The 288,358-nt window shown below is 42.1% G+C and overlaps 1 long non-coding RNA gene across 1 annotated transcript; it reads left to right on the top strand.

Moving 5' to 3' along the window:
- The first annotated feature begins 126,331 nt into the window (after positions 1 to 126,331).
- On the top strand, positions 126,332 to 246,742 carry LOC125432511. Its single transcript, XR_007244486.1, has 6 exons — positions 126,332 to 126,740; positions 181,656 to 181,765; positions 231,800 to 231,909; positions 234,982 to 235,004; positions 238,233 to 238,323; positions 246,025 to 246,742. It is a non-coding gene; the product is annotated as an uncharacterized LOC125432511 (long non-coding RNA).
- The last annotated feature ends 41,616 nt before the right edge of the window (positions 246,743 to 288,358 follow it).

The raw sequence follows: 288,358 nt of genomic DNA, 5'->3' as shown, positions 1-288,358 counted from the left end.
AACTTTGCACTTTATTATCTATCCAATAAGGGGAAGATGTGATGATATGCCTTTAAGAGTTTGATAGGTAGAGTTAAAGAGACCTGAGGAAAGCAGTTGAAACTGACACCTGAGAGCGTGAAGACTGAGAGCTCCTGCTAGCTGTTAACTATTTTTAGGTGTAAATAAACTTTTTTTAATCCACTATACTCATCCTGCCATCCTTCCTGACAGTAACAATAGTAAAATGAAATAAGTTGTTGCAGCTCAGTCTTATCCCAGTTCTATTTTTAAAAATTTATGTATATATTAATTTCCTCTTCAATAATGTCATATTAGTATTTCTAAGTCATGTCTAGTTTTGAAAAATTAGAATTCATGTATCGTCTAATGACTTTAAATGAATATGCCACAAACATGCAACAATTTTTGTACTTTGATGCTTCTGCTCAAATGATGATAGATCTTAAGCAGAACCACACTAAAGAACAATGGCCAAAATATTTAATATTAAATATATTCCCCTTATCCTTTAAAATAGGCAGCCAGTGTATATATACACATTTTGCAGTCTTTATCATCTTCAGGTTATTTGTTATTTTTAAAATGTCAGTAAAGGTGTGTGCTTTCTTTTCATCATTCTCAGTCAGTCAACCTCAAGTAATGGACAAAAATCAAATGCTTATTGTACCTCTACTACCAGACTCACAAGGGGAGATCCTATTGGAAAATGGAACATTATTAAATCTGCCTATCAACTCAGGTAATGGCAAAACATTCAATTGGGCCATCATATGGAACAGTGATGGTGAACCCTTTCAAGACCGATTGCCCAAATTGCAACGCAAAACCCACTTATTTATCGCAAAGTGCCAACACAGCAATTTAACCAGAATACTGAGGTTTTAGTTTAGAAAAAACTCAGAGGTGCGTGTTACTCAGGAGTAAGCTTGGTGAAGCAACCATGCAATGCTTCGAATGGGTGAATCACGACCCTAGGAGGGTTACCTCAGAAGCAAACCCCATTGCCAGCAACCGAGCTTACTCCCAGGTAAAGGATCGTGCCCAGGCTAGCCTAGATGTGTGTTTGGGGGGTGATATTTCACCCCCCTCCACATGATGAGCTCTGGGCTTGCGTGCCCACAGAGAGGGCTCTGAGTGCCACCTCTGGCACCCGTGTTATAGGTTCGCCACCACTGATATAGAATCCCCGATACTTGGGAAAGGTTAGCAGGTTTAAATACTCCAGCATACTTTGTGTGAAAATACCTCAAAAGAAGATGGAGCAAACTCTCCATGCTCTATTGTGCACACTATTATGATTTTTTAAATCTGAGTCACTGTCCTCCTTTCCCCAAATTGTTTATAGTTTCCACAGAGAACACTGGCTGATTAGCCCTTTTTTCTACCATTTGTTTCCACAATGACTTATAATTATTATTTCCAAGGTACTCCACATAGAATTTGGGCTTGTATTTAGTACCAACCTTACCTGCCACTTAAAAATAGACAACCAGGTTCTCATTTTGAGAGAATTCATTGCTAGTTCAGCTTGTTTCGCTATGTTGGCAACACATTTGGGTAAACCTATGACCCATCTGAAGAACTTATTTAGAGAAGTTATTCCATTAATCCAAACTGAGACCACAAATATTCTTAGATGATGGTATGAACTGCCCTCCTTGTCCAAAATAAAACTTTACAATTGCATTAATTACTCCATCCATTTCACTTTTACTATTTTTACACGATATTCCCAGTCCTACCCAGCATTAAACAAAATGCTCAAATAGCCAAAACTGTCCAGTTATTCAATCTGTTGTCCCTTCACTTTTCAAGACAACTTCTGGTACCTTTTCTTCTGACTAAACACTATGATCTTGGTCTTCCAGATATTTATGATCAAATGCTCATTTTTGCAATATTCTGCAAAGTTACAGATTAAAATTGTACAACCCACTTGCTGTCCACAACAAAAGTACCATATTATCTGCAAACAACAGAACTGAGATCTTATTACTGGCCGATAAGGGATGATGTTGAAAATTAATTGTTTACAATCAAGCTGGTAAAACCCAACCAGCTCTAGGCCCAATGTCATGTTCTATAATCAAATCTAATAGCTTCTCATGTTAAGTATAGCACATATAGTTTTGCCACAATTGAGATCAGCCTAACTGGACAGTATGAGGAGGGACAGGTAACAAATTAAACATTAGTATCAATTCACAGTTTAGATTCTTCCTCAGACAGAGAATATTCCTATAATGTACAATTCAGACATTATGACTCCTGCAACATCGTCCCTTGTTACATTGGCCCTGTGGAAAAGCCTTTGGCAGTGGAAGGAAATTCTTGGGACTCGTGAATTTTATAGTCTTGATGTAAACGAGGAAAGCATTGTTTAAGAAAGGATGGTTATGCAACATTCAGGAAATAGGAACACATGGTTTTTCCAAGTACAGTTAAATGCACCACCGATTGTAAAGCAGATTCTTCAACACTTCTGTTCCATACTTTTAGATTTTACACAAGTCGTTACAGTGGGATAGAAACAGAAATAAAAAAGCAACCATCTAAAACCAAATTCCCTAGTCTCATATATTAGCTACAGTTTACAGTCCTTATTCACAACCATACATGCTTTCCACAGATATTCACTAGTTAGTCTGAAAGGCAAAACCTCCAGTTGTTAGCGTTACTGCAACCATGATAGATTGATTTCCATTATAGCTATAGCTGCCTGTCTGTCTGCCTGTCCTACACTCTAGAAGACAGCCTAGTCAAGTCTCCTCTGTAGCAGTGTTCTCAGGTCTAGATAGCAATACTTGGGAGCATCGATAGGCACTGACAGCCAAAAGAACAAAACTGGCAATGAGCAGCATGAACTGGAGACAAGGAATTGGAACTTGCACAGAGATTTACACCTCCTGGACTAATCAGCAAAGTATCTTTCCCAAGCTGCTGGCTAAATAGGCTGGCAGGTAATCAGGCTCAGCTGCCCTGCTGGTAGGTATTGAGCTCCTAGTTGTACTGTGCTTGAATATGAGCTATGCTCTAAAAATGGTCTACGATGGATTCCCAGGTAGATCTCCCATTTCATGATCCTATGTTCACTTTGTCAGCATGCATACACATACTTGCCAAATATAGGTACATGATATTCACAAAGCTCTCATATAAAAATACAAGAAGTTGTTCATAATATTTACAATTTGTTCTTAATAAAACCTTAAAACCTTCTTTAAAATGTCAGCTTTGACCACTGGAGTGTATCTCTCAAGCATCCGGCACGCAGACCCAAACCCATCACAGTTTTTTGGCTTCCCCTGCTCAAACCTCTGGGCTATATAGGCACTGGTAACCTTTTTTCTCTGCCAGTACAGGTTTGTTGGGCCACCCAGTAGAAGTCTTCTAAGCAGACTTTTTTTTTGGGGGGGGGGGGCATAACGTTTAGTGGCCATCTTTATAATTCTCAGACTTTTCATCTGGCCTACACTAATTTAAATGTGCCACTGTTTACAGTCCCACTGATCTCAGTAAGATATGAATGCTTACTGTTTGGTAGCTTTTTATATTCATTTATATAATTAATTCTCTGCTCTTTTTCCCTCATTGGATTTTCTCAGTTCATCTGTATTGTCTATGCATGCTGAATGGTTTTCATAGACAATCGACATGTATATGCGCAATGTGCAGAAATGCACATATTTCCCAGGGGGAAAGATTTCATGTGGGGATTAGCAAATAACTGTGGCTTCAACTTACACAGGATAGATACATTTTCAATTTGAAAAGACAAGGATGGGAAATTCAAAGACATTCTGAATTTTTATAGTTCTTAAATGGTATTTTAAAACATTCATACATCATCTTGAATGCTACTAAGGCTTTTTTAAAATAAAGAAATACTCATCCTGCTTTTCTACACAACATAGATGAGACATAGATCAGGGTCAAGATACAATCCACCTTTTCCAGAAACAGACTCCCCCCCTATCAGTTTTCACTTTTACATAAACAAAAAATGTATATAAATGCAAAAAAGGTGAAAAGTTAGAAAAGGAAGATTGTGAAATCTACATATACAATTCATTTCAGTATGTTGCATACACGTGGAGTACTTTTCTTGTCAACAAACTCCTGTGTCATCTAACACACTTTTGTGATCCTGCCTGTCTGGTGTTTGGCAGATTACAAAGAATCATGTTTCACGCTCCTGAGTGTGGAATGGGAAACAACAATTATGTGTTACACAATATACAGGGTGGTCCAAATGTCACGCATCATAAGATAAATTTAAATGTTTGAACTGTAGCAAAATCCCCAGAGCACATGATGTGTGGACCACCCTGCACTTGCTACCTTCCAAAGGGATAATAATCCCACACATGCATGTTGTATTTGATATCTTAGCCTACATTCTGCTGGTCACATGAGCATGGCTGTAAGTGATAAACTACTTCTCGAGAAGCCATTTGCAATGAATGTAAAGTAAAAAGGTCACAGGATTGCATTTCAATTTTGTTATTTCTTAGTGTTAGGATTTTTTAGATTATTTCTTATCCAGACTCTTGAAATAGTGAACAATAAAATATACAAAAAAACAATACATACAATTTGATTAAAAACAGCAGAATTGCAAAACCTAAATATGCATAATTAAAACCACACGTTAAGGGCTATAAACACTTCAAGAGAACAAGAAGTCTACATTCAACAGAAATCACTACTAACATCTTGGTAAAATCTAAGTCAGGCTAATCTCCAAAAGGATGTCAAACAGAGCAGTGCTAACCAACCTGCCAAAATAAAAGGTGGACTCCAAAGGCCAGAAATTCTATAACTGGGCACCACCACCATCACCACCAGTAAGGTCCTAATTCTTAACATTGCCCACCATATTTCAGACACAATAAATACAGTCAGTAGGGATTACTTAGATCCCAACATGGAGGAGGCATTTATGCAGGAAATCAGAACGCAGACTTTTAATGAAGGGTATAATATGTTCTCTCCAGACAGGTTCAGTCAGAAATTCAGTACTTCCCAGATGAAAAGGTTCCTGCATTTTCAAGTTTCCAAGTTTCTGAACAGCTTTCAAAGGTAGCCCTTGTAGTGATTGGGAGGTTACGCAAGGTATGCATCATAGAAACCAGGTCTCTGTAGCTAAGATGACCTAGGAAGGCACACCAACAGAGCTGAAATATAGATCTCTTGGAGACAACTGAGACTGAACTACTAAAATTGGATCTGTTGCTCTGAGGACCATTATGTCCCATCCCCCACAACAAAAACTAATATAGGCTCTGACTCGGATGGTCCAGGCTAAGATTCATCAGATCTCAGAAGCTAAGCAGGGTTGGCCCAAATTAATACTTGGATGGGAGGCGACCACAGAATACAAGGGTCATGACACAAAGGCATGCAATGGCAAACCACAGTCTCTTGCCTTGAAAACCCTACTGGATTGCCATAGGTTGGCTGTGACTTGATTGCACTTTACACACATAGAGACATCTAGTATAGGGCATTTACTTCTGGGCACCCCACTCCCTCCACAGGGTAAATATCAGTGTTATTTCAACAGATCTTTAACAAACAGGACAGGATTTGCAACCAACTACCTTCTCTCATTTTTTGTAGCCTTGAAAAGATATCTGCAGATCATAAAGGCCTTAGGAATGGTTTCTCAGAAGAACAGTTTAGTACCCCACGAAGAATTTACAAATTCTGAATCTGACTGCTGTTGTTGCCCTGTAAAGGAAAGAACTAATGACCTATTCTTTGGCAAAGATTGGAGCATATCCCAAGGGTTTCTAATTTTGCTCAAGTAATTCCATAATAAACAGTAAGAGTGTCTTTTATCTGTGTGTTTTGTGTGCACTGAAGTCACATCAAAGGACACAGCAGCTTATTTTCATCCACTTGGAAGAAGCTTTGTATACTTTTTGGCAATAGAGCCTGCTAGGTTGGTAAAAAAAATGTCATTAAGCTGTAAACATCCATACATAAAACAAAAAAGAACCTTAGGAAGCTCAAGAGTTGAGGACTGACAGATTTTTATCCCTTGTCTTCCCTGCTTAACGGCTCTACATCTACATAGTCCCTGACATCCTTTTATGCAGCATATTATACAAATAAAAAAATGTACAAAACTATTGAGAAAAATCTTGCTTTACTGAAGCATGATTAGGTGCAATCCTACTCTTTATCTAAAGAGGGAAGGGTGCAGGGACCCTAGATTTTGTCATACATAAGCTGCTGCTGTCCTATTGCACTACCCATTGGGCAATTAGCCAAAAGATGGAGGAGAGAGAAGTTCTACAAACAGCATGAGCTGTTTGCTGGTTTAAGAAGAGGCCAGGAGAAGGGTATGGGTTAGGCCAGGGGTCTGCAACCTGCGGCTCTGGAGCCGCATGCGGCTCTTTAGTCCTTGCACTGTGGCTCCATGTGGCTTGGGTCCTCTCAGCCTCCTTCAGAGAGTCTCCCTAAGGGTTAACGGGAAAGAGTCCCTGTTCCTAGAGAGGAACAGCCCACTACAGCTATCCCAAGCCACTTCTGGTTTCCCTGTCCCAACTGCCTGGTTGGCTGATGCCATTGATGATGGTGTGGGGTGGGGGCAGAGCACCACTGGTGGATCCTCTTGAGCAGGTGAGCAGCAAAGGGCAGGAAACAAGAGGGAGTTGCAGGAGTGCAGATTTTCAGCGCAATCCTAACCTCAGTCTGCCCCCCTTGAATGGGGGGTCAGGGGTCGACCCTGCTTTGGATGGCCTCATTTCCCCCTCCCCAGCAGCGCCACCTTGGGTTGCAGACCACCCAGTAGCCCCACTGAGTTCCAGGGGCTTCCCTGACGGATGGCAGCCTGAGAAATAGGTGAGAAATACGATGTCAGGTTTTAAAGGAGTTATTACCTCATCGGGGTTGTTTGATGGGGAGGCGGGGGTGGGTGGGAATGGTTTGCTTCTGCATTGCCAAGGAGAGCAGGAGCGCATGGGGAAAGCCTTGTACATGGATCTTGGAAGGTTTACTTCAGAGTAAGCCAGTGGAGGTTAAGCTTGTAGATCGTGGAAGAGAGGAAGGCCGGGATCATCCTCAGCCATGGTTGTCACGAATTGCCAACTCCCAGCGGGCAAATCCCAGGACATTTGGGGGTAGATTCTCAGAAGCTGTGGCTTTTGGGAGCAGGGCGGGGGCCATGCTCAGTGAGGAATATGGCTGTCGAGTCCATCCTCCATGGCAGACGTTTTCGGGGGGGGGAGAAGTTCAGCCCCCCGGAAGTTGACAACCCCATTAAAGCCACAAATTTTGATCCACCATCCAAGTGGAATTTGAGGGGGTTCTTTGGGGGGGGGCATAATCAGTGTCTTTCAACACAAGAAAAGAGAAATGTGTGAAATGGGGGTTCTATTGCTGGTCATTAGAATCATGTACAAAACAACCCATTTTTGCTTTGATGGGTAAAAATGGGCCCCAAAGAAGGGAACTTCTCCCTGCATGAGAATGTATACAGTGTTATCTTCATTTTAGATGTAAAAAAGTATTTGTGGCTCCAAGTGTTTTCTTTTCCATAGAAAACGAGTCCAAATGGCTCTTTGGGTGTTAAAGGTTTACCAAGTTATATTACAGCAAAGAACTGAAACTGAAGTAGTGAAAATCAATATGATTAAATGGGCTGAAAATGCAGGTACAATAATCTCATTGGAACAATGGACAGATTATTGGAAAAATATTTATAAATATTCCCCAAATATCAATATTAACCTAAAAATGTTTCATAGAACACATTTAACACCAGTGTTATTATCTAAGATACAAAAAGGATACTTACCTTACTGTTGGAAATGCAGACGGGATAAAGGTACTTTCTTTCATATGTGGTGGTCCTGCAAGGTAGTAAAGAACTATTTGAAGGTAATTCATGAACAGACAGAATTAATATTAAAGTTGAGATTTAAGAAATCAGTACTAATTTACCTACTGGGCCCTTTGTTGGAAAGGCAAAAAGGTCTAGAAAAGTATTCACATTTATTCTTACATTTGATTACAGCCGCTGGAGTTATTCTCGCAAAACACTGGAAATTTGATCAACTACCAGTATTAGAAGAATGGCAGTTGAAATTGCATTTTGCATTTTCTACATTTTGCATAGTCTGCTATGGACAGACTATCACACCAAATGAAACTTTTGTTATGTAGAAAATGGCACCCTTGGTTTAATTACATGTCTAAAATAAATGGCACTAACATACAACCAGTAGATAATTACAAATTTAATCTCTATCAGGTTAATTTACTTAAGGAGCTGTGTTTAGTTTAACACTTGGGAAAAAGTTTAGGTAAAATTATGTTTTAAATTGAAATAAAGTATTATTTTTTATATATAGTACATATATAAGGAGAATTTCATTTCTAAGTTGTTGTTTTTTCAATCCCCAAGGGTTAAAATTAGATAAAGGATTGGTCCAATGCCTTAAAAAAATTTTTTTTCTATTTCTCTTCGATGTTTTTATTATTTTATCCAATAAAAGTAATTAAAGCAATATAAGGGTTAGGGGATATTAGTAGGGGAAGTCTGGGGGAAAGGGTATGGGTAGGGAAGGGGAGTGGATGGGTGGGTGGGAAATGAAAGTATTTAAAATGTGTCTCTATTTAACGTTTGTGTTAAGGCAAGGTCAGCAGGTCAGCATTGCCTTAGTGTTACGTAAAGTTCTAGGGCGCACTCCAAGAATAGGGCTATGGTGAGTTTCACGTTTCGGGGTTTTGTTACAATTTGGGGAACAATTTATATCTGAATAAATTAAATAAAAATAATAAATTAGGGTTAGGGTTAAGGTAAAGACAGGGGCTCAAAATTGCCTTAGTGTTATGTTGAGTTCTAGGGCACAGTCCGAGAATAGGGCTGTGGTCAGTTTTACGTTTCGGGTTTTTGTTACAATTTTGGGAACAATTTATATCTGAATAAATTAAATAAAAATAATAAGTTAGGGTTGGGGTTAAGGCAAGGACAGGGGTTCAGGATTGCCTTAGTGTTACGTTGAGTTCTAGGGCGCAGTCCGAGAATAGGGCTATGGTCAGTTTCACAGTTCAGGATTTTCTTACAATTTGGGGAACAATTTATGACTGAATAAATTAAATAAAAATAATAAGTTAGGGTTAGGGTTAAGGCAAGGGCAGCAGCTCTGGCTTGCCTTAGTGTTATGTTGAGTTCTAGGGCGCAGTCCAAGAATTGGGCTATGGTCAGTTTCACGTTTCGGGTTTTTGTTACAATTTTGGGAACAATCCAGCTGGGTGACCTTGGGCTAGTCACAGTTCTTTGAAGCTCTCTCAGCCCCACTCACCTCACAGGGTGTTTTTTGTGTGTGGTTGGGGGGGGGAACGAAAAGGAGATTGTAAGCCCCTTTGAGTCTCCTTACAGGAGAGAAGGGGGATATAAATCCAAACTCCTACTCCTACTCCTACTCCTCCTCTTCAATTCAACTCCTGCTCTACCATCATGCCTGCCCAAAAGTATAGTTGGGGCAGCATTTTCAGAGGGTCCCTATTACCTGAAAGCTCACCTTTCCCCTTACCCAATTTCTTGATGAGTCAGGCTATAAGTCTACTGCGTGGTTGAACAAAAGGAAGGAGAAAAGTCCTTTAAAAGGCTAAAGAGCAGGAATATATTGTGCCATGAAGAGAAACACATCTTACCATGACATGCCTCTGAAGATAGCAGTCATAGATGTGGGTGAAATGTTAGGAGCAAAAACTACCAGACCACAACCACACAGTCTGGGTAACCCACAATACCCAGTTGATTCTGGTCGTGAAAGCCTTTGACAATACATACAGGGATATATTTATTTGTTAACTTCATGCTCTTTGAGACTCAAGGTGGATTACCAAATACTTTAAAAAATTTATTCAGCCAGATAAGATGACCAATAAATGATGCCATAGGACTAGGAGTGTGTGTGTGTGTGTGTGTGTGTGTGTGTGTGTGTGTGTGTGTGTGTGTGTGTGTGTGTGTGTGTAAAGTGCTGTCAAGCAGAAGCTGATTTATGACAACCTCTTATTGGATACTAGAGGCAAAGAGAGAGATCCAGCAGAATTGGTGCACCATTGCCTACTCTACATAGCAAATCTGGACTTCTTTGGTGGTGGCACATCCCAAGTATTAATAGGGGCTGACCCTGCATAGCTTCTACAGAGATTTGATGTAATTAGCAGGCTACTCTGGGACCAAACATAATAAAATTTAACTAGGATAACACAACTGGAAAACAATGTTTAAAACCCCGTCTAGGGTACGATATACTACTACTTTGGTAGAACACAATGATGCACGAAAACAAGAGCTCCGCAAGAACCTCTTAAAACTATAGGAATGAGCATTAGAAGCCAATAAATATGATTCAATACAAACTAGTGCAAAGTGGTACACACTGGGGCAAATAATCCCAGCTTCACATATATACTGATGGGATCTGAGCTGGCAGTAATAGACAAATACAGGGACCTTGGGGTGATGGTGGATAGCTCAACGAAAATGTTGATCCATTGTGCAGCTGCTCTGAAAAAGGCATATTCCATGCCGGGCAAGGCGGGAGATGTAGAGTATGAACATTCATTTATTCATTCATTCATATAAACATGTATGCACTTTTGTTGATCTTACACATTTATATGGGGGCACACTCAGAAGGCTTTGTTCAGATGAATGAAACTCACATGGCAGAATCTAGCGTGATAGGCAGTCATGTTTTACTGAGGGTCCAAAGCCGTTAAGACTTTTGTGAGTGACAATCACTACCTTGAATTGAATACACTATACAGTGAAATTCCTGAAGAATGAGTGTGATATGCATGCTCTGTGTCAGGTTGGTGGTTCTGACACGCTGCTTAGTTCCTGATACCAACAGAACTGCAATATTCTGTATCAACTGGAGGTTCTGAATAGACTATCAGGTTAGACATATGTAGGGTGCATTCAGTAGTCTAGCCTTGAGGTGGCAGTGGCATGGGTCCACATGATCAGATTTGGCACGTCAAGGTAGGGAGCCATCTTCTAGGCTGAATAGGTGGATAATAAAATGGGATGCAGAAGTGATCAACCCTGCACCACTTTGACAGCAAAACTCATCTCCACCCTCTCCCTGTAATGGCTAAGATGATCTGCCAGAAGCTACTCCATAACTTCCCCTTTGAGCCAGAAAATATTGGGGAGGAGGGGAACCAATGTCATATCCAGATCCACCACAGCATCACGTATGGGCTCCCAGCTTCCTAGAGGTGTATCTAGAAAAAATGTAGCCTGGTGCAAAATCTGATCCAACCCCCCCCCCCCCGTATGGGTGGCTGCCCTCCCCCCTCAAGACCAAACAACTCTTTTTTGCACCAGGTCAACTCAACCGGTGGGAAGGAGGCAGTATGTGTGAGGTGATTTTCCCCCACATGACTAAATGGCCACAGCCCAGGGACATTTGGCCCCATATGTCTTCTGGGTGGTATGCCCCTGCAGCATCCCACTATCCATGCTGGGAAAAAATCCTCGTGTGAATGCATCACATGGTGTCTTGTTTTATTTGGTCCCCCCCCCCTCCTTTTCCTCCTCAGGGAATGGATTTTATTTATTCTATTAAACACTTTGTTGATGTAACAGCCAAAAGAACCCATTAGATAAACAGAAATCAGGAGAGGGTGTCTTTTACATATGAAGGCTATTATGTTTTTCTGGACTGCTGTTAATATAGAATGACACCTCCCATGTTCCTGATAATGACAACATAACTGTGAAGAGACTGGAATTCATAAATGTAACATCAATTACAAAAGTTAAATAGTCTTGATCATTTCTGTCTGGAGAAACATTTTGCTCCATTCTTCCTACATTGGCTTCTAACTACTAGGATTAATTCAGTCAATTTACTCTCATACAGCAACATCGCTGAAAATGATGTGAAAAGGGTGTAGATAACTTCCATAACTGGGCATTGCATTGCATCATGGCAGAGCACATTTAAATGCCTCCTGTGTCAGAAAGGGGACTTCTTACCATCCCCATTAAGTAGAATTGATAGAGGATCTAAGGGGGATCTTGTCCTTCATATTATCTAGTGCAGGGGTAGGGAACCTGCGGCTCTCCAGATGTTCAGGAACTACAATTCCCGTCAGCCCCTGTCAGCATGGCCAATTGGCCATGCTGGCAGGGGCTGATGGGAATTGTAGTTTCTGAACATCTGGAGAGCCGCAGGTTCCCTAACCCTGACAGCTTCCAAAAGTTCTGTGTCTAATTGCCAAACAACCACATGTGGAGACAGAATCTTGTAGGCTATGTCTTCTCCTAATTGTTATGGTAAACCTCATAGAGACAAGGAGGGGCTGGCTTCGGCGTCATCTGGAAGTGACATCACAGCATCCACAAATGCTGTTCTCCCCGCTCCAGTCTGCTACCATTTGCCAAAACAGTGTTGGGACCTTCAGGCTATTCCTTAAATCTGCTTGTTCTAAAAGGTTCAGTTGCTTGGGGGTGGGGGGAAAGGTACTGAGTAACAAGACAGCCCATTGAGAGGCATCGTCTGTTAACTTTAATAGAAGAAAATATTTGAAAGAACAGTAGAGTGTGTTAGCTGTTTTGAGAAATCAATATCCAAAGTTAATATAATCTAGCAAACTTGGGGAAAAGCCAGTCCAAATAGCCATATAAGATTTGTGTGTGTGTGTGTGTGTGTGTGTGTGTTTGTCTCTCTCTGTGTGTGGTGTGTCAGGAGACAAAAATGGCTGATCTCCAGGAAGTGTTGCCTCTTGCCTCTAGTCAAGCAAGTATTTTATAAGGCCCCCTCCCCCATGTCTTAAACCTAACCTGAACTTATTTTTCTCTAATTTATTCAGTCATAAATTGATCCCAAAATTGTAACAAACCCCTGAAACGTGAAACTGACCTTAGCCCTATTCTCGGACTGCGCCGTAGAACTCCACGTAACACTAAGGCAAGCCTGACATGCTATCCTTGCCTTAACCCTAACCCTAACTAATTTTTTTAATTTAATTTTTTTGTTACAATTTTGGGAACAATTTATGACTGAATCAATTAAATAAAAATAATAAGTTAGGGTTAAGGCAAGAGCAGCGGCTCAGGCTTGCCTTAGTGTTACATTGAGTTCTAGGGCAGAGTCCAATATTAGCGCGATGGTCAGTTTTAGGTTTAGGGTTCTTTCCTTTTTGGGAACAATTATTGACTGAATACATTAAATATAAATAATAAACTAGGATTAGGGTTTAGGCAAGGGCAGGGGCTCAGGCTTGCCTTGCTGTTACATTGAGTTCAAGGGCGCAGTCCGAGAATAGGGCTATGGTCAGTTTCAAATTTCAGGGTTTTGTTATAATTTTGGGAACAATTTTTGACTGAACGAATTAATTAAAAGTAATAAGTTAGGGTTGGGCTTCAAGCAAGGGCAAGGGTTACGGCAAAACTCTGAAACCTGAAACTGACCATAACCCTATTCTCGGAGTGCGCCCTAGAACTCAATATAACACTAAAGCAAGCCAGAGCCCCTGACCTTGTCTTAAACCTAACCTGAACTTATAATTTTTATTTAATTTATTCAGTCATAAATTGATCCCAAAATTGGGTGCTGTGTGGTTTCCGGGCTGTATGGCCGTGTTCTAGCAGCATTCTCTCCTGACGTTTCGCCTGCATCTGTGGCTGGCATCTTCAGAGGAATTCCTCTGAAGATGCCAGCCACAGATGCAGGCGAAACGTCAGGAGAGAATGCTGCTAGAACACGGCCATACAGCCCGGAAACCACACAGCACCCAAGTGATTCCGGCTGTGAAAGCCTTTGATAATACATTGATCCCAAAATTGTAACAAAAAATAAATTAAATTAAAAAATTGGTTAGGGTTAGGGTTAAGGCAAGGGCAGGGGCTCAGCCTTGCCTTTGTGTTACGTGGAGTTCTAGGGCGCAGTCTGAGAATAGGGCTATGGTCAGTTTCACGTTTCGGGGTTTTGTTACAATTTTGGGAACAATTTATGACTGAATAAATTAAATAAAAATAATAAGTTAGGGTTAGGGTTAAGGCAAGGGCAGCGGTTTCAGGATTGCCTTAGTGTTACGTTGATTTCTAGGGCACAGTCCGAGAATAGGGCTATGGTCAATTTTATGTTTCGGGTTTTTGTAATGCCGTTGTAACATCGTTGTAACGCTGTTACAACGCCGTTACAACGCCATTACAATGCTGTTAGGATTAAGACAAGGGGAGTGGCTCTGGCTTGCCTTTGTGTTTCGTTGAGTTCTAGGGCGGAGTCCGAGAATAGGGCTATGGTCAGTTTTATGTTTCGGGTTCTTTCCTTGTTTTGGGAGCAATTTTTGACTGAATAAATTAAATAAAAATAATAAGTTAGGGTTAGAGTTAAAGCAAGGGCAGGGGTTACAACGGCATAACAACAGCGTTACAGTGGCGTTGCAATGGTGTTGTAACAGTGTTGTAACGGCATTTAAATGGTATTACAATGGCGTTAAAAAAACCTGAAACATAAAACTGACAATAGTCCTATTCTCGGACTGCAGCCTGATCCCCTGCCCTTGCTTTAACTCTAACCCTAACTTATTATTTTTATTTAATTACAACGCCGTTACAATGCTGTTGCAACACCGTTACAATGCCGTTGTAATGCCGTTGCAACGCCGTTGTAAGGGTTAGGGTTAAGGCAAGGGCAGTGGGTCAGCATTGCCTTAGTGTTACGTAGAGTTCTAGGGCACAGTCCTAGAATTGGGCTATGGTCAGTTTTAGGTTTCAGGTTTTTGTTACAATTTTTGGAACAATTTATGACTGAATAAATTAAATAAAAATAATAGGTTAGGGTTAAGGCAAGGGCAGCGGTTCAGGATTGCCTGAACGTAAGTTGAGTTCTAGGGCGCAGTCCGAGAATAGGGCTGTGGTCAGTTTTAGGTTTTGGGTTTTTGTAACGCCGTTGTAATGCTGTTATAAGGGTTAGGGTTAAGGCAAGGGGAGTGGCTCAGGCTTGCCTTAGTGTTACGTTGAGTTCTAGGGCGGAGTTAAATATTAGCGCGATGGTCAGTTTTAGGTTTCAGGTTCTTTCCTTTTTGGGGAGCAATTTTTGACTGAACAATTAAATAAAAATAATAAATTAGGGTTAGGGTTAGGGTTAAGACAAGGGCAGGGGCTCAGGCTTGCCTTACTGTTACGTTGAGTTCAAGGGTGCAGTCCGAGAATAGGACTATGGTCAGTTTCACATTTTGAGGTTTTGTTACAATTTTGGGAACAATTCGTGACTGAATAAATTAAATAAAAAGTAATAAGTTAGGGTTGGGCTTCAAGCAAGTGCAAGGGTTACGGCAAAACCCTGAAACCTGAAACTGACCATAACCCTATTCTCGGAGTGCGCCCTAGAACTCAATATAACACTAAAGCAAGCCGGAGCCCCTGCACTTGTCGTAAACCTAACCTGAATTCATTATTTTTATTTAATTTATTCAGTCATAAATTGTTCCTAAAATTGTAACAGAAAATAAATTAAATAAAATCCACAAGCACATGGACAATTTCAATAGAAAGGAAGAGACTATGAAAATGAACAGAATTTGGCTGCCAGTTTTGAAAAACACTAGAATCAAGACAGTGACTAATCAGCTCCACACAGATACAGGATGACTATAGACAATCAAAGGGAACAAAGGCCAGACTACTTCTATTCAGATGCCTCACCTATTGACCTTGCTATCTCCATTGTTACTCACACGCTACACTTCATTGTTACTCAGTTGCCAGGCCACTCCTATTCAGATGCCCTCACCTTTTGACCTTCACTCACAGGTATATATACTCCACCTTTCCTTTCCAACTATCAGATCCTCTGAAGATGTCAGCCACAGATGCAGGCGAAACATCAGGACAGAATGCTGCTATTTCCTGGCTATACAGCCCGGAAACCACACAGCACCCCAAAGGGAGAGATGCCTGAAGGCCCATTGGATGCAATGGAACCCAGGAATGCCAGTAGACTTACATGGGCTTCATTGAAGGCATTACAGCACACAAAAGAAAATGCAGAACAAATTTGGAGAAGCCTGTTTTTTGCCTGGCATGACAGCCCCCAGTGTGGAATGGTGGCCTCTGGGGCCAGTCAGCTCAACTGCTGGGGGTCTGCAATGCCAAAGGGAAACAAGAGACTGTGGCGTTAGTATCAGTGTTCTGGGAATGGAATGGCTTGTGCTTTTAAAGTAAGACCCTGCAAATCAGAATGGCTTTGCCTAGGGCAGGGGATCCCCAAAAATACCATAATACTCATGATACCTTTTCTGGGACCCCCCCCCCCCCAATGTATTTAGAGAGTAAGCAGGACTGGAGGGGGGATTGTATACTATATTTACTGAGAATTCATAAAATTCATTTTTAAAGAAATAATCTTATTCACAGGAAAGGTTGTAGTGTTTGTTGATGGAAAGTTGTTTGGCAGGGATCCCTTACCTGAGGCAGCTCAGGGATCTTGCCACTATTATGTGATCCTATGCATGATCACTTAGAAAAGAATACAGCCTGATCCTATGCAAAAACATGCATAGAAACATTTGTACTTGTTCTTTATTTTAAATATTGTATTTGTTCCCATTTTGTTTTTTTTACTTCAAAATAAGATATTTGCAGTGTGCATAGGAATTTGTCCATAGTTTTTTTTAAAACTATAGTCCGGCCCTCCAACGGTCTGAGGGGCAGTGAATTGGCCCCCTGGTTAAAAAGTTTGAGGACCCCTGGCCTAGCAGGTCAGTAAGATTTTAAAATGTATGTTTTTTTGTCTTTAAAAATGTCAAAAGCTGAAACAATTATTTATTATTATAGACATTTATTTATTTATTTATTTTTTGAGCTTATATACCGCCCCATCCCCGAGGGGCTCTGGGCGGTGTACAACATAGAAGAAGGCAATATAAGCAATTAAAACATTTAAAAGCAGCGAGAACTGTAAAAATTTCCAGTAATATAATAAGTTACAATAAAAATAAGAGTAGATGGCATTCAGCAGTCTGCTATTATAATTCCATCCCTTCCCTAAAGGGGAGAAGTTCAGCATCCCACGTTCTGATCTTAAAAAAATTCCCACCCCTTCCGGGCAAAAGGGAGGAGTGGCGAGAGTCCTAAGACATGACAGCTGACCCCGGTATCAGGGCGGGGAAGGGGGCACCATCAACGGCTGGTCCCTCCAAAGGCCCGGGCGGAACAAAGCTCCGTCTTTACAGGCCCTGCCGAGGAACTCACCAAGGTCCCGCCAGGGTCTCGGACAGCTGGAGGAAGAGCAGATTCCACCAGGCGGGGCCAGAGCTGTAAAGGCTCTGGCCCGATGTGGAAGGCCAGCCAGTATCGCCCGAGGGCCAGCGGTAACCACCAGTAGATTGGCCTCCCACTCGACTGCGGGAGAGGCCGTGCAGGGACGCCATATGGGTGATGCGGTCCCGGCGATAAGATCACAGCGGTCCCAGGCAGCTGTAAGGCCTTTAAAGGCTAGTCAATACCAGCACCTTTGAAGGTGTGATCCGAATTCCACGGGGAGCCAGTGCAGCTGGCTAGCAATATTGGCTGGATGTGTGCCCAGGGTGGCGCTGCCTGTCAGCAGGCGCTGCCAAGCGCATGCTGGACCAGTTTTAATCTTCCGATCAAACGCCAGGGAAGGCCAGCGTAGAAGCTGAGTTACAATAGTCTAATCTGAGGTGACCGTTGCATGGACCACAGTGGCTAAGTCCCGGCTTGGGAGAGGAAGAGGCGTCAGCCGTCCGGAGCCTGACGCATAGGTGGAAAAGCAGCCGGGTTGTATGGGCCACCTGGGTCTCCATTGATAGAGACAAATCCAGGTGAGCCCCCCCAGGCGTGCGAAGCGGAGGGGTCGGGCGCCTAAAATGACCCCTCCCCACACCGGGCGGCTGGAAAGACCCTCCCCCCCCCCTTCACGCGGCCAAGCCAGAGGATCTCCGTCTTCGATGGATTCAGTTTTAACCTGCTCTGTCAAGCGAACCAACCAGCTTAACCGCCTCAAACAGTGCTGTAGAGCCACAGGAAGAGCGGTTGCTCCCCTCCCATCAACAGAACGAGCCTGTGTGTCATCTGCATTACTGATGTGACAAATCAGTCCGAAACTCCGGTACTCCAGCTGAGCAAGAGGTCGCGATATAGATATTGTTAAAGCCGCAGCGGGGATAAAATTTGCCCCCTGGGTACAGTACACCGCATTGAAGCTGGAACTTCCGGGAGGCTTGATCCTCGCGACCTCGAACTTGCTGACTCCGGCCCCGGAGACAGAACAATCCATTGAAGGACAGAACCTCGCGACTCCAGAGGCAGCCAGGCGGTGGGTCAAAAGGTGCGTGGTCGCGACCACATCAAACGCTTCGCGATGGTGAGATCTAACAACAGCAGCAGCCCGATCCAGCCTGGTCGAAGCTGAATCACGGAGTGTATCTGGTGACAGCTGGCGCAGAACAGTCTCCGGTCTCCATGCCCAGCCACGGAAGCCGGACTGGGAAGGGTCAAAAGCCGATCACGTCATCCAGAAAGCCTTGAAGGCTGCTCCAACACCCATTCTCTCAATTACCTTCCCCAGAAACGAAAGGTCGGAGGCAGGCGGTGGTGAATTGCCAGATCCCCTCGGATCTAATCGATGGTCTTTTAAGAGTGGAAGCGGACCACTGCCTCCCTTCAGCCCATCATCCGGGAAGACTCCTTGCTCAAGGGGGCCATTGATTATACTCAGCAGATGGGGTCGTAGCTCCGCTTCGGCAGGTTTTCTGAAGCCTTGGGGCGGGCCGCGGATCCAGAGGGACAGGTAGTAGGTCTAACAGCAGCTAAGGTTCTGGTCGACAGCAGCTTCCAGAGAGCGGGGAAAGCTGGGCCAAACAAGGGCTTGAAGGCGGCAAGGGAGTCTCCAGTTCTACCAATTGTAGCCAAGCGTGGATGGAAGGTCATGGCCGGGCGACGCGATTTTATCAGCGAAAAGCTCATAAATGCCTCTTCACAGCTAATGCTCAATTGAGAATTTACAGATCTCTCTCCGATAAGGAGGCTTCAATGACCGAATTATCTGAAACAATTGTGCTGGTGAGGAGCTAGCGGATCACAAGGGAGGAGAAGAAGAGCCCTCTTCACTTCAGCCCATTAAGCCACCATCATAGAGCTTTCATAAAAGCCGTCCTATAAGATGTTCACAAGCGCAGCAGCTTCGTGCTGAAGTTTTCCTCCACACTTTCGCTCTAGGCGATCTAAGTTCCCGCTTCATCTGAGCGCAACTCCTCGGTATACCAATGGGTAGCGCCCGTGGCCCGAAGAGCGTGAAGACGCCGGGGAGCAACAGCATCGATGGCATCGGAGAGCCGGGAGTTCCAGTCCTCCACCTGCTCATCGAGCGTGCCGGCGGGTTCAGGGTCCCGCAGAGCATTCAGGAAACCAAGTGGATCCATAAGTCTCCGCGGGCGAGTAAAGTTTATTCAGATGTTTATTTTCTGATCTCCTAGACTAAAATGTAATGAGACTTGTGATTTATGGTATTTTCTTTCTTATATATATGAAATTAATAAAAATATTTTTAAAAGAAAAAAGAAAAGTGAAACAATTTAGCTTAATCTGATTTATGTTGACCTTTAAAAGTCTCGATTGACACCTTGAGATGTTTAACAGTCTTTTTAAAATACACAGTTTTTGGTTGTTACCATGTTTTACAAATTATTTTTAAGTCCACAAAGGCATAAGTTCTTTAGCTTTCTGTACATCAGAGTGGAGCTTAACATTTGCATGTAGCCCTGCTGAAATGTCATTGTGGTTTTCTCAGAATAATACTGCACAAGGAAAAATTAAAAGAGCAGTAAAGTGAGAAAATGTAGCAAATGAAAACCCCAACCGACCCACCCCCAAATGAGATAGTTTTAACCCAGTTTTCTACTACAGCACGTGTGAAGCACAGATCCCAGGGTTACACCCGCATCAGCCATGGAGTTTTACAATTTTGAAATGCTCTCATCAGCCCAGCTGAAAAACCACGTCAAGCTCAGCCTGCACACCAACAGTGACTTTATTGCGCTCTGAATGTATTAACAATGGACTCATTATTTGTGGTGCTGAAAACAGTGGCTGCTTCAGAAAAACAAATCACGACTATTCAAAATTGTCAGAACAAGCATTTTTTTTAAAAAAAACAGAAACAGAATTCAAGCAATTCTGTACATACAGACAATAGAATTGGAAGTGATGTTATGTACAGAAGTGAAACACTGGATGGTACAGCAGTGCTTACATTAAAGAAAGAAGAGTTCTATTCGTACAGCAGGCCTGGGAATTTTATAGCTTGCTTGTTTTGCAATATGCAGCTAAGACAGTGATTGCTTTGCTTTGAAGAACTGAGCGCAAAGGGAAATCATCCTCAGAATAATAGGTACATGGTAGTAAGAACCTTGCACTGTGATTTAATTTATACTTACCTGTTCTAATCAGTGATTTTAAAATTACGTATGTGGTTAAATAGGATAGAAAAATTATTGCTGACTGCACTGTAACCTAAAGCAGGAAAACAGGACACTGTATGATATTTACACATCAACTGAGAACACAGACCAACAGTTAGTTGTGTCTAGTAGAAACTGACAGTTAATCTCAATTGTTTTTAGAGGTTGGCTCTAAACTGGGGCACAGATAAGGCGCCAAAGCGTAAGGCACTAATCCTGCAGTGTGCATAAAACTGGGTTTCCCGAATCCAGACACAGGGTAACAGGCTCCCATGAAAGACCTATAATGTTGTTGCCAGGGCCATCGCTCACAATATTTTTTATCTTTAAGGTTTCTGACTTCCTCTCACCCAAATCATTATGGGGTTAAAAAACCTAGGCTGACAAGGAAGTATATACTTAATACTGCCCATTACAGTTCCATAACAAATATGTCTTTATGATATCGGTGTTAGTAAATGTGTATTTGTCCCTTTAATATTTCATCATTTTAGGACTTAAACACCCTACGTTTACATAAGAGATGTAATGTGTGGAGTGATCAGTAATGTGTGGAGTTTTCAGTTTTGCATCCAGCCACAGCCAACTTTCACAGTCAGTTTCCAGAGGGTTCACTTTATACAATCATTTGATATATAGTACTTATTTGATAAAGTCACTGTTGGCTTCCTACAGGCTTTATCATAGTGTACTGGACCATTTCTAATGTTTTTCTAGATTTTTGACTGGCAATTTTTAACAGGAACAATAATTCGGAATTGAGCAAGGGAACAATATTAACTCATTTACAAACAGAGGTTCTGCTCTTCAACCTGAATGTTCCAGAGTGAACAGCAAGAAAGAATCCATTAATTTTTATCCTCGTTATGAATTCTGTTTTATCAATCTAAGCTAGCCTGGGTGTTGGCTTGCTAGAAGCATTTATTTATTTATTTATTTATTTATTTATTTACTTACTTACTTACTTACTTATACCCCCACCCTTTTCCAGCAGGCTTAGGATGGATAACAATAACACAATTATACAGAGTAAGCAATATAAATAAGAATATAAAGCATAAAAACATATACAAATCACTACCATTAGCATCTTAAAACAGTGGTGGCAAACCTTTGGCTCTCCAGATGTTATGGACTACAATTCCCATCAGCCCCTGCCAGCATGGCCAATTGGCCATGCTGGAAGGGGCTGATGGAAATTGTAGTCCATAACATCTGGAGTGCCAAAGGTTCGCCACCACGGTCTTAAAACTTAACCTGACTAAATGTCGGTGCCCTGCCCATAATTCCCTTTCACATTCAGTTTAAAATCAATACTAAAGAGTGGGAATCACCATTAATATGCAGTCATGTTTGCCCTAGGGAGTAATGTGGGGAAAGTCCCCCAAAAAAGAACAGAAGGGAAATAAGGAAGCAAAAACAGGGGGGCAGCTGATGTACACACACTTGTAGGTCTGGTGGAACATCTCTAGTGGATTCCACACAGCATACTTATAACGAGTTGCAATCATTATAAATGAATTCATTTCCCCTTTTTATAAATGGAAAATGTTATTCATTTATAACAATTGCAACTTGTTTTAAATCTGCTGTGCGGAATCCACCTCTGTCTTACAGGCTCTTCAGAATTGAGTCAAGTTCTTCAGAGCATGGGTTTCACTAGACAGAGAGCTCCACCAGGTCGGGATCAGGGCTGAAAAAGCCCTAGATCTGGTAAAGGATATTTGGATGATTTTGGGACAAGGGACCCCCAAAAGATTGTTTCAAGGGAGGGGAGTGAGTGAGGGGTGGCATGGAGGGGAGGGGAGGGAGGGGACTTTGAGGGGCCTATGACTTTCACATCTCCCTCCCAGTATCAGAGACCTTGGAGCATGCAAGGTGGGGCGAGTCTTGGCTACGCTCTTTGGGAACAGCTCCAGGCCCCGAGAGACTCCATCTTCAAACTCAGTAACTTCAGGTGAGAAAGACATCAGTGAAACACCATTACCACCCTTTGTGGGATGGATTCTACATACCTCTCTGGGATGCACTAGGATGCTGCCTTATATTCTCAGAAGCAGGAAGGAGTTGGTGAAGACTCCCCAATGAAAACTTTTTCCAGAACCTTAGCATATGCAGATGAATATTCTTGCAAGTGCCAGAAACACTCTTAGGGAGCATGGCCATTCATTTCCCAAGGCATTTAATGCATAAAGAAGGTTAGAGTCAAGGTATTTTGCCAGTACAAGCAACACACACTTATTGCCTCCTCATGTGCCACTGATGGACATGAGTAAGCCTGCAGGGTTTCAGTGCTCTCCACACTGTGGTGCCTAAGGAATTGCTTGAAAGAGGTGTTGTTTTTTTACTCCTTTCTATGGTGTAAAGTATAAATCAAGCAGACATGGCCAGGCCAGTATAATCCCTTTCTTCACATGCCTTTTGATACCAAGCCTTCACTGAGTAGGAAGCCTCATTGCACTTTCCTGAAGGTATTTGTAGAAGCTAGAACTCTAGTTTCTGCAATCTACTCTATAGTTTAGTGGAACAAAACAGTTTAATTCCACTCTTTGAAAAAACTTTTCATCATACCAGCTGCTTAACATGTATATAGCAGATTTGGTTCTCTCTCTGACTTCCATTTGCAGAAGCTGCAGTTGGCAAAGTTCATTTTGCCCACGTTCCAGCAGTTGAACTGACTGTCAATTAACATGAACAAATACTTGCATATTCTCCTTGTAAATTTCCAGAAACACCTTGCTGACTTCCCAGAATGACCCGCCAAGGTAATTCTGAGTTTTCGTCTTGATAACTTGAGTGTCAATCAAGAGGTCTTTTGGATGATTGTTCCATAATTATCCGCTTAACTGAGAACTGTTACGTAAAATTGCTAAAATACTTTTTAAAAGAGGCATTAGTGCTTTTATCTGGGCTGTTTTGGGATAAGGCAAGATTGCAGCTCATTTTTAGGACAGGTCTTGTTAAATGATGTTGGAAATCTGATCTAGTTCTCAGCTGCAGTTCAGTTTGAAACTATCACTTTGACATGAAAGAAAAGGTGAGAAGAACCCCTGCTTCTAGAGAGAGGAAAATCCCGAATATAAACATCAGTTGTTTGATTCCACCCAAAAGAGCCAAGATTCAAATGCAATGTATCAATAAAGTGTCATTTTTTAAAAGAAATTGACAAAGTTGATGTTCAGGGATTTTCAAATTCAAATGTAGATTTCCCAGCCTCTTTGTAATATTACACCAGTGATGCTATCAAACATTTGCTGTTTTAAATGGCAAATGCTTATTTTGTTGAAGTTTCCCCTTGTGAATACTTCTTTTTGCATTATTATTTTCTTTCTTTGACCAATTTTTTCCATTAAAAGGATGCAATTTTTAAAGTTACTTTCCCATAATTCTTTGGTAAGTGGCATATAATAAATAAAAGTCATGTTAAAATGGGAGCAGCACAACAAAAATGGGCCCCCGAATGCTCACAATAATCACATATCAAAAGGACATATTTATACATTCCTATATCACAGCAAGACCCAAAACCAGCTGCTTGCTATGCCCTGCAATGACATAATGGATCAACCAATGGCATTAAGGTGGGAAAGACAAGTGGAAGAGGTCTTAGAGGATATTGGGGACTGCAGAATCACTGGGAGAAATTCACACAACTCAGTTTCACCTGTATTAGTAACCATGTAGCACGAGGAACATACATATAGCATACACTGTATTTTCTTGTGTAAACAAAGATAGACAGATGCAAGAGGGAAAGGCTTTATATTCACTGCATTTCTATCAGAGTACCTTTGTGTTTGATTATGGAACTTCAAAAAGGAAGGACTTATGGGTCAGGGTCCCCACCAAGAATATTCTTCAGAGTAAGGCTTCCTATACTCAATTCAACCTTGGCCAGCAGTGTAGAATGCACCAGTTGTTTAACAGAATCTGAGTCTGGTGTGGATATTGTAAATGGTAAAAGAATTAAAATCCCTACCACCTTAATACTACACCCCTCCTCAAAAAAAGCCTTTTTCGCTGAAACATCCAGAAATTTTGGGATCCTCTCTTGCTTTGTAGCTCTGATTTTTTTATTCCAAGGCCAATTTGCTTTTGTATGTCTAACTAGCTATTATGGTGGGGACTCAGCAACAGACAGTTAATTCATGAACTAGAGCCTGAATACAGTTTGTGACAGCTGTACACTTGAATCATTGCCTGTGTGAGCAAAAGGCAAATTTCCCAGACATGCATCAAACTCAGTTCAGTCTACATGTAAGTCTGAGGTGAATGTTAAAATGGGCACTTCAACGACAGACAGAAAAAAAACTTAATATTTAGGACACTAACAGTGCAGTCCTGCAGTGGCAGGGGCAAAACAGCTGAGGAAAAAGTGTGACCTCAGCACTAGCCTAAATGCCTCTTACACCAGCATAATGGGCATTTGTGCTAGTACAGGGACACTTACACTAGTGTTGGGGAGTCATTCAGCAGTACAACACCCAGGCACCAGTGCAGCCTTGACAGCAGTGCTTCTCCAATATAGGAGCTGGTACCAGTACGAAAGGGAATGTTCCCAGGGGTGGGTTTTATCAGCTTTCTGAGCCCTCTCAGTCTGGAAACACAACCCATTGAGCATAGGTGCAACTATTCCCCCACCATGATCACAGTGTAAGTCCACTGTGGCTCCTAAAAACATCAGCAGCCAACCAGAACAGACTGACTGCCCTCCAATATAATTTCACAAGCAGATTGCTATTTTATGTATGTTAGGGACCAAGAATAAAAGGAGCCTCTTTTGTGCCTCCCCCCAAAAACTAACACTGTTACTGTCATTCCAGTGACCCCAATTGCTCCTGAAGCTCCCATTTGTCAGATAAAACATTGTTTCCTCCAGAAAGGGAATATGAACAAGAGAAAAGAGAATGGACACTGTCCCAGTTTATATAAGAACCAAGTCCAGACAAAGCAACAGACAACAGAGGCCTGATTTAGTTCACAACAAACACAACCAAAATGACCCGGGGATCTGTCTAATAATCAGACATGTGCACCTCTCAAGAACAAGATGACACATTAACACACATACCACACACACAGAGGATGTTTCTGGGTCAGTAAGCAAACATAAGACATTGGGTTGGCTTTGCTCTAAAAGTTTGCTCTGAAATATCTACTTGAAATGTTATTACAATATCATATGAAAACCTGTCTTGGCATTTATTTTTGAAGTGGAGAATGGGTTGTTTTTGAATCAAATTGTTCTCATCCTGCATATTTAATTGTTTAGTATACCATCTCAGCAAAGGAAAAAACCCATAATTTTTTATTGTGTGCAATCTGTTAACTAGAATTAAATATGGGAAAAGACAAATTATTTCTCCTCTGCTTGAGAAACTGCATCTTTTTAACACAACATACATATTTTACTTTTGTGGGCTCTTTTAAGCATCTAACCTGTGAAGGTTTTATGGGTTTATATATTTATATGCCATCTTTCATAATCCCATTTACTTAAAATTTATGCTCCACCTCTCCTTTGTGGCTGAGGGTAACTTACCATTTTAAGATTAAAAACATACAAAATAATATCAAAACACAATAACCTTCTACTCAGTGGCGGGATTCAGCAGGTTCGCACCACTTCGGCGGAACTGGTTGTTAAAATGGTGCTTGTGAACAATGTTGTTAAAATTATTTGAATTTCATCTCCGGAACCAGTTGTTAAATTATTTGAATTTCACCACTGCTCCTACTCCAACAGAATGCTTGAAGCTTAAACCACCTTAAATGCCCTTCTGATTAAATGGTAGTAAATCACCATCTAAAAATGTCTGATGGCAAACCTTCACCTCCTCAAGGTACCAATTCCACATGGTGGGAGAGACTCTACCCACAACAAGGGGAATTACAAAATGGAAAACAGAAGACTCCACAGTCAATACACTTATGGACAGAGATGTTCCTTCAGCTGAGTGTCTGAGGCTGTAAAGGGCTTTAAATGATAAGAGCCAGCACCTTTAATTTAACAGAGGTCGATTCCTCACAGCACAATAATAACAGGTTACATCCGTTATTTTTGAATCTGGGTCTACTTTATTCCATTTTTGTCCTTTGCATGAGTGCCTGTTTTCCATGAAGGCATTTCAGTGCCAGTTTTCTTTCTGCCCCTTTGTACGAACCTGCTATTTTTTTTATAATGCAAACATGCAGGCATGAACATCCAATTTTTCCTGGGTTCTGATTGGCTGTTCCCATCACCACAGTCCACCTTCCGCCCACTCCCACTCTCTGCTAAGGGAACACTTCCAATTGGTGGAGAATCTAAAGCAACTCTGGGAATCCAAGCAGGACCTTCCCTTCCAATTTCTTCAGTGTGGAAAAAAAGTGTTGAGCTTTGAAACATGACACATGTAAACATGAAGCATGCAACCCCCCTCCCTTAATATTGTGATATACAAAATAATAAAATAATAAAATCTGTCCAAAAAGGGAACAAAGTAATATGTCCCATAAAGCGTGGGTCTGCCTAGTTGTGTGCTGTGAGCACCCAAAAAAGAAAAAGTAAAGGGAACAGGGCCATTGCTTGCTACAGCCCCATTTATGGTGAATCCATTGCTGCACACATTTGGGTGAAATGGTGCGCACAGTCACTGCCAAGCAGAGAAAACATGCTTGGGGGACATTTCTGAAATGGTGGGCTATCACACCAGTCAGCAGCTCAGCAGAAATGAAACTGACATGATGTAAGGCAGGAGAACAGGTGGTAGAGCGGGAAAAATAAAGCAGTTCGGTGCCCAAGCTGTTTCCATGGAAGTGGGTTCAACCTGAAATTTTTGGCTTTTTTTGAAAAACCCAGGGTTTAGGGAAATATCGTGGATCAATTCTTCTTTGGACCCATGCAAAGTTCTTACCCAAACCAGGATATTTCCTGTTGTATTTGTACTGTGCGGAATCAACCTCAGAAACAAACAGGCAGCCAAAGTAGTTAATTTTTTAAAAAATAGGCAAAATGAGTTCCTATCAGCTAGCCCTAACAAATGTCATGTTGCAGTATTCTGGACTGTCTTCAAGGGCAACCCAATGCAGAGCGTGTAATGGTTGTCCAGCCAAAAAATTACAAAAACATGTAGCTGTTAAATAATATTGGAGAGAGGCTTGCCCTTAGATGAACCAAGTTAAGGTCAATTTAAAATTTCAGTGCAGCACTACAGGTTGTAATATGTGCCCTGAACATACAACACTTCTGTATGGCCATCCAATGGGCAAAAAGGAAGAACAGGCATGAGTATTATGCCCCTGCCCCTTCCTCTGAGCAATCTGTGGCTCATCAGCACAGTGACAATGCACATAGGAAGTGTCTGCATATATGCTCCTTCCTCATTATTGGAAACTGATTTCCAAATGTTCCTGATCACAGGAAGATAGTAGACACAGGACATTTAACCCCACATGTTAACAATACACTGATGACTCAATGATTGCAGTGAGGCAGGAAGCATGGAAATTCCATTCATGCTAAATTTCTAGGGTTACCAGCCATCTGCAACAAGCCACAGGAGTTTTGTGAGACAGGGCATAGTAACAACATGACGCAGGATGCCACAATGTCATTCCAGCTTATTATAATTAATGATGTTGCAGCATTCCTCTAGAAATTTCCCAAATTTTCTATGGTAAAAACCATTTTACCATAGTAAAAATGGTATTTTCTATGGTAAAAATACCTCCCCTTCCTTGCATGCCACCCCTCCCTCCCCCTCCCCTCCCTCCGCTAGGGTGGGTGGGCCATGTTCAGATGCCAGGTCCCCTCCCCTTCCCTCCCCTCTTTTGCATGCCACCCCTCACTCACTCCCCTCTCTTGCATGCCACTCCTCCCTCCGCTCCCCCTCCCTGCACAGAATATTACCAAGGACAGGTTGCCAGGGAGGCAAAGAAGGGAAAGTTGAAGACAGAGAGACAGATAAAGGTAGAGATTTGGAAAATTCCTACAACATCGCAACAACACATTGACATCACTTTGGGGTACACGACTACAAGTGACGCTGTAGTGTTTCTGCTTTTCCTTTTATTTTTGTTCCTAAGGCTCCACAAAGCAACAGTGGGATCCTGAAGTTCATGGATAGGATGTCTCCCATCACAGCAGGAGACCTTGCATGTGTACCCTCTCTGCCTGCTGACCAACTGTGCACATGGGTCAGATGTTCTGGGCTAATGTCAAAACTTTGTCACTCCATACTGTATTCTTATGCACTGTCACAATGAGACAAGGATGACACTATCAAGCATTTCCTAAGGTTTAATTTTTTCAACTAACAAAAAACAAAAGTTTTTCTTTCACTTTCATCAAATTATATTTCAATTGCATTTATTAATGTACCCTGTCAAAAATTATGAAGGGGACCAGATTAGAAAGTATCCTCACAGTGTGATGTACATTTCAGACCTAATAGAAAATTTGAAGTAAATGGAATGAAAAGTGTTAGGTTTTAAAAAGCTGCCAGCATACCTTGTTAATTCTCCTTGGGTGCAGTTATTAAAAATGAGGCAATAATTCTGTCTCTTGTTAATGTTCTTCCTCACAAAGAAATTAAAAAAAAGAATCAGATTTAAACCAGGTATGGGATATATTCTGTAGAGCAGTTTCTTAATGAAGAGAGCTTAGCTCAGCTTGGAGCTCCTGCCTTTGAGAGACTAATTCATTGCTCAGTTGTAATGGAAGCCGAGAGTATCAGATCAACCAACTTTATCAGATAAGTGCTTTGTCAAAAATCTATATTTCAGGCAAACACTACTTAGTAATTTTGGTAAGTGATCATACTGCGCAGACACAATTACAGTGTACATTTTAAAGACCTGTTGAAAAGGAAGGCTGTATGTTCAACTGATGATACTTGTTTTATAAGATGGTTAGCTTTTACAAATAAAGAAAAATTCCCATTATAATTAATAAGTAAACAAGTCGATACAGAGTCCTGTAGTAATTGTTTAAAAATAAATCTGCTAATTTTGAGATTAAAAAGTAGAATATTGGCAGCCAGGAAAGTTGATGTATGTAAGACATCTTCAGGGGCTGGTCAAGATGTGGGCCATCTAACAGCAACCCCTACAAACACACCCCAGTTCATTAAGATCCACTGTAGAGAGGATAGGAAGAAGAGAGTATATGGAAGACAGGTAGAACTTCGGGTGAGACTAACAGGAAACCTCTGGTGTCTGAGGAGTTAGGGAAAGGCTGATTCTGCACAGCACAAAACATTTTCAGGATGGAAAAAAACCATTTTGGGATTGAATTCCCCAGAGTTTTCCCTCCAAAACAGTTTGAAAACCCTTTCTTCCAGCCTCAAAACATTTTATTTGAAAATGCTAAACTAGAAATCCTTTTTCTCAAAATGTTTTTAAAACATTTTCTGCTTGCGATGCGGAGATCAAGAAATCATTTATTTCTCCCACCCAATTTTGAGGGTCTCACTTTCGTTTCTGTTGTGCCTACCATTTTCTGCCATGGCAGTGATTCTCTGTGCTGTCCCCCATTAGCTGAAGAGTCCTAGAAATGTTTCTTCATCTGGCATCATCTCTAGCTACTATTTCCATCATTGCTGTGTGTGAAAACATTCAGTTTTGCCTGCCAATTCCACAAACATGCCATTTTCTTTTTTGTTTTGTTTTGAGGAAGGTGTCTTCAAAGCTACGACGACACAATGCATATTTCAAGTCCTTGTAGTTTTGAGGACACCTCTCACAAAACGCACACTCAAAAAGGAAAAACAGCATGTTCCCAGAACCAGCAGGCAAAACTGAATGTTTTCATGCACAACAATGATGGAAACAGTGGCCAGAGACAATGCCAAATGAGGACTCTTCAGCTAATTGCAAACAGCATGGAGAATCACTGCAGTCGTGGCAAATGGTGGGCCCGAGCTTCAAAATTGGGCAGCAGAACTGATGGGCGTATTATATTTTTTTTAAGAACCGTTTTCTGCCGAAACACTTTATTTTTCTGCGTTATGTGACAAGAAAAGATAAGAAAACAGTTAAAAAAAAACATTTTCCAAACATTTTAAATGTATTGTGCGGAATGGGCAGAAGTCAACCTTTCTCCCCACATGCTTTCCCTGCCCCTTCAAATGAAGCCCTGTAGAGGAGCCCCGTATTATTTAACTTCACATTCAGCTTTGTTCCAGTTTAGCATTAACAAACTACATCTTTGAGATAATTATGACTATAGTAGTCCTATCAGTTATGAGGACAGAATTTCTTGCACCAGTTTTTGTAGGATCTTCTGGTAAGACTGAATTTATTCTTTCTATGACATACTTTCGACTTCAGTCTGCCTGTTCCCCAGTAGTAGATCCTTCCTAACATACAATTTACTGGTGTTCAGGAATACCATGTTTTACAAGCTCTAACTCAAATCCAAATGGGGTTGCAATATTCAAATTTAGATTTCTGCTTAGTCTAATCAATTAAAATATAGCCTGATGTTTTCTGATCACACACAGAGAATTTCGTATCATTTTTTTCTCTAGCCCTCATTTCAGAAAAACAGTGGGAATCAAAGATGGAAGATATCTGGTGAGTAATTTAATGTCATCAAGTGACAGACTTAAAGATGGAAACTAGCTGTTAAGTTTAATTTAATGAACCCCACTGACAATGCCACTTTCTACAGGGTTCGTTTTAAATTGTTTTGCTTATTACTAAGTGGTAGAGCCTCCAACATTTTTTTTCTAGTGAAGACTGTTAATACTGGGAACAATATGCAATCCTTTTCAGAATTACGGGGTTTTTTCATATCGAATCATATTTGAAATTTTATATATGGGGGACAGTTTCCATACAATTCTGACTGCTGGAGATCTTGAAAAATGGGCATGGAACCTCATCTTCACTGCAAATGAGCTAAAACCGTGTGCTAAAACTCACTTAACAGCTCCCTGTATAAGGTTAAACGTGAACCAGAAAGCTATGTTTCAAAATATGTTGCTGATTTTATCAATGAGGAAACCTAGATGAACATCAGAAAGAAAAAAACCCAGGGATACCTCAAACCACTACTAAAATGTACTGGTTTAGCCGACAGGTTGATTTATATAACTGTGGAGTCCAGTTTTGAAAGAGTTTGTTTGTTTGTTTGTTTGTTTGTTTATGGGATTTTTATACCGCCCAACCCCCGAAGGGCTCTGGGCGGTGCACAACACAGATTCTACATACAATATATACAAACAAAAACCCCATTAGATTAAAATTTAAGAATTTAAGAATTTAAAACACAGCGGTAAAATTCAGTAAAAATGGCGTCAGCAATAACCCCGATTAAACCCTCCCAAGAAGGGGGAAGCAGAACAAAAAGTGGGTCCCCTAGATGACAGGGGGACTCCAAAACCGGAGGAATAGGATAGAAGGGGCACCTCGATCAGCGGCTGGGCACTCCAAAAGCCCGCTGGAACAAATTAGTCTTACAGGCCCTGCGGAATTCACCAAGATCCCGCAGGGCCCGGACAGCTGGAGGAAGAGTGTTCCACCAGGCAGGGGCCAAGACTGAAAAAGCCCTGGCCCGAGTGGAGGCCAGCCCTATCATTGAGGGGCCAGGAACCACCAGTAAATTGGCCTCTGTTGAACGCAGAGGCCGAGTGGGGACATATGGGGTAATGCGGTCCCGAAGATACGAGAGTTCAATACAATACTGACTACTTGGCCACCATACTTTTGAGAGGCCCAAACCATTCTAGTTTGCTTAAAGATTCTACTATGCATTTTAGCTCCTGAGTCGACATAGTTCCATTAGATTCCAATCTAGGCAGAAGCCACGGTGCATACAATAGGGGAGCAAGAATGTTACTGCTTTCCCCTACCAGAATACAGGTATGGCACCTATGTGCGTATGAACTGTGCACAGGTAGGCTCTATCCCCAGAACAGGGAATGCTGCTTTTTCAAATGTTCCAAAACATGGCACCATATTACATCGCAGCAACTGCACAAGGCGGACAAGGGAAAGTACCAATATATTTGTTCACAAGCAGGAATTGTTTCAACTCCCCTTCTTTGTGCCTTCTATCTACGTTTTGCCTTCTATCTACGTTTTGCCTAGGATGTTTCACCACAAATGTCATTTGGAAATAGGAAAATCATTTAAATCCCAACCCCATGCTTGCTAAAATCCATTCATGTGAAATGCCGTTCATCAAAATCAAATAACAATACATTATGGGGAACAATTCAACTTGGCATAGTAGTTTCCATGCAAGCAGGGAAAAGGCAAGTGCAAAGAATTCAACACAAAAAATATGACATTTATTTGAGCTTTCATAGGTTCAGAATGTCTGAAATCACTCTCAGGGACAATTCATTATTAAAAGAAGTACAGTAAAATAGATTGCAAATGTATACAGATGATTTGCTCATCAGATGGGAATTACAAGATCCAGAATTATGAGATCCCTTTCTCAAACTACAAGATGATTGTCCCTTTCCCTCCACAAATCCATGAAGATATCAAAATGTTAAAGAGATCACAGGCAGCATCCCACATGATGGTGGCTCATAAGCAGGGGCGTACTGGCCACGGGGATGGGGGGGATAAATGTCCCCAGACACAATGGTAGGGAGAGGCGCAAAATTTTCCCCACCCCTCCTCCTCTGCGCCGACCCAGCTGGGAAGAGCCGTCACCCACTTGGCTCCCTCACTGGGCTCTCCTCCTTCCTGGCCGGGGCTGAGCCTGCTGCCGTCATGGGAGGGCCAGCCATTGCACGCTCAGCTCCCTGGCCTCTCCTCCTTCCTGGCTGGGCAATGGACGGCCCTCCCATGGCAGCAGCACAGCCCTGGCATGCTGCAGGAGAGGACCAAGCCAGGATGGAGGAGAACCCAGTGAGACCAGGGAGTGGCGCTGCCTGCTCAGCTCCCTGGCCTCGCTGGGCTCTACTCCTTCCCAGCCAGATCCTCTCCTGCATCACAGGGTCGTGCTTGCTGAAGAGCCGAGATGAAGCAGGGGGGCTGCCCGGCTGAGCAGGCATGCCCCGCACTCAGCCCCAGCCCACACCAGCATCACAGGGAGGCTGCCCACTGCTGAGCTGCAGTAAGTGGGGCATGGGGTGGGGGTGGGGGGGCCGGGGGCGGGAAGTGGGGGTGCTGGTCGTGCCCCAGGCACCATTTTGGGCTGATACGCCCCTGCTCATAAGACACAAGTTTGGAGGGTTGTGAGTGGGCAATGCCACATTTTCCGTACATCGCCTAGTAAGTCTGGAATTCCTAACAGTGGGTCCCAGGGCAGCCTCAGAGCTAATGGGAAAGGAAGCTGTCATTATCTAGTTCTTTCCCCTCCTCTATAGCCTGGAGGAGGCCCTTCCTTACTGACGGGCTCTATTAAGGACTCTCTGGCAGGCCATACATATCCCACAGTCGCTGCCAGCCTATTGTAAGGGGTACTCTGCTTCCTAATGCTTGAAGCTGTGCCAAAATTGGCCAAAACTGTGGAAGACCTGTACACTTCTTGCTTGCCACAGCTAGGTGTCAAGTAAGTAGATAGTATGGGCTAAACCTGAGCTGTACAAGTGCAACCAAGAATCCTGTACCACCTGTTCATAGCACAAACAATGGTTCCACTGGCCAACAACAGAATACCCACATTATTTACTTATACAAAATTTATATCCTGTATATCAAGCCCTCCACAAGGCCTACTAAAGATGCTAACAATTTAAAACATACATGGTAAAACCATATTTTAAAAATATTAAAATCATCCTCTAACACACACAATTAAAATTTTTAAAATAGAGCTAAAATACAGCGAGACATAAAAATGTCAATTAAAACACTGATTAGGAAGGTTACTGAGAGAATGTCAAACAAAGCAAAAAAGATCTTCCTCCAGCAGAAGATTGCAATACAGGGAAACAGACGACTGTCCTTGGAAAGCGAGTTGCAGAGTTTGGTACCATGACTGAGAAGGCCCTCTCCACAATCTCAGAAGGCATGAGCACCAGACACAGAACCTCTGAAGGTGACTGTAATAGTCAGAATAGGCTCATTAGGAAGTAGGCAGTCCTACTCCTTACCAACCACCTTGTGGTGACCAACAAAAATGCTACTCGGATTACGTATTGGAGGTGTGGCAGCATGCAACATTACAGTAGACACTTTTTGTTATGCCCCAAAGTCGTGATTCTCTAAAGAACAACCATAGTACTTCTGGATAAGATGGATAAGAGAAGGAAATGAGAGCAATGTGGTGTTGTGGTTAAGGTGTCAGACTAGGACCTGAGAAACCCAGGTTCAGATTTCCACTAGTGCAGGGGTAGGGAACCTGCGGCTCTCCAGATGTTCAGGAACTACAATTCCCATCAGCCCCTACCAGCATGGCCAATTGGCCATGCTGACAGAGGCTGATGGGAATTGTAGTTCCTGAACATCTGGAGAGCCGCAGGTTCCCTACCCCTGCACTAGTGCCATGAAAACTTGCTGGATGACCATTCATTTATTTGTTTGTTTTTTCTAGACTGCCCTTCCCCTTTGGGTTCAGGGCAACTTCAAACATAGGAATAAAACAATAGAATTAAAATATGTCAATACAGTTTAAAACTCCCTAATTTAGACTTCCATATGGCGCAGATTATGGTATTAAAAATCTAATAAATTCCCTGGCTTACATGCAAACAGAAAACAGTCACACACTTTCAGCCTTGAACCTGGTTAGTATATGGGGAGACTTCTAAGGAATACCAGTGTCGAGACATGGAAGCAGGCAATGACAAACCACTTATAAAGGTCTCTTGCCTTGAAAATTTTATGAGGTCGATATAAGTCATCTGTGACTTAATGGCAGAGAGAGAGAGAGAGAGAGAGAAGCAAAGAAGGAGGGATGTCTCTTCTCAGAAGATGTTGAGTATCCCTTAATTTGTAAGTATTTACTTTTAAAATACTTTTTAAAATATCTGCTGCTTGATTAGTCAAGAACACCTTTGAACCAACTCTTCTATTAAGTCCACTTTGAACCCCTCCCCAGCTGTACATCAGTTTGGCGGTTCTTCTGGAAAGTACCAACAGCCAGTCCTCTTGTACTATTCCTCTGATCATGGATAAACTTTCAGACATTTCCATTTAATTGTTAAGCAGCCAGACGATTGTCTTGATCTAAAATTCTGGCCCTGTAATTCTAACAGCACCCATGAAGCCATATCCCTCACATTAGTCATCCTTGGTATTTAAATATGGGTATTTCTGTCTGAAATAGACAATTTACTTAAATAAAATTCAACTTTCCGCTGTCTAATAAAATGACAGCACCATTCACCAAGCAATGGAGCAGCCAGATGAATTCAATTTGCAGAGCACCATTACAAAAGATTAAAGTCACAACTTTGTTCCTGAGCTGTGAAACTTCGTGGATTGGGGGGGGGGCATCTTGAAAGAAACTGCTGCAAGGTTTGACAGCTTGTTCAGCACAGCATACACACATTGTGAAGAATGGCAGGCATGAAAAGCACTGTCATTCAGTTTTATTTGGGGGGAAAAATGTTCCTTAAAAATAGTCCGAGCCAAATAATCTCTCCATTCCAAATAATCTCCAGATAATCTCTCTATTCGCATCATTCATACAAGTGGCTGGATCTTTCCTCTCCCACACATGCATGGGTTTGACAGGGCCTTATCACAGGGTTTGATAAAGCCTTTTCATTTCCATTCTAAACATGGATTTGGGCAGTGATTCCTAAACTTTTTCGGGCAGCCATCCCCTTGGCTTCTAGGACACATCCCTAGTGCTTTCCCACCCCCACCCCCCACCCCTACATACACACATATGAGCTGTCTACTGCAAATTCAAAATAACAGCAAGGAGAGCGATGCTACTTTTCCTTTTTTAAAAAATCTTTGCCTTGCAAAGCAACCAATACAGGACTGTTTGCCTTGTTTCCCCTGCCCGCCACCCCAGGCTACACAATGAGGAGAGTGCCACTGTTTTTCCTTTTTAAAACATCCTCCCTTGCAAAGTAGTGGCACTGGCAACAGAACTGTTTGCCTTGGTTCCCCGCCCTGGGGCTATACAGGCAGGAAAGTGCTGCTGCTTTTCCTTTAAAACTCACCAGTCACCACATGGCAAGGATGGAAGAATAACCTTTCTCCCATCAGCTGGCCCAGGAATTCCTGTTCCCTACTGCTCCCAAATTCCCTGCTGCCCCCCTACTGCCACAAAATTTCTTACCACCCCCTTTGATGTTTTCACCACCCCCAGGGAGGCAGCATTGCCCACTTTGGGTATCCCTAGATTAGGGGAGCGGAGTGGCAAGTGCACGGACAAGTGTTTTCACCTTTCACTATTTGCTCACTGAATAATTCTCATGAAATGCAAAGAGCAACAGATCCTCAGATGTTGACAACGGACAAAAGTCACACGTTAAGGTACGTCAAACACCGTCATGAGAATCTTTTCTCACTTCCCATTTGATTTGTGGCTTCTGCAGACACAGTGAAAGGACACTGTAGCGTTCATCAAATTCTATTTTGGTTTAAATGACAACACAGGGTGCCTCCACTGTCTTTTCTAGAAAGGGAATATCCTCCACTTCATTTCATCCCTGTCCCTGTTTGACATTTTGCTGTATCTATTTTGCAAGGACCTACAACTGCAACTATATGAAATACTCAGTTTTACCAAGGGGGAGGCTACCTGATAAACACACACCTAATTTCCCATGGGGAATTAGTTTTCTAAACCATTAAGATAGCTGTGGAACAAAAGGAGACCCCAGCAAATGCCTTCCAGAGACTTCGCTGTGATCAAATGGACACACTTTGCCAGAAAAGACAGTTCCATCACTGGAGTTTGGGCTTTTTTGGCAAGGAAGAAAATTTTATTGGACAAACAGCTCTAGCAGAATTGTGTATCTTATATTGTTTTGACAGAGACTTTTTAATTTATTTTGTTAAACTTACGAGTTCTCTTTCCCCCTTTCTTGCTCACCCCACCCCCCAGCATTATAAACGACACCTACTTGGGGGCATACCAAGAAAATGGAATCCATACATGAAAGCCTTCTCAAACTGAATCTATCAAATCTATATCTTCATCTACATATGATTTCACTTTTATTTGGAATAGGGAAAACAAGCTTTTCATCTGTAGTCTGAAAATGATGACTTTAAATGAAATCCAGACAAACTGGAAGCTAGACAACCCTTTATTCTTTTGATTCCGCAGCAAAACAGTTTTTTTTAAAGTTAAAGGTTGTTCACTGGTTCAGCATATGATTCCTCCACCACTATGCTGTGTTTCATTGTTTTGCTAAATCTCTCCTTGGCCTGCTGTCTATGGAAGATGGGTAGGAGACACAACCTACAGCCCTGGTTTGGTTTTTTTGAGACAGCACAAGGACTTTCACATCCTCCCCCTCCCCCAGTAAGATGCTTTTCTCTTATTGGTCCAAGACTTTCTGCCTGGCCTGCCCCTTCTTTGGGACCAGAGCAGCCCAAGGTCCTTTTACCTACTCATCCTCTTTCTTAAAGACAGATACCTCAGCCCAGCGGTGGCGAACCTATGGCACGGGTGCCAGAGGTGGCACTCAGAGCCCTTTCTGTGGGCACACGTGCACAGAGTTCATCATGGGGGTGGGGTGGAAAATCACCCCCCCACACACACCCACAAACACACATCTAGGCTAGCCTGGGAGTAAGCTCGGTGGCTGGCAATGGGGCTTGCTTCTGAGTAAACCCTTCTAGGGTCGTGATTCACCCATTCGAAGCGTCACACAGTTGCTTCACCAAGCTTACTCCCGAGTAACATGCGCTTCGGAGCCAACCGTTTTTTCTAAACTAAAACCTCAGTATTCAGGTTAAATTGCCGTGTTGGCACTTTGTGATAAATAAGTGGGTTTTGGGTTGCAGTTTGGGCACTCGGTCTCGAAAAGGTTCGCCATCAGTGCCTTAGCCAATCTCTTTTAGAGACTTCTCCATCATCAGATTAGGGCTGGAACAGAAGTCCTGCTCCCCACATGGCAGGCTTGGTGGTAGAGCTCCATTCACACAGCACCCCAACAGAAGTCTGAGCATAGGGCAGGTAGCAGCAGAGGTAAGCAGCTGGCTAGCGGGCACAGCAGTGGTAGTAACTTATGGAAGAAGAGAAGAAGAAGAATTTGGATTTATATCCCCCCTTTCTCTCCTGTAGGAGACTCAAAGGGGCTTACAATCTCCTTGCCCTTCCCCCCTCACAACAAACACCCTGTGAGGTAAGTGGGACTGAGAGCGCTCCGAAAAGCTGTGACTAGCCCAAGGTCACCCAGCTGGCGTGTGTGGGAGTGTACAGGCTAATCTGAATTCTTCAAATAAGCCTCCACAGCTCAGGCAGCAGAGCTGGGAATCAAACCCGGTTCCTCCAGATTAGATACATGAGCTCTTAACCTCCTACACCACTGCTGCTAAGGAGACAAGCAGAGAAAGCTGGTGGTGGCAGGGTACAGGACAACATAGCAAGTACTGTGGAGGGGGTGAAGAAGAAGGGCAGCCAAATGTGTCCCCATGAGATTTCCTCGAGTTGTGCCTGGGGCTTGAACCCTCACCCCCCCTCCTCATGACACCTATGTATGTTTAGGCATCTGGCCAAGACCACCCTCTTTATCGGGCATACAGGTGATCCCTTCTGGATGGTGTCTTCTCCCTTCTTCATCACCTTCCACTCCCTTTTATTTGGTGCCTGCTCTTGCTTGTACCAGCTCTCTATTGGTTCAGCTGCAGCCCATGTTCTGAAATGTATCGGGAAGGGGGGGGCATTCTGGGGAATGGATGATCATGTATTTTAGGAGGTGGGGCTTAGGGGGAATGGGGATAGTTTTTAAAGGGATGTTTTTAAAGAAGATTTTATGTACGTTTTATTATTGTTTTTAAGGTGTTATGATTGTTCCTGCCCAGGAACTTTGGTAATGGGTGGGGAATAAGTACACAGGAAAACAAATAAATAAAGTACAAATTACATATTTTGTATTGAGGGAATGTTACAGCAAGGTACTCCTATAGGATTTACTACAAGAATCAAGCAGTTCATAGCAGAAAGAACAGATTTTAAGGTTGTCATCCTATGAATAAATCACTTGGAAAATCTATGTGATATGTTGAACTATGACTTGTAAAGACATGGGTTCAAATGCCGACTTAGCTATAGTGCTCACTGAGTGCCCTTAGATCCATCACCCTCTTTCAGCCTACCCTACCTTATAGGGCTTATGTGAGAATCAAATGACCTGAACTCCTGGAAGGGAGGGTGGCATAAAATGTAATAGATGAAGGTTCATTAAACTCTGGGTAAACATGAACAGAACAGATTGCAGAAGCCAGATGCTAAAAAATATCTCTGTTTCTTGTGATACGATTCAAACATGAGAGTTACCCTTTTATACACTACACTAGAGTAACTGTCATCCCTACTTCATTTACACAAAAACCCCACATCACTATAGTCTGCATTAAACCAAGAATAAATATCAGTGCCTGCTTGTGCATGCAACATTGTCCAACAACAACACCCATACATCTCCCCTGCTTTCACAGGGTTATCAGATGGGGCCGGGGGAGCAGTTAACTCAGAGTACATATTCTCAGATCCTTCAAAGAAAGGTGTGATTAAACAAAAACAGATTCTATTTCTGAAACTTTTTCACTTGATGAACTCCAGAAGGTACAGTTCTGGGGGTAACTGCTCTTCTTGTGTAGGTACTTTGTCTAAATCCAGATATGTGAGGGAAAGGTGTACTGCAACTTTTCATCAGATATGTTCAGGGAGATTTTCTTTTTACATATAACCAGGTATCCCAAAACATGTTGAGCCTGTAGGCATTTTGGAATTCTGAGAACAGGCAATGGTTACCACACCTGCTACTGTGGATGGGAGGGTGGGACCATTCCCAAAATATTGGAAGATGCAGCGAAATGTTCAGAGGTTCCTTGCCAAGTACACTCTGACGTGGAACAGGCATCTTCTGAAATTATTTCAGGTATTACCTGAATACTCACATGTGATGATTCTGGCCTCTTCTGAAGCACATCCTATGACAGCGGAATGAAAGACAGCCAGGACTCGCTCTTTGCTTTGGGAAAGAAGCAAAAGGGTACAGGAAATATATTGGCAGGAATTATGTTGGAGATGACGTTATGATAAAAGTCCAGACTTGTGCTCCACATGGTTAGATATACAAGGTCCACTATATTCATTGCAAGAGCCAACAATATTTGCATAACCATTTCCGTGTTTGCCTGTGAGCAAGGTAGGAATTTTCTTCCACAATAACTATTATAAATATAAAACTGGAAACATTTCATATCGTGAAGTGGGTTCCCATGGCTCTTCTTTTAATTTTCCTTCTAACTATGGCATCTTGATATGTTCTATGAAGCAGGAATGACGAATCCCAGAGAATGCTGGGGCACATCCAGTTTCATGTCTTAAAATAAATTCTGTAAGTTGTAATAATTTTCTTATTGGGATTCAAAGCCCTAGACACATGCAGCCACACTTACCCAGGCATAGGCCTGTCTTTCTTCAATTCAGAGTGTCTACAAAACAAGGAAACTTGAAACCTTACCTGAAATCCCAATGCAGTGATATGGGGCATACTGATTGATAAAACTGACTGTTATATTTCTTTATAAAGTATCAACTTTCAACTCATCTCTGCCTCCTGGAACTTTTCCCAGGTTCTTGGTGTCTGAACCCTGCACATACTATTCATCAATTAGAAACAGCTGGTATGTGGTGGGACTATGTATCAGCCTATCTACGAATTGTATTGTTTTCCAAACTACTTCTTACCAACATTACTTTAGAGATTCATGATTCATTGGAACTAGCCTTTTCCAAGCATAGAAATCTTTGGTGTAAGCAAACTTTAATGAGTCTAAACAAATTCAGCAGTTTCTGTGGGTGCCCTCCCAGAAGGCAGTAGGGTCTTGAGCCAACAACACTGGCTTGAAGATTCAGGCAACTCCCGAGGCAGTCTACTTGGGCCTGATCAAGGCTGGATTTGAATACAGAGAGTCGTGGTTGAATTTAGGGTCAGTTCTGGTGGTGACTTGGGGATGTGGACTTGAGGAGGGTCATGGAACCCAAGATAGGTCTGACATAGGCAATATTAAAATTTTGAACCAATAGAGAGGATTGTAGAAGAGGTTCCCCTCACCTGGGCAATCATTTGGTCTAGGGCCAGCTCTGTAGATGGTGAGAAAGCACGACTAATACCTGACCAGAGATCAGGTCAAATCACACTCCTCAAGGAAGGTCAGCAAGCTGGTGGGCCAGCCAAATATCAGTGCCACAGATTCTATGCAATGCTACCAATTGTTGACCAAAATAAAATAGCACTCCAAGCTGTTCACTTTTATATAGGATGGACCCATATATAGCCCAATTTGCAGATGCCATCATTACTTTTGAAAGCTTGGGATTCAATGCATTTGCAACATAAAGTAGATATTTTTGTGGAGCTATCTTCAAGAGGTTCAAAATGCAATGACAAGGCTGCTGGCAGATGGTAACTATAAAAACAGTATTAGGACAAGACTTACTAGAAAAGACAATAACGTTAGGATAAATTGAAGGCAGTAGGAAAAGAGGAAGACCCCTCCCGAGATAGATCGACTCAATAAAGTAAGTCTCGGCCTTCAGCCAGCAAGACCTTAGCAAGGCATTTTGGAGGCCAATAAGTCATAAAACAGAAGCAATCTGATGGCACATGACACATACAAGTGATATCTACACTGGTTGCCAGTTTGCTCCCTGGTACAATTCAAGTTGCTGGCCATTACCCATAAATCCATACAAAGTCTATGATCACAGTAGTACCTTCTCATCTATCGACTAGTTTACAGTTCATCAGCCATCTGAAACTGATGGGTCAATTCTAATGTGAACATTTATTATTCAAAGGGACAAGAATTTTAATATATGACACTTGGGAAACACAAATGTATTTCCAATCCAAACTGGCTGTAGATACTTCTTCTGCCAAATATTTTTCTGGACGGAAGATTTATTCTAGAATACCTCCTCTTTTTTTCTCTTTGCTCCACATTATCCATTTATCATCAGACAGTAGGGGCTAGTAATCTGGCTTGGCACAGCCATGCTGTTTCAGCACTTAAGCCGCTAGTGGCCTGTTCAAATTTTCTCAGCATATTCACTAGGTTTTCCATTACTGTCTCCCCCTAATATAAGAACCATCCATCAATTTCATTTTCTTTTAATGACATAGGATGCAATGGCTGCCTTTGCTCAATCAGGTTCACTAATATTGAGAGAATATAGAACTACATCTGGTAAGTGCGTTTTGAACAAAGTTTGGCTAGACTAAATGTTATTGTTGGAAGAATTTCAGAAGAATCCTTGCTTTTCAAATCCTGGGAACTCACAGAGAGATCCGCCTTCACATTCAATCATTACACATCCTTACATTGTTGTCTTATTCACATTAGCCATATTTAAAACAAAAGCTATGTTAAGCTTAAATAAACCATAAAATGGGTGATGGCATACTTTACATAGTAGGAAGGAACCTTTTTTTTTCAGACTTTGGGTAAGTGGAGAGATCAGACCAAAGCACGCAAGCTCAGGAAAGTGATGTTTTCTAGGTATATGTCCTGTATGTCTGACCCATGAGAAGGATTTTTCCATGGGTTCATCCTACACTAATGTACTATACAGCAGTCCATAGGTGATCATGCATGGATCTTTCCCACAGAACTGGCTAGCTTAGCATGAGCATGTGAATGCCACAAATGCCACTTGAATTGGCCCTACTTGCATAGACGCAGGGATACTTATATAATTCATATGTAACAGTTTAAGACCCAAACTAGATGATATGTGTAACATGACTCGGGTTGGGGGATCCCCTTGCATAAAGACTCATGTAAGACCAGGGAACTAGTGCCCCCAGGTGCTCTGGGTACAGATTCAGCTCGGGAGCCAGAACAGCTGCAGGGGAAGAGGTTGACCTTTCAGAGTTAACCTTACTTTTCCAAAAACCATGTGTACCAATGTCACTGCAGAAAGAGCAACTCCAATTGCGCAGCTTTAGAACCAAAATCAAGCAGTCATGCTTCTCAGAGATGCTGTAAGTGTGAACACAAAGACAGACAAGAGTTTGCAACTCCACAATCTTGAACAGGGAGGGAGTTCCACTGAACTCAGCAGGACTTGATTAAACATGATCAGGTTCTGTAGCACAAGAGTTATAAAGTACTATTTAATGGAATTTCCTTTCTTTTTGCTTACATAATGGTCCCCTTGGTTTTAAGACATTATATTCACAATGACACTAATGTGAATATTTGCTTTCTGAAAGCTGTAATTCAATTATTATACTTTATCTGGAAGGATACCCTCTATTCAGATCAATGCAAAGGACCTGTGGTTCTCAGACTCTGTTATGCAAATTGCTCTTCCGCCACAGCTGGAGAACAGGCTTTCAAGAATGTTGATTCTTCCTGTGTGGTGATGCAGCTTTACCCCAACGACTCTTTCTCATCAATGCCCACAGAGACCTACCTTCCTAACCACCAATTTAACGGTTATGACCGCTTCCACCTGACTTAACAATGCTTGATTTGGAAGAAGGTTTACACATATTTAGTTGCTAGGCTGTTGAGTCTGTAGATAACATCTCAAGAGGTTTACAATTCAAGATGTACAAAACAGATCTTGAACACATGCAGGTAGGAAGATGTGACTAACAAGGCTTTCAACAGAAGAAACATAACATTCCCATGCAACCAAGCTGACTATTTTCCCCCAAACAACAGCCTACCCCTTCTTTTTGAGAAAAGGGTAACATCTAAGTCTTTCAGTAGAATCCAACCAAAGATAAGGTATTATAATTTCATCACAGCAATAGAAGGAAGCTGAACATGTACTTTACTCTTCCAATGAAATCAAAGGGATTTAAACACTTAGGTGTGTTGCATCATATCCAAGACACTGCTAGTATCCAGGGATATAATATAAAACATTAAAATCAATGAGTTGAATCTCCTGGTGTGTTTTTGCTGGAGAGAGGATTTCTATCAGCAGAGTGCATCTTTCTCATCTCCTACTATACCCATAATGGTTCCTGAAATGCTCTTCCTGATGGAGGTCTCTATTCCCAGGGCAGCAGAGTAGACAGTTTGGGCTGCAGTGGAAAAGATAGGTGAGAAAGTTGTGCTCTCCACCAGTGAATGTACTCCATGGTTTCCAAGCCTGAATAACTATAGGAAAACTGGACAATAAATGTTTTTAAATCCAACTGTTCTTTCAAAATATGTGTCAGTTCTATATTGGAAATCTGACCAGTTAACTTGGGAAGAAAATATAAAATATGTAGAGAAGCATGGGTGAGGGGAATTTCAAAACCATCCCTATGTGTCATACCCTGGCCTGAAATGAAGAGGTTGTGAGGAATTACAACCAATTTTCTAAAACATTATCCATTGGACTGGGGGAAGAACCATTATAAACATAAGTTTCTATTCTTCCATGGAAAATCTAATCTGGATCCAACTCAAGACTTTGTAATTTTTATTTGGTCATGGGTCACTGTCTCAAAAGTGGTTAACAGACTGACTAGTAATTTTTTTAATGTGGGCTTTTCAGTATGGCTGCATTACATACTGGTTACCTTTCTCTGCAATAAAAAAAGTGATTTTGGCAATCAAATGCTTCAAGATTCTATGCTCACATGGACTTCTCGCCTTTGAGGGGGAAAATCACATTTTGCTAACTAGAGACGGTTAAGGTCAATGAAAAGTTTCGTCTTAATCAGTGCAGATAAATTATTTTTATATTTAAGCTCTAGGAGGATTCGATATTCACTCACACAAATACATATAAACAAAAGCCTAAACAGGAACTTTGTGGTCTTCCACCCATAATGGTGAATCATTCATGGCTGCAAAATAAAATGGGGAAATGAAACTGAATGGAGCTCCACCCTCAGACAGCCTCCCTATCTTAGTGTAGACACTTCTAGGTCTACTCGGGGGCAACTATCTTCTCTTGGCTATGCTGTTTCCCAGCCTGCCCTTTTCTTCCCTGCACAGCATCCCACTCCTTCAGACTAATATCTCTGTTATGACCCTCAGACATTGCCTTGGATCTGGAGGTTTCCAGTGGTGTTGAACCTGACAGGATGCAATATTAAAGCAATGAAGATAGCTGCCAAAATGAATGAATGACACACTCAGTAAGTTGCACTGTGCATAGTTTTAAACCTAACAGAAAAAGGAAACCATGGACTGGGAATAGACACAGGAAGGGCATGTCAGGCACCATTCTGCAGAAGGCATGATCATAATTTGCACAGCCAACGCGCATGAAAGGAACACACGTTCTTCTCCTCCCTCTGTGGGTGTCTTCTGTTTATCAGCCTTAAAAATATGCCCAAACAGTGGGAATGCCTGCAATCTGCTGCATGCCTCATACTGTCCGAACCTGCAAATAAGAGACAGGATTAGTCTGCTGCTTTCTCAATGGTCATTGCCTCTGACAGAGTTTTCCTCCTTCTATTGCTGTAAAGAGGCAGCAGTGCAGTTCTCTCTCAAAGGCCACCTATTCCACAAGTCATTTAGAAGGAGAAAGGAGATGGGCAGACATGGCTGGACTTGTCCGCAAGGACTGAGAAGCATCTATCTTGTCCTTCAGCTCACCGGAGGCCGTCAAAATGTCTTCAGCATTGGATTGTCAATTGTGTTTGGGCCCAAAGTCTATTTGATCTATTATTAATGCATACATTTCTCTCTCTAACCCTCCCCCCACATACCTTATTTCAGACTGGTTTGGCCATTGAGTCAGCTCCAAAGTTCCTCCCTCCCCCCCCTTCTTTTTTTTTTGTCCAATTGGATATGAAGCACCAGATTTTCCTAGGGGCACATTTTCTTCATCCTACAAATTCCAGATGGAAATAATGACACTAAATCACCACAGCCGAATTGTCACTCAGCATTGCTGGTGATAACACCAGCTCAAATGTTTTGGATTACTGTGTTGATGTTTGAGTGCATGCAAGGTATGTGCTTATCATAAATCTATGTCCATTTATATTTCTGCGCTATTGGGTTATTTTGTCTAACTGTCCAGGTTCTTGTAATAATATACCAGTGGCACCTGAGACTCTTGGAACAGTTTTGAGAGTAAAAAACAAATCTAACTGTCAAGTTTTTATTGATTTATTTAGACATTTCCATCAACGCTGACTGCTCATGCACATTTTGCTTTCTGGTTCTTTATTCTTACCAGTGAGTACTATATGAAGCAAGAGGATCAATAAGCTGCTCTAAAAGTAAACAACAGGTAACAACAAAACACAGAATTAGGAAAGAATTTTAAGTCATTCACTCAGACATTGCCAAGTAAATCATTTAAAAAGCCAGTCAATTCCTGGTTTTATAGTCTAGCGACACATGAAATAGTGTATCACCATCTAATTAAACTAGCACAGAATTAACCATCATTTTTACTCCAATTGTTGTTGTGCTTAGCAATTAAGAACTGCAGGTTCTGCTGCTCATACAGATTATTAAGACGTTAAGAACTGCCAGGTCAGTATCTTCAGGTCTTCCATTACATTAAAAATTATTCTGGAGTTCAGTTGGATTTATCAAAACTGTGACACTTTTACAAAACACAGAACTCATTTTTCAGTTTACAGTTGACTCCAAATTTAAACACACTTTCAGATCTCCATTTTGGCTTGGCTTGTCAACTTTTCTACTGGCAGGAGTCTTTTTTTAAAAGCAGCAGTGTAGGCAGAAATTCCACACCTTAGGCTTGACAATACTACTTATAACTTGAAAGTGTGGCAAGCCAGAGATACTTTTGAAACCAGACTCCACTCAAGAGGCTTGGAGATGAGCACCACCTGTTGCTTTTACATTAGAATTCTCTGTTTGCAGATCCTCATCAGGGTGGGGGGGAGGTGGGGGGGATGTGCGGGGGATCCATCCAGAGTTTTCATTGTGTTCCATAGAAAGCCTGGATTTTTACAGCTGGTTCTCCGCTGGTAAATTAATTTTTTTCAATTAACTGTAATAGGCAACGATCATCAGGTTGATGAATACAGCTGACAAAAAGGAGTGGAAGACTGTTCTAGAAAGAGGGCTGAGAAAAAAGGAAACAACAACAAAGAAGAATCCCTTTCATCTCAAAGTGGTCTCTTCTCTCCACACTCTGGAGCAATGGACATTCCATCTTTTTTCATGTCTCCTTTAAAAACTCACTTCAGCATTAACTGTCTGTGAACTGGCTTGCTGCCAACCAGCTGCAGAGAACCCACCCTCTTATATTGACATTGGAGGGTGCCTTGATCATGCCCAATAAAGACTCTTTGATGTTATCACTCATGACTGATATCCTATTACAAGGAGCAGGAGGAAGCAAACCAAGTAACAAACAGGATTTATAGCAAAATCAGGACATCAATGGGAAGGATAAAGTAATAAGTCATCCTATGAATTTGAAACAGACCAGTAATTTCCAAACCATGCGCTATCAAAGAACAACTAGTAGCCACCCACAAAGAAAGCATCCTGCTGCATCCCTGCATGATTTAGTTCCACCAGATGGAGATATAGAAGGAACGGAGATCATTGAAGTGCACAATAATGGAGACTCCAGATCCAGTGCTACAAATAACTGTTGCGTTTTTTTAGATGCCAACAAATCCCTGGAGAAACTTATAGAACTGGACTGACGCCAGCCCCTCGATGCCAATTTCCCTTCCCAAATTCGTTTAGTATCCTGGAACATTGCGGGTTGGAACAACAAAGTTGCAGACCACAGAGTTTAGAAATGTTAGCGGGCTGCTTGATGTTATCTTGCTTGCGGGAACTTTGGTCTGCATCTCAGATCTTTCTCCGGGTTTTATCATATTGGTAATCCCAGCCTTTAAAGCAAATTTAAAGGGAAGGGCCAAGCAGGTTTATCGTACCTAATTAGCTCTAACTTTGATGTCCATGTGAAGGTTCTTTACAGCAGCTTCCAGAATTTGCACAATCTGATCTGTTAACTAATGATCATTTGAAGACAAGTTTAACAACTGTATATTTAACTCTACTTACTGATAGACTAGAGTTATCAACCAATGGCATGATTTTTTGAGAAGCTATTTTGAAGTTACTGAGTGAAAATTCCCCTCAGCTGACTTCATGGCTGGCTGGAGTTTTTAATGCCAGACTGGGGAAAATGAACAGGCCTATATGATGCTGTTGGGGTTGACCCAGAGTTCTTACCCAGAGGGCTGCTGTCTATCCTAGAATATCAAGGAACAAGACAATTAATGTAGCTGGAGTTTATTTGTTTAAATTTTGTATCAGTTTTAATCTGACTATTTTAAATGAAAGCTTGACCAATTTTAACGGATCAAGTGAATTTACATATCTCAAAAAAGAGGTTGCGTGCTCTGAAGCAAAGGTCTAGTATCCTCTAAGATCAGGAGAAACATGTTAAAGAATTTCAGATTGAGGTTTAATCATATGAGAGGCGATCATCTACCGCTAACTATCGCCATATCAATATAAACCCTCCTTTTCTAGAGAGGCTAAAGCCAGCTAGCCCGTTACAAATTGTTAGAATGAGTTGGCTAAAAATAATACTAAGGAAGTCCAGCACCATACTCCCTATTCCATAAGCTCATGGCCTAAAGATCCTCCTCTTACAAACTATTAATCCTCAGTATTATTTGTGTTTCACGCTTTGCATTTGAAGAAACTAACGCCAGAATTATTGCCACTACTACGACCGCACAGTCAGCGTAAAGGAAAGAACCAAATCAAAATTAGAGCATGACTAGTACTAAATGATGGAATACTATCGCTGGGGACTCTTCACGGAGACATATGCAATCTTTAGAGATACCTCCTGTAAGTAGTAACACCCTTGGAACATGCTTCTCCCTAAAGAACCAACTTCACTTAGTATTCTCAAAAGGCGTAAATTGATACTACTAAATGATCACTGGAAACAACGCAGGCAATAAAATAGCGACTCAAAGGAAGTTTTGGTCCATATCAATGACTCCGGGTTTCGCCAGTTTCCGCGCAGCTTTATGCGGTCATATCTGGCAGAAATGCTTCCTTGATGTTTTTTTTAATGAGACCCTTCATTTTCCTAATTTGCATCGAACTTCTGCCTACGCCAGCGACAGTCCGAGTGGCTATCTGTGCAGAAAAGTCAAGTAGAAATTTATTCAACTGAAGTGGAGACCACAACGAAAATCCAGGATTACGTGAAGGTTCCCCAAGGTATTTAAGAGCTTTGTTGACTGGTGGTCCCGGTACTTTGGCAAATCTTTACATCGGGTAATCAAAGAGCAGCTCTTGTACCATCAGATTGGATATGCGATTATAATTTCCACCATCTTCAAAAGAGATTTTCCTTCGATTTACCGTCGATTGATTTATTGTCGCATCACTTTGGCGGAGTATGTACAAAATATTTGCGCAATAAACTCTCGCTAATGGATTACGAAAACGAAATGTTATTTAGAACGATAGAGTTTCAACGTAAGAATCTGGAATCCATTGAACAGTCATGCGGACTCTAAGTCACCAAAAGATATGGCGGAAGCAAATCATCACCAGTACGCCGCGGACTTAAAGGGGCATTTGGGCTCTGTCTCCCGAGATCGTACCGGAAGCATTTAATCTGGGAATTGACAGAGGCTACTTTAGTAGCCGGCCCACATCGACCTCACCTGTCAAAGTCCGATGCTCATCCTGATGGTATATGAAAGTTAACTTATACCAATTAACAGGGGTGTCAAACAGAAATTGTGTTTTGAAGCTAAATACAATCTTTTTTTTAAAAAGTGATCTGAAGCACCTTTTTTGATGGAAGTTCCTGCTTTTCTTATTTTTTTGAATCATATATTAACCACGCTTTACACTTTTATGCTGGCTATATTTACTCTCATTTTCAAAGCTGGCAGCGAAGCGCTTACTGTACGCTAATGATGAATATTTGTAGTCATAATAGCGCAGCAAACTGGTACGTCAAAAATAATAGTTTTTTCTTACATTCTTGGAGACCCCATTTAGTTGTATTAAATAATGAACCAGCAGAACAAGGTCAAACATTTTAAATACCGCAGATTACTCCATTTTTAATTTATAACTCTCGCCGGGTTTACTGAAATTGGCCATTCAGATCGAAGCGAAAAGCTTAGTTTGCAAGGCCGTATAGCCATTCAGCACCAAAGTCGCGAATTTTGTACCTACGGCCCATTAAAGGCATTTATCTTCCAAAATCACCATACCAGAATTACTATGCGGGAGATCCACTGGCGGATACGTAGACGCTGCGATAACTGAAAGGAGTTCAGTCATGCTTTCTCTATGGTATATTTCGACCTCCTCCGATCCATATGCTGCGGTCTGTTTGGGTAGACTAAACATCATACAAGGACATGGCGGTGCGCGGAAGCCATTTTAGTTTACCGAATTACGTTTATTGCTTTGGCACAACTGTCACGAAAGCTTTACCGCTACCAGGCTCTTTCTTTCTGTAAACCAGGTGGTAGAGTCCATTTTGTTGAAGGCGAAATCCATGAGAGCCAGATTAATGTGGATAGAGCTGAAGGTTTTATTGGAGTACCAATGAGGCTGAAGCTGACTATCAAAAAGAGATTTGTACATGATCTCAGTATGATCACTGATGCAACGGAAGCTATTAAGCGCTGCTTTCTCGCGCCGGGTAGCGCAGCAAAGGCCTAACCGCTGGCCCGAAATATTTCCGGTACAGTGTACAAATTCCGAAATTCGCGAGCCCTGACCAGCGCCAGATTACTTACGTATTACTCCATCCAGCTACGCTCAGGGGCAGAATACAGAAAGTGCCTTTAATAAAGATTTTGTCCTGCAGTTCGGCTGCAGAAGAATCAAAATCCACCGTGATATTACACTGCCGTTACACAGTTTAGCCAGGGAATAAATAAATAATAAACCGGTGGTTAAAACCCCCCCATTGATAATATTCATCCTATCAATTGTGGTAGCGTGTTGGTTGTTCTGCAAGAATGTATTAGGCGGCTGGCTAGCTTTTGTGCTCATCATCAGCAAACGGTTATAACTGTACTGGAGATTGTATCATTACACTGAGGTCGCCATTTTTCTGGTATATTGCTGCTGTTTTAATTATGCCATTAAAGGTTTATATATATATATATGATTTAGTTCTCCAGCTTTCCAGCCAGTCTCTACTAGCAGAGAGGAACTCTGCTATATCTTTGGGCTGGATAGGACTGCATATTTATTTTATTCCTTTATTAAAAATATGTGTATCCCATGTTTTCTTTCTCTACTACATTGACTGTTCAAAACATTTTCAGTGAAAACCAAAAATAAAGTGGCAGACCCCAAATCTCATCCTCTTCCCACCCCTTAAACAATGCCAGCCACTCAGATCCCTCAAAAATCATGGCAAACAGGTAAACATTTCCAGTTAGGGAGCCCCATCACTTCATCATGGAGCACGTTCCATAAAGCCAGAGTCACAATGGAAAGGCCTGGGCTCTGGTCAATGTCAGATGGGCCACCCAAAGTTGTGAAATATCAAACACATGTGATTAACACAGCTGGGACATAGGGACATATCGCAGTGGTGGGATTCAGCAGGTTCACACCACTTCCGCAGAACCAGTTGTTAAAAGGGTGCTTGTAAGCAATCAGTTGTTAAATTATTTGAATTCCCATCACTGGAACCGGTTGTTAAATTATTTCAGTTCCACCAATGGGAAGAAGACCATCCTTCAAACATGTTGGTCCCAGCTCATGAAGAGCTCTAAATACGGAAATAAAGTTTGCCTGCTGTTACATAAGAGCAGAACTGGATATTACATTTGTCATATGTTCTTCATGAAGACTGGCAGTCATATGCTTTTGTGGTCAGGACTGTGGCATGGAGGGAGAAGGGGTTCCTGCTTCCCCCCTGCACCATTTTCCTGGCCTGAAATGATGTTGGGGGACATTATTTCTCCCATCATTCCAGTGTATATGCAAACCATGGCTTTATAACAATGTGTATTAACATCAGTCATGTTATACTCTTTACAGGTATATCAGTGAAAGACTATCAGTCATCTTCCACACATCCTTGCTCCATCTCCCCCCCCCCCAAAAAAAAAGAGAGAAAAGAACTGTTTGGGAGCTTGGGAGACTCTCAATAACAGGATAGTATGAAGCACAGGGTGTGTTCAGAGGAAAATTCACACAAATCACAGACACCCACCTTTGTACAAGTACAAGTGCCTTCCATTCATCCAGTATACCACATTTAAAAGGTTAATCTCATATCTAGGAGTCAGACATTTGACAATCAGAAATCAAGTGACGTGAATGCATGACATGTCACTAGCTTTGGCTTTGAACAGTCAGATAGAAGGAGACGCTAAGGGATGGATAGTTTTATGACACAAAAGCAAAAGACACAGCATTCGTGCCAGCTAACCATTCATCCTAGATGTTCTTCCAGTTTGTCACTAAAAGCCTAAGTGGGTTCAAGGGCACATTTAATGATAAGTTCTCTTCAGTTCAAGCATCATTAATGTTGAACGGATTTAACTGCTGTTAGATGTAACTGCAAGACGGAAAGAGGTAGGCAGGATCTGTGCCCCCAGCAGAAATCTACTCAAAGCTGTTGGTTCTGACCCAAAGCAAAATGGTACAGAAATTTTGCTTGTGATATATCATTGGTGATTCACAGCGACCAAATGATGACCTTCAATGCACTATGTACTTCAGCTTTTACACTCCTTATAGTAGATAGTCTTGCTTGTATTTCTCTCAAGCACCTTTTACATGGATTGGGCTATAATAATAATTTAAACTGTACAAGTTTCAAGCAAAGCCTGTTATACAAACAACCAAGGAAACTAAATCATAGTGCATGTACCAATGTTGGCACTCAATGCCATCAATCTACCAGGTTGCATATGCAACAAATCACATTAGCAAGAGTAGCAGTGTAGCGATGGAATGCTGTCTCATTTCTTAATTTTTCATGCAGATACCGCTAACCTTCTCAGTTTTGTAGTCAACTCTGTTTAGCATTACATCTCACTCTATTATCCTTGCTTGCCATCAGATTTGTACAGATGTCACTTTGAAGAATGGTATGATCACACTCTCCCCACTCCTAATTATTTGGAAGACCATCTACATTGAGTCAGTTTACTTATACTTGTATGCCTATGGGAATATTGACATGACCACATAGAATACAGGAGCATGCTGCACGTACATAAAATACATGGATGGCACATGCATTTCCAACCCCCCTCCATGCACTCAAGGGATTTTAGGCACCATCTACACATGACAAAGTCCTTGTACACAATGACTTCATTATCATACATGCAATGGGAGTTTGTTGTCTTTCTGTTTGCAACAACAACATGCTGAAAGAAGCAGCGAGGCATCCCAGTCCAAGGGGAGGCGGTGGCAATAGAGTAGCGGTTGGGGACTGCACTGTGCCATCACCTACAAAGTAGCAATTGCTGATGTGGGCACAAGAAGAGTAGGATAAGATTCTCTCCCAGGGTAGCCCATCACTGGGAATGACTGACAGCACAAGTTTGGTCGCATACATCTGAACTGAAAAAGGGGATATTCCCACCCTTGGGGAACCTCCCCCCTCCCCAGAATATCCCTCTCCATGCTGGTTCAGGACACAAAGGTGCAGAAGCGCCGGTGTGGAGGGCAAACCTCTGGATTCAGGTGCTGTGGTAAGTACCTCTATGCCACCATCTATGTCACTTTGTGCAGCACTGGTAGCAATGGAACTGGGGCAAGGGTCATGCTGCTTCAGCGGTTTCATACACACATACACCTCTTTTGATTGCACAGTTAGCCTTTCTCCACCATGTTGTTTTTACATCCACAAACAGCCACCTGGGCCTGCTTATTTCCTCCACTGTAAAAATCACATTCTAACAGGTATATTTCAGTTTTGCTATGAAGCAACAGCAATTCCAGAGGGTGGTTTGAGGACACAAAAACAGCTGTGGGGAAAGGCTACAGACACTTCTGTCTGTGTGCAATGGCTGCAAACAGAAAAGAGCCAATGTGCATTTGGGAGGAACAACATTGCCATTGCTTGTGTGTTGCAAAGTCCTTGTCTTGTTCCCCAACACACACAAGATCTATGTAATGTCCAGATGGGGTCTTATATACAAAGCTGTAATTAGTTCTGAAACTGAACGGGACAGTGGACGCTTGCAGAAGAGAAAATGAGTCATTCAAGCCTACATTGTGTTTTGGATCTTCTGACCAGGAGTTAAGAGACAAGACAGTATTATGCATCTACCAAGTGACTAAGTCAACAGTGGAAATGCATATTGCTATCGGTTAAAGATCTGCCAATAATTCAGTTCATGAAACAGAGTAATCAACTCAAATGCTGCAATGGAAAAAGTTCAAATAATATATGGTTGCAGTGAACTATTGATTTGACATGTAAGCCAGCTGTCTCTAAAAGGGGTCCTGCATGCATGTGCTTTATCACAGCCTGGGTTGAAAGGATTATCATACTATATTAAGGGAAAGCTTTCTTGTCATTGTAGCCTGGTGCAGAAAAGAGAAGTGAGAGCGCACAGAGAACAAAAGACTCTGCACAGCTTCTTCTGCCTGCCGGCCAGCAAAGGCAATGAGGAAAGGATAGAAACCCACAAGGGCTTTACATTTTTTTAATAACCCTTGTCACCTATGGGATTTATGTATTAAATGTGAAGATGTATGCAACAACAGAGGAAACAAGGTAATCCCCTTTTCTAAATAAGTCACGTAGGGTAAATGCAGTTTTGTAAAACTCAGCTTCCAAAGGAAATTTTTTAAAGATCAACAGCAACATATGCATATGTGAGTCTAAACATTCAATTTTGTACCAAGAGAGCCAAAATTACAACATTATCTCAAATATCCCACTCCAAACTGGAGTTTCTTTGGCAAAGGTGATGTTTATTGTCATTCTTTCAGAAATCTGAAGAAAGAATGAAGTCTGATCGAAGGCCAGATTAGACAACACAGAGATCTGTGATTATATCCCCCCCCCCTGCCCTTAATCTCCTTTAACAGCATTGTGTCTGTGGGTGTGTGTTTTCAGAGTGGAACTGGATTGAAACTATTGTGCTGAAGGAGGTAAGGGAGGCTTTTCATGATGTAAATCAACCCCTCCCAACTTAGTTTCCTCAGACTTGCTTGAATTAAAAGAGGTTTAAAGAGAGGGGGGAAATCCAGTCACAGAAGCCCACCATCCTGGGTTGGCCCATCCCATTATGGTGAATGCATGGTTTAATTTCAGAAAGAGAAATGACTTCTGCTGCAGTGTAGTGATGGATGGTGTTGGGTATGCTAGAGTACAGCTTTGCCTGTCAAGAAAGTGGTACTGTTTTCTTTACAGAGAGGACAATTCTGAGACTGTGAAGAATTGCAGGGAGGGGGTGAAATGATTAAGGAATTCCTTTCCTATCACAAGCTGAATTAGGAGGCTAGACGAGAGGCTTCCTGCTCACCTAGGCCTGAACTCTCCAACTGAGCATTGAAGTGCAATGACTCTGGTGGCTGAAGTGGAGGTGGGGACGAGTCAGCAGGAAGTCACTCAAACAGCTCTGAAGTTGAACAGTGCAAGGCACAGCTCGTTCATAAGGGACACAGAGAGGTGATGCATGCTGATTTCTGCACAGAAGCCATTTCTGTATGGTCAAAATATCCTGGGGTGAGTGAGAAAAATATCTCAGTTCAGCTGTGAATTCCGCACAGCTCCTGGTGCAAACGTGGGTCTGCTCCGGCACTGCCCTGCAATATTTCCCTTACCCTGGGATATATTAAAATTGCCAGTTTGGTGGTTCTTTTAAAAATGTTCAGGGTGACCCCACTGCTGTGCAAACACCATGGGAACATACCCAGTATTTTTTCCCTGCCTTGCCACTTTCCCGCTGGGGGGGGGGAGAGCTGTTCCCTCTGTTTTTAGTGCTGGTGAGGCATGGATCGGTTAGGAAGGGGAAAACTGGGGGCAGGGGGAGAGCCGTTCCCTCTGTATTTAGAGCTGGCAAGGCATGGATCACATAGGGAGGAGAAAGCTAGGACGGGGGAGAGCCGTTCCCTCTGTCTTTTGTCAATGGGGTAAATACAAAAGACCCAGGATGCGCAGAACAAACTGGAGTATTACCTCCCGGTCCTACCTCGGCTCCTGGAAAGAAGGAGGGAGCCATGTGGAGGCAGAAACTGGGTTAAAATAGCCCCGGTATGTACGATCCTGGGTCTACCCCAGTGTAATCATGCCATGTAGAAATGGCCAGAGACACCCACTTTAAGACATTATTGACTCACAAGGACTCCACCCACTTTTCAGGTTAGAGAATAGGGGGCAGTTATGATCAGCTGTGTTGCATTATTTGGTATGGGCTGGTAGAATTTCCCACATTGTTTTTCACCCCCATGATTCCTCCTGAGCCCCCAGCCTCTTCCCTCTAATAGGCACTGGGTCATTAACTTTGCATCCAGCAAGGCAGTAAAATAGGGCTACTCACAGACAAAAGAAGGTTACTGACCTCTGGGACTTTCTTCTGTGTACCTCCACCTGCCTGTGCATCGTGGGGTCTGGGGTGCTGGTTTGGGATCATCTCATCCAAAAGATTCCACCCCCCCAAAGAACTTTTGTTTTAGTCATCCTAATAAAATGGTTGTCTAAAAATAAATACAGCTGGATCCAACTCGTGTTTCTACTGGCAAAAAAGAGAAAGATGTACGTAAAATTCTGCAGGCAAAGGGAGATTGGGGAAGGGTATGCATTATGATCTACTTACTGAATTTGTATCTCAGCCATTGACCTGACCATTTAGAGCTGCATGCTAAATTTGTGCCAGTGTATATAACATGCCAACAGCATAACACAGGAAACAAAAGAATCAATGACAGTAATGAAAAGGCAACAATTTAAACCAACAGTGAGGACAATATATGAAACAAACAGCTGTATCACCTCCTCCCTAGAGTGTAGAACTCTCACCCTTTCTTTCTGCTTGAGTTACTCATTTGAGTAAACCAGAAAAGCAGTGACACTTACAGAGCTGCAGTAGGCACCCTCAGAAGGTGGGTTATTCTGTTGCAACTCTGCAACTGGAATGACTGAATCAATCACAGCAGCAGAATAACTTTAGCAAAACATAAGACACAACAAGACACAACACGGACGAACATTTTGGACGCTCAAGGATGTTTGACCTTTTTCACACTGCACACTAATGGGGATGAAAGAATTTTGCCCATGTTTGCTACTGTGAATGTTCCCAATAACTTTATTTCCTTTATGCAACTTTCACACAGTGGATAAATGCACTCAGCTTTGGGTTACTTCACACTGTTGAAAGTCTGAGGGCCACAAAACACCTACATTCTTTAAAGAAGTTTCTCTGTCAGTAAAAGGACCCTGAAAACAGGACAGGTGTTAATTGCTCTCCAGCACTCCCATCACAATATAACCAATTCTTAAGGAGGATTATGTAGGTGCTTCTAGGTAACAAAGAGCAATCTCAGACCATCTCAGACCCTGCAGGAATGAAAAACCTTGGAAGGGCAGAGCCTTGGAGATGCCAGATAGCATGTCTTCCTGGGGAAAACAAGGAGAGAAAGAATGACTTTCAGGGGGTGGGCACTGAGAGGTAATGCATTCCCTTGTTACAAGGGGAACAGGGTCCTTTTTGTGACATCCATTTTGACTGATGTCATCTGGAGAAAGGAGCTCTCTTATTGAGTTTGATCTTGATAGCCACCATCACCATGTTCTGCTAAAAAGCCCAGACACAGACTCCGAAGTAATGAAGAGCTTTTAGAATGTTGAAATAGTTAAAAATCCTGTTTCCAAGACACACAAAATTAATGAAGAGACAATATTTTACATGGGAAAAGTAACACTGAACTAGAAACCATAGGGTTGCAAAATTAAGAAGTATCCCTGTACATACACACAATCCATTGTCTGACATTTGTCATGCCCAAGCAGACATGCGTTGAATTAAAGAGAAATGTTAAGCACGTCTGCTGAGTAGTAAGTCCCATGTTGTTCAATGGGGCTTAGCCTAGGAAAGTGTCCTGAGGATTGCACTGTTAGTAACTTTATACCTCTGCAGTTTGTACTGTTGAGTGTGCATTTTCCTAGATGCATGACAGGCAAAAGATACATGTCAAGATAACCTACTGCTTCCAATAATTGGATGTTTTGTTTAAAAAACAAACACATATGTCTAAAATCATCCATGCATTTCAGCCAATAAGAAAAAAATTAAGACAGAACTGAAACCTAAGCACAATGCTTACTATCACTGTTACTCTGCAAGAAGTAACTGGTTTTTGCAAAACATTTGCTAAGTAGCATTGTTGCTTGTGATTTTTTTATGAGGTGTCAAACACATGTTTGGCTAAAACCACTACTTCAAAAAGCAGAGGTCTGAGCTTCATGAATGAAAGGACGCCCCTTCATCTCACATAATAAAAAGTAACGGCCAAATTAGTGTGGGTTTTCTTTTCCAACCTACTGTATATTTTTCTCAAACCTTTAGAGGCGTGTACAGCACAAAGAAATCAGTCAACTGATGGTTTGTCTTTCTGCTTATAGACACATCACTCTATATTTTGACTGAACAAGGCTGCACCAGCTATTTTTAAACTCTTAATGTAACCCCTCCTTCCAAATCCTCAGACTGTCTGGGGGCTTGTCTAAACTTGACATTTTTACCATGTAAGTATCTCTGTCCTTAAGTCAGAATCTCAACAATGAGCCAATGCTGCCACATACAAATGTCTTCTGCTATAGCCACTGGTCCATTCATCATTATTAAATTTTTGTAAACCTATCCCTTGTTATTTTGCACCCCTCAGTATTAATCAGGAAGACATAGAAATAAACCATGTTCATAAAGTTCAAAGTTTACTCACTGAAGAATTTTGAGTGTCAATGGGCATTTGTTCCACCTAATTTTTTTAAAAGCTTCTTCCCCCTCCCCCTCCCCAACCTGTGAATCCTTAAAACTATCTAACTGCAATACTTTCACTTTTGCTTATCCCTTTTGAACAAGGACATATAGCCAACTACCTTTTCTGGCTTACCAATCCAAGGCACAGAAGAGCAATAACCTTGGCCCGCTTCAATTTAATGCCCTCTATGCTCCTTAAAGGCAGATACCAACGCATAGATAAACAAAAGAGGCTATGCCCATGCAATTCAGGCCAAGTAGAGACACTGAAGCACACTCTGTTGCATTGTGCAAGATTTGCCAAGATCAGAATGACCCAACCCATCATTGCTTCACTCCTATACAATAATTTAACTGATGCTCTTAGGATTCCTTTAATATTAGATAATCTTGATCCTTACTTTTGTGAAAGCGTAGCAAAATATCTTTTAAAGATTATAGACGCAACGCTAGATGGACATTAAGCATTAGATTGCTATCATCATAACAATAACAATGTTGCTCACATTGACTATTTGCTGCTGTTATACAGTGCCTGCCTCTGCCAGCAACCTTTGGGTTCACCGTCACCCAAAGTCAAATAACCTGTGGGTGATTCATTGAGAGATGCCGTAGTTTTGTTATTGATTGCCAGATGGAGTGACAACTGAAGGCTGTGGCAACCTATGGGAGTCAAATCAATTGTTTGCCCATTTCCTTGCCCCCTATCCCTTGTTCTGTGTTGGGTGCCACTCTAGCAAACTCTGTGTTTTGTGGTGGAGTGTTGATGCTGTATGCTGTTGTGATGCCTGGGCTCTGTTGGTGGGTTTTCAGTCTGGTCTGTGGAGAGGTGCATAGGAATGGCACTTTCGATGAGTCCAATTGGACTGGACTGTTGATGGGACTCTGGGTGGCTGCTGTATCTATCTGTTTTTTATGGGCAATTGTTTTATTGTTTTATTGTATTTTTGAATGCCAATAAAGGCTTGTCTAGTCTAAAAAAAAATACTTTCACTTCAAAGAACTGGGATGTTCATTGCCCGTCTGGATTTCAATGCCATCAACACTAACATGTGGATTATACCATTTACTTAGGCCCCTTCCGCATAAACCATTTGTTACTTAGGCCCCTTCTGCACATGCAGAATAATGCACTTTCAATCCATTTCCACAATTGTTTGCAAGTAGATTTTGCTATTCTGCACAGTAAAATCCAGTTGCACATTGCACTGAAGTGGTTTGAAAGTGCATTGCTGCAGATGGTGAGACTTTACTTCGCTCAATAATCACACAACAACGACAGGCTGGAAAGGAATGGGCCGCAGCCCCGTTTATTAATATTCAATAACATAATCAACATGAACTATGTACAAAAGAGCTGGGCGGCAAACAGGTCACACATCAGATCCCAATCTCCATTGAGAACTGACGGGAAGGGAAGCCCCAGTGATAACACTCCGGCTTCACCCTTCCCGCCCCTGCTGAGGAGACGGGCACCGGCTAAGCCCATGGCCGCCTATCGGCCCGCCCTCCTCTCCTTGCTTGCTGGGGTGTCGGGCACCGGCTAAGCCCTCGGCCGCCTATCGGCCCGACCCAACCCCACTCCCTGGGGTGTCGGGCAGCGGCCCGGCCTGCCCGCCTGCCCGCCCCACCCCCCGGCCCTTCCACAGGGCACAAGCCTGGGAGACCCAGCCGGAAGGCTCGTTTTCTCCCCAGATGTGCGACACCCGTTGCAAACCCGCCACGAGCTGCCCCCCTTGCAGCTCCCCACCCAAGCTCCTCAAGCCTGAGCCTGTCTTGACAGGACCCAGCGGAGGAGGGTGTACCGGGCCGATTGCAGCCACAAGTCCATGCCCCAGCGGGACAGGCGGACGCCATCCGGCTCAAAAAATTCTTTGTTGTCCCGGGTGATCTCAGCATGGTCTACCACCGCTCCCCTGAGGGAGAGCACCACCTTGGCGGCCGCCTTGTTGACTTTTCTGCAAGCCCTGTCCACGGCAGTGGGGTCCACAGCTCCCCTCCAGTGGACCCGCTGCAGCAGCTCGGACCAGACCAAGGTCATGCCGGGCCGATGCCTGGCGAGGCTCCGCAGCATGGTGGCCACCACCCAACGGAGTTCCAGACCCGACCTGGCCGGGAGATCCTCCTCCCCCAGATGGATAACTAGGAGATCCGGTGTGGCCAACTGGAAAATGTACTCGATGAGCTTGGGCTCAAGTTCATGCCAAAGCATGTGCCCTTGCCCCAGCCAGGTAATCCTTATGTGAGCCCAGAGTCCGAGATGCTGGCCCCAGTCGGATGAGCAGGCGTAGTCCCCGGCTCTGTTGACAAGGCTGTGCCCCATGACCCACACCTGTCGAAAAACAGTCTGCGGCGTCCCTGGAGGCACTGTGAAGAGAATCAACAAGTCAGATGGGGGCGAATGTAAGCCCGAAAGGCCCCCGACCGCCACCTCCCCAAGGTGCGGATGTCCTCCTGGGCCCTGCCCTCCTGTGCCGTGGTTGTGGCGGCCCCTATTCGGAAGGAGTGCAAGCCGAATTCGGCGGCTGGCAGCCCGGCCCGGGCCAAGCATGCCCGAAACACCGCCAGCATCTGGAACCTGGTGAGGGGGGAACCGTCCTCGTGTACCAGGAGAATGCCGCCCATCCGAGGCCTGTGCCGAAGCCAAGAGATGAGGGAGGCGAGGGGGCAGGTGACGTCGCCCGGCAGGACCGGCATGGTGACCCAGGCACCGCGACCTTCCTGGTCGTTTTTAGAATGGGCAAGCCACGCATAGACCATGTCCCCTGACAGGACAAGGTGCTCCCGTTGCAGCACGGTGCTGGACGGCCGGTCCCTAGTGGGGGCAACTAGTTCCCCGGGCCTAAAAGCGCCATGATGCGCCAGGTGAAAGGTGGCTGCGAAAAGTAAACGCTCATAGCGTGAAGCGCACACCTGCCGCAGCTTCCCGGTGACCGCCCTTAACACCTCCCTGGTGACTGGGCGCCGGAGGTCCCTCAGTCTGGGGCCCACCCACCGCCAGCCCGCCACCAGCCGGCGAACTACAAACACCTTGGTCACATCTGGGAAGCCCGAAACCCTGCAGTAAAAGGCGATGCCCGCCAGTTGCACCCCCATGGAGCGTGGGTGCATCCCCCGCCCATGGAGTTGTACCAAATACTCCAGTAGGAGGCCTGTGTCCACCCCGCCACAGACGGGGCGCCCCTTGGACGCTGCGTAGCTCGAAGTCGCGCGCGGCTCTGTCGTACTGCCTGCGCGTGGCCGGTGCCAACGAGTTCAAAACACCTGTGATGACGGTTCGCTGCCAAGGTTCCACAGGGACGCCGGCACTGTCGCCGGGAACAGCTCCGCCCCGGGGGCCAGGCGCCGGAATCAATCCACCTGCTGGCGAGATAAAGCATCAGCAATCTCATTTTGCAAACCTGGAACGAAAGCAGCTTTAAAAGAAATGTTATAGGTGAGGCAGGTGAGAACAAGATTGCGAACCAAACGCATGACCCGTGCAGATTTGCTCGACTGCCTGTTCACCACACGCACCACCGCCTGGTTATCGCACCAGAAAAGCACCCTTTTATTGAGCCAGAGATCGCGCTGCCAAGTATGTGCACCGCCACCAAGATGGGGAACAGTTCTAGAAAAGTGGGAGTCCCTGGTGATGCCCTGTGTGTGGCCAAGCTGGAGGCCAGAGGCTCCTGCATGCCCACTGACCCCAGGAAATACAACACCAAAACCGTGAGCCCTGGAGGCATCCAGAGTGCACCTGCAACTCCAGGCCAGGCTCCAGAGGTAAGTCTGCCACAAGGAGATGCCGTTGAAGCCCTCGGATGAAAGGACAGCCAGACCTGCAGATGTCGTCTTTTTAGGCCCCGGGAGACCCTGATGTGGGTGGTGGTCAGGGGACTTTGCAGCCAGACAGCGACCTCGCCAGCCGGGAGGCAGAAAGCCCTGCCTGGCTCACACACCACCCCTGCAGGCGAAATTGAGGTAGGTGGCTCCAGTAAAAGGGACTGCACCAAGCGCACCTTGGCATTTGCTTGGGGGGAGGGAAGCGGACGGCTGGGAAAAGCTTAGGTTGGTTAAGGCCAGGAGTTTGTCACGAGGGAGTGATGACGTGCCTAGGACCCGTGATCCAGGTGGATGCCCGAGGTAGCTGAGGGGCCCGGGAGTGGGGCCCTCCCGTCTTGTTGGGGGCCAGGGGACCCCCCAGTTCAGCAGCCATTGTCTGGAAAGCCTGCAGGGGCTGACCCTGCAAGCACTCCCCTGGTGCCCTGCTTGCCAATGAACAGGAAATCATCTAGGTAATGGATCACACCAGCCTGGAGGGGCACCCTCTGCCCTGAAGGCCTGCATTGAGGAAGGTGCCTACTGCAAAGCCTCGTGCCGGGCACAGGCAAAGGGAGCAGCTCCATGGGCATGGCCTTGTCCAACGTACCTCACTATGCCCTGGAAGTGGATGCCCAGAAGCTTCGAAATCCAGAAAGCGGGGGAAATGGGCAGGAGCCGGAAGGCCTTTAACTGGATGTCAGCATTTTGCCAAGGAGGCACCTGTGCCGGCCTGCCTGATGAGACTGGCGCACTTTCTGCGGTCCAGGGTAGGCGTACCAGACTGCGCGCTAAAAGCTCAGAGGTCGATGTAATGCGTTTACTGAGTCAGCCCCGGGGGTAGAGAGAGGTGCTGAATTAAGCAACGAAACTCCCCCGGGAGCCTTCTTGGGCACCTACGCCCGATGGGGGAGACCCGGAGGGTTGTGGGAGAGAGCAGGTAGCTGTAGGGGGCCTTGAGCGATGCGACTTTCAGCCCTGATTTCTTTATAAAAGCTTATGCGGCCGCCAGGCCAGGGGTGATCAGCGAACAGATTTTAAGTTGGTTACGCCTGGTATTGCAAAGGCCTTCCCTGAGGCCGCGATAGGGAATCCCCTGGAAGAGCCTGTCGAAAAAAGCATCACCCAGCATGCGCGCCCAGCTGGCTGTCGGGATAATATAGCAGCCAGTCCAGCAGCACCCCCCCCCACCCGGTTGGTGTTAGTAGAGACCAAAGACTACAGCTGGGCGAGGAGTTCAGGCTTCTGGGCGGTAGCGCTGCCCTGGCACACCGGCTTCTTTTGGGAAGACGCGGCCAGGGGACCCGGGCTTGCGAAAGGGAGTAGGCCGGCTGGCTTAGGGCAGGCCACCCTGCTGTGATTTCCAGAAAAGTTGGAGCAAACGTGCTCATACCTGCACTTGGGCCGCTGGCAAGCGCCTCTATTGAATTCCCAACAGAGCCCCTTGGCCCCCGCCCGCCCTGGGTAAGCCCTGGTGGACTTGTCCGGAAAGGAGTGTTCCGCGGCCCCTTGCGTATCGCCTCGTCGTAGGCTATGGCTGCAGGTTTGCCGGCCAGTGCCCGGGCCCGCAACACATGGGCAATGTGGGCTGCCAAGTGCCAAGCCCGCAGGGGGTAGGCGACCCCAATGAGGGCTAGGTATTCGGTGAAACCCTGCAGCCAGTTGTTGAAATTCCGCTCGGCCGCCACTGGGTCCCTCCGTTTTTTGTCAGCCTTCCCGCCAGACAAGCCATGTCCCCCCTCCCGCTGAGGAAACCTGAAAATATCCACGTAATACCCGTCGAGCGCCCGCTCCCGGAGCTTCCTGGGGAGATGGGACCCGGGAGGGTTGCCGCTGTCGTCAGGGGCTGGGCCAGGAGATGGCGCCTCCACCCCCCCAAGCGTCTCCGCTTTGCGAGCCAAGGGGGGGCCCGAGGCCTGCTTCCCCCCTGGAACCAAAACTCCCTGCTAGCCTGCAAGTCGCCGTCCTCCAGTAGACTCACCCGGCGGATGAAGAGCTGGGGGAACCCGTCTGGAGGAGCGGGAGCGCCCTGCGGCGAGCCGCTTCTTCCTCTGGCCCTCTGCGCTTTCGGAGGGACCGGCGGGCCAGCGTCCACCCGATGTAGGGCGCGCTGACCCGGTAAGGGGAGAGCTGGAGGTCCTCAGCCGGTATTCCGCCTGCGGTGGTGTCCGCCCCGCTGCCTTGACGCCGAAAGCCGGCGCCTGCGGCGAGGGCTCCGGATTCCCCTGCGCCGCCAGGGGTTCCAAATTCCCGGCCACTCCGCCTCGCGAGGGAGCCTGGGAAGGTGCAGCAGCGTGTCCGCCCAGGTTCCAGACCAGGGTGGAATCGGGGCCCGGCTTGCGCTGGCAGGCCGGGCCGGGGGACCCGATCCGGCGCCGCCGGAGAGTCGCAGGGAGAGCCTCCCCAGCGGGGAGGACTGCTCCCCAGTCCCACCCGGCCTGCCCCTTCCCGGCTCGCGGCGGTGGCATGTAACCCAGCGCGCCCGCTCCATCACGACCCACCCGCGGGGCCCTCGTCCGAAGTCCCTGGGCCGGTCTGAGCCCGGACCCTGTTGAGGAGGGCTCGGGCTCTGCCCGAAGGTGCGGGCCCCCCCCCGCGGGGAGCTCCTTGCTCGTGGCCCGCTTTGGTCCCATTCCAAACTGCGAGACCGGCCAACGACCAGAGGAAAGCAAAGAGAATGGAGAGGAAATGAAGGAAGGTGAGTAGAAATGGAAGCAAGAGAGAAGGAGAGTGAGAAAAGGCTGCAACCAGTCTCCTTCCGGGCCTTACACGAGACACCAACCAGCACTACCACGCCTTGCTGGGTCTCGCCGCCGGGAAGGGCGCAGACCAGGAGAGGCGTCCTTATATATCCCGGTTCCTCCCGCCTTTACGGCTGGGAGCCAATCATTGCACCCGGTTCTGCAGCGTAATGCGGCTTCAAACCGTAAATACCCTTATTTTGCACCTCGTTGCTCACCCCGGCAGCAATGGCTGCCCCCGGTTATTCGGGTGCATCTAATTTATTCTGCATGTGCAGAAGGAGCCTAAAAGCAGTCACACCCTACCCTATCCACACCGTGTTTTCATAATTGTCCTGTTTGACTACTAAAACTATTGGGGAATGTGCTCTGTACATAAAAGGTCCCAGATTCAGCCTCTGGCACCTCCTGTTAAAATGATCAGGTAATAAGTAGAGGTGGAGATTTGGACCCTCCGAATCTGTGGTTTGGACCGAACCGCGTTGATTTGGAGGGGTTCGGATGAGCACCGTCCAAACCCGGGCAGTCCGAATCTCACCCGATCCGAATCGGTGGGATTCGAATCGGATGCCTCTGCCGAGTCTCCAAAGGAATGAATGCAGCAGCAGCACAAGGCTGGGCTGCTGTATGCTGCTACTGCTGAAAAACTGCTGCAAAAATCTTTGGAAAAATTCTGGGGGTGCCTGAAGGGGGCACATTTTAGGACGTATCGGCACCAAAATTTCAGGAAATCATCAGGAGACTGTCCTGATGATACCCCCCAAGTTTGGTGCAGTTTGGCTCGGGGGGGCAAGTTATGGACCCATCACCTTAGCTCCTATTGGAAACAATGGGGGATGGTGCCACTCCTTTGACGGTGCATAACTTGCCTCCCCGAACCAAACTGCACCAAACTTGGGGGTATCATCAGGATAGTCTCCTGAAATTTTGGTGCCGATACATCCTAACATGCGCCCCCTGCAGGCCAAAACAGGGAAAACCACCTAAAAATTAAAAAAAATCCGAAATTCTCAAATGTTCCCACAGATTTGGTGTGGTCCGAATCTGCCAGGTTCGGGATTGGGCCAATCTGAGCCCAATGACACAAATCTGGCCCGAATCCAAATTGGGACTGAATCTGGCTGGTATCTACCAACTCTAGTAATAAGTAACATGAAAAATCTCTGCCTGAGAGAGAGGAAACGATAAGCGTTCTGACTCAGTATATACAACTTTATGCAATCACCTCCTCTGCCTTCCATTGTACACCTTTGCCCCTTCATTTCCCCCCTGCATGTCAAAGCCATTAATCTGTATTTGGGCATAGAATGCCCTTCCTTAAAGCCTTATACAAGCTTCCTCTCTACTCCCAAAAGGAGGGCGCAGAATGAATCACATTGGGAAAAAGTTTGCAAATGGAAACTTATCTGGCTTCAGTGCTGAGACACAATGGGGTCGGGGGACTACACTAGGAATATCCATAATGGTTTCCCCATCACTCCTAATTTCAAGCTAACAGTGGACAAGAAACAGCTAAAATGGATATGAGTTGTTCTCATGCAAATCAACCCAAGTCAATAACTACAATCAACACACCCAAAATAGACAGGTTCTAGCTATGAGGACATGGCTAGCACACTTATTATGCTGTCCTATGGAAAATTACTCCAGTTTTAGTTCATTGATTTCAGCAGGTATAGGCCAGAGTAACTGTGTTGTTAGCTTTAATGTATGGAAGTCATTTGTTTTGATTTGGATCCAGTGGCTAACTACCATGTGTTTTTCACATGGAACAGGGCTACCTGCCTTCCCTTTTCAGTGGCCCCTGGAAAAATTGCTTATAAGAGTCTGAGGATCTTTATAATAATATAGCATAGAGGCGCCCCCCCCCCCCCCCATAAATCAGAGGCTGTCCCTTGGCACAAATGGAAGTGCCTTCTGTTCTCACAACTGTATCTCTGAATCTAGGCTTCAATTTCTACTGCTAAGATCAAAGCAGTGACTGATTAGTCACAAAGCACTATAAGCTTCCTCTGAAAAATCTGGAAGTGGTAAGAAATAGTCCTCTAAAATTAATTTTAAGAAATCAGAGTGAAATATAACCAGTCAATACAGTTCAGCTCCTTATAATTAAAAGAACAGCACAATAAAAATCATGGCCATTTTTGCTAATGTACTTGCTGATGATTTACAAGCAAGAGCAGTAGAAATGGAATCATTTAAGGTGTCAGAGTGGTATTATACAAATGAATATACTCCAACAATCTCTGTTCACCAGGGGTGGTACTTATTTTCTTGTATATGGCCCTGGGAAAACTGATTTGCCAATTTTTGCTTTGGGAATGGTATATGGAACTCTCTTAAAAACTTTGTTTGTATGTATATACAAACCCTGGAATTGTCCTTCTCACCTCTTGAACACAGTTTCCATATGTTAAACCCCTGGAAGGGTTGAAAAAAAATCTACCTTGTACATTCCTCCTATCCATCCAAGGCACACATAATTCTCCATTCCGCATTTTACCCTCATTGCAATTCTGTTCACTGCTCCTCTCTAACCAATGGTTATCAAGCTAATAATTAATACGTCTGAGAGTAAACATTTTCCCCACCTTGTCATTCATTCAAAATGAACAATATCAATGTTGCTTTAGCATGTATTTGGAGGCAATACTATGTTCAGTTAATGGGTTTAAACACCATCCCTTTTTCTTATCTCTTATGTTTTAATCAAATGCAATGAAATTTTCAGGGAGTTTCTGCTTCCCACCTGCACCATTTTCCTGATCTGAAATGATGTTGGGGGACATTATTTGCCCCATCATTCTACTGTACATGCAAACTGACTGAATTGTCTCTCACCTTAGGGACCCTCACACCCCATTTTTGGACATCTCACAAAAAGGTCAATTAAAATTCTCACTTGGATCTGGCTGGGAGGAAAAGCTTCAAAACAGCAAAGCATTCAGCCACTGGCATATCTATAGAAAATGAAGCCCGAGGCAAGAATTGATTTTGCCCTCCACCCCCAGCCAGGAAAACGATTGTGAAGTAGACAATCAATGCTATTCAACCAGTGACATAGCGCCAATGGGCCAGGGGGGCGGCGATGCCCTGAGCGGCACCGCAGGGGCATTTCAGGGCATTCTGGGGGCATTCCGAGGCGGGGCAGGGTGTGCCATGGCAGGAGTGTGGGGCGCATGTGTGACCCAGGTGCAGTTCCCCCTTGCTCCACCCCTGTATTCAGCCATAAAGATTGGTAGCCTTAAATACCAAGTGGTAGGGTTTTTAAAGAGCACAGTGCTCACGACTGATATATGTTATTTGAAACTGATTTAACTGCCTGGTTAAACAATTGCCTGTTGAATGGACCAATAGTGCAGAAAGACTCGGGTCAGCTGGGGAGCAGAACTACACTGGGCTGTGTGGAAAGTGTATGCATAAAGGCCAATTGTGCTGCCCTGGGCCGTTAGGAAGAGATTGTTGATCATCATCTTCTCAACAACTTGCATGCAGAACAACTACTAACGCAGAGAGGCATATCTAACTGTAAGCCAGCTTCCCCTAAAACCAGTCTGGGTGAGTGGCTGGCAACTTTCAGTGCGGAAATGGTATGGAAGGAAAGAGTTAAAAGGCCATTTTCCGCTGTGCCATTCCCCTTTTGGGAACTGCAGCCCTCACGAAAGCACTCAGTCAAAAAGGAACTCATGTTGATCAAACGTATGATGGACTTTTACATAATATGTCAAAAGCTCTGTGCATGTCAGATAGAAGGCAGCATTCAAAAATCTGATCACCCCTTTAGAAAGTACTTGTGATTTCTCTAGTGCAGCTTAGCTGATGTCTACTTTGTGGAACCTGAATATTAAATGAAAGCAGGGTTTCTCTAATGAAAGTTCAAGGCGAAGGATCCTTGATGAGAGATTTAGTTGTGATATTTTCAGCACCTAAAGGTCTGCCAGCCTACAAGCTTGCTGCTTAGCCAAAATTGGAGGTGGGGAGAAGAAACTTACTCAAGACTCACTAGATGAGTCTTACCTGCCTTTCTTGCTTGCTCACTTTCCACAGCTGCTTGGGTAGCCTGTGCACTCACTGGCCTCGACTTCCTCTTCATGACTTGTGCAATAGGGGAGGAAGGGAGAAAGGAACCTGTGGGCTATGGCTGTCACTCCACTTGCCCACCTTTTTGCTCACCTACTGCTACTGGCCTGCCTGCATACTTACCATTTTCTCTTCCTGGCCTGCTGGGGGGGAGGAGAGAGAAAGGGAGGAGGGAGAAGCCTATGAGGCAGGGTTGAGCCAGGGCTCCAGGGTGGACTGCGCTCCTGGTCTTACCAGGGAGGTGGGGAGGCGAAAGGGTGGCTCTGCAGGCAGGTAGCACTGGGAGGGAGCCAGCGGGGGGGCGGGGGGAGAGGAGGCAGGTGACCAAAAGGTGCCCTTATGTAACCCAGGCAAAGGGCACTTGGGTCAAATGTCCCCCATGCCACCCCCCAAGATATGACAGTTTGTTTAGCAAAGTAAATAAGGCAGTCCAGAATGGAAACAAAAGCTTCATACACATGCATATACCATGCCTTATCTTTGCTTCCATGCTTTCATCATGTTTCTTTCAGTCCTGTGCAGATAACTGGAAATCAGCTTGGCTGGGAAACACATACTGAAATCACCAGAGTACAGCAAGAAATCAGAAATGGTTTAGCCCTTCTAGCCCAAGAGCCATTTTTGTTAAAAACAGACCCAACACCCAGGGTTTCTATACACATGAATGGGGTTGGTCTGGCTTCTTTCCCAACCAGGGCTAATAGCAGCTGTGAAGGGGAGGGTTTAATGTGGGAAACCATCTCCTTCTCATCAGAAATAATATGCTGGCCCACTTGAATCACAATTTGCAATCAAGAGAATGGGTCTCTTGAAGAGGACACTGAGGGGGTTCAGAATATACGTAATCAGAAGTACAACAATCCTCACAATATATTTGAGGAAACTGAATTCACTCTATGGTTACCACCAGCCTGAGTTAAGAACCCCATATAGTTGTCTACAATTGCAGCACTCAAAGTGCATCTACATAGTTGGCACCATGACATAGATGGCCAACCATAAGCTGCTGCAGGAACACGCTCAAAATTTTATTTATTTATTTATTTATTTATTTATTTATTTATTTATTTATTTATTTATTTGAGTATTCATTCATTCATTCATTCATTCATTCATTCAATTTATATCCTGCCCTATCCCTGCAGGGCTCAAGGCGGGTCACAACACTAAAATATACAATCAATAAAACCATTAAAATAGCAGTACAAATATTAAAAACAGTAAAAATTCAACACCTTATAAATAACAGCAGATGGTTACAGATAATACAAATCCCTGTCACTATTCCCCTTCCCCCCTTCTCCCCCAGAAGCCGCAAGGCTAGATGGAAAAGCCTGGTGGAACAGCCTGGCCTTGCAAACCCTGTGGAATTGTGCTAGCTCCCACAGGGCCCTGACCTCACCTGGTAGCTTGTTCCACCAGGCTGGATGGAATCTAGCCGGATGTCTCTCAGGCTGGGGGTCATCAAAAGATTCCCCTCTGACTAATGGAGAGGCTTTTGAGGGCAATATGAAGAGATGTGGCCTTGAAGATATGTAGGTCCAACACTGCTCATGGCCTTAAAGGTCAATACCAGTACGTTGAAAATGATCTGGAACTTGACTGGCAGCCAGTGCAGTTCTTTAAGGACTGGTGTAATATGGTCCCAACTGGCTGCCCCAGTAAGAAGCCTAGTGGCTGCATTCCAGATCAAAGACAAAGGTAGGCCAGCATAGAGCGAGTTACAGTAGTCTATTCTCAAAGTGACCGTTGCATGGATTACAGTGGCAAGGTTGAGTTTAGACAGATATGGAGCCAGCTGCTGTGCCTGCCACAGATGGAAGAACATGGTCTGGGCCGTGCTGGTGACCTGGTCTTCCAGCAATAAGTTTTCTGGGCCTTCTGATCAATCTGGGGGCTCTTGTAATCTACATTTCCCTAGCAGGAAATCATGCTGGGAAAGTTATTTATTTACTTCATTTGCTGCACCTCTGGGTCCCATTGACCCTGAGGTCTGACGTGTCCTTCCTCCATTCTCAGACAGGCCTTAACTGATTTTGCTACTCAGAAGAGCTCTTCACCACAGCTGGCAGACCCTGTGTCAGGCCCCGCTATATCTTTTTCAACATAACAGATTTGAGAATTCATCAGCCATCTCCTGGACTGACTTTGTTCTAGAATGCTCTCTTTGGGTCCTGGTGCCTACCTAGTTCTGTCCCCAAGGCACTGTGACCCAAATAGAGCATTCTAGAACAAAGATGGTCCAAGAAATGGCGGACAAATTCTCAAATCTCCAGTCCTCTTTACATTAAACTAGGTATAGCTGGGATACTCTTCCTCAGCCATCCAGTCCATTGCCCCTTTTTATCTCTCTACCACCCCCTCAGATTTGACCCTGTTCTAAACTGTTTGCCTGGCTCTTCCCTGGCTCTTCCCTTAAGTACCCCCTTCCATTCTGGCCACACCTCTTTCTTGGTGGCAACAGGGCAGGACTCGCTCTTAGTCGACATCCCTCGTTTGGCCAGCCAAGGCCTATCCAGGACTCCTGGGGCCACTCTGGGGTGTTCCCTCACTGGCAAGCTTGGCTGTCTGGTGGTGGGAGGCTGCAAGCTTTGGCCCAGCCCACTCCTTGAGGATACCTGCAGCCTGCAGGTCAGAGAGACATCTGTTCAGGTCTTAGGTGCCTTTCTTCTCGGTGCTCTGAGGGTACTGCTGGTCTCTCTCCTTCCCCCAATGCTGGCCTGGAGCTGACATCATTTGTCACAGGCTGGCCATGCCTACCTCTGCCCTTAAAGCTGCATTCTCAGCCATTGCTGTGAATGATGCTGCACAGTTGCCCTAGCCCTCTGGGACCTGGGCCAACTTAGGTAGATTTTCCTTCTTAGTAGGTTTGGTCACGCCACTGCCAGTGAACAGAAGTCTGGAGGCACTGTCATTTATTCTCCACTTTTTTTCCCAATGGGGACCCAAAGCAGCTTACATTGCTTTCAATAACCTTTTCAGATAGGCCAGGATGAGAGTGTGTGACTGGACCAAGATCACCGAGCATGTTTTCATGGCAGAATGGGCCACGGCTTCCATTTTTTAGTCAATCCATCTCTGCTGGATTTACCTCTTTTCCTACTTTCTTCAACATTTCTTAGCATCATTGTCTTTTCCACTGAGTCTTTTCCAGTGACTAAAGTACAGTAGCTTCAGTTTAGTGATTTTAGCTTTAGCAGCATAATTACCAGATAAAGCTTTTCTTAGGCTGTGCTTTATCAGAAGGAGTGTGAGGTGTTTCCCATGTCAAAATTATTTGTGCTGTATTTTTAAAAGGCTAGGCTGAAAACCTTTCCCCTGGGGTTTTCATGTGCACAGAGGGGTTGAGAGAATGTTCAAATATTATAGATAAAATAATGTAAAAGTGTAAATATTCATTAACATTTCACAGAGGTCAGCATTCTATCATTTAAAAGATCTGTTGATTATATACGTTGATTGTATGTATGTATATGAAGAATATATATATATACAAATGATGTCCCCATATATATATGGGAGCATCATTTGTATTTTTGCTTCCTGAGACAGACCCCCACACCTCCTCAACTTCTTCAGGCAGGGAAACTACACACTGGCCTGTCCTGTCAGATTTTCCCCACCTTTTTGCCTTCAGGGACTGAGGCGCTTCAGAAATGGTAGTGCGAGGTAAAATAGAAGCGTTTTCCCTCAGCCCTGTAATTATCCTAGAAAGTGAAGGATGCCCGTTGACTTAAACCTTCCTAGACAAATGCCTTTATAAGGCTGTTTAGGTCCCTATTGGGAAGATAAGTGAGGTATACATATATAAATAAATAACTGGACTGTGAAACCCTCTGCTATTGGTTGCAGTGATGGTCACTACAGGAGAGGGCCCGAAAAGGATATTAGACATATTAACGTAGGATAGGTTCATCAATGGCTACTACCTAAGATGAATAATGCTATATCCCAAGGAAGTAAACCTCTGAACACCAGTACAAGCAAGCAACATAAAGTTTTTTTTCCCAGGGGAATTAGTTGTACACTGTGTAAAACAAGATGCTCAACTAGATGGAACAATGATCCAAAGAAGTAGGCACCCTGATATTCTTTTATGTCTCAGAGTGGCCTAACTTGAGTGGCTTTGACCATCCATCCATGCTTCTGGAGGGCACAGAAAGTACAGATTTGAACTTCTTGTTTTTTGTGCTGAAATAAAAAAAATGAGCATTCAGGTATCCTATGTACAGGAAGATGAGGCACTGGCATCCTACAGGCCCTATGCCAAAAGAAGACCACCCAAAAGTACCATTTCAAAACGCACTTTGATCTATGGAAGGAAGGGAAGGCAAGAAAGTCACACTGTACAGGCAGAAATCCTTTCACTCATGGAAACACTGCACTGGATCCAAGCAAGAAAGAGCATCTTTATTTCTTTGGCACTTGCCCAAAAGTGGCTCTAAGGAAAATGATGTTTCATCCACAGAATGATGGATGTGGCTCTAAGGAAGTGGCTCTAAGGAAAATGATGTTTCATCCACAGATACGGTATGTGAACTAGAGGCCCCTGGGCCGTCTTTGGGTCCTTTCTTGGACCACTTCAGCTTACTTGACCCAACGAATGTTGACAGGATCCTGGATGCTGTACGATCTACCACTTGTCCTTTTGACCCGTGCCCTTCCTGGTTGGTGAAAGCCGGCAGGGAGGAGCTTCGGAGCCACCTGTTGGATATAGTCAACTGCTCCCTTGAGCAAGGAGTTTTCCCGAGTCGGCTTAACCCAGAGGCAGTGGTCCGCCCATGGCCCTAAAAAAAGACTCGCGCTTAAGATCCTGGAGATCCGGCCAATTACCGCCCAGTTTCTAATTTGCCATTCTTGGGCAAGGTAATTGAGCGAGCGGTGGCGGCTCAGCTCCGGCGATTCCTGGATGACACAAACGTGTTGGATCCCTTCCAGTCTGGCTTCAGCGCTGATCGGCATGCAGGACCGAGACGGTGCTGGTCACTGTTGTGGACGACCTCCGACTACACTTCTGGACAGAAGGCGGTTCGGCCAGCTGTTGGTGTTGTTAGATCTCACCAGCAGCGTTCGATATGGTAGACCCACTTCACCTTTTGGTCCACCGCCACCAGCTGGTGCTCGGGGTTCGAGATTCAGCCTTTAAATTGGCTGGATCTCGTTCCTCCGGTGATCGAGGGACAGCAGGTGGCATCGGGGTGAGATCTCCAAGCGTCGCCTCCATTATGTGTGGGGAATTGCCACAAGGAGTTTATACTCTCCCCGATGCTTTTAATATCTACATGCATGCACCCTGGCGAAGTCTAGTTCGGAGTTTTGGGCTGCGGTGTCACCAATAATGCTGATGACACCCAGCTCTTGTTCACAATGGAGGGCAGCCCGACCTCGGCCCCTGATGCTCTCCAGCGTTGTCTTGATGCTGTGGCTGGTTGGTTGGAGTGCAAGTCGGGCTGAAGTTGAATCCCACTCAAAGACGGAGGTCCTGTGGCTGGAGTCGGGAGTGTCCGGTGGCCTTTGGCCTGCCTTTGACCCTTCTTGGCTAAACGTTAAAATTAACTTCATCCGGCCAAGAGCCTGGGGGTGACTCTGGATCCATCTCTATCATTGGTGGCCCAGGTCACCCAGACAGCCCAGGCAGCTTTTTTTACCATCTGCGGTATAAGTAACGGCAACTGGCCCCGTAACTCTCCTGTTCTGATCTGGCCACTGTGATCCATGCCACGGTCACCTCTAGATTAGACTTCTACTGTAACTCTCGCTCTACTGGCGGGCTTACGCTTTGGCCATGATCCGGAAACTGAAACTTCGTACAGAATGCTGGCAGCCAGACTCCTTTCCGGAGACAACAGCAAAGGGACCGGATTACTCCGGGTCCTATACCAACTGCACTGGCTGCCGATCAGTACCGGGTCATGTTTAAAGTTTTGGTTTTGGACCTTTAAAGCCATTCGCGGCCTTGGCCTCTGCATATCTAAGGGACCGTCTCTCCCTATATCGCTTCTTCTAGGCCCCTCCTGTTCATCGAGGAGGCAGACCTGCTGGTGATCCCTGGCCCCAACAGGCGATCCGGCTGGCCTCTACAAAGGGCCAGGGCTTTTACTTGCTCTGGCCTCCTACCTGGTGGAACAGGCTTCCAGGTGAGACTCAGGGCCCTGCGGGATTTACAAAGTTTCCGCAGGGCCTGTAAAATGGACCTGTTCCGCCAGGCATTTGGCCAGCCGGGATGATATCAACCGCAATAATAAGTAAACATCTGGCCTCCCGTGGGTTCATAAAAGGGGGAATAGAATAGAATAGTTGAAGCCATCTCTAGTTTAATATTTTATGTATTTTAATTAACTTATATTTATGATGTTTTAAATTTTATGTTGTTGGAAACCGCCCTGAGCCTTCGGGGAGGGCGGTATACAAATATAATAAATAAATAAATAAATAATAAAGAAGATACAAAGGTCTAGTTGGCCATTTTATCATAGGCATCCTTCTAATCTCTAACCTTACCCTTTTACAAACTTTGTCTACCAAAAAGTAGCTTTGCTTCCAGTCAAAGTTATTTGAAGTTATTCTTCTGCTGCAATATAGTTAGAATAAAGAAAAGCAAGCCTGAATGGGCTGTATTGGAATTCTAGAAGATGACATCTGACTAACTGCATTATCTGCATATGAGAATGCATCTCATATTACAAATGTTCATTGTGTGAATCCAACCATTCCAATATTGAAAAACTTCCTAAAGTTTTCGATTCAAAAAGAAATTTAACAATAAATAAACTTTAAATAATTAAAAGTTTCGTATTCTGGTTAAGAGTATACCTTGACTAAATGGTAGAATTAATACAACAACTCTGTTATCTTAACATTTCAAAAGCCCAAACATAATTATTGTTCCCAAGAACCAAGGTCTGAAAGAAAGAACATATTAGCAAGCCCCTTTGATGTTTTCGAACAGTAACGTTTAAAGTTATAATTATCTCTTTTTAAAATGGAAAAGCTTTTCAAGTCTCAGAAAGCAAAACTCTGCAGATTATACTGACTTCTCAATGTTTGGACATTTGTCTGTGGACTTAAACCCTAGGTCATTCCCAGCTTCTCTCCCATTTTAGTCATCTGTAATTTGCTTCTTCTTCTTCTTTTTTGCTTCATGCATAGATTTTTTGGCTGTCAGACTTTATTTCTTTATCTGCATGTCATTCTTTGGACTACCTGATCATCTTCTCCCAGAAACCTGTACTTTCTCAGCAACCTTTTTAACAACCCTCAATATCACTTATTTGCAAGCTCTTTTGCATCAGCTACACCTACTACCAGTCAACTTTCCAGACATTCCAAATGACAGAAATGATTGTCCATTACATTGTTTCCTCTTGGCCCATCTGCTAAAATCAATTTGCTGGCTCAGGATTTAAACAAATGGTTACTCAAATTCTTCCTTTATACTTGAAAATAAGGAAAGTCCAGTAGGACTGGAGTCACTAAACACGGCAGCTGCTGAACTCAGACCACTTACTTCTATCAGAAGGTATACATTATATGAACAACTTCACCCATCTCTTAATTATACACAATTAAGGTGATGATGAGTGTTTCTGTAAAACTTCTCTGGAACTATTTGAAAGCCTTAAACATTCAGGATCAAATAAAGGCTTAGTGGTAGAGGCTGGATGAATTCTAGTAACAACCATACTACTTTTGCTATATATGTGGTAAAAATTGTCCTCATCATTTGGCAGGATGATATATTTAAGAAAAAAATACTCCAATAGTGGGTTTTCATTCTTAAGTATTCTAGATCATTTCCCCTCCAACCATGTTACCCACCCACCTGGGATAATTTTTATATTTTCTAAATAACAGATTATTTGGGTGTGTGTGTGTGTGTGTGTGTGTGTGTGTGTGTGTGTGTGAGAGAGAGAGAGAGAGAGAGAGAGAGAGAGAAGAGAGAGAGAGAGAGAATGCAGGCCTGCAAAAAGCCACCATAGTTTCCCCACTATTCCTTATATTCTCCCTCACAATACCCACATCCAACCCAAACACTGCATAAGATGCTGCTTGCTGTTAGCATTAACAGGCTAATAACTGGGCTGTCAACATGTACCATGCATTTTTTTAAAATCCCATTTACATTCCACTCTTCCACCAAGGAGTTTAAGGCAGGGTATCTGGTGAAAGTTAGGTTGATAGTGAATAGAATAGACCAAAGTTACACTTACACATTTCTTTCCCTTGGTAAAGAGGCTGCCAAATTTACAGCCATACACCATCCTCATGGTGTCTCTGGCCCCTTGAATGTCATCCCTCTAGTCCTCCTCTTGTGGACATGAGACAGATCCCTTTTCATTTGGTGCTCAAGCTACTCACAAAAGAATATCCTTCTACTTGTGATCTGCTGCCTCATGTTCATTGTGGCCATTTTGTGTCAATAGGGTCACATGCATTTTCCCACTTTAGTTCACAAGACTGTAAACTCAGTTTTTTGATAGTATAGCTGCACACATACCAAAGCTGGAAAAATTGTGTGTTGCCCTGTTCACACAAAATGGTGACCATGAGCATTAGGAAGATCACAAGTAGAACAAATTTTTTTATGTGCAGTTTGGATGCCAAAGCTATAATGACTGAAAGGACTAGACAGAGAGAGAGAGAAAGAGAGAAATAGCCCAACAAATCCTACTGTATATTTAAGAAAATCACCCTAAAGCTCAATTAGCAGTTAGGCAGGGAAATTAGATATTTTTTTCAAACATTCTCATAATACACTAGTAATTTTTATAATACCCCCCACAAAAGTCACTCTAATTTGGTGGGGGGGGGGGGAGAGGTGAGAATTGAGAAAAACAAAATTTGCCTAAGGCCACCAAGCGTTTTTGTAGCTAAGGTGAGGTATTCAACCACACAGCCAGGAAAGGTCAGGGAGGTGCTGGTAGAGAATAGGTCAAACCTAGGTCGACTCTGCCAATGGGGAATCGTCCTCAGATTAGTATGCAGAAAGTTCCGGGTTCAATCTCTGGCATCTCCAGTTTAAAGCATCTGGCTGTAGGTGATGGGAAAGACATCTGCCCTAAGACCTTGGAGAACCATTACCAGTCTCAGTAAAAAAAAATCTTGACTGATCAATGGTTTGATTCTGTATAAGGCATCTTCATATGTTCACACTAATTTGTATACAATGGAGTCATCAAGCAAGGAATGTACCTTGAGTGTTACGTTTCAATATGCAATTATTTTTATATTCATCAATGCAATGGTTTCTTGGATGTTTTAAACAGAGTTTTTAATATCATCATTTGTAAGCCGCTTTGAGCTCTGAGGCACAAATGATGACCTAGAAAAATTCAAAAATATCAGATGTGATTTCCTTTGAGGTTTGCATGCACCACATTCTACTTGATACACAGACACTCTGCATACCATCTGCTGATGTTTATTTTCTCCCCCCAGTCTGTAAAAAGCCTTTGTTTAAGGCAAAATTTAAGTGACAGAATCAGAACAAAAGGAAAAAGGGCAGCAGAAGCCACATCTGAATAAATTCCAAATATGACTTCTAAAGGCAGACAATATAAAAGCTATAATCTTAGTTTAACCCCCATACTCCTTAAATACTGTAATTACTTGACATCTGCTGCTAACTTCGCTTTGCTATTGGATAACCTTAATTACCCTGTAATATTTCCTGACACTCCCCAAAATATGCCCCACAGATAATAATTCATTCACACTTCGGCCCCGTTATTAGTTACTAATTCAAACAACGGAGACAAAGACAATGAACAGATGACCTTGAGCGATTACCCACTTGGTAAATGGGATTTATTCTGTGCCTTTCTAAAGGCACTACTGTTTTTCCCTGGCTGCACAAAGGACACTCTGACATTAGTTAACAAGGAAGACAGGCCAAAGAGATATCTGACAATTGCAGAAGGATTGTTCTCCTGGTAACACTCATCTTGCATTACACTATTAAATATGTCTTTCAATTTTTCTCTGTTTCTATGGTTACTAAAGCAAACAAACAGAGTTTACCCACCACCACCATTAATTGGAGGAGGGGGGAATACACAAAGGTGAAGAGTCTAATGCTCAGTAATTTATCCTTAGCTATAGCGAAGTTGTGTGAGTTGGATTCCATGGAAACCTGATTCAGGCCCTGACTATTCTGGAGCACTGATGCTTCTTCATGAACTTTAAAAAGGGCGGAGCTCTAAGCCATAAGCTTTCTCTGCTCTCTAATGCTCTGAAGTTGATGTACAAATGGTTGGAGAACAATGCAGATTTTCTTGTGGAAGGAAGAGAATATTGAGGAGAAGGAACATGGCTGGCTCCAAAAACATTACCAGGGCCAAACAATCTTCCAAAATATATAAAGGAGGAAAGTAGGAGGCCTTTCTTAGGTTGCCATGGAATTACTTCTGCCAGTTTATACCTTCCAAATCACTTCTTTCTAGAAAACCCCAAGCTACATTTTACCTGGGGCAATTTGGCATACAAGAGAGACGGTTGTATAACATGATTTTGTTAGATCTCAAAGGTCGATTCCCCACTTGCAGAATTGTCCTAGGATCAACCTAGGTTTAACCTAGGAACTCCCCACATCTGCTGAGTTCAACCCAGGTCTGTTCCAGCTCTGCCCCTTCTTACCGTTAAATTTCTGACTCCACCAGGAAGGTACAGTTTTTTCTGCCAACTAGGTCGAACTCAGGTCGAAGCTGGTAAAGTGGGAAATCTTCCTCGCCGTGATTCTCCTGTTCAGCCAATCACAAATAAGCGTTTTGGACATGTGCAGGAGACTCATGGCGGGGAAAAGCGTGCCTTTAAAAAAATTCATTCTTGTATACGAAGCGATGGCCATTCATATAAACGGTGCACATTTACACACTGCTGATGGCAATGAAATTGCAACATTTTTCCTGCCTAGAGACGTAACAGCCAATTAATTAGGCTCCCTCCCTCCTTTCTGGTGGCATGTTAAAAACGTTTGTCATTCTGAGCGATAGATGCCATTTTGATCTGATAGCTGAGTAGAGCAGACAACAGCCAATCGGGAACGAAGAGAAGAAGAGGTGCCAAGGTGATCCTGCTCTCTGAGCATGGCTACAGCACAACAACCTTGGCTGCTGTGGGGAGTGACTGTGGAATTGACCTAGGTCAGTACTTTCATGGACCAGGTCAAACCTAGGTTGATTCTGCAAGTGGGGAATTGACCAAAAGCTAAGTAGGGACACCATAAGGAAGGGAGACCATAAGAAAGATTGAAGAGGAAAGCAATGGCAAACCAGTTCTGCTTCTCACTTGCTGTGAAAGCCCTTTGCTGGGGTCACCATAAGGCAATTGCAAGCTGATAGCATTCGTATTTGGAATACATTGAGGAAATAAGAGTTTCTACCTGGTACAATATTAATAAAGTATTTTGTAAAATCAACAGTATATGATACTTTTAAAGAGTCAACTAAAATATAAAATAATCAGAAGGCTTCAAAGTTGCCCAGAACTTTGTATCAGGCTGGATGATCAGGAAAGCAGAGAGAGAGATAACAGAGAATGAAGATAAAATTAATTTCAGAAAATAGTGCAAATGTTTAAAATGGAACACAGGATGTCTTGCCAACTTGATGGACTGGTGATACCAGATGCACAAAAAATTCAGTATGCACCACTGCAATTGTTAGCTACGGCAGCAAACAACTTCAGTTGAAAACTAACAGCATTGCTGTTTGGAGGATAGCATTCACAATGTAATGTCAATGACTTTAGGCTGCCATTACTTAATCCTATATGCCCATGTGGATAAATAGATCCAGTAAATTGGGCCAGGTTCAGAGGGGTGGGGGCAGGTTGTTTGCAGAAAAATTTGAACAAAGTAATCAATCCAAGATCACTCAGTGAGCATCATGGCTAAGTAGGGATATGAACCTGAGTCTTTCCCCTAGCTTGATATTCTCACAACTGCACCATGTTCTTACATTTTACATTTAGAAATGCAAAAAGAAAGTGTGAAAATTAATATAATGCAACACCTGGGCTTCTCAATACTATGGATTGCTAATAAGAGTTCATAATTACTTTCAGATTCAGATGTCAAATGGTTCTCACAGCTTCCACTAGAAAGGAAAATTCTCAGATACACAACAGCCTATCATCCAGAAAGAGCTGAACAGAAAGGTTTAGGTTTGCTCACACTCCCAATTTACTCTCTGGCTCTTTTATGTGGGACAGACTTGATGCTAGCAAGAAAGGGCTCCTTTGGCAGCCAGTCAGTAGTGCTCAACTGTCTCACAAATGGATTGGATCTGACCCCTGTCTAAGCCATTTGAGTCTGGACTGTGTGATGTGGCTTGTCAGATCAAACTAGGTTAGCATTTGAGGAAGCGTATACAGAGGGGGAAACAGGAGGTTAATCTAGCAGGAAGCATGGAAGGAAACAGCAACTGAAGAAGACTCTATCTTCTCCTAAGAAATAGTGATAGAAGGAGAAACAGCATGTCCATGGGGGGATTTCCCCCTTTCTGTGGACTAGCTTAAACAGAGACAAGAAATGAAGCTGCAGGGCTTGCTAGAGAGTCCAGGGCTTGCTAGAGAAACATAGCCTGGCACTGACAAACATAATGTCTCATGCAAGGAAATATTACTTCATGTATTACATAAATAGTACTCAAAATAGCATTCAAAATCTAGCATAATTCACCCTCATCTCTCATTTTGTCTAAGCAATATATTTGGGAAGATCCGTCACATTTCAATTTTTCCCAAATCTAACCAATTTCTGATTCTAACCAAAATCAGAACGTGTGAAGTAATTCCTTGGCCAAGGTCATGCACAGCACCATGTTAAGCAGAGTTACACCCTTCTAAAACCACTGAAATCAATGGGTTTAGAAGGGTTCAGTTCTGCTCAGGATAGCACAACCCTTTGTGCTGTGACTGAAATTCCCAAATTTTGTAAATATGCTACACAAGAGTTCTGTGCTAGCATGTAGTGAAAAATAAAACCAAAAACTTAAAGGACCCACCCATTTCGATATAATTTAGTGCCCTCGTTTTCTCTTCTTCCAGTCAGTCAGCATGGGAGTAGATAATTCTCCTATTTCTATACTCCAGGTGTGCTTTGGCAGTTCAATTGGTCACTCCAACTGCAGAAAAATAGCCCTCGCTGTTTCCACCTGAGTTAGAAGGCACGCCAACAACCAAGGTGCCAAAGCTCATTCTGAAACATAGTGGCTGCATTAACAAATCATGGTAAGTTGTGATCAGGCGCAAACACAAGTTATTACTCTATGAATTTCCCTTCCATCTCCTAACCCCTGGCTCTTCCAATATGCAAAACTTGACACAAATCATCCTGGCCTGAACAATCTCTCATTCACCATAATATCAAAGTTCAGGCCTCTTGGCAGTGGTGGGATTCAAATAAATTAACAACTGGTTGTTTACAAGCACTATTTTAACAACCAGTTCTACCGAAGTGGTGCGAACCTGCTGAATCCCATCACTGCCTCTTGGTGAACTGAACTTTGTGTGCACACACAAACTGGGAATCCCAGCTTGTGTGGTACAACAAACTGCAATTCACCACAAGGCCTGCAGTCTCCATTTTGCTTTGTCTCTATTTCCACCCTCAGTTTTGATGCTGAGACCAGCTCCATACTGCATGTCTCATTAGGCCAAAAACTGGTTTTCAGCCCATTTCCATAACAAGACACAAACGCTTTAGCCAATCATGCTAATTGGAGTTGAATGGGGCTGTCTCAAGGAGAATTTTTCCTTGCCCAGGCTCTGGCCATTAGATCATGAATAAGCCATCTCAGTGATTAATCAGCAGCCTTCAGCCACGAAAGCAGCCTGCTTCATTCATCTCTGTTCCTCGCAACACCGTTGTGTGTTTCTGGGAGCTTCTTGCTTTGATCTCATTTGGACTATTTGGAATGGTTCACTAGAGCAACAAGGCCACAAATCAGCCCAAGACTGTTAAACATGCACCACTCTCTGTCTGGTTATGTCATCTCCTTATCAATTTTTTTCATAAGACCCCTTCTTCCCCTCTGTGTAGTCACATTGCTAATTGGAAGTCCCATCTTGCTACCCTCCCCACTTGTCAAGCTTACAGTGTACCACAAAACTGGAGTCACAATCTGATTCAAAGTGTGCACATTTTGGCTCGTTTCACGTTGTTTGTGAGGCACCCATCCAGGGCACCCCTCACATGTCCTTGTTCTCTTCCTTTGATTTACTTTTGGGCTATCAACTGCCTAGCCACCATTTCTCACCACTACCTATGATGATAACATATTACTGCTAGCTTTATCCTTTTTACCTCTTGCCTGTCCCATTTTGTGCAGTTCACCCAGCACATTGTAGGCTGATTCTCTGACTTCCAACTATTTTACAAAGTCCCCCAAGCACGTTTTCTACCTGTGTAAGTGATTCTGTCCACCATTTCACCATAGATGTACAGTAAAATGTTCATTATTGCCTGGCCATTGCATTAAAGTCCCTTTTTCTCCCTTTTTTATTTTGTGTGTTTGAAATGAGAAGGTATGCAGATCACTCCATTATAACCTAGACTGAGTGTTTGTTAGGTAGATGTGCCAGATTCTTGGATTCATTATCAACCCATTTTATTAATGACTAAATCATTAACTTGGAGAAGGCTAGGCAGTGAGGAATTGTTTCTGTTTTGTAATAGTGATTTATAGGGTTGGTCAATACTAAAAAAATTCGGTAAAATTCGGATTTGGGTATTTTGGGGCATAAAATGATTTGTATGCCCGAATCCGAATCATAGCCAATTCGGATATGCCCGAAAATTCGGGTAAATCCGAAAAATTCGGGTCCGTTTTATTATTTTTTTGAATTTTAAAGTGTTTTTACACGTTTTGGCTCAGTAGGGACGCAATTTGTAGCATATACCAAATTTCAGGATTATCTGAGATCGTCCTGATGATTCTCCTGTTTATGCAGTTTGGCCCAGCAAAGTTATTGACACTCAAAAGGGTGCCCCATCCCCCATTGTTTCCAATGAAGCTAACAGAGATGGGGGGCTACACTTTGAAGGTCCATAACGTTGGACCCCTGAACTTCACCAAACTTTGGGGAGTATCATAGGACAGTACATTTATGATACCCCCAAATTTTGGTGACAGTAGCTCTAAAACTGCAATTCCTCATTAGTCACCTGTGCCAGGAAATTTCCCAGATTCTGTGCTCTGTAGTGGCTGGTTGGTTCCATTAGGTTTCAATAGGAATTTTCTGTGGGAGGGATAGGAGTGCACATTTCTCATGGTAAACCCACAACTTTTAGGTGTTCAGGAGAAGTCTTTCATGACACCATCCAGGTTTGCGGACCGCTGCTCAAGGTTCAATGTTATGGGTAGGGTCCATCTCCCACCGCCCCTTGTCAAGCAAAGTTCTCAAACCTGATGGTGTCATTCAGAGACTCTCCTGAAGATACCCCTGAACATTTTGTGACTGTACCTTGATAAATGTGCACCACTACAGCCCTCCACCAGAAATTCCTATTGACAGCAATGCAGAAGTCACTGCAGAAAAAAGAACCTTTGGGCAAATTTTGGGGTATTTCCGCAGGGGCACATTTTTAGACATATCAGCACTAAAATATCAGGGTATCATCAGGAGGCTGTCCTTGATGACACCCCCCACGCTGGTGCAGTTTGGCTTTAGGGGCCAAAGTTATGGACCCTCAAAATGGTAGCCACCATCTCCTTAGCTGTCATTGGAAACAATGGGGATAGAGGCCCCTTTGAGGGGTCCATAACTTGGCCCCTGAACCAAACTGCACCAAACTTGGGGCGTCATCAGGACAAACTCTGATACCCTGCGAAATTGCCACTAGCTTTTAAAATTCGCTCTTCATGTTTCACCGCCTCCTGCACATGAAGCCTGCTGGAGTGAGTGAGCGTGAAACACGCAAACCAGCATTTTAAAGCTAGTGACACTAAACTTTAGGGTAATCAGGAGACTGTCCTGATGATACCAGTTTGCGGCAGCTTGGTTCAGGGAGCGTTATGGACTCTCAAAGGTGTAGCCCCCATCCCTATCAGCCCCCATTGGAAACAATGGGGATAGTTGCACCCCTTTGAGAGGGTCCATACCGGAACCAAACTGCACCAAACTTGTGGGCAACATCAGGACAGTCACCTGATGATACTCTGATATTTGCGCCGATATATCTCAGGCCGTGTTCGTAGGTATCTCAGAATTTGTCGCCTTAGCCTACAGTGACTGAGCTTCGTATTGCTGTCAATGGGGAATTTCTGCAGGGCCGTGAGGCACATTTCTGAGCAGGTCAGGGAACTCGAAGGAGAGCCCGATGACATTCATCCAGGTTTGGGGAATTTTGCTCAGGGGTTTAATCTCATGGGACCCAAAAAGGGTAGGGCCCATCTCCCACTTCCACCTGAAGTAAGTTCCCAAACCTGATGGTGTCATCCAGAGACTCTCCTGAAGATACCCTGAAAGTTTTGTGGGTTTACTATGAAAATGTGCACTCCACAGCCCTCAGAAATTCCTCTCTATTGACAGCAATGGAGCTAAGCCACTGCAGAACAAAGAATCTTGTGCAAATTTCTGGGGTGCCTGCAGGGGTGCATTTGTAGATGTATCGGTCATTAGTAGACATTAGAGACTGTCCTGCGATACCCAAGTTTGGTGCAACGGTTCAGGGGGGCCAAAGTTAAGTGGACCCCAGTGCAGCCCCTCATCTCCTTAGTTCCCATTGGAAAGAATGGGGGATAGGGACACCACTTTTGGGGGTCCATAACTTTGGCCCCCCTAAACCAAAATGCACCAAACTTGGAGGGTATCATCAGGACAGTCTCCTGATGATACCCTGAAAATTTGGTGCTGATATGTTTAAAAATGTCTCCCCTGCAGGCCGAAATGTGAAAAAAACACCAAAAAATAAAAACGCAATTCGGCTGGTAATCCGAATCCCATGGATTCGGATCTGTTAGGATTCGGACAGCTCAGATTCGGCTCCTGCTCGTCCGAATCCGTCCGAATCCGTGCAGATTCGGTAAAAATTCGGATTTGGACTGTCCGAATCTCCAACCCTAGTGATTTACTACACTGGAGAAATAGAAGGAGAGGACTTTGAAACATATGATTCAACCTTGATGTGATGACCAGTGAAAGCAAAGGAGACAGGGAACACCAGAAATGTCCAATCAAACTGCGGCGAAAAGAAACAGCCAACCAGAATGTGGGGAAATTGGTATGGCTGCAAGGATTCATTTCAATATATATATAGAAATTAAAATACTTCGGGTTGTTGGATATATATATTGAGCAAAGGAGCCAGAACAACCCGAAGTATTTTAATGAACTCAAATCACCTCTTGAATGGGTAAAAGCACACATGCAAACAGAAAAGGGGGGAAATGAGCTCATTTATGACAATTGCAACTTCTTATAACTGTGCTGTGCGGAATCCCTGAAGAGGAAAAAAAATAAAATTCAGAGATGGAGGATAAGGGGGAGAAGAAAATGGCTGTAGGGGAGGTTGGGCAACTACACGGGATCATGGATTAAGGCCTGGTGTCTGGTGGGTGGCAAAATAAAGACTGTTTCAACATGATTGCATGCTCAGGGGAGCTGGCTTGGAAACAGACAGGGAAAAATTGTGGTAAAAGTGCTTGGGAAAACAACTAAAAATGAATGGAAAAAGGTTCCAGAACCAAGAATGAGCCCTCGTTAATCTTAACAGAAGGGGCAGATAAAACAACGTTGTTGTCTCATAACAGTAGGTGGTCGGGGGGGTAGAAAGTGGGAGGTCAGAGATGGAAACTATTGTTGTGTCAACTGTATGCTTACTGTGGAACTGAATTAAATCCTTCAGGGCTCTGGTCTCATTAGAGAAGAGCATTCCACTAGCCTGGGCCCAGGATTGAAAAGGCTCTGGCCCTGATTGAGGTCAGCTGGACTTCCTTTGGGCCATGAACAAGTTTTCACTAGATGACCAGTGTGACAGTCAAAGGACATAAAGAGGAAAGTAACATGTGCAGAAAAGGGCTACGTGTATCCATGGTATCCAAGAGTGGGACAGTTTGCGCTGTAGCAAAATCTGTGAAGCCAAAAAATCTTATCAGCAGAGTACTGGTGTGTAGGGGGTGTGTGTGTTTGTTTTTTTGGCAACTAGACCACTGCTTTGCATTCTAAAATCTCAAGCGGGCTTCTTTATACAATATACAATACAAGGGCATCCAAGGGCAGAAAGCCTTATTAATGCCACACATTCATTTCATAATTTTTCTCAAACAACTGGTACTTATTCAGTTAATTCTAAAAGCTAAATAAGTAAAAGTTGCCATTAAATAGGGATGTCCTACTATTAGTTCAAAAAGAGAGACTTCTGGCAGAAATGGATTTTTCAACCCCCATCGTCCCAGTACTATTTCCAGGGTTACCCACTGAAACTCTATCATGTCCAGCATCTAGGCCCAGGGGCGAATGGTCTGTTAATTTAGCTCTGAATCTGGCCCCTTGCCATTCCAACAGATGGGTGCAAAGAGGAAGTAGCCAAAACATCATATATGTGCATTAAGTGTGAAAATTTAGGGCACAGTTCCCAGCTTGTACTGCCATATGGCTTTATACCTTCAATTGCTATATCCTGCGATTACAGGAGCTGTACAAACTGATGTATTTTGGAACACACATATAGTGAATTTGGAACTATATAGCACATATTTGGAACACATATAGTAGATATATATGAAATTTAATTCTACAAAGAGAAAACTAGTAATAAGGCAAGTAGTGGTAAAAACCAACTTAACTAGACATGAATAGAAAGAGAAAGTCATTTTTAATCACTTCGCAGTTCTCTCCTCAGTCTCCACTGGAATTACTTGTTATTTAACCATTTTATGGGTCCAAGGCCAGGGGAAGGCTGGAGAGCAACTGGGACTGGTGAGTGGCTGGATGTGAGACCTCCAAGGAAGCCCACCTTCAGATTTATGACAGAAGAAAGGTGTGGTCTGGTTTGGACATCTGTGCAACAAAGTGTAGTGGTGGACTTAAACAAAACAAATGTTGTATGACAATTGAATACAGCCACTGTATGCACCAGCATTGCAGAGTAAGGAAAACAGCAAAGGAAATGTAAGCCTCGAAAAGGATATAGGATAGTGAAATACAACAATGGTCTACAGATAGCCAAACTGGTACGTTCAACTGTCTTTGGACAATAGAATAACTCAAATGTAAGTAGAAAGCCTACAGAAAGTTACACAATTAAGGAGCAAACAATAAAAATGGAGCAGCAAACAATAAATATGTACAATACACTTTGCTCTCCCCCAGGGAAGTTATGCCCTAATGCTATACAATAAATCCAGGAAAAGACTCACCAAAACTAGTGGGTTATCATCACTCACTTCTCCCACTGATTGCAATAGGCGTTAAGCTTGCTTCACTGTCATTCTATTGTGGGCCAACAGTTACAATGTGCTCTAAAGATACAGAGCACAACGGTCAATTCCCCACTCACAATTAGATGCGTGCTCGTCACTCCAAATATTGAGGTTTCCAGCAGAACTCCCCACTGCAGCAGCGCCGAAAATGCTTTCATCCCGTTTCTGGCGCTCCCCCCCAGTACATGTTTTTTCAGAACCTGGAAGAAAGTGTACCTTTTAAAAAAACATGTGGTCAATCTGGAGCAGTGGGGAAGTTGGAGGGGTGAATCCAGATTCGAACTACCCACCCTTGCGAGTGACGTGGAGCCTTCCATCCAATCAAGACGCAGTGGGCTGTGTGTGATGCACGTGCAGCCCTTATTTTAAATTTCACGGAGCAGAGATCCACGTGAATACAAAGCTACATAGGGCCGGTTTTGACTGATTGACTGAATAGAAGACAATACAAAGCAGTGCTACACGTCGTATCCATGAGGATCCGAGTACATGGAGGTGTGCGGAAACAGGACTTTGCTTTAATCACCCATTTCTTTGTCTCTGCGTAGAGTCGTTCTGCTTATGCTCACGCAGACGTGGATCCGCCAGTTTGAAAATAAAAAATTCCCACCCCAGCACAACGCAGCAGCCAATCAGGATGGCCCCTGAGCGGATTGTGCATTTGATCCATTGACAGTGGGGACTCCTGCGTGGCTGCGGCGTTTCTGGGAAGTAGGGGGCAGAAGCTGCAGTGGGGACCATAAAAACCGTGATCAAAAGGTCCCGAATCTAACCGAACCGGTTTGAATCTACTTTCATTTTTGAAGTGGGGAATCGACCAATGTTGTCTGCCAAAGCCATGCAAAATGGACTTCCATACCCCATCTTGTGAACCTGGGATCTGCAGTTTTATGAAGTGAGCTAGGGATCTCCAACATATTCAGTGAGTAGACACCACATTAGGGTATCTGCTGCAGTGTTGCCCAACCTCTGGCATTCTCTCCCCACAGAGATTTACCTGGCACCAAACTTACAATTTTTAAGGGGCTGGGCAAAGCCATCTTTTATTTTCTAATTTTTTTAAGAATCTGTCTTGCTGTTTTAGATGACATGTTTTTATGCTACATGTTATTAAAAAATCAGTAGGTTTTAAAAATTAAATTTTGTACATTTAGGATGCATGAAGATGCCTTTAATCTTATGTTTTAGTTACTGATATCTTTGATCCTGTGTTTGCTTCTGTTTTTATACTTTTTAATTTTTTTAGTGCATGTGTTATTTATTTTTTGGGGGGGTGGACAGTGCCATCAAGTCACAGCTGACTTATGTCGACCTTGTAGGGTTTTAAAAGCAAGAGACAAATGACTGACTGCATAGCACCAGAGCTTCTTTGGTGGTCTTCTATCCAAATACTAACAAGGGCTACCTCTGATTAGCTTCCAAGATATGATGAGACTGGCCTGGCCTGGGCAATCAAGTTCAGGACATTTCTTTTTTAAAAAAATATTAATTCAATACAATGAAAATAAATATATAATAAAAATATACACGATAGGTACAAGATCTATCTATCTTAATCATAAAAGGCATACATTTCGTATTTGTTGTTTAACATGCAAGCCATCTCATAGATGGAGAGATTCCTTAAAATATTTTTTAAAAATTTTCAGTGCCCTTTCCAAATTATAATTCCCAGGATCCTTGGATAAAAGTCACAGTAATTAATTAATAAATAATTAATAAACCTTTAATGGCATATACATATAAATTATACAATGGAAATTAAAATTGGCTGGTAAAAAAGTTAAAAAAAGCAAGCACCATGAGAGCTGAAATATTAAGCCACTGAATTGGGATTGAGTCTGCTAAGCATTTGGGAACGTTCAGTGATGACAGCACACAAGAATCTAGCAGTTTGTTCGATGGTAACAGTTGAGTTGCTGTCTAACAAGAACAAAGTTTTGACAGCATCTGCAGTGTTGCCTAGAGCAGCTAAGAGAGGATTAAGTAGTCTTTCCCGCTCTACAGCATATAGAGGGCAATATAATAGAACATGATGGACGGTTTCTTCAAGATCAGGATTGCAGGTGCAAGATCTATCAGAGGATGGAAGATGGTGCTCTCTGTTGTATCGTCTGGTAGAAGGAAGAACATTGCATCTGGCTAAGGTGACAAGCTGCGTCTCAGAGTGGGCTCATGTAGAAGATGTAGATAGTTAGCAGGAGTGGGAAAACGAGGCAAAATATGCAGATGGATTGGAGAGCAGGTTTTATTTGCTTGTGCCATCAGTTTCTGGTAGTCCTGCTCAAAGAGTCTTTGCTTTATGAGATGGTATATCTCATTAGCAGTCATAAGAAGAAGATCATCAAGGGACACTGCTAGGTCTTGCAACTTATTGGTTATATGAATCCACCACTCCGTCGAGACCAAATAAGAGAGCGCGTTTGAGGTAAAGCTGAGCTGGCCGTCGTGAAAACAGATGCGTAGACAGAACCTAGAAGTGCGGCACCAGGCTATGGTTTCCAACAGATGTTGGCCAGCTTCCAAACACAAGGCTGCATAGGGTACGGAACGAGGGGTTCCAAAGATCTTATACAGGAACCTAGATTAAAGTCACAGTAGATAACCATTTCAACTTGGCAGGTCAACCTAATATTTAGATTTGCAACATCCTTGCAGTTTGGCTTTTCTAGACATTTGTGAGGAAAAGATTCTACATACATGGCTGTAATGTGTTGGTAATCTCTCTGGTAAGATACCTTTGAATTATAAGCAGAGTGCACGGAGGCTAAGCACAGCAGATCATCCCCAAGCGTGTGCGTGTGCGTAGGCACAAGAAAAGTCTGAGTCATTTTATAGTTTCCAACCAATAAGAGGAGTCTTTATTAGTGAACTCCATTGTAGATAGAAAAGTGGAGAGAGAGGTTCTCTATTCTAATCTATCTGGCTAGATGCTGATGAATGCAGTCCGCATCCTTCTGCACACATGGTGCAAGATGGAGAGTGAGTGTAAGAGGAATGATGAGCAGAGGAGAAGCAGCAGGAAGGAATAAAGTCCCTGAGAGTAGCAATCTACACATCAAAGGGATGTCAGTATGATAGAGAAAAAGTGTCAGTGTCTCGACCCTCTCTAGCCATCTGACTTACTGGTAAGACCCCCTCTGTCTCTGAGGCAGGAAACAGCATACAGTCCATCACTTCCAACAGTAATAATCTAAATATGCTTACAAAACTGATTCAAAACAAACTACACATTCCTAAAAAGGGGGGAGAGACAAGAGACAGAGAAATTGGGTGAAGAGGAATCAAGATATTTTTTGCCTAACAAATCTTGTGCTTGCCCTTTAAATCCACTTTCCTACTCCTTTGCCCTCAATGTCCTTGCTCTCAGTAGCCTACACTGCTGTTCAGCCCTTCTGGCTGCAACAATAACACAGTTTTGTCAATGACACTGCAACACTGCCAATGCAATGCTAAGAAGAATTACAGTCTTTTAAACCCATTGACTTAATGGATTTAGAAGGATGTAACTTTTCTCAGTGTTGCATGGTGTGTCTGATGGGATGACATCATAGCTACTTATGAACAAAATCACGTGGCTTGCCACAGCCAATGGGATTCACTTTTGAGAAAGTGATGCTATGGAGAGTAATGGGGGAAAATGACACTGAGGGAAAATAGTTGCCAGGAGATTAAGCAGGTGACAAAAGAACTCCAGCATGAAGAGTGTTCAGCGAGGTGAATATTATTTTCTGAAAATTTGTTTGGCTGTGTCAACTCTATTGATTTTCAAGAAAACCTAAATACTGAGTAGTAGTCAAGTAAGTTCTAACACTGGAATACTTGGGAAGCCAGAGGGTTCTATGATATACAGTGGAGACTTTATGCATTGTGCTTTCAGTTTCTTTAGAGAAGTTGTTGATGCTGTTTATTTGGTAAGGTCATCAAAACCAGAGTTACATCCCTGGGTATATGCAAAATGCTGGATTACAGTTCTAGCAATCAGCACACAACTGTTAGCGAATGGTTTGCAGCCAACCATGTTGCAAAGGCACTCAAGATCAGGTCAATGTAAACTTCAAATACCTTCTCACTGATGATAATATTTTAACTGATTCTCTCTGCCCCATCGTTTGTTTTTTTCTTCCATCTAAGACATGGAAGTTTTGTTGCTGTTGTTGTGTTAGTATTGTGAAAGCTTGTTTTGAAAAGGTGAGACACCTCTTGTCTTTGAACATCATGTACTGAAAGAGAGTTTTGATTTCTGTCTGCAAACTCTCGTATGGAAAATATTGGTTTTTTTTAAAAAAAGAAACAGCTATATTTTAATTTAATTCTAGCTGTTAGTCTATATTTGCAACTTTGTCCCTTCATCTCTCTTGTGCTCAAAGATGAAGGAAAATATAATAGGTTCTTTCTTCAGGAGAGAGATACAATCTTCAAATGTTCCCTTTTAAAGATGGATTAATGAATGGATACTTGTTTTAATTCCTCTTACATTTCATTGAACTAGGCTTCACTGTTAAACAATAATTTTTAAAACCCCTACAGTAAAACAAGTAAGCCAGAAATGGGGTTCATGGCTGTCTGTATTAATTACAATTAAATTAGCCATTAATGTAGCAAAGGTCGATTGCATTTTTTGTAACATCAATGTTTTTATAGTGATCAATTTTCAAAGAGATGTAACATATGACTCTCCAACCTGAAATAAACTGTAGGTTATGGAGATTAAGAGACAAGCCAGTGGCAGAGCTTTCTGTTTCAGCTTATTTATCTTATCTAATTCAAAATATTTTTGAGAGCCAGCATGGCGTAGTGGTTAAGGTGTTAGGAAACTCAGGTTCAGATCCCCACTCCCACACAAGGGAATCTTGCTGGGTAATCTTGGCCAGTCACACAGTCTCTGCCTTGACCTGGCTAGTATTTATATTTATTATATTTATAGACCACCCTTCCCCTTCTGGTCTCAGGGTGGCTTCAAAAATATGTTAATATAATATTAATATAAATACAATAAAACAAGTGTTGAAATCCATATCAATATAAATAGAGTATCTTAAAACCTGATGGCGGCTGGCACTCAGCATTTAAAATTCCTTTTCTCAAAACTGCAAAATAGGAAGGGGAAGGACGGAAAGAAAGAGGAGGGGGAGGTCATCTGATGGTACACCATTGCTGCCACAAGCCTGGTGGAACTGCTCCATCTTACAAGCCCTGCAGAACTGCAACAGGTCCTGAAGGGCCTGGGTCTAATCTGATATAGTGTTTCACCAGGCTGAGGCCACAGACAAAAATGCCCTGGCCCTGGTCAAGGTCAACCAAATCTATTTTGGGCCAGGGACCACCAGCAAGTTATTTGCCAATTGCATCACTCTTTGGGGAACATAATGGGAGAGGCAATCTTGCAGGTATGATGGCCCCAGACAATTTAGGGCTTTGAAGGTGAGAACCAAAACGTTGAACCTGATTTGGTATTCCACCTGGGGCTAATGCAGCTTTGGATAGGAGCCCTCCAAGGAATACCAGGGTCATGATGCGGGGGCAGGCAATGGCAAACCACCTCTAAGGCCCCTTCTGCACATGCAGAATAATGCACTTTCAATCCAGTTTCAATGCACTTTGCCGCTGGATTTTACTGTGCAGAATGGCAGAATCAACTTACAAACAATTCTGAAAGTGGATTGAAAGTGCATTATTCTACAAGTGCAGAAGGGGGTCTAAATGTCTCTTGAAAACCCTACCGGGTCACCACAAGTCAGCTGTGATTTGATGGCAAAAAAATCAAAATATTTTTATTTTGTACTCTTAGTAAGAGTTTCTAAGATGGCTTGAGAAAAAGTAATTTAAAAAAGAAAAAAACCCCAAAGAAATAAAAAGCCTGCAAAATAACTAATGCATGCCACACTATAAAACAATTGCTACATTTGGGACCAAAGCAGTAAATAATCTAGCAAAAACAAAAAAATATAGACTATGCACAGCAAATCAGAATCAAATAAACAAACCGAAACTACTATAAACAAACTACAAATGTCCAGAAAAAGAAATAGTTTTAACTGGCACCTAAAACTTAACTAATCTGGCCACAGGAAAAACATTCCATAGGCAAAGAGTTTTGCTTCTAGTACCCACCCAACTCATTCTTGAAGGTAGAAGCTATTTAAGAACCACCTTTCACACTGAGAATTTACCTAAGATGGCACTGAGTCTGAGTGCCATCTTAGATCAACCCAGAAAAAAATTGCTTGGTGTGCCCTTTCCTAGCCAAGTGTATTGGCTGCAAAATCTTTTTCAGAACTAATTTGTCAATAGAAAAAAAATCACACCAAATTGCAGGGGAAACTGTCCCATGTGGACAGTCAAAGCAACAGAGGGATTTCCCAGTACTTACTCTCTTCCTTCTCCTTCTAGCTCATTTGCTCCCTTAATTTCTTTAGGGATTATTCATAAATTAATTGCAGATTATCAGCTCTTGTTCCCTTCTATGCGTGGCAAGGGACTTAGGTAGTTTTGCACTTTTTAGTCAGTAAAAGACACTTACCATTTAAAAAAAATTATCATCATTTTATGCCAACCCCAACCCTTAAAAAATTAGGATACATTATTTTGCCTCACCAAAAAATAATAGTTAAGCCCCTCCTGACAGAACAAAAGCCAATTGACAGACATTTATTCATGAGTACCCTGAGAGAACCAGTCAGCCAAGAAAAAAAAGGATGTAATTAATTAGACAGAAAACACAGGAATAAAAGAGAAAAATACAGGGAATAAGACCTTTGCAGAAGGGAAGTCACTTCCGAGTAGACACATAGTAAAATCTTGCCTGTGGATATGGACTTTTATGGGATATAGACTACTATATTAAATGGAATGCATGAAACTGCTTGCAGTTGAAATGAAAAAAGAGTCTTTTACCAGCAAAATAAGTTTATCATGTGGAACCACCCAGGGCATTAGAGAGAAAATGGACAGGGACAGATTTTTGAAACCAGTGATAATGTTTGCAAATTAAGACCAGGGAAATACAAGTCCAAATCTCCTTTCAACCAGGAAGCGAAGTGGAGGCATGGCTACAGAAGACACGTGACATGAGTTGTACAGAGGATCCCCTGCCCTGAATTATAGTCACACATATGATCCATTACACAGTGTGACACAGGAGCAATATGACAGGGCAGGAGGGGCTTCTGCTTTTCCCTCATGGCTGTTTTCACTAAAGTAAATGGCCACAGAGACCTCTACTATAAGGCTCCACATGTCCTTAAGCACATGATTCCAAGAAACTTGGACTCCAAGAAAGATGTAAACAAGACCACCAAGTAATCATTTCCCCAGCACCTTTTCAGCCCCAAAAGTACATAATTGTATTCAGCTGGTCCTGCTGATGCCGAAAATATATGGTTTCCCCATTTTTTATTTTATTTTCAAGCAATTATTTTCGTAGCTATGCAAACACATGACAGAATCTTAGCCATTTGGAAGATAGATCTACCACCCATTGAAAAGCATTGGGTAGACCTGCCCTCTGTGGTCCAACTTCTCAGGGTGGTGTTTCAATGGACAGCTGACCTGTCTTCTGAGCAGCTAAGATTCTTGTATTCGTGTCTGTGTAGCTATGAAGGTAGCACCTTGAAACTATCTACTGCCAGAATCCAAAAACCAGCTGAATATAACTATGTACTTTTCAGGCTGAAAAAGGCACTCTGGATCAGAGCCTACAGGGCAAACATCCTGTGGCAACTTTAGCAAATGGCAGCAGGTACAAGCTGAGGGTGAAACTGACCAGAGAATAAAAAGGTCAGGTGGGAAACAGCCTCTTTCTCCCTCCAATGTCTTTGCTTTCCGGAAAGCATCCAGAAGCTGCCTCTCTTTAAGATGTCCCCGGATGTCTTATGTTGGGTGTGTGGAGTGAAAAGGGGCTCGTTCCACAGATGTCTTTTTTTGTGCTGTGCAGACTGGACCAAGAAATCAGTCAGATCTTCCCCTATAGAGGCCTCTAAGTCTAGCCCCCACTCACCCTCCCCTTTAGACTCTGTGGTAAGTCTGAGAGAGAGAGGCAGAGGAAATATGAACAAGAAAAGGTATCCAAAGGGGAGAAAGTGTAAAACCAGTGTGTAGCTTTCTACATGAATTGTACAAACCATGATGCAAACACATGCCATCACAAAACTGATAACCACATGCAGGTTTTACCTTCCTTTTGCATTCAAAATTGCTTTCTGTTTTGATATGAACCTAAGTGACTTGATTCTTCTGCATACGTTACTTAGGAAGGCAAAAAGTTTATAATTTTAAAAATGTGACATCCAAGTTCCGTTGGAAATTACAAGGATCTATTTCAAACACAACCTCTGATGGCTGTCATTTTTAATTAAACGAATCTCCAAAAGATTCTTAAAAGAGAACCTTAGAAGCTTAAGTGCAGACTTGGCAACACACGCACATAGATCCTGTGATTAATTATATGGTATGTGTGGATGGTATCTGAAGCGGCACTGCAGAGATGAGACCCTAAGCCACAGCTTACAATAGGAAGTGTGTGATCTTAACCTTTTAAGTCTTGATTAAAGGGGAAAATTAATTGCATAAATTGCATGTTTTTCAGCTTGCTTTTGTTATACCAAGCCTTGCAAAATTCTTTGTGCAGCTGAGATTTACGATTAAGAGGTCCTCTATGTACTTTGATGAACAGGAGTAACATAGCCTGCCAAGTTTGACTGCAATGGCTAGAGAGAAGTTTCCCTGTGGTACCTTTACAGTCACCAACCAAATGCATGCTAAGCAAAAATGAGTTAAAATAAATCCTTCTGTCTAAAAATAAACCTAAAAATAAAACAGTATCTAAATGCAAGTATAAATGTTTAACTTTATTCTTTAAAAAAATCATACTGCTATGTCAAGAAGAACACAACAAGCAGGATCTGATTACTTGGAACAGGCAAGAGATCCACAGGCAGATGAAAGTTTTCCACAACTGATTGGGTGACAAATATTACTCGTGGTGCCCATCTAGGCCTCCACTGAATAGGCTAGGTGTATATTTTAATGCACAACCACCCACATGGCCATTAATGGGTCAAACTAGGTGTGATGGCATGCCTGGGTCTAACCTTAGGATGCCACAACAGTTTTAAAGCCAACACTGCCCATTTTTATGGGACCCACTGGGATTCTCAATGCACTGCAGGCCCAATCAAGACTGGGAACTCACACCGTTTTTAAATTGCATGGGGATGTGTGGAGACTCGTTCCATCAAAGACACTGACACATACTTGTTGGAAAAGAAATCGGCCGCAGCCCAAATTTATTAACATATAATAAAACTTTGAAGCTGGGCGAGCATAACAGAGCACATCCTGGCCCCCAGGCAGCAAACTGCTGACCTGGTTATAGGGCAGCCCAAGCTGACCCCTTAGGCCCTTCGGACAGAACCCCTGTCCGGCACATCCCCCGAGGGAACCGGAACAGGAAGTTACTAGATGCCACATGGACGCAAACCCAATTTGTGACACCCCTCCCTGCCCGGGGCAGTGTAAGGCTCTTGGCTTGCGGCCCCAAGGCTTGTCTTCCAAGAGCTCTATCGCCACCACCGACCCTCATATGGGAGGCCCCATGGGAGGAGTCCCGGCATGCAAGCTACTGCCTTCCCAAAATAGGATGTGCTCTTATGCCCAAACCGCCCAGTGAACTGCGACAATATACAACACAATAAAGAACCCCAATAATCCTTCAAATTGGGAGTGGAGGGAGGGCCTTTGAAAGCAGCCGGCCTCGAAGAGGCCGGTCCCCCGCCGACGCAGCCCTTTATAGGCTGCACCCGGCCACATGACAGCCTCAGTCGGCCGGCGGGGAAGGAGGCTTCCACTCGTTCCTCCCCCCTTGCAATGGCGCCTCCAGGCTGAAGCCTGGGGCGCGATTTACCCTTGTTAGGCTTTAAAATGGTGGTGCAGTCCCTTCTTTATACCCAAGGATGCTGTCACATTTAGTGTTGCACACTAATGAGAGTGGCATAGATCCAGTCATCCTCCAAGGAGCCTTTTCCAGACTAAGGAGAATTCCTTCAACTGATGGTCTGAAGTGGACAGAGCTGGACTGGGGCCAATGTCCATTTTACTAAATTTTCCACAAGGATCAGCACTGTTCTGATAAATTTTCCAGTTCTTCCCTTGCATAATTTAACAACATTCCCTGCGTAAATCATGGTCATCACATATTGAGTACCTTCCAACAACATACTCCAGTCCTGTACACAAGATATGTAAGGAATGTATAAAAAGTGATACAAGACCGCACATATAGAGTTTGCATGCACAAACAACATTAAGCCAATATTTGGTCAAACATAGAAAGGTGAGAAGCTTGGTAAACTTGTTTGGTCTCAACCCAGGGGTAGGGCAAGCATGGTTGTTCCAACTCCCCTCTACATATGCTGACCCTACCACAACTATGTCATGGTTGCAGGGTTGCTGAGTATTTTGCAGCAAATCTATCATTTTGGTCAGTTGTAAACATTTCTGAGCCAAGTTTCAGCTCTCCTTGCATCACAGCCAACTCAATCAACATTCTGAACAACTTTTCAGGTGCATAATATTTTGGTGGTAGGGTTTCATTCCTTCTACCCATGTAGAATATACAGTGGAACCTTGGTTTTCATTGGTAATCCGTCCGAAAAGAATCAATGAAAACCAAAACCGATGAAAACTGAACTTTTCCATAGGAATCAATTTAAATTCAATTAATCCATTCTAGGCACTCCAAAAAACATACCAAAAACACATTTTTGGTGAATAAACATAGTGTTTAATGCTGAAAACAGTAACAAACAATAACACTAGGACCAGCTTCAGAGCCAGTGGACCAATGTCACACCAGAAAGCTGTCCAAAGAAGTCTGTTTCTGACGCCTCTTTAAGATTTGTCTGAAATGGGGCAAGACATTGTAATTAAACAACTTGCAGACATGGCCTGCAACAGCTTTGTCCGGGTGATTTTTCTCCACAAACCCCTGCACCTTACTGCAAATCGATGAAAACTGAGGCAAATCAATGAAAACCGAGACAAATTTTTCACTGAAAAAAATCGATGAAAACGGAAACCGATGTTAAATGATACTATGGAAGAAAGGTACAACTCCATAAAGCTGTGTGAAAAATAAAATCAATAGTATGGATTTAGACAAATATCTATGATGAAAAACCCCCAGTATTTATAAATAAATAACTAGTTTGTACATTCTTTATTTAAAAATCAGCTGTGGAGCAATGCATAGCAATCATAACTCTGGTGGGGGAATGTCAACTCCCATCAGACTATATAACAACATGTATGCATAAAATGCTGTTGATTGCACTGTACTGTTCATGGAAAGTAACCCATTGACTAGGTTCGAGCTGCTTATAAACAGCTGAGCTATTCAACAGCAGCAACAACAAAAATCAGTTCCTTGCTTGTGAACCGCTCAAGAGCCCAAGTGGCAGCTGTTCTGAGCATCCCTATTTCTGGCGGTTGTGAGTTATCCAGGCTGTGTGGCCATGGCCTCGTAGTTTGTACTCCTAAAATTTCACCAGCGTGTATGGCTGGGATCATCAGAGGTATGGGATCATCAGAGGCAAGTTGCGTCAGAGAGAAACACATCTCGCCATGCGTACTTCTAGAGATGTAAGCCATAGATGCAGGCAAAATGTTAGGAGCAAAAACTACCAGACAGCCTGGAAAAGCCACACCAGGTCATTCCAGCCATGAAGACTTCTATGGTACATCCCTATTGACATGTTATTGGCCATCACTGATGGGGAAAGATACCGGTAGTAATGGTTCTTCAGGATAACAGTCCTCATGGTAAGTGTAATGTGCAGTCAAGCCAGCAGGGCATCTTGTAAAACAATTTTCCTGATATGAGGTTTATTTCAAAGGGATATGCCTATAACTTTTGTCAGCTATATTGTGATGTTCAGAAATTTTTGTTAAAAAAAACTGTTTTAGAAGCTGTAATAGATTGTAACACCCACAAAATAGTCACTTACTCAATTACTAATTGACAGAAACTAGTAATCGAAACTAGATATTAGGAAAAGGCAGAAAAATATACTGTTCCATTGTAGTAAGTAAAAATAAATTCATCTACATCAGTTAGGCCATGAAAAATGAAATTTGTTTTCTAAAAACTGATGACCTAAATGGTAAACTTTGACAGCAGCCAAGAAAACAACATAACAAGAAAAAGCTTTGCAGAATATTGATTTAATGCATCGCTTAAGCAACAGAATATCTCAGACTAGCATTATACATGCTCTATTTCCTTGTAACTTGGGCAGTTTATCCATTCACTTCTCTCAAAGGAACACACACACATTTCTACATGAATTGCTTCTATTTGGAGTATAATTCTTTTTCACCACAGATCCAAAATGAAGTTTCTGCACAACTCATCCTTTGGAAGACACATGCAAATCCAAAAATTCTAGATCAGAATTCTATGTTTAATCATTACTAACATTAAAATTTGGACTATTATACAGCTAGACTGAACATTACCATGAACAGCATTTTGCAATATGAAATACTGTTTGAAAATTGCAAATTTACATACAGTCCCATCCAAAGGGTAGGGGGAATGAATCCAGATGTGGAGGAAGTGTGGGCCTACGCTAGCAGATTTGCTCTCCCTGAGGCACTTGCCCTGGCAGAGGGGTGGATCCATCGGCGAGCGACCACTGCAGGCTGCCAAAATAGCTGGACACGATGGTGTGTGCCATGCTGGTGGTCCTGTACCCTGCTGCCTATGCTGGCAACTCAGGGACATGGCCAGGACGAAGCTGCTGTGAGCTTCTACCCCCATTTCACTGCTGGAAATGCCAGCACTTGGCGGCTGGATTTACCCTTTTTTCAGTGATGTAAGTTCATGGGAGCCCTATGAAGAGCTTTCTGGCAGGGTAGAGGTTGCCTTTTGGCTTCCCACATTGCCAGAAAGCCCTCCTGAGAATGGAGGCTGTGCATCCATTTAGATGGGGCTGCCCATTGTAGAAGCTGGTATAAAATGTTAATCACAAACAGAATTGTCCTATAACCCAACACCACCAAAAATACAACACTTTTCATCCTAGTGAACTCACTGATTTTCTATGGCCCCTTCCACACAGCAAATGTATAACAGGTTGCAGTCAGGATAAAGGAACCCATTTTCCTGTTTTCACATTCACATGCATCCGTGCAGGCAGTCCGGGTTGCTGTCCCACCTTTGCATGGAGATGCATCTATTTTTTTTATTACTTCACACACATGTGTAGCTTTACAGGCATACACAAATGAACCCCTGTAGTCATGCCAATGTCCCATGATATGACAGTCTGCACCAGCATAACTACGTAGCTATGCAGATGTAAGCCGCAACATTTTTAAAAGGAAAATGGAGGTGAATGAAGTGCCCCCAGCCCAGCCGTTCACTTGTGAGCGGCTGCAACCTGGGATTTTTGAAAAAAAAACTTGCTTATTTAGCAATTTTCAAAAAACCTGGTTTGGGAGAAATAACATGGGGTAGACTCATTTAGGGGGTATGATCTATGAAAAGTCCCCCCCAAAACAGTTTTTTAATGTCCTGTTTATTGGCCCATGTGGAAGGGGCCTATACTCAGGCCTCCTCAATTCTCAAGGGCTATTCCCTGTAACTCTCCAAGATCATTTTCAATCAAGCTGGCATAAGGCTGTCCTATGTTCTCTTCAAAAAATGGACCTCTTCCCCAAGTCCTTTTAGACCTGGGTCTTGAAGAGGCGAGAGCATTAGTCAAGCAGCATATGTCCAATGCAGAGACATAATCGAACTTGATGGTCTCTTCTGGTTCTTTATAACTGGACAATACAATATATATGGTTGTTCCAGGATCCTATTTATATTCTTTGGAAGCTAGTAATGTAAGAAGAGTGTTTATGCTGACCAGAAGCAATTCCTTGCCTTCCATCGTTCTGGAGCAACAATTTAAGAAAATCCTCCACAAAGGTTATGTGCTTGCCCATTATACAAAATTGATTCAACAGAGCATATTTTTAATTTTATGATAAGATGAGCAAAAGAAACCATAGGCCCTTTGGTGGCTGGATTGCCTGGAAGAGATAATAATTTTAAACCTGGTTTTCTTTTATTGGGCAGGGACCACCAAATAGCATTGGTTGGTTCTGTACATTTTTATGTAAATATGGAACAAGATAGGATGTTACTGGACAGTATGGTGCAGAGATTTTAACCAAAGCAATTTGCCAAATTTTATAGCATATTTTGAAGAAATATTTGATAAACTGAATAGATGTGATATAAGTTCAGTTAATATTGTATGGTTTTAGTGTCATACTAGGTTTAGGTTTGTATGGTTGATTAGTTTTAATATATTGGCTAAGTATTTATATATTGACATGGCGATTTTGAATTTGTTTTGTTTTTTGTTCTGGTCATGGACTGTGTGTGTGGGTGTGGGTGGGTGGGTGTGGGTATGGGTGGTGTTCTTGGAACCCTCCTGAAGGACCAAATGAAATGATAGAATGCAGACTTTTCAGGCATAATGCTTATGGATTGCTAGGTGTGCCTTCTTTCAATTATATCTAATTGGCCTTTTATTTAGGCTCCACTGACCTAGCTATGCTGCTCCATGCAACCGTAATCTCTAGATTAGACTACTGAAACATGCTCAATGCCTGGCTCTCTTGGAAGGTATCTCATATGCTTCAATTGATATTAAATCCCACAAATAGGCTCCTGCCTCTTCAAACACTCAACTCCAGTGCTACATCAACTATACCAGTTACTTATTTGCTTCCTAATCCAATTCAGTGCTGGTTATTACCTTTAAAACCCTACTATCTATCAAACCACATTTCCCAGTGTACATGGCCAAGCTAGTTACATTTTTTAGATGACATTTTCCTTATGATGCCCATTCTCTGTATACTAAATCCTAGGCCATAGATTTTTTCTGTGGTGGGTCCAGTCCTTGCGAATGGTCTACAAGAGTGAATATACTCTCCCACTATGGTATGCAGTGGAATAAGATATTGAAGAGTATATGAACAAATTGACTCTGGAGTACTGTCTGGTTCCTTCAGGTTTTATTCCAGCTCTACAGTGTTATGCTCCTGTAACGTATCAAGGACAGTCACTTAAGGCAGAAATGGATCTACTGTCTTATAAAATGAAGTATATTTTACAAGCAATTCTAAAAGCTTCTGAATTTCAAGATGCATTCACTAGACAGCTTTCTTAAATTATTAAACCTGGTGAATTTACATTTTTATAAGCTTTCAAAAGAATGCATTTATGTGGCTATGTATTGGGCTTGGTTTCTCACAATGGAAACAAATGATGTGGGCTGAAATATATTAAGGTATTAATATCCCCCCTCCCACTCATTTCAAGCATAAAATAATTTCTCTGTAAACTAAGCACCGGGGTGTTTAAGAAATGTGCAAGGCAGATGGGATTCAGATGGAAGTTTTAATGAACACCCTCTTGATTTGAGACCACCCAAAAAGTGGAACAAGAGCTGAAGGGGGCCAACTACCTAAACTTATTAGCAAAACTAAGTTTTGAGAGACTAAAACTTGCAACTCTGAACATGAGAAGGTCTAAAATACAGTGACATCAATTATGCTACACTGAAATATGATATTACGAAGAAAAGAAGGCTGATCTACAGCACTGTGAAGTTCAAACTAGCCTTTTAAAATAAGCAACGTCTGGCAATGCTGAAATGTCAAACAGAAACTGTAAAAACTTCAATTATCAAAGTAATTTGCAGTGATTTCCTTTGCTGCTCCCCACCAGGGATAAAGGGAGTCAGACAGCTTCTACTCTTGAAAGTCTGAGACTGGGCATCTAGCTAATAATTAGGAATGCATGTACCACCCTTCCAATTCAAGTTCACTGAGATTAAATACATTCTTTTAGCTGTCTATGAGGTTTTTACAGGCTAGGGCTATATGTTGACCTCAAAGGATTATAGATGCTTCCCTTTATGACTATGCCAACTTATTTAGAAAACAAAGATGGCATACGGATAAGGCAGGATCATTCTCTTGTAGGTAGGCTGATAGGGAGTAAATTCTGTAAAACAACAACAACAGTAATACTACTACTAATAAAGTTCAATTGAAGAATCTTTCAGGAAGTCTGTTGGCTCCATCAGCCAGGTCCAGTCTCACTACTAAGGATTTGGAGGGAAAACATCAACTCATTGTGAAGGGTTCACAGAGCAAAGTTGACTACTTTCTGGTATTCCAGTAGCCAACCTCAAAGACCCTTTCCCCCTCCATAGCCTTGGATGTTTCTCTTTCACAGCTGAGTGGGTTGTGGGGGCACACCCCTTCTAGCCATTGGCTGCACCATGTCACTTTCTGCCTGTGCTTCCATTTGGTCAGTCTCATCACATCAGGCTGTGGAGCCAATGGCTGGTCCTGTTAGAAGAAGTCCCTTACTTTGTCCTTGAAAACTTGATTGAATATGGAGGTATCCTTCAAGCACCATGGCTAGTAGACACTGATACATACCTTCCATGAATATGTCTGCTCTTCTTTGCAGAGCGAGCAACAGTATATTTTCTAAGCTAGGTGCTCCCATATATCCCTCATTATTTACTTCTCTATTACATGCAGTAACTGTAAATAGAATGAAACAATACAATTGGCTTTTTGAAAAGTAAATATATTACAGATGATTTTTATGACAAGATACGTGTGAAAGATACTTTAAAAGATCCCTATATGTTCATCTCAAGAACAAACTTATGAAAAACACAGATTCCTCTCTTCTGATTAAATCCTAGCCTATTGAAAAATAAACCTCATTATATTTGTAAATAAATATAAGCCTTGGTGAATCCCTGTTGCTTTGGGGAGGTAAAAATTCTGTTAGTTGGCATAGTAACTCACACCACATTGCTATCTTCAAATTCACAATAGCAAATGTGTCCTATTATGTAATATTGCTGCGTTCTGAAGGTCAGGGAAGAGGCAATTTGGGTTGTGATGGCTTGGACCCTGGAAGAGCCAGTGTTTTTATAATCTTCAAATGGGAAAAAATTCAGGATTCCTCACTTACACATAAACAGAGATATGGTTCTCACTGGATCGCTGAGGGCTCTAAGGCACCTGCTTAGAATTAAGAAGACTTGAGTTGAAACCATTTTCCAATCATATTTGAAGGAACACTGAGAATGCAGAAGATGATATTATGACTTGGGAAATAGTCTGCAGAAAAACCAGAGAGAGACAGAGAGAGACAGACAGACATAATGTGGCCAAGCTGAACTACAAAGAATTAAAGTGTCTTTGAAACCAGGACTGTTTCAGAAATTGATGCCAAGCTGAAATGGAAGATTTCACTTTTCTTGTCTGTAGTTTTATTTTTTACTCAACCTTCTGGGATTTTTGTAGGCTAGAGAGACAGTCGACAACTCTATTTCTGCTGCTCTTTTAAAAACAGTAATAAGCATAACTTAAAAGTCTGTTACAGGGTTGCTCTGTGGCATTGCTGATGACTAACTGGGGCTGAAATAGGATATGAGCAGAGCAGGAAAGCTTTAAAATAGCCAGTCCCAAGTATTATTTCCTATGACTGAACTTCCTCTTTGCAGGCTGCCACACTAACAGATTTTGCTTGGAAAAATGGCTTTAGCAGGTAATTTCCCATTTCCTACCCTCATCTTATTTGTACAAAAAATGTTAACTCTTCCTGACTGTGTAAAGTAGGAGCAGCCAAAGTTCCTAATCCATGCACCAAACTCTTCCTATGCACAAGGGGCCTTTTCCCCATCATGACATTTTTTCGTAATGCAAGATTTCAAAAAGCTTGCTGCAAATGTTGAGTTTTACGAACCTAAACAACCATATTTTGCAAGAATGACCAGGACAGTGGAAGTTCTGTATGATATCAGTTCTTTCTGTATGATATCAGTTTTTCTGTATGATATCAGTTCTTACAAGAGAGATAGATTAAGAGTATAATACTAAAATACCCAAAAGGAAAAAAAATGATATATAGAATCATCTGGACTGAGTATGTAAAAAAAAAAGGTACTTGGCATGCAAAGCAGAAGGTCTGCCATGGATTTCCAATTCCTCTGATTAGAACATATATCCTGTAACCATCTCCCAGTGATGCTTCACTAGGTTCTGTGGACCCCAGAATTTTATATTCCTTTCCTCTGTGGTCCTGACCAGATATCAAACTTCCAGGGACAAAACCCAAAAAGAATCATTTATCAGAATGGAACACGGAACCTGAAATACTAACCAAGCCAACATTTGGCCTCAAAATCATTTTTGGCTCGGACTGATGACGCAGCTGTGGAGTTCTAAAAGTCCCGAGCCAACAAATGTATGAAACAAGTCAATTGAGAAAGCAGATGTAACTATCTCGGATACAGACTCAGAAAGAGAAAATGGTCAGACAGCTCAGAAGATTTTTGATACAGATGCCTACGATGGGCATCAAAATGCGGGGGATCAAATGAGCTATGGGAGTGGCACTGGCATGCACCGATGCATTTGCCCTCTCTGCCAGCATAAGGGATACCCCTGCTGGGCGAGAAGGTAAAGATGCCAGCATCCAGGTGCCCCACAGCTCCCGTGGGCACTGCTATGGAGCAATGCTTACATCCAAGTGGATGCCTGCGCGGCCGGGGGGTGGGGGGTTCCGGACATTTCCAGGGGTGGAACCGACTGTACTCAGCTTCCCCAGCATTCTAGCCAGGGAATGCAGCTGTCAGAGCCCACAGACTCACAATGTATGTCTGTGCAACGTAAACCTGTTTGGGCTGTGGGGCAATTAGGGTGGCAGGAGGGTTTTCGAATTACCTTCCTTTCCACGTCATCTTAAGCCCCTGTGAAGAAAGTGTGGCACTGCCTTCACCATGCTATCTCCAGCTGTCTCTGCATCCCCCCCCCAAAAAAATCTAGATTGCACTGTAAAACTAATAGGAAAATTGATAAAAGTACTTTAAAAACACAGAATAATATTATTTTAAAAGTTGGAATATGTAATAATAGCAGAAACCAAAGTATACTGTGAACAGGTAGTCATACGTAGACATCACTGTTTGCCTTTGGTTTTCTGTGGCTAGCTAGTTGCAGTCAGATCATCCAATCAGTTCTTACAAGGACCTCAGAAAAGACACTGCTAACTGTGTTGGTGCAAAAAGCAGGCAACGTGTCCACTGTTTGTCGTTTATAAGATGTATCCATCTACAAAGAGCATGCAATGTGAAAGCTACTTGACAAGAGGGTCACTTCAATCACTCAGCCATCATTCCAGGAAGAGATGCATTCCTTTTCTCCAGTAACACAGAAGATTAAGTCAAGTCTGTCACTTGTTACTTATGACCAAAGCATTTCCTGGCATGGTGCTCAAGGTGAATTTGAGCACAGACCATCAAGGTGATCTAATCAGGAACACACCTTGTGTGTGAAGTGGGAAGGTAAATCATTGCAAGTGCACCTGGTGGCCATGTTTTTGATCAAACTTCTCAGCAAGTTTTTAACCTAGTATGGTAAATCATATACAAATTATGATTGTTTGGGTCCTGAGATTCTTGGGAGAAAGGGAGATTCCAAAAGTGCTTTTCCCACTCAAAGACATAGGTAAAATGTAAACATAAAAATGACTGAAGCTCATTCAGACAGACAGTTCTTCCTACACAAGTACATGGTCAACGTTTATTCATTATTTTATTGTTAATAAACTAAGCTCCCCAACTAGGAAGACTATATAAAATTCTGATGAGGTGGCAGCCTTAATTAATCTTTCATGTTTCCCCTCCTGAGTCTGACCACTTTGACCTGAATCATAGGGGCTGCTTTAATTATTACATCCATACAGGGATCACCACCACCACCACCCCATGTTTCCATGTGGCAGCAATCCATACAGGGTATATAATATTTGAAATCTACTTAGCACATGAAAGGTCCATGTGGCATCAAGAAACTTCACATCATGGCATATAACTTCACATCATGGCATATATTCCTGGAGGCCAGGAGCCACAGACATGGAAAACACGGGGGTAGGAAGAACCCTCCAGAAAAACTCTAAGGGTGCATATGGTAAGCAGATTTAAAACGTTACCATTCCTCTTTTGAAGTGCAGCCACGTAGAAAAAAAATGTTCAACAGCCTCCTCATAGGGATTGGTGATCAGCCCGTAGAACACATGGCCTGAAATTTTCCTAGTTTATAAATTTAAATGAATTTGGCTTAGGGACCATGTAGCAGAAGCGAATATGTAAATTGTTTAATAGTAGAAAAATATAAATTGCATGGCAAGGAGTGAAAAAGTTTTCAAAAATCCACATGGAAAAATTACACTAGCAAGGGGCAGATGCTGGGTTCCTTCACAGTAACATGTGGTTTCATTCCATGCATCAGTCAAAACATCACATTTTCATGCAAGTGTTCCATAGAATGTCATGATTAGTGTGATTTGTTTATGTAGTCTGTGCATTGAGAACACTGAGAAAAGCTCTGCTGGATCAGACGAGTTGTCTATGTAGTCCAGCATCTTGTTGCCTGCAGCGATCGACTAGGAGCCAACATAAGGCCTACAAGCAGAAGACAGATTCAAAGCCTCCTGTGTGGTTGCCCTGGCAGCAGGTTGTATTCAGAGGTATGTGACTTCTGAACAAGGGATTTCCATGAGTGAAAGACCATCCAGTAAAGGAGTGTGTTTGGGTCAAAATACTGCTCTGCTCACAGTTTATAAAAATAACAGACCTTCCAAAGGGAACATAAAGGAATATATTTAACCATTTTAAAAGGCGGTTTCAGTACGCCATAGCACTTAAGCCGCAGCTCTTTTCCCCATTCAGTTCCAAGTGCTAGGAGAAACTGATCCTACAATTTCAAGCATGTATTTGCCATTAGGTGTATACACATATGACCACACACAAACATCCATCCTGCAGCTATACTGGTGAAAGATGGGTCACAGCTATTCAATGGATCCTCTAAGGCCAACAGATTTGGAGAGATTAAGACCATGATCTGGATCCAATACAGATATTTGCCCTGTTCTCTTCCTTCCAGTAGCCCCTTCCAGCCCCAGTGCTACTGCAAAGAGGACCAGGAAAAGTGTTAAAGGATGCCTCTTTCTTTGTATATTTCTAGCAGGAGTTGGGGCAGTTCTACCTCTGACCTACTTCTCAGTGCAGCCCCTTATCCCATAAGGCAGTTAATCCACATGGATCCCACAGCACCAGGAACTCAGTTTCCCACCTTTGGAAGGGGCTGCTGGAGGGAGAAAGAGAACAGGGCAAACATACAGGCTATTTCCATTGACAACTTCACTGGATCTACCCCCATATATTCCACTACGTTTTAATGCCAATTATAGACTCAACATCAAGATTCTAGCATCCAGAAGGTCTTAAAATCATAGCATTATGAAACTTCAGGACAAAATTGCCCCAGTGAGAAACCACTGTTGGCTAGATGAAAAAAAATGTGGTTTCTGTTGATTTTTGCCCTGAACTACTTCTACTTTTTTTTCTACATTTTTTTTATGCCCTACAGAAGTAGCTTCATTTTTTCCTCAATTTTTCTCTGGCTTTTTTTATGAGCGCAAGGTGTTTTCTCAAGTCAATTCTGAATCAACCGCACTCAATTTTCAGAAATGTTTCATTCAGGTTTTTTTCTCACCACCATTCATTGACAATCACTTATGCCCATCTCCAACTTCCCCAACTGATTCCAACTCTTAGTCGCACCTTCCCCTCCACTCTACCTTTGTTGCTTTTTTAAAAAAAAATTAAATGTTCAAGATGCTAATAGTGATTGAACACTGAGGAATCTTTTCATTTCATTTCATATTTAATGTATATCCCACCCTCCCCTGAATCTGCCTGCATGCAGCAAGGCTCTTCTGGTTAACCTAGCTACAATGAAAATTACCAGAAAGCCATGGGATCATGAAACTGACCAGAAGTAGATGGCATCAGAAATAAACTGACCAGAAGTCGATTGGACTGGTTTAAAGTCACTTTTTTAAAAACATGGCAATAACATTTCTAGATAGTTGGAGTGTTGAAGCAATAGTCTCAGCAGGTTCTCTAAATTCCCAGCATTCATTTTTTAAAAAAGTAAGTATCTAGGTTCTCCCTCACAGAGATATAAGGAAAAAAGCATATTTCCACAAGGGAAGGGCGAGAGACTTTTAAACATGAAAATCGAGAATTCAGAGAATCTACTATTCCTTCAATGTTCAGTGATTTAGCAATAAAATACGGCTTTTTTAAAAAAAGGAAAATAAATTACTCATTTTCAGGGTTGGTGGGGCGGAGGGCGGGGGAGGTGCCAATCCTTCACAAGTTAATGCCAGTTCAGGAGCCATTTTCTTGGGCATTCTCTTACTCAATTCTTCTACACATGCAGTTGTTTCCCCCATCAATCTATCACTGAACTTGACCTATAAACATCGTGTTGGAGGGAGTCATATGTGCTGGCCACTCTGTAGAGAAACTGCATCTGTTAGTTGCTACTACGTGTTGAAAGAGTTTTGCTTCTCATATTACTTAAAATGTCTTCAGTTAATGCAGGGTCAGGAGCTGTTTTGTTTATTTTTTTCTCCCTGCCCTTCCCACATGTACACTGATTGTCCAATCAGTAAACAGAGAATCACCAGTGGCAACAGTTTTGGGTGGAGGAGGAATTGACTCTAGTATCTAGATTCCATGAGTAAAAAAGTAAAAAGTGGTGGTACTCCAATCTAAATCCATTAAGTGCATGCTCTTGGGCTGGACTATCTCCACGCAAGATTGCACTGCTAATCAAGTAAGCAAGCAAGCTAAAGAAACAAAGGCTCATACTCCACCTCTTCCTATGCCTTAGGTGGCTTATAACCATCATAATTAAGAAGAGCTCAGCAAAGAAGACTATCAGAAGCCACAATGAGAATTCAAATTCATCCCAAAACAGGATGCTGTGGGTTTTCCAGGTTGTATGGCCGTGTTCCAGTAGTATTTTCTCCTGATGTTTTGCCTGCATCTGTGGGATGGCGATACAACTCAGAAAACCCGCAACATACTAGTGATTTCGGCCGTGAAAGCCTTCGACAATACATCCAAAAACAGTTCTTCTCAGCTGACTTGTGATTTCTGAAAGAGTCAAACCTTATTGCCTTTCTTAGGCATTGGAGAGGTACTCCGGCAGGCCTGGGAGATACTCCACAGTTCTGAGATTCCACCCCCAATCAGAAAAGTCCTGCTTCTCAGAGTTCTTCCCTTCCTATGAGCAACATTTGCTCATAAAACTCTAGAATTTGATATTGCTCTATACCCCCAAGACACACAGATGGACCGATCGCGTTCTTTGTCATGTGACAATGAAATGTAATGGTTTGAATACAGTTAGTTCAAGGGATGAAAACAGCAAAAAAGGATACTCATAAACATACAACACTTGTAAAATAATACAATCCAAATTATTTTCCAGCCTCCACAATGCTGAAATATTGGAGATGCAGAATGAGTTCACACTTTTGGAGGGAAAAAAAAGAATTGACTGCTCTCTGGAGTGAAGTTTCTTTTATTACTACTTCTTTCCACTTTAATTGAACGAAAGAGAAACCAAAAGAAATATGAAGACCACCAGCAAAGACCAAAAGGGGGGAGGAAAGCACTTTGAGCGTATAACTCTGCTACCTGAGTGCTCTGGAGCCCAGATGTGCAAGACCCATTAGAATAGGATATGCCAACAGGGAGGAGAGAAAATGTTTTCTTGCTACTGACCCTGCTTTACTCCATATCATGATGCTATGGGAAGTTGTCCAAGCTAACAGAAACACAGCAGATCTGACAGTTTTGGAACAAACTGTAGGACAGTTTTGTGTTTAAGGATTTTAAGGTGCTTACATTAATGTTTCTGCAGTTCTCTCATCAGCATTACTAGGGGTACACGTTGCAGCAGATCTGCCCCTAAGCCACATGGCTCTTAGTCTGCGTACCTCAGCACCTGACAAATTTAAGTACTATCTCAAAGCTCCATCTAAGGTCAATCATCCATTTACATCTGTTAGAAGTAACAACATTTCTTGGGATTTATACATATTTCTAAATTGACCAGTATTTAACTTAGAATAGCTCTTGAGGCAAACTTGAAGCTTCTTCTCAGGTAGTAATTTAAAAGAATTTCAATAAGATCAACAACGTCTCTTAGGGGTGTGTAAGAGAGGAAATCCATGCACCTCTCTTATTTAGCTACCATCTTTCATATTAGTATGGAACATCATACATTTTAAATTTCAATTAGGCAAGTGTTAAGTGCCTTGTGAAATTATTAAGTCCAAGCTTGGGGATGAAGTTGCTGCAACTATCTTATCAGATATTCAGTGCAAGCTATTCAGTGCAAGCTATACAGAAGCCTCACTGAGCACCAGAGGGCTTACTCCAAAGTAAGCTTTCAGCCTAAATGCGCAAAAAGAGCTCAAGCCTCACTGTGTTTCAAAATGGAGAATAAGACAGAAAATCTTCAGCTGCTTCCCTTTAATGAATTGACTGAAAAGTGTTGACTCCACTTTTCTACCCTTGATCTTCACAGATGCGGAAAGTATTGCAACCATTAGGAGCTGGTGAGATTTTCTTTTTTAAGGCAGTAAATACTAGAAGAAAGCCTGTATAGTGTAGTGGTGTGAGCAGTGGAACTCTAATCAGGAGAACAGGATTTGTTTCCCTACTCCTCCACATGAAGCCTGCTAGGTGGCCTTAGGCCAGGCACAGTTCCCTCAGAACTCTCTTAGCCCACGCTGAAGCAAGCAATGGCAAACCACCTCTGAATGTCTCTTGCCTTGAAAACCCTAAGGGGACACCATAAGTCAGCTGTGACTTGACAGCACACACACGCGCAGCAGGAAAAACCTGCTTCCTGACCTAGTCGGCATGTTTTTAAAGAAACCATAGCAACCGGCCATCTGGATTTTTTCACCTTTGTGATCCTATGCAGCCCCCCAACCAATTTATACCAGGCACACTTCAGCAGCTCTTCCTTCCTCCCTACCTTTCACTAAAACAAGCACCAACTGCAGTCTAGGTCTAGCCATCCTTCTTGCCATTGCAATCTTTTTAATTGGGTAACATCAAAATGATTCATTCATTCCCCAAAATGTTCATCTTATCAAAATTATGAACAGGAGCAGTTTCCTTCCTTTTCTCTAACTACATTTTTAATCAAATTGCAAGCGAGAAGTGTCTCTCTCTCTCTCTTTTTTTTAACGATGCAGTTCACAGGCCCATCTTTCAAGCTTCTCCTTCCCCACCCACACCAATGGTTCAGGGAGACATATGGCGAGTTGATAGGGCTGCTCTAAGCTGTTTTTTCCTGGCAAACCGAGGAAAAACAGTGGGAAGCCCAGCTTCATCTTCCATATGGAACTGTGAGCGTGTCACTGAAGTTACATGTAACACAAGCACCACAAATAGCGCACAGGGGAGAAGGAGCTCTCCACAGGAACTGGGGAAGGAGATGCAAGTTTAAGGTTGGACGCTTGATCTTCTGTCTGCAAATGGAGAGATACACACCAAGCAGCTTAAATTAAACACCATCTTAACACTGATAGATAATTCCTAGTGATTTTATAGAATTGTATTATTACTCAGTATGAAGTACAAAATTCTCCTGTTTATAACGCTCAACAGAATTATGCATTGAATGCCTGTGGGCCATTTTCTGGTCCTTCACTGGACCAATTCAGTCATCTCTCCCAGGTCAAAGTGGACATACTCCTGTGTGCTGCCAGACCCACTACTTGCCTCCTAGATCCGTGCCCTTCCTGGCTAGTGAAAGCTGGCAGGGAGGAAGGGCAGATCCCTCTGGAGAAAACTGTTAATCATTCCCTCAGCACCAGGAGTTTCCCTAGTAGTTTAAATGCTGCTCTTTAAAAAGATATCATTAGATCCTGGTGACCTAGAATTGTACCTTGTATAAATTGGTTGGGGGGGCTGCATAGGATCACAAAGGTTAAAAAATCTACCGTTTCTTGATAAGGTAATTGAGAAAGCAGTTGCTGAGCAGCTCCAGGCTTATCTGGAGGAACATTGATCCTGAATCCATTCCAGTCTGGTTTTTGCACTGGCCACAAAGAGAAAATGGCTTTGACAGCCCTCACGGATGACCTTTGGAGACACCTGGATGGAGGTGGGTCAATGCTGCTATTGCTACTTGATGTTATGGCAGTTGGGCTAACGTAACATCTTGACGAATCACCTCATCAGTGTTGGGATATCTGGGTCAGCCTTGCAAGATTAAGGCCCGCTTTCCTCGCATGGCAAAGGAAACTGGCTGGGTCGGGTGCTTCTTGCGCCCGACCGAAGATTTCGCTGGGACGATCGTCCGCCACGGACGGTCCCGGAAGAGGCGGAGCAGCCGCGCCGCGGATGTCGCCGGCTGCCCGATGTTTACCAGACTTGTCCCTGGGCCTCCGGCGCTGTCAAGCGGAGAGGCCTGGGGGGACACTTCCCCCCTGGCCGCAGCGCCTGCTCGAAGCGTAAGCGCAGGGCAGGGGGGCATGTCCCCAGTGGCTCGGGCGACGCGCCGGAGGCCCAAAGGCGGACAAGGTGAGTGCCGAGGTGGGGAGTTTGCGAAGTGAAAGCCGCTGGCCGCTCGCTCGGGTGCAGCGGTGCTTCACTGGGCGGCATTTCCCCAAAAAGATCGCTAGGAAGCACTCTGGGGAAACGCCGGCTCCAGGCCGGGCGGGTGGCGCGAGGGCGGCGCGGCTGCGCTGCAGCTGCGCCCCTCGTGCGAATGGCGGCCTGGAGACGGTGTTTTTACCGTCTCCAGGCCGTCATTTTCTGCCCGTGCGGAAACGGCCTAAGCTTATTCATGGAAGACAAAGGACAGAGGGTTGCAATTGGTGAGAGAACTTCCACATGTCATCACTTAGCTTATGGTGTCCTGCAAAAGGCAGATCTTTCACCGAAACTGTTTATCATCTATATGTGCCCTCATGCTGGGTTGATTTGAAGGTTTGGACTTGGATGTTATCAATGTGTGGATGAATCCCAGTTATACCTGATGATGGATGGTCATCAAGATGCCGCCGCCAGTGTTTTGGCCAGTTGTTTGGGAGCTGTGATGGAATGGATGAAAGAGAGTCAGCTAAAATTAAATCCAGCAAAGATGTAGGTCCTGTGTTTGAGTTGGAAAAGGAGGGCAGATGTGTGCCAGCTGCCAGCTCCTGACAGAGTACAGCTGGTGGCTGCTTGATCTGTTAGGAGCCTTGGCATGGTCCTTGATGCCTCCTTGTCAATGGAGGCACAAGTGAATCACACCATCTGCTTGGCATTTTACCACCTATGTCAAGTGAAACAGCCCCCTACATATCCTGGGCTGACTTAGCCACAGTGATGAATTCCATGGTCACCTCTAGACTAGATTACTGTAACTCGCTTTATGCAGGGCTTCCTTTGTGCCTGCTCTGGAAACTGCAGCTGGTCCAGAATGCAGCAGCCAGAGTCCTTATAAGATCCTCATGTTGAGAGCACATTACCCCTGTGCTCTGCCAGCTGCACTGGCTCCAGGTGGAGTACTGGATCAAGTTCAAGTTTGGTACTAATATACAAAGCCCCAAACTGTCTGGGGCCAGTGTACTTGCTGGGCCATCTCTCTACTATATCCCCCAACAAACTTTGCATTCAGTGAATGAGAACTTTCTCATGGTGCTTGTCCAAAGGAGATCTGGCTCGCCTCAACCTGGACCAGGGCTTTTTCAGCGTTGGCCCTGACCTGGTGGAACGCTCTGTTGAACCTATCACAATTTCACAGGACCTGTAAGACAGAGTTGTTCCAATGGACCTATGGATGAGATAGTAGCAATGTTGTTACCATTTTGGGCCTCCTCTTCCCTGTGCTCCACCTTATAATAATTTAAACTTTGCTGTTGGTGGAGCTGTTGAGGTAGATGGATTGAATCCTACCTGTACCAAACACATCGGGGGGGGGGGATTTTTATTGCCACTTGATTGCATTGCCACTTGATTTTTGTTGGTTTTAAACTGCAGGATTGAACTGTTTTAGTGATGTTATTAGTTCTATGTTATGTGATTATTATGGTGTTTTGCTCCAAGTTGAAACGAGGGGGGGGCAGTAGAATTTTAATAAATTATAATAAAAATAAAGCATACATAGTCATCAAAGATCCCTGGAAAATGTAATTTTCAGAATACACTCATATATCTACTACATGTCCCAGGATTACTGCTATGTTGCCCTTATAGCCTTTGAGGTAATAAAGGAATGGAGGCCTCCTGATTGACAATTCTGGGCAAGGGCTCAGCTCAGAGTGGAATTCAGGGCTCCCACAGATATCGCTGGAAGTACAACAAAATTTAACAAGGGGCTTGGTAAAAAATATTGTTCTGTATTCCTTTTTTAAAATAGTACCCATTCCAAATCATGGTGAGAACAATTTGCCATTACCAATAATTTCTTCTTTCCTCTTCCAGAATTACCAGTTTTAGTTATGTCTCTGGATTCTATGCTCAGTGAAGTATTCTGTATTGGATTCTATACTCAGTGATTCTCAACACGTTGTCATGTAAGAACTGCGACCTGATCAGTAGTTTCCTGGGTTTGTTTCAAAACTTGGCAATGCATAGCGGGAAAGGGGACACCCATACTGGTGATGATCAGATTCCAGTGCCTTCTTTCCAAACACATACATGTGTGATGTTAATGTTACAGCTGGAGACACAATTCATCTGAGTCTGCTCCTTCAGGGACAAATCACACAAATATTGGCTTCTGTATGAAATGCCCACATTAGGGCCCCTTCCACACATGCAGAATAATGCACTTTCAATCCACTTTCACAATTGTTTGCAAGTGGATTTTGCTATTCTGCACAGTAAAATCCAACTGCAAAGTGCATTGAAAGTGGATTGAAAGTGCATTATTCTGCATGTGTGGAAGGCGCCTAGATTAGGTAAAGGATAGAAGAGTATGTCTGCCAGCTCATCCATCACTGAAACTGTACCAGGTATGTATATGAAATCAGATCCTAGAACCAATAATTTTTGAAATGGTGATATGTAGTGATGGGATTCAGCAGGTTCTCACCACTTCGGCAGAACCGGTTGTTAAAATTGTGCTTGTAAAAAAAACAGTTGTTAAATTATTTGAATCCCACCACAGGGATATGTAAAAACACATGGTCACTCCAGAGATCAACACAACAGCCCACCCATTGTATCTTCACTTCAGTGTCAAGTTCAGGCAAGAGATAAGTTCTGGGAATGCAAGGAAAAGAAGGAGTGTTGTGTTTTTTGTGTTCAAGGTAGAAGTGCTAGGCAAGAGACTGAGAAATGACAATGGAGGATGAGACCAGAGCAGAACAGGGCAGGAAGCAGGGCTGGGTAAGCAACCACGGAGATTCATTCTGTTATTAAAGGATGAGTTCTCCTCCCTCTTCCTCCAATATTACATTGTTTCACATTAAACGCAACACTCTGAAAATATTTTAAATAAATGAAAACTACATTCACCTTCCAATGAACAACTAGGTCAGCAAACATTATGACACTGGCTTGGATACACCAGACATTTCTTCTAACGGGCAGAGATTTCCATCAGCAAAGAATGACCTACTCTCCTCTCTCCTCATGCAGCAGCCCAGAATGATTATGAAAATGATGACCCTGAAGGTTGGGAGCCCCAAGAAACAGCATTAGGGAGGACTCAGACCTTTTCAGCAGCAGTGGGGAATCAGTGACTCCCCACTTCTTCCCATGAAAATACATTGCTGGATCTCATTCATGGGCTTAGGCTCATTCCGCACATGCAGAATAATGCACTTTCAAACTGCTTTCAGTGCTCTTTGAAGCTGTGCGGAATAGCAAAATCCACTTGCAAACAGTTGTGAAAGTGGTTTGAAAACGCATTATTTTGCATGTGCGGAAGGGGCCTTAGATTAACCACTGGAGGAGCATTCTGTAAAGGTGGGAGGTTTCTGCCTAAAGGAAGTGGTTGTTGTGAGTTACCCGGGCTGTGTGGCTGTGGTCTGGTAGATCTTGTTCCTAACATTTCGCCTGCATCTGTGGCTGGCATCTTCAGAGGTGTATCACAGACAGAAGTTACACACTGTGTCCAGTGAGAAGGGAATGTTTAGTGGGGTGTATTGTCCATGTCCCAGGATGGGGAACCAATCAGTAAGTGTTTGGATGGAACTTGCTATGCAAAGGTGTGGTTGACTGCATTGTAATGTAGGTGGGGGTTTTCAGTCCAGGATGTGATTCACATTTGCATGTGAAATTTTCCTGGACTGAAAAACCCCACCCACATTACAATGCAGTTAACCACACCTTTGCATAGCAAGTTCCATCCAAACATATCCTGGGACATGGACAATATATACCCCACTAAACATTCCCTTCTCACTGGGCACAGTGTGTAACAGACTTCTGTCTGTGATACATCTCTGAAGATGCCAGCCACAGATGCAGGCGAAACATTAGGAACAAGATCTACCAGACCACGGCCACACAGCCCGAAAAACCTACAACAACCCAAAAACCCTTCGAGAATGCCTAAAGGAAGATCTGCACCCTTGATGATTTCAGGCTACTGGCATCACCTTTTGTTAAGTTTAGAGCATGCCATTTTTTGGTTCTAAGGTGGGGCACAGCTTAATGTTACAGAACACAGTGGATGATGCTGTGGAGCTAGAATCAGCTATAGGTGCCCAGAATTCTGCTTGTTTGTAAAAAATATACTGAAAAATACAAGCAACGACCAAACTGCACTGTGAAGGCTCAGCTATGTACTAAATCAAGTAGAAAGCATTATGGAGGTGACAAGTCATAGTTCTGCCAAAGACTATAGGTGCAGCAATTCAGAATACTATTACTGAATATGAGGAACCTTTTGGTCAGGTACTGCACAGCTAAAATGAGAGATCCTGAAGAAAGCCAAAAGAAATAAGACATGAACAAATGCTGCCTTGTGCCCAAGCCTATGATATCTGTCCAATATTATTTTAACCAACACATAACACCTACCTGGGCGTCATATGCAAGCTGGCAACTGCTGGTAATCAATCAGAAATCACATTACACATCCACTATTAACTGAGGCGTACTTCCAACAAACTCCTTGACACAAACAGACATTCTAACAGGGGAAATGGATGAAAAAAATCATATGAAATACAGGAACTGTTGAATCTGACCTATGCTTGATTGCCCGAAGCTTTCAAGTGTGTCAGATGTCCATGGGAAATAGGCTTGTATGAGGCTGATGGTTACTACCTCCGAACCTGCATATAGGCACACTGAGTTAAGCAATTAGGTGCAGAGTCATCAGGTCACAGGCTAAGAATATAACAGCCCCACTACATGACTCTTGTGCAATTACACCTGGAAAACTACATTCTCCTGAAGCACTGACAAGAGTGGAGATGGTAAAGTCTATGAATAGTTGAAGAGGTAAACATCAAGGAGTGAGGAATTGCTCCAGCAACTACAACCAGTCTCAACTGATAGAGGAAATCAGAAAACAAAATGCTCAGAATTAATTTCACCTTAAGTAATAGTAAGAAATCAAGTGATAATGAGCTTGATTCCTCAGGCAGGTAACAAAAATCTCCTTGCTTGGGGTCTGGTTTCACAGTGCCTCGCTAACATATATGAATTCTCATCAGGAGGGACTTCTCAATCCAATAATTACTTTCCACATTATCACTGCCAGTCCATTGTGGTTGGGGTCACTGGCATGGGCAACTCACATTCCCTATGCTTTGAACTGGGTTTAAACCTCATAGTATCTCATATCTGAATACTGACTTTGCAATTCTGAATACGTCTTCATTTTAGAGTGAAGCCTGAAAGTCTGGTGTGGCATAGTTTAACTGACTCCTATCATTCTAATTGGGATTCTAAAATACTTAACCAAGTTAAGACCCTAGGTTTCTCTGTGGACTTTTTAACAAATCTAAGTGAGGCTCAAATCTTCCAAATAATAAAACAAAGAATATTGGATACTGAAAAACAAATTTTGTCATCTCACACTAGTAGACCAGTGGCTCACTACTGATCTATGGGATTCCACGGTCACCCCATTGATCTTTACCAGACTATTTTTCCAACCTCACTCCCCAGTTTTAGTGCAGGCCCATTTCAACATTCTCCTTACAGGCAACAGGCAACTCGAGAAAGATATCTCCGCATTCCTTTGCATGAAAGGTTCTGCTCCTGCTCCTCGATTTTGATTGAAATGATGGAACACGTTCTACTGCACTGTGCCTGCCATACTGATTTACGCAAACTATTCATTGAGCTGCACATCAATTTAAACCCTACTTTCCCCAATAGGGGCAGGGACGTAAGTAAGGAGGGGTTCACGGGTTCAACCCCCCATTACATGTCCGGCGGCCACGCCATCCACTGGAGGCTGAATTAGACCCCTCCCCCCGGATCACAGTCAGTGGACCACAGGCCGGGGCCCCTCCCCCCCACATGAGGGGATCGCAGCTGACACCCCTGCATGCCCCTGACATGGCCCCCAGCCTCCCACCTCTGCCAAGGAACGCGGCCACCAGCCCGCAGGCTGGAGACCCGCAGCCTGCCGAGTGCCCCTGTTGCCGATCGAGGCAGGTGAGCCCCTCCCACGGGGTGAGGAATCCCCAAGTGGGGGTGTGAGGGGAGGTGGCCCGGCCCTCCAGCACTTCCAGAATGGCTGTCTGGCAACCACTCCAGCGGCCCAGGGGAGGCGGTCCGGCCCTCTGTGCCGGTGGGGGAAAGCCATCCCCCAGCAAGCATGCCGCTGGCTGCAACTCTCCCCCTGCCCCAGTGCCGGGGCCGGGGGAAAAGGCGGAGGGAAGGGCAAAAGGGACTGCCGGCCAGGAGCCCAGCTGGTGGGGGTGGGTGGGAGAATGTGGGACGAAGCTCCAGGGGGTGGGGCAGAGCTCAGAAAGGTGTGGCCATGCCCCAGGAGCAGGTGGGGGCATGGTCCCACCCCCTGACCCCCGCCCCTGACCCCACCCCATAAAAATGTATACCTTCGTCACTGGATAGGGGCAAGATCCAGATACTTTTAAACGATCGCTGGTCCAAATGGACGGAAGAATTAGCAAAGTTCCTAGTTGTGGCTTTGTTAAAACACTAGAATAGAATAGAATAGAATAGAATAGAATAGAATAGAATAGAATAGAATAGAATAGCTGTAGGCATGGCTGTAAGTTGGGGGTGTGCAGATTGCAGCCCCCCCAATGCCTAGTGCGGATTGCAGAGATGTTCATCGGGGGATGTTTTGTATTGTTGTATTTTTGCTGTTTTGTATTTTCGTTGTGTGGACACAAGGCACAATGTGTGCGCACAATGACATTAAAGTTATTCTATTCTATTCTATTATGTCTTCACCAACGTTTCCCATTCATAAACCTTTCACCTGTAACCAACAATTTTCAATTTAGCAATTTCAGCAATTTTCAAGTTAGCCATTCCTTATGGCACTATACAAAGAGGTTAAAGGTTTTTAAATTTCTCAATAACAGCAACTCAGCATGAAACTATATGTCAACCCAACACAAGGCTTGTTCCAAAAAGAGAAAAAAGGAAGAAGAGAAGAGAATATTCCTGGTACTGATAGTCACTGACGGAGACAGGGCAATCTACATATATGATGTTATCACATATTGCATTGCTCTACCCTGACCAGTGACAGCTAATGATAACAGAGGAAGAAACAGGCCAAGAGCCCCCTGACTCTTGTCCTTTGGCTCATGATCAGGCTTTAATTAATTGCAACAGGAAAAGGGACAAACAGCCTATATCTTACAAGCTCATTACATATTACAGCTAACAGATGAACATTTGACACAGTAATAGCATTTTTGAAGGAGAGGTCATAGCTCAGTAGTAGATCTTCTGCTTTTCATGTAAAAGGTCCTGGGTTCAGACCACAGCAACTCCAGTTGAATAGTTACCGGTAGTTAAAGGTAAGATGAAAGACACTCCTTCTGAAACTCCTATGATCAGTTGCCAGTCTTGATTCAGCAATACTGACCTTGACTTGGTATAAGACACTTTCCTGTGCTGATAGTAGGTCCACAATTAGCAATTCTACTATTAGTTCATAAGTCAGAACGTTCCAGAAAAATAAGGGATAGAACTATAGATCCAATGCTTCTGACACAGATCTCCTCAGCAGGTTACACAGCTTCTGAGATATCCCACAACACATCCACATTACAATACTCTCACTCTAAATACTTAAGTGTCTGTTCTGGTGTACATGATGCATGTATGTGGAGACAGCCAAAGATTCCAGTCATTCATGGACAGGCAGTGCATCAGTACAGTGCACATTCCTGAAGAATTTATCCATGGTAGATTTCTTAACAAAGATACATAGCATTATGTAGTGGCTTGAAAGAGTTCATGTTGCTTGAGCTCAGTTATCTTGAGCTCCATATTCCAACAACCTTGCAAAGTTGGTCGGTGTTACTGCTTAGGCTGAACAAAACAGCTGCTTTCTTGAGGTCACCTAATGAATCCGTAGGTAAATTTGAACCAGGGACTTCCCTGTTCTTACTAACATTGTCTGTCCTTCTGGATCAATCTTGAAGTCAGGGTACATTTTTGTTTTGGGATGAATGATCAGACCTTTTCTTTTGCAAAGATCTGGGGAAACTTCAGTCCATGTACTTAAGTCACAACAAAAGGATGTTGAAGTAGATGTGCTTATATGTCTTCATTTTGAAGAAAGCCAGTGTGGTGTAGTGGCTATGAGGGGTGGACCCAATTCTGGAGAACTGGGTTTGACTCCCCACTCCTCCACATGAGTGGCAAACTCTAATCTGGTGAACCAGGTTTGTTTCCCCACTCCTGTACATGAAGCCTGCTGGGTGACCTTGGACTAGTCACTGTTCTCTCAGAACTCTCTCAGTCCCACCTACCTCACAAGGGCTGATTCCGCACGGGCCAAAAACAGCAGTGTGAAAACGGTGTGAAAACAGTATAAACCCTTTTACACTGTTTTAAACCCTTTTACACCATTTTCACATCGTTTTCACACTGCTGTTTTTGGCCCATGCGGAATCAGCCTAGGTGTATAAAAACTCTTCCTCTACCATTTTCCAATGTAGCGTCAAGTCTCATTTATATGACAGAAAGATCTTCATAGCCAGCCTGCCTGCCCGCCTGCCTGCCTGTCTCTCTCTTTCTCTCTCCCAGCCTAAATGTGACACTGGTTTTTTTTTTTAAAGTAAAGGTTAATCTGAAGGGCTCATACCTGCACATGCTCCCTTTTGAACTACCACTGATACCTGCATAAGCGCGTTGAACCAGAATTGAATACCCTTCTTTGCTCTCATTAATCTTCTTCATAAATACTTCATAATGGCAATCAACCCATTTTAATGTTTTACACAATGTTTGCTCTTCATTAAGGATAACACTATTGTCAAGAGAGTCCCTTGTGGATTTAACTGGCATTTACTCAACCATAGGCTTTCGAGTTCGACAGAGCAAGAAGGAAGTTGAACTGGATATAGTCCATTTTACATGCATTGTCAGTCTATATTTAACCTAACATTGTTCCCCTTGTGACTCCATGAAAGGGATGGTGTCTAGCTAGATGATACAAAATCATCAGGAATGCTGTGGCTCTTCTGAAAATCATGCAAGACAAGGCTGTTTCGCCTACGTTAACAGAATTGTGATAATAAAGAGGGGCCAAGCCCTTTCTTTACATAGGAAAACTACAGAAAGGTGGCCATACATAAATAAGAAAAAAAAACCAGATTCCAAGTTACTGTCCCAAAAAGCATGTATAACCCCAACAATTTCAACAACATTAACAAAAACTACCATTCAGCATATTAGAAACATCAAATACAGGTCAGAAACAGTATCATTATGCTGGGTTTGCCCAAGTGCAAAAAAATATTGGGGGAAAGTCTATATTTGTTTTATCGCTTTCTATTAATCCATGTACCAATTTGGGCTGGAGTTCTAATAGTTGAAACAGCCGAAATGCCAGCGTTTGGTATACAAAATACACTTAAAGCAAAGCCAAATTCTATGTTATGAAGATGTTACAATAATGTTCGAAGATCACAAATAAGATAAAATCAAATTATTTCTTTAGTAAAAAAAACAAATAGGTTTGTCGAAAGCTTACATTTGTATATGAAGCGGCTGAGAAATGTTTCCCATTTATTTGGAACTGAATCATAATTTTGTGACAAACAAAACACAGTTATTTAAAAGATATTTGACAAGCAATTTATGCAACTGTATTCCTTTTGAACAACAGGCTATCAAACATACAAAAGATGTTCCCAGAGAAAAAGGTTGGATCCCAAAGACAAAATCCTCTGCCTGCAATATGGTGTTGATCAAAAACCCCAAATCCTTAAGTGAACCCTGAACAGAAGCCTAGAATCTGTCTCTCTCCTTTATTTCCAAAGTCAATTGGAAACATTCCCTAAATACAGGGTGGAAAGCACACAAAGAGTGTAATTATGTTTGTGTACATATACAGTGCGGGGAAGGGAAATCTGTATCTGTAGATATCTATATCTGCGTTTGTGTACATATACAGTGCTGGAAAGGGAAATCTATATCTGTAGATCTCTATATCTGTATGTTTGTGTACATATACAGTGTAGGGAAGGAAAATCTATATCTGTAGATATAGATTTCCCACCCTTGCACTGTATATGTACACAAACATACACACACTATATCTATCTACATATAAATACATGTATGTATGTGTGTGCTGGGGGGGGGGAGCAGCTCAGCTTTCAATCTCCACCCACCCATGGCAGTCAAAGAATGACTTCATGCTCAGAGCCTCTGGCTCTACTAATCCAGCCACTGTAAAATCCTACAGTCATTCTTCCACACAGGGTCTCACTAGGAGGAAGCAGACTCTCTCCCTCCGCTTCAACTCTTATCTCATGATGAAAAAAAGCAAGGATGCCCAAGTTATGCTTTCCCAGCCAATGGAGAAGCATCCTGAGCCTCACATGACTGTGTTTCCCCCTGTCTTTCACATGGGCAGTATTTTAGTTCTTCAATTCAGAACTGCAAGCGAGAAACAGCCCGCAACTGGGGATGATGCCTGCGCGCCAGTGACTGACTTCCGAGTGACTTTGCGAAGACTTTGCCGTCGTTTCTCCCGGCATCCGAAATTGAAATAAAATTAAATTGAAAAAAAAAACACAAACCCTCTGGAATTCTTCTTTGGTATTCTCACGCCAGACGCGCAGCTGGAGAGGAGGACGGAGTGACTTGCTCAGAAACGGCAGCAGGAAACGAGTGAGTACTTTTGCTTTATTATGAACCGGTGGGAGAAAGGCAGTTTTGCCTTCTCCATGTGTCAAAATGTTTCCAGCCCCCCCTGTCTCCCGCTGCTGCCCCTTCCCATTCCTTCTGGGCAGGTTGCACATTCTTTCGGACGCCGCTCATGCCTTGCCGGAATATTTCCTGTGCATTTCAATAAAACACCCAACTAAAAAAACCCAGAGTGATCCCTTGGGGCGATGTCTGCAAAGCCACGCTGGCTGCTTTTTATCATAGGCAGGGTCCTGCTTTGTTCATAAAGAAAAATGGAGGGGGGGGGGAGACTCTCGGCATGCGTGTCATTTGTTTTTTATTGGTATTCTGTGTCTAACCAGGTCTGGTCTGTAGCCTGCAAGGGGTGGGGGAGGCACAAAGACAAACTTTGCCAACTCAGCTGGTAAGGACATGCCACACTTTACAGACATCTGACAGTTATTATAATTAGCTGTAGGGGGGGGGGGGCGCAGGAAAGACACTTTGGGGTAAACACCCCCTATCCCCACAACAATGTGCTGAAGCAGGATCTCTTTTTCCTTTAGTATTCTTGTGGAGAATTAAATATACTTGTACGTAAAATACATTTCTTGGGTATTGTTGAATAAGTGCTTGAATAATTCAGTCTGGGGAAAGAGGGTGTTTTCTGCATCTTGGAACCCTTGCCTTTGATTTCGAATTTGCTCAGATTCCCCACGCCTTAAAGGAAAGGGGTGTGAAACTCTTCGTAGCATATGATCAGAAGGAGAGAAGGGCAGGAATAAGAAGACATTCAATAAGGAGCCTTACAGACGCTTTCCATACCCGATCAGGAGAGATCTAAGTTGCTTTGCTGCGTAAGATTTATGAGTTCCCCGGCAGAAGCAACAGACAAAGCCCAGGGTGGGTCCCCCCCCCCTTCACCCCTTCTTGCTAGAAAAGCAAATGAATTCAAGAGTCTCGAAACGCAGTAACACACTTTGATTTACAGCTTATGCTCTCATAAAGAATCCTCGCCAGGCATCTGAGTTGAAAAATGCAATCCTTTATGAGAAAGTTGCATTCTGAAACTCGCTTGGGGGGGGGGTAGTGGGGGGAGGAGGCGGGAGGGAGGGAGGGTGAGGACAATAGAAACCTGATTCAGGCTCAGCTAAGGCAGGGTCTGCAAGAAAGTGCAAGCCGAAGAACTGTTGCGAGCTTGTCCCTTTTTTGAAAAAAAGAAAAGAAACTTGCACAAATATGGATTTCCATAAAAGAAAATGCAGAAGAGACTCCCAGACGGTCCTAATTACAGCTTGAAATAAATCTTTGTGAGCAGAGCTTTGCTTGCTGTGGTTGTTGGGAACTGAAGCCGAGGAATGCATTTTTTCAATAGGAGGGTTTGACATAAATTATCTCATAATCTTTCTTTAAAAAGCAATAGTCTACTTCTCCTCTTCTTTGTCTGCCGCTCTGTTATCTACACCTCCCCCAACCACCGCCCACTGTGAGTTGAGACACCTGAAGGCCAGACATAATGATCAACAGAGCGCTTACTCCAGCCTGTCTGGAATCCAGCCAGGTTCCCCCCCTGCCTCCCCTCTTCTCCAATCAAGGAGCCTGCACGCAAGGCACAGCAAGCTGATTCTCCAACTGCATGCAGATGAAGGGTGGAAGCCTTCACCATACTGTAGCAAGGCCCGGCCAAACAATATCCCCTTTCTCTAGCTGGGCTGCGACCTGTTTTAGCACGTGCATTTCTCCCAGATCTGTGAGCAAGGAGTTCTGCTGCACACATCTGCCATCTGCGTGCATGCGCTGCTTCATCCTCAGAACATATTTCTTAGCTAATAACTTTTAAGATTTCATCTGCCACTGCCTTTCCACACAGCGTGTCAGGTTGGTGACAATGTCCACAGAGAACATGCACCACACAGAAAGGCAGTATGCATGTCCAAGTTTGCACACAGGCATGTACTGTTGTGCAGAGTAGAACTTATTTTTCAGTACAGAGGTGTTGGTGCACAGTTTGGGGCAAACACTCCTTGGTGATACATCGGCATTTTTGTAAAGTTGGACTTCTGGGCAAAATGTTTCTTGCTTCTACCCAATGAGTTGCACATTATTTTGATGTTGGTAGGCTCAAGGCAGACTAGTAAAGACATAGAGTCTTTTGAACAACATCTTACTGAAACCAAAATTCCAAGCAAATTTGGGAGGGGTCTTCCAAGGTGAGCTATCTATAGAAGTGTTTTGCAACTCCTGGTCCGAACCCAAAAGTGAGTCACAAGGTCTGTGAAAGTAGGTTGCAGGCTTACTGATTTGTGAATGTTCTTTTTTAAAAAGTGGGTCACCATACCAAGTACATTTAGACTTGTGGGTCACCATACCAAAAAAGGCTAGGAACTAACAATCTGGAAGTATTTCTAGGGAACTTAACAAACTTTTGGTAAAGCCAGCAAAATTTCAGGAGGGTTTGCATGTGCCAAACCTGTCAAATTTTCTGGGAAGTTAAAAAAGAATTTTTATGCAATTAGTATAACTTCTCATGGATAATTTGTAACTTCCTTGCTCAAACCCAGTTTCATATCCTACACATCTACCAGAGCACAGCAGCTAGTAGAGTTGTACAAAAATGTGTTTACAACAGTTATAGAAAGAAAAACCATTGCTATGAAGAAGGGCAGAAAATCATCCCAACATTTTATAAATGCAGAATGGTTATAATTATGCTTGGTATTTTAAGTTGATGTTGCAAATTATGTCGCGTTCCCATTTAATGTTTCACAATGGTGGTTCAAACACCGTGCTTAAAATTCATTGTCTTAAGGCACTTAAAATGGAGTAAAAGTGAAATAACCTTCTCCCAAAAATGTTTTGGAAACCATGTCTCCACATATATGGCAAAGGGCCACCTACTGGCATGTTTTCCAATATGGTGTGTGATCTCTTTGACTGGCGTTAGAATGTTGTCCATCGGTATTGCAATGTACAATGGCGCACAGGTCTGAAAATGCTCACTGTGCCAATAGAAAAGAAACTCTTCACTCCCCCATGATATTAAATTTTCATTGACGCTAGTAGTGTTAGCGCAAGTGATCGGTTTGCAAGTTTACATGGCTGTTCTAAAGTGTGCACACACGTTCCAGGAGCCCCCGCTGTTTTCATAATCACTGTCATTGGTCCAGCATAATTACTTCTTAACCTGCTTTAATTGCTTTTATTCAAGCAAATAGGGAATTGCTAGCAGTCACAGAACTATTTTTCCCTTACAATTAGCAAGTGGACGCATGGTTTCTCACAGATATTAATATGCATCTTTGAAACTGAATGACTTCACAATCACACATGACTTAAACTTCTGTCTTTAAAGGATGTTTGTTGAAGTATAAATTGCCTACCAGCAATCTACCAGACATTCATCACCATGCATGTATAAACAAAAATGGTAACTGACGTGATTCAATGCAAGTCTTTCAAAACATGTTCCCGTGGAAGATTCCCATAAGACAAAATAACAGTGTCGCTTAAGCAGTCCTGAAAATATGCCATCCATGAAGGACACCAAAATACAAAACTGAAAGTCTCTAATCACTAGATAGCAAGGAAGCCATGCATTCTTTTCTAGGAATAGTCCTGCTGTGTTTTCTTCCAGATAAACAGGAACTACAATTCCCATCAGCCTCTGTCAGCATGGCCAATTGGCCATGCTGGTAGGGGCTGGTGGGAATTGTAGTTCCTGAACATCTGGAGAGCCGCAGGTTCCCTACCCCTGCTCTAGAACATATATCATCTAGCAAGGAGACTGGCATGTAAAAGCTGACCTGCACATGTGCAGTGCAACCAGTATGATCATCCGTTCACATCTGGCTGCCCATTTACAGTTGCACCACAGCGTCTATCCAAGCCCTATGGAATTAGCCGGATGCTGCTTTTGATGCAGATGAGGATAAGCATCCTTAACTAAAGTTAGCAGTGGATGCATGTAACTAGTTGAATATAGTCAGAACATATAATATACAGACCTAGGACTCTCTTTCACTAAGGGCTCGGAAGGAGCAAAGTTCCTTCCACAACAAGCCTTAGCAGAAATGAACTCGAGGATCCAACTCAATGGCGTTATTTTGAATAAAGTTATTCTGATGTTTGCAATCCTAAGCACACTAACTTGGACAAAAGTGCTGCTTCTTACTAAACTGGCACAAATGTGGACTTTTAATTCAGGAATACAAAAATGCTAAGAATGTTTAAGGGCATATGAAATATAGACCTATTATTTTATAAATAACTTTTAAGACGTGCTTCCGTTACCTGCAAAAGGATTCAGAGTTCAGTATATAATTTTTGTACTGTGCTGTGTACCTGTGTGCACACAGTTTTCCCCAACCACATTTCCCATAGAGACTTCTACTATCTTTTACTGTCCTTCCTTCAGACCAAGCAAACTCATCTGCTGTTCAAGCATGGGTTCCCATGCAGCAGCTAGCATAAAAGCAGATATGAGCCTCTTGAAAGCCACTTCCAAAGAACGGCAATGCAGCTGCATGTATCTCCCTTCTATATGCCTCTGCCATGTTTATTGAACACACAGTTCTTCTTTATACATTAAAATGTTGGCTGCTGCACACACCCATGTGTGCGGGGGAAACAGAAAGTCTGAATCCACTCTTATGGTCCAATCCAGGGGGTGGTACAAATCCTCTTGATGGGGTGACACAGGGCTGCACTGATGGCTTTGCCCCCTCCGCCAGAGCAAGTGGCACCTGCACTGGCAGAAGGGGCAAAGGTGCTGGCAACCAAACATGGAGCTGCACTGACATCCTGACTGGATGCCAGCTTAAGGGGGCAGGGAGGGGCAGTTTCCACCCCGGGTTTGTCACTAGTTGCACCATGGCCCAGGTGGTATGTAGTCCATTAAACCCTACAGAAGGCTTTCCTGTGGTGGGGGGGGGGCGGTTGGGCTTTTTCTGCCTCTCTGCTCCATCAGAAAACCCTCTAGAGGTGGCAGGATGGTGTTGCAGCATCACCAGCCACAGCCGCCGGGGGCTCTGGATATCATACACCCATCATATTTCTCCTTCTCCAATTATTCTCAGTGGACATTGGGGGGGGGCACATTAGCAAGTCACTGCTGATAGTCCACTTCTATTATCACAACTCCTTCCTCTATACCCCCGCCCCAAGAAATGTATTCATCACAGTACACCATCCAAGTCTATGCTTGAAGGAGAACCCCTCTCAAAAACAAAATACATAAGACTGGCACCATCTTGATTGCTCCCAAGATCTTACAAATGGGTCAAGATGCACTATGTAGGAAGCCACGCATTTCTGATACCCCCCTGATGCAACCATTTCTTACTTCCAGCACTGCCACCGCTGTCAGCGATCTGAAACCATACATTCATTCACCCCCTCCTTCCCCTTAGTCCAGGATTTCAAGAGAGTCAGTAAGAATTGATTGGAACAGCCAACTCTAAAGAAATTTGGTATTAATACCATCTTGGGGACACTTATGTTTTGCATCTAGCTGGAAGAAAAATAATAGGAAATATACGAAAGCATTAGATATGTTTAAAGATACTGGGGACAGCAGCTACAAAACAGGAAGTGCAAAATCATTAGAGCAGGAATCCTTAAATATCCACAGCTTATTGCAAGGCTTTGGTACTGCAGTGGCTGTCTGAGTGTGTTTGCAGCTGAATCACCCATGGTGAGCTTGTATCTCTGCCTCTTGCCTAGTGGAAGTCAGAATGGAGATCGCTTCTTTCCTTCTTGCAAACATGGGGTTCCTCGCTGATTGATGACAGATCTGTTGGCGTGGTAGAGCAGTGGTATCTGGTGGGGCTTGATTTGACCAGATATTTGATTATGTACTTAGTTCTTTTTTTATGTTCAGAATTCTCAGACTCTGAACTACAGTATTGTTTCCTATACCTAACATTGGTGGGAAGATGACTACAAGAATGTGTGAGCCCAAAAGTTAGTGCCCAAGCACATGTGATATTCAGCTGCATACGATGCCCTTGCAACACTGCTTTTCCTTAAAAAAATTAACCAGGGAGGTTGCTGTCGAAAACAGAAGACTGGTACAAGAGGTAGGGGAATGGAAGGAGGGGTTTTAACCAATTTCCTGTCCAGCAGTTTTGTTTCAAAAAATTGCCTCCAGAGTTGCTTCCCTATTGTCACAGAGGAAAGGACGTGGGTTATTCTTTTTTATATATGTGGGACAAAACAAAACAGGGGAATTAATGGAAAAATGGCCAGAGGGGAAAGGATAAAGAAACCCTTCTTCTCCACTGGTGCTTCTATTGCTGAATGAATACATGAAATGAAATGAAATTTTTATTTGTACCCTACCCTCTTCCAGCACATTGGGCTCAGGTGGCTTACATCAATGCCAATATACAGCAACAAATAGCGTACATATAAAAAGAATTAAAATTAAAACTATAAATATTTCAATAAAAACATTAGACTTCCTAACCATGGTGCCCAAATTAACTTCCATCAGGGGGATGGAATCAAACTGGCAAGTACAAAACTGAGTTGTATAAAAGATAAGAAGGGGGCTCGCGATGATAAAAAAGGATAAACAATATTGTCATAAATGAGTAAATTATTTTAAAATGTCAAGACCAAACTATGCAACAGAGATAGATTCACAAAGTGAAAGTACACTTGGACTAATATCACTGTTTAATTTTAGTTCAGTTTTGTTATCCTTCATATATTTCCTGTACATCTGCACTTCCTTCTCCTAAAACCCCATAAATAACTGCTGGATTTGTGCAGTTGCAGCCATGTACCATCACCAGTGCCAGCCAAGAAAGCCAGCAGAAACAAAGAGACATGCAGCAGTGTAAAGTACGGCCATGAAGTATCCCGAGGTTTTCCTTCTTCTCAAAACCATTAACAAACAGGCACAGGCAAAAAGGGAACAAATTTACTTCCAGTGTTTGGTGAAGTTCCAGTAACTCAGAAGGAGAAGGAGAACAAATGGTGGGAAAAGATACAGATCGATCAGAACAAATACCTCCCTTTTGATACCAGATTTCCCTTGACAAAATTGAAAGTGGTATGGATTGGGGTGCGGATGTCCAGCTTCCTGGGAGTACCTATGTAGGGTAAATTGTGCCCATGATACAATCACCCAGCTTCCAGGCTGTTTTGCACACAGACATCTTTGCCATGGGAAATATGCTTAAGACACCCTTAGTGGGTGTGAGCAGAAATATCTCAGAGCCATTTTTAGATTGTTAAAAAGGACTGCTTGTGTTCCCACTGCCTTCAGCAAGCCTGTGTTTGACTCCTCCAAAAGAACAAAATCACACACAGTAAGCAACGTGGGGAAAAGAACTCGTGCATACACAGATAGGAAAAGAGTTGCAAGCTGCATTTTTCCAGATTAAACATACAAAATGTTCAGGGGAACCCGACTGTAAACATATTCTCTTTGATTCTTTGGCAAACTGTAAAAAAAAATCACGACGATGTCTGAGATTCAATGACTTTCTGTACGGTAGAACAGAACCAGATGGCCACGTGCTCTTTTCTTATTTAGATGAGAGTTTTCCTTTCAATAACATCTTTCTTCCTGACCTGCTTAAAAATTCCAGTGAATGAAATCAGCACAGGATTTTCAATTCTAATTGACCATGTGCAGAGGAAAGGCCAGTGGAGAAATCAGTAGAGGCATTGTGAGACTCACTACATCAATCTCGCCTTTGTCTTACACCCTTGCTAGCCAGAGATGAAATAATTGGGAATATTTGATTTATATGAGTTGGAATGGAATTGCTATGCTAACTGTTTTTAAGAGTGGGAGTGGGGGGGGGGGAGAAGATGTAGTAGGAGTCCTCCTCCTTTGAGCAACTTCAAAAGAGGTTGTGTCATCCCTCGCACAGGAAAAAAAGTTCTTATTGCCTGGTTGCTCTAGCAAGGAAGAGAATAACTTATAACATGCTTGATTACTTGCCACGGCTAACTGAAGGGCGAGTGTGCTGGCAGGGAAGTGTCTGAGATAGGTCATTTATAACTGTATGAGGATAGCAGTGTGCCGAGGTAACACATCTAGCACTTTCTAGCTGTACCTTGCAATAACCTACAGACACATTCTAGGCACGACTAATATCTACAGTGCAGCAGTTATTTTGAAAGAGTTGCTGAGCAAAGACTGTCATCAAAAAATGGACTTAAAGATGAGTTATTAAAACGTCAGTATTTGATAAGTACCTGGTATTAAAACCATGAGCACATTCCAGCCAAATTTAAATATATTTAAATCCCACTGATTTCAACAGTCAAGATTTAAATATGTGCTTAATGTTCCCACTGAAGCTCAACAGAACTTAATTTTGGGCTGACTTGTACCCCCAAACAATATATCCTCCACCTCTTTAATTTAGAAGCAAACTGTTTTGACAGGATATTTGCTTCAGGATAAATTGCAAGAATTCTAAAACAGCTTAAAATGGATGTGCACACAGTACTTCTTAAAAGGAAAATAAGACGTTCATGCATGTTCTGATCACCAGGTACAAAGTTTAGTATTCATATCGCACAGTAGTATTGTGCACATTAAACAAGCTCAGAAGTATCTGTATCAGAACATTCCCTTCACTGCCTCTACTCAGGCATTCATAAATGGCAATCAAAGTGCATGTGCACAAATTTCATGGCAAGTACCTGTGTCAGGAAGCCACAATTAGCGATGGGTTCCTAGCACATTGACAAACAGTAAAGGAGGAGGATCTAACCATCATGTCTCAGTGTTTTCAGGCCATGTACCTCATAAGCTTATTGGGGATTGCTCAGTGAGAAAGAAGATCAGTCATGGTGGGTGGTTCTCTGAAAAAGTCAGTGGGCCCACCACTATTAATCTGCACTACACAACTGCCTTGGATGTATCTGAGGCTGTGCATGCTGTAGGTGTGAAGTCTAACAGATTTGGACAATCACTACATAAATCCAGTATGTACTGTAAAAAAATGGTGCAGATCAGCTGTGCATGGGTTCCTCAATAGATGAATCAATATGGAAAGCGTCTTATTTCTGAAAAAATACTGACCTACTCCAATGTCTCCTATAATAAGGTTTCCCTGAGATGCAATAGGTTCTTGGTGGTTTCTTGTGACCAATAAAATTCATATCTTCAATGAATTAATTCATGTTTTATGTCAGGGGTCCCCAAACTACGGCCCGGGGGCCAAATGTGGCCCCCTGAAGGCATTTATCCGGCCCGCCAGGCATGGCAGCGATGGCTCCATTCATGTGCAGTGGGGGCTCGAGGGAGAGGAGGAACTGGCCCCAACAGCCGTTGATTGAAGTTACATGGTTGCACCCCCAAATCTCCATGCATTTTCTGACCCAGAGTTGGAAACCTTACATGTGGCAACGCCTGCTCCGCCCTTCCCTCTCGGCTACTCCATGTGTTGCTCTCAGGCTTTCTGTTCCGCCTCACTCCCATTGGCATCAGCCAGGCTGGAGAATCGCTCGCTGGCTGCTAGGGAGGAAAGAACCCAGGAAGATACCTGATCCTGGGTTAGATGGAATGCCTCATTGGGAAAGTTCTGCTTTTTTTTAACAGCGGAAGGTATTCCACAGCCTCCCCAACAATATTTGGAGCCCACCCTGTACTTGACGTACTTTGGTCACTGTTCTAAAAATAGACCATGACAGAAAGGCTGAAAGGTGAAATCAAACATTCTACAATCATTTGTGCATAGGAATTTGTTCATAGTTTTTTTTAGTCCGGCCCTCCAACAGTCTGAGGGACAGTGAACTGGCCCCCTGTTTAAAAAGTTTGGGGACCCCTGTTTTATGTGAACCTGTCTATCATTTGGAGAACCTAGCTCATCGGTAATACCATACCTGGTGGCAAGGAGTCATAAAGGATGTTGTTGAGCTCTGAATTTTTTTAATGACCATGTTTACTTTAGAATTGCTACCTGAATTTCATTATTATTTCAGCTGCATCCAGTAACCATTTAATTCACTGTCTCACCTCTCATTGAAGCCTCCTGAATCTTTACCATTTCAGGCCTTCTATTAGAAAAACATGCACAATGGCTGATTCATTTTTTCAGGGATGACCTAAGCTATTCTATTGTTGTAAGTGGTTGCCCTAAACAATCTGAAAGACATGCTCTGGAATGCTCTGTGTCACTGAAAGGAGTCATGTAGTGCATCCCTTGGATTATACAGTGCTTCACTTGCACCCTTTAAACACATTATGGTTTCAAGTGGCCACTTGGGTGGCATATGACCTTGACAGTTTTCTGCATTTTGTAGTTGTGCATACTGCATGAAAAATGCATTACTTCTGCACAAGCGGAATTGCAATTGTTGTGTACTTCTTGCATACTTGAAGGTTTGATAGAGAAATGTGAGCAGAGCAAGAAGGCTGGCTATGTCTTTAATTGCTACAAATATGCCATTAGGAAAAAAAATCAGCAGAGGCATAAAAAGAATTAATACATAGCATGAAAGCTGTAATCAGTTTGACAGTTTTAGAAGCCATAATCTAATCTTGCACGTTAGAATGAATGGGCCAATTCACACTTTTTAACCCCAGTACAAGGCTTGGATGCGGAACAGCGATGCCCTAGGATTTGGAGAGGCATTTCAGGATATTGGAGAGAGGGATCGTGCTCTGTGAGAAGAAATCCTGTCATCTGCAGAAACACCATTCTGGATAAAAGGCCACTGGTTCTAGGTGAAGTTGGGTACATCATCTTCACCAAATGTCAAGAAGGCATATCTTTCCAATGTCGTGTATGATTCAGGGACCATAGTAATGAATTTTGGAGATGTAATCATTTGGCCTAACACACCCATATTGTACAAGTTGGTGTGAAAAGGACCACAGTTTGCAAAGAGTTGTGGTTTGTCTCAGTTTTGATTTCTTTTCTTAGACTTTTCGTTCATCTGTAAACAGAGGTGAGGTATGTCATGTTTTTTTTTCCAAGTTTCAGCTCTGGCCATGGTAAAGGAGAGCATGTGATACCAATTAAACCAGAGCAGAAGTTGTAGATGGGGTGCACGTGCCACACTTCCGAGAGACACTTCAGACCATATTTGTCAACGAAAGTGCAGCAGAATTAACCCTTGTAAACAAAGAGGGAGAACGGAAGCCTTGGAAATGCAGCTGGCATTGATTCATAGCAAATAGTGAAGTGAGAATGTGAGTGAGTGTGCCCCTCTCCCAGCCTTGGGCTTACCAGGCAGGCCCACAAAGCTACAAGATTTTGAAATAAACCGGCACAAGGTCTGCTACACAGTTCATTCTTCACTGCATAATTGCATTTCTGCCTAATGAACAGCATGGTAAAACTTATACTTACCAGAAAATGACGCTGGTTCTGTAACAGATATCATTTTTTAAATCTGACTTTTAATTTATTTGGGTATTGTTCTAAGTTAATTAAAACTGAATTTTAATAAGTTAGTCTGCTTTTTTCTGCTGGCCTAAATCTGAATAAAATACTACTTAGTTCAGCTATATCTTAAAGCACTCGGTGATTACCAAGCATTCCTCACTGACTCTGGTTACTGATTATGGGAAACTATTTCACTCTCGTCATTTTTGCTTTCCTTCGCTTCTCTATAATACCTGCATCAGAAAAGCAGCATTCCAGGGTAAACCTTCCTTTAAACTTCTCATATGATAAACCATATTGGCTCCCACAACACCAACGCCTTCATTTAGAAGTTCGGCACAATTGCCCTATTCAGAGTTTCTGCCTCGCCCAAAGGAACCCTAGAAATGCTTGTTGATACAGAACCTCATTTGTTTATAATTATGATTAACTCAAAAATTGTCCACTGTCCAGAGCTGAAATTCAGGGCAGATTCACTTCTGGCAATGAAGCATACCCATTGGAGCAACAGCCGTTTGGCACAGATGGGGGAAAGAAACCTATGGCCCCTTCTGCACAGCAAATGTATGACGGGTTGCAGTCATGATAAAGGAATCCGTTTTCCTATTTCCCTGTTCACATGTCCTGTGCAGACATTGATTCAAGGCCACAGCAACAATCTGGGCTGCTGTTGCGCCTTCACACGGAGACGCTTCTCTTTTTTTAAATTGTCCTGGAACATAGGCATAGCTACACCGGCAGACTGAAATGAACCCCTACAGCCATACTGATGTTCCACAAAATGACTGGCTGCACCTGCATAACTATGCAGCTGCAAGCCACGAAATTGGTTTTTTTTAAAAAGGAAAAGGGGCCTATCTGCAATGGTTGGGCAGTGGTGGGCGGCTTCTCCCTCACCTTGGAGGATGGGGTGGAAGGGAGGGAAATAAAGCGCCTCCTGCCTGGCCGTTCGCTTGGGAGTGGCGCCAACTCGGGATTTTTCAATAGGATCACCTGTTTAGTGATTTTCAAAAAACTGGGGTGGGGGAAATAAAACTGGACAGACTTGTTTGGGGGGGCAGTTCAAAGTCTCCCCCTCAAAAAACGGGTTATATAGTGTCCTATACCCATGTTTCTCGGCCTGTGCAGAATGGACCTATTTATGTTACACTTTATGTCATTAAATAGTTAAGTGTGTCCCTATTATAAAAATATGATGTACAGCAATTTTCAGCAGGCAAGAGAAATGGGCAGGTAAGTTTAAACTGACTGAGGGGTAACTTGCAAAAGGAGATGGGGTCACCATTCCTAACAGTCGTTACAAAAGCTACTGCTCCATATTCTAGCACACTCCATGGCCAAAGAGAACTTCACAGTACGTGCACAATGTTCCCAGCCTGCAGGCACAATGCAACCGCCAGTCAAGGGCAACGACTCATCAGTCTTGCCATTTCCCCAGCAGGTGTGTCAGCCCAGATCAGCACTGGCAGGGAGGTGGCTTCAGCTGGCAAGCCCACAGCGGGCTCGCCAGCCCAGACTGGGGCCAGGGGGAGGTGCCTGTCTGGACTGGCGAACCTGCAGATCAAGGGGGGGGGGGAGTGGGGAAGTTGTGCCTGCCAGGACTGATGACCCCACAGTGCCCTTGCCTGCCCAGAGCAGCACTGGGAGCATGGCTACTTTGGCTAGTGGGAGTTGCCGGGACTGGCATGTTTGACGTCCCTGCTCTAGAAGGTATAATGGGCCTGGGACCACAGAATGTTTAGAGGTGCACTGCACTCTCCAAGATCCCTTAAAGATATAGGCCCTCTACATAAACATGTGCTTACCATTGACTGTAACTGAGGGAAGTCTGCCATTTGAAATTCAGGCACACATGTAACTCTTTTGCATCCTTTTAAGTTACCTTGGAAAATAATGACTACACTAAGTCGAGCTGAGAAACCAACTCGTTCTTTCCTCCAAAAAATTTTTTTTTGCTCTGGATAAGTAAAAGAAACATCTAGATTCTCAACAGACATTTAGTGGCTGCACAGAGTCTGAAGTCTAAATAACACTTGTGTGTCAGCCTGCCATTTTGTGGTGACAGAAAATTGCTTTCTGACTCACATACGTGGGACTGAAGCGGGGGGAGGGGGCTTTTTCCATTTCTGTTCTAACACAATGGTGCCCTGCACAAGACAAGAAAAGCTTTATTCTGTCCACTGAGCAGTTTTTGTTAACCACTGCTTGCACATTGCTTAGGACCTCTTTGTTGGCTTTTGGGTTATATAAAAATGCCTTGAGAAAATAGTACAGTAGCCATTTCCCCTTTGTTCCTCTTTACATGCTGGTATGTTTGGGGTGGGACAAACACAGCTGCAGTGGTGTGCTTTGTGGAACATCAGCTGCCAGCAATCCACAAAAAGACAGAGTTGCTGACACAGTTGTGATGTGGCTCAGTTTCCCATTCTAAATTGAGCAACAAGGCATCAGACTGCTTTAGCACTGGAACTGGTCCCTCAGCTGTACAAAAGTGATGATAAGAAGACATGAAGGTATTTGGCCACAGTCTAGCAAGGTGGCCTACAGGGTACAAATGAAACTGTCAGCAGAGTCAGGGGAAGTATCCCCACACCTTGCAGAAGTCTACCTGCTCTAGCCATTGGGCTCTGATTGCAACTATAGTGCCTAATCTGAAGAAACTGCTTAGTAAAGACAGACTGCAGATTTTTTTTGTTTTTTTGTTTTGCTTTTCCCCTTCAAATTTTATTGAATATTAATAATATATTATTATAATTTGGATAATATTATATTACATATTGTTATATTTAACATATTATGATACTTTGGAAAAATGCTACTTATTGTAGGTTGGGCTGCTGGGTGGGGGTGGGGCAGGGGAAGGTCTGATCGCCGAGTGGCAAGTTTAGATGATGGCAATTTTGGTGATTTGTTTTCATGTTCTGGTTGGGTCTGGGTTGTATACAGGGTTGGGCTTTCTTTCTTTCTTTCTTTCTTTCTTTCTTTCTTTCTTTCTTTCTTTCTTTCTTTCTTTCTTTCTTTCTTTCTTTCTTTCTTTCTTTCTTTCTTTCTTTCTTTCTTTCATTGTTTATTTATTTATTTTCTGAGGCCTGTAATGGTTATTGGCAGTGCAGGTACACTTGCCATCCAGGTATTTAAGACAGGGGAGTCTTTCCAAGGGAAAAAGGTTAGGAACTGCCCCACCTCCCCAAATATTTTCTCATTTTGTTAAATAATGTGTCCGAATAAGTAGAAAGTGGAGACTACACACTGGTTTTTAAATAGACACATTGGCTTTTGAATAAAACTGTTAATTGTGATTCTTTTGCAGTGGATTTCTCTCCTCCCCAAAATGTAACGTCTGAGCTAAAATTTAGTTCAGATATGGGGGTGGGGAGAATGTACAGATTGACAATAACTGTAGAAAGATAAAGCAATTCCTAAAACTTTATTCTGATTGATTGATTTGTTTTACCTGGCTAAATATTCTGATCCTTATGAAGAGAGAGGTAGGGAACTATTTTTGAAGGAGAGTTAAAGTACTGTTGGTGACTTGAGTTGTGTTTATGGATTACTATGTTGTGAAAAGAAAAGACCCTCAGAGCTGTAAGTTGACACGGCAGGGGATGTCTGGACTTTTCACTGAATGCAGTCTGTGTAGGCAAAGCCTTCATGCCAAACACTGACCTTTCCCCTCTTCACTCTTTCCTACACCAGGTGCAAAATCCCTCCCACCCCAAGCATACATGCACCACTTCTGCTAATTGGTTTGTGCAAGTTTTATACACTGTCTGCAAAGCACATGGTTTTAAAAACAACACAGACTCTGCCTCACAAACACGGTCTCAAAGTATACCTTCTGGTGAATAACCAAATTTGCTTGCTTAATAATTCCATTCATGTTTTTCATGCCCATCATGCTGTTAAATCAGCTTGGCATCAGATATTCTTCGTTCTATAATTCAGTTGCCCTTGGGTTGTGTCACACCCAACGTAGTGTTTACTCATTCTGTTCCAGGCTAAACTAGAAATCTGTTGAAAATCAGGGTAAATCTTTTCTCATGCTGGACCTCGTCTGCCTACAGGTGAAGCAGTGGTGGTTACATGTTTGAATGTGCCCTTAAGTCACACCCTCCCAATTTCAGCAAAACCTTCTCCACAAAACGCCTTCCACGGGTACGGAACAGCTTGTGGGGGGAACATGCAAACACAGAGCCTCGTTCCAGCATCCTGCATTGCAACGCTTAAGAAAAATTACAGGTGCACAATTCAGAGAATTGTGAACACTGACTTTGAGCAACGTCTAGTTCATACACTATGGATGACATACAGCCAGAAACGTGGGCTCGTTCCACACATGCAGAATAATGCACTTTCAAACTGCTTTCAGTGCTCTTTGAAGCTGTGCGGAATAGCAAAATCCACTTGCAAACAGTTGTGAAAGTGGTTTGAAAACGCATTATTTTGCCTGTGCGGAAGGGTCCATCGTGTTTGTAATCAAATTCTAGCCTCTTCGCATCGTCACTTATAAACGACAGTCTTGTTAGAACAGAAGGATAATCTCTGTTTTTGTAAGAAAGCAAGCTTCTAGTCCTCTTGAGTGGAAAAAAACCCGGCCAAGTTGGAGCTCTTGTTTCTCTAGGCTTGTGTAAATACCCAGTCCTTTGCTGATGACACCCTTGCATCAGAGTTCCTGTACTTAAAAACATTCCTTTTCCCCAGTTGTGGTGGATGAAAATTTAGTCTGCAGGCTGCTCAGACTAGGCAATCAGACTTAACTAGTGATGTTACCCAGGACAAAAGAGCATAAAGACTGAGAAGGGAAGAAAAACCTTTCTTTCTGGTGTCACCTTGGATCTTGAAATGCCCTGCTTTATTTAAAAAAAATTAAACTTTGGAAATGGATGTTCATCCTAATGTATATCCATAATGCAAACAGAAGGCTAGTTTACAAACATGCATATATGTTTTTGCTAGATTAAGGCATGTTTTTAGATGAAGCTCATGAATAGCCAGTGTCCATTTAGGGAAATTCTTGTACTTTTAGAAGGAAATTATTGCTTGGACATTCACTGTCTTCTTGGTGGCTGCTGATTTCAGGAGGACTGTTATTTCCACTATAGGGTCTGGTTAATGGCTATGCATCTATTGTCAACTTAAGTGGCAAGCATTCCCCTAAGAGTAGTTTTTATTTGGTTACAATGGCCTTCAATCTGTCTGAATTTTTTTAAAATGTTTATTCTGCTGCTGTTAAATGGATGCAGCATTTCACTGATGTCTTCAATATTATTTGGATTTGTTTTGATGAAATATGTGACTCTTACAATAATTACACTGCATACTGGGAGAGCAAGACTTGCATATTTTGGTTCTACTCATATGGTGCAGAAAGCTGATGCTGTCTGTTCAAGCCCTGCTGTTGGACCTTCAGAGGAACTGTGTGGCCACTGTGTGTGACAGCATGCTGGACTAGATGGACTAGCGTCCAGATCCAGCAGAGCTCTTCTTATGATCATCTTGGTTATCTCCTCTATTTTCACAACTGTCCAGTGAAAAAAGTACGCAGCTTGGGTCTGGGGTCTCTAGTCTACATTGGGTATAACACAATCACACATGGGATGCTATTTCTTCTCGAGCTTCTCCTACATGTGGTTCCCTATTAGGATCAGGAGCATAGGGTATATAGGAACGTCTTCAACCTTCTTTCCTGTGCCATTTCCCCAAAGTGAAACAGTTACAAAGAGCAATATTTGGGAAACTCACTTGTTCCCTTGAGAAACCCACAAGTCCAATAACACTCCCCCCCCCCCCAATATTGTTTCAGGGTAGGAAAAAGGTGCAGGGGTAAGGCTGGAGCTCCTTTTCCAGGGGCACCATGGTCCTGATTCTAACTGGGCATCACATAGACAAGAACTGAGCAGAACCTACAACTCACATGTGACTGTGTGGGGATCCATTTAATAATGTGGGAGAAATAATGTGTCGTACAACAGTAACAACTTAATCTGAATGAAAATTCAGATCCAGAGCAACCTGGTTTCACACAGTGACTTAGAACAGAGTTCCTCTGAATGTCTAAGCTATTGCCTAAGTGGAAAGGTAGGGACAGAGACCATCACAAATGTGATCAATATCAGTAGCATTCGGATAATCCACAGAAGTTATTTGCATGGTCAAAATTGGTCCAACACTGGAATAAATACTAGTTTCATGCAGGTTGATGTCTATGCTAGTTACAGTGCAATCTGGGGAGGAGGAGGGACAAAAGGGCTCAGGATGTGGTGTGACTCCTGCATGAGCTTAAATGACACCTCAGACAGTGTAAATGGCATCCATGCCAGTGTTGGGGCACTTATGCCAATGCTGGCAGTCACGGGAGTGCGTGATGCCCAGGCACCAACGCTTCTATGGTGACAGCACTCCTTTGGCCCAGCAGTTCCTAAGGGTGGAGCCACTTTCATTCAGCTTCCTGTAGCCTTTCATCCTGGGAATGCCACCTTTTGCTGGTGTGGACTTATGTCAGCAAAAAGGGTGGGGCAGTCCATTGGGCTACACAAGGACCTTTAAGTGTGGTCAGTGATTTTTCTCTCTTTTTTGGCATGCCACATCTCTGCAAACCCCTTTGGAGATGGCAGGGCTTTGGCATGAGCTGCTTGTCTTCATGGAGGAAGGCCTTCAACTTTCTTTTCTGAACCATTTCCCCAAACTGAAACAGTTTCAGGGAGCAGTATTTGGAACAGGCTGCTTGTCTTCATACCAGTGATACTAGGAAAGTCCCATTGTTGATTCACCTCAGTGATCCTGCTAAGAAGATATTGTTCAGTACTGATGATCATTCAACATCAAAATTGGAAATCACAGCAGAAAACACGTCCAGATGATTATCTGCTTATTAGTAACTCTGTTGAACCAACTAAAATCTTAAATACTTTTAGTCATTATGGCCGTTTCCGCACAATTATACCGGGTTACAACTGGTATCATACAAACCGGGTCTATTTTATCCCGGTTTCTCCCTCCACACGGTTGCCCATTTCTTTCCAAAAGGCAAGTTAGGACTGGGAGGTAATATTCCAGTTTGTTCCGCACGAGCCCAGGTCTTTTGTATTTACACCACAAGTACAATGCCTCTTGGCAAGGCAGAAAAAATAACTTGTTTCTACTCCCATGGTATTTGCATGGCAGCGAGGTCACCCCAGGATATTTGAAAAGAATCACTAATTTGGCAATTTTTGAAAATCCCGCGATAAGGGAAATATTGCAGAGCAACACCAGGGCAGGCCCACTTTAGCACCGGAAATCGTGCGGAAAACTTGCACAAACTGGGATATTTCACTTGCCCATCCTGGGATATTTGGACCATGCAGAAATGGCCTATGAGGTCAGTTCTCTGCAGAGGTTTCACTTATGATCTTCTTCCCTTAAACACTATCACTTTAATTCTCAAACTATATGTTTACATACATCAATGTGCCATGAGAAAATAAGTGCTCCCTAACAGAAGGGTGATGGTTGCAACTCTGCAACAATTCACTGCTGGAGCCTTAACTCCTAATCAACATCTAAAAAGGGGTAGCAGTTCTACCCCATCTCTGCACTGTATGTGACTGGATTGCTGAATCATATATATTTGAGATATACACAGGACGCTGCTTGCTGTATCTCTGCAAGAGTTGCTATCCAGAGTTTATATCCTTCCAGTCAGGTGACATTCCCTAACTCAGATAAAACAAGTTTTCATGGCACATTAAATACTAACAAAAAAATCACACCTGGTTTTGCATATAAAAAGGATTAAAATGGTGTCAAACTAAAGAAATGAGTAAACTAGTAAAGACAATAGACAGGATGAAAACACTCAGAAGGAATGTGTATAAAACTAAAACAAACAAAAAGGACATGTTCATACACCTCTTTGTACTTCCCAGTTTAATAAAGGGGGGGGGGTGTATGCTTTTGCTGAGAAAATTTGGGAAATAATGGGTCAAGCCCACAATGTCTTCAGCTTACAAATGCTTTCATATCATCTTTTTGAAATCCAGTAGTATTTTCTGTGCCAAGCTCAGCTTAGCAATGGCTTTTTTTCCAAGACTATAAGTTTCTTCAAAGCAGAGAGGTATTTGTAATACACAGTCAGTTGTGATCCTGCTTCAGTCATCAAACATTTAGGAAACTGACCAAGAAAGTCCCATACAAACCCCTCTAATAACCTTGTCAAGGAAGAACAAATATTAGTCTTGGAATAGTAGAACTTAATGGTGGCTTCAAATCGCTCTCCTCTCATTTCTCTAAGCAGACTATCTTTATACGACTGAATGAAATGCCTAAATAGTACCATCTCCTATCAGTCCCACAACAGACAACTGACATAGGTTACTCTAGGTCAGTGGTGGAGAACCTATGGCACTCCAGATATTCATGAACTACAATTCCCATCAGTCCCTGCCAGCAGGGGCTGATGGGAGTTGTAGTCCATGAACATCTGGAGTGCCATAGGTTCGCCACCACTGCTCTAGGTGTAGGGTTGCCAACCTCCTGGAGGCTAGGAGATATCTTAGTATTACAACTAATCTCCAGACAACCAAGAACAGTCCTCAGGGAAAAAGTAGCTGTTTTGGAGTTTAAGGACAGGGGAGGGATCATAGCAGAATATAACAGTGTAGTGTTATATCCTGCTATGATCCCTCCCCTGTCCTTAAACTCCACCATCCCCAGGTTTCACCCCCATTTCTTAAACTAGAGTTGGCAGTCCTACTCTAGGTAAGATCTGAAGATATTAAGTTAATTTGTGAGACACAGAGTCCTGTCTAACAGTGAGTTCAAGTTAAATAGTGTAGAACTTCTACTGACATTAATTTGATTCCTGGGCCTAAACATTACCACCTGCTGGCAAAGGTGAGAAGTACAGAAAGACAGAAAAAAAATGGAACAACTAACATACAGTCTAGATTAATGGAAACAAACATTTATTTAATTCGTATGTGCCATGCTGCCATGTATGCCAAGGGGAACAGAAAACAGAATGTAGCTCTCCTGTATTTCATTCTCATAACAATCTTGTGTGGTAATTTAGGCTGAGAGTCTGTGACTGGCCCAAGGTTACTCAGCAAGCTTCTGTGGCAAAGTGGGATTCAGATCTGAGCTTTCCAGATCCTAGACCAGTGATGGCAAACCTTTTCGAGACCGAGTGCCCAAATTGCAACCCAAAACCCACTTATTTATCGCAAAGTGCCAACGCGGCAATTTAACCTGAATAACCCCCTCGAGCAAGATCCAGCCTGCTGTAGCCTCCAGCAAGTCCTACATGTGCCGCTCTGGGCCTCTCTAGCATCTCTGCTGCCTGCCCCCCACCCCCGGGCAGCAGCCACCTAGAGCACAGGCACCAGGCCCGCCAGCTGAGTCCTCCCTGCTCGTTGAGGTGCACGCACATCAAGTCCAGCGGCCCAGGCCAACCTAGATGGGGGGGGCAATTCCCCTCCCCCCACATGATGAACTCTGTGCACGCGTGCCCACAGAGAGGGCTCTGAGTGCCACCTCTGGCACCCGTGCCATAGGTTCGCCATCACTGTCCTAGACTGACACTCTAACCACTATACCACACTAGCTCTCGAGGAGCCAGTGATTCTCACAAGTGATTCTAAGTAAAAAATTCCCTGTGAATAATTCAGCCTTTGTTCTACTTCAGAACCCAATTACAGTAGATAAAGTTGAGCCTGGTCATCTCACTTTAGAATGTAAGCACCAAGAACCATGCATCATGTCTGAATTTTGGAAGGCATGTGCAAAAGCTCTATGAGATCATCAATTATATGGAAACTTTTTGGTCTTCCTTCATAAATACCTCTGATGTCTTGAATGAGGAGAAATTCTCCAGCTCAGCTCAAAATTTCACTTTAGGTAAAATCCAGCAACTTTAGGTAAAATCCAGCAACAACTTAGACTATTTAGTGGAGAATCTGTATCATGACTACGTTCCTGTAACTGTTCACCCATGTATGGAAGCGTTAGGGCTAAAAATAGCAGTGGTCTAAATTGAAGCGTCATATGCAACACGTACCTAGTAAGTAGAATTTGGGGGGAAAAAGATTCTAAAAGAAGAGTTAAGCCACTTACACATTCACTGGAGCCCAGAAACCATGGAAACTGCATGTCTGGCCACAAGCTTAAAAAACCTGTGCCACGTAAGCAGTAAACACATTGTCTGGTTTCATAAATTACGTTTGCTTACAAAATTAGGATCCATATTTTACCATCATTTTTCAGTTTGATGTAGGACCAAGGAAATGTGCCCAGACAGAAGGTCTACAGGTACAGTTCCTCAAGGGCATTTTCTCTAAAAACTAGGAAGGAAGGAAGGAAGGGGACGGGACGGGACGGGACGGGACGGGACGGGACGGGACATACGGACAGATACAACCAAGAGATTAGACAATGTGCACTTAGCCACAGGAGCTACCTGTGCTGGGGATCTGAGGGGTTGAAAGGGTTTTTTGTTTTGTTTTGTTCATCTGTCAGTATCATAATACAACATGGCTGTGGAGAACTATTCTCAACATAACTGCCTGCCTGCCTGCCTACCCAATCCCCCTTCACAAGGAGCTCAGACTGAGAATAAACCAGCAATTTCTATTTGGGACTGACCTTGTAGGTAAAAGGTAGGATTTACTAAGAATGGGTTGTTACATAAGTCAGAAATACTTCAAAATGAAATCAAAATGAGATGTTTTTAAAGCTTACTGCCTTTATTGATACAAATATTTATGAATTCCACTACAGAATAATCCCCTGAATATCCCTGAACTTTAAACTGGGGGGGTGTGTGCTAAAATTATGTTTTCCACTTTGTACCTCAGTGATTGTCTAATTTCTGTAACTCAGCATTTTAAATCTGATTCTTCTGATATTGGGCCAGGTTACACCCATGTCTAGATAGATTATGTTCATGCAGAACAGAATTTTCAGATATTATTAATAGATATGATGCTATTTTTTACCAACACATTTTATACTTTAGAGCTTTTCCTGTGGCTCCATAGTTCCTTTCCTCATAGATCTTTTACTCAAAATTCACTAGGAATCATTTAAATTGCACTCAGTATGGGCCATGATGCTTTCAGGATACAGACAAACTGAAGAGAACAATTGAAAGGGCGTCTGGAATGAATGCTATCAAAAAAGGAATCAATATGACCTAGGCAAATTTAATTCAGAAAATATGACCAACAGCATAGGGAAAATCATGGCAACTGTTAGAAGGATGACTTAAGCTCAGGGTGCAATTAAATTATGGTCCTACCTTTTAACCCTATCTTTTACAGACATGGGGATCAGAAAACGACTTTAAAAACAAAATTATGGGAAAGCTTAGATTTATAGGTTGCAGGATTATGTACTTGATAACAAATCCTGAAAATGGTGATTCTCAGAATGCCCACAGAGCGGGGCAAATAAGGCAGCTAGCAATGGTGGCGAGGGAAGGGGAAGAGGAGAGTATGGGAGCAACCCTTAGCAGCCGACTGACAGGTAAGTCGCATGTTATTTATTTCTGGGAAAGTGTCCTTAAGATGGCAGTCTAGCCTGCAACTCTAAACTGCATGAAAACCAGGATTTAACAATATTGCATAAGGGCAGATATTGCATAAGGGCATATACCTATTTGGCATAAAATATCTCCCGAGACCTCAAAATTTAAAGAGAAATAAAAGCTAGCCTATTCCATAAGAAAATTCATACTTTATTTCATGCAGTGTACTTCATGGAGAATGTTATTCCACATTATAAAGACAATGATTCTCCCGTCCCAACCTTCCCCATTACTCCTTCATTTTTTAATGAAGACTTTCTCAACTAAATTATGTTTCTTTGAGAAAGCCTCTGACTGTACCAGCTGTCCAAACATCGTTTTCAATCATTCTGTACTCAGACTAAAAGCTGCTGAATTGCAGACTCAACTTTTAGGTCAAAAGTCAGCCTAACTGCAGGATCTACTCAATATTAAAGGGACACGGTTTTGCACTCTTTTAGAAGACATTAAGTGCCTCTTCTACCACTAAATTTATTTCAATTCTGACCTAGGATCTGTCCATACCCATTAGCCTTTTATATTTCAAAACAGTAACCCTTCTCTTATTACGATCACTAAATATTACATAACATATATAGGTACAGAGAGAAAAAGGGGTAGGGCACTATGAAACAACTATGGAATAGCGCTTTTATTTGTGTCTGTGAGGCTGTGGAAATATATGCGAGTTTTTCCCCCAGTCCAAGAAGCCCAAAATAAGAACACGCTGTTCTCGGAAAAATCACAGATTTAGAATACCATGCAAAACCTGTGGTAGGCTTTACATCAGATGGTTTTGCAATCCACAATCCAATGGGATGTGGATCTATCACCATCAAGACAAATATTTTGATGATGAAATGCAAGTAATATGAACAATTAAATCACCTTTATAGACCCCCATCGTACAGGCAGCAGCTTCTGCTATGTCATATTCTCCTTTCAGCCCAGCCTGTGATGTTTCCGCTAAAGTAAATCCTACAGAAATCAGTAGGAGAGCAAAGCAAGCACAGGGCTGCAGCAATCCTACATACTAAGTGCTGTGCAACATCCTGGGACATCTTGTGCTCAGGGTACTTGCAAAGAGGTTGCTCCCAAGTAAATCCCACTGGATCCAATAGGGTTACGTTAGCATCAATATTTATAGGGTTGTGCTGAGTATCACATCTTTTCTCTTTTGCAAATAACTTTTTAATGTAAAAATTTCTGGTACTGTCTCGATTTTTGTGCTGGCCTAACTATAATTAGTCATTCATTCATTCTCCCTGTCTAAGGAGCTCAGGGTACTGTACAAAGTTTTGCTGTTCTCCATTTCACTCTCACTACAACCCTGTGAGCAGGTTAGGCTAACAGACTGTGATTGATCCAAAGACCCCCTGTGAGCTCCATGGCTCACAATGGGTATCTCCATCATTAGTCCAACACACTGTCCATTATGCCACACAACCTCTCATTACACTGCAACTCTGGTGTTTTCTTTTTTACATTGCTAGGCACTACAAACATTCTTATTTACTCTTTAAATGAACAGCACAACTGGCTACCATTTCTCATAGAAGCACACTTTTTGCTAAACATAAAATGCAATCGTACACAAGGACTAAATCTGGCACTAGATCTTTCCAATAATATTCCCTTTGCTTATTGTGTTGGAGTGCACAGGCTAATCTGAATTCCCCAAATAAGCCTCCACAGCTCAAGCAGCAGAGCGGGGAGTCAAACCCGGTTCCTCCAGATTAGAATGCACCTGCTCTTAACCACTACGCCACTGCTACTCCTTCGAACACTACAGTTCTTACCTCAAGTTCCACCGGGCTTTTGGGGAGGCCGGCCGCTGATCGCCCCCACCCCCTCTTTATAACATCGGTGAACTCTGTCACCCCTCTCTCAGGGGGGTTTAGCTGTGAGACGCCATCTGTTGTTTTTTGTAACTTAGAACGCTGTATCTTAATGGGGTTTCGTATTTTAATATGTATAGAGCCTATATTTATGTATGTATGTATGTGTGTATGTATGTATGTATTTATTTATTTATATATTTATATATTTATGGTTAATCGATTAGGCTATTTTGTGCTCTACTTGTATTCGTGTTGTTCACCGCCTTGAGCTCTCCAAGGGAGGGCCGTATACAAGATTGATTGATTGATTGATTGATTTAATAATAACAACAACAATAATAATAATGACTGTTTGATTCGCAAATGATTTTACCTTCAGTATTTAAATGGGATTCTCCTGCTGTGAAGAGTCCCCAACCCACCATTTTGCCCGCCCTCCTTCCTAGTTCTATTGATGCAACCTCCAGCTGGGGAGATTGCCTGCCACCTTTTTTGTGGGTGGGGGGAGTTGCTGTTTTTGATCTAGCATTAATTCGCTAGACCATGTAAGGTTGAAGTGAATTTCAAAGGTCTCTTGCTCAAGTAATAGACCCTCACTGTGATTTTTTTAAAAAAAACACACAAATCAGCTCTTTCGATCCCTCTAAAGTGGTGCCCAAAAGAGTGTGAGGTACTGCTGCTGTGTGGGCAGGGAAAGCTAGAAGGAGTGAGAAAATGCCAAGAAAGTGAAACACTTGTTGATTCCCTTCGCTCTCCCTGGTAAGGGAGAGGAAAAGTTGCGCTTTTAGAGATTTCAGAAAATGCTGAGGCACAGCGAGTTCAGAATGGCAGGAAAATGTGTGCATATCCAAGAATCCAGTCCGTAGGGAATGAATGCTCAGTGCAAGGCAGACCACAAGTGCGTGAATGGTCACTGTTGTAAACCTGAAACCAACCCACTTCCTCAGACCTGCAATACTATTTCTTTTTCCACTGGCAGTGCAACGCATACTCAGCTCCTCATCAGTAATTCAGCCATCTCCCACAGTTAAGAGAGCTGAGGGCAGTGACATCTTTAATAATTCCACCAAAGATTCCACCTAATCTCACAACAGGCTGTTGTGTTGATTTTCCCCCCATTTGGCTATCAGCCACAAGCATATCCACAGTGTTTCCTTTGTTTCTGTCTTCTCAAAGCCAGCCTGGTATAACAATCACTTATCCTCTAGTTTGATTTATGTTTTATGTGCCCATGCAATTAGATCATAATGACCAGAGAGGGACAGTGAACTCTGAAGGATGCACTTATTGCAATTTTGGATGATGTGCTTATGATTTATGTTCACGTTGGAATGAGGGGCTGCAATTATATTGGGATAAACCAAATGAAGATAAGTGACAGTGGAATATATTACACACAAATTCATAACTCAAATTGGATAGCAAGGAGATGTTTCCACCATTCTTTAGAAGTAAGTAAGACAATGAAAGCCAATTTTCCTGCCCCCTCATTTCTCTAAGCAGAACATCTGGATAAGACTGAATGAAATGCCTGAATAGCACATCTGTTTACAGGAATATTAATATAAAATGTAGAGGGAGAAGTAGATACTGTAGAGTCATGATAATATCATTCAATCTTCACCATTAAGAAGCAAAATTATAGGTATCTCAATGTGCATTATACAGCAGGATTTTATGCCCTGAAATCTACTCAAATGCAAAAGAAGATCTGAACTTCTATTAAACACACACATAAACACACACACATTTCAGTCTAATCATACCAGCACAGTATATTTATGAATGTGTTGACTGTCTCCAGAATACTGAATGCTGCATTTCCAAACTTTGATGCTAAAAAACACTCATAAATAGAGCTAGTAAAAAAATCGTCACTCTATAAAACTCAAAGATGGCTAAAATATAGTAGTCTTTCTTCATGGCAAGCATTAAGATTGTGCATCTGTTGTTTCTTCCAACAGATTGCATAAATGGTTTTGTTTTAGGTGTGGAGTGGAGTGGAGGTTTGGTTGATCATCAGCTGATTCTGTAAGCTGACTTGGGCTCCCATTTAGAAAATGAAAATGTTTCAGTGAATATAAATAAAAAACTAATACCTCAGACATAAGCATGTCCTTGTGTAGTTACAAAAACTCTTAAATAACCTTTGCATTGAATTAAATTAAATGTTTCTTCCACCCCCTTCTTATCCTACTAATGCAGTAATGTAGATGTATCATAGAATTATTCAAAATGTTGATATTACAGATAAGCAGCTCAAATAATTCCATATAGCATTTAACATTATCACATATTTACAGCATAATAATAGTGGGATGTTGTGTGGTTTCCGGGCTGTATGGCCGTGTTCTAGCAGCACTTTCTCCTGACGTTTTTGCCTGCATCTGTGGCTGGCATCTTCAGAGGATCCTAGAATGCTACTAGAACACAGCCATATAACCTGGAAATCACACAACATCCCAGTGATTCTGGCTGTGAAAGCCTTCAACAATACAGCAAAAAATGTTTTATTAAACGGACTTCTTAAAAAATTTTCCCACTTCCCCAGGAACATTTTAAAAATTGCCAGCTGAAGAGTTTAAATGGAGACATTAACTGCTTAATTTGGAATTATTTATTTAAATTTTTTCTATGCAGCCTCTCCAAGTAATCTACACAGGTTGTTAATTAAAATCCAGCATTAAAACCCAGAGCCATAAATCACTGAACAGGTTACACTGAATTCCCATTCTTCTTTCATCCTTTTTACAGATAATCCTGATGATATGATGGTCAACTCATTCCACTATTTTCTATGAATTTCAAACCTGGTTTGCCATGATTTTTTATAGACAATTACAGCACCTGATTGCCCAAAAGTGCTACTGAATCTGCCTTGAATCTGAAGAGGTAAAGGCAGACATATTTAAAATAAATAGATGAAGCAAGTTATTTGTGAGCGTTCTTAGAGAACAGGTCTATTGGGAGCAAATGAGAATAATTAATTTAAATCAAATAATCGGAGATGCTGTAGTTAGAATGCAGTCAAATACTAACATGCCTTCTTGCATGCTCGTGTTGCTTCTCTGACTTCCCTCATGCTCCCAGCATCAGATTGGTTTATCAAAGATTATGGTACATTGCTATGAAATATATTACATGGGTGCTCAAGAAGAAATTACTATGCAAAAAAAGTTTGTCCAGAAATGGGCTACCTCTGTAATGTTTATAAATAAGTGTAAAGATAGCATTTGATCGGACATACTTTTTTAAAAAAATCCTAATTTGATTGGCATATTTTTGACCAAATGTTCTTCTGATACTTGCTCTTTCTGTTTTGGCAATTATTTGTTTATTTTTACAAAAAGTCTTTAATTCATTACAATCGTAACCTGGATCATCCAGGTTAGCTTGATCTTTTCAATCTCAAAACCTAAGCAGGGTCCTGGTTAATATTTTGATGGGACACCACCAAGGACGTTAAGGATTGCTACTCAGAGTCAGGAGATGGCAAACTGCTTCTGAAAGTTGCTTGCCTAGAAAACCCTATGGGGAGTCCCAAAAATTGGCTGTGAGTTGATGGCACTTTCTACCATCACAAACTAAAATTACTGCCCTGATCTAGATAGCCCATGCAGTACTCTGTTTCTCATAAAGATGTTAACAGACTGTGTATTCCTCCACAAAGCAAAGCATGCTACACCTTCTTTGTTGTAGAATGCTCTGTCTGGGTTCTACTGCCTACCTAGCCCTGCTCCGCCCATCCATTTGAAGTTTGAAAGTAAAAATAAATTTGGCATAAATGCTCACGGTACCATGTTCTGTAATGCACAAAATGATGGTTTTGACAAAAGCAGCGAGTAAAAATGAATAATTCTCACATTCATGACTATATTCTAATGCAGAAGGATACAGTTTTCTCAATTGTTGGACCTCAGCTGACTGAACTAACATCTTTATGTGGAACACAGTATAGCATGATCTCATCAGATCTCAGAATCCTGGTCAGCTCTGGTTAGTATTTGGAGGGGAAACCACCAAGGCTCACTATGCAATGGCAAACCATCTCTGAATCTTTCTTGCCTTAAAAATCCTATGATGGCAAAAAAAGAGAGAACAAAATCATTCCAAGCAGCAGGGAGAAACAGTATCCTGTGATTTCCTAGCATCAAAGCTTTGCTGAGGAGCGGCAGCATCACAAGTCATTTCATATAACATTATTTGACTGCACAGTTTATGAAAGCTTAAATGCCTTTGTGCTCGCTGTACTGGACAACTGTGCAAGACAGTCAGTTTATGAAAGGCTCCTTTCAGAGTAGTAAAAACACATCTAAGAACTCTATTAACAATAAAGGTCATTTTAAAGAATTCCTTTATTGCAATGTAAATCTGATTATCCATTAAGCCAGTTTAATACAATTGAACTTACCTTGATTACAGAATGTTTGCAAAAATAACTGACATTTTATGGAGTTAAACAGCATACAATTTCTCTTTACTATATGTTCTCTCTCACATACATATACACATTACAGACACACATTATTTTACACTGCAAAATAAATTATCAGAGATGAAACTCATAGCTGAGGAGAGCCTGAAGCTCTTTAGACAAGACTTTAAAGCTGCTAGGATTCAGCATGACTTTTCAAAGTCATTTTTAGTTGTGTTATCCTGGCCAATTTTTTTAAAAAAATAATTTTATAAACAGACTAACCATGCTCAAGCAAATTACGTATTTAAATATAATCAGTACCCTATCCAAATTTCAATTCTAGTCTTAGTTTTAGCAAAATGACATTCAGGAGGTAGTTACTACAGCTGAATAAAACCCCTTTTCACTTGAAGCTGCCAGGTCATTGTTCTATCAAGCTTAATATTTTCAAATCTGACTGGCAGTGGCTCCTCAAGGGATCAGGTAGAAAAGTATTTCATGTTATCCATACATCATTGTTCAACTGAAGATGCCAGGGATTTAACTTGGGATCATCTTAATGGAAATCAAGTACTTTCAGCTATGATAGCAAGAGATATAAACAACTTCCATTTCCTAATTTCTTCCATCTCTAGCCCTCAGAATGACAAGTTCCCAGCAGATTGTACCTCACAGACTGAATCTCTCTCGCTTCATTCAGAAATCATGATAAACTGTGGTTTGATCAAACTTTATTTGTTTATTGACACCTCACTGGGATTTCAGACTAACATTTGCCGGTGATTCATTAATAGTTTACCATGACGTCTAAATTAACAGACTATAATTTGTTGAACAATGTCGCCCCTCAACTGCCTGGACATAGCAGTATACTAAGGAAGTCCTCCCCGCTGGGAGAAGAGAGAGAGGCAAGAAGCAGAAAAACTGGCATTTATTCTAGGCACGCTAAAAACGTCAACAAGATCGCCGGATGAACTCACCTTCCTTGAACTCCCTCAATTACATGTTAGGCAAGCTACTGATCAAATCAGCTTGACATCTCTGAAGTTTGTCTCACTGAAGCTAAACAGTTTACTTCTGCTCAGCAGACTCTCACGCTACAAGGTTATTTTAATGGAGGTAAATGATTTGTTTGGCTTTTTTTAGGTATTGTATTTTTATGAAACAGATTTTAATCTTTAATCATGTAAGCTATTTTTAGTCCCACTTGTTGGGTGAAAAGCAGAATATAAGTACTTCAATTAAATAATTAAAAGACAGGCAAATGCAGCTCTCAGCTTCCAAGGACTAAAAGAAATTTCATTTACTGAAGCAGAAGTAGTATCTAGCATATTTTTTTATAGAAGAAGCAGGTTATGGTTGGTTTGTCAAATTAATTGACTTGATTGCAAGGCAAAGAGTTGCTTGCAATGTGCCTTTTCTCTGCATCTGTGTCTACAGATTGTTGTGTACCCCTTCCACCCCACATCTTAAAACACACATCCAAGCCGGGATATTTATGGATAGAATGTATATGTGAGACATATTTCTGATATATTAATGCTAACAAATATATATGGTGTGGCGCAGGATAAAATGGGCTAAGCAAGCCTAAGAAATAGCAAACAGTCAGTAGAAAATAAATCTACTCATTTGCTCCTTGATGTCCACACCTAAGCCAGAGCCACAGTCAGTAGAGTTGTAAGTGTGAACTATCCCTTGAATTGGGATGCTGCGAACTCCCTTCCCTTCAGCTGTTCCTAAAACTTCCTAAGTGCTCCCATCCCTGATTTAATCTTGCTGCCTCAGTTAAATTACAATAGCCAGAGACTCACTCTGCCAACCTCCTATTCAAGGTGTTGCTAATGTAATCAAGAGAACAATTGGCTACCAATCCCCTGGGTTAGGACAATAGATAGAGCTGCTAATTAGCTCAGCCCTGCAACCCAGTACAGCTGCAAGAAACAAAACCTAATGCAAAGGGTCTCTTTTCCCACCAAACTAGTGATCTACCCTATAAAAGTCCTGCTCACCTTAAGCTCATGGCTCATTTCTAACCTGAACCTCCCTTGGTCAAGTTGGTGTGAGACACGATATCATCCTTCTACAGGATTTTTGTGCTGCCATAGAGTCCCTGCCTTCTACTTTGTCTGCTGCATTGGAACCATTAGGTAACATATCACCCTGCTGCCTCCCAATTCCCTTTCTATCATCCAAACCTATTTTTCTCACCTTTTTATATCTCTAGGAACTTGTGTGTATGTGCCTCCATATCTTCCTGTATGTGTGCTTGAAACCAAATTTATATAAACATTCTAAACTTGATTTGGATTCCTTGCGTTACTATGCGGAACGCTCCTTGCCATATTTCCCCGTATACATAGTCTCAAAGATTCCAGCCAAAGATTCCCCAAAAAGCTCTGCCAAGCTAAATGAGTTGTTTTCCCCAAAAGCACTGCCAAGCTGAGTTGCTCTCCCCAAAGCTCTGCCAAGCTAAGTTGCTCTCCCCAAAGCTATGCCAAGCTAAGCTCTTTCCCCAACATATTTGCAAAACCGAGCTATTTCTTCCGCATTGCTAACCCCAAAAGAAATCCTACCCCCTGTTAAGCTAGTTAACAATATGTACCATTTAAATAAACAAAACCAGATAGCCTGAATTGCCAGTTTTTTTGTATTTCTATTGACCAGTTAGCAGCTTCTATCAAGAATAGGATTCCAAGAGTTAATTGCACGGGCAGACTCAAAAGACACAAACAAACACATATATAACACATCCCAATATAAAAATATGACTTTTTTTTCTACCATGTGTCTTTTAAAAACTGGTTCCATTCAAAAGTTCTCGTTCTATGATTCCTCCACACTTGGGATGAAAGCACAACTGTCCTTTTCCAACGCATATTAGCAAAAATTGCACAAAAACTCTCAGTAAGTTGATACATTTCTTGCAATGCCTTTCTAAAGTGCAGGTAAGACATGGTGGACTTTCTTCTATTCACCCTCTACTAAAACATGTTATCCAGCAAAAGGTACATGTGCTTGGTGGTTCCTTTCTGTTCTCTTTCCATTTCTGATAATGGAGGAAGAAGAGATGCACTGGACGATTCCAGCAACCCACCCTCATATGAGGTGATCATGAAGAAAAATTAGACACAAGTCAGTGTTCAGAAAGAAAATTCACCTGAATCTGGCTTTCATTTGTATCTGAGCAGCTATTTAAACCTTGGGCAACTAATACAGAACAACTGCAGTACATGTAGTTGTTTTGGCCATTGGCCACAAAAAGAAAGGTGTGAAAGTATGAGTTCTTGATATTTCTTAAAGCAAAAGCAAAACACTTATACAATGCAAAACAAGGTACAAGTATACACTTCAATTTCAAAATCAGAAATTAAACAGCTGTAACAGGTGACCTTGGGCTATTCACAGTTCTCTCAGAATTCTATCAGCCCCACTTGCCTCACAAGATGTCTGTTGTGAGGAAAGGAAGGGAAGGAGTTTTTAAGTTGCTTTGAGATTCCTTATGGTTGAGAAAAGTAGGTTATAAATCCAAACTCTTCCCATTATTATTTTTATTTAGTCATTTGGCTTCAATAAGTGAAAAGTAAGAGTACATTGTTTTGCCACCCCAAAAGAGTACATGTACTCTTAGAAAAGTACAGTTGGTAACTAGTTGGAGACACTGAAGTTCTGACTGCAGCCACTAGGGGCGGAGAAAAGAAAGAGCACAGTAAAAAGCACTCAGAGTCAGCAAGGCCTTTTAGCAAAGTTTACTAGGAGGCTGAAGGAAACTCTTTGCTGGTCAGATCCTGGTAAACTCATCAGCCAAGTCAGCATTGAAGCAAGGCAAGATCAACCGGGACAAGTTACAGTCCTTGCCAGGATGCAAGGTCATTATTTCTACCAGTCTGTTGTTTGCTTTTTCTTTAAGTTCAACCCATCTCCATCTCCATCCAGATGTTAAAAAGAGGCACCCCAGTTAGTGTGTGATAGAGAAATAAAAAAATCTTTCATAATCCTTTCTTACATTTCTCTAACTCTTCCCCATACTTCTCTTCTATTTTGTTGTCTTCCTTTCCTGACCTGCCATTTGTTTATCCCCACATATGTTTTTCTTCCCACAAAAGCAGTTTACATTGTTCTCCAATCCTCCATTTTATCCTCACAATAACCATGTAGGATAGGTTAGGTGGGGAATGAGTGACAGGCCGAAAGTCACCCAGCAAGCTTCCATGGCAGATTGGGGATTCAAACCTAAGTTTCTCAGATTCTAGTTTGATACTAACCACTACACAAGTTTTGCTTCCATTACAAATAGCATTGGGGGGGGGGGGCAGGGAAGGGCATGGTCCACAGATAACCTGGGCCAAGATATTCCAGTTTCTTTCATTTTTGGCTCTTGAACTCTCCTGATCACCTTGAGGTTGGTGCCAGTTTTGACATTCCCGATGAGTTATGCCTGCCACAAATGGACAGTTGGACATGCTAATCCTTTCATTATCATAGATGTGTATCTGTTTATTATTATACATGTGCAGTAATAGCAAGGCAAGTGGTTTGTTTTGATATGATATTTAGTTTGGATCAGGATCAATGGGGGGGGGCGCAGACGGAATCTTTGGCCGTTTCCGCACGGAGGCGGAAACGGCTAGGTCGGCGCATTGTGCGCCGACCCGACGACGCTGGGACCGTCCGCACGGACGGTCCTGGAAACAGCCAGGCAGCCGGCGCCACGGAGCGCCGGTGCCCGGCCAACCTGGCATGTCCCCGGGCCTCCGGCGCGTCGCCGAGGCCTGGGGACACGCCCCCCTGGCCCTGCGTGCCTGCTCCAGCAGCGCAGGGCAGGGGGGCGTGTCCCCAGGCCTCGGCGACGTGCCGGAGGCCCAGGGACAAGGTAAGTGCCGGGTGGGGGAGGCGTCGTGAAGCTGCTGCCATTCGCTCGGCAGCGGCTTCACGGCGGCGTTTCCCCAACAAGAGCGCTTCCAAGCGCTCTCAGGAAACGCCGGCTTCGCGGCGGCCGGGCAGCGCAAGGCAGCGCAGCTGCGATGCAGCTGCGCCCCCTGTGCAAATGGCGGCCTGAAGACAGCATTTTTGCCGTCTCCAGCCCTCCATTAATTGCCCGTGCGAAAACGGCCTTTGTCTTAGGTCCATGAGGACTCTTGGCAGTTCTGCCCACAGACAGTAGTAGACTAAGAAAGGCTTAATTCTGCTTTGGATTGCACTGTTAGAATTATACGTGTTACACAGTTAACCAAAGTGAAGAAAAACCCTTTACAATGAACTGTTTCCCAGAAATGGCTAGGTAGCTGATGGCTTTAAAATAAAACCCCATTACCTTCATGTATTTTATTTGCTATTTCTTAAATTAGATTATTCAGATCTTTTTAAAGAGTGAGGAATCACTGTATGCAAAGCTATTCTTCAAATCATTGAAGACACCTTACAAAAAATGAGCTTGTTATTTAGCATTCAGAGCCACATGTGTGTACATCACAGCTGTTAATCTCACTTGCACAAAAGAGTTCAGGGGAAAAGGAGTGTAGGTTTATTTTTACCTGTCTCATCAAAGTTGACTCTGTCTGCCTCTTCCTCAGGATATATGTTGTGGGGGGGAAAGACATAATTCAGCTCTAGTCATTAACTATGTATTAACTGGCAACCAACCTTACAAAGATGTAGGAATTTACAGGGCTTGTATACTTAAGAATCATCAAAAACATCTTCCCTTCCCCACTGTCCTGTTCTCAAGGTCACTGCCAACACAACATAAAGTGTGTAGTATACAGTATCATTTGTGCGTAAGACATGGTACAAGATGGAGCTATAACTCATTAAAGCCAAGCCTTACGTTCCTGACTAATCTTAAAGAGTGTTTTCAGTGACCTGCCTTTGTGCACTTGCTTCCAATTTCCATAAATGTCTGCTTTTCAGAAACCTGGGTACATGAGGGAGGGAAATAACTTGACCCTGGACCTAATCTTAGTTATTCCAGTGGAAAGCCAGGGCAATTCTATTGGAATTATTACAACAAAAAACCCTGAAATGTTGTTCAACTCCCCCCACCCCCTTGCAGTGGGAGCACAGTAATTTCTGAACAGGCAATAACTTATGAAACTTTGGGAAAGAAATAGCCAGCTCACTGCTTACAATCAGTTTACACAAGCAGCAAATCACATGATAAATCTGGATTGCACAATTTCCAATAAGGCAGGGGGAATCACGCTTTTAAATTCTCCAATTAATTAAAAAAGAGGCTTCCTGTGGAGAAAACTACTACGACTGAGACAAGTCTCCTATCTAGTATAAAGATTTTTAAAGTGCTACTTCCTCCCCACGCACACACTCCCCTGGAGCTTGAAGAGCTCCATGAACCATGAACTGTCCATGAACAGTTTTACCATGTTTTACCTAGTCCATGAACAGTTTTACCATGTTGTTTGCTGGTTTTTGAGACATTGGTGCTAACAGGGCTCGCCAGTTCACGAAAGCTGACAGAAAATGTCCTTCAGTGCATCACTGAATGACCAGCAAATTAACTTCCTCAGAGGAAATAAAAGATTGTGATTTTAAAAAGGCACAGCTATTTGGAGAACTCAGTTATCCTACCACCACCGGTTCATAGACACACATAAAATATACTTTGATTTTGTTGACCATATTCATCTGGGGGTAGGGTAGCAATTCCATGTCAACCTATTTAAAAGGGAGTATAGGAGGAGAAAACCGTTTACCTTTGATTTGTTCCTTATCGTCCAACATATGCATTTTCATTGCAGGAAATGTCTGAAATGTGTCCTGGTTGCTTTCATATGAACATAAAAGTCTGCCTTGCAAATCCACAGCATTTCACATAATTGCAAAGAGGTGTGTATGGTCGAACTGTAACAACTAGGAGCTTTAAAAAAGTCTAGAAGGTCTCAAGCTGCAAATAAAATACATTATCATTAGCTCTAGAAGAGCAATCTTAAACAGAATCAGGCTCCTCCAAATCCATTGAAGCCGGTGGACTTAGAAGGGTGTAACTGTGCACAAGATAGCTGCAAATCTTCCGCTGTTGTGTACATGAGTTAGGTTTGGGGCAGGCTTTTAATATTTCTGCAAAATAATCTGTTCCCGCATAACGCCAGCAGACCTAAACTACATTGTTCAACCAGGATCTAGCCTTCCTCAGAGCACATTACTTTTGGTATTTCATTTGTCTGTAAAACCTTGTTTACTTGCTTCCTGTTATTAATTATGGGAAATAGGATCCTTTCAGACTAGAAAAAAGGCTCTTTTAACTCCTGTCTAGACTTTTGAAGAAAGTATTGATGAGCTCTTTCATGTCAAAGCAGAGACTGAGATAACAGGGTTTTTTTACACAAACAATGTAAAGACTTGTTACCAAATAATACCAAATGCAACTCCTTACTCCCTCATAATAGCCGTTGAAGTAATCATTCTTACCTAGTCAGACACAGTCTTCATTTGGCAGACTATTTAATTAATAGCTCAGAGCATGAGAGCAGATCTCAACAGTCTACAGAAACTGTAAAAGATCTATAACACTGGCTCATAAAATATCAGAAAAGAGGTGGGTAGGAAAGAATTCCTATGCCAAACCAAATGTTTGATTTTCTTTTTAGGTTTATTAAATGTTTTTATTGCTCATTTTTCTGTAGATAAATGGACAGGCTAAAAAAAAACACCCCTGCAATATGTGGCTCAAAAGCAGGGATATCTTTGTTGAAAAGATAGGAAGGCAAGAATCCAGCCAATACCAGGAAAATGTATTTTTTCCAACAATTTTTTTGAAGGACTTAAAGCATTTGTTACAAAAAAGGGTAGTGAGGAAAAAAGTGAGTACAAGAATTACTCATCAAAATCGGTGTAAGGATTTGTTTAAAGTCTTACTCTGTAAGTTTCAGTTCAGGGACAGTATAATCCTACCACACCCTTCTAAGGTCATTGAAGTTTCAGAAGGATGCAACTCTCCTTAGAATTGCACTGCAAGGGGATATTTGTCTCAGACCAAGCCCTATTCCCTCTCTCCTTGAACTGTTACTGTCTAGCAGTTGTTTTAGGAGCTTTTGATTCTCACCAGCTATAAGAGCTCCCCTTTTCTAAGCCCCTCGAATAGTGCTCAGTGGACAAAAAAGTACAGATGCTGGTGGGGGGGGGGAGAGTGAGAGAGAGAAGCTGACAAATGACTATGCAGTCCCTCCCTCTCCTTGCCTTCCCAGTGCCTCGACAGTCAAAGCTCCTGCCAAAACATGCTTGAAAGCTACCGAAGGAGACAAAGACACAAAGATTCCCATTTGCTTGAGGAAGATAGACTTCATGTGTAAAACACCAGCGAGAAGAATAGAAGCTGGCAAGACATACGTAGCTTCAGAAGCAAAATGAAGGAGAGAATATTCTTAGGAAGATGGGAACTGTATATGCCAAGTTCAACTAAACAGCTGCTAAGAGACAGTTTAGTGGCACTAGAGCATATACAAAAGATGTCTGAATGGAAAGTCTTGTGTTCTGTCGAAAACAAGCTAATCCTCTGCTCCAAGCTATAACTGCCCCCCCCCCCCCCCCCCCCATCAAGTACTGTATGTAGCAAGGAAACTGAAAATGTGTTCTGGCAACTTAATTAGCATACATTTACTGAGTGAAAATAATTTATTCTCCAAACAATATTTTCTTAGGACTGGGAATGTTTTCCACCGGTCAGAAGTATATGGGACAGAAATGGGTAGAACACTGAAATGAGGCAAAAGGAGGAAAGGAGATTAAGCTGTTAGCACCGTAAATCACAATTAATCAGATATCTCAAAGCTCTCATAATTGAGAATCAGATGGTTTGAGCATTCCTAGCAAGATAATACAAAACCTAAGACATATAGGGGATTGCCTCCTCTCGTTTGTACATTCCCTACAATGCCCAATACCCCAGATTAGCCCTCAGATGAGAAGGGCACAGAATCCGGGCTTGCCAAGAACTCAGTAGGTCTTATTTTGTCCACAATATTTCCTTGCAAGAGGCAAAAGATGCACGGTACAAACCAGGACTCGCAGCAGGTAAACAACCTGCTTCCATTGCCAGTAAAGTAAGAGAGTGGGCAGAGACTCATCTACATCTGTCTTCTGAAATTAGGGTACTAGAAAAAGGCCATTTACTGGAGAGGTGCACCAACTGTGGAACTCCTTCCTCATTCAGATTTTCCTGTGCCGACATCTTTTACCTGGGACTTTCCTATCTTTTAGTTGTCAGGTGAGTTTTTTCCTAAGAATTTTGGTGGTGAACTTATCTTCTTGAACCCCATTGATTATACATGGCAACCTTCTCACTTGACCATTTTGATGCTGTTTTGTGACATCTGGTTTGGGCACACTGTCATGATGAGCAACTTTGTGACTGCACAGTAGCTGCTTGTTCTACAAGGTCAGGTCATGGTAGCATGCAACTGTTTTTGCCCAATCCAAGAACTAAATAATATTTTACCACAAGAATCAGTATTCCCCAGAGTCCTGTTTGGGTAATGACCTAACTGGACAACATGGACTAAATCACAGCAGCACATGGAAGTTTTCTCTTTTAAAGGACTGAAATTGGATAGATTTTGTCCTGGCATCTAACCAAGAAGCAATTGAAATATTATCTACATTCATGAGCAGACACTGAAGACATTCAGAGACATATAAATAGTAAGTTATAACTCAAATATCTAAAATGGATTTTAAATCTCTTTTTATTTGGTGTGATTTAAAAATAGAAGGCAGCAGGCCATGGATGATAGCTATGTGTTGATGTGTCACAAAATCCATTCAATCATGTGATAAAGCAGTATAACTGAGTAAATCGGATACAATTTGCCCCACAGTCAGCTCCTTGCTAACTGGCAAACAGGACACAGAATAGTACAGCATGTTTAGTGCTGTTCACCCATTCTCCAAAATGTAATAATTTGGCTGGTTTTGTAACTTGTTTGTATTATTATTTATTGTTTAAAGATTTTGATGATTAGCTGCACTGACTGGTTTAAATAGAAAACAGGGACAGAATTCTCTTAAATAAGCAAAGAAACGATAGCCATTTCCCAAGGAGTAGTTTACCATAACGTTCATGAAATCATATGAATTACTGGTCATGTGTATCATCCTGCCAAGTGATAAGGAAAATTAGAATACACATTGACTCCCAGCTGGCAATCCAAAGTAGATGTGGAATAATAAAATGCTTCTCACTCCAAGGCAGAATAATCTGTATGAACTTGTACCAGCCAGTCATCCATGTTCTCACAGTAAAGTCAAAGTGCTTGTGTAGCCATCTAGACCATGATCCATTAAAGAGCCACAAAAGCTGTGGCAGGGGGGCAGCTCTTGGGCTCACTACTGTTTAAGATGTGAGTTAGGAGACAGTGCCACTGATGCCTGAGCCTTATTTTTGAAAGTATAAACCAAATAAAGCTCAAACTTGACAAGTTTGTACAGCTGGTCGACAAGTAAGAATATAGCCGCAAACCTAAGTTCTACCAGACCAGGGGTCTGCAACCTGCGGCTCTCCAGATGTTCATGGACTACAAATCCCATCAGCCCCTGCCAGCATGGCCAGTTGGCCATGGTGGCAGGGGCTGATGGGAAATGTATTCCATGAACATCTGGAGAGCTGCAGGTTGCAGACCCCTGTACCAGACTCTCACCACATAATCAACCTCTCAGTCCATGTAGGCCGGACAGTAAAATGAGTAGTTTGCAGAACCACCAAACTGATAAGAGCCCATGGCACCGTCTGAAGCTATGGTTATGTAAAGTTTGTTTAACTGTTTGTAAATACAAAGGTCAGACTATCTACTGGAAACAAAACATCAAGTTTCATCACAAAACATTCATCATTTAAGAGCTCTGTTCGGCAAATTTACAACTGCAATAGATTTATTTATTTATTATTTATTTATTTATTGTATTTGTATACCGCCCTCCCCGAAGGCTCAATATTTAATATTGGTAGAACCTCTTAATGACTCAAAACAAGCACAAAGAATCATGCTCACATTTGCCTCTTCTAGAATACCTTTTAGAATATTATGACAGAAAGCTTTCTTGAGCACAGAAACCTTTCTTGACAGAATTTTTTTTTTTGAGAGCCAGTGTGGTGGTGTAGCGGTTAAGAGCAGGTGGATTCTAATCTGGGGAACCGGGTTTGATTCCCCACTCCTCCACATGAGTGATGGAGGCTTAGCTGATGAACCAGATGTGTTTCCACACTCCTACATTTCTGCTGGGTGACCTTGGGCTAGTCACAGTTCTTTGGAACTCTCTCAGCCCCACCTACCTCACAAGGTGTCTCTGTTGTGGGGAGAAGAAGAGAAAGGAGTTTGTAAGTCACCTTGAGTCTCCTTACATGAGAGAAAGGTGGGGTATAAATTCAAACTCTCTTCCTCTTCTTCTTCAAAAGAATTTTTTTCCATGAGAGTTTTTGACAACACAACTCTAACTCCTCCATTGCCAGAATTCAATGCTCCTAAATCCCCACCGGATGAGGTCTGCCCTTTAGAATGTGAACAGAGAGATGATTTTTAACAAGATTTAGTAAGTTGGTCTGATCTACCAGATTATCCTTTACAGAACCTGGAGGTTTTCTGTCCCACTAACTCAATTGAAGATGATCTCATCAACTCCTTTTCGGATCTTCCTCTTACAGAACAAACTCAGATCACTGATAGGTTAGGACTTTTAAGACTCAAGCTGTTAACCACCAACAATGATGTGTCATGTGCTGGAGTAATATCTACCTGTACAACCTACTTAACCCCTCTACTACCCTCCATGTTACCTTCAGAAAATATCCAAGAAAAGGGCTTTCATACATTTTAACAGACTGAGCCAGAGATGACCAAATCTTGTAATTTGACAGAGGCAGTAATAGGAGACTAAAGTTCTTCTGTTAACGCGATACCTCCCAAAAATGGGTATGTTTTTCTGGACCCTGAAGGCAATCCTGATAGGATCTCGGGAGTGGATTGACAACTAAAGATCTTATCGGGGAACACGGGGTGTGTGTGTGTGTGTGTGTGTGTGTGTGTGTGTGTGTGTGTGTGTGTGTGTGTGTGTGTGTGTGTGTGTAAGAATAAGTTGTATGATTCAAACTTTTTGACCTTCTTACAGTGACACAATATTATTTGCCGCCAGCAAACCTGGATGAAAGACTTTGATTCTCCAAAACTGCAGAGTTACCTGGCCTTTTTAGTCCCAGCAACTAAGATTCAAAGAAAAGGGGGAGACAGTGGAGGCTTGGTGATGTTTGTAAATGTTGATTTGAAAACTGAGGTACTAGTTTTAGAAAAAAAATTGTTTTAATCAATTTGAGATCATATTATTCAAGGGTTTCCATTTTGGTAACCTAGTGTGCACAAACTTATACATACCACCCAAAAGATTTAAAACACAGGAAAAGGCAAATATCTAGAACAGGGGTAGGGAACCTGCGGCTCTCCAGATGTTCAGGAACTACAATTCCCATAAGCCCCTACCAGCATGGCCAACAGGCCATGCTGACAGAGGCTGATGGGAATTGTAGTTCCTGAACATCTGGAGAGCTGCAGGTTCCCTACCCCTGATCTAGAATCTCTCAGCATACACTATGCCAGTGGTGGCGAACCTTTGGCACTCCAGATGTTATGGACTACAATTCCCATCAGCCCCTGCCCGCAATTGGCCATGCTGGCAATTGGCCATGCTGGCAGGGGCTGATGGGAATTGTAGTCCATAACATCTGGAGTGCCAAAGGTTCGCCACCACGGCACTATGCAACCTCAGTTTATATTATGTGGTGATTTCAATGCCCAAATTTGGGTGGGGGTTATAGGTGCAGGAGTAAGTATAAAAGCCAAGATTGCAGAACATGCCACTTTTTTAGAGGACATAGTTAACAAATATGGTATGAGATTGCTTGAATTGCTCTCAAAGGCAAATATATATGTCTTATATGGTATCCAGTTTGATCTAACAAATGGTTCTTTTACTTATCTTTCAACCGGCTGTGCAAGCACAATTGACTATATTACGATATCAGCAGCATTATTGAATTCAGTGCATAACTTTGAGGTCAGTAATTGCCCTTGGAGTGACCATTGTCCATTGAGACTATTGATCGATGCTAAGGATAATATTTCAGTGAAACCTGTTCTTGACCTTGAAGAAGACAATGAGCTGAGATTTAGATGACTGAAATGGTTTGAACAACATAGTAACAAACTACTACAAGTTTTTATGTCTCTTAAGTTGAAGTCTCACTGCTCAGCTTTACGATAACCCAGTTACGATCCTATTAAACATTATGAAGCTATAACCAGGCACCTTAAACCTATGCTTTCCAACAACAGAACAATGAGAGCAACTCCATTTAAAAGAAATAGTTGGTATGACTCCGTGTACAAAACAATGGGGGGAAAAATTAACTTCTTACATGAGACAGGTGAGATTAGCAATGATAGGGCCTTAATGCCTCAGCTTTTGCATTAACAATCACAATATAAAAGTCTCCTAAGACAAAAGAAAATTAATCATGCAAAAAGTCTATGGAATGAACTGGAAACAGCAGCCTCTACAAAGAATGAATCCCACTTCTGGGAACTCGTTTCTAGTAGACCATGTAGATCAAGTAGCTCTCATTATCAATTGGAAGCTCAAATTTCAGGGAAAGTATGGTTTGACCATTTCAATAAGGTTTTTCATTTCTCTTCATTTCCGTTGGCCCCAGCCCAAACACAAGAAGCTTTTGTAACATTTTAGATTTCTCGCTTTGGCCTCCAGTATCAGAGAGTGAGATTGGAGAACTAATAAAGGCTTTCACCACAGGGAAAACTCCCAGAGAAGACTTGATTATTTAAACCTTTTCTAAAATGGTGGACCTTGTGTTAGCAAGGCTTTTTTTCTCAAATAAATTATTTGGGTTAGGTTCCCTATGGAGTGAAACTGAGTTTCGTTGTCCCCATTTAGTCGTCATCGTAGTAGTAGTAGAAGGAGGAGCAGGAGGAGTTTGGATTTATATCCCCCCTTTCTCTCCTGTAGGAGACTTAAATGGGCTTACAACCTCCTTGCCCTTCCCCCCCTCACAACGAACACCCTGTGAGGTGGGTGGGGCAGAGAGAGCTCCAAAAAGCTGTGACTGGCCCAATGTCACCCAGCTGGCATATGTGGGAGTGCACAGGCTAATCTGAATTCCCCAGATAAGCCTCCACAGCTCAAGCGGCAGAGCAGGGAATCAAACCCGGTTCCTCCAGATTAGAATGTACCTGCTCTTAACCACTACACCACTGCTGCATGGACACCCACAATTATGAATTAATACAGCAAGTATTTACTGCACAAGCTAGTAGACTGGGTGAATGAGAACCAGGTCATACATCCCCAACAGACTGGATTTAGAAAAGGGCAAAATACAGCAGATCATTGTCTAACTCTCCACCAATTGGCCCATTCAGGTATAAATGGTCCCACATAAGCACTTTATGTAGCATTTGTAGATTTGGTCACAGCATTTGACTCCATAGAGAAGGACCACATAGCTGGAACAAACATTGATAAGAGACTACTATTCTTATTACAGGAGCTGCACGCAGAAACTTATGTTCAGATTATGGTAAGTACATCAGGGTCCTTAACCAACAAAATCACTATGAATAAGGGAGTAAAACAGAGATGTGTATGCCCCCCCGCACCCATTCTTTAATTTGTACATTAACAATATTATAGAAAGGCTTTCTGGTCAGCAATTTTTTTCGCGTTCTCTTGGCCAACAAAAATGTCCATTATTATATGCGGATGATATGGCCATAATTTCCCTTACCAAAACATGATTAAGAAGGATGCTGCAACCCCTAGGAACATACTGTAAAGAGGAGGCTCTTAATATTACCTATGAGAAAACAAAAGTGTTTCTCTTTGGGAAAAGACCAAAAAAATTCACCTGGAAGATTCATGGAAATCCAATTGAGCACTGTAGTTCCTTCAAGTACCTGGGGGGTCATGTTTAGCAAGACCCTAAATTGGAAGCTGCAACTAGCTACCGTTAAGGCCTCTGCATAGAGGATAGTGGGGACTATACTTAAGATTTTTTTTACTCCAAGCGTGGCCACGTCATTGACACAGCCTTGAAACTGTATAAAAGCAAGGATGTTCCCCAACTTTTGTACACTCCTGGAGTGTGGGGCTGGAATGATTGTATTGCATTGTGCATTTAATGTTTATACTGACTTCCCCCAAAAGGCACAGGACGGTGCACAACAAGAGTAACAATAACAGTAATCATAACAGAAACATCAGTTAGTCAATCAACAACATCTATAAGCATAACATTATGAATACAGCCCTGGCCCCTACTTGGTGGAACAGGCTCCCGGGTGAGATCAGGGCCCTGCATGACTTACAGAGTTTCCGCAGGGCCTGCAAAACGGACCTATTCCGCCAGGCTTTTGGCCAGCTGGGGTAACATCGACTTTTCGCCATATAAAAAACATCTGGCCTCCTGTGGGTACAAGTAAGAGGGAGGGGTGGGAGTTGGAGCCGCATGTAAGTTATATAGTTCTTATTATTTAGATATTGATTGTGTTACTGATTTTAATTGTTTTTATTGCTAATGTTGGACACCGCCCTGTGCCCTTCAGGGGAGGGTGGTATATAAAACTGATAAAATAAATAAAAATAACAAATAGCAAGACATCAAAAAACAAAGAATATAATCAACACTAACAATAATCATAACATTACACATTATAAAAGTATCATAAGCATACTATCACAAAATAGAAAAATATCACTAAACATCACATTAGCATATGGTGTAACAATGTAAACAAGGTAATAATTTTAACAATTCACATAGCAAAAAATATCAATAAACAACACATACGAACATAATACCATCGTCATCATAATGCCAGTCTAACCAAATTAGAAAACATACAAAATGTCTTTTTGAGATTCATCTTAGCCCTTCCTAAGGGGATCTCTGTGGCATTAATGAGAGTGGAAACTATATGTGGAATCCAGGGCCATATTTCTTGACAGATTACTGAGAGGTTTAAACTGGCAATCTGACCTTGAAAAGATTATATTTTTACTATCGGACACTGATTCTTATGTTACTTATAGAATGTCTTTGCTTGCTTGTGCAGCAAAAACAGTAAGTCCCATGAGATCTCAAAGACAGCAAGTTTATAGAATTTATTAGTGTGGTTGTTTTAATTGATTTTTAATTTGTCTCTTTTTAACATTTTGTGAAATGCTCATTTTATTGTTTTAATTTTAATGTTTTATTGTTCCTACTGCACTTATTTTGGGTATACATAAGTAACATTTGACTTGACACTGCCACCAATGCCATAAGTCTGCTTTGGGTTGCTTTTCTCAGTTTCCCACCAGCTGAAAGCTCTTGACTGACTTACCTCAGCGTTGATCTTTCTTGGACCAGCTATAATTTGGTTCCCATCTACTTCAGTCATAACCTTTCCATGCTGGCAATCAACTCTTATAAGTCTGTTTCAGTTGGCTCAAACCTTGAATCCTTTCTGTGTGTCTGTCGTCACCAATTCCATGGGAAAATAGGTGATGGAGAACAAATCATCCAAACTGTTAAACTTTAACCTCCTTTTTTAATGGAAGCCCACATCCCACCCTTCCCCAAGCATTTCTCTGTCTTACAGTTAAGATTCAGAATGCTAGATTTAGGACTCTAGATTTGCAGAATGAAATTTCAAATTTAGATTGCATTTGTCACAGGGGGTGTCATTGCCCCAAAGAATTTCCCCAACTCATAAACTTAACTCCTTGCCATTACATAGGGCAGTGATTGTCAGATTTCTTGAAAAAGCAGCACACAGGAATCTCAAATCTGGTAACACTGAAGATATATTATTTTTTCAGGTTTAAAAATATAGCAGCATTAAACCAGGGATTACATTTCATGGCCATTTCGAGAGCTAAGACTCCCTTTTGGGTTCTGACCCACAACTGACCAACACATGCTTAATTTTTCACAAACAGCTAATGAGGTTGCATACCTACATTTGAATTCTAACATAAAAATAAAAATAAATAGAACTATAAGGTGCATGCAGGTACAAGAAACCAAAAGTTATGTGTAATTTGACAGGATATATTAAGCCTTTGAGAATTTAATATTCAGGATTTTTTTTTTTCAAAGAGTGCCCTTACAAGAACTGTAGCAAACTTTGAAATTCCTGGCACATCAGCCTTTGAAACATGGCATAGTACACTTTCTGCTGTTTGTCTTATTAAGCTTCCTTTGGCTGCTATTCAATATTAAGCCAAGCCTAGTCTGCCTGTGAGCCAAAGAAAAAACACACAACCACTCTGTGGTTACAAATGCATGGGTGAAAGATAATGAGAGGAAATCATGAGATCCCTCTAGAGCAAATCAATTTGTAGAGCAAGAAAGCTGGGATGGAGAGGTATATGCCAAGATGACGTGACAGTATCTATTTAAAACACAAGGCAAGATAGTACTTTTTCATCTTCTTGTAATTGATATCAACCATGGTTTTGTGAATGATATCAACCACAGTCTAATGTAGGGTGATGACCCATCTTTAGAACGTATATCATCACAAACCCTTCTGAGCAAATGTTGGGCCCTCAACTCTGGGCTCAAAGAAGACTGGATTATAGTTTTATGATCGTACAAGCTGGAAGACAGATCAATCACATGCTACCTTTTTATCAGAGAAGAAGAATATGATACTTCATTTTATTCAGATATCCCCTGAAGAATGCAACTTCAGTTTTCAGGATGCTTTAATAACTGCGCAGAAACAGCAGCACACATTTGCCGATACTGAAGCTGAGAAATATGCACATTGCTTAATTAACAGAAAATGGTGCCTTATTCACAGAAAATGGTGATCATGCACATTGAACATGGGCTGCCACTTCAAGCACTCGGTGTGTCAAAACTGAACATCTGAAAAAGGCTTATATGCTTGCAGAATAAATTACTATGCATAAAAATGGTATTCCCCAGAATGTCACTTTCATTTGTTCTCAGCAATTTTCAATCGATTCTTGATCGAAGATCTGCTCTCCTCTCAACCGCATTGGTCTTGAGTTTGTCATTATATTTTGCTCTAACTGATGGGACAGATATCTATCGATGCAGCTTGATCTGTGGAAAACTTTGGAAAGAATTCCAAAGGATAAAATCCACTATACTATATTCAGAAGGATATGGAAATATATATAAGTTCAAAAACTGATTCAGATTGTTCTATTCCCATGGCTACTGGTGTCCACCTTTCAGATTGTTTTCCCTCAGCTCCTGTAGCTCCACAAAACTTAAGATTCATTTTATGTTAGTTTTTACACTGATGTTTTTCTCATGTGCATGCTGGAACAAAAAGACAACATGTGCAAGTCTGCAAATATACAAAGGCCCGTTAAGAATGGAACTCTTCACTGCACAGTGGGCTTATAGTGGGGTCTCCTAGCAATTCTCTGTTTACAAGTGACAAGGCACACACTCCTGGGCACACAATTTTCGGTTGAAAACTCTGTCAGACCTGCTTTTCCTGGTTTTCTTAACTCTGCCCATCAACTCAACCTTAAAAGCACAGATCTCATCACATCTGGTAGTCTCAAGTTTGCTGGCTTTGTAATTATTTGTAATTATTGTTATATCAATACTGCTGTTATTGCAGTTACATCGATACTGTAGTCCTTTCCAAAACGAAAACTCCCCAAATGAAACAGGCAAAGCAATTCCCTGGACCACACACTGCTGAAGAAGGGGATTATGTCCTAGAGCTCGTATTGTCTCCCCCTCCCCTCCACACACATACTTCCTGTTGCTGCTGGTGCTGCAGGAGGAGAGAGAGGTTTTTGATTTCAGAGCACTCTGTTATTATATCAAAACTTTGATATATTGATATGGAAATTTAGAGGTCCAAATTTAGAGGTGTGGGGTGTGAGATCAAGTGTCCTTATCACTGCGGAGGTTATAGACATTTATTCAGGCTGAAACAATGAGCCTGGGTGCTTGAGCTTTTCTCTGAAGGGTAAAGCTAGATAGGCTGGCTGTGGGCAGATTGATGATGTCCAGGGCCAAGCTGTGCTCACTAGCATATCTGCCCCACTCTGGCAGTGAGACAAATTAAAGTCGTGCTAGAAGTGGCATCACTTGCCATGGAGAGAATGGAAAGTAAAAAGTGGGGCTCAAGAAAATTCATCCGTACAAGAAATCTTGCTGTGACTGACATTCACCCCCACTGCACAGCAAACATCTTGTGCATAATCAGCCATATTCTTACACTTGTGCATACTTGCAGGAAAATTATCTTTGTGATTCTTGTATGTCATTTATGTCCAATCCCAGAGTTTAGTTTGTCAAGTCTCAGTTTGTTTCAAGATTTTTTTCCTTTACCCACCTGTGTTAGAAAGTACTGAGAACCAGGGCCTACACTATCAATTGGTTGATGGCTTGATGGCTGCTGCTGGCTGAGGCAACATTACAGGAAAGAAAACTATCCATTTTTTATTATTATATTTTTACCACTATGAAAGGAGAACCAATTATATTTCTTCTCTCAGGTAGCAAAATGTCCTGGGCTATCTCTACCAAGTGAAGATGAAATAAACACAGAAGTCACACATCCTTTAATAACTCTCAATAGCCACATCGCCTATGGTAGCTTCTGAATTCTGATGGAAGTGAAAGTTTCAGTGAGGTTAATATATCTGCAAACAAATGTATTTATATGCTTGTATTCATATGCTCTCTGCTGTGCTGCATAGAATATTTAGTAAAAACAAGGCTCTATGCATGGAAATGCCTATCCAAATTGGTACTGTAGTAATAATCAGTAATAATCTACATCTTTGGCAGAAGATGTATCCCATGGTCTATTGAAACAAGAATAGAGGAAGATGATAGAAGACCCACAAACTCATTCTTACACTCCATGGCATGTATATGCTGCATATTGAGGTTATATGTGAAGTGGGACTTATATAAAATATTTTCTGCTGGATCAGAAAATAAAAGGGATTTCACATGTAAAGTGGTATATTGGTTATCTAGGAAATCCCATTTAAAGAAAAGGGGACATTACTACCCACCTCAACAAAAGATCCTCCAACCAGCTTTTGCATAGTCTCTTTTATCATGATGCCAACTTTATTTGGTTCCTAAGCAACAGCCCTTTAGTTCAAATGCACTCAAATGTTCCCTTTTGGGAGTTAAGCAAAACTGCCAAAACAGCAACACGGTTGATCTGCATGGTGTCTCTGGAAACTTTACATTTTTTTTAAAAAAAATGTGGTTGTACTGAGTTTAACCCTGTCTCTAATGAACCAAACTACACAACATAACTCATTTGCACAAAGAATCCACAGGAATGGCGACAGTTAACTGTTCTTCCCCATGCTATGGCCCCAGTCAGAAATGTCCCCCTTGGATTGCTTTAAATCCCAGAGCGGCAGATGACAGATATACATTTGTCCCATTTTCTCTTAAATCAAGGGAACTCCATGGCATAAAATTTGCCCTGCATGTGGAAGCTCCAGGATTCAACCCTAGAATCTCCAGATAAAAAGGATCAGCAGCAGATGATTTGAAAGACCTCAACCTGAGACCCTGGATAACCACATCGAGTCAGAGAATACAAAACTGATTTCAACATACCGTTCCCAAATCTCCATGAATTCCCCTGAGAGTTGCCAACCTGATACACTGTAAATAAATTTATAGTACAATTCTAAGAAGAATTACACCTTCTAAGATGATTAACTTCAGCAGACTTAGAAAAGTTAGATTGGTTTAAGATTACACTTTTAATTAATCTCACTGAACATTCTTTTGCATTGCTTTGACATTCTTTCAGACATTTTGAACGAATAGACTTTTGCATCTATTTAGTGGCAACATCTAGATGTGCAGCCCCCCTCTCCTAAAATGTTGCCAGCCTTAGCAGATTGCAGGGTGGAAGCAGATGGCGCAGGAATGTATTGTTTCTACCAAAACCAACAGCCTCTTGGCATATCTTCCTCTCTCCCCTCGCAATATAAAGTACACAGTTTGTGAGGAAAACTCACAGCATTGCGTCACTTTTTTGTATTAATGGGCATTATCAGAGGTGAGAGAAGGAACTGGGTTTTTCTTCTTCTACCAACCATTAACCTCCTATAATATCCAGTTTCATTGCAGCTTCCTTTGAAAGGGGGGGGCACTTAAAGCAGGGCTTTGGCTGATGATTATAGTGGTTGGGAAGGTACATACCGGTAAGGGAGCAGACAGTTCTTCAGTTATGCTGATCACAAGTCGTGATGGGCTTTAAAGGTTAACATCAGTACAATGAGTTCTCTCCAGAAACAAACTGAGACTCAGTCTACATGGCCAAGGGTGGAGAGATATGTTCCCCTGCAACTCATCTAGTCAAGGGAGCTGCTTCAGCACTTTGCACAAATGGAAGTTTTCTAGCACTTCTCATGGGTAGCCTCACGTGGAACACATTGCAATAATGTCATCTAGATATAACCAAGGCAAGCACCACAATGGCCACATCTTTTCTGCCCAGGAAAGGTTGCCACTGGTTAACCAGTTGAAGCTGTAAAAAGGTGTTCAGGGCCACAGCTGTTACATCCAGCCATAACTCTAGGTCCAAGCCCCCCCCCCCAGCCCCCTTTACTTCCTTGAAACAAAGGAAGCACGATTTTCCATCCACATTTTGGAACATTTGTCTTTTTTTATTTCCCTTAGCATCTTCACAAATTGTTCGAGCAAAAAAAAACAAAAACAAGGAGCTATACTGGGTAGGTACGAGATGCATTAGTGTAACTAGAAACCTATATGTGAGAGCATGCATCATACAGATAAAATGTGACAAGTTAGGCAAAGCTTTCATCAGAATTTCAAAGGAAGCCGAGATGAAACTAGATGTTACAGGAGATGAATGGCTGGTGGAAAACATCTATTTCTTCTCTCACCTCCAGAAATATCCATTAATACAGAAGATGTAATGCAGCCACCGCAGTGAGAATTTTCCTCTTCCTAGCAAAGAGGGGGACATTTGAGCAGCTTGCTGCAATGTGGCATCCTGTCACAAACTCTGGGGTTTTTCCCGCAGTTGTTTTGTGTCAGAGTTCCAAATGGATCTGCTTCAAGCCAGAGTTTTCTGTTCTGAAGACAGTAAACGTGACAGTCAGAAAACTGACCTTAATACCTTTAAATTGGGATTTTGTCAGAGGTCACATGATTTATAACCCTGCTTGAAAAGCTAGTAGCAGATGGGACTTTAGCGCAAAGTCATAAGCCAACTTCTGAAAGGTGACACTTTTGATGTAATTTCAAGCAGCTAAAAATTAGTCTGATCAATGGAATATTCTTAACCTTATAGAGGATCGTGCCACTTATCAGCTACTAATATTTAGCTATTACTATTCGAACGTCAAGTATCCAAAGAATTCTGAAAAGGATGAGACTTATCAAGAAAACTCATACCATTTTATCTATTTCAGTTAAGGCTGTGAACTGCTCCGATTCAACTTTAGCCATGCCTAGCAGAAACTAAATTTGAGAAATTTACCAAGCCCTGGGAGGGTTTCAGTTTGTGGACTTGCCTTCGGTTTGATTTTAGGTCGCTTCAACTGACAAATAATTGAACAGAATTCCCACAATGCATGTGAAAAATAGGATCTAATCCTAACTGTTCATGCTCGTGTAACTGCTTGCCTAGCATCCTTGTACTGCTGCTACTATCTGGTTATGGATAAGGGCACCGAGCATCTCACAGCAGTACAATACTGAATAGCTGTGAATTCAGCAAATTCTGGGGCTGAGGTGCGAACATCATAGGAGTATGAATGCTCGTCTTTGATGGCGGGCCCACAGTGACCGATGAAATTACATGTATTGCAAGGAACAACTGAATTTCCAATTACTTGAATTGTTTATGCAACTCTTTCTGTCATAGCCTCAAAGTGGTTTCCAGATATAGATAATTCCATAAACATTAAAACCAGCAACAACAATATATTCAAATAGCACAAGAGCATGTCAAATAATTCAGCCATAAACATCTCCAAAAAGTTAGCTGGAGATTACACCTCCTACATGTTTGTGGGCAGCTTATTCCAAGGAAGTGGGCCTGCAGCTGGAAAAGCTCAAGTACCAGCTGAAACCATTCTAACATCCTTCGACACTGAGACTGGAAACAGCCGTGGTTATGACAAGTATAGGCCTCTTGAGGGTTCCTACCAGGAGAGTTGCAGATATACAGGTTTCAGGTTAAGTGCTTTGATGCTTAAAATCAGCACTTGGAGTACATGGGCACTTTAGTACACACCCAAGTAGCTGTATTACCCAAGTAGTTGTATGATTTACTCTACCATGGTCCTAGTTAATACAGTCACAAAACTAAGAGCAGGCAAATGGTGATAGTGTTATCAGTCTACTGAGGTGGAAGGTGAAACAACATTAACACCCCCTGCTGCACAAATAGTCAACCCAATTTCTCAACACAGCATTCTAAGAGATGCAGATTGATTCTGCGAATGGTACACGTCTGAGGCCACCAACCCATCTTCAAAACAACATTTGTGTCATTCAATCTGGATTTATCACGTAAATTCACTGGATTATTAAAATACTGCCAGCAATCACAGCCAGGTCACTATCAAATTTGAATATGTGCATCAACTCTTCTGACAATGAAACTGTCATATCCAGAAACTGAATATGTTCCTGAATTTAGAAAGAAAACCCCTGGAATGAAAGAATATTGCCATACCATTTTAAAATTAAATCCCAACATGTTTAATCTAATGACCCAGAATAGTTTTCTAGTTAATAGCATTTGATTTCAATGAGTTACTTCCAAGCGTGTATGTTTCAGATTGCAGGATGAGATGATGAACTGTCTGGTTTTTTTGCCTGCACAGATTTCTAAAAACCTTTAATTATTTAGAGCAAGTTGTCCCTCCTACATTTCAAAATATGCTTCATTCCCCAAACAATACTTAAAATCAAAATATCATGTTGGGCAGAGGATTTTAGTTTTCAAGAAGATTTTTAAAACACTGGGACCTACTTCTGAATCATCCTCTTTAATTCAAAACATTTCCATTGTTTTATTAGAAAGCAACTGAAACATATATCGTAGGGTTTATGTTAATTCTAGCAGACATTTCCCTGAATAGCCATGCAAAATAACTCTCCTCAATCCAAAAACAACTATTGTGATAAAGAAAACCTGAATGTCATATTGGAACTTACATCAACCCATAGTGACAATGGAAGAAAAGCAGTACCCAAATGCAACCACTGTCTTTTATATTTGCAAATACTGGGATTTTTCAAAATAACCATTCACATTGCTGCACTCAAAAGGCAGGGCTCTCAGAGTCTATCACACCCTCTCCCTCCCTCTCAGGGACTTTCCATAACACTAAACCAGGGGTGTACTGCCCATGGGGACATGGGGTAACCCATGTCCCCTGGTGCATGCCGTTGCATCATGTGGGGGGGGGGGCGCCGGGCACTGGCCAGTTCCCTGTGCCCAGCCTCTCACACAATACAGCCATCTGACCAGTGCCCGGCAGCTCCCCCTGTGCCGGGACGCCGCTCACCAGCTAAGCTGTTTGCTGTGGCCACAGGCCAGCTCTTCCCCCAGCCCTGGGGAAGGCAGGAGCCAGTTTGCAGGGAGATGGGGGGCAGGGCTCGGGGCAGGCCATCTCAGAAGCAGGCCTGCTGCTGCGATACCGGTCCAAACCGTGCCCCCCTCCAGCCCCCCTGCTGGTGCCCATATTTGGGTGGAGATCTGGGCAAGGGGGGAGCTGGGGGGGTGCAGGAAGCCAATCATGCCCCCAGACGCCGTTTAGGCCTGGTACTCCACTGCAGCAGGCTAGTGGCTTTTATTTCAGTTTCATAAGCAGTGTCTGTCACATAACTAAACTAATGGGGAGGTAAGCTTTGAAATGTCAGCAGTCATCTACCAAACACTTCAAATTAAGAAAATGCGATTTCAGAACATACAAAATTATGGAACTGTTATACTCTTTTTTATCCTTGGAACACCAAGTTTCATTTAGAAGAACTTTAAAGAAATCCCTTGCTTGTAGTCAGATTGTGTACATTGCATAAGAAAGACACAGACTGATACAGATTCTTTCTACTATTTTATTAATCAGTGTGAGCTGGTCTTTTTAGCATGGTATTGGGGTTATTGTTTTTGCTAGTAAAATGTCCATCATTGTGAGTGGAGAGGCCTTGCATCATAAGGATCCCCACTGGGAAGTACAGCACATCTCATCATGGGAGATCCTCAAGGGCCAGGATCCATAGTGATATAATTAGAGGACAATTTCTGTTTCTACCACAGTGATGTTCCTAAGTGCTTTTATTTTTTCCATTAAATAAGAATAGCACTCTTTTACAAAGGAGAAAGTGAAAGGATGCCTTTGGAAATCCTATAGTATATCATTTATCCAGAGTAATCCTTGCTTTCGAGAATCAGTCCTGTGCATATTTGCGTAGCTCCAGCCTGGGTTCTGTCAGTCTGGATGTGATGGAATGTTGGGATAGTGAGGTGCAGAATTTGCTATCTGCAACTGTTGGAAGCTACAGGGGGAGACTGTAAAAAGCGGGGGAGGGGGAGAGACTGTGTTCTCTCTCATGGTCCTCACAGCTACATATTTATGTAGTTCTACAGTGCTACTTCCTCCACACTGCTTCTGTTTTCATCTAGCAATTTAAACATACAATTTATATTAAGTCTCCTTTCCTTTTTTCATATTTTCCAGGTGAATTGGACAAAATAGATCTCCAGGAAAGTGAGCTCAAGGCACCTGGGTCTGGCATCTTCTGCATCAGCTCAAGAGGAGCACATGAGGAAGGTTATCCAGTCTCCAAGGTACAGTGCAGAGATTAGTCTGTTCCGCTGTAATGCTAGTAAATCATTGAAATAAATCATTCCTGTAAACCGTATCAAAATGCCAAAGAGATGGAGAAAAAATGCATAGTTCTCTTCCTTCAGCTCCCTAAAGGTTTGTTGTTTTACACACAAAGCTAGGACTAGTCGACATTCAAGCCTTTATACCTATTTATGCTGAATGTTTATATTTAGCACAATAGCAGGATTTCTAATATTTGATTTCAAGATTTGTTTTCAAATTTCTAGTCCTCACAATAGTGAAGACCCAATGCTTTCATCTTGGGGGTAGGAAAAACTGCTATGACTTACAGCACAGCATCTCTCCTGTTGTCTTGATTTATGTTCCTACTAAATAACAAATAACTAGTGTTATCCCCCATCATGACTTCTGACAGGCACTAGAGGGGCTGCATGTTTGAGGAAAATTTTATTTTTTATCTGAGAAGGAAACCAAAATCAGTTCCTAGCAGACAGTCCAGGAATGGAAAGGAAAGCAGATAGTGTGACTGGCAGAGTCAGAGATGCCTGCTAGGAACAAAAATTGATGCCTGTGTGCTGCACATGAAAGTGACTTGCTGCACAGAGAAAGCCTGCTGTCAGGAAGGAGAACTTGTATACAGACAGGAAAGGGCCAGGACCAATCACAATGGGGAGGGATGGAATAAGGTAGCAATCTGAGCCCCAGAGGGCTTTTGCTTTCCATAGATTGGCTGAACGATAAGGCTTCCAATTCAGCTCACAGAAGATTTGCAGCTAGAAATCAATCTGTGACTAATGAACATAACAGATCTTGGCCCCAACATTTGACACTTTTTAAGGGACATTAGATTGCAGGATTCACATTGACCAAGACGTACAAAAGAAGTAAGCATGCACAGATTTGGAATCTGAAAGATTGATTAAGACTTTATGAACATCTGCAACGTTCTGCAGTGCCTACATATGTGTGTGTGTGTGTGTGCATGCGTGCGTGCGTATAAGATTGAGCTGTGCGCATCTCAGTTCAGCAGCTGCCTTCCACCACTACCCCTGACTCTAATTTAGAAGCCACAATATGGACCCCTCCTCAGAACCCTTAAGAAAGGGACTGGGCTAGGATGCAGCAGCTGCAGGCTCTCCAGTGATGGGGAATATACTTTTCCATTTATGTAATACTTGCCTAATGCAAATGCTCAGAATCTCATTAAAATTAGCAATGTGGGTTTTTTAAAAAAAATCAAAACAATAATTAACAACATTGCCTCTACAATATAGCTGAACAAAACAGCAAGATAACTGTTAATCCAGCGAACCACAACCCTCCTGCAAAAAGAAGGCCTTTCCTAGCAAAATTTGGTCTGATATACTTCACTAGGAAGGAGATTCCAAGGGGAGAATGTATTGAGTTGTGTAAGAACAACACAAACATGTGTTTCTGTTAGGTATGCCAGCTTCCAGGTAGGACCTGGGGACGCCCCAGAATTCCACTTTGCTGGTTGAAAATAAGTTTGCCTGTTTCTGAAAGTTCATGATTCAGATATGTTGTAGAATGGCCGTAACACATACTACTGGAAAATTGAAGCAAGACACAAATATCTTCATTTGGACCTTTGTTGATGCCTTGAGAGAATAGATGCTTTGGGGAAAGATATTCCCTCAGATATCCCGGATCCGGGCTATTTAGTGCTTTAAAGGTCAAAGACAGCTTTTTCAATTAGGCCCAAAGCAACCATATAGCCAGTGGCAGCCATCTAAAATGGAAAGAAAATGATTACAAGGCCAGCAATTATCAAAACCCTTGCTATCGCAAACTAGACCAGCTATCAGCTACTATACTCAGAATACTTTCCTTAGAAAGTTCCTAAGGAACACTTTCCTTAGAGTAAGCTCGTCTGAATTAAAAACAGACTTACATTCATGTACACCCCGTCAAAATAGCTTCTGTAGTTTCTGAACATGTTCCAAAGGAAGACTCAAATAGAACACGTTATAGTAATACATCCTGCAAATTACACTAGCATGTGTGTCAGTGACAGACCAGAATATATCACCAGTGAGTATGTTGCAATCTGGCCAGTAGCAGACCCTGAAAGGAACTTATAATAAAAATAATGAAAAACAAAAATAAACATCACAATTTAAAACAACAGAAATATCAAACAAATAAAACAAACAGCTCAATTGCGTAACAAGCAATTCATCAAACCCCTCTTTAGCTTTGTGAAAGCTACAAAGCCTGATAATAGAGATTTTAAAAGTAACAGCCACAAACAACAAAATCAACAAACATGTTTGTTGATAACTCAGCAAAGAGTGTTCTTACAATGTTTGTTTTGTGCCACTTTGTACAACTGGAAGGATGTTTTTTGTGTGCTCAAGAATTGTCAATGTTAATGCTGCTACTGGTTTCTGTACACACAACGTATATTTTAGATATTTAAGAGACACTTCTTTTCTGTCCCTATCCTTTTCAAAGCGGGTGGGGTGGGAGGGCAGGGGGTGAAGAGCCACTAATTTTTTTTTAAAAAAAACAGTGAGTGGTCAGACAGACAGAGACTGGAACTTGAGAATTATAGGTGAAAGCAACAAAATGAAGGTTTGAAAGCTATAATTTCTTTTTTTGTGGTAGAATCAGAAGCAGCTGTTAGAGGCAGGCAAATTAAAGATTTAGGCTTCTTGAAACACCCTGCTAGGAACAGAAAACTACCAAGAAAAACAGATAATTTGTTCCCATTTTTAAGAACTTCTGAACATGAGTCCCCACCATTTTCTCATTTCAGCTATCTCTGCAGCTACTCTTTGTCTTATGTATGCCCACAGGCCGAAACTATTTTTCTTTGGGATTTCTGACAAGTGAGAAGTAGAAGACTTTGTATGAGCATTTCCCGTCTTGACAGCTTGCTTGAACTATTTTTGAATGGTAAAAGCCAAATATTTGCAACAACCATATAGTCATGCATGAAGCGAATAAAATGCTTAGGATATTACTAAGATCTGACATCTATGTTTGAATGCTTCAGATATTCAAAGAGCTTGACATATGTCAAGGCAACAGACATCAGGCGAGAGGTTATCCTTTGTGGCCTGTTGCTTTGTAGAGCTTACCATGCAGGTCAGGATCATGTTGTTACAAGCTTTCGCATCACTGGTGGACACCAGCAAAGGCAGAGAAGTTGAGCAGGTGATGAGCAAGATTCATATCATCAATTAAAACTGGGCTGATAGGTATAAGCAGTGCTGGATTTACCTGTAGGCTTGGCAGGATGAAGCCTAGGGCCTCAAAATCGAGGGGGGGCCCAAGTCAAGGTGTATAATATTTTTGACACAGCCATAGGCCTTTCTTACACATGCTGTCATAATGTGCTGTAATCTCTAAACAACCCTTCAGTAATTTTCTTTGCACTCCATCTCAGAATAATCCTATCTTTTGTTTAAAGCACTCTTCCATCTTCCTCTAATCATGAGGTATTGGGAGGGGCCTCACAAGTGCAATAGCCCAGGGCGTCTCTTCATCTAAATCCAGCTCTGGGTATGAGTTTGAAAAAAAAAACCCTAAGGATGCTGATTCCTATAACATTCATGCCAGCTCTTAGGAAATGTCAGAACAAGTTGATATTGGTATCCTGAATTCCATAAGTCAAGGACATCACCTAAAACTAGGGGGGGGGGTGTATTTCTTCAGACTTCTTAATGAGCTTATTTAGCTTATTTACACCCTCACTATTCTACCCAGAGGAGACCCAATGGCTTATATAATTCTCCTGTCCGCCATTTAACCTAAGAACAACTCTTTAAGGCTGAGAATGTGCGGCTGGCCCAAGGATGCCCAGCAAGCTTCCATGGCAGCATAGTGGCTAAACTCTGAGTCTTCCGGATCCTAGTCTGACATTCTAGCTGCTACACCATGCTAGCTGAGGTGAAGATAATCTGAGAATTACCATTGAAAGATACACTAGTCTCTGCAGCAGCTTCTTCAAAAGAAGTGGTATTCAGTCTGCCCATGATGTATCTGAAATCACTCTAACCATGATCGGTTAACAAGTTATGAGGAAAATGAAAGGAAGAGAAAAACATACATGGCCTGGAAGCAGGGAAAGTTGGTCGTTTGTTTGCCTCACTTCTGAATGATGACTGTTTCAACCCTGATGGATAAATACCAGCTTTTATTATGAACACTGCTTGTCTCATTTGCTGACAAGCAATTCCTTTCTCTCTGTTTAGTCAAGCAGGCTTCCAGATAAAAGACGTATGAAAATAAGGGGAAGAGGCGTCTTTCCTCTGTAGTGAAGAGAAGTAAACTGTCACTGCATTTTTTGCATCCAAGAGTGACTTTGTTTCAAGAGTGACTGAGCCAAATGTCCTTAGTACATTGTTATGCTGTTAACACTCTTATTTTTTTGGTCATCTCGGAGGGGAAAAGAGCTAATGTTAGCTCTCTTTCATTGCCCAGAGATATTATTCAGGGATGAATTCATTAAAGATGGTATGTCCCATCTTTACTAAAAAGAACCACTTAAAAAGTTGACATTTTTGCTTGGACCCCCTCAGCACAGTATCCTCTATGAATTCCTTAGAACTAAAAAGAGAGGGTGTCTCCCCTCGTGATTAGGTTAGCTTTAAACCTTCCCACTGCTGCAAGATAGACAGATAGACAGACAGACTGACTGACTATGGACTAAACTCTGATACAAGGGCATGCATCATGAATGCGCATCATACCATCTGTCTGTTCCATTTGTCTGTATGGTTCTGCAGTCAAAACAAATCCGTCATCCCAGATTTGCTGGTGATGGGTTGCCTAGGAGCCAGGATTACAGCATGGCTCTTGAATTAAAAAAAAAAGGGTAGTGCTGTCTTTCATGATAACTGCTTGCCTCTTCAATTATGTTTTTATCCAAGAATCTCACAAGTTTTCTGAAAACTTTTCATGCAACATGCCCAGTTCCTTTAAGGAGCAGGGGGGGGGAGCAGGGGAGGGGTTGCCAGTATTATCGACATTTATAGAACTGAAGAATAGTGATTTATGTGATTCCGTCTGTGTAGTGAACAAAAATGCCAAAGCAAAACCAGACAGTTATTTTGAGTGGACCTGGGAAAAATTGTTTCCAGTATAACCTGGCAACTTCATATGGCACAGGCTCTGCCTCAGAAAGACTTTAAAAATTACAGTAAAATTTGATTTGGAAAAGAACCTACTTCTGTACACTTCGCACACAAGACAGATTATAAGGGGTTTTCTGCTCATAACTGAAAGTAGTAGCATCATTGTCTATGGTGTGAACACTTCTCCCTCATTCACCTCTGTTTACAGGTTTCACAAGGCTTTATTTACTTCAAAAACTTCTTGAATCTTTTTAGCCACAGATGACAGTACAATAAACAAAATTACTGTGTGTATCATAAGAAATTACACTTTTATTATACTACCTTTAACTCTCCAAAATACCTGGGCTGCTTCCTGGAATACACATGCATTTGCTTTTTCAAATTTTATTGATTCTCCTTTCCTCTCAACTAGCAAATACTTAACAGTATCATTTAGTACCCTTTTTTTAAAAAAATCAGATTATACAGTACTCAGGGAGACAAGCTGACCACAAGTAAGAAAAGGTAAGGCAGAAAAGGTCTGTCTCATGGACTGTTAGTCCCTATGCATGTGTACCATATACTACTACTTAATGTAATTATCATCTATATATCTAAAAGTGACATTTGAACCCCATCATTTGCAAATACCTAAATCCCTGGATCGAGACCACACCAATGCTAAAGAGATTCTTCTGCAAAATTTGGGTACTTCCCAAATAAAAAAATAAACAGGGATTTAAATTCCCTCATTTTAAAAAAAGCATTGCACAGACAACACACTTACTTTTGGAATGGGTGCAAGTCGCTGCCAGGATCCACTGTGGGCCCAGCTGGGGTAGCAGCAGGCACCTGGAGCAGCTCTGAGCCTAGCTGTGGTGGCAAAGGAAGCTGAGTTGAACTCAAAGTGGGTACCTTTGCCAGACTTAAGATAGGTGGTGAGGAGATGCAATGGGAGATGTAATTCCTCCCTACAGGACTTGAAGGCCTTCCTCTTGTGTATATACTAGCAAAGTCAACTAAATCTGAGAACACTTAAATCCGATGACTGGAGCTGTGAGTGGGCAAGAGAGGTTTCAACAAACCTGAAAGGAGCCCCAGGTTTGCAGAAAAATGTGAAATCCAAAAAAAAAAAAATATGGGGGGGGGGGTTACGAATCCCAAAAATGGTAAAAGGAGCAATTGCGGCTTTAAGTAATGAATCCCCTCAGTGGCCACTGCTAGGCAGCAACAGCATTCTAGGCTTGGTTCTGATGATGAAAGGCAATTGAAGGAAGTAGGGTGCTTTCTCGGGCTGTTTTGGACTTTGAAAAAAGACTCATTGTGGCCAGGCCTAAGGTTGGCATTTCCAGATTGGCAAGTTCCTGGAGATTTTGAGGTAGAGTCTGGGAGGGCAGGTTTGGGGAAGGGAAAGCTCTCAGTTGGATATAATGTCATAAAGACCACCCTCCAAAGCAGTCATTTTCTCCAAGAGGACAAATCTCTGGAGTTCAGTTACATTTCTGGGAGATCTCCCGGTCCCACATGGAGGCTGGCAACACTAGGCCTGGCAGCAACCTCAGCATGGGAGGAGCTAAAGACAGAGGGGCAGGATGTAGGACAGCTTTTGGGCGGGAAGGAGAGAAAGCAAAGGGGAGAGGCTATGAAGGCTTTCATATGAGGGAAAGAGGAAATACTGGGGGGGGGGAGGAAAGAGATGCCTTCTGCAAGTTCTCGTGGGTTCCTTCTTGTACTATCGTATTTGACAAAAACATTTTAAAAGGTTAAATTTTCATTAAATTTCCCAATGCTAAATTTGATTCCAAAACTCAATTAAGACATAACATAAATGCAAAATCATGGCTTAATTAATCATGGTTAGCATGATAATCATGGTTAACATGATTATCTAAATGTGTGCTACTCCATGAACTATACCTAGTTAAGAGCCATCAAATGAGGTTCTGGAAGAACCTTGATTTGAAGTCAATTAAGTATGGTTATTCTTAACGACTGTTTGGAATGGCAAATGACCACCCAACTTAATCCTTCCAAAGTTCCCTAGCTACAGACCAAAGGCAGTGAAAGAACCATTTGTCAAGGCAACCTTTGATTTGCATTAATCTACTGCATATTGGTTTCATTAACTAACAACAGTTAAAATTAAACCATCATTTTGCATTACTCCATGCCCAAACCCTGACAGCTTAAAACTGTAACATATGCCTTCATCCATCTGAACATTGCTGTTAGGATAAAAACAGCCATATTTTGGAATTGGGGATTTGGGCTGTCTATGTAACCATTATCTTTAGGAACAACATCATAAATTATGGGAATGAAATCCCTGGTTCTTCCAGTGGAACTTAGTCCTTGCCATATGCATGTCTGTGAAAATGAAGAAGCAGTAACACAACACTGCATATCTAATGGATTTACTAGTTGCTCCATAATACCCACTTCAGAGCACAAGGAACAATGATTTCAGTTTCATGATACCTGAAAATCTTACATATGATGCTGAACCAAGCAATTCCGTAGATGTGATTCTTTCCCCCATATCATATTTTCAACTGTGATATTTTGTTTTTTATGACATTTTCAATAAATGACTTCAGCTTTTTAAGTTATATAAAATGTAGGAAGATTATTCTTTTTCAGTAAAAAGAAATATGGAAGACATGGAAACTTGCAGGAAGAGGGAACTGCGGGGAGATTGTATTTTGATGGAAGATGTGAAGAGATTTAAAGAAGGATATTTAAGCCACTAGCCTTCTTGAAAAAGCAGGAAGAATGATACTCAGCCTTCACCATTTCTATGCCGTATCTCTTATATAAAAAGCTGCATGCTGGTTGTATAGCTTTTCTACAACCAAACTCACAGGATTAGTGGTTGAGGAGGCAAAATAAAGGCAGATGGAGCTTTCAAAACGGTTTATTTAAAGGTGTTCACAAAACAAAGTGAGAAAAACATAGCTTAACTCAGCTTCTGTTAACAACATAGAACTCTATTAAATGGATATATTTTTTTAAAAGAAAAAAGATTTTAGCCCTTGGGTATTCCAAAAGTCTCTGGGGATATAGCCAGAATTTATATAAAGCAAAAGCAGTTCAAATGTGAACACATGAATCAAACCAACAGCACACCAAGATCAGTTCTGTCTTCTCAGACTGGCAGAAGCTCTCCAGAGCCTCAGGCAGAGGTCTTTCACATCATGCTCTACCTAAGCCTTTGAACTGGAGATACCGGAGAATGAACCTGGGACCTTCTGCATGCCAAACAGAAACTGGGCCATGGCCCCTCCTATATCAGATAATTAATTACCAAAACAAAACGGAACCTTGTAAATTTACTGTGGGGGTACATTCTGTTCTGAGATGAGGTAGGCATCCTGAAAACTTGGGTGTTTCCCACTGGCTGCTCAAGGAGGCAGCACTAAACTTTCAATTGCATATCTTCAAGGTGGGAACTCAGTTCAAATTCTTTCCAAGCTTACAGTAGGATGGGAAGAATAAAACAAAGAACATAGAACAGACATAAAAAAACAATAATCATAAGAACTGGTGTTGAGGGAGGAGATGAGAAAGCTCTTTCCTTAACTATTTTGAAACTATTGTTGTTTATGAAGCTAGTCGAATCTTGTTACTTTCACAGTTTCCTATTCATTTTCTGGGCGGAAAAAGATGCCCTCCTTATCTCAGGGCAAAAGAAACTCTCATGGTAAGTTTCCAAGGCTTCATTCTCACTCTGAGGAGGAGGCCATCTTGAAAACTTGGGACTTCCAATAGGAGAGTTCCTCTGTCTTTGGGTGGAAATTATGAGTCATTCACCACTTGCTGCAGAATTCGGTGTCCAAAGTGTGCATTAGCTGAAGAAAAGGAATTTAATTTGTATTAATCTGAGAAAGGTTGATATGGATAACCACATGTCTGCTTTGCAGATCTCTGACTGAGGCCTGATGACTGAATGTGGCATTGGGGCCATGTCTTACTGAGTGAGTTGTGATGGCTGCAGAAACTGGAATGTTGCTGGATTTATATACCTGAAAAATGTTACTGCCGTATGTTGAAACCTATGGCTGATCTAGACATTCTCTTTCCCTTGCTTGTAGCAGTCAAGGAAATGAATAGAAAGTCATTTTTTCTGATGGACTCTGTATATTGGAAATATATGCTAAGAGCCTTTCTCAAATGTAGTGTATGCCAAGCTTTTTTTTTCATGCTGTGGTTGTGGACAAACGGGTGGTAGGTGGATCTCCTGCCATCTATCAAACAAGGAATTAGCCTTGGGATTAGGTAGGATTGGGACGAAGTGCCACCTTGTCTTTCCAGAAGATGCAAAGACCTTTCGTCGCTGAGAGGGCTTCCAACTCTGACTGGCTGAAGTTACTACTGTTATCACCAAAGTTTTCAGGCAAAGCCACTTAAAGAAGACCTCTCAATGGTTCAAAGGGATCCTTAGTGATAACTGATAATACCACATGTAGCCTCCATGTAGGAAACTGATGGACAGTTGGGGGGATAGTTTGTGCTATCCCTTTTAGAAAGGATATGTTTACTCAAGGAAGCCCCCTCTACCTGAGAAAGGATGGCCCAGGACATTTTCTTCCTTTGTCCAGATGCCCTGGGCTGGTTGATTCTGTAGGGACGCTCCCCATCTGATCAGATTGGCATCTGTGAAGATCTGAATCATATCCTTCTGAAAAAAGGATTGTCCCTGGGGTTGGGCTTGGTACACCAGATCATGCTTTGTCTGAGGTCGATTCCCCACTGGCAGGTTTGACCTAGGTTCAACCTAGGTTTGACTCAGGTATTCCTCACAGCTGCTGAGTTCGACACGGTTCCATCCCAGCTTCACCCCCTCAAACTGTCAAATTCTGACTCCATCAGGGAGGTACAACTTTTTCAGCAAACCTAGGTCAAACTCAGGTCGAAGCTGGTAAAGTGAGGAATAATTGAGGAACTGTTCCCTCCGGTCAGCCAATCACAGTTCAGTGTTTTGGGCATGCTCAGAACGAAAAACTCGCTGCGGGGAAAAGCGCACCCTTTTTTAAAAAATCCTTCTTGTATATGAAGCGATGGCCATAGATATAAACAGCACATGTTTACACGCTGCTTTTAGTTACATAGAGCACTGATTTGTGGCTATGTTGCTGTTATGTAAAAAAAACGGATGCACGTTCACGTTCCCATGATAACACGACAGCCAATCGGGAACAAAGAGCAGCAGAGGTGCTGAGGTGATCCCGCCCTCTGAGCTCAGCTCTGGTGGGATGAACTCGGCTGCTGTGGGGAGTAACAATGGAGTCAACCTAGGTCAGTTCCTTTTCAGGGAACCAGGTCGAATCTAGTCAACTCTGCAGTGGGGAATCAACCTGTAACTGTTAGAGTCAACTGGATGATTCTTTTCTGTGTGATTGCTGCCTGGTGTGGTTGCACGGACCAGTGAAGAGGTCTGGAATGCAGATGACCCCATGGAACTGATGGTATGAAATCATACCACTGTGTTTATTTTAATGGTTTTTAATTATTGTAACATTATGTTGTTCACCGCCCAGAGCCCTTCGGGGGTAGGGCGGTATACAGAACTTAGAAATAAATAAATAAAATAAATAATACCCTGCAACTGGAGCAAAGACATTTGGTTTTCCAATATGGCCCAGTAGATGTTCTTAGCCAAGCTAAGAACTTTTCCTCTTGATTACTTTTCCTTGATACCTTGATAACTTTTCCTTGATAACTTTTTCCTCTGCAAGAAATAATGTATTCGTTTGGTGTCTAGGTTGACCCCAAGATGTTGTGGCCTCTGTGATGAAATAAGATGATGTTTGCCTTTGTTCTATAGCTAACGGTGTTTCTCCAAAATCTGTTTGACCAAGTTTGTGTCTTTGAAGGGTTTCTCCTTTCTTGGAGAACAGACCAAGATATCTCCCAGATATGGATAGATCTGGAATCCTTGCCTTCGGGCAAGGGTGACTAGTGTCACCAGAACTAAAGGCCATTTCCGCATGGCCAGCTGAGCAGGAGTGCATTGGCATAGTTCATGCCAATGCACCCCCGGGGGCTGTTTGCATGAGTGGCTCCGCTGGCTCCGCAGTTGGCGGCACAGCCTTCGCACAGGCTGCGCCGCTCCCGAATGCCTCCTACCTCCTGCTGCCTTCCGTCACTCTGTGGAGGCCAGGGGATATGCCCCCATGGCCAGAGCGATGCCTCTGGGGTTGGAGGCCAGGAGGCATGTCCCCTGGCCTCCACAGAGTGACAGAAGGCAGCAGGGGGTAGGAGGCGTCTGAGGGCGGTATGCCGGCTTCCACACAGTGCTGTTCGCTCAGCACCAGATGGAAGCTGGCATTTTCCAAAAATCTCACTTGGGGAGAGAGGTTTAAAAACACCGTTTTGGCGAGGGAAGAGTGATGCTGCATTGATTTGGCAGCGGTGCCTGTGCAAAGGCTCCTCCCCCCCCCCAAACAGTGTTTTACTGGGCCAAAATTGGTGATTTCGGCCTGTGCAGAAACAGCCTTAGAGAACACTCAAGGAGCTGAGACTAATCTGAAGGGAAGGTCCCAGAATTAGAAATGTTGGCCTTGATAGAAGAATGTGAGAAACCTGCAATGGCCTGTAAAATTAGGGATGTGCAAGTAAGCCATGAGATCTATGCAAGTCATGAATAAATCCTGGATTGAGAGCTTTGGTGACTGAATGCAGGGTCTCCATGCAGAAGTTTTTTGAGTCACAAACCTGTTGTCATATTTTAGATCTAGTATGGCTTGCCAGTCCCCCTTCTTGGGGACAATGAAGAATATGGAGTAGACCCCTAATAGTCTCTCACAAAGAAGAACTCTTTCTGTGTGGTAGGAATGAAAGGAGATTTGGTATAAATGTCTTCTACTGTTTTTTATTTCTTGGCATTTCTTGGTTTTTCTATCTCTACTAGGATTTAGTCAAGTATGTCCACAAACAGTCTGCCAGCTTGGAAGGGACAGGCCTTCACTAAAGCCTTGGAACAGACATCCACTTGCCATGTGCAAAAACATAGGGTGCACCTTGTGGTATCAGCTGCAGTGATAGATCATGCTGCTAAGGTCGTGGTGTCTAGGAATGTGTCTGCCAGAGGGAAAAAATGATTTGAGGATACTATTTACACCTTCTGTGCCCTTTTATTATCACTGGGAATGAACTTGCTCAGCTTACAAGCCCAGACAATGAAAGCCTTGGAAATGAGAGCTGACATGGCCGCTGCCCTTATGGTTAGGGCCAATGATTCATGAGCTTTCCTGGATGCAAAATTGTTGAAGCAACGGTTACCCTTTTCTCTCTGGCAAATCCTTAATGAATCCCATGCCATCTTCTCAGAGAAGGTATGTGGACTGCAAGGCTGCAAAAGGGAATCCACCAAAAGGACCTTTAGGATTTCCATAGGGATGCTAGGGATAGAGCTTTTTGGTGACATTATGGAACTGTCTGTTGGTTGTCCCCATTCAATCTTAACCAGCGTTTTAAAATACTCATGAAATGGAACAGATTTGTCTGAGGCAGGTAACAAAAAAAAATGCTTAGCTCCTTTTAGCCTGGATTTGCCTCCTTTGGATTCATCGCCCAGATCAGGATCCTCAGAGAGGTCCAATGCCATGATGATCTTAGCAAAGAAAGACTGATAATTATCTTCATTAAACAGTTGGGCTGCTGTTCTGCTAGAGCTGGCTCCTTCTCAGAGAAGAATTCACCTTCTTTCTCACCATTTGGGATGGACCATGGTGTCACATTCCCTGGGTAATGGCAGAAGTAGGCAGCTGGGCAGGAGACCTTTCTGGCTACCTTAGTGGGCCACTGTCTGGTATTTTTTCCCAGTGAATGATCTGACTCTTCTAGATATGGATGGGATACCTTGATGAAGAGTGATGAAATCCTCTGTATGACGCACAAAATAAGCAGAGGAAAAAAGGGGCAGGGGAAAATGGAAGGAGAGGAAAGGGAAAAAATAACTGCTCCAGAGGACTATCTATGCCAGGGGTCAGCAACCTTTACCACCCAAAGAGCCATTTGGACCTGTGCTCCATGGCCCCAAAGTTCTACCGAGCCGGAGAGCCATCTCCGGTTCAGCCCCCCTTCACCTTACCTTCCAGCGCTGATCTGGAGGGCTGGAGGGAAACGCCCACGCTATCCTCCGACCTCCAGGCCACGCAGAGCTGCAGTATAAGGCTGAAAGAGCCGTATGCGGTTTCTGAGCTGCGGGTTGCAGACTCCTGATCTACGCTGATCTCCCTATGCGAGGCAGGAACAAAATGGATCCTAGGGTTCCTGCCTGGATGACAGGCAGTGGCAAGTTTAGTCCTGCCTCCCGGAACAGCCATTTGGAACCACCCAAGTTTTCAAGATGCCCTACTCCTCATAGCGAGAACATACAGATATTTTCAAAACCTCTATCTATACTGAAACGAACAAAATCATTCAAGGTTCCCGCAAAATTGAAACCCACAGATATGAATTAATCTGTCAAAAAAAATACACAACCAAAACTTATCAAAAACTACTGCCACAATAATTAAAGAAGCAACATCAGCCCCTTTTGAAAATCCTAGTAATGGAATCATCATCACAAGTGAAATACTTAGACAACATACTGACTGAGGTGGTAAGTTTTTGCTGAATTAATATGTTCAGTCTGCATTATGATTGCTGTTTGAAATGCAGCTGAACAAGAACAAACTCACATGGTAAGCACATTAGACGGTCATCCTTCTATGTAGATTATGGCAGTTTCAAACCGATCATTTTTCCCCCTTCTTGTATGACTGAAAGCATCACAAGCATGTAGGGAGTCACTTCATACAGCTACCCATTTTACAACATTGCAAGAGACAACTTTGCTCCAGATCGAATACATCAATTTGACCCAATTGTCAAAGCTAAAAGATGTCTGTCTCTTTTATTCTCTACAGAATATACAAGTGCATTAAAACATTGCAGTCATTTACATGGTAGGGTTTAATATCATAAGCATGGACTGATGAGACCGGTCAGGTTCTCAAAAACACTTTTAGCAGTATTTCCACTACTGTTTTAAAATATTGAATTTTTTGAAAAATATACTGTGCATTTCCTGTCATGATCACTGGGAGGATTCAGATGCATTAGGCATTTAGGAAGAAATCCTTGTTAAATAGTGGAGATATGTATGTGAGGAATTTGAGCAGGAGTTAATCAAATCATTCAACCGTGACCTATTTCTCTACTAAAATAATACAAAGTCTGACAACAGAAAGGACGTCCAGCACTAGGCCTGCCATTACAATCTCCATTCACTCTGTTGAGTTTCAGCGTTGCTGAAATCTCTGCCCGTTGCATAAGATTTCCTATATGCTCCAGTACTCTGCAGCAATTAAATAAGGCTCAGAAAGGCAGTTTTTGACCTCATTTTGTTGGTTTTCATCAACTTAAAAAGTTTGACCTTAAAGCATTTTCTCGGGGTTGGGGGCTGGAAGGATCTATCTGAGCAACATGCCATACGCCACCGCTTATGGAAACAGCTGCAGTGTGACAGATTAACTGCACATATTTTAAAATATACAACAGTGACTAAAAACACACACATACACCTCAACACAAGTGGGGGGAAGTTGATTCTGAAACATGAAACAAGAAGAAATTTTCACTGATTGAAGGCATTTTGTTGTTGTTTATTTTGCATTTAAGACAGTTGAGACACCCTCAGTTCATCCCGTGAGAATGTAACAGAAGCAATCAGGTTGGACTGAAAACTTGGGAAGTGGCACTTGATGCTATGGTCAGTGATATGGTCAGAAAACACTAAATCAGGGTTCCCCACCTTTTTGAGCAACTACAAAAAAAGGTTTCTGCAGGAAGAAGAGCACAAACAGTGAGAGAGACAGAAAGATCAGATCCCAGAGAAAAGAGAAGTAATTTTAAAAATACCCTGGGAGAAAGGAACGAGAGAGAGAAAAACCAGCACTGTGTTGGCAAGTATCATCAAAGCAACATTATTTTAATCAGATTCCAATGACCAATAATAAGCCCTGCTGATCAACAGCCACAGTTGGCCTCACCCACTTTCTAAAATCACTTGGTGGGCACCCGGAAAGATATTGACTCATTGAGGACCCCTGCAGTAGATGGACCACTGGACCAATCCAGCATGGCTACTATTGTGGTCTTGAATTCTTAATGCACAGCATAGGCTGCTGACAATAAAAGCTATTTTTCTCTCCATAATTTTTGATGCTGACCTACTCACATGGCGATAGCATCACCTCAGGCATTTCTTCCTGCACCTTCACCATACCACTGGATGCCGCTAGTCAGGACAAAGAGACAACATCAGTAAAGCTGCCGAAAAATTAGTGGAAAAACTCAACACAGGCGGTCTTTTTGGTAGCAGCTCAGTGATAAAGCCAGTTTCACCCTTACACACAGTGAGACTCCAATGCGTAATGATGTCATTCCTTCTATATTATTTTTCACCATTGGGCTGAGTAGAGAAGGTGCATCAAGGCAATCTTTGACTTAGTATGTGAGGACATAGACATAGTCTACTTCCACTTCAGTACAGTGAAATGTTGCGTGTTTGACAACAGCCTCTGATAGCATAATTGTATCCCTTCCTTCCTGAAATTACACCACTATTCCACATAACAGACAAACATCTGGAAAACCTACAGTGTAAGTAGCAGCTGTGGTTCCTGTGCTAAATCAGGATGTCAACTGGGTTTTCCTTGGGTTTTTGTTAAAAAACAGTTGTGTAACTTTAGAGGCATATGAACTGGCTATTCCGATCTATGAAAAAAAATATTCAGAGAAAGTCACAAGCTGATGTTTCCCTGAACTTCAGCAGGTTTTGTGATACTTCCTTTAAAAAAAATGTTGCATCCCAAACACAACATTCTTTTACCCGAGTTGTATACATAGTGTCGCCATTCAAATCTAAGAAATCTTTTCTTAAGAGATTCTCTGTTCAGGCAGTTGAAATACTATACAGCATGGGGACATGATGGAATTATTTTCATATGTTGCATGCTTTTTTGCATCATTGAAGACATAGTATTTAAATATGCAGGAGTGAAAATCCACTCCATTTTGCAAGAAACAATGGGCCAGGGGCCTGAAAGTACAATTTAGTACCCTTGCTGATAGTCAGCTGGTCTAGATCTGCTAATGCCTTGATGAATGACTGTGTGGGAATCCGATATGGTATCACAAGGGTTCCCATGTGGGCACCAACAAGTCTAGTGTTTTTAGGAAATAGGAGGGGCCAGGTAGTGCTTCTGTCAGGCAAGACTTTTGATTGGCTGTGCAGATTTTTTAAAATGTTCCTTTGGCAGCAGCACAATAATCTTCACTTTGTTACTGAAGTGTAGCTATGGAAATAATTCTGTGGCTGGCTCTGCCTCCTGTGGCAGCTATTTTGTGGTATCCATTTCATTTCTGCGTCAAATTCCAGATTCATCTGCAAACTCAAAAAAGCCTGGGGATCCCTGTGCTATCATATCATGAAGATATGTGTGCTTGTGTGCATTATGTATAGTTCAGATTTACTAACTGCTCCTTGTAGCAGTTTTTTTTGGTAACTAATTGTGGCGCCAATTCAGGAGAATTTCTGTCCATGCCATTTAAATCTTCTTAAAGAAATTTAAATCATTTTTTATGCGGTGGCAGTGTTCCAGGCACCAACCTTCAGCTGTTTCAGACACAGAGTTCACATAGCTGTGATCTGACAGTCAGTTGGCAATTGGTTAGACTGTTAGATTGGACCGGAGAGACCTGGGTCCACACCTTCACACTGCTATAAAGCTCATTAGGTAACCTCATACCAGTCACTATCTCGTCACAAGATTGTTGTGAGGTGATGAGAGGGCATGTACGCATCCCAAGTCTTCACATAGAGGGCAAGGGAAAAAATAAATCATTATTGCATAACTCCACGCAATACAGCAGCACATATGAGCAAATACTGATGGATGATAGTGGGTCCATCATATAAGCAGTATGATGTCAGAAGAGATTTCAACAGCTAATGTCACAGAAAAGAGTATTCAGCACACATAACATTCACAGAAATAATCACTGCAGTTTTACAGGTCTCCTCTGACGTTACACTGCAACTTCTAAAGAAAAATTGCAACCAAAAGCAGGATGCAGGAAGTATTTCATACAATATAGAAGTGGCTTAGAATGACTAGTACTTTACATATCAAGAGAAGATTCAATTATCTTCTGTTAGATGTGGTTACATAACAGCACAGATGATGTATTATTAGTTGTCAACCAATTAAAACTGCTTAATCATCCACATATAACTATTAGATTAAATTTGAATAAATCTGCATGCCGTCAAAACCTCAATATTCGTTTCTTTGGAAGATACTGAGATGAGTGAGAGGTAATTAGTATGTACTATACATAAGTCAACATTCATTATTAAAAGGAAAGGTCATGTTTAACATGGTTTCATCTCCAATAACAGCACCATACCAGAATGAAAATATCATCAGAAATTAAAACTGTGCCACAAAAATATTTCCACTAGCTAAAACTGACCCACATGGATTAATACACAGCTTTATTTGATTATTCATCTGATTAAAGGTTGCAGCCTAATATGTGAGACCCAAACAAGTCAAATTAACTGTGACTATATATCATTGACATCGTGGGGTCATATTTTAGTCATCAGGCCTACTTTTTCCATTGTTTCAGTGGGACAGGATCAGAAAAGTTATTCATGATCTAAAGTCACCATATTTGCTTTTTCTTTTATAGGCATCCTTTCTTTTGAGGGAGGAGGCACTTAGTACAGGAAGATTTAAATAAAAAGCAACGTAAACTATAAAAAATATGCACACGCAGCCAAGGGTAAGGGGGAAGTAGTAGCAGCAGCAAGAAATTATCTGGCATGGCAGTGACTTGTTCTGTACAATGAGCTTGTGTACAATGCATGAGAAATAACCCTTTCACAATGGCCTCATTTTTTGTTTGGATATACAGAGTACAAAGAAATAATGTCTCCATTATAATAATCTCCCAGACATGTTGGAACTCATTAGTGCACTTAACAAGCACGATATTTCTTTTTCCTGGATAGAAAAAAAATATACACTTTTTTTTTTCAAAATGCACATTGAACTATACGATATGACAGCTGAGTGGTCTTTCGGTAGACAAGGTTGCTTTTGGAGGAGGTAGATCTAAATGCTCAGACATCTGCAAGCATGAATTTTTGTTTTGCATTCAGTTGGAAAAGTCTGATCTAAAGCAAAGTTTAACAGCACAGAAACCTAAGACCATTGTAAAAAAGGATAACAAGTAAGCATGTCAGGGGTTTTCTGTCCAACAGCATTATGATGGGGTGCTGTGTGGTTTCCGGGCTGTATGGCCATGTTCTAGCAGCATTCTCTCCTGACGTTTCGCCTGCATCTGTGGCTGGCATCTTCAGAGGATCTGATAGCATTATGATGCTTTCCCTGGCCAGCCCTGAAGCCTGTCCTTCAGCCATCATGTGAGCACCGGTTCCCAAGTTTGCCTCAAAATGGGGAGCGGATGGGGTTCCAATGCCTGGTTCCTCCCTCTCTCTCTTTACAAGCCTGGAGCAGGATCCATCCCCCCCCCCCGTTCTCTCCCTGATAGGTCCCTCTTGGACTATCTGTCAGCCCCTGATTGCCTGAACCAGGAGGTCTGCCAGAGAGAAAATTCCTGCCATTTGACTGGCTGGCTTCTTGCGAGCCTGCCCAAGACACTGCTTGTTCTCCATGCTCTCCACTGGCCAGCTTTTTCTTTTGGTTAGTCTCTTTCCCTTTGGATGTGGCTCCTGAGGCTACAGGAGAGCCAGAAGTGCGTCTATGGATGGGCCCATCCCCAGACAACCATTCTATAATTGTTTATGTAAGTAGGTCCCACTTGTTCAGTATATCTACCCCAGCCTTCAGTATTTCTCCCATTCACTTTTAATCTTAATTTGTGTCTCCATGACTCATCCGTAACTTCACTGTCCACTTTGTGCATTGAGTTGTCTTTCAAATGCCAGAAAACCCTTGATTATCTTTATACTATGCTCCAATAAGCCATAACAAATGCGGGTAGTTGAGCAACATCCGCTAAGATTCTTCTCAGCTGAATAATTGAAAAGAAGGCACAATGTCTTGTCACTGGAGGCCACTCAACTACATTTTGTCTTCCCCCTTTGCCTGACAAGAAGGTTAACGTTGTTACCCCTTCAAGGAATAATGCCAATCCAAGCAGGGAACTACAAGCTGGACTAGAGGCTTAATAGAAGATTTGATTGTGTCAGATTTGATTCAAATAAGTTAGCAGCACTTGTTCATTGGAATTATGTGCTTTAAAGCATCACCATAATCGATTTGAAAAATGTATGTATCTGTGCCAAGATTAATAATACCCCCCCCACACACACACACACTCACACACACCCAAACACAAAACTCACACAATTGGGCACACAACTGCAAGAAGAGAGGTTATGGGCTTGCATCTCATAAGCAGTCTCTTTTGCTACTTTGCTAATTTTTGAAAGGAGCTGGCATGAGGTTCTTCCATTCAAGGCAAAAGTGCATTATTCTGCATGTGCGGAATGAGCCTCAGATCCTTGGTGATGGAAAAAGCGATCAAGTCATGGCCAAGGAAAGAGATGAACAGGGTGGTTTGCCATTGCCTGCCTCTGTGAAGTGACCCTGGACTTCCTTGATGGTTTCTCATCCAAAAATTAACAAGAGCTGATTCTGCTTAGCTTCCAGGATTTGCAGAATTGGGTTTGCGTGGACCATCCAGGTCAAGGCAAATAACACAAAAGTGTTTTGCAAATCCATGATGCAGTACTCTGTATAAGGCAGATTGTCCCATCACAAAAAGAATGTAGTTGAGTGAGATGTGGTAATAAACAAAATAATCAAAAGAGAGTGGAGGGTTTTTCCATAAGAAAAGCTGATGAATTTGTATATTTTTAGTTAGGAAAAAAGATGACTGACACTGCAATCGTATGCAAGTTTGTTTAGCAGTAAGTTTCACAGTATTCAGGACTGCATTTAAAAGTAGGAACAGTGTGATTGGGAGAAAACCTTCACCCTCTGTCATAATAACTACAGATCTTGGGCCGTTTCCACACAGCCACAGTGGGGGTTGGGTCTGCGTACATGACGCCAACACCCCCCCCCCGGAACCGCTCGCACGAATGGTCCCAGTAACAAAAGGGAAGACAGCGCCGCAGAGCACTGTCGTTCGATGACTCATTACCTTTTTTGCGACTGAAACCAAGGCGACATTAAGCCGAGTTGCCAGGGGACCATTTCGCCCCCCTGCCCCAGCGCATACCGCTCCGGAGTCGCGAGGGCAGGGGGGCGTGTTCCCAGGCCTCGGCGACACGCCGGACAGTCACAGAGAAGGTAGGTCGATCGGGCAAAGGGGGGGAGGGATGGCGCCTTCCAGCCGCTAAGTCGTGGCGAACGGCCTGGAAGTCGCCATCTTTTCCTTAAAAACCTCGCCCTTCGAGGGAGCTAAGGGTGTAGGAAAATGGTGTGCTTCACCTTGCGGCACTGGGGAGGAGTGAGGGCTAAAGGTTCGGCTACAAGCAGCTGCTTCATGCCCCATGCGAACAGCTCCTGGGGACGGCGTTTTTGCCATCCCCAGGGCGCTGTATTTGGCCCGTGCGGAAAGAGCCATGGAGTCACCCAATGGAGGCACCAGCAGCGGCTAAAAAAAGACATTATTTCTTTGCACAATGCCTACTTAATTTACAAAAATTCACTACTTTTTTTTTTTAAATAGTTTTTATTGAGTTTTAAAACAGTTTACATTGTGGATTCAGTCACTTCAATACATGAGTATCCGACATTGTCCATTTTTATCTATAATATCTCACTTTTAACCTTCTCTATTGGTCTTATCTTGACCAATATATTTATCAAACATTATAACCAATAAACAATTAACCGAAATATTTCCCCTTCTTCAGGGTTCGTTTATACCATCATTGACGTTTCTTTTATCAATTCAAAGCTATACCCTTCCTCCCCCTGAATTGACTCCGTCTGGAATCATTAACGTTCCAGGTCAAGTTTAGTGGGAGATTATCCTCAGCTGCATTAATACTCTTTTTTCTTTCCTATTATTTGTTTTATTTTTTTCCCATCTTTCTCTCCTGTATACTCCCTTGCTCCTGGATCTCTTTCGCATAGCTTTCTCTTGGGAGAATTGTGCAGGCTCCTCTCTCTCTCTCATTATTAATTTCTCCTGCTTTTCCTATTCTCAATTCTATATCTTAAATCTAATATATCTTTAACTATATACATAATAACATCTTATCACTAAACATCATCTACATCTTTAGCACTAATCTCAGTTTACTTCTTATCTCTTGTTATGCTTTATCTCCTTTCATAATTCTTGGTTTTACTCTTATTCGCGTTGTTCTTGACCTTGAACTCTATAAACAATATATATATAACGCAGTCTTCTCTTATTTATTCTGTTTGTTTGTTGTTGTCTGTCTTCGTCGTTTTCTTTGTTTTCCTTTAAACATAAAAGAGTCAAATTTATCAGATGAGATCATTCAGGTCTCTATGAATAAGTCTCTAAGTTGTTTTTCCACTTTCATTTTAACTTCTTCTCTAAATAATCAACATATAATTTCCATGTTTTCTTAAATTTTTCTAAATTGTCTTTTAACATACAAGTTAATTTATCAGCCTCCATTACTTGATAAAGTCTTCTGCTCCAGTCTTCCACATTGGGGGGCCGTGGTTCTTTCCAGTACTTTGCAATTTCCATTCTTGCCGTGGTGGTTAGGTACATAAACAGGTTGTTATTTCGCTCTATTATTTTATTGTTATTGAATAGACCCAGGAGAAAAATTTCTGCTTTTTTTTGTAATTTAGTTTTCAAAATTTCTTCAATGTGATTATCTCTTCCCAATATTTCTTTATTATTTCGCATTCCCACCACATATGTAAAAACGTTCCCGTTTTCTTTTTACATCTCCAACATTTATCATTATTCATGCTTTTCATTTTATGTAATTATGCAAAGGGGGGGAGGGATGGCGCCTTCCAGCCGCTGCCGTGCGAACGGCTGGAAGCCGCCATTTTCCTAAAACCTCGCTCGGGGAGCAAGGTGGGAAAATGGTGTCTTCGCGCCGCTGGGGAGGAGTGAGGGCGGTGCGGCTGCGAAGCAGCTGCGCCCCCCATGCGAACAGCTCCCTGGGGACGGCGTTTTTGCCATCCCCAGGGCGCTGTATTTGGCCCGTGCGGAAAGAGCCATGGAGTCACCCAATGGAGGCACCAGCAGCGGCTAAAAAAAGACATTATTTCTTTGCACAATGCCTACTTAATTTACAAAAATTCACTACTGAACGTGATGATGGAGGGCAACTATTTTATTTTTTAATTAAAAATCTATTAGACAAATTAATGGAAGGTAAGTCTACCATGTTCAAGAGTCATTAGCAGTTTTAGACAAAAGAAATTACAGTGTAATGAGACAGTACAGTTCTGTGGACCAGATGCTAAAGAGTATCCAGAGACTTCTTTCCAGCTGCTGTTAGAATCAGATTTCTGGAAATAGGATGGATCTTTGATTTGGTCCAAGCAGGCTTCTTTTTTTTTACATATTTATGAGGATTCCTCAAGGGACAAAGACTTCAGCAGCAGCTCTTGAGGAACATATTGCCCATGACCAAAGTGAATTCCCACAACTCATTTCACATCTGCATAACAAGTTCGAGATGCCACAGATATGTGGGTCAGATTACAGTTGCCTTTGGGCTTTCCTAATACATGTCTGGCAACAGAGCCACCACCATGGGCTGCATCAATAACTGAGAAGTAAACTTAATTTCTCCTTAAACAAATCCATTCCACCTCATCTTCTTGATGAGCATTTTCCTCAAAGCCCTTTCTTTTTTATTTGAATGGGTAATTAGAGGTCCTTTGTGCTCATCCTCCACTCATTTAGAACATGTGGAGAGTCCCATCAAAGTAAAAAAAAAAGGCTATCGGTGCATGCTTTCAGAACCATGGCTTTTGTGGGAGATTGCTTGATCCCATTATTGAAAATCAAGAGCAGAATGTTCATGGAGACCCATGTCAAAAGCATGAGTGATGGCAAGCATTTGATTTATATACAATTTCAACCCCACAAACTGTATGTGTAACCTCTTTTATTTATATACACTGCTTTGCTATTAAAGCAACCAGCTATTATTTCCATATGCCCTTGAAGAGACATTTTACAAATGAAAATAATCTGAGCATGGTTCAGCTGTTTTTCCATGACTAACCATGATGATGCTACAGAAGATGGTTTTAAATGCCTTCTTTGTTCTGTTCCCCACCCCACTCCCAATCCCCTTACAGTTTTTAAATTTTTACATTTCTGTGTGGACCTGACTTGAAAACTAATCTTCAGAGTCTCATGCAGGCCAGAATTTTCCTTTGGTTTTTTAATGGGTCTAATGGGATTAAATCTGAGTATCCCTTAGCTACCATGAAAAAGCTCAACCTATATTTTACTAAAATCCTGACATTTGTTTTAAAATGAGTCATTAAAAAAAGATTACATCAAATGTAACACTACTCAAGCTTCCTCCTCCCCAATAAAGAATCTGGGCACTGCAATAAACATGTTTCTGTCATGTCTGAATATATTACAGTTCTGCAGGACTAACTGTAGAAACAGGGTTCCTCAAAAAATCTTTAATATTTTAAAAGCAAGTTTCTAGACCTTTAATGTTAAAAGTTGCAATAATATCCAGAAGAGCTGGGTATCACCATAATTACAGATGGCTAAGTTTTATTTGCTCTTCATAGATCCCACAATATTTACTTAATTCTCAACATATATAGCAATGACTTCAACTTCTGTTGTGGTAGAATAGTGGCCAACTTGGAGTAGAATTTTAAGTGAGTAAAACATGTGGTGTCCTACAATCCAACAGAAAAATGATGGTTCCTATAATATGTAGAGAAATATGTGTCACTGACAACAAGCCCCACTGAACTCAGAATATCTTTCTTGATGATTGTGCCAGAGGACTATCTATTATTACATTTTTATGCCACCCTTCATTTTGAATGGTTAGGGAGGTATATATCGTTCTCTATTCCTCCATTTTATCCTCACAGCAACACTATGGGACAGGCTGGACTACGAGGCAGTGAATGGCGCAAGGTTGATTCAGCACAGCAAATGTATAACAAACTGCACTCATTATACAGGAACCTGTTTTCCTTTTTCCCGTTCACATGTGTGCCGTGCAGGCAGCGATTGGAGCCCACGGAAATAATCCACATTCTGGTCACACCTTCGCACGGAGACACTTCTCTCTTTTTTGAACTTCCTGCAACACATACATAGTTGTGCAGGCATACAAAAATGAACCCCTGCAGCCATGCTGATCATCCCACAATACGATTAGCTGTACCTGCGTAGCTGCACATGTGCACCATGGAAAAAGGGAAAAGAAAAAGGGACCTCCTTGAAACAGCAGGGCAATAATTCACATATTGCTATGGCGGGCGGATTCTCCCTGATTGTGGACAGTGTGGTGGATGGAAGGGAAATAAAGTGCCTCCTACCCAGCTATTTGCATGAGAGCGGCTCCAACCTGGGATTTGGCGATTTTCAAAAATCCCAGGTTGAAGGAAATAAAATGGAGCAGAGTCGTTTTGGGGACATAGCCTGTGTGAAGTCCCCCCCCCCAAAAAAAACGATTTGCATCACATCCTACACCCATTATATTTGCACTGTGCGGAATCTACCAAGGTCACCCACCAAGCTTCATGGCTTAGCAGGATTTTGAACCTAGTTCTCCTGAGTCTTTACGTGACACTAGAACCGCTGCATCACATTAGCTGTCAAGGAACACAAATTGGGTTTATGTTCACCACCATTCTAAGGGTGGTATTACATACCGAGTGTACTTCCATGATTTTTTAAATCTACTGATGGGCCTGTAGTTTGAAGGTGGAGTCCGGGTTGGGGGAGTATTTAACAGTTTCCTTTACCCAGTTTTCCATTGGGGAGAACCTCCAAGCTGTTTTGGAAGTATATAAATAGTGTAATTTTCTGCAGCCATTGCAGCTGCAGTCTGTAAAAAGAAAGTGTCTGTGAATACGATCACAGAAAGTGTCAGTGAATAGGATCGCAGAACTGTACATAATGTGCCATTCTGCCCTGAGTTGCAAGCAAGGAACCAAAATCAAAAAAGCCAGAGCAATGGATAATGCAGTGGAGTTGGACCAAGATGATGAAGGCTTACGTTCCGCTTCAGTCCGGAACATCACTTGGCAACCTTGAACCAGTCATTATCGCTGAGTCTAACCTACCTCCCACAATTGTTATGATGAGAAAACTGGGGGGCGGGGGGGGACCATGTATGGTGCTCTGATCTTGGAAAAGGTATAAGCATCATACATACTTCCGTCAGGACTGAAAAAGATAACTTCAGGGCCACTATGATGATTAGTGACAGTGAATACTGCTCCTTCCCTCTAAAAAATGACCTCATAAATCTTATAATGGCATGTGTGTGTGAGTATCTGTCTATCTAATTAATATGTTTTTGCAATCTAATCAATTGCCAGACTTTTGTTAAAAAAAAGGGGGGGGGGCAATTATCTGCCCCAAAGGAGCTTACAGTACAGAACTGAATGTGACCCTGTTCACAATCCTGAAAGTTCAAATATTTATCATAGTAATTGTGGAAATTTGTATTCTACAGATCTTACACAGACGTCATCAGTGTTTATGGAGACCTGTGAGAAGTTTAAAAAAATATTTAGGGTGCCTCACACATGCAGTGTAATAACTGGTACTAGCTAGAGTTTTGTAGAATAGGGCCCCAAAGAAAACAGATGAATTACCCCAGAGAGTGCAGTTAAAGTTCTAAAGATACACGATCTCAAAATGCTATTTTCATTACAATATTTATGCTGGAAAGTGCAACTAATGGGACCAATATGCTTGGGATTAAGCATTTTATGCAGCAGAGGACAGAGGATTTCAGTACCCGTGAGAATCTGTTGGAAGATTTATGAATACCACTGCTAGAAAAACTGTAGGATATTTGATAACATTTTGGCTTTTGGAAAGGCTACTTTAGGTGTGTCTTTCATGTGTGACACAGGATTAATACACTCACCGTTTATCAAGCAGTAATTTATTACAATGTATAGAAAACTACCTGGTATCATTCCAGTCTTTGCCTATTTCCTACTCATGGTATCCTATAGTCCTGCTTCCCCAGACATCTCATCTGACAGAAAACTGGGCCAAATTTGCCTCTCCATTTTGGCAAGACATTACAGAAAACTAGATTGCTAACTACAACAGATTACCACTTGGGAAACTGTGTTGTACGTAAGCCAATACACCTTCTGCACATTATGTTATGTTCCTTTTGTGCTCACTTTTTATGCATAATCTAAAAATAAATGTATACACTAAATATTTGCTTACCATTATCAGTCAAAGCATGTTGCAGAGAAAAGTAAATATAAATTGAACAGATCAATTATTTCACCAACTTATTAATTCAAGCAACCTATACAATTCTTTATAACCAGGATTGGCTGTGGGTTTGAGGGGCCCTCTATAAGATGTGGCTTTGAGTTGATTCTTGCCAGAGACTTGCCAGATTCCTTTCCTCCATATTGTTATATCGACCACTTCTATGTTGATGTTGTGATTTCCTAATTATTTTTCTCGTAACACAATTTTCATTTCACAAAAACAGAATAACTGATATAAGGCTCCCAAAGGCTATCTTCCAGTGACACATCTTCTCATTTCACCAACTCTAAAGTATTAGTTTATCTCTGATTATACCTTGGAAAAAGAGAATTTCAAACCTAACCCAAGCATCCATTTTACTAACAGAGGGCACCGGCTTTAGTAGTCGGATCCGGCTTTTCCCCTGCTCCTTTCCAGCTCAGCCAATGGATTTCACCTCCAGCTAGCAGATTTTCTGCAGAAATTCACTTTTTGTGGCCAAGAATGATAGTCACTTAACAGAATTCTTCCACACAGGTCTTGCCCATCTCCAGTTTTACAGTGTTGACAATGACCTTCAAACTCAATGCAGATGCCCTGATATCAGAAAATGTACTTGAGCAGAACCTGCACACAAAAAGCCCTGAAGTTACAAGCAGTCAAATATTTTTACTCGTGCAGGCATGTGTCCCAGCTCTGATTTCTCGGGAAGACAATGTATATTCTTGAGGACCAGTTGTTCCAACTTGGCTCTCATCCATAACCCTTCCACATGGCGTTGTAAATGCAGTTGGTAGAAGTACAACTCGCCGCCTGTATGGTATAAACAGCATTCTGATTGAGCCCTGAGTTCAGGTGCCTTTTGCACTCAGTCACCAAGAAGTTAAGCGTAGACTGTCCAACACTGGGTGCTAAACTGGTCTCTGTCATAGTACCTCTGGAATGCAAGGTAGAGAAAATGGTTGAGCCAAAAGTAGCTGTCGGATGGTGGTTACCATGGGTAGTATGGCCAGTGAGGAGCTACTAGGATGATCTCCGCTCTCTGATCCTGAACTCTGCAGAGTAGCTTGGGTAAAACTGGGATAGGTGAAAAGGCGCACAACAAGCCCCAGAGCCAGTCTATTGTCAATGCATCTGTTGCTTCCACCTCCGGGCGGTAGTTACACAAGACAATCCTCTGGATCTGACTTTTCTGTTGAGTGGCAAATAGATCCACAGATAGTTGTCCCAGGTTGTTTGTGATCATGGAGTAAACCTCTGTTCTCAGTTGCCACTCCTCTTGTTGTATAAGATGTCGCCTTAACCAGTCTGCTTGCATGTTGGTCACTCCTCTGATGTGTTCTCCTGAGATGGATAATAGATGTCTCTTGGCCTATGAGAATAGAATGTGGGCCTACCTGTGGAGGGCAGAAGATTTCATACCCCTCCCCCATTTATTTATGTATTGTTGGGGTGTAGTGGTTAGGAGAAGATGGATTCTAATCTGGTGAACTGGGTTTGATTCCCCAGTCCTCCACCTGAGTGGCAGAGGCTTACCTGGTGAACCAGATGCATTTCCTCACTCCTACATTCTTGCTGGGTGACCTTGGGCTAATCACAGTTCTTTGGAACTCTCTCAGTCCCACCTACCTCACAAGTTGTCGGTTGTGGGGAGAGGAAGGGAAAGGAGCTTGTAAGCCACCTTGAGTTTCCTTACAGGAGACTCGGGTGGGGTATAAATCCAAACTCTTCTTCCTCTTCTTCTTCTCCAACAGGTTTATTGGTGCTTCTGTTGAAGATCCAAGTGCCTTGGACAGGGATGTTGTCCAGGGTGCTTCCCCACTCCATCAAGCTGGCATCAGAGATCAGCTGTTTTCTGGATGGTATAAGATAGCACTTGCCCTGCGCCATGTTTTTTGTGGATATTCCCCAGGCTAGACTGACCTTTACCTCGCTCAGTACCACAATTAAGGCATCTCTCTTGTTGGAGACCTTTCACTGGTAAGGTTGTACCAGAAGTTTCCTGGAGACCTTTCACTGGTAAGGTTGTACCAGAAGTTTCCTGGAGTGCAAGTGGCCTCGTTGCACCATGTCTAGATATGAGCAGCCCCATAAGGCTGGACAGAGTAATGATGGAGGAAGGAGAGTTGCGGATCGCAATGAATGCCACTGTCTTGATCTTCTGTGCCTTTTTATGAGGAACAAACAGATAGTTCAATTGGGTGCCTATCAGATTTTCTATTCTCTGTTGATGAAGAAGCCATATTGTTGCAGGCAATTCACTACTTTCTGAATGTCACGATTGGCATGTGTCTTTGACAGAGACCACACCAATATGTTGTCAGGGTGGGATGGATGTGAATACCCTCCTCTTTGAGGTACATGATTAGGTTGATGAGCATCTTGGCGAAGACTCTTGGTGCCGAAGATAGAGCATGTGGTTCCATGTGGGGCTACAAAAGTCGCTCCAAAACTTTGGGAAGGTATGATGTGAACAAAAGGAAGAAGTGTAACCTGGGCATCTATCCCTTCCCCTCAGGTGCTTAGGCATCGCTTTGGACATATCCTGTGTTTCCACCCATATCTCATTGAAAGGCTCTCCAAAGAGAGCCCTTTAGGAGGCTCTCCAAAGAGAGCCCCTTAGGAGGGGATAAGCAGCAACCACAGTCTGAGTGATAGTCTGCCTCCAGGCTCATAGTCAGATAAGGTGTTGATTGACAGTCATGACAGTCATGGCTTGGGCTGAGAAAGTCAGGGGATCCAGAGTGGCATCCACAATAAAAGCCGCCACCTTGAGGAGATTATTGCCTCCCTCCAGCAGTCTGCTACTGTCCTCAGGAAGAAGCTCCACACATCTTCCTGGTCCATCTGATGGCCACTCTGGACACAAAGGAGGCCAATGCTGATGCCTTCATAGACATGGTCACTGCTTTATGCATTCTCCATGAGCCCGGTTCAGCTTTTCTGCTGTCCTCACCATTTTCGATTACTAGACCTGACGTCAGTAGGGCTGTAACCGGCGCATCCACAAATGGTACCTGCAAGAGCTCATTAGCATAGTCAACCATGGTATATAGGTGGGTTTTTTTTAATAAACTCACTCAGCTGAAAAACACTGGGTTCGTGGAAGATCCAGACAGTTGTACAGGCCTATTAGAGCTTTCACCATCAACCTGTATGAACTTAGGCACACTCAACATAACCCTACAGCTGCACACTGCAGAGCACCAGTTGCAAATTAGCTGTTTATTCCGTCACACCTAATCAACCATTATTTATCATGTCACTGAAGAATCCCCAAAGCCCAGTCAGCCTTCCATTCTGTATCTCTTAAGGAGGAAAATGTTACTTAAAGCAAATCAATACGAATTTACATTGCATTCTAATTTCAAGTTAGTTCTTGCTTGATTAACTCAACATAAGCTTTGGTTCATAGTCTCCACACAGCTATACCCTGGAGTATTTACAAGGGGAGATTCTAGAGAAACACTGAGAGATATGGTGAAAATAGTTCAATAATGAAACTAATTATCTGGGGAGGGACTGGTCTTCACTGAAAGTCTGAATACAGGTTGTCAGCCTACCTGTCAGCCTACCTGTGAGCAAAGTCAGATTGGGCTTACTCATAGGGTCTACCCAAAATTAAATGGAGAATAATGGCAAATTTGAATTGGTGGTTCATGGGTGCAACTAACAGTGGTTTTCTCATCCACCATAAAAACAAAAATATTGCTAATTTGTGATATTTTTTTTTACTTCATATTCATGTAGCTTTCCATATAACTACAGTTTCAAAAGTGGTCAAGATTCTTTGCATGAATTAATTAGCTCTGATTTTATGACAGCTAGGAATATCTACAGGAAACAGTCGCATAACTGTGTGTGTATGTTCACATGCATGCCATTACAATTTTTGAACAATCCCAGCTAAGTATGCACTTTGATGTACAGTTGATGAGTGGAGATTTGGACAGTTATGCCAAGTTTTCTTACGGCATTTAAGCAAGCACACTAGCATTCAGAAGTAAATTGCCTACTAAGTAAGAGATATAGTAAGAAGTACCAGAAACTTTGAAGCAGTGGAAACATCAGACCAGTGTTAATCTACCAAGATTTCCTATTGGCTCTTATTTCTTGCGTGAGAACATTCCAGTAACAGTTAGCTAAGTGACTAACATCCATTAAGCAGCATCTCATAGCCCTTTTTGTTGAAAGCAAACACTTTTTCTGCATCAGGATTCCTCCCTCCCCTTTCTCACAGTATTCACATTTTATTGTGGCTTGTGCATATTCTGAAATAATGTCCTGCTATCAAAAGCTTTAGTGAAACAGTTTCAGCTTTGGGGGGTTGCAAAAATTTTGTTTTTGAACACCATCAGCATACAACAACATACACTGACTGACATCATTGACAATATTCATACGATTGCTATTTTAAGATACAAAATGAAAAAGAACTGATTGGATTTTATGACACCCCCTTTAAAAAACAAATAGAGAATGGCCTCCTTAGATGATCATTTTGACTTTTTTTTCTCAAACAGTATCTTCAGAAAGGGTTATTTTCCTATTAAAAGGGGAATTTGTACTCATTAAGAACAAAAGAACTAGCCTGCTGAATCAGACCAGAGTCCATCTAGTCCAGCACTCTGCTACTCGCAGTGGCCCACCAGGTGCCTTTGGGAGCTCACATGCAGGATGTGAAAGCAATGGCCTTCTGCTGCTGCTGCTCCTGAGCACCTGGTCTGCTAAGGCATTTGCATCTGAGATCAAGGAGGATCAAGATTGGTAGCCATAGATTGACTTCTTCTCCATAAATCTGTCCAAACCCTTTTTAAAGCTATCCAGGTTAGTGGCCATCACCACCTCCTGTGGCAGCATATTCCAAATACCAATCACACGTTGCGTGAAGGAGTGTTTCTTTTTATTAGTTCTTATTCTTCCCGCCAGAATTTTCAATGAATGCCCCCTGGTTCTAGTATTGTGAGAAAGAGAGAAAAATTTCTCTCTGTCAACATTTTCTACCCCATGCATAATTTTATAGACTTCAATCATATACCCCCCTCAGACGTCTCCTCTCCAAACTTAAGATCCCAAACACTGCAGCCTCTCCTCATAGGGAAGGTGCTCCAATCCTTCAATCATCCTCGTTGCCCTTCTCTGCACTTTTTCTATCTCTTTGATATCCTTTTTGAGATGTGGCGACCGGAACTGAACACAGTACTCCAAGTGCAGTCGCACCACGGCTTTATATAAGGTCATGACAATCCTTCCAGTTTTATTATCAACTACTTTCCTAATTATCCCTAGCATAGAGTTTGCCTTTTTCACAGCTGCCATGCATTGAGTTGACATTCCCATGGAACTATCAACTAAGACGCCCAAATCCCTTTCCTGGTCTGTGACTGATAGCACTGACCCTTGTAGCGTGTATGTGAAGTTTGGATTTTTTGCCCCTATGTGCATCACTTTGCATTTTGCTACATTGAACTGCATTTGCCATTTCTTAGCCCACTCACCTAATTTATCAAGGTCCGCTTGGAGCTCTTCGCAATCCTTTGCGGTTCTCACCACCCTACATAATTTGGTATCATCTGCAAACTCTGGCATGCGCTTCTACCCACCCCTACTTCCAGGTCATTTTATGAATAAGTTAAAGAGCTTACTGGTCCCCAAAACAGATCCTTGGGGGGACCACCACTCCCTACATCTCTCCATTGTGAGAACTTCCCATTTTATACTCCACCCTTTGTTTCCTGTTCCTCAACCAGTTTTTTAATCCATAGGAGGACTTCCCCTCTTATTCCTTCATTGCTGAGTTTTCTCAACAGTCTCTGGTGATGAACTTTGTCAAAAGCCTTTTGGAAATCCAAGTAGACAATGTCCACTGGTTACCCCTTGTCCACATGCCTGTTTACACCCTCAAAGAACTCTAGTAAGTTTGTAAGACAGGACTTGCCTCTGCAAAAGCCATGCTGACTCTTCCTCAGCAGGTCTTGCTTTTCTACATGTTTAATAATTTTATCTTTAATGATAGATTGTGCTAATTTACCAGGAACAGATCTCAAACTGACTGGCCTGTAATTTCCTGGGTCCTCCCTAGACCCTTTCTTAAAGATTGGTGTGACATTGGCCATCTTCCAGTCTTCAGGGATGGAGGCAGATTTCAGGGATAAGTTGCATATTAAAGTGAGAACATCAGCAATTTCATGCTTGAACTCTTTAAGAACTCTTGGATGAATGCAATCTGGGCCAGGGGATTTAGTAGCATTTAGTTTATCAATGGCTGCCAGAACTTCTTCCTTGTCTACCACTATCTTCGCTAGTTCCTCAGATTCACCTCCTAAGAAGCTTGGTTCAGGTGCAGGAATTTTCCTCACCTCCTCTTGGGTGAAGACAGATGCAAAGAATTAATTCAGTTTCTCTGCAATCTCCCTGTCATCTTTTAGCACACCTTTTGTTCCTACTCATTCCTTGCTTCTTTCTTACTGTGTGAGAGAGTAATGTTTAAATTACTTTGTTATACAATCAAAATGAGGAGGGGGGGGGGTTCCTTAAATTCCATATAGTTATTTATTGCCAGTTAAATTTTGAGATTTGCCCTCAGGTGAAAAGCTGTAGAATTTAACTGGAAGTCTAAGAGATTATGGGACTAGCACAATATCTCAGGGTATTTTTACTCTACAGAAATTTACAACTACTATCCTAAAATAACTATTTTAAACAATGTCCGCTGAATTGAGAGTTATTTCTCTCAATAAATGTATGCATGCAACTGAGTTAAACATTTCCTCTTAAAAATTAATAATATTATCTTCCTTTCATGATCACTGTAAATGTTATGACAAATGTTATCAATGTGATGACCCAAGTTTCTGCATTGTCAAGATTATTTTTGTTCAATGACTGAAGGTTTGCATTTTCCATTAGACTGTGGGGATTTCATTAAAAAATCTAATGGGGCAAACCCAAAAGCACCAAGGAATACTTAAAAAATTTTTTTTGAGTCCAGTAGCATATTAGAGGCCAACAAAGTTTTCAGGGTATGAGCTTCATATCAAAGCTCTCTTTGTCAGATATGAGTTGAAATGGGAGATCTCCAAGTCCTCATCCCATGTGGAAGGTGGGAGCGGTATTGCAAAAAAGGAACTAAGGATGCTCAGGTACAATGCGCTTTGTAATCAGCTTGACTAGAGCGGAGGGGAAATGATGGAGGGGAAAAGATGTAACTTACAAGTTTGACTTAGACCTATGACATGCTTGTGAATATTCACTTCTTCGGGGTTAACATTTTACAATAAAAAATGAACTCCAAATCTTCTCAATTCTCCTTCCTCTTTCTCACTAGCTGTCACATTAAGATATTCCGCTCATCATGCTGCCTACAAACACAGGCATGGTCTCTTGGCTGCCTACACTTGTAACCATCTGCTACAATGGCAGTGTGCCCAGTTCAAAAGAGTTTGCTTCACTTCTCAGAGACAGAGGTGTTAAGAAGGGTTTGGATGGACAGGTGACAGACAGTTTTGACATCTTTTCTCCAACAGGTTTTTTTCTCCTTGGGGCATTTTTCCCTTGGTCTGGTTTGACAAGAATACATCTGTTGGCAATCAAAGTTCACAATTTCCTCCAACAAAGTGTTACAATACAATCGAAGTTCTCCAGTATTCTCTTCTGCCAAAAAAATAAGATTATTTCATAGCCAGAACTCTGCCAAAGAGCATATCCGAATAACATAACTTCCAGACACACTGTTCTAATAATCTCACAGAACCATAAAGGATTCAGTCTGGTGCTAGCAAAACATAAGTCCAATTACATCACTGACTGTGCATGGCCAGTCAGGGCTCAATATTATACCTCTATGTAATTGTGCCAAATATACTCATGCAAACCTGAACAGCAGCATCATCATAACCTAGCAAGAATATACATTTTGAAAAAGATGGTTGTCACAAGCAAAGGGAGATTGACTGCTACAAAATTCAACAGAAGTGTGTGAAATATACACATCTATATTTAATTGTCTCTTACTCCATAAGCAAACAATCACAGAACTCTCTGAAGCTTTGGCTTGGTTCAGCATAGGCTCACTGTGGCCCTTTAGCTATGACTGCAGTCTTTTCATACCCCCATTCACCTGGATAAATTATGTTTGGGTCTTCCATTAGATCCCAATATTACCAAGGACCTTCAGGGACCATAGAAACATGGTTATAAGAAGCACTGAAACTACACTGTTCTTGACTGCTGGCAATTACTGGCTACTGAGGATTGCTGAGAATTATACAAATGTCAATGCTTACAGTTCTGGCAGATTTTGGCAGCACATAAGATCTAATGGAGGCCCAAGCCTCAAGTTCTCAATGCTGGCAGGTATTTCTTCGAAAAGGGAAGTCAGCCCACAGACTGCACAGGCAAGATTGGGGAGGTTTTTTTGGCTCAACTGTTCTTTCAATGTCATGAACTGACAGAGATCTAAATCACTCTAAAAATGATTTATTTTCTGTATTGTCGAAGGCTTTCATGTGAAATCAACTAGCTGTTGTGGGTTTTCCAGGTTGTGTGGCTGTGGTCTGATAGTTTCCCTCCTAATGTTTTGTCCACATTTATCGCTGGCATCTCCAGAGGCATGTCACAACGAGATGTATGCCATGGAGAGAAATGCATCTCATTGTGACATACCTCTGGAGATGCCAGCCATAGATGTGGGTGAAATGTTGGGAACAAAAACTACCAGACCACAGAGCAAAAAGTCCCAGGCCATGGCCACACAGCCCACAACAGCCAGATTTATTTTCTATTTGTTTTGAAAATAAGTCAGTTTGAGCAGATTCCAGATCTGCTAATAGGTCTAACAGGAGAGAGGGGTATAAATCAAAACTCTTCTTCTAGTAAAAGCTTAAAAGGGGCTGTTTCAAAAACATTTGCCCCTGAACATTTGGCTCAATTCCAGAGTTAACTCACACAATAAGTTCTTGGCATTCATGGAATGTCTCTCTCCACTAATCAATTATCTTTCTGCTTTGTCTCTCTCTTTGCTCTTTTCTTACCGCACCCAGATATGGGATGGAAGAGTCAGAGATAAATATTTGGATCAGAGAAAGTACATAGAAAATCAGTGACACTTCAGGACAACTGCCCTCTAGTGCAGGATGGATTTTATTAATTAATCCCTGCATCTTAACATCTCAGAGCTAACCCCTATGTCCATGGTGGTGAACCTTTGGCACTCCAGATGTTATGGACTACAATTCCCATCAGCCCCTGCCAACATGGCCAATTGTAGGGGCTGATGGGAATTGTAGTCCATAACATCTGGAGTGCCAAAGGTTCGCCATCACTGCCCTATGTAGACTCCCCTAGCCAAATGTTAACAGCATTATCTGTACATGTAGAGATATCACCAAAACAAAAACAAAAAACAGAACTCAAGTAATATTTGCAATTGTGTTAGCAACCCATAATGGTGCCTACTGTCATGGCAATGATGGCAGCCATGGCTGGGAGGAAGTAGGGGGTGAACTGGAGTCAGCAATGGGAGAGAGAAAGACTAATGCCATGCCAGTGGGGTGGAGTCAGCAGAGCCAGAGTGGATGGTTTTCCCTTCCCCAGCTTTCCTCAAGACGCTCCTTCTTGATATTCTTAATCTCATCTCAGTACTAATTACACCACAGCCAGGAACTTAACGCCTGATTATGCACAATGAGCTTGCTGCATGATGGGGACAAATGTCCATCACAGCAATATTTCTTGTACAGACATGTTTCCTCAAGGCCTGCTTTCACTTTCCATTCTCTCCGAGGCAAGTGAGAACATTTTAGCATAACTTTTAATTTGCTTCGCTGCCAGAGCAGGACAGATTTGCCAATGAGCATAGCTTTGCCCCAGAGATCTTCCCTCCTCTCACAGCCAGCCTTCCCTCTCCCTCATATTGTTTTGCACGCCTTCCCCCTCACCCCCACCTTCCATGTTGCCGGCTGCCTCAAGTAACAGAAAAGAAGCTCACTCACACAATACCAACCTCTACTTCTCTTGATATTTTGAGATATCAATAAAAGAGAGCTTGGAAATAACAAGCCTCTGTCCTCCAGCACCAGTAACAGGGTGTGCTGTGTGGAGGGGGGGAAAGGAAAGAGAATATCTGCTCTAAGATGATCCTCTTCTTTAGCAGGCTATGGTCCAGGGAATTGCTTTGCCTCTTTCATGGGGGCAGGGAGGATTACTTTTGGAACAGTAATATCAACATAAGTGCAGCTTAAAGGGCTAAGCCAGCAGTCTTGATTACCAGGTGTAATGAGATCTGTGCCTTTAAAAATCACTTGATGGGCGGAGTTAAGAGAACCAGGCCTGGAAAGTTCTCTGCAGGAAAACTCTGGGAAAAGGAGGGAGTGCCTCCTTGCATGTAAACAGAGAAACACAAGAAGAGCCCTCTGCACAGAGAAGAGTTCCAAGGTAAAAATCCTTGGTTTTAGACAAGCAACTATATTTCAGCCTTAGCTAACAACAATACTGTACTCATACATGGCTGTTGTAAGGATTACTAAAATGGTGAGCAATTAGATTCGAGTCTAGTAGCACCTTAGAGACCAACAAGATTGTTTGAGTACAAACCTTCAAGAATCAAAGGTCCCTTCATAAGATACTGATGAAATGGCGAGGATGAGCAGCCTTCTGGCAGGATTCTGGCAAAGCCACTATGCCCAGGCTTCAAAAATAAGCAAAGTGTTGCTAACAAATGTGCAAATTTATTATAATAATGAATAGAAATGAAATACAGGGGTTAAAGTTCTATGTGAGAATCTGCTGCCAGTTTCACACCACCATTGTTCAAATAGCAAAAAAATGTCTAGGGTCCAATATGCAGCGAGCTCACTGATATTTGCCTGGTTCATAGAAATCTTGACCACTTTGTCAGCAGCATAATTCAGTCTTGCCCGTAATATTCTGGGATCACCATCATATGCTATCAAATGCTAGAACCAATTTCGTTGATGTGTCCCTTCCAGATGGGCTAAGATGATACCGTGTTTCCCTGAAAAAAAGACCTACCCTGAAAATAAGCCCTAGCATGATTTTTTGGGATTTTTGGAGGATGCCTGAAATACAAGCCATACTCCAAAAATAAGCCCCAGTTACAAATTCCCCGACACAGCTGAACTGATCATGTGGCAGGGGTGGGGGGTGCAAAAAATATAAGACAACCCTGAAAATAAGCCCTAATGCATCTTTTGGAGCAAAAATTAATATAAGACCCTGCCTTATTTTCAGGGAGACACGGGTAGCTGCTCAATTACATTGCTGATGAAGTGGACAAGATTTCCATGAAACGGGTGTACACCAGGGAGCTCATTTGCATATTGGACACTGGGCATTTTTTTTTGCTATTTGCAGAATGATAGTGTAAGACTTGCATTGTGACAGCAGATTCTCACATAGGAATTTGATCCTTGCATTTTGTTTCTATTCATTGATAGAATAAATTTGCATGTGTTAGAATGAGCAGCCCAAAAAGATACATAATAGCTATTACTGTTTTATTTATGATAATGACGACTATTATTATTATTCCCAGTGTTATCCAGAGCATTAAATTAAGTGGAGCGGTACACTGTTTGCTCTTTTAGAGGTCCTGAAGAACTTCTAATACACTGACAATTGCGTGCATTAAGGGCTGAACTCTACATGATACTACAATTGCAAATATAACGCATGACTGGCAGCTCCTTTTTCATTACAAAGCCACCTCAGGTGAGGGTACTGCAGTACATAAGAACATAAGAACATTAGAAAGAGCCTGCTGGATCAGACCAGAGTCCGTCTAGTCCAGCCCTCTGCTAATCGCAGTGGCCCACCACATGCCTTTGGGATCTCACATGCAGGATGTGAAAGCAATGGCCTTCTGCGGATGTTGCTCCTGAGCACCTGGTCTGTTAAGGCATTTGCAATCTCAGATCAAAGAGGATCAAGATTGGTAGCCATAGATCGACTTCTCCTCCATAAATCTGTCCAAGCCCTTTTTAAAGCTATCCAGGTGAGTGGCCATCACCACCTCCTGTGGCAGCATATTCCAAATACCAATCACACGTTGCGTGAAGAAGTGTTTCCTTTTATTAGTCCTTATTCTCCCAGCATTTTCGATGTATGCCCCCTGGTTCTAGTATTGTGAGAAAGAGAGAAAAATTTATCTCTGTCAACATTTTCTACCCCATGCATAATTTTATAGACTTTAATCATATCCCCCCTCAGACCTCTCCTCTCCAAACTAAAGGCTGCAGCCTCTCCTCATAAGGAAGGTGCTCCAATCCCTCAATCATCCTTGTTGCCCTTTTCTGCACTTTTTCTATCTCTTCGATATCCTTTTTGAGATGTGGCGACCAGAACTGAACACAATACTCCAAGTGCGGTTGCACCACGGCTTTATATAAGGGCATGACAATCCTTGCAGTTTTATTATCAATTCCTTTCCTAATTATCCCCAGCATAGAGTTTGCCTTTTTCACAGCTGCCATGCATTGAGTTGACATTCCCATGGAACTATCAACTAAGACGCCCAAATCCCTTTCCTGGTCTGTGACTGATGGCACTGACCCTTGTAGCGTGTATGTGAAGTTTGGATTTTTTGCCCCTATGTGCATCACTCTACATTTTGCTACATTGAACTGCATTTGCCATTTCTTAGCCCACTCACCTAATTTATCAAGGTCCACTTGGAGCTCTTCGCAATCCTTTGTGGTTCTCACCACCCTACATAATTTGGTATCATCAGCAAACTTGGCCACCACGCTACCCACCCCTACTTCCAAGTCATTTATGAATAGGTTAAAGAGCACTGGTCCCAAAACGGATCGTTGGGGGACACCAAAAGTAGAAAAGGGGTTGGAGGAATAGGGTATTTACCATTTTCCCTCATCAGCTAGTTTCCCCTCTAAACTTTTCCTGGGCCAATTACTTTTGTCCATATTTATATTCTGGATTTGACTCATAAACCTGGAAGAAGAGTGGGAGAAAGGGAAAGTAGCTGGCAGAAGATTAATTTGGCACAGGAAGATTAAGCATCCTCTTTTCCTCCCCATCTACCTTCAACACACAACAAAGAAAGAAGGCTTTCAGTGACATGGCACAAAGGCAGCAACAATCGCCTAGCACTCTGAGCACAATCCTTAATGCCATGTGGTATTGCCATCAACTAACCTCAAAACTCCCGGGCTTTAGAGGATATAAGCAGCAGCATCCCACGGTTGATCTGGACAGAAAGCAGATATGCCTCTTTTTGATAGCCTATGGTCAATTTAGAAAGCCTACCACTGGCAATTATCAGTTTTTTTAAAAAAATTAAATAAAAAACAAAAAGTATATATTAATACAACAGCAGGAAAGCCATTTGTGCTCTCTGATGCATCCCTAGGTGCCTTAGGTCATTTTCCAAAACACAAAAGAAACTGCTGGGGATGTATCTTTTGTCCTAACCAGCAGCGAGTAGCTTTGGGGGCTAATTAGTTGCCTAGGTTAAATCGGCAGTAATTTCCTCATGTGCTTGGAATTGCTTAGATGGGTTTTTCACCTTACAGTGTATATTCTTAGAGAGACACAGTAAATCAGCAGGGTTATGGGAAGAGCTGGCTTTCGACAGGAAGCCATTAGACATATCCGTGTGATGTATCTCACAGCTTTTACTGTAATACTTTCCAGACAGTACATTTTACCTCCTAGTTCATTAACTGTTATATATCTAGTCCGTGGGCAAGAAATAGATTTTGGGAAATGCCTTGCCTGGGCTGGCTCTGATTCAGCTCCGTGCATGCACAGCGGCTGCAGCTATTTTCATGTAGTTGGTCAGTGGGGAGTGGAAGAACTGAACCTCCCCTGGCTTCTCATCTTTCCTAAACAACCAATCAGTGATTACGACTGCTATCTCAGTGAGTCCCAGTTAGTGGATTGGGCAGGGGCGATTTGCACATGCAATGCCTGCTTCAGCATGTATATAGTTCCCATGTGGATTAGGGCAGCTGCCTTCCATATGGGTCAATATCATCAGCTGCATTAAAACTTTGGCACACTTCCACACACACACAAACACACATTTAGGCAGCATTTGGTGGCATGCCAAAGCAAAATCCAGCACATGCACACAACTGCCAGCTCAGCAAGAAATCTGCAGAAAAAACTAGGCTTTTTCCCACAGTTACCATACTCTGCAACAGTCATGAGAAAAAAAAATGAATCTACATTTTTCCTCCTGTTTTTCATTCAGTTCTCAATAAAATAATCCATTTTGATTGAAGAACTTTTTGCCTCTGAGGCATCCTGTAGTTCTTATAGAACTCAAGTGACTATTATGGAAAAACAAATAAAATACTTGTCAGCAATCCCAAATTTATAGAACTGTATCGCATTCAAGAGTCTGAAGTAAGAGAAGCCTGCAGGATTAAAAACCAAATATTGCACACCAGCTTTATTTGGTGGCCCACCAGACGTTTGACAAATCATTTAGGGATGCTGCGTGCCAAGGACTGCAAAAAGGGACTTGAGTGGCTCCAATGAGACTGAACATATAGCTGGGCGGGGGCGGGCGGGGCTGCATTCAGTTTGGTGGGTTATAACTTATGCAGGATCACAGAAGAGGAAGAGTCATAGAGGATGTGGAAAGGCACAGAGAAAAACAGACCAGGGTGGTGAAAAGGAGAAGATTCCTCCTCCCCCATAGGTTTCTCATGGGCCCCCAGAAGCGGAGTGAGGGGGAACTGTGCCCAGGGCATGCACACGCCCTGTGTCACTGCTGTGGCACCCCCCGCCACACCATACCCCCGCCACACCCCCTCAATGGACTGGCCATGCCTCTGCTCACCCGGGGCATCACACACACACCCAGCCCCATGGGCACTGTGCAACTGTGGGCCCCTGTGGCTTGGAGACTTGGGAGCACAAAGGTAGATGGATGAAACAGCTGGGGTGGGAATAATGGGATCCCCCACATGACCCTCCAGCTCCTTGTTTGTAGACTCTAATATGCATATATGTCTAATCTACAGCCAAAGGTAGATGAACTAATCTAAGTTATCTGAAATAGGCAACCTGGGGCAGTGGAACAAGTCTAACAAAATACACCAACAGTTGGAAAATACAATATGGCTCGGACATGAGGAAACCACACAAGAAGCATAATTCAAGTGTTGACTTACAATCACTAGATTTTAACTGAAGGCTACAAAGGATTGATTTAAAGCATCTAAATACTGGCTTCTCTTTCTGACTTAGGATTATGCATGGCAGAGAGTGCGACAGTATAAAAGCCTGTGTCACTGTGAATATATCCCTGAAAATAGAAAAGTAGCACATCTGGAACAGAGCTTCCACCCCTGGCTTTGCCTTCTGTGTTGATTTTCTAGCTGTGGGGCAGATTTACATAGAAGAGTGTTCCAAAATCTGAACTCCATGGTGTATCAGTGGAGTTATCCATTCTGCCACTCAGCATTCTACCACCTCATTTTCCTGCCCTTGTAAACCAAGTGGACATCAAGGAAAGAAGAACTGTGTTTTTGAACAGCTTCCTCCCAGACAGTGCTACAATCAGAATTTTGCTACTTCCTCATCTCTCAGTGCATTGAACTATGCATAAAACTATGTTAAGCATGCAGCAGTGGGCCAATGGGAAGTGCTTCCTGCCTGGTGTGTTGCTGTTACTGGGCCTCTGAACAAGCTGTTATCTGGCTTTTCATCTGCCATGCTACTTGTGTGTTTTAAACTGCCCCAGCCCCCACCAAAAAAATGACAGAACATAATACTGTTTTAATTATTGACAATACACAGAATAACCTTTAATACATATTTTGTTTCTCTATATGGGACAGACCTCCCTGCCAACACCTTATTCTAGTTAATATTGTTCCCTTAGGGTTTCATGGAGGGATACTGTGGGATGTCAGGATGAAGGATTCCACATGGGCACAAGCAGCCACATGGTTTCCCCTGCCACTTGAGAGTGAGGGCATCCTGATAGCCCTCACTATCAGGATTCCCCTGCAAGCTCTCAATCTGGGTGTGTCCCCTGCAAGCTCTCAATCCAAAATTCCTGAAGGGGATCTATCAAGATGGGGGAATCAGTGACAGGCAGTGTTTCTCCCAAAATGGATCTACTCCAAAGCTGATACTGCCAAAACACAGTTGTGACAAATGAACAAGAGAATTTACGGGATGACACGTCATGTGAAAAGCAACAGCCCAACACAAAAATGAACTCAAAACCACAACAGAGGGAGGGAGGGAGGGATGGGTGGTAAAAGCTATGAAGCCAACTGCACACTGTAGAATGACAAGGCCTCCTTTTATCCTGGCCAGGTAGACCAGAAGGAAGACTCCCTTTCCATGGTCTACCCCACCTGAGCCCCCGCCCAGGCTATGTTTTATTGTTGAGGCCAGAAAAGTGAGCCTCCAAGGGCCCATGTTGCTGAGCAGGCTCTCAGGAGAGCAGCTTAGTCACACTACCAGCAGCAGAGGACCCCACTACAAAAGACTTTCCTCCCTGCCTCCCACAGGCAAATACAGTCCAGGGGAGTTTGGTGCCCATACATACAGCAAACAGATATTAAATGCTATATACAGTAGTGTAGCCCACAGTCCCATCCCCTCCATTAAAGCACCTTCTTGAACCAATACATTATATTATAATCCTATTGCCATTATAAAAATGCAATCCTGAACAATTCTGTTTTATACAGTTTGTGGAATGACAGAAGTGTGAGGACCTTCCCGGTTTTCTCAGGCAGGCAAAGTAGTATTCCTGAATAGCTTGATAATGGCTCTTAATTTCCTTAGTTCATATGCATTGTTTTTCCTGTCTATGTTATCAGCATGCATCTACAAACTAATAAACACTGCAAACAAGCAATATCAATGAAACTGAATTTACACTTCTATCAAGATAATTTTTGTGTCATGGTTTAGCAACACACAGGAAAACAAGGGCACATCAGTAAAACAATATAGTAAAGAATCTTGCTGTGATCACATGTATAATAACAGGTTCCCTTTTTTCAACATTTAATTTGCTCACCTGTGAGAAAAAAGGGGACAAACATAGAAAGAAACATTTATCAAAGAACATGATTCAATCCTAGAAATAGTTTTAGATTCTAGCTGAACTACAATTAAGGAGGAATTAACTCAGTACAGGAAGACAAACAACATAGGAACAGAAAGAGAATCCACTCCTCCCTCCTAAGGCACTAAATCGTCTCAACCCAATGAAGGCATTTCCATACAATCTTTGATTGAACTCTCACGTTCCAAGTTGCCCAGCTACTTCCATTCCAGCTATGCTACTAGTTAGAAAACAAAATGCTCGGGGAAACATGACATAACTTCTAAAAAGCTGCGTGAGTACCAATGAAAGCAACTAATTATTCCCCACTAACATTTAGGAGCAGAGGCGTAGCTGGGCCAAACTGCGCCTGGTGCACAGTCTATATTCCCCCCACCGTGGAGCCCTGCCCACTTCCCACACTTACCTTAGTTCCTTTCCTTTTCCTAGAACTTTTTCAGGCTGAAAAAGGCCTATTTTCCATGCCTCCCAAGCATGCGCCCGGTGCACCCACCCACCCCGTCCCCTTGTAGCCCCGCCACTGTTTGGGAGTGAATGTACACGTGTACAAGGAACTGGCCCTTTCATTTCCAGTGACCTTTTTCAGCTCCCTCTTTCCAATGAAGGAGGAAGGAGGGTGGGGGGATAAAGTTCAAATTAGAATACAGAATAAGCATCAAGAATTGAAAGTGGTTGCTGATCCACAGAGTGTACTTGAGAGGGCTACCAGATTTACCAGGGACAGTGAGCCACAGTTCTATGAGCAGTATAAACACCACTGACTTCAGCCTGAACTTACATGGGTGATTGTGTAGATTTTCAGGTTCAAAACAGGAATGAGAAAAGACAAGACTTAAATGTTTGAAAATTCCTTTCTTTCAAAATGAAAGACACTTTAAAAAATAACAACGAGGTCATTGTTTTTATTTTCATAGCAGGCCCATTACCAAATCCTCCCTATGAAAATACCAGTGCAAGGATATATGATATACTATAAATGTATAGTTTTTGAAGAGGCAAACAGCCTTCAACACTGATAAAGAGCAGACTGTGGCATTTCTTAATCAGATGCTCCCACCCATACTAGCAGCAATTCTCTTGGCGGTTACTATAAGTAGTTTGGGTGTACCCACCATTTGACAAGTAGTAACTCCCCACTGTGCATGTAATCATTCAGCAAGTTTGTAATCCGTCACCCATTCACTGAGTGAAACTGGCAGTGTGGGAAACACTAAGTTCGATTCTGCCTTGTGCTGCAGTAGGATTATGTTCAGATAGGGCTGCTAGGCCTGTCAAGAGGGGTCTCACTGGCAGTCTTCTTTGCCCAAGAGGGGTCTCACTGGCAGTCTTTGCCCAAGAGGGGTCTCACTGGCAGTCTTCTTTGCAGCAGAGAAAAAATGATTAAAAAATTCACTGGCATCATCTGAGCCAATACATCATTTCTGGGCAAAATCCAAAATTGACATAGGGTCACTTTTGGATTTATCGTAGGCCGTTTCCGCACGGCCTTTTTATGGCGCCCTGGGAACGGTAAAAACGCCGTTCCCAGGGAGCCATTCGCACAGGCGTCGCTGCAGCTAAGCAGCAGCGCCGACCTGGCGTCGCTGCAGCTAAGCAGCAGCGCCGACCTGGCGTCGCTGCAGCTAAGCAGCAGCGCCGACCTGGCGTCGCTCCCCCTCCCCCAGGGCGGCGTCAAGCCGCCCTGAAAAACAACCCTTTAAAGGGTTGTTTTTCCCTCAACAGCGTGTTCCCAGCGGCTGATCGCGAACAACGCCTGGAACAACGCTGTTTCCCTTATCCGATCTGACTCACCCGATGTCCCGTCGTTCGGCCTGCTGGCCGTCGAAGCCCCGCCCTTACTGTCCTCCGACCCTGGAGGTCGGAGGGGCAGCGTGGGCGGAGCTTCAACGACTTCCAGTAGAGCGGATAACCGATGAATCCGGACTGAAGAGGGCAGGCGGCTCCATAGCGAGGAACGCCTGCCTGCCTCTGGCCTCTCCAGAGCGCCGCCCGCTTTCCGGTCGTCGCTTGAACAGCCTCCGGCTCCACGCCGGCAGAATTCTTGCCGGCATGGAGGCGCCTGGGGGGCCATGCAGAAACGGCCGTAGAGTTTCTGGTGATTCCTAGAGCTAGAGATTCCTAGAGCATCTGTGTAATTTTAGGGTTTTGCCTAGAAGTGATGTAGTGGTACACAGGATGTCGCAGCTCCCTCCCCCCATTCCTAAGCTTCCCACCAGATGCCAGGCAGAGCCTGGCAAACCTATTCTCAGTTTATATAGGAGATTCTCAGAGCCTGGCAAACCTATTCTCACTTTATGTAGAACAATGAAGTTCATCCCAATGGCTTGTATTGTTATTCTGAAAGTAGAGGAAGTTGTTGTACTTCATTGAAAGCCAAGATGTTTTGTTTTCTTAAAAAAATATATGTTATTTATACTTCTCACTGAGACTCAAGGAGGATTTGACACAATATAAAAGGGTCTCTTCTCCTGTGAAACAGTGATAAAATGGTGTAGGATTTGCTTACTTTTCTCTTTCCACTCTTAGACTAGCTAAACTAAGAGGCCCACTCACTTTTTTCTCCTGCATGGCCTCAAGTTAATGAATACCTGTATTTCATGAGAGCTCAAACAATCCCAAATTCAATTGGCAGCCTGGCATGGTTTCCACTAGTTTAGCGCATGTTCTACTTTTGTAATAGCACCACTGCATGCAGCATTAATTGGGTGCAGCAAATTTCTTCTCAGTCAGTTCTAAAAAGCTGCTGTGTTGAGGTCACTTCCTTCCTGAGCAAAAGAATATTACCACCCCAAGGGAGTCTAAATTGAATAGTTATTCCAGTCCAGTTCCAAACACAGGTTCTTCCACATGAAGTGAATGAACAGTAAACAAATATACTTATCTGGATAGCAATTATCTGTGACACATTTGAAACTGCCACATAAACTAACAATTCTCCCCGCCCCCCCCCCCCCCAACTTGCAGAATATATATTCTGTTTGCATGATGGAAAAAGAGACACGGTAATAATCAAACTCTGAACTCCTTTGACATAACAATTCACTCCAATGTAGGAGAGTGCATGAATGTAAGCAGTTGCTGTGTATGTACTTGCTTGGGACAGAAATGCCTGGAAGAGCTGAGCTGAATTGTGCTCAGTACCATGGTCATCTGTCCTGGGGGTAAGGACAGAAGGAGCAGAAGGCTGCTTTGGTTCTCCCCCTTCAGTTCTTCCTCTCAGCAGATGATTGCGACCCTATCTCCTGCGCCAGAGGGAAATACCGTAGATACATTCTGCAACCATTTGCGTATGTTATTTTCCTCTCTCTCTCTCTCTCTCTCTCTCTCTCTCTCTCTCTCTCTCTCTCTCTCTCTAATTGTCTGACCCAGTATTTTTATTGGAATGGGGTACTCCCATTTCAAATTAAGCACACACATACAAATGCACATCTCAAATAAGCTAAATAAGCCACGACCATTCTCATGAAGACTGGAGAATCTGTTAACCAGTCTTATACAAGGTCATCCAGGAAATCTACAGTTCTACAATCTTGTCTCATTCACGTCTTTATACAATCTCTCTCACATGGGGGGGAAAATCAAAGATACCTTCCGAAGCCAAATCAGGAGAACTATCATTACCAGAACTTTCAGGCAAAGGGTAGTGACGCATCTGGAAACTTATTCACATAGCAGCATGTGTACACGTGTGTGTTTCCTCTGAAACTAATCCATCTTCAGCTTTGTTCTGTTTCTCATGGTTTCTTGTGTCCTGTTTCTGTGAGGCAACTTCTGGGTCTTAGCTTATGTGGCTAGTGCCAGACTGTTTTCCGTTGTCTAGAAAGTGAGATTGCCAAAATATTTGTTAAATCATTAGAACCCACATATGAAATCATGACGAGAGAATTTGCTTTAAGGATAATGATGAGAAAAGCAGTTGCTATACTGCTTTGGCTGATTTACCGAACAGATGCACATATATGATTTATAAACATTGAAATATGTGCCTGTCTTCTACAAATAGTTGTGCGTTTCTTTAGCAAAACTGGTAGACAACATGTAACCCAAAAGTGAACAGAAAATATATTTCAAGTAACCCATTATTTGAAATGGATTTAAAATCTGGTTCGCTAATTCAGGCCAAAATGTTTGTCCTGGGGGCCAAGTGGTTGTCAAACTGCTGGTCAGGACTCAGAGGTAGGTCATGATTTTCTCACAGGTGAGAGGAGAAAGAACATGGTGAGTTAAGAGAGGGGAATCTGGTAGGCTCAATGGCAAATTTGGATCACCCTGCACACACTGTATTTCATGGAATTTCTGCATAGCTTGTTGCTTAGTTATTTTATGTATACATCTATAAATAATAAACATGAAAATAAAATAAAAATTTATTCTGTGCTGTTTGAAATTCCCTGCACTGTATTTGAGAAGGTAAAAAGCAGAATACACTTATTTTGCAAGTGGGTACCCAAAATTACAGTAAGCACAGTGAATTATAGTAAACACTGTATGCACATGGATTAGACCCTTACAGCCCCATCCAAAGGGTGGGGGTAGCGAATCCTCCATTGGAAGCGGCGAGGGCCATGCCTATGAAATTGCCCTCTCTAGAGCACTTGCCCCTGCAGAGAGGTGAATCCGCCTGTGCAATGTTCACTGCAGCCTTCCCCAGCGGTGGGGCATGGCTCTGAATGCCACAGCAGCATCCCTATGCTCCCTTTGCTTGCATAGCAGAGGTGGGCTGGGGGAGGGGCTGGAGGTCGAAGCTAGTGGGTTTCCTCTTGATCATTGCTGGGGCTTCAGACTTACACAATCTTTTCATTGGTGTAAGTCCATTAAGCCCAATGGGGCTTTCTGGCAGCAGGGAGGGCTATTTGCATTCCCCCCACCCCCCAAGACACCAGAAAGCTCTTTTGGGAGTTGTGGGCCAGAACAACTGCAGTGCTGCGTCTGGGTGCCCCACTGTTTAGATGGGGCTGTAAGTCCCTCTTCTCTTTGTGCAGCTCTTCTTCTAAAAAGCTTACGTCAGCCTATCTGGTCTTCCCCTTTCCCTTCTATTCTTACGAGAACGATCTGAGACAGTTTTGACACAGAGATAATGATCGGTCCATCTCTTGACAAAGCTGAGGAGAAATTTGAAACACAGGACCCCTAGTCTGAATTCAGCCATTGAACCTTTCCATCACACTGATCACATACTGCAACACAAGCACTCCATTCAAAATATTGATTTTCCTAGGTCATAAAAAATCATGTGAAGCCATTTACCACAGCACATGATATGTTCGTGACAAGGCGATGCATCTTTCCACCACAGAAAGTAGCTCACAGAGTAAAGGAAACATGAAATAGTTCTGAATGTCGGCACAACTATGATAAATCTGTCAAAACAGTTCCAACTCTAAAACTAACTAGTACTCTTATTACAGAGTACATTCTAGTGACTACAGATACAGTAATTCCACTTTGCAGAATGCTTAGGTGTGCTTGCTTGCAGGCATACATGGTGTCTAGCATGGGGGAAAGCCTGAAATGGAAGGAGATAACTACACAGAAACACTAGAATAGTGAAAATCAGAACACAATGTTATTGATTATAGGTTCTTGAGGTCTTGCTGTAGCTTAAGCTGGAGACAAATAGGTAGCTGATTACTCGACTGCTGACAGCAATCCCCTATTCATCCCTTAAGGGTAAACAAGGACAGACACTTAGGTTTAGGACCAAGCCACTGTTCCTGCCCACTACCAACCTCTTGGGAAAATGATCAACATGGTCAAGTTGGCCCATTGCCCATAGGACCCCTAAAAGGAACCTCCCTTTTTAGGGTTATACAGGAGCTGCTCTAAAAACAAACTGTTTGAAGCCTCTAATGTCAGTCACAAGTAACCAAATGTGGTAGACTTGATTTCCTAGGTGTTCTTCTTGTACTATTAACAGGGTCTCTCATTTGGCTGACCACCATGAGATGACTGCAAACAAAAAACCCACAGCAACTTAACCTGTAGAAGGAGTAAAAGGAACCATTACCACGCTCCTTACAAGTCTTGAAACCCTGGGAATCGACCTTCACAGGGTTAGAAAACATTACTTCTGGGAGATAAAGGATCCACAATCCTTGAGTCCAGAGATTGATGGATGACTGCATCCCATGACTGCATACTTATTTGACCTGAATAGAGCCAGTGGCTCATTCCGCACACGCAGAATAATGCACTTTCAAGCTGCTTTCAGGGCTCTTTGAAGCTGTGCGGAATGGCAAAAACAGTTGTGAAAGCAGCTTGAAAGTGCATTATTTTGCGTGTGTGGAATGAGCCAGTGACATATAAAATTTGTCAATGACTGTGTAGACCTTTTGTTGCTATTACAATAAGATTCATCTAACAAAGCACTCTTAATATTACAGACTATCAGCCAACCTTCAATACCACCAAGGTGTAGTTCAAGAGGATTTTCAAGACCTATAGGCCATGAAATGGGATAAATATTAATGGAGGCATCAGGAACATGGAGAAGGTATGTCTCTACCTGCAACATAAAGGTGAAATTCTTACTAGATGCTAAGAAGTATAAGCTCTGTATTGTATTCATAGTATTGCAGCTGAACAATGAACATTTGCAATGTATTGTCGAAGGCTTTCATGGCCAGAATTACAGGGGTGTTGTGAGGTTTCCGGGATGAATGGCCATATTCCAGTAGCATTTTCTCCTGACGTTTCACCTGTATCTGTGGCTGGCTTCTTCAGGCACAGATGCAGGCAAAACGTCAGGAGAAAATGCTACTGGAACAGGGCCATACAGCCCGGAAACCCCGCAACACCCCAGCACTTGCAATGTTTTCCATCCTTTATATACTTAAAAATTATTTTAATATTAGACTAAGCAAATATTTATAAATGACCAGTATTTTATGTTGATTCCTCCTCTTTCCTATGACAGTTCTTAGTAGAGCGAGAGAGTGAGTGTGAGAGAGTGTGAAAGAGAGAGTAAGAGATAAAGCACCAAATCCAACATGTTTAGCCGAAGGATTAATAGCTGATTCTGTTTCTGATACACAAAGTAAGACTGCAATTTTAAACCAGTTCTATCAGTATAGTTAGTTGGGATAATTTAAAGCTGCTCATATTGCCCGAGGCAAATTCTGAAGAAAACAGAAAATAAATCTTTTAAACAAATAATAAATATGCTAATTAGTATGGAATGCAGCTCAATACATCGTTTTTCATACCTATCAAAACAATTTATTGGAATTCTTAAAAGCAAAAGTGAGAAATTAAGTTCGAATATCATAATTGTTATGTGCTCACTGAGTTCCAGAGTACAAGATGGCAGGTCCTGTCCCACACAATTTATAATCTAAATCTGGAATAAGGGAAATTGTGGTGAGCATGTAAAGGGGTAGAATATGCTGCCATTAACAGTCTTACCATTAACAAGCATATGAAGCCAAATAATATGCATGCTTTTTTCTATTTCATTCATTTGTAAGAATGCATTATATAGCATACTTTTATCAGTGACAGTGGCAAATCTCACACTATGCATTCCTGAACATTTAGGGTGGTGTTACAGGACCCAACACATCACCCTACAGTCACACAGCACTTGCAGCAAAAGGCATTTTATGTCCCCAGGAGCCCAATTGAGAGGAGAGGATCCTGCCTTCCCTGTCAGTGCTATAAATAAATAAAATAAAAAATTATCCCATGCCAAAACAGCCAAGAAGAATAACTTCTCCATCTTTGGTGTTTCATGTACCCAGAATACTTCGCTTGGGAAAATGATGTGGGGGACAACCAGCAGTGCTTTCCCCCTCCGCACCATCATCCCAAGCACAAACAACCTCCTGAGAACTTAAAAAATACCTGCCCCCACAGCTGCTTGCTATGTGATTGCAGGGAAAGTGCATTCGGTCTGGGGAATCTAGATCCATATAGTTCTAAGTCTTCGGAAGAGATGATAGTAATTTCCACTGACACCCCTCCCTCCCCCCCAAAAAATCCTACTTTGCCACCATTGATGTTTTTGAGAGTCTGTTGATTGCCAGAAACATAACTTCAGAGGGCTCAATGGAGTGTGTCAGAAGGAAAAAGCAGAAACATCCCTCTCAACAACCTACAAGGATGGTTGGATGCATCCCATTGTAATGTAAATGAAAACACAGACATGTACACTGTAACTCATTCTTCTGACAGGGACAGTTTCCAGAGTAGACTGTCTCATATCCATAATGAATGACAAGAATGATGAATTTGTGAAAGGGTGCTTTCTGCTTTCTGTTACAATGATTCCAATCCCAAGCGGACAGAAATGTAAGTATTAAGTTTATTCACCGGTGATTGTCCCCAAATATGAAAAACTTGTAGATTGTAATATTCTGTGCCAAAATAAACAATGTGTTTAACTGAGCTTTCCTATGGGAAAAAATAGTTTGGCCGTTAGTCACCCATGAGCCTCAGAGTTGGGGACTGATGATACGAAGCGCCTTGGGCCTGGATTGTTTTTAACAGCCCAAGAAGTCATCTTAAATCTCATCTTCACATCCAGCATGATGCCTGTCATCTCAGCACTTCAGCAACAACTAAAAACCCCTCCAGCAATGCTTAATTTCTCATTTTAACCCTTTATTTTATTTTAAATCCTGAAGCAAGAAAGCATTTGCTATATTTTTTCAGATAACCAGAGTGAGTGATTACAGATCACAAAAGAGACTTTGGATTGAAGAGTGCCTTCTCCCCCAGCTCCATTTCTTTCAATGTGTGAGAGAAAGGCAGGAGTAATCTTTTTCCAAAGCCCCTATGAGTCTTCTAGAACCCCTGAAGACTGGCTGTATATGAGTGACAAGAAAACCATCTTAGCATATTCCTAAAATATTTTAACAGTATCAGTACGGAGCAGATTCACCAGTTCAAAACAATTAATAGTACTGAACTTTACAAAAACCAAGACCATTCAGTATGTCAGACCTTACACTAGATCAGCATTCTCCAAATTCTGAAAGAGATGGCCACCCAGACTGGGTTTTTGTAGTCAACTACCATTCACTGCATAATCTTTTGGTGACTTGGCAATGCCTCAATCTTTATGCCAGCCAATGAATTTCAGCTGGCCTGTTCAGAGGGGTTCAGTTCAGTTAAAATGCCTGATCTTGTGCTGTGGTCTATGTTGGGCACAGCTGTGAAAAGCATCTCTCCTGAAATATATGAACCCAAAAGCAGCTAGAAGGTAGTTTCCTTAACGGCATTAAACAAAGTGCATTATTGATACTGTGCGCGTATGGCATACATAGAGAGAGATGACACCTCAATTTGGAGCCAGCGCCTTCTTTTTTCTGTGCAGTCCCTGCGCTCTGTTGTGGATCATATTCCTCTGGCACCCTTTTTATTCTTTGAGATACATTGGTGTTCCATAAGCACAGTAAAGAGCACTGTATAAGCAGGCAGACAAAAACCAAAGGATCCAACCCATTATGTCTGCCAACTCACCATTTTTTAACTTGGGAACAAGTTTAAATGGTTAGATAGAATTTGAGTGGCTTTACTGCATCAGTGGCTGTCTCCCTCATTGTGTTTTTTCTTCTCTTCACAGATGAAGAACTTAAATTGTAAATGGTGAGTGCTGAACAGCTATGGATATATTTCCAATAACTGTATTTACATGGGATGCAAAAGAATACAGCACAACATTTTGTGGAAATGAACATCTAGAAGAATTCTTGATGAGCACCACAGCATGTGTCACTCTTATTACATTCTCTGCAAGATACAGGGCTTTCCTGTCTGAAACCATTCCATCTTTTTTCAGCAGCAGGGTGTTTTCTTAATATTAAACATGACCTTAGACATACAATCAGAAATATTTGCAATCAGTTCAGCTTTAACATGCACTGGATGACATTTCGTTCCAAAAACTTTCAACGCAGTCACAGCAGTAGCTGTGCTGAGGGTGCATTTAAGATCTAGCTTTTTGAATCAAGCTGTGCATGCATCACCAAGGCAGGCATTTGGAAACAGATCCATTATCTGCATCTTTTGTTTCACAGGCAGTACATACAACATAAATTAAGCACAAGCCACATTACATAATGTGCTGTGTTTTCTGAAAGTTTGGCCTGGGCCTGGCACACGTGTAGTGTATTGCAAGACATTTGAGACATTATACTGCACATCTGAGACAATACACAAATCAATCTTGATCTGGGGGCACTTCTCCAGGAACTCTTGCGCCCCTCAACAATTTCACAAATTCTCATTTGATGATTAAGATCAAACATTGATCCCTTTTTGAGCATCTTGTCTTTTCAATTCCTGTCTCAGAAAAGAATCCAAGGGTCAAACTGTCTACTTGTAGTGCAGCCTGTGCAAAGACGTATGTAAGGGGAGGGGGGGTTCCCGGGTTCAAACCCCCACATTACATGTCCGAAGCTCCGCCCCCTGTTTGTGTTTTTTAAATTATTATTATTATTATTATTATTATTATTATTATTATTATTATTATTATTATTATTATTATTATTTATTCAATTTCTATACCGCCCGATCCCCAAAGGGCTCTGGGCGGTGAACAACATAATATATAAACAATAAGCAGGAGCAAATCTGGTACAATACAAACATAGGCTCCGTCAATAAAACATCTTAAAATACATAAAAACAGCGGCTAACAATTAGCAAATTAAACAAGAGGCGTCCAGGCTCAATTTAAAAACCCACCCCAAGAAGGGGGGGACGGCAGGCCCCTCAATATGAGGAGCTCTGTTGTACCAGTGCCAAAGCAGGAGCAGTGGGGGGGGCACCATATCAGCGGCTGGACACTCCAAAGGCCCGGTGGAACAACACAGTCTTACAGGCCCTGCGGAACTCACCAAGGTCCCGCAGGGCCCAGACAGTTGGTGGGAGGGTGTTCCACCAGGCCGGGGCCAGCGCTGTGAAATTCCTGGCCCGCGTGGAGGCCAGCCGCATCATTGTTTTAGTATTTTTTCAGTTTCTGACCTGCAGGGGGCGCAGTTTTTAGACTAGCAGCAGCAAAATTTCAGGGATTTGTTGGGAGACTCTCCTGATCATACCACCCAGGTCTGATGAAGTTTGGTTCAGGGCTCCCAAAGGGAGTGTCCTATCCTGCATTGTTTCCAATGGGAGCTAATAGGAGCTGAGGGTTACACCTTGGAGGGTCCATAACTTTGGACCACCTGAACCAGACTTCACTAAAACAAGGTGGTATCATCAGAATAGACTCCTTCTGATACCACCCAGGTTTGGTGAAGCTTGGTTCAGGGGGTCCAAAGTTATGGACTCCCAAAGGGGGTGCCCCCATCCCCCATTGTTTCCAATGGGAACTAATAGGACATGGGGGCTACACATTTGAGGGTCCATAACTGTGGACCCCCGGAACCAAACATCACCAAACCTGGGTGTATCATCAGGAGAGTCTCCTAAAGATACCCTGAAAGTTTGGTGCTGCTAGCTTAACAATTGCACTCCTGACAGCAGGCACCCCCCAAATTTCCCCAGATTCTCCTTTTAAATCCACCCCCTTCAGCATGGATTTAAAGGGAGAATCTGAGGTCCTTAGTTTAAACATTGAAAGTGATGCTGTTTGAGGGTGGGGGATAATCCAACCCCAAACAGCATCACTTTCAATGTTGTTTTAACTGGGGACCCCAAATTCTCCCTTTAAGTTGGATTTAAAAGGAGAATCTGGGCTCCCTTGTTTAAACACTATTGAAAAGGGTGCTCTTTGGGGGTGGATTCCAGCATCACAGTGGCCACACATGGGGGGGGGGGCAAAACTCAGATTTTGCACCAGGCTCCATTTTCCCTAGCTACGCCTCTGCCCGGAGGAGAGGGCAGAAGGGACTGCCAACTGCCAGCTGGAAGCTCTGCCAGTGGGGTGAGAGGGGCGAGGCAGGCGAGTCTGCCATCCCTGGTTTCAGAGAGCTGTTTTTATAAGCACTGAGGCTGGGGACGGGGCTTGGGGAGGCGTGGCCACACCCCCAGGTGCGGGTGGGGGCGAGCCCCCCAACCCCCCCATAAAAATCTATACCTACATCACTAAACCTGTGCCTGCTGAGTTTCAAGTTTTCAGAGGTCTTGATGAAATAATTAGTCTTACCAACATGTTCAATATGTAAACCAGCCATGCAGCACACAAGCAGCAGGCACTACTCATGATCCTCCCAATATGCAAGGTCATAATTTCATATCAGTAAGGCACCACATGACTTTACTGCTTCACAAGGTTGCCAACCTCCAGGTGGTGGCTGGAGATCTCCCCGATATTATGGCTGATCTACTGGTGACAGAGATCAGTTCAATTGGAGAAAATGGCTGTGTTAGAAGATGATCTCCATGGCATTATACCCCATTAAAGTCTCTTGCGTCCCCAAATCCCTCTTCCTCAGGCTCCATCCCCCAAACCTCCAGGTATTTCCAAACTCAGAGCTGGTAACCCTACTGTTTCAGTATACAGTGAACAAAATGGCAACCACGTGTATCAGCAGGATCAAAAGCGCATGCTTCCATCACATGCTGCTGTATACCCCAAGTGTACTGACTGAAAAGTATTCTTGTGTAACCTAAGATGTATAGTTTTTAATAAGATGTCTTCTAACAACCTTATAAAGCTTCCTCTGCAATTTATTAGCTGGCAATAATAGCTATATTTTAAAAACCCTTATTAATTGAAATCTTGAAATACTAAACAAATTATCCAAAAAAAACCCTTCTGAATAAACTGGATATCTGCAATATGAGAAATGAAATTGCTACAGCTTCTCAAAATTATAACTGTTACTATGCCAATAAAATATCATCAGGCAAAATTTCTACAACCTTTTCTAGGTTGCAAAGTAACTACCACCTTTGATATGCACGCAACAGGAATCAGGTGCACCTTTTCCAAATCCAGCAGAAACGGATCACTGGAAATGCAGTAAGTTCTGTTCCATGTATGAATGTATACTTTAATGGTAAAAAAATTATTTTTTATTATTATTATTATTATTATTATTATTATTATTATTATTATTATTATTATTATTATTAATTCAATTTGGTATACCGCCCCATCCCCGGAGGGCTCTGTATTCACAAAGCTGCACAACTATTTTGTGATGTCTAACTATATATTAATGGCATAATAGAAAAATATTGTGCTTACTTCCCACAGTAATTTTGGGAAACAGAAGTCCTCTAATGGCTGTCCTACATGTATCAAGGATGAGATTTAATTCATTAATGGCATAGGAAATGGTAGCCACTCAGTTACACAGCTAAGTTTGCTTTTCTGTTTAAACCTTTTCATCTGTGTGCACAGCCTCATTCTGATATCTGTTTCTTGGTCTTGCTACAGTACAAAGGAATGTTGCAAGTTGGCTTTTCTAGCATAGCAAAAAGGAAGGCAAAACAACAGCAAGCAACACATAACTTGTGGAACTTAGTATTGCAGGAGGATGTGACACCATATGTCCAAGAGCTTTTTTTAAAGGGTGAAAATAGCTATGACACCGTTGAGTGTGAGGTGCTGGCAATAAACAACAGGAGGAGACATTAAATTTCTGCTCTGTTTATAGGAATCAAGCATGACTGGTCACACTCAGAGTTCTTTGCTGGACTGATTAACTCATAAGACAGTTCTTAGTTTCAGTGCATGCTACAGATTCCCAAAAACATAACAACAATATTTTCCACTTGCCTGGAAAATACTGAAATGCAGGAGTAACACCATCACTCTGTCTTGTGGGCAGATATAAGCAGCACCACTTTTAGGTTCTGTGAATAGGAACTAAGAGCTGGGACACATATCACTATATCCTTCTAGTCATCCCAAAACTGCAGCCAGTGGTGAGTTCTTCATCTCCCTACTGTTATGTTCACAGGCTTTTTCCCAGCATAGAGTGCAATAACCATCGATTGTGTATCCTAACTCTTCTCACAGCCTACAGGAAGATGGTGCTGAGATACTTGCTTTATTGTCACATAGAAGAGGTTAGGGCAATTCTGCACAGGCCTCACAAGCAGCAGTGCACCGGCATACTTGATGTTCACACGACATACATGCTTTCGCTCTACAGAGCCGCAGGAACATGTCCCTGTGGCCATGGCAACACCTCTGGGGTCGGAGGCCAGGAAACATGTCCCCTGGCCTCTACAGAGCGATGGCAGCCGAGAGGAGGTAAGAGGGGAACTGCAGCAGCATGGGGAAAACACTGCCTTCCACCCGGTGCCGATCACTTGGCACTGGGTGGACGGCACCGTTTTTCAAAAAACTAGTGAGTCAGAAAAACGCCATTGAGGGGGGAATATGCTGCTGCAGCTGTGCTCCATACGCTGTATACGGCCCGTGCGGAGTCCGCCTTAGAGATGGCACAGTGGGGAAGATGCCACACGTAGCATCTTCATGAACCTCTCTTAGTTAACATAATTCATTAAGAAAACAAAGTGGAGGAGACTCCAAGTCAAATTGTACAAAATAGTTGCAAAGGCATTGTTTCTCTTTATGTAAAATCCATCAAACCTCAGTTATCAAGCAAAACTGATTTGCAGAAACCCTGCAATAGCATTGGAGAGATGTGCACTAATTGGCCTTGTCCCTTGAGAAACAGTGCTAATGGAATTAATGTCAGCAATCAATGTAAATGTCTCTTAACAAAGTAAGATTAATCTGAAATGGTTCACTCTTTTTTTTCTGTTTAAAAGGGTTGCCTGTATCTCTTTTAATAATTAGATATTCTCACAAAGCTGGGCCCAATCTAGCCAAAGCTAAATATCTTGAACTATTTTATGGGGGAGGACTAAGGCAGATTCACCCTCCCTGTAAAAACCAACAGGACTGAAAAGCGATAAATTTTATGCCCGTTAATCTAGTCTGTTTAGTACATTTTCATAAATAAACAGCAGACCAGGGTTTGGATATTATGGGGCCATCTGATTTGTGTATCTCAATTTAAATAACACAATGTTAATTTATCTACAATAAATTAAGCACAAAAGAGACTTTGACAGTCCAACCTCGTATATAAAAAGAAAAACAACACATCATTTCCTCATCGTTAACAAGTTTCAAGATGCTACTTGGCCTAGAAGCAAAGCAAATGTTCTGTGCAAACACGGCACCCATATCTTCAATTTAGGTCAAGCCATCAAGATGATGCCAAGGATTGGAGATGGAAGATGAGATGCTCTATTTCACATATACGCTCTCTGGAAGGGCTGGCAACGACAGCCACTTGCATTAAGCACAGGTCATCAGACAAGATATTTAATCTATTCCTAAAACAGACAACTTCCACAGCTGAAATCCCCATGGCCTTTCAAGCAACACAATGAACCACTTCCTTGTGTACTCCTGTCAAGTCATGTTAGGTTTCTCCTTTCTTAGAAGTGATATTTCATGTACGCTTATGACTATATTGCTCAGAGCAAGGGAAAGTGTTTTGGTTTATTTATGACCTACTAACCTTAAGTAAAGAATTTTAAAAGTTACAGAAAATCTGAATGTTCTCAGAAGCCTGGAGATATGAAATGAACATAAAATAAATCTGGCATTTGTAGCACAGGCCAGGCACACATGGCCAACCTGCAGGGTTTCTCTAAGAGGACCAGAGGAGAGATGGAAACCAGATGACAGAAAGAGGGAGGGGGTCCGGAGTGTATTCTACCCAGTGTATGATGTAAAACCCATGCAACGGAACTGAAAGTTTAGGAGAGTGCTGGGATTTTCAGATTTACTCAAGGTGACAAATAACAGAAGAATGAGTGGTGGTAGTGAGTTTTCAAACACTTTATTGGAAGAAAAAGAGGGAAGTGAGAAGCAGCTAGTTCTGTTGTTTGGAGGCTGAACGTAACAATGCTGTCATAACGCAGAAGGCACCCTTGGCTGACTGATATCAAGGAAGTAAAACAGTGAACTGGGAGGACGGAAAGCAAGATGACAGCCAATGACAAATGAATGCAGAAAAGAGGATATAATAAACAAAGAAGCTATCTTTATTGCAATTATGGCGAACACCACAGAGATACATTCAAAAGGTTGTAGAACTCAAGGACTTGGTTTATCAAACATGTCATAATGCAAATACGGAACAGGCAAGGCTGAGCTGTAATGCAGTTTTTGAGCAATCAGAATGAGAAAAGGATAGTGGGCTAAAAAAAATAGCGTCATTTTCTTTGCTGAAAGAAAGGCATACCGAAAGAATTCTATTGATGAGTTCTGCACAGGGAACAATTGCTTAATAATAAGGTTTGCCACATGAGAGTTGCAACTGCCATGTAAAAAGCTGATTCTGTGGTTCCATATGAGCATCCTGGAAGCAAGAATGGGGAAAACCAATTATCAAGGGACTGCTGCTGAAAATGGCATTCTTACAGAAAGCTCTCCCCTTACCACCACAATAGTTAACACCTGTCTTATACTCTTGAAGTTTGTACCTCCCCCCAAGTAGCAGGCAATGATAGTGGATCACATTATATGTGATACAGAGGAGATATCCTGTCAGGGAAAAGGAAAACTAGTTGAATACCATTTTCAGTGGCCACTCTGTGACAGACATAATACACAGCTTGGCCTTTCATTTTAGAGACAGGATTGGAAATTTATAATAGGAACCATTCAACAGTGTTTTTAAAACCTATTTTTGGATTAACAGAATTTATATCAATAATGAACATTACTGGTAATTGGGTTTAATTTTTTTTTAATATAATATGTGTAATTTTGTTTTCCCATAGTCTTTAGAACTAATTGTAATTACGGTTTGATTCTGTTTTCTTTTTTCTGTCTGTAAATTTTTATCTCTAAAAAGATTATTTTTTAAATTAGAGCCAGGGTGAAACATCTATGGAACAGCTGATACATTGGTTATTTGTTGTTTTCTGTTTATTTTGACCAATTAGTTGCATTCTCAAAACCAGAAGTCATAGCTATAACTGATTGATGTATATAATAGTACTATCTAGTGCTATGTGTTTTCATAATTTAAAGGTAAACAACATACATGATTAAAGAAAATTAGTTCTGTAATTATGCAAATAACACAAGATTGATGTTATGTAGAGGTATTGAGATTTCTGTTTAATTATATACATAACTCAGCGATCATTTGAACAACCTTCCAGTTAGTCATCTAATGCACAATTAAAAATTGTAAGTTTGACAGGTTACTAACAGCGCAGTCCTAAAAAGACTTGCTCCAGTTCATGCCTATTCAAATAAAAGTGTTTAAGAGTGGAGTAACTCTACATTGGATTGCATTGTAAGTCTCCTGAAAACTGAGAAATACTACCCTGCCCCTCCCCTGGAAATCTTACCGATCTTTAAGGTGCTACTAGACTCAAATATGGTTCAAAAACTACTTAGTCATCATCACCTTGCAGAAAAACAATGTGATGTAGTGTTTAGAGTGTCAGACTCAGATCTGGGAGGCTTCATGTTTAAATCTCCACTCTACATGGCTACATACTCTTCACAGTACTCACTCTACAGGGTTACTGTAAAGATAACACAAAGAAGCAGAGGACAATATAAGCTGCTTTGGATGCCCAGAGGGAGAAAAGGTAGAGTATAAATGAAGTACAAACATACATAAATAAATATATATACCAATGGGCCCTGCCAACAATAAGCAAGATCAGCAGCTCATGAAGTGACTATTCAAGTGTTTTGTTGGATTCTGCTGGGGGGGGGGACACGAGAGCATAGGAGGCATGATTATACATGTTCAGAATGTAATAAGAGGACTGGGTGAGTTGCAGCATATCTTTGGGGATAGTTGTATAGACCGTGAAAGATTAATATCAGAGATTAGAATCAAGAAGAAAAACATCAAAATGCAATCTAAACAACACTACTGAAGAGTTTAAAGATCGTTTAAAGAAGAGATCTGCATTACTAATTTCAAATAAATGTAAACCTGAAAAACTATGGGATGAAAACAGAAATATATTCAAGGAAGAATACATAAAGAATATTCCTGTAGCCAAAAGAAATGAAAAGCCTCAAACATGACTGATGAAACCCTGCAAATTGTTGTAGACAAGAAGCAAAAGTTAAAAAGACAAAACAGAATCAGTAATCTAAATGCAGCTTTCTAGCAACTTGCATGTAGAGATGAAGAAAAACTATTAAAATAGCCACTATTAAAATAGCCATTTCCTTCCATGTTGAAGGAAATATGAGCAAGAGATCTGTTTCACAGGAAATCAAAGAAAATGTAAAGCACAGCTAAGCATGCAGAAAGATCAACATGGAAAATAATAACACAGCAAAATAAAGAAAAGGTAGAAACAATATACTGAAAAACTATACAAAAGAGATGAACTGACAAGAGATTCCTTCCAAGAAAAATCTTTTGAAAAAGAACCTAAAGTTTTAGAAAGCTGCATTGAGAGTACTTGAGAGAAACAAATGACCAGGAGTAGGTGGGAAATCAATAGAGCTAAAATCTTAACAAGAATATGCCAACAAATATGAAAAACAACACAGTGGTCACCAGACTAGAACCACTCAATCTACATGCCAATTCCAAAAAACAAGTCAAAGGCTAACAACTATTAGACCAACAAGTGGTGTTCAAAAACTTACAACCAAGACTGTTACCATATATGGAATGAGAAATGCAGATGTTCACGCTGGATTCAGAAGAGGAAGACGCACTAGAGGTTGTATTGTAAATAAGAAGAAACCGAATGGTTTCCAGTAGACAAACTAGGAATGTATTTTATCTCCCTGTCTTTTCAATCTATATATAGAACACATCTTAAGGAAAGATGGATTAGTTGTAGATGAAAGTGGAGTGAAAACTGGTGGAAGGAACATTAACAATTTGCAATATACAGATAACACCAAATGACTGGCAGAAAACAGTGAAGGTTAAAGCAGACAGTGCCAGAGCAGGATTGTAGCTGAACATCAAAGAGACCAAAGTAATGACTACTGAGGAATTTCGCAACTTGAAGGTTGACAGTGAAGAAACTGAAATTGTTGAAGAGTTTCTATTCCTTGTCTCCATCATCAATCAAAAGGGAGATTGCAACCAAGAAATCAGAAGGAAATTAAGTCGAAACTCACTTTATCACATACAAATAGAAATGAAGTTCCATCAGCTCTTGCATTCATGTCAGAAGATCATGGGAGGGTTACAAAGAAATCCCAGCTCAAGTCAGGGAGCAAAACGGAGATGTGCATCAAAATTCATCTAAAAACATAACTTATCAGTATTTTTTAAATATGTTTGGGTCTCTGGATGGGGTCTCAAGATGGTCACCACCCCTTGTCCGGGAGGCCTTCGGGAGTCACCCACCAGCCCCAAACACCTCCCAGGACTGCTGGGAGCCACATATATTCAGGGGGATATAAAGGGGAAAGGACTCAGGCTGCACAGGCAGCACAGGCAACCACTGTGGCTAATGAAGAACTGACCCAGAGGCCCCGGTTGGTGGGCCGGAGCCTGGAGGGATGAGGGCAGTTTGGGGAGGATAAAAGCAGGGCAGCAAAGATCAATGAGGAGGGACTTGGCTGACAGTTCCTGAAACAATGGGGAGCCTGACGTACCATGTGGGAGAGGCAGCCTGTGAGAATTCGTCCCTCACTTCCATTCATGAGAGCCAAGAGCTGCAACCACCTGCCCCAGGGGCCATTGAGGTGGCGCCCCAATGACAGGTGCCACCACAAATGGTATCCTGGCATTTTCCAGGATACTGGTGAATTGGTCCCAAAAGTATTTGGTATTTATGAAGAGTATGAAAAGTCAACATTTGAAGGTTCCCAAGACTGTATTTTTTTTTGGGGGGGGGGGGGTTACTGGGGAAAGGTGGGGAATGCCTGTGTGTTCTTGGGCTTAGTATTGGATTGCCAGATTGATTTGTCTTAGATTATGCCCTTTTAAACTGCAGTGGACTTTACAAAGTTGTGTTGTTTGCAAATCTTAGAGCATCTTCCGGAGCAATGAAGTCACTTCCTGTTTTCCCACTAGAAATAATATTGTGTACTTGTAAAATGCCAACATAATTGTCTGCACCCCCATCCCAACAGACTGCTAGCTACATCTGGCATCCTTGCTAAGATATACATGGAGCAGTTTACTCTGAAGGATTGCATTTACATGTTGTGTTACTTTATTGATTGAGAATTTCAATCTGTATCACTGGCATTGTTCCATTTTTTCTGGGTTCTGGTTTATCTAGGACAGTTTCTAAAATTAAGTTCCAGAATTAGATCGTGTGTAGTTTGCCACAGCATTGCCAAGTGCTACATAAATGCTGGAGATTTTCTGATTTTAGTTTACATTTAAATGAACGTATCATTCATTTATATCACTTTCCTCTCCCCTCCCCAGTTCAGTTTCTTTTTTAAATAAAAAAGATGGAATACTTTGCTTCGACATGCTATTTCCCTCAAATTGCCCTGAGCCTTCGGGGAGGGCGGTATATAAATGTAACAAATAAATAAATAAATAAACTACACCCTACATTCTCTACACAAGGCAAGCTGACACTTTTTTAACAAACTAAATAGACATTCACAGTAAAGAGGCCTATGCAAAGAATACACAATATTTAATAAGATGGACCAAAAGTGAATGGAATTAAAAGTATCTTACTCTGTGTGTCTTTCCCTCTTCCCGTGTAATTTCAGCACTTTCAGGATGGATCCTGTGAAGTCAGTGGAATTCTGCGTTCTTGTGGTTGCTTCAGTGAACATTCAACGCTGTCGGTGAGTTTGGGATTAACGTGAAAACCATCGACCGTTGATTGTACCCTCCAGCTAACCATCCTCTTCTTCCTCACTTTTCGCTGAAGATTATCACAAAACCAGCACACAAGGGGGTTTTTTTGCTTTCACTTGCAGAGCTTCGCACATTAAAAAAAGGTCACAATCAACATTCATTGCTGTCGGTGGGTTTAACTATGTGGACAAGCTCACTGAACAATGAATGCAACTGTGGCCCCGCTTTTTACAATCACAGTCAAGAGGAACACAGGCTTTGAAAGCAACACTTGAAGTGGATACCTTTCACTGAAAAACTACCATGATCATGTCAAGAGACTGCAGTATTGTCAAACTCTATCTGGAGGGAAGAGGGAAACATCAGGCTTTAGTTGTTCAGATATTGTACAGATTATGGTCATTTACTCAGTGTCTGTCTGGGTCTTTCACTGGCCCAAATCCTCAGGTTACATTAAAGTATTCTGTGTATCCAGTATTCTGCTGTTGTTATAACTTAGTAAAGAATAAGGTTGCTTTCATTGTGCTGTCTAATGAGGAAAATCACAGGTGTTTGACACACTTGCTAAGTCTATTCTCAACAAACTGTTCTGGGAGTTGTGTGAATTAAAGTTATACATAACGTAGAGAATCCAAGACTGGATTTCTATAGCTTTACCTTACCTAAAAAAAAAAAGCTGCAGGTGAAGAAGTCAGTTTAGATCAGGGCCAAAACACTGGGTCTACACCTTATGCCATTTCATTTATCTGACAGAAATGGAGGTGCTGTGTGTGTGTGTGTGTGTGTGTGTGTGTGTGTGTGTGTGTGTGTGTGTGTGTGTGTGTGTGTGTGTGTGTGTGTGTGTGTGTGAGAGAGAGAGAGAGAGAGAGAGAGAGAGAGAGAGAGAGAGAGCATAAGTGTCACATTAAAGGAAAAGCAGAATATATGATGTTAATTACTTTTTACCCTAGTGGAATAAAAGCTGTAGGAAATTCAACTAATTCATCTGGCACTGATTCAGACAGAGGACCTTTCACCAATGCTTTTTAGAGTGCATTTTTATTTAGGATTTTGCCACATTCAACCATGGTCCAGTGAGCTTCCCATACTGGCTGCCCTTCTGTTGGCAGATCACCTAGAAAAAGTAGCTGTACAACTTTGTTCTCGTAGGACATGGATGGCCACCTGTACAATAGCAAACAATGTCACCAAAGCACAGCCAATTGCCACTTAGAGTTTGCTTTCTGTAAACAAAGAGGCAGCATTTTGCCATTGAGGCACCTTACCACTACAGGCCCATTAACATTTAGGGGTTAAAAAATATCCTATAAGTTTAAGAAAATACTGATCCAGACAACAATTTTAAGTGCTCTGGAGAGATACAGCTCTTTACAACAACCTGGTGACAAACCTGATTACTTGAAGAACATATTCTAATAACCACAGTGATGTGTTTTTCGGGTAGAAAAATCCAAGAGATTACAAATTATTTTCAGATGTTTTTCCTTTAAAATCATTAAAGCATGTTTGTTTGTTAATATCTTAGGCTCAAAGAATTGTCTGTGTTATTTTAAATTAAAAATTATGCTTTTTTAAACAGATGAGTCAGGGGTCTTTTTTCCACAGAACTGTTAAAGATTAAACTTTTGAAGATCCAGCCACAAATCCTTCATTCAATATGAAGTGTTACCCCCAAAAGAAACTAGAACTGAATCCTAGAATGAGCAAAGAGTCCAACAGGAGCAAAACAACTAGAAGCCAACAATCAAAATGTTTGATTTACATGATTAGCAAATTATTTTTTAGAAAACACATCTCAGGCTACAGAAATTTAAAGAACAGGGCTATGGCAACCATGGGTAAGATGATGATCTTAATTATTCAATGATCTTAATTTCTCAAGACTCGATTCAATGATCTTAATTTCTCAAGACTCGATTCTTAGGACATTGTAGCGTCAAAGGCTTTAACGGCTGGAATCAGCTGATTATTATGGCTTTTCCAGGCTGTGTGGCTGTGGTATGGCAGTTTTAGCTCCTAATGTTTTGCCAGCCGTAGATCACAGCCACACAGCCAGAAAACCCACAACAGCCACTTAGGACATTATTTTATCATGAGTGTCTGAGGAACAAGTAATTATGATACGAGTGTTCCTTACCATCCAAGTGTAATTAAATCCAATAAGTCCCATCATTATTGTTCAATTCTGCCGTTAGGCAGAAAAAACAGGATACATAAAGTTTTAGTATCTTTAGTGTAAACCAGGGGCAGAGTGAGGGGAAACGGCACCCGAGGCACACATGGGTCCCACACCCCTACCATGCCCCGTAATGCCCCCACCACATCCATGCACCAGTGCGCACCCGGAGTATCCCTCCCACCCCTTTTGCGGTAGGCTGCTGGTGTAAACATCAAAGGAAAGTCAAACCAGCAGAGATAGACAGCTAATTCAGTTCTTTTTACAAATCGATAGGATTGGAAGGTCAGTGTGACGAAGTAATTGAGAGCGGGGGGCCCTAATCTGGAGAATCGGGTTTAATTCCCCACTCCTCTACATGAGCAGCAAACTCTAATTTGGTGAACCAGGTTTCTTTCCACACTCCCACACATGAAATCTGCTGAGTGACCTTGACTAGTCACAATTCTCTCAGGACTGTCTCAGCCCCACCTACCTCTGTTGCGGAGAGAAGAAGAGAAGGAGTTTGTAAGCCACTTAGAAACTCCTTTCGGTTGAGAAAAGTGGAGTATAAATCCAAACTCCTCTTCCTCAGTGTACCAATCAGCACTAATTATGCCAAACTGAGACCTACCATGTCCAATCAAGACAACAGCAAGAAGAATTTGGGGAGGAGTTTACACCTCCTGGACAAGGACAATTGTCCTTTTCAGAATCACTATCCAACAAAAATCACACATTAGATATATTTTGGACTACTGGGAGATGTCTGGCTGGATCTTCCCAGCATTTTATTAAATGGTAATTCAAGCCATGTGGAGGCCTATTCAAATTGTGGCCATGTGGGATTGGGCAGAGGGTGTTTTAACTCTATCCTGTAGGTTTTGCAAAAAAAAAAAATGACCTCATTGCAGTGTTATTAGCCCACCAAGTAAAAAGACATTCATTTCTTGCTGGTCTTTCTTCCTACAAGGGCTAAAAGCATGGGAAAGGAGTTGACTTTGATCAGTAAAACTATGTAGAGGTTATGATTTGAACCCCTTCTGCCCAACCTAATCCTTCATACTTTCTATCAGCATTTTAAAAAACACTAGGAGGATCTGATCACCGGTCTCCCAGAGTTCCATCTGTTCCAGCCCTTTGTCAGAACAGAAGGATGTATTTGTAGTTCCCTCCTGGCATCTCATTCTCAAAGTACTTTCATAATAGTATGGAACTCACATGTCCAGCTGTGATAACAGCTTATTTTAATTTTGTTCTGCAGTGATACTCATGCTGTGATTATGTGATTATTTTACAAATATTATGGTCTAGAAATTCACATGTGGGTGTTTTTATTGTCATATTCCAAATAATTCTTTTTCCATACAGATTTATTTTAATGATATGCACACCTTGTGTCCTCTTAATTTCCTAACAGTTTGATTTTTTATACAATAATCTTTTGTCAGAACTATTGAAACATACAAAAAAATGCATCCTACTTTTACAAAGTATACAGACAATTACTTTCCAGACAAAAGACAGCAATGCTTTGCACAAGTTCTCACCATTGTGAAAATAGAACTGCTGTTATAAATTGCTTGGTGCTTTTGCAAGTGTTATGCACTACTTTCCTAACATGCTTTTAAAAATGTCCTTGATGCGTCTCAGAATGAAAAAAAAAAACAGGCAAAAAGTGACAAGACAAATTGGTTTAAAACACAATATCAAGCAACAATTAGTCATACGATCAGAATGACAGGTGAAACAAGTTTAATTTGGGATGAAAGTGCACATTCATTGCATGCGATCCTATAATATTTGGTTGTTTAAATATTTAATGTTGTCAGTGCTTTGTTTTAGAGTTGTGCTGAACTAAACGTATTAATATGAAAGGGTTTCTAATAAATAATAAACCCTTTCTATTACAGAGTGATCTAGCCTTAGTCAGTGGTCAGAGAACCAGAGGCTGCTGGGATTTTGCACACTTATATTACCTAACAAAGGAATGATCAAACTAATTCCTCCGTAACTGCTGGAAGTTTGTTTCCTCTTTCCTGTTTCCCAAAAAGAACGATCACAAGGGAGAAGATAATATGGTCACACTTACTAACCAGAGCAGAGGTCTTCAGCCCAGAGTTTTGGACCTTCATGTGGATGACTGAACTCCATCTACTGGTTAACAAGTCCCTTCCGACCTACTGCAAGGGCATGGCTGTAGAGAGGAACAATGTCATACATTCCACCTCTCCTTGCACAAATGCTGAAAAAAATTGCAAATCAAAGTCACTCAGAAGTAGAGTGGATTCTTTTTAAGCACATGCAGATTCAGAAAATTCCTGTACAAACCTCTCTCATGCCTTCCCTTTCTTCCCACAGACCAATGTGGCCTAGCCATTCCTACTCCCACCAGAATGATTGCACATGTACTTGCAGCATTTAAGCTTTCCCAACCAGGAAGGCCATGTATTTGCCCTTGTGTAATTGTTATATGACTTCCTGTAATGTGTCTGAAGCTCAGTGGGTCCCATGCTGTCACCTGGGAGGGTTCCAGACATGGAAACATTGAAAACTACTGAACCAGAGAACCTGGAGTTGCACCTTTTCTTTCCTGTTAAGAATACATATATAAATGCAAGTTCAGCTCAACAGTCAGAACTACAAGAGATGCTTTATAGGTGGATTCTTTTGTTGTTTTTTCTCCTCACTTTAAAAAATGTATTTTTAATATAGTTGCATAACACGTCCAGGGATGAACAAGGATATAAATAAAATATGTAACTGAAAGATGACAGGCATGTTATTTTGATTCGGAATTCTAAAAGAATTCTAAAGTACATGAAGAATTTGAATTTGAACATAGCCAGATAAGTTGCAAATGCCTTAGGAGATTGCAAATGCCTCAGATTGCAAATACCTTAGCAGACCAGGTCTCAGGAGCAGAAGCAGCAGCAAAAGGCCATTGCTTTCACATGTGAGCTCCCAAAGGCACCTGGTGGGCCACTGCGAGCAGCAGAGTGCTGGACTAGATGGACTCTGGTCTGACCCAGCAGGCTAGTTCTTATGTTCTTATGATGGTGCTACATACATCAAGAGATTTCCCCTTGTCTGAGTGGAAAAAATGAGAGGAAAATAAGAGTAATCCAAGAATCTCTGGAGGAATAAAGAGAGGTAACAGTTGTCTTGGATATCAAAATGTTAGGAGTGTCAACACTGAGGAAATGTGATGTAAGGTATGGCCTCAGTTGTCCACTCAACTCCATATTTCTGATTTCTTGCGAGCCTATTTGAAAACAATAGAAGAGCATGGTTAGACTGGACCAAAAAGCCACTTAATGATTCTTGAACATATACCTGTTCACCAATTTGCAAACAGGAAGCTGATTTTCAGTGACTGATGCCAACATCTAAGCATTAGTTCATGGATGATTGCTTCATTGTATTGCTTCCTAACCATGCAATATTGTGCAGTTGACTTTTTGCACATGCATGTTCTCGCATAGCCTGATTTGAGTTCTGCTCTCCTGTCACTCATCCTTGCTGCATGACTGCTCTGTTCAGTGGGCAACTGTTAGAACAAACAACCAAATCAGTCACAAATCATACAAAATCAGCCATAAATATACTGCATTACAATAAAACTCTTTGGTTTTTGTCTAAGTGTTCTATGCAAATATTCTGCAGTTTCTAGATTTCTAGATTCAAGTATCCTGTAAGTACGTTATTTGCACCTACTACACCTACTAACAATACACCCCAGGTTAAAAATCGAGTGTATGTTTATGCACAATTAGCTTTGGATGCAGGACTGTTGATTTGGATGGTATTTGGAATTTTCCAGGATACTAGTAATTGGGTCCTGAAAAATCCCAGAAGAAAATCCCTTCTGCACATGCAGAATAATGCACTTTCAATGCACTTTGCAGCTGGATTTTACTGTGTGAAACAGCAAAGACCACTTGCAAACAATTGCGAAAGTGGATTGAAAGTGCATTATTCTGCATGTGCAGAAGGGGGCTGGGAGTATCAGGAGCCAGCATTTGAAAGTTCCCAAGACTGTTTCTTTTTTTTTGTGGGGGGGGGGGGGGGTTTGTCTCTGTGTGTTTTTTTTAACTACGAAAATTTAAGGATAAACATTTTTAAAGCCTGAAGCAATTGCAGAAATAATCCATACCAGATTTTGGTGCAAGATGGTAAAGGAATTGGCCTTGGCATTTCTATCTCACTCCCTATTTGTAAAGCTGATTATTCAAAGAGAAGAAATAAAGGGAAACCCAAACCACAACAATCTTTATGGGATTTGGGGGGAAAAACCAAATGATACCTCTCAAGATGTAGAAATGAGACACCACTTCCTGTAGTATTAGTGAACATACGGATGAAGTCTTTAAGTTTTTCATTTAGCTTCTACCTTCATTCAGTTTACAAGTGTTACAGATTCTAGAAATATTCCTGGATCTTTCTGTGGTAATGGAGTAATAGCAAAAATTCCAGTTCCAAAGTCTTGGAGAAATGTAATCTCCCCTCCCACCCCTTCCTGAATTTGGTAAGTAACAGGACTAAAAGATTTCCCAGAGTAAACAGCTGGTCACATTTAACATAACCACCCTGCATAACATCAAGAGTTACGACCTTCAGAGCTGCTAAACCTGATGGGCTAGACTCCTCCCGCAGAACTGGCAAAGAGTCAGCAAGCAGAGGGTGCTTTCCATATATTACTCACTTCACTCTGCTCCAGAGAGGACTAACATGGACTGAAAAACTCACATCCAATAATTTATACTCAAATCCTTCCAGCGCCATAGTTTGTAACAGCTGGTACTCATATTCTCCTACAGAGGATGAGTAGGAGACAGCTTATTCAAATATGCAGCAAATGTGCCAACCCTTGCAAACAGTGGCGGCCTTTCATGCTGAAGTAGATGAGGTGTGAAAGGTGCAAGGGTAGCAGTGCTGGCTTGAGGTTAAAGAACAAACAAACCGCACACACTGCAGCAGTTTTTATCATCTCTGGGATTTGTGGAAGGTTTGCACGAAAGCTGACATTGAAAGCTTTAGACTGGAAACGGGTGCTTTGAACAAGGATCTGGGCTGCTTTGAAGTGAACCCACAAGCATAAGTATCTGCTTACCATGCTGAGGCCCCTTTCAGATTACTGTTCTAAAAAGGATGCCATCCACTGTTTACCCAATTCCAAGTAAAGCAAGGAAGAAATAGGTATTCATACAGCATATTTTCAATCCATCTTTGAGCTGTCTCTAAAGCACCCTGGCTAGTTCAAACACTATTCAACCACTATTTTTCCTCTCCCTTTTTTGGCAGTGTGTTTTTTTCCAGCTTTTTTTTTTACATTCTAAGATGAGTGCTATAGCACCATAGCAATCCAATGCACCCGAATGCTGTAAATATGGCACAGAACTGCTATATTACCAGCACTGGGATGTGTTGGATTCCTATGTTGCAATAGAGCTACAAAGCTCATCTTAGAACGTCAAAAGAAAAAGAAATAAAGTTGAGAGGAAAAGTTCCTCCAAAAAGCAGGAAAAAATAGCAGTCCTTTTGGAAGTGTTCCAGATAATTCTAATAGCAAATTGGATCAATTCAAAAGTGTAAGGAAGAACTGAAAATGGGGGAAAGCAGTTCTCATAAAAAGAGTCAGAACAGCGTAATGCCAACAGGACGCAAGTGACTTTATCTGAACACACATGCCCATTAGCTGCCAGGAGCCAAACTGGTTGTGCCTGAAGTGACCTAAAAAATCAGTTAACAATCCGCTGCTCAGCCAGATTATAAGAGCAGTTTGAAAGGGGCCTAAGTCATCGAAGTCTATTTCATTTTCATAGATTTCATAGACAATCAGAATGTTGATGAATGTTGCCCCACTGAAATTTGAGTTGCAAGCCCAGAGTCCAGTTGCAGCAAAGAGAAATCCAAAATGATTCTAGGGCAGGGGTATCAAGCATGCAGCCTAGGGGCTGGATCCAGTTACCCAGCAGGTTTCATGTGTAAGACTGGGGAAACAAAACCAGTTCACCAGATAAGATTTTGCTGCTCTTCTGGAGAAGTGGGGAATCAAACCTGTTTCTCCAGATTAGGATCCACCACGCTTAACCACTACACTCCACTGGCTCCTCAATCCTGTCAATTTGTACAAAGAAATGAACCAGCTCTCTTTCTCTGCAGGTTTGTACTTTCATTTGATGTTTACACTTATTGTGAGAGGACTTATCAGGCCCACACATGAGCTGAGGAACCCCCCCCCCTTCCGCCCCAACATGGCCTGGCACACTCACTGTGGGATCGCCAGTCCAGACACCTCCCTGCTACTGATCTGGCCCGGTAAGCGTGCGGCCCCTGTTACAAATCAGTATGACATCCCTGATCTAGGGTATGTTGTACTAAGGCATATCTAGTATGATCAGAAGTTTCCAAACAAAGCCTGTGATGTAGACACAACACCCATCAAGAAGGTGTCCGACAATATGAAAAATCATCATCCCTTTATTGTATAGGGAAAAACATGTTAAAACAGGAAATATTACAGTTTGGTTTTAGGGAGGCTTTATAAACTGGGTCTCCCCTCCATCAGAATAGTACCACTGCTTGAGTGTTTCCATGGTCAGGTGGGGAAAGCGAAAAAAGTGTTCATTGTCATGGCCTCTTTGCAGTCCCATGTGATACTGCACTTGTGTAAGCCAGCCACGGAGCTTTTCAGTTAACATTTTAAGAGCTTTTAGTCCTAAATTGAGTGGTCATCCCCACTCAGTCACCAACCTGGGCTAGTTCATCTCCCCACCGAGATCATGTGACTAGGAAGAAGGGGCACACCCATTCACTTTTTGCCACTGCTGGAGCTCACTGAAAACCTCCGCAGCTGGCCTGCACAAGCGCAGTCCCATGTGCGCCTGCACAGAGAACGACCAGGTGAACAAACAGTTACAGTAAGCAAAGCTGTTTTTGTATTGCATACATATCGATATTGCAGTGGAAGACTGACCAACTGATGATCTCGTGGCACAGAAGGCGGCCAGTTCGCTGGAATGTCCAACCCAGGGTTGGACCATGTTAAATGATCATGAGGCAGGCTTATGATCACTCCAATGAACTGCGACCCAAGGTCTAGTCCACTGGCCACCCGCAATATGTGATGGGTGGACTGAAGAACCAGTTGCTGCACCAACCTGGTCACCGGTCCCGTCTCAGTACTGTAATCCTCGAATGCGTTACCAAATTCCCCCCTCATGAAGTCATGTAAATCAACCTCTCCCCTTAAGTACCTCCAGGCTTGGATGGCTGAGAGAGATTGTTTAGTGTCCCAGTCAGTCCGTGGGGGGGGGGGGGGGGGGGGGGCCAAAGCAGAAAAGTAGAAACAGGAGGCAAAAATTTCTCCACCTCCTCCTGAGATGGATTCATGATGAAGGATGAAAAGAGAGAGACTTCTTAATGCCAGAACCTCCTTTGGCCAGACAACTGAAACACTTGTTGATGAACAAGTGTTTCTTTATTGCAGGCAAGGTAAGTCCCATACAGTGCCAGGAAGTCTCTGCCAGTCCAGCAGAGACTTTGATAATATAAAGCAACCAGCAAAACCCTTTCCCTCGCTCACCGTTCAGTTTCACAGCTTCAACTACAGACCGGGGCATGTGGCCTTCACTAGCTAGCAGAGGAGATAAGACGCCAAGAAGCAACAGAATAACAATTTCACATAAGAGATTCACACAGACCAGAGCTCCCTTCCCCCAACATCCAGGCCAACCCGACACCATTTAGGGGAACAGTTTTGGAATCTTATTTTAACCAAGCAGTAAAAAAGGCATATGCTTAATGAATTCTCATTGTGTTATTTTTATGCTGTTTCTGTTCTTCATAAACAACTTTTTGTTTTAATAAAAGATTCATCTGCAAGGGACTCCATTTTGCATGCACATGTTACAAAACAACCTGTACACTCATACATAGTCCAAATCTCTACACTCAGATCTACATAGTGTAACTCCTTCCTCCAACAAGCAGTCCTTCCTTGGGCCTTGGAGAAAAGCTCCTTCTACTGGAAGACTTCAAACTTTGCTGAGTAAGATACAAACTGTGCTTTCTGAAAAACACCTTCCTGTCCCTGATTTGCAGGATGGGGAGCAGAGCTCGGGCCCTAAAGTGGTTCTTCCGCAGCATGTGATTATTTTGGATCATCTTTAATAATAAATTGGTGGTGGCGTGTATAGAGAAATAGCCCTTACTAACAGATTAAATTGATGAATGGGCATAAACTGAATGTTTTATTCCCAAGCAAATTCACCAGGGAATGTCAAGGCAGTTTAAAAAAGAAGGGGGGGGGGGTACAAACCCTTCTGCTGACAATAACAGCCTTGTCAAAATTACAAGCCTGCAGTCATTAATTTCTCCCTACTAGTTGTTATAATGATGCTTGAACATTTCTCTGTAGGATTTCATGACCAGAAAAAAAGCTAAGAGCAAGCCAGTTTTCTGTCCTCTGATACAAGAAATCAGACTTATTTTCCAGGGCTAAGAGCTTATAACGCTAAAAAAGAAATATTCATATCAATATTACCTTTTCATTCCAAACTGGGGACACTCCAATAATAAAATGCCAAACTGTTGGAAAACTTTGTCAAAAGAAAAAAAACTGTCCTTGAAGTATTGCACTGCTTTGCAGAAAAAGACAGGTATCTTGAAGCCAAAGAAAAATTTCCGAAATTATTCTTTCCCATCTTGTAAAAGCAGAGAAAAAGCTACCAATAGCATGATTTTTGCTACAATGAGCTGGCACAGGTGGTTGCCCCAAATGTCGATAACACCATCTGATGTGTAAATCACTTTAATTATCAAGTACAGTCAGTGCTAATTGACGTGCTTGTGATGAAACTAGGAACCTCAGTAAACTCATTGATCCTCTTGGATTGGCTTTTCAAAACTACTTCAAATGAGGCCTGGTCTGCATTTGCAGCAACAGTAAGCAGTGACAGATTGCTAAGCTAGTCCAATGGCCTCTACCACTTCACACTGCAGAGGGGGAAATACATTGGCCCTTGCCAGATAAGTCATCTAGAACATTTCCCTAATGTTTCTGATCCCCCCTTTACCACGATTTTTGTCCGCATTTACCTCCTCCAAAATGTTTCACTGCCACTGAGAGGGAGGGGTGTTTTTTTTCGCTTATTTGTTGAAATGATGCTTCATTGTTTCAATTCTCTGTAGATCCATTTAATCGATGCCTTGTTGATTCAACCAAAACAGAAAAAAAAACCTCACACAAAATGGCTGAAATAGAGGCTAGAGGAAAAGGAGTGAGATGAGGGACGAGAAAAAAATGGCACCAGGGGGAAAACTGGGTGATGACCAATGAGAAAGATGAAACGTTTTAACTATGACTGCCCTGGGTGGGAAGCCGGCTCCCAAACATTTCAGCAGAAAGAACTGTCGCAAGTTTTCAAAAACAGCAGAGAAAAGGCTACTTGGAAACGTTTCCGGAACCAAAGTGGGAAAAAATACAGTGGTGGGATCCAAAAATTTTAATAACAGGTTCCAATGGTGGTGGGATTCAAACAGTGGCCGCACACACGCACCTCCGGTCTCTATTGGGCAGGGAGGTTGCTTTAGTAACCCCTTCTCGGCACTCAGAAAAAATTAGTAAGCACTTCTAGAGAAGTGGTGAGAACTGGTTGGATCCCACCTCTGAAAAAATAGCTCCATGGAGGAAGAATTTTATTTCCAGCCTCAAAATGTTGTAAAGTTTCTTGCATATATAACTAGTTCATAGGCAGTTCCTTTTATTAGCCACACCTGCGTATTTGCCCTGGAAGGCTCAGTAGTGAATGACTTCCCGCAAGCTTCCAACTGAAGACTCACTACAGTCAACATTTCAACTGTTTACCAGTTACTAATTGCAGACTTGTGCCCAGAATGAGGATCAAAAAACAGGCACAATAGGCCCATATACACATATAGGGGACACCTTTCTAAAAGCTGGGGAAATCCCCAAGGTTTGCAAAAAAAAAATCTGCACCCTTTAACCAAAGGTAAAGGGTTGATTGGGCTTTCATTCCCCACCACCACCACTCAGATCACAGAAACATGTATTTGCAAGTGCAGATACCACAACTTCAAAAAATACTGATCAAATCTCACAGTACTACACTGAGATTTTTGTGGTGAATTTGGGGGTTGCTAAGCAAAAGCAAACAACATTGCTGAGGTTTCTATGCCTCAGTTAGTGTCATTAATGCCTGCATTCCCTATTTTCTGGTACTTTTTATGGTGCATCGAAATATGATATTGATTTTTTTCAAATAAAACATTCAAACATCAAACTAACCTCATCTGCAATGCCTGTTTTCTCCCAACACAAGTATCTCGTATAATCGCATTGATGATTTGTTCACAGTTCAAAATGAGTAGTGTTTCAATTAGTTTCTCCTCTGTGGTGTGGCGGCATTCAGTATGGCAGCTGGTTGAGTAGTTGCTGTTGGCGCACATTCACAATCTGCTGGCTTATTTGGATTCGTGTGCCTCAGGGCAGGACATGCATTATTTAAAAAGAGCTACATTTTCTGTGTGCTACTTATGTGCCTGCACAGTTGAGCACATTAATCAGTCTGCAGAATCCATCTTATTGGCACATACTCAGAACTTACTAAATCAATCTACAGTTCCCAGGTCGCAGTAAAAGTATTTTGATCCAGTTTAGAACTCTGAATTAACCAGATGCTTGGCTTTGAGAATTAGGCAGTCAAAATGGACAAGGCTACCGTAACAGAGCAACAAGTCACAATGCTCTCCCCATCATCACCCCAACTCCAGCATCCAGCTAGGCACAGCCAAGAAACACACCTATTCTGTAATTTACTTTTTCTTAGGTCAGTTGGTTTGAGCAAATGGTGGAGGGGGGGGGGAGTGACAACCATGAGAAAGCAGTGCATGAACACACACACATGCATGCACACAAACATATACACACACACATACAAAAACCATTTGCAGTACAACTTAAATCATTTTAGGGAGTTTGAAATTTTTTAAAAAGTTCATAAGTGTTGTTCAAAATTTGCGATTGTTTTAACAGAGGGATGCTCTCCCTATTACTGGTTAATTCATATATGGTCTTCATTTTCACCTTTTTGAGGAATAACCTTTATTCAAATACCGAGGTAGACCTACGCTTGGCACTCTATTTAAAGCATTTATTAACTACCTTTCTTTCCTCCCTGGCAGAACTCAAGGCAACTTAAAATATAAATAAAACATATAAAAATGCAATGTAACAAAACCAACTAATATAAAACCCATAAAAGTCACAGATCTAAAACTCCACTTAGGACTGCCAATAATAAAGCCAGTGTGGTATAGTGGTTAAGAGAGGCAAACTTGAATCTGGAGAACCAGGTTTGATTCCCACTCTTCCACATGAAGCCTGCTGGGTGACCTTGGGCTAGTGACAGTTCTTCCGAACTTTCTCAACCCCACTTACCTAACAAGGTGCCTGTTGTGAGGAAAGGAAGGTAACACAACTGTAAGTCACTTTGACACTCCTTAAGGCAGAGAAAAGCAGGGTATAAAAGCAACTCCTCTTCAAAAGGGTAGGTCAATCAAAATGGAATCCTAAATCAATCAAGATAAAGTCCTAAATAAAACTGTCTTGAACTGCCTCTTGAAGATCAAGGGACCCAGCCTGTTCCAAATCTTGGCCTGAAGCCAGATTGAAACAGATCCAGAAAATCAGTCTCTTCCAAGAATCTCTGGAGCTGAGAGGAAACTATCAGCTCCGGCACCTTTCTCAAGAATGCAATATTGGAGACTAGCAGTGGGGCTCAGAGACTTTTTCCCCCAAAAAAGTCGTCCTCCCCTTCTCTCCTGTAAGTAGACTCAAAGGGGCTTACAAACTCCTTTCCTTCTTCTCCCTACAACAGTAGGTGAGGCCAAGAGAGTTTTGAAGCACTGTGACTAGCCCAAGATCACCCAGCAGGAATGTAGGAGTGGGGAAACAACCTGGTTCACTAGATAAGAATCCACTGCTCATGTGGAGAGTGGAGAGTCAAACCCAGTTCTCCAGATTAGAGTCCACCTGCTCTTAACCACCACGCCACACTGGCTCATTACGCAAACCTAATCACTGCCTCCTTGAGCACAGGCAGCACAACTCCCATTCTCAAAGAAGCACTCCCCTTACCCACTCAGCCAATTCCTCTCTTGCCCTTCCTGGTTGATTAAAGCTGCTTTAATCAACCAGGAAGGGCAGCTTTAATCAACCAGGAAGGGCAAGAGTCAAAGACAGAGGTGGTAGAGCTCACCTGTCCAAGAACATTGTCCACCTCCTAGGGATCCACAAGCTGAAAAGTATCCATGTGGTTGAAACATATTATCCAATCTGGGTTCAGTTCCCTCATTAGAGTCTCATGAAACAGCTCATGTACCTTGTTTCCACTGCAGGTGCACACTAGACCATGGGGACCAATACTGAGACAATGACTAATAGCAACTTGTTAATTTCAAACACTGCTGAGGTGTAGCTTGAACTGTTGAAAATTCTTGAGAGTTAAATCCTACTAATAGATCTTTAGGCAGAGCCAATGCCCTTTTTGGAGTTTAAATCTTTAAAAGACGGAAAGGAATACAGCACTGGAAAGGAAAGGAATACAGCCAGATTAGGCTTGAGCAATGATCCTTGCTATGCGATCTGGAATGTTACCAATGTGTCCCTTTTGTCACCTGTGAAATGTTTCGATCTTGTGGTGCAGGCTCAAATTCCATCAGGTTGCAGGTGATACTTTCCTCTAAGGAAAAAAACCCTGCATGGAGAAACCTCTAGTGAAAGAAAAACTTTCTGGTCCACCTCTCTCCATGATAAGCAGGCCTACATACTGGTTGTGTCTTCACCAACTTTCTCTTTTTTTTAACTTTTTCCTACTTCTTGGAAAGCAAGAATTAAGATAACACATGATTAGGTAGCAGTGGAAGCAGCAAGTGGGTATATTTTCAATTCTGTTTGTAGAAAATGAATGTTTTTAAATGTCATAAATATACCAATTAGTACAATTTTATTTGCTAAGTTATAAGTGATGCCTTTTATAATGTTAAAGCAGACAAATACATTTGATATGAAAGTACTGTATTATATTCCAATTTTCCCCCCAAATTCCAATTTGTCCCAGAAAGATTCCCCACCCCAGCTTCAAAATTTCCAAAAAATTTACAACTCTATCTAGGCCCACTTCTTTTAATCATTTTAATGCAGAGCTCAAGCATGAAGGAGAGGCAGTCCATTCAGAAAAGTCATGAGGAGCAAGGATGTCACATTTACAATTATCCTAGAGAAGAGTAACTGTAACTCAGAACACAAGTGGGATGTTAAAGATTGGACCCACACATTGTTGGATACTGTGTTACTGTAATTATGTTTATGGATTATGGATCATAAAAGTACATATCCAGTCTTATATACAGTGGAACCTCGGTAATCGCCGCCTTCGGTTTACGTCGGTTTTGGAGTTCGTTGGTTGCCGCCTGGTTGTTTTTCTTTCTCAGTTGTCACCAGGCGCCTCGGTGTTTGCTTATGACATTTGTGCAAATTTACGCTTTTTGCATAAATTTGCTACGTTGTTTGTGTAGCACATGAGAAAACGGCGTAGCCTTGGTTTACGCTGGTTTCTGAGTTCTCCGAGCGCTGCTGGACGGATTACCGGTGATTACCGAGGTTTCACTGTACGCAAGTAAATTGTTTTGCAACATTTTTTACCTCTGCTTCCTCAGTTCTAGCAGGAGTCTTCACAGCTCAAAAGGGATTCTATGCAGCTATTTTCTACCATTCAAAGCAGCAATTTTAAGCTGCTGGTGGATATGCCCAATGCTGGTCCACAAAATACTACAGCTGCAAAAAAAAAGTTAACTCAGGTTCATTTCACTTGTTGGAGTCTTTGTTTTCTCTTCACAGAAAACAAAGGCTTACCTCCTGCTATACCTGAATCATTCCCCATGCTAAGAATGTGTTTAGGCAGTCTTTTCTACCTGCTGGCAGAATGTTTTGGATGAATTTGCATAGACCCACGTTCTATAAAGACAAGGTATTTAGACTGACACTGAGCACTAGTAGACTTTGACAATATTACTATGCAGCCATTGTGCTGTGATATATTTTTAAAAATCATATATTTTTAAAGCCCTGTGATGGTACAGGGGGCAAGGCAAGCAAAATGGTGCCCAAATGGGTGGCACCTTCCAAATGCACCTCTACCTGTCAACATCTTAAGCAATTACATTTTGACTGTAGTCTTTCTAGACAGATAATACTGAACTAGGTTGGAGAAATATTGGAGCAAAGGAGGGGAACACTGGAAAAACAGACAATTGGGGATGGCATTACGTAGATGCTTCAGAAAACCCTGTTTCAATTTAGATGCAAAACCTCTGCATGGAAGCAGCCAAAATCATACAAGTTAGTGTCTACTCCTGCATCTCATGCAGAGGAAAATCTATAAATTAACTTATATGTCAGTTACAGGCTGTCTGAATTTATCTAGGCTGAAAACAAATTATTCCTGATGCTGGTGGGATCTTTCCCATGATGCAGAAAAAGAACTCTCCCACCCTACCCCCACCCCTGCTTTTTTTCTTTTGCTCAGGTGCTCTAGCGTTACTGCACAGTTACATTTTGGAATGGCAATTCAAAAATGTCTTGGCCTTTCTACTGTTGAGAACTGCCAACCCAAAATGGAAGCCAAAACAGCTGCTGAAGCAAGTTCCACTACCTGAAGGAACAGAAACACGTAGGCCCCCACCCACCCCCACAAAGAACATTTTTTCAGCCAAAATTGATCTGCAGTAACACACAATTGTTATTGGAGCAGTCTTGGATTACATGCAGTGATTACTCCTAGTATTCTTTTCAATTGCCCCCAGCTTCAAAATCACTCTCTGTCATAATGTTATACCAGCAGTTCAATATGAAATTGACAAAATTGATCTAATCAACCATGCTAGTTTGCACCTCTGCCTGATTTCAAGTTCTATGCAAAACTGACAAAGCTGATCCAATCGACCATGCTAGTTTGTATCTCTGCCTCAACATTACATAGCTAGTTCAATATGGCAAAGAGAAAAAAAATAAAATTCCTTTTGAAAGTAGAAGAGGAGTGGGAGGAGAAAATGGCTAAAGGGGAGGTTGGGAGACTACACAGGGATGGAGACAAGGGCCAGGTGTTTGGTGGAATGGAGAAGTAAAGACTGTTTCAACATGATCACACACCCCTTGAGTGTGTGATCATGTTGAAACACTCTTTACTGCTCCATCCCACCAAACACCTAGCTCAGAAACAGATTTAAAAAACTCACTAAAAGTGCTTAGGAAAACAATAGAAAAAAATGAACAGAAAGCATTTATGGAATCAAACAAAGGAAAAACATTTCTGGAATTAAACAAAGGATAATAGTAGCATTTGGTAGCAAGATACACTGTAAACAATTAATGTGGAAAAGGCTGTATATATGAATGTCCTTCAACCTTGTTGCCCTACCCTTCATACCACACTTTACTGAAATATGGATTTCACATGATTGTCCTGCAATATGTACTGGCAAATGCCAATTGCCATATATTTGTGTGTGTGTAGCAGAATGTCCAAATATTAATACAGGCCAAAATGTGCAAAAAGGTCTCTTAGCAAAATTATATCATTAAAAGGATTAATGCAGTCAGCTGAGACTGGAAGCCCTATGGACATGCATCTTGATTACACACCCCGCCAAAGTTCGCTAGCACAAAGAACCTAGAGAACTCCCTGTTACCAGATTATGCATTTCTTCTACCTTTAAGAACCATTTCCTTAACAATTGCTCCCTCCCTGATCCACTCAAAGCCTCAGCCAAATTTGAATACCTGAGCAGAGACTCCAGGAAGTAACTCTGTATAAGTCATTCAAGACTAACAGTGATCCAATCACAAGACAATTGGCTCTACTGTCCCGACACTTAGAAAACAATAAATGAGCTACTAATCAGCTCAACCCAGCAATCCCAGCATGGAAACCCAGATAATCCAGGAATAGAAACTTACTTGGTCCCACCTCAAACTATGCTATGGGGTATAAAAATACAATGCACCCCAAGTTCTTGCTGGCTCTAGTGCTAGCTGGCTAGCTCCTAGCAAGCTTGCTAACCGTTCCAGCTCATTGCTGGCCTGAACCTCTCTTGGTCAATATCGTCCTTCACTTGGATTTCCATGCTGGCATAGGCATTCCTGCCTTCTTCCAGAACTTCTCAGCTGAACTTAGGTAACGTATAGTCCTCGTTGCTTCCCTTTCCAATCTATCATCCAAACCTATTTTTCCTACCTGCTTATATCACTTAGGAACTGTGTGTATGCTTCTTTATGCCTCACTGTCTGCACCAAAAACTTATAAAAATATTTAAATTCAATTTGGTTTCTTTGTATTCTCTGTGGAACGTTTCAAAAGCCAATTCTGGTATAGCTGTCTAAAAGATCCCACCTAGCCTGCCTCTCGCACTGCCAAGCCGAGTTATTCCCCATTGCTACTTTAAAAATATATTCTAACTTTAAGCTAGGTAAGAACCTTCATTAATAAGCTCTGTCATCTTCCCCATCTGGCCAGTTGTAATACACCAGTTTTGCTTTATGCTGACAATACTAGTTTGCTGTCTCAGAGAAGAGGTCTGAAGAGCTCATTAATTTTTGTCTCTGAATATTGCATTAAGGAAGGCCTGAAAATAAGCTACCAGAAATCTCAAGCAGCTATCATCACCAAAAAGGAAATCCTGCAGTGTTCAGACAGACTCTGAATGGTGAAAAAATCCAATAAGTGAAGGCATTTTCATATTTGAGTATTCTTTTTTCATCTAATCTAAAATGGGACTACATCAGTAATTTATATGGACAAAAACTGGTGTTGTCAGCAAATTAGTTTTTTTTAAATTAGTGGTGGGAACTATGTTCTAAGTGATGTTCAAGTTTTTAACTTAAAAGTTGTCCCAATTATTCTCTATGGCATAATCATAAGGATGGTTTCAGTTAATGAAAATACTGACCATCTTCTATTATTTCTGCAGAAATTATTAAGCATTCCTTGCTGCATAGCAGGTATAGCTCTTCATTCAGAACTGGGCCAACCTTCCCTTGAGGCAAGGGCTTGGGTACAAGCATTTAGATTATTCAGAATGTCATATTTGAGAAGTAAGCGGTATGTGGCTCTCCTGAAATAAGTTAATATGGTTTAACACTGTCTTTGAGAAACTTCTGGCTCTCATTGTATCTGGACACTGTCCAGGACTTGGTCCTTCATGCAGCATTTACTTTGGTGAGGAACTGTGTGAATTAATTGATCACTGAAGCTTGGCTTTTAGAGCACACGTACCTCTTCATCCCATTTTTTTGGTATCCTCTCCCTCCGAAATATCTTCTCTCTTATATCTGACTTTTGACTTACCAAAACATTTTTTTTTAGAACTTCATTCTGACCAGACTAATTGGTCTCTCCTTGGCAGTTATGAGAGGAAGGTTCATATGTTTCCCAAACTCAGGATGAGTCTGCCTCTGTCCTTAGGTAAGATTGACACAATTGCACACATTCTTTTGGAGTGTCCTTTGTATACTTATCTCGGGAGGCATTATATTTCACCATGTTTGCCAATCCATTCTGATATATTATTATGATCAAATTACACACCTACTTGCTGACAGGAATCCAAAAAGAATTCTAGCAACTGCAAAAATCTTTTTATTCTTTTTGTCTATTGGGTGATCAGCAACAACTATTCCCTGCTCAGTATTGATGCATCATAGAGCTTTTGTTGAATTAAAGGAAAGTATTTTGATGCCACCCCTGCAGTATCCATCTTCCTTTAAAAAAGAATGGGGAATTCTGATTTGTTGGGTTTTAAAGGAAAAAAAGATTATTTTAACAATTAGAATTCAGCCAGCTGGTAAATTTATTTAGCCTCATTTCCCTATAATGTTTGCCTTTTCAGGGGAAGGCTAGGGTAACAAGGAATGTTGGAAAGTCCGGTTAGTATAAATGCGATTTTCAAAAAATTTGGCTCCATACTAATTGGCTTCCCTGCTTACAGTTCATTCCACATAAGGGTCTAACTTTGAGAGCTCTAAATTAGCTCTTGGGTAGAAGCCACTTTCAAATGTTGGTCTACAAGGACATTAAAGAAATCCCTAGGAATTTAATTCACATTTATCTACAGCAGTAGCAGAGAAAGTAGGCTGTGTGTTTTTTTGCTACAGGAATATGATGCCAAAAATAAACAACTGACTTTTTCATCTTTCAGAGTTATATTAGAGGGGGGAAACAGAGACATACAATGAGCAATTATGTCTTTGGCTTTCATGTCATTTTACATCATTCCCTGATCAGCTTCGCTTGGAAGCTGGAAGGCAACATTCTAGGTCAGTAGCTTTTGCCTCTAGTGTATTAGCTATTTTGATAATTAAATTAGACACATTTAAATAACTTAACAATTCTAAAGCAGAGACCCAAGACATATGACCCACTGGAACCTTAAGTCATTAATTCTAGGTGGAGTAAATTATATACTTAAAAGAAGGATTTGATTTTAATAAATTCTATTAAACAAATAATTACATTAAGAGTAGAATACCAACAGCTGACACAACAAATTACTAAAATAGAAAACAGCTTTTAATTCAAGTTCTGGATGCAAAATTAACCCTACTAGCTGGACCAGGAATTAAAGCATTTTCTGAACCAGTTTCAAGCCTCAAATTCATCTTCTTCCTTCTTTGAGATGCCGTAGTCTACTTCTTCGACTCCAGACAGCCCAATTTGCATATCATGCAAGCTGCTTGCTAATTATGCAAATCGAACACACTAATTTAAGCACTTACTATCAATTGGTTTGCTTTTCTTTTGGCATATACTACAAAATACAGGAAAGGAAAAAACTACTGGAAAGATACCAAACTAGTCACTCAAGTCATGAATGTGCTGCATTGTTCAAAAATTCTTCATGTCTGAGAACACAGAAAAGCATGACTGGAAGAGAAGTAGTAGGTTGCTCAGACTGGCCATTTGGCTCTCCAGGAATATTCATGATGGAATACCAATATTGTGAAGCGGCACAACAGCATAAGAGGACATTGCAATGACTGTTCCTGCTGCAGTGTGGCTTGCTGCTACTTGCATTTGCTTTGATCTTGCTGTCCAGGCAGCACCCTTGGGTTGCCATGCCAAAATTAAAGATGTTAGTCCCAGAAGGCAGCAGATAGTGGATGAACCACGCATAGCTTCCTGTGCAGCCTGAGGCTGCTGGGCTTTGATAGCCTCCAGCAGCATTGTGGGAAGAGGCAGATGCATATGCCACCAGGCAACCGGTCCTAGATTGCCACTTCTGTGAGAAGTCTAGGGTCCTAGATCCCTCCAACTATGAAGAGCCAGAGGAGCAGTTTGCATTGCCTCACATTTGTAAGCGGGATTTTTGTGTTCATGCTCTACCTTCTAACAAAAATTGTGGAATTTTTTTTTAACAGAGAGATGCTCCTTAGCAAGCACTGGATTCAAACAAAGGCACTGCACCATGAGGTTGGGAAATAGATGTGTAACCCTTTCCCCTTCAGATGCTTTTTATCAGTCCCACCCAAGAGCAGGACCAATTCAAGGTGGTGCGCTGTCTTAAGTGCCTTCCTCCTATAAGGGCAACATGTGGAGGGGGGCACAAATCCCCCCAGCCCCGTGCACCTGCACCACTCCCATGGGCTCCAAGTCTCATGCTACTGTCTCCAAGATCAAAGTAAAGAGGGTAGAAACCTCTTTCTGTGCTATTTTAACTTCATGGTCGGTGCTCAGTAGCTGTGTATTCCTCTGCTGGCTCTCTGCATCTGTCTTGCAGCTCTGACAATTGATTCGCCTGTCCTCACATTGTCTATTTTGTCTAATGAGAACAAGAACTCGCCCAAAATAACAGCAGCCATGCTGGATAAGAACAATGGTTCACCTTATCCAATATCCTCTTTCACACAGCAGCCAATCAGATGCCCTCAAAATGTCTACACACAGAGTTCAAAAACTCTGCCTGTTGTCCCTCAGCAGTGATACTTGGAGAGTAGACAGTTAGTGGAAGGGAAGTAAATATGCTTTTCCCTGGCTCTGGTGTATAGACAGACAGAAAAATATATTGTCATAATGAATTATGAATCTTGATGGTTTCTCATCTGACTTCCCTTGGACAGGGAAACCTTACATGAGTTCTCAGCCACCCCTAACAGCAACGAAGGTCAGCAGGCTGACCATCACTCCACTTGAAGCAACTCTAATGCTGAACCACATACCAGAATCTTCTGGAAAAATGCAGTGGTTGCACAGCAAAACTGCATATGGTTTTCTCAGCATACAAAGGTTTTTTTGAACTTAACTGGGCCTCTGTTTGCGAGGCCACAAGGGGGAGGAGGGGGAAAGGCAACTTTTTGGTGTGGGATGGTTGTCCATGCAGCATTAGGCTGGGCAAGGAGAGCGGTGGCTGGTTTCTGGCTGCCTGGCCCTCTTCTGGGCCAGGTGACCTTCTTCCAGCAATAAGCTCAAAATACAAAGAATATTACATCAAGAAATTGGGGGGGGGGAGTAGAGAGAGATGCTGACCAAGCCCATTTATTGCACTAATAAAAGATATCCCTGACAAAGATATATGCTGCCTGTTTCTGTACCGCAGGAAAGGGAGGTTTTCTGCAATGATATTCTCAGCCGCCAACAGGTGCTGTTGCGGCTATCAATGTAAAGGTTCCATTCATGATGCCTTCCTGCTCCCATTACGTATCCTTAGAAGAAGGAAAACAGAAGAAAACAGAGAAGTTGTTATGCTGGCCTTAAAAGCCTTCACACCCTGACCTCAGCTATGTATCTCAAGCTGTGCAGATCACAGCAGAGAGGCAAACGTTGCCCAGAGAAGGATATTTTCTGCTCCAAAAACCTTGCTTTTGTCAGTACTTAACTCAGAGAGATGGGCGAGAGAGAGGAAAAATGTCAAACCACTTTTAAAAGCGACACACAGGTACAGTCCCTCAGCTATCAAATAACGGTCTTTTACTGGTCAGCCCCTAGGATCACCAAAAGAAAGACAAAGAAGCATTGGAAGTTAGAATTCTAGGATTGGAAAACATTTTGTCATTGAGCAAACAGACTCTCGGGGTATAATTCTTTCTGCCATTTTAAGCACTGGTTTTAATGGCTGTGGTTTGAGGCCACTGTGATGGTGTGTATTATTTTTAAATTTTAAAAAACTTTATTCTCTTTTTATTTACATAAGCCTCCTCAAGAGACTATCTTTAGGCTATAAGATGTATTATAATTTTATAGATGACAAATGTTTATTCTGCTAGACTAATTAAAGGCATTTTCACATTCATGTGATTAATGGCACTTTCTCCACTGGCATCCATAGCAGACATGAAGCATAACTCTACTGGGAAGAATACTGGTGCTAATACCTATACATTACCACTTCAAGCACAGATATAGAAGGAATCATATATTTGATTTATTGTGTCTCATAGTTCAGCACAAGCAGCTGTGCTCTGCTCTTTTATTGCATTTCTACTGGAAAGCATATTCCTCTCTGGCTTTGGTCTGCTTACTTCTGGGTTCATGTGTTTGGTAGTTGCCCAATAAATCATTCCTGCAGAGCAGGCTCTTGTCAGAACAGGAGTCCGTTTAGTCTTCTGGAACCTCTTTCCCAGCCTGAGTGAGGCCTAGGTTAGACACAATAACAGCCTAAGTTGTACTGTTTCAGATTGCAGGTGGAGAAAGTTTTTTTTTAAAAAAATGATAGTCCCCATGTAAAAATTATCTGTGAAGAAAAACTTAGCACACCAAGGATAAAGACTGAACCTAGACCTCTGCATTCTCTGCTGATTTTGCATTTTACTGGGAACCATTAATATAGGGGACCTCTTAACTGTGCAATCCATCACCTGTAGTCTGACATAGTACAGTCCATTCTGCTTCCTATGTCAGGGCTCCTCAATCTTTTTCAGTTTGCAGGCACCTTAAGAATTCTGAAACAGGGAGGTGAGCACAACCACAAAATGGCTGCTGAAGGAGGTGGAGCCAACCACAAAATGGCAGGGAGTGCCTAACTCTTAATAATATTTCAGGCAGAAACTTGGCTCAACAGGATGACTTTTTAAATGCACGTACTATGTAGAATTAGGCAGCAAAGATCCTTGTGCTGTGGTAGCAATTGCTGCCAAAGCAACATTTACAAAAAGAATTTTTAGTCAATTACGCTTCCAATGGCCAATCAAAAACCCCTGCTGGACAAAGTCCCACTTACTTTCCAAAAACACTTGGCAGGCCCCAGGAATGATGTTGGCCAGACCCCTGACTTAGACATTTGGCCACCTCATTCTGATGCATTTGTAAACCTTACAGATGCAGAATGACATAGTAGACTGTAACACTTCAGAGCTAGGGATGAGAGGTGTTTTCTTTTTCAGAGAAGAAAATCCCAAGTCTTTCCTGTATTTTAATACACATTGCAATGGAGTAAGCCCCTCTGGCTTCCCTGGTTGGTTACCCATGGTCCCCGTGACCACCTACTTTTCTCAAGCATCCTTGGAAAAGATTTTTCTTCCTGCAGTCAGCCCGTCTGGCTACCCAGGATTTCTTACAGTTAGCTCACTTGCTAACTCCTAGATTTTGGGCTTTCCTCCCAAAACCTTTTACCTTTAACCCAACCATACTCCAACCCTGATAACCTTTTACCAGAAAGTTTACCCGGTCTTTCCCTATAGGCTGTGAGGTGGTGATGAAGAAATCTTTCACAGGCAAAAAGGCCTATGTGCGCGCTAAAAATTGCTTTACCTTCACACCCAGCCCTTTTGATGGTCCCAATTTACTGAAAGGAGGCTTGACTGACAATTCAGATCCAGCTTTCCCTTCCTTAAAAAAATCCTGCCACTTACAGTTCACAAAAAGAGTCACTTCAGTTTACAAAAAGGAGTCCCTTCGTGGTCGCCAAAACTGTGGGGCCAGGACCGCGTCTCTGGTCCTACACAGCTGAATTAGTTTAAGACTAATTTAGAAAACACCCAAGAAGCAGTTTTGAAACAGAAGATAAGTTTACTGGACAGCATAAGTATCTGACCAGGGTGTCCCCTTTAGTAAGAGGCACCCACTTCATACAAAAGAACCAATTTTATAGACACAGAATTTAGAAAGTTACAGAAGGTTTAACCCTTCCGGGTGGCTCTCGAAAGAGACACACCCAGCATAGGAAGAACCTTAGTTTTTATAGATACAGAAATACAGACGTCATACAGTTCATCCCCTTGAGTTTCACGTACATAATCCATACCTCTTTCACGTGCTATAAGCATGAACCTTAAAATCTCATTGGATAGATCTGTCTCGTTGTCACATCTAGACAGCCTCTATTCTACCTGTTACATTCACATTCCTTCTGTTACTCAAATGCTGCATGCTGTTAGCTCATGTTCCTCTACCCATATGCAAAGGGCTGCAATAAAACTAGCTTGTTGTCTCCAAGAAAAACCTGTTTTCTTAGTTTGCTCCCAGAGAGATATACCTTAGGGTATGTAGCATTCTTTAGGATCATAAAACTTCCCTTCAATTCCCCAGTTTGAAATGATAAAACATGATTTTAACACAATTATACCTTCGATTCCAATACAGTAGAATTATAGTGAAATACTAATACATGTGAATCTCTCATTATCATTTCTGTGTTCATTTAACTATATAGAAAAACACTTTTTAATTTAACTAATCACATTCATGTAGCTATTCTAACAAAACAAAGTTATAAAATGAATATGTCTGCTGTCACGTTGGCCCTTTAGTGACAAGATCCTAAAGATGTTATCTTTGCTTGCCTGCATAATCACTGAAAAGCTTCTAACATTCCTTTTGACCTGCTGCAAACATGCAGGCTTCTAGTCACTTATACAGAAGCTCCATTTTGATTCTTAGGATCTTTGGTTCATATGAATTTCCATATTCCTTAATCAAATACAATTTATAGACATTCTGATCCGTTCCCACAATGTGGTCATGAACGGTGCAGTCCATTCTAGTCCTCAGTAATCTACCCCCACATCCCTACCTTTTTCTGCCTGAATCCAGAAAACAGAGCTGAACTTCTCCCTGGCTTGACACAGCTGACTTCATGACTTGTTACGAAACAAAACAAAACATCAACATAGGACATGATGTGTCTCACCAAGCCAGTTCTGGCATGACAACAGAAACACCGAACAACAACAACAAGCTTGATGATGCAGGGATGTTGATGACGATAGTGGCAGAGGCGCAAAAGAAACTGAGGGTTAAGAAGACTGTTGCACAAAATTTCCACATCAGAGAAGGTCCTGCCTAGTATGTTAATCATCAGAGTTGGTGCATCATAGCTATAAAAAACCCTTATACTACGAGTAGGAAGCTTGAATTTTGCCTTTCAACAACCAGCGCACCATAGTGGCTAAAAGCAGGAGTCTGAAGAACCAGATCCAATGCCCCATTCTTCCACATGAAGCCTGCTGAGTGACTCTGGGCTAGTCACAGTTCTATTCCAATTCTCCCTCCCCTACCTCACAAGGTATCTGTTGTGGGAAGGAGAAGGAAATGCAATTATAAGCCACTTTGAGACTCCTTAATATAGAGAAAAGTGGGGTATAAAACTTGGCTCTTCTTCATTATGCATTCTAATTAGGTTGCTTCAAGGAAGCCATTATCTCTCAAACTCACAGTATTTAGTTAAAAGGATGTCAAAAATATAGTAAAAGCCAGCACCAGTGTAGCACATGTATTCAAGTGCTGAATCAGGTTTGGACAGAATCAGGTTCAAGACCTAATGAAGCTCACCTGTGGATCTTGAACCAGCCTTCTCTCTCATAGGACTATTGTGAGAAGAAAGTGAGAGGGCAGCCATGTAAGCCATTTTGAGCTTCTTGGTGAAAGGGCAGGATAAAAATGTGACAAGGCAAACATAAATGATCTGAACATTCTAAAAAGGTATTCAGTTCATGGATTTGGACCCTCAAGTGGATCATAAGAGCCTCACTCTTTTTGGTCATGAGTCCCTTAAGCCATTATTTTAGTGGAAGGACTTAGTAGTATGTACCCTGTTTCCCCCAAAATAAGACAATGACTTATATTAATTTTTGCTCCCAAAGATGCACTATGTCTTATTTTCAGGGGATGTCTTATTTTTCCACTCCACAGCTGCATGCTCTGGTCGACGGGCATGCTTCCAAACTTTGCTACGTCTTACTTTTGGAGGATGCTTTATATTTAGCATTTTAGCAAAACCTCTACTACGTCTTATTTTCAGGGGATGTCTTATTTTTGGGGAAACAGGGTATGCAAGGGCACCACCCCTGCCTTCTTCTTCTTATACACACTGTGAGAAATAGCATGATTATGTGACTAAATCACTCAGCAGGGGAGTAGATTCCTTCATGACTGAGACTCTTGGCTTTTTTCTTGCTATGCTATACCTCCCAGTGCTTGGCTTCTGTTCCTTGTGCCCAGCTCTCTCCCACTCAACGTCCAGACCAGTGCAGTCAGATTTCTGGCTCCCCTTCTTCGTAGTCTACATTTCTGATGCCTTGACTCCAATATCATATGAAGTTCAACTGATCTGGGAAGACTGGACTCTATGTTCCTAAAGTGCAATACAAATGCTAAGCATTGTTATTTAACAATGTAGGGTGGTGAGAACCACAAAGGATTGCAAAGAGCTCCAAGCAGACCTTGATAAATTAGGTGAGTGGACTAAGAAATGGCAAATGCAGTTCAATGTAGCAAAATGCAAAGTGATGCACATAGGGGCAAAAAATCCAAATTTCACATACACGCTACAAGAGTCAGTGCTATCAGTCACAGACCAGGAAAGGGATTTGGGTGTCTTAGTTGATAGTTCCATGGGAATGTCAACTCAATGCATGGCAGCTGTGAAAAAGGCAAACTCTATGCTGGGGATAATTAGGAAAGGAATTGAGAATAAAACTGCAAAGATTGTCATGCCCTTATATAAAGCAGTGGTGCGACCGCACTTGGAGTACTGTGTCCAGTTCTGGTCGCCGCATCTCAAAAAGGATATTGAGGAGATAGAAAAAGTACAGAGAAGGGCAACATGGATGACTGAGGGACTGGAGCACCTTCCCTATGAGGAGAGGCTGCAGCGTTTGGGACTCTTTAGTTTGGAGAGGAGACGTCTGAGGGGGGATATGATTGAAGTCTATAAAATTATGCATGGGGTAGAAAATGTGGACAGAGAGAAATGTTTCTCTCTTTCTCACAATACTAGAACCAGGGGGCATTCATTGAAAATGCTGGGGGGAAGAATTAGGACTAATAAAAGGAAACACTTCTTCATGCAACGTGTGATTGGTGTTTGGAATATGCTGCCACAGGAGGTGGTGATGGCCACTAACCTGGATGGCTTTAAAAAGGGCTTGGACAGATTTATGGAGGAGAAGTCGATTTATGGCTACCAATCTTGATCCTCTTTGATCTGAGATTGCAAATGCCTTAACAGACCAGGTGCTTGGGAGCAACAGCCTCAGAAGGCCATTGCTTTCACCTCCTGCATGTGAGCTCCCAAAGGCACCTGGTGGGCCACTGCAAGTAGCAGAGAGCTGGACTAGATGGACTCTGGTCTGATCCAGCTGGCTTGTTCTTGTGTTCTTATGTTCTTAACAGTTTCACTTGAAGAAGAAGAAAAAGAAGAAGAAGAAGAAGAAGAAGAGGAGGAGGAGGAGGAGGTGGAGGAGGAGTTTGGATTTATATTATCCCTTTCTCTCCTGTAGGAGACTCAAAGGGGCTTACAATCTCCTTGCCCTTCCCTCCTCACAACAAACACCCTGTGAGGTGGGTGGGGCTGAGAGAGCTCCAAAAAGCTGTGATTAGCCCAAGGTTACCCAGCTGGCATGTGTGGGAGTGCACAGGCTAATCTGAATTCCCCAGATAAGCATCCACAGCTCAAGCGGCAGAGGAGGGAATCAAACCCGGTTCCTCCAGATTAGAATGCACCTGCTCTTAATCACTACGCTACTGCTGCTCTCTTATAGAATGATTAGTACACAAAAGGGCTCCAGACATTTTAATGGAAAAGATCTAAGTGGCAAACATTTCCTTAATTAAGATCCACTGAGATGTCTCCTTGCTCAAAGCTCCAGTGAAATTACCATGATTCATTCACAATCAAAGTGGTTCATTTCACTAAGGCTTATACAGGAAAACTTGGTGGGTTCTGCTCCTTTAGGTCAGATTCATCTTCCATCCGTAACCACAACCCAAAAACATACTCTTTGAAACTTTCATAAGAACATAAGAACAAGCCAGCTGGATCAGACCAGAGTCCATCTAGTCCAGCTCTCTGCTACTTGCAGTGGCCTACCAGGCGCCTTTGGGAGCTCACATGCAGGAGGTGAAAGCAATGGCCTTCTGCGGCTGTTGCTCCCGATCACCTGGACTGTTAAGGCATTTGCAATCTCAGATCAAAGAGGATCAAGATTGGTAGCCATAAATCGACTTCTCCTCCATAAATCTATCCAAGCCCCTTTTAAAGCTATCCGGGTTAGTGGCCATCACCACCTCCTGTGTCAGCATATTCCAAATACTGATCACACGTTGCGTGAAGGAGTGTTTCCTTTTATTAGTCCTAATTCTTCCCCCTAGCATTTTCAATGTATGCCCCCTGGTTGTAGTATTGTGAGAAAGAGAGAAAAATTTCTCTCTGTCAACATTTTCAATCCCATGCATAATTTTATAGACTTCAATCATATCCCCCCTCAGACGTCTCCTCTCCAAACTAAAGAGTCCCAAACGCTGCAGCCTCTCCTCATAAGGAAGGTGCTCCAGTCCCTCAATCATCCTCGTTGCCCTTCTCTGCACTTTTTCTAGCTGTTCAATAACCTTTTTGAGATGTGGCAAGCAGAACTGAACACTGAGTACTCCAAGTGCTTGGTCGCTGCACCGCTTTATATAAGGGCATGACAATCTTTGCAGTTTTATTATCAACTCCTTTCCTAATTATCCCCAGCATAGTGTTTGCCTTTTTCACAGCTGCCATTGAGTTGACATTCCCATGGAACTATCAACTAAGACACCCAAATCCCTTTCCTGGTCTGTGACTGATAGCACTGACTCTTGTAGCGTGTATGTGAAGTTTGGATTTTTTGCCCCTATGGGCATCACTTTACATTTTGCTACATTGAACTGCATTTGCCATTTCTTAGCCCACTCACCTAGTTTATCAAGGTCTGCTTGGAGCTCTTCGCAATCCTTTGCGGTTCTCACCACCCTACATCTGCAAACTTGGCCACCATTCTACCCACCCCTACTTCCAGGTCATTTATGAATAGATTAAAGAGCAAAGTCCACTTCTGTGCCTAGGGCCAAACCTTTCCTGCAGATCTTGAAGCCACCACATTGCATGGATGTACAGACACAACAAAAGCCCAATGACTATGTTTTCTTGAGAATGAAGCAGCCCAAATAAGAGAGGAGGTCCTTCCATGGTCCATTGCTTCTCTGTTCCTAACAGCCATACCCCAAAGCATCTTTTTTCCCCTAGGAAATGCAGTAACATGTAATATGTAGTTGCCTCAACATATAATAGGAGTTCTGAGATATTCTGTATGGAAGCAATTATCACTGTTCAGTTAGGACCTGCAGTGCATGTATGTTCAAGCCTTTATACTGTCCCAGATGTATTGAGACCTAAAACTGCAGCAGGGCTTCCCATACAAGATCAAGAAATGAAGCCAATAGATTGGAACTTGAAAGGGAGGGAGGACCAGTGATCACAGCATTTTAGAACTGCTATTCTAAATGCTGTTAAGAAACACAGCATTTTAGAACTGCTGAAAAACTGTACTTCAAGAAATACCAAATGGTACTCAATGGTAATTTGTACCGTCACAACTTCTTTGCAATGTACAGGTTCTTACTTGAACTAAAACAGCTCAGAAATTTCTAAGGAAGTTTCAATAAGGCCAACAAAATATCTTAGGAGGGACTGCACACCCCTACAGTGAGATGAATTATGTCAAGATCTGGCTGACAAAAAAGACATCCTGAAGGTATTTCTAGAATTTCTTTCTACTGCAGCTTAAACAAACTCCTTGAGAGACAAAAATCCCACATAGGAGCTGCAGCAATGCATAAGAATAGTGGCTGCTATATCCCGAACAGTTCTCTTGATAACTCAAAGAAGTATGGCTGCTGTTGTATTTCAGATCACAAAACCAGAGACCTCAACCCTCGAAGCAATCTTTCACACATTTCCACCAAACTTACCCACAAAAGAAAAAGAAAAGAAAAAAAATCCAGGCAGTCAGCTCCCAGAATGGTGCCTATATGTCTCAAAAGCTGATCGTAGGTCGCACATTTGTAGACAGTATGACTGCTAAAATACAAAGCTGGGGGAACTTGCTTGATTCCATCACTTTCATCTCTAAATATCTTAGTTACTCACCAACCCATGTATCTTTATGAATTACTTGAACACAGCAGGAAATACTATTAAAGGCATACATTCCAGGCCATAAATCAGAAACTGCCTGCTTGTTAGTAATAACTATACAAAGTATATATTTTATAAGGAATGCAATTAAAGACACAAACATATGTCTAAGATTACCAGAGATTTTACTACAAAACCTATCAACAGTCTCAAGTCTCCATCAGGATACATTTCCTTAAGGAGTCAGCATGGCTGTATAAAATATACATATGCTGCCAGAAGTGCGCTCAAAACAAAATAGCAGAACTGCCATCACTCCTGCCTTAATTGGCATCTAGAAAAAGGTGCTGTAATCTGCATATAATATAAATCTCTTCGCATTCGTGCACATCTACCCCCATACTGCTGGTTTCAAATGCAGCTGAAACATGTCAGGAGCAGTTTCCAATCATGATCTTTGAACTATTGTCTTCCAGAACTTTACAGAGACTGAGACCCCCATCCAAATGGCAGGGGGCAATCCACTGACAGCCCCATCCAAATGGAGAGACCAAATCCACTCATGGGAGCGGTGCACCAACCACACCAGCTGATTTGCCCTCCATGGGGCACATGGCCCAGGGGAGTGGAGAATCTGGCAGAGTCTGCCACCATGCCACCAACCCCCGGCACTGGAACATGGTGCCAAACACAGTGCCAGCATCCCAGAGCCTCTGCTCCCCGGTATAGTAGGGGTGGTCAAGGGGAAGGGCCAACATTAGTCCCTCCTGGCTATTTGGCACACTCCACCAGCGGGCCAAAATGGAGACTTACACTATCCTTTTGAGTAGTCGAAGTCTACAGAGTCCAATGGGAGCTTCTTGCCAGTAGGGAGGCTTTCATCCTTTGGGAGTGGTGGGGTGACACACCCTCAGGCTCAGCACTGCAGCTGGCCATCTGGACTTGTAGATGGGGCTGACTGTCAACTGTTCAGATTTTTTGGTAACCTATTTGGTGGCCCAGCAATGATACTTTAAAACTATATATACACACACACACACACATCAGGGCTGTAATTCTATAGGGATACCTTCCCACAGACAGGACCCTTTGTGTATAAACAGTGGCATTTTTGACATTTTGTACTGCGGCCTCTCACCCAAGTTGCTTTTCAGTAAAAAAATCAATTTCAACAAGGCAACATGGGGCCTCACCATGAATTAAACCACATATTTGTGTAATGGAACTTAGATTGCCACACTTAAATAATAATTAAAAAAAGAGTCAGCATAATTCTGTGGTTAGTATTTTGGACTAGCATCTGGGAGACCTCACTTTAAATCCCCTCTCTGCCATGGAAGCTCACTAGATGATCTTGGCCCAGTTGGTCTCAGCCTAACCTACCCCACAAGGTTTTTGTGAGCATAGAACAGAGGAAGGAAAAATAATGTACACCACCCTGATCTCCTTAGAGAATGGGTACTATAAAATGTACTGAACAGGGGGATTAGCTTTGGAATGGGAAATTTGGAGTAAGAAAGTAGTAAAGGAGCAGGATGGGGCACTTAGTTATTTTTCTACCTGCCATTTCTTGGGTCCAAACTCTTCCTCCAAGCTGCTCCCCCTCCCCACGTTAACTTTAAAAAAAAATATATTATAACTGGCTGGGATCACTCAAGGCACTAATTCAGGACAAAACACAGGAGAAGTAATGATAACACGAAACAGCATGAAGCAATTATTGATACCTGGTGTAGTGGTAGTCAGTAGGATTTGGAAAAGATAGACATTATAACAATTAACAGAGTTATGGGAGGAATCTACTATTGCCTTCCCCAAAATAATTCTTTCTGACCTGTCAAAAGCAAAATTCACTGAATTGTAACCTCTATGAGGGACTACCTTGTCAACAACAAAAAGTTACCCCTCTTTTGTTTGATTAAGTATGAGATTTACAGTTTTCAATTCACTGATTTTGCTTCAGTTTTCACCATACATATTAAACTGTCAGATCACTTTGCACATCTGATAAAGCAAGGTTGAGAAAGCTCATTGTTCTATAACCCAGTCAGCACCTTTGGTGCCAGCATCCCTCATCTTTTTGTTTACTATGGAAGTTTCAACAGTATTCACATAATATGACAGCAAAGTCAGAGATCCTACATGTGCAATTCATGAAGCAAAACCTCTGCTTGTAAAATAAGTTTGTCTATCATTCAATGATTAGGATAGTCCAATGATGTGACAGTCACCTGGCCAATGACCTCCAAGATAGCAGGAACATAACAATTACCTCAGAATGCAAGTTGCCTGATAGGCATCTCTTGATATGTGAAGGCCAAGAAAAAATGTATTTTCTTTTATGTACACTGAGAGCATATGCACCGGAGACAAATTCCTTGTGTGTCCAATCACACTTGGCCAATAAAGATTCTATTCTATTCTATTCTATTCTATTCTATTCTATTCTATTCTAAATGGAAAAATGCAGTGGAAAACTGTGCCCCCCCCCCCCAAGGCCTTTTTTCTGATTTTTCGCAAAAAACTTGGGGAAGTCTGGGAAAAACTCCAATGAAATATTTTCTTTTTTTGAATGAGTGGGCATGCTATGGACATATACAGCTCTTAAATCCAAAATGCATTTTTACACGCAGAATACTAGAATATCTAGTTTTAATCTATATTTATTGTATTTAATCTGATATTGTGCTCTACTTATGTTGTCCACCGCCCTGAGCCCTTCGGGGGAGGGCGGTTTATAAACCCAATTAATAATAATAATAATAATAATAATAATAATAATAATAATAATAATAATAATAATAATAAATACGTAGAATCTTCAGTATTCTTCTGGTGTCCTTTTGACTCATGTGACTAACCTTAAGCCATCATGCAGGAGGGAGCAAAAGTCAGAAGGAGGTAGGGCAGAAATTGCACCGAAGCCTTAGGAGAAGACTGTAGGGCTGATTCCACATGGGCCAAAAAACAGCTGTGTGAAAATGGTGTGAAAACAGTATAAACCCTTTTACATCGTTTTAAACCATTTTACACCATTTTCATACCGTTTTCACACTGCTGTTTTTGACCCATGCGGAATCAACCAAAGTTTCATCATGAACTTAGCTCTGTCCAACCAGACAGCACAAATTAAGATACATTAGGATATATCAGCTTGGAGTTTTCTCTCAAATATTGAGAATATTTGCAATTTTGCTTGCTCCAGAGTAAGGCATTTACTTTTACCATAAATGCCGAATATTGCAATTATATATGCTAAGTTATAAATGATGCATTTTATGTTGTCAAAGCAGTAAAATTAGTTTATGTAAATATTGTATATATTTCAAATTTTCTCAAAATTTCCTTTTTTCCCCAGGATTTTTTTCCCTGTGGTTTCAAAAATTTTGGAACTTTTTCTTCTCTGGACATCTCCGAAAGACTTCTTAAATGAAGCAAACATATGCATATCTGGCAAGGCCAGCCTTTCATGTAGCAATTTATCTCTTTCATCACCCTGCACACTGACTTCAGAAAAGCTGCAGTGAGATGCAGGCTGCTTTCAAGAAGAGAGTCTTTCAGACACTTTGCCTGAATTCCTACTTAAGAAAACTGCATAAAAATTAAGCAGTAAGTGTTTTCTAGTAGATGCTGTACAATGTTTCAGAATCAGGCTTAAATGCTGCTGCTTCCCACCTGTTTTCACAGATGCAAACATTAGTACAATTTAACTAGTTGATGGATGATCTTTAATCAGAGATGACTTAACACCAGATGCTAAGGAACACCTTAAAGGAAACACTGTGAACCTAGATTACCTATAACCATGGTATAATTATATCCGGAAAGTGATAGATTTTTTTTAAAGGGCTTACACACAGAAAGAACCATTCCAAAAGCTTTTCATATGTGATTTTGCAGAAAAAATGGTGTTAGACTGCCCTATTCAATTCAGTTCAGAGTTCCAAAATGAACTGACAAAATGAACTGACTCTTTGCAACTTAACCACCATTACAGCAGCAACTCTATGATTTATCTGCCTTATTCACAGTCAGCTTTTCTTGCTGAGACTCAAGTCTGTTCACAAAACATAGAAAGTGATTCAGACAGCATATGATATCCAATAAGCAATGCAATAGGACTAGAATTACAGAACAGGAAAACAACGCAGACAAACAAAATTTGTTCAAGGCACGACATACCATCATGCCAAAAATGTGCGTCACAAAGGTAAAGACAACACAGTAACTGTATCAGCTATTATTGCTAGTTCATTTTGTTTTCAGAAAAGACATATACTGTAAACATTAACAAATGAAGTCTTTGTTATACAACTGGCGTTAAAAATATACTTATTATTTGCATTGATGTCAAGAAATACATCTCACCATCCTATAAAATCATATGACTTTTCATAACATTTGCAAACTTGAAAGTGTTTCATTAGTCAGAGTAATGATTGTGTTAGGAGAACAGAACAGCAATTAAGACTTCTGTGCTTAACTATTCAAACTATCTACAAAACAGGCCAAACTCTGAATGTGAAAAGAAAAACAAACACTCACCTACTTGCAGCAGGATTTGAAGCCTAACTCCCTCCTGAAGACCAAAAAGGGTCTGTGGTAACTAAATGTAGTCTGTTTCTGCCAAGGCCCAGCAAACTTCTGTCAAGCTGCCATCAAGCAACTGCTGAAAATGTGGAAAGTCACAACATGCTTGAAAGCACCTTCATTGCGACTACACCAATAGTTTATTAAGACTAACTGGTTAAAGTTAGTCTTAATAAACTATTGGTGCAGTCACAATGAAGATCACAAACAGAACTGAATAAACGTAAGGAATACAGAATTAGTATATTTATTAAAAGGAGGTTTTGAACCCAGGGCTATTTCTACAGATTACTGTTGGATAAATTGAGAATTCTACTGCATCTTTCAGAATGTGGTCAGTATTTATGGTAGTAATTGTTAATGTATTGTTATATTTTTATTATTGAGAACACGGCGGGTGTGATCCTTAGCACATGTACTTGGAATTGAGTCCCATTTTGTTCAGTGTGGTTTACTCACACAAAAGTGTTCTTAGGATTGCATCCAAAATGTTTTAGGATTGCACCTGAAATTGAGTGAAAGCTAATTTTCTAGGTAAAGATAATTTGGTGGGAAAACTACCAAAATATGTATTGAATGCTGGGATTCTTGCAAATACTAGGTTGGTTTGACTCCCATCCTGCCCAGCATTTCTTATAAGCATATTTTCAATGTGTTAGATAGAATTCTAGATATCGACTAGTTCAGAGGCTTAATAAGGGCAGTGAGTTGAGAAAAATGACACTGATGCATTAACTCTCTGATGTTTGCACTTACAGTCTAATTCAGTACATTATATCCTTCCCTTCAACTGCCCACAATAGACACCTTGTGAGGTAGGTGGGGCTGAGGCAAAAGTTACCCAGCCAAAGGTTACCCAGCCAGTTTCGTGCATAGGAGTAGGAAAACAAATCTGGTTCTCCAGATTGAAGTTCACTGCCCATGTGGAGGAGTGGGGAATCAAACCCGGTTTTCCAGATTAGAGTTCATTGCTCATAACCAATGGGGAGGAGAGTGGCCGCCCATGGGGGGGGCATCAAACTCAGGTTTTGCCCAGGGCTCCAATTTGCCTAGGTACGCCACTGCTTATATCCTTCATTCAAGACTACATACAGTCACTTATGACACAGGATAATGATGCTTTTAACTGCCACAAGATCCTGAATATGCTTTCTTGCTTTATAAAGTTAACTATATCAGTGGGCCAGGGATATTGCAGTTGTTGTTTTTTAAGAGTAGACCATACAAGGCTGATGTCTAGGAGAGAGAGACTAGGAAATTCTGAGTTAAGAACCTTTTCTCATCACCAGTACAGATAATGTCTCTCCTTTTTTATGTGATCATTTATCCTGAGACGAGAGGGAGTAAATTGTTCTCCAGGAGCAAAATTCTAAATTCTCCCGAATCATCCTTTCAATAAAATAAACTATTCCGAAGCCGAGCTGAGTTCAGAGGGTGAACATCCCAGGATAACTACTTTTTTTGTATCCAAATTCAATTAAGAAAGAAAATTACAATAAGAAAGAAAAAGACTGTTTTGCACCCCCCCACACACACACAGAAATACCTCAGAAATGCCAGAAAATAATACTCATGACAATTGATTCCTTTTAGTGGATGATATAAAGCTGAACAACTTTCCCCCCCTTTCAGTGTTACATTAATCAGCCAGTTTTGACATGCAGTGTACACAAGTCCATTAACAATAAATGTGATTTCTCCCCCCCCCCCCCGAATGGTAAGCCGATAGGCAGGATCTGTCTTTTTTTTTTAATCTTGGGGTGGGGGTTATAGTACAGTTCTGAAGTAGGCAAGACGTAAATTATTTACATTTTATTATCATTTGCATGAGATTTAATAGGATTGTGGGTAGGATTCACCACACTAAGGAGGCCTTTACAGCCATTGTTAAAGAGATGCTATTTTTCGTCTGGAAAAGGTTTCCCCTCCCCCACATCCTCGCATTATTAATTTTTTCTCTTATTTTCCTATGTTTTGTCCAACCGTCAGTATTTTCTTCTCCCTTCCCCTTTTATGCCTTTATGCTGTACCTCTGTTCACACCTTCCCCCTCTCACAGCCTATGGCTTCTTAAAGGAACCATGAAATTATGCAAAGCTTTCCCCCTTCGGGTCCTCTCCCATTTCCCTCCTCCAGACAAACCCTCACACTCCTAATGAGGGAAGCCAGTGAAACTCAGCAGCTGCCTTCCCTCACCCCAGATAAGCTCATAATGAGAAAGCACCGACTTCGGGGAACATTAGTCTTCCATTGTGTGTGTATGAAGGGCAGAGCCAGTCAGCTACGGGCAAATTCCCTCATGAGCTTCCAAGATTACAGACAAAACATCATCCCAGTCATGCTTCACACCAGGAAATTTGTGAGAAGGAGAGAAAAATGAACTTTTCAAATAGGAGTCAAGGATTAAAGAGCTCAGCCAGGGCTAGAGTTTTTTATGTCTCTTGACCATCCCCTGATATTCCTCAAAGCTGGAAAAACCTATGACTACATGTAACAATTTGGAACTCCGGTGGAATTACTAGTACACATTTTTCAAATGGCATAAATTCTTGCCCTGCTAGACCCTCAAAAACTCCGTTAAACTTATCACAGACTGCAATATGAAAGATTTGGTGTTCTCAATTGTAATTGCATTTTTGGTTCTCCAGACAAGGATTTTAAAATACAGCAGGAATCATAGAGATCTGCTGCCCTGCCGTGTGTTCATGTGTGTGTGTGTGTGTGTGTGTGTGTGTGTGTGTGTGTGTGTGTGTGTGTGTGTGTGTGAAACAGAAACAATCTAGCTTGCAGAATCTCTGTAAACTGCATCTAGATGGCTAGCACCAAAGATTAAGTGAGGGGGAGCACCCTCCCCCCCCCAAGAAACATTTGGGATCTCTTGGAGAACCCTTGTCTGTGCAACCCAGGGAAATCTTACATGGGTGTCTAATTGCTCTAGCCTTGACTAGTGATGTAGCGCCAACGAGGCTGGGTGGGGCACAATGGTCCGAGCGGAGCAGTGGAGGGGCGAGGGCGGGCTGCAGGGGGACATGGTGGGGGGTGCGGTGGATGTTCCGTGGCATTCCGGAGCGGGTCAGGGGTGGGTGGTGCTGCGACAGAAGCAGGTTGCACGTGCCCCTGGGCGCAGTTCCCCCTTGCTCTGCCTCTGGCCTTGACTGACTAAAACCGCTCAGAACTGGCTACCATAAGACTAGTTTTTAATGGAAATCTAATGCACTGTCCTGCAGCTACACATTTCAAATGAAGATGCAGTAAGGCTGGCCAATGAACTGTATCACATGGGCCATGGTCCTCACCAACTTAGATGCAGCTTTCATCCTGCATATGGTTACAGAAACCTAGTGCAGCTGCTCTATTTATTCTCAGGATAAAGCAGAAATGAATATCTGTCAGACTTTTTCCTTTGAGTCCTTCTCTGCAAATGTCGATATTGAATATTCTCCAGATATTATTTGAATACTGGAATATTTCCAAATATTCTTTCAATATTTGCTTGCTCTATTTAATTTTTATGTTTAGATCAATATTCAGTTTTTGACACTTGATCTGTGATGGTATTTTGCAATTTGTGAGGCGCTTATGATATTTCATGTATAATGCCTTCCAAAATCAAAGCAATAAAGAGATGGCATCAAACAACATTTCACTTTTGACATGGTTTCAGTGGGTAACCATGTTGGTATACAATATAGCAGCCAGATTTAAGTCCAGTAGTACCTTAGAGACCAACAAGACAATAAGCTTTCGAAAGTCAAAGCTTTGTCTTTAAGGTGCATTCAAGTTTTATGCCTAATAAAGGTTTTGGATTTGGATTTGGATTTGGAGGTGCATTCAAAATTTGTTAGTATTTGCAGGTGTTTGTCACAACCAGTCATGAAAGTGTTAACTATCTGTTTGTGTGCAAACAAGATGTTGATGTCACATTTTAATAAGTAGACCGATTGATTAACTATTGGTCAGTTTGAATAGCCATTGCTCACATGTTTGTGAACGCATACACCTGATCTTATAAAATTAACTTTTTTCTTTGTTCTGTTCTGAGGGGGGGAGAGAGATGGACACTCAGATAGCCATGTACTGAGACAGCTGTAAATATGTAGCAGCGCAGTATAATATTTGTTATTTTATCTCAGTGGTACCCTACACTTTTAGATAGTAAACTTCTATACTATGCAACTCATTAGTATCTGGGTCTTTATTGGTGTCTGCTAAACTCTGCTAATAATGTATGTGTACCAACAAAATGCAAATCTAAATAGAAAATGCTTATGAATATTAATTTTGTCTCTCTAACCACACATGGACTTCTCTTTAAATTAATTGTATTTCATCCTGCCCTTCCTCTGAGAAGCCCAAAATGGTTTTCTCCCCTCTCCATCTGATTCTCACACTGGGATGGACTGGCTGCCTCAGATGGTGAGGTATATTACAGAACAATACTATGCAGGGATATTCCAATCAAAATCCATAGGTATAGACTGAAGTAACTCTGTTTGGTTTGTATTGTCAGCCTGAGAAACATTGGCTGGGTCTCCTCTGTTCCATTCCAAACAATATACATCACACTTCATCTCTTGTGCACTGCTAGTCTGAACTCATCCAAAATCCTCTTGGAGAGGGTTCCAACAAAGAGGACAAATGCTATGAAAATGTGGTCCCTCCCTACTTTCATTTTTAGCAGTTTAACACTTTCCCCCAATAACTTGATCTTAAATATGCATACTCTCTGCTGTGCTGATTTTTCTAATTTCTTTATCCTGGGCCTATTTACTTGTTCCTTTATCAACATACTATTTTGAATATTGCTAGGTGGCTGACATTTTGAAATATATGCCACGCCAGTTGTACTATTTGCATTTTTAAACATATTCTGTCTTTAACAACTGCTCCCATCATCCCTTTTCGAGGCTATGCAATATCTTCCTTGCTTATAGCAGGAATGGGATCAGTTGGGACTGAGTGTTTGCCCCCTGCATTGATGAGTAGCTATTGACAAGGGCTTTTCCTGTGAGTACCTTGGGTGTTCCCTTCACAACACTAATAATAAAGAAAGCTAACAGGTCAGCAAATAGCAAATATTCTGTTACATAAGCTCAACTTTTAACATTTCTACATCTGTTGGGAAACCATATCATTCACATGATCACTAACAGCTGCTGAATTAGGCTTTTTAATGAGTCCCAACATTCCAAGTGTGTGTGCTGGGGGTAGGTGGGGGGAACATTGGAGCAGATGAGGGAAAGTAATTTGCACAGGATGCCTCAAATAGGCAACAGCAAACAGATTCCAGTTTCAGGAAGGGAGAACTTTACTAAGCCTTGTAAAAATGGCTCATGTGTTCAGGACTGTGTTACAAACATCATAAAGAAAACTCAAATGTACCAGAAGCCTGAATACCTAACAGGCCTCTATAGTATGCACGAATATGCCAGCAAATATATCTGTTGGAATGTGTAGCCATACCAGCCAAGTTCAGGCATTAGATTCCTTAGTTCCATCAGTCACTTCACCAAATCTAACATCTAAAATTTAGTTATCAAGAAAAAGCAAACAGTGGGTTAAGTACCGAAGTGGGAGGTACTTTGACTCAGCACCAAAGGAATTTAACACATATATCAACCATTGAGAAGCTGTTATAGAATTTGGGGGAAGGTAGACAGTCTCAACTCTCAGTGCCCCTAGCTGGAACCACTTGTTTCATCTTTTTATCCTGTTCTGCCATAGGAGGACCAGGAGACAGAGTGCAGGACAGAACTGGGGTTGTCACAAAATTTTGCCATTGGAAGCTGAAATGTGTTTTTCTGTCAAACAGAAATGGTGTTTCAAAACAGTAGCCAGCCTTACTGAAATCTGTGATGCTTTAATCAAATCCACTGCAGTCATCTGGTAAAGGTTTTAGACTTTTCTTGTATCCAATCCTATATTACATTTTCAACCACAATAGGTTATTAAAAATTGGAAGCATTTACTCCCTGCTTTTCTTCTGTTCCACTCTTTTCCTGAAGCAGAAAGACAACAAAACCAATGATGTACTGTGGCCCTGACTTA

This window comes from Sphaerodactylus townsendi, linkage group LG05 (assembly GCF_021028975.2).
Source record: "Sphaerodactylus townsendi isolate TG3544 linkage group LG05, MPM_Stown_v2.3, whole genome shotgun sequence".
Classification (NCBI taxonomy): domain Eukaryota; kingdom Metazoa; phylum Chordata; class Lepidosauria; order Squamata; family Sphaerodactylidae; genus Sphaerodactylus; species Sphaerodactylus townsendi.
Note: the sequence above shows the minus strand (reverse complement) of the source record. Positions and strands in the feature narration are given on the sequence as shown.